This window comes from Prionailurus viverrinus, chromosome D3 (assembly GCF_022837055.1).
Source record: "Prionailurus viverrinus isolate Anna chromosome D3, UM_Priviv_1.0, whole genome shotgun sequence".
Lineage (NCBI taxonomy): Eukaryota > Metazoa > Chordata > Mammalia > Carnivora > Felidae > Prionailurus > Prionailurus viverrinus.
In genome coordinates this window covers 5,704,826-5,984,853 of record NC_062572.1, presented here as the reverse complement: position 1 = coordinate 5,984,853, position 280,028 = coordinate 5,704,826, and the positions used below count along the sequence as shown (strand labels likewise).

At 61.7% G+C, this 280,028-nt stretch overlaps 2 protein-coding genes across 26 annotated transcripts; one reads left to right on the top strand and one right to left on the bottom strand.

Annotated features, from left to right (window-relative positions):
- Window positions 1-38,432: 38,432 nt before the first annotated feature.
- Window positions 38,433-54,184, top strand: RFLNA (refilin A). The gene is made up of 3 exons (XM_047828890.1): window positions 38,433-38,731; window positions 50,785-50,894; window positions 52,561-54,184. The coding sequence occupies exons 1-3, from the start codon at window positions 38,525-38,527 to the stop codon at window positions 52,871-52,873; spliced, it is 630 nt and encodes a 209-aa protein (XP_047684846.1). The 5' UTR covers window positions 38,433-38,524; the 3' UTR covers window positions 52,874-54,184.
- Window positions 54,185-59,257: 5,073 nt separating this feature from the next.
- NCOR2 (nuclear receptor corepressor 2) lies at window positions 59,258-276,284 on the bottom strand. 25 transcript variants are annotated; one of them, XM_047827207.1, is made up of 51 exons: window positions 225,985-226,296; window positions 225,613-225,669; window positions 221,908-221,987; window positions 206,005-206,219; window positions 198,431-198,558; window positions 196,708-196,867; window positions 190,001-190,180; window positions 185,992-186,105; window positions 176,016-176,072; window positions 168,747-168,799; window positions 159,337-159,403; window positions 153,353-153,525; window positions 152,105-152,198; window positions 149,194-149,372; window positions 145,744-145,798; window positions 143,299-143,397; window positions 127,928-128,070; window positions 126,417-126,589; window positions 124,453-124,515; window positions 112,196-112,338; window positions 104,800-104,947; window positions 102,290-102,340; window positions 100,680-101,307; window positions 93,694-93,814; window positions 92,576-92,732; window positions 88,428-88,592; window positions 87,283-87,422; window positions 86,461-86,563; window positions 86,185-86,289; window positions 85,761-85,864; window positions 82,135-82,285; window positions 79,706-79,846; window positions 79,339-79,425; window positions 78,430-78,725; window positions 76,608-76,962; window positions 75,251-75,472; window positions 74,586-74,837; window positions 73,669-73,821; window positions 73,388-73,543; window positions 73,085-73,298; window positions 69,956-70,497; window positions 68,742-68,891; window positions 68,366-68,511; window positions 67,697-67,890; window positions 67,395-67,478; window positions 66,705-66,854; window positions 65,944-66,092; window positions 65,367-65,420; window positions 62,220-62,441; window positions 60,959-61,138; window positions 59,258-60,402 (listed from the first exon to the last, which is right to left on the bottom strand). In XM_047827207.1, the coding sequence occupies exons 4-51, from the start codon at window positions 206,107-206,109 to the stop codon at window positions 60,221-60,223; spliced, it is 7,788 nt and encodes a 2,595-aa protein (XP_047683163.1). In that variant the 5' UTR covers window positions 206,110-206,219; window positions 221,908-221,987; window positions 225,613-225,669; window positions 225,985-226,296; the 3' UTR covers window positions 59,258-60,220. The 25 variants fall into 25 exon arrangements, with proteins under 25 accessions (XP_047683163.1, XP_047683162.1, XP_047683161.1 ...); XM_047827206.1 differs by lacking the exons at window positions 221,908-221,987; window positions 225,613-225,669; window positions 225,985-226,296 and adding exons at window positions 241,185-241,231; window positions 275,295-276,284; XM_047827205.1 differs by lacking the exons at window positions 221,908-221,987; window positions 225,613-225,669; window positions 225,985-226,296 and adding exons at window positions 241,185-241,231; window positions 270,684-270,959.
- Window positions 276,285-280,028: the final 3,744 nt, after the last annotated feature.

The window sequence follows — 280,028 nt, the reverse complement described above, 5'->3', positions numbered from 1 at the left end:
GAGCCAAGCAAGTTGGTTTCTCGTAAATGTGGGGGAGGAGGAGGGATCCCGGCCCCTGCCCGCAAACCCCGGCCCTTCCAGCTGTGAGGGTCCCGGCCCCGCAAAGGGGAGGCGCTCACCGCCGGCTTTCTCCCCCGAGAGCCAGCTTTCAGGTTTGCGCTCAGAAGTAGAGGCGAGTGGACTCTCCTTTCGCTCCGGGGAAAGGGGGCCCTGGGCCTCCCGGAGCCTGCGATGGGGCTGGGGGCCCGGAACGTGGTGCTGGACCCGTCCGGTGGTCTGTGTGCCCTGTCGGCATCGCTGGCTCGTGTGTCCCCCGCTGGTACGGGGACGCGGCCGTTTCCCGCCTCGGCCTCTGTCACTCCATCCCCGGACAGGCCCTAGCAGCTCGTCTCCTCCTCCGATGACTTTCCTTTACTCCTCGCTACGCACGATGCTTGCTCGAAGCCTCTGTCCCCTCGGGGTTCTGGGATGGCAGCCCCCTTCTCTCCGCTCGCTCAGGCTTCTGTCTCCTCCAGACCCGGCCATAGTTTCCAAGGCCCGCGGGCCCCAGCACTCCCTCTGGGTGTCTTGACTTCTGTCCCCTCCTGCTGCACCAGCTGTCTCTCCATCCGCGGTCAGAAGTCCTGCGAATCTGAGCGCCAGGCGGGTTTCACAAATGCCCGTTTTACAGGCCGACACCCCTTCTTCGGGGGGCTTCTCAGACCTTCCCCCGGGCGGGAGCAGGGGGCGGGGGGGCCGGCCCGCGCTGCGGCCGCACAGACAGGTGCAATGTCTCTTCCCAGCGTATTCGTCCATCTGCTCCGTCAACACGTAAGCCCTTTCTCGAGCCGAGCCCTGGGCAGGGAGTGGGACGGGAGGGGCGCTAGGGGCGAGGGTGGGCGGGCAGGGAAGGCCAGCCAGGGCAGGGCGGAGTGTTGGGGGGCCAGGTCAGAGACGCGGGCCGGAACTGTCCCCCCGTGTCTTCCAGCGCCTGCCGGGGACGAATGCCTGCGGCGGGTCCCGGCCCTGCCCAGACCCGGAGCGCTGCTGGCCCACGCCCCGTCCGGCTCATCGCTGCAGCTCCGGGACCACATGCTGTTATTATTTCAGGGAAATGGGGCGTCCCGGCCACTCTGCTCCACCAGAGACACTCCTGGTTTTGACCCAGAGTCTGGCGTTTTGGGGGCGCCGTGAGCTGTGGCTGCCCGCACGAGGAGGGGGCCAAAATCTGCGTCTTTGCCCCAGACCCCACCCCCACCCACACACACCCCGTGCTCTTGTGTGAGGGACTTGGAGTGAACCCAAAAAGCGAGGCCCGGAGCCTCGGGGGCCGACCGGAGGGCCGGGGAGCTGGCTCGGCCCTGGGCTCTCTGAAATCTTCAGACTATTTTTCAAACACTGGGGGACTGGTTAAACTCCAAAGTCAGTTTTTCCGAGGTATGCTTTTCCCCCTCAATTTAACCCTGCTTGTAGCTGCTCCGTGGAAATTTAACCTTCATGTGTGTGCGTGGTGGGTGTGCACACACACGCCTATTACAGGGGAACCGGATGGATAATAGAAACTTGGGAACGGAGCCTGGAGAATTGCAACAAATTCATCTGTTTCCAGGCCCCACTACCTCCCCACCAGGATAAGCTGGAAACAATTTTACTTTTTAGAGAGAGAGAGAGAACCAGCAGGGGGGAGGACAGAGGGAGAGAGAGAATCTCAAGCAGGCTCCATGCGCAGCACAGAGCCCGACGCGGGGCTCGATCCCACGACCCCGAGATCATGACCTGAGCCAAAATCCAGAGTCTGATGATTAACCCACTGAGGCACCCGGGCGCCCCGGAGACGATTTTTAAAGTTGCCTCTGTGCCATTCTAGGCTAAAGAAGAGGTGTGTGGATTGAATTGTGTCTCCCACCCCCAGATTCGCAGGCTGGAGCTCTAGACCCAGAACTTCAGAACATGGCCTGATTCGGAAATAGGGCCTTTACAAATGTCATCAGTTAAGGTAAGGTGACTCCGGACTGGGATGGGCCTAATCTAATAGGACTGCTGTGCTTATAAAAGGGGGAATTTGGACACAGACACACACGGGGAGATTACCATGTGAAGACTGGATCTGTACCTCCAGGAGCCACGGAACTTCTAGAAGCTGGCAGTGAGGCCTAGGACAGCCTTCCCAGCACCTTCGGAGAGAGCACGGCCCTGCCAATACCTTGATCTTGGACGCCAGCCTCCAGAGCGATGAGACAAGACGTTTCTTTTTATTTCATTCTTTAGATGTTTGTTTATTTTTGAGAGACACAGAGAGAGCGCGAGCTGGGGAGGAGCAGCGAGAGAGGGAGACACAGAATCCGAAACAGGCTCCAGGCTCCGAGCTGTCAGCACAGAGCCCGACGCGGGGCCCGAACTCACGGACTTTGAGATCATGACCTGAGCCGAAGTCGGACGCTCAACCGACTGAGCCACCCAGGCGCCCCTCCTTTTTTTAATTAACTATTAGTTGGGCACAAGTAAGCTAATAAAAAATGAATCTGCATTTCTTCGCCACACGCTAGAACTGTATTGTTCCCTCCTTCTTTCGAGGAACGGAGGAACTTTCTATGCTCCTGTGTACTTAACGCGCATCGGCCCCATTGTTTCTTTCTTCCTCAGGTTAAAACAAAGTAACGCCTCCACCCGTGAAATGGGGAGCCATGTGCCTTGAAGGGCAGGAATGGGGTTCTGAGGACACACGGCTCCAATCTCTGTTCCACTGTTTCTTACCTTCAAGGCCTCACCTAGGTTACTGTACTTCCCAAGCCCTTAGTGTCCCCGGCTGTAAAATAGGAACCTCTTGGGGCGCCTGGGTGGCGCAGTCGGTTGAGCGTCCGACTTCAGCCAGGTCACGATCTCGCGTGATCTCGCGTGATCTCGCGTGATCTCGCGTGATCTCGCGTGATCTCGCGTGATCTCGCGTGATCTCGCGTGATCTCGCGTGATCTCGCGTGATCTCGCGTGATCTCGCGTGATCTCGCGTGATCTCGCGTGATCTCGCGTGATCTCGCGTGATCTCGCGTGAGTTCGAGCCCCGCGTCGGGCTCTGGGCTGATGGCTCGGAGCCTGGAGCCTGTTTCCGATTCTGTGTCTCCCTCTCTCTCTGCCCCTCCCCCGTTCATGCTCTGTCTCTCTCTGTCCCAAAAATTTAAAAAAAAAAAAAATAAAAAGTTGAAAAAAAATAAAAAATTAAAAAAAAAATAAAATGGGAACATTGACGTCTCATGAGACCCGAATAAGGTCATACACAAAATACGTGACCTGGGCAAATATTATCCCCAAGGGCTGGGTTTGCTCAGGTAGATTGAAGTTGTCCATTCACTTGGTAAACACGGCCAAGAGCTTTCTCCCTGTCATGGAACGTTCTAGGTGTTGGAACGCAAACTGAATTCGAATGCTCCCTGTCCATTTGGTGTGTCGGCACCATACGTAAACAGAATGTGATTACAGCTCTGGGAATGACGTATGATGGGATTTTTCAGCAGTGGGTTCCAGAAGCCCAACTCGAATCAGTGAAAACAGAAGCAGGAAATTTATTGGCTCACTTCCTGCAAAATCCGAAGTCAGATGGCCTCAGGCATAGAATCAACCCCTCTCTCCCCCTCGGCTGTCCTTTCCCCTGTGCTGTCATTCTTGGGTGACAAAGTGGCTGCCAAAAGCTGCCAGCTCACCCTGGGCCCCATCTAGGGACTCGGCAGTAAAACCCTTTGTCCCCAAATGCCAACCAAAATCCTCGGGGGCGTGCTCATTGGCCTGGTTTCGCTCACGTCCCTGTCTGGCGACCCCATTACATGGCTCTGTGCTGCAAATACACTGAATGGCCAGGGCTGGCTCAAGCCAGAGGATTAAATGGGAAAGAGAAGGCGTCTCTTCGCATTTTCCGAAGGAAAATCAGGACCAGGGCACGAACGCTAAGCACGCAGAACCCATAGAAGTCCGTTATAGAACGGAGGAGAGAGCAAGGGCTCTCCCTAAGAAGGAGAAAAGGTGCCAGAGGAAGCTTCACGAAAGAGGAGATGGTTTGTGCAAAACACGGAAGCGTGTTCGCCCCGACGAGAAGTCTTTCTGTACATTTGGGATGAAGTTAATCTAACAAGGACCCTGAGTTCCCTGCTCGCAGGTGAGAGAACAGACTGACCGCCGTGGTTCGCTTTCCTGGATTGTATATGTCAGTTCTAGAATTTCCATTTGGTTCTTTTTTCGAGTTTCTACTTCTCTGCTGAGATTTTCCATCTTTTTGTTCATTGTGAGTATATTTTCCTTTACACCATTGAACCCAGTAATAAGAGTCACTGTGAAACCCTCGCGTGATCATCCCCACATCTGGATCACCTCAAGGCGGTCTACCCAGACTGCCATTTCTCCTGAGAGGAGGAGAGTAGGAGAGCTTCTGGGTCTTCGTATATCAATATAATTTGGGGTTGCATCCTGGGCATTGATGGAAGTCACATTGTGAGGGCTTTGGACACTTACCTTTCTCCAGAGAGTCTTGTTGTTGGTGTTAAACAGGAAATTAAGTCGACTGGGCTAAACTTTCAAACTGTGCCTCTTGGTGTTTTTGGGTAGGTGGAGGTTATAGGGGCTGGTGGTGAAAGTCCTAATGCCATCATCCTCTTTCCCTGCATGCCCAGAAGAGGAACTTTCTCTCGGGATCCAGCCACACTTAGCCCCCGACAGGCTCTGATGTCAAGGAAGCACAGCCACAGAGATTGAGATTGATCTTTGGGTTTCCTGAAGCTGCCTACAATGCTGTGATTTCATTTCATTTTATTTTTTTAATTGATTTATTTTTGAGAGAGAGAGACAGAGAGAGCAGGGGAGGGGCAGAGAGAGAGGGACAGAGAGAGACCCCCCAAGCAAGGCTCCCCACTGTCAGTGCAGAGCCCGATGTGGGGCTTGAACCCACAAACCCTGAGGTCATGATCTGAGCCAAAGTCGAGAGTCAGATGTTTAACCAACTGAGCCACTCAGGCACCCGAAGACCAGTGCCCTTATAAAAGGGATCCCAGAGAATGGAAACTGGTGTAGTCACTATGGAAAACAATTAAGGGGGGGGGGGGGAAGCGTTCTTCAAAAGATGAAAAAGGGAGTTCCCATATGATCCAGCAATCCCACCTCTGGGGTTATTGAAAGGACACGGAATCGTCATCTTGTAGAGATACCTGAAATCTCATATCCGTTGCCGCATTATTCACAGCATGGCTATTATTCACCAAGATGCAGAAACAACCCAAGTGCCTACCACAAAAAATGTGGTTTGCCTACACAGAGTGAAATATTATTGAGCCACGAAAAAAGAAGGAATTAGCACTTTTTGTGACAACCTGTGTGGGTTGAGGGCTTTATGCTAGGTGAAATAAGACAGAAAAAGACGAATGCTGTCTGATCTCTCTTCTATGGGTAACCATCACTCTGTTCCCACAAAAACAGAGAGTACAGTGGTGGTGACCAGGGGCTGGGGGTGAGGGACCTGGGGAGGTGTTGGCTCAAGGGCACAAACTTCCAGTTGTAAGACGAACAAGTCCTGGGGATCTGATGTACAGCATCTCAACAACGTATCGTGTGCTTGAAGGTCGGTAAGAAAGTAAATCTCGAATGTTCTCACCCTCCGAAATGGTAATTAAGTGAGCGATGGGGGTGTTCACCATCCTTCGTGTGTTTCTTCAACGTTTATTTATTTTTGGGACAGAGAGAGACAGAGCATGAACGGGGGAGGGGCAGAGAGAGAGGGAGACACAGAATCGGAAACAGGCTCCAGGCTCTGAGCCGTCAGCCCAGAGCCCGACGCGGGGCTCGAACTCACGGACCGCGAGAGCGTGACCTGGCTGAAGTCGGACGCTTAACCGACTGCGCCACCCAGGCGCCCCTTCGTGTGTTTCTAATCCCTTCAAAATATAAATGTGTATCGAATCCTCACGTCAGACACCTTCAACTTACACAACGTTCTATGTTGATCATCTCTCGATAAAGCCGGGGGAAAAAGAGGCCGGCAAGGTCCCTCCGCCCTCCTGCCCCGTGAGCACACAGGGAGACGATGCTGCTTATGAACCGGGCAGCTGCCCTCCCCAGACCCCAAATCCGCTGGCCCCTTGATCTTGAACTTCCTGGCCTCCGGACCTGTGAGGAACAAATGCTTGTTGTCTCAGCCCCTGAGTCTATGGTATCTTGTCATAGAGACCGGCGTTTGCCAAACTTTTCAGACTATGACCCACAGGTAGGAACACTGCGCCTCAATCCAGACGGCACACAGCACCCCCACATACACCCTCACACTCATATACACACTCGTAGACACACACTTTCCGAGACGAAAGTTTCATGAGATAGTGCTTAGTCTCACCATTCGTGATGCCCTCTGATACCTTTTATTGTCTCGTTATTTAAATGCTGCTCATGGCTCCCTAAATGGCTTTCAATAGTCATTAGTGGGTACGAGCCTCATTTTGAAAAGTACTGGCCTGAAGACACAAGGAGACGCGGACAAGAGTGTTTGTCACGGCGTTGTTCACGGTAGGACGACAAATACAGCAAAACGGAACCGGGAAGCACACCACGTGCCCGCGAAGGAAGAGTGCGGGCCGGCAAACACGGTGGGTTCCTACCAGGGGCAGCTACACATAGTGGACAGGAGTGAACCAGCGGACTGTGTATCCATGTGGGTGAACTTACAGAATAATGCTGAGCCAGAGAAGCAAGTTGTAGAAAAGATACAGTTGTGTACATATGTGGAAAACAATACGGCGCTTACATATCTATAACGTAAAGTCGTTTAACGTAGGGGCGCTCGGGCAGCTCAGTCGGTTGAGCGTCTGACTTGATTTTGGCTCAGGTCGTGATCCCGGTGTCGCGAGATCAAGCCCCCCGTCAAGCTCCGTGCCGAACGTGGATCCTGCTTAAGATGCTCTCTCTCCCTCTGCCCCTCTCCCCGACTCGTGCGTGCTCTCTTTCTCAAAAAAAAAAAAATATGTATATATCTACATATTGTGTATGGAGATGTTTATGTATATGTAGACATGTTCACAGAAATGCACAGGAGTAACTAACATCGAATCCAGAATAACTGTTAATTCTGGTAGGACGTCAGGACTTCAGTGGTTTGTTTCACCCAGGGACGTTTACTTTCTTCGCCCGGCGGAGGGTGTGTGGCTTTTGTTCCGTGATCTTTTTTGATCACCTGTAGTCTCTGTTCCTTAAAAGCACCTAATGAAAGATAAGAGGCTATGGAACCTGGAGTCCACTGCTGCCGATGCGCCGTTTTGCCTGTGGCTTGAGTACTTCCCACTACGTGCCAGCCCTTATTAACTGAGAATTTGCTCGGACCCTTTATAAAAGTTTAAGTGATACGCTCTGTACAGAAGACCCAGAATGCACCTCAGGCACACGGTGTTCGCGGCAGGCGGCACATTATAATGCATTAATTTATAAGGGAAAATCTGTAGCCCGTTTCTTGGCCCTGGGCCCATAACTAAGAAAGATTGCTCAGAAACATGCACTCTTTGGTGCTTTTATATATTTAACGGCCTCAGGAATGAAGAAAGGTTGGCGGAGGTGGGGGGGGGGGTGGGAGCTCACTATTTACTATGGGGACTCTGCCCCCAGCCCTTTTCCCCACAACAAATTCTTTCCAGGTCTCTTTTAAAAGGTTTCATGGCGAACCAATGCATAAAGGCCCCATCGCAGGCTGGCCTTTATAAACAACAAAACTAGGCTACTGTGGAATAAATTATTGACTTAGCAGCTAAGGCACCTGAAGGAGGAAGAAAGGAGGAAAGTGTGTGGATATAATTGGGCCTCGTTGGAGAGCAAATTAAGGTAGTACGTGTCTCGTTTCTCAGTGGCCCAGCTTGGGAGGATTCTGGAGCGTTTCCAAGAACAGAAAATAAGGCCTGGGGCCCCTCTGGTGTGGAAAAGTACCGAGGGCAGGGTGGACTTAGGCGGGAACATCTCGCCTTTGAATGGCCCTGTCCTGGCCCCTGCCTCATGCTGTCACTTCTAGCTGGCTCTCCCGTGGGGGCACAGGTGGCCTGCAGGGATCCAACATTTTCCCTGTGAAATCACTTCCTCTCGTTAGGATGGGCCTCCGAGTGCTGGCCTTTGGATCCTGCCTTTATTCCCAAACTGGAGATAAGGCTGAGTAAGACCTCATCCTTCCAGAAAGCTGACTGTGATCCCGCCTTCCGGGCACATACCTTTAGAATCAACTCCCGAAGGCCTCGTCTTCAAAGGTCCAGACTTGGGACGCTGGGTCCCCCTCTTCCTGGTCTTCTTGGGTGACCGGGAGTGACAGGCAAACTATTGATTATGACAGAGCCGTCGTATCAGCTGAGGGACAAAAGGTTTCCTCCATCATGAGTTGAAACTGGGGCCATGAGCTCCATGGAGGAAAGGGGCAGCCAAGGTTGGGGGGCCCTGAGAGTGGGGAGGCGAGGCTGGAGAAGCAGAATATGAAAATAAGTAAGCAGGGGCGCCTGGGTGGCTCAGTCGGTTAAGCGTCTGACTTCGGCTCAGGTCATGATCCCACGGTTCATGAGTTCGAGCCCCATGTCGGGCTCTGTGCTGACAGTGTGGAGCCTGCTCGGGATTCTCTCTCTCTCTCTCTCTCTCTCTCTCTCCCTCTCTCTACCCTTCCTCCACTTGCACTCTGTATCTCAAAATAATTTTTAAAAAAATTTAAAAACATAATTAAGCAAGGAGATTCGAGACAGAATGCCTGGGTGCAAGGCAGTATGACCTTGGCCAGATACAGCCTTGGGCACTAAGTGCCCTCTGCGTCTCCAGATCCCTCACCTGCACTGTGGGAAAATAACAGTCCCTCCCTCCCCGGACCGGAACAGGGTGGTTGAGTCCTAGCGGAGCCCCGGGCTGTACTAAGTGCTCAGTCCTCACCAGCTTCCCTGTAGTTTCGAGAGAACAGAGCAGACCCCGTGGCTGAGCAGGGAACGTGAGCCTCGCCCCTCCCGCCTGCCAGCGCGTGGAGGGCACTGAGTGCCATTTGCGTCTGCGCCCACGTTCCCCTCGGTAGATCAGCACCTAACAAAGGTCTAATCCAGAGTTCACCTCCCGGAAGAACCGGGAGAATACTCCTCCCTGAACGGCAGCATAAACACGACTTCTGGGCCTTTCTTCCTGCACATCCTTCCTCCCTGGAGTCTACGTACTCACTTTCCTCTACCTAGCTATATGGTGCTTGGCAGACCGCATTTGGGTGGACGCGGGACCCCAAGGACCCAGGTCTCAAATTCCTGATGCGTGACCCGGGGGTGGGGAGCAGGAGGAAGAAGGTGGGAGGGAGCGAAAGTCAAAAAGGTACCGTTTCTTAGCCACTGGGGCGGCCGAAGTTAAAAGTCCGAGGATGAGAGCAACCAGACGGCTTCTTCCTTGCTGCTGGGGACGAAATCCCACCGCTAAGTATTCACCCACGAGAAACAGAAAGACATCCACACGAGGACTTACACCTTTTTACTCCGAATAGATCCACACCGGAAACAACCAAATGTCCGTCCGGAGGGACCAACTTAACGCTAGAAAGTTTGTGTCGTTAATCTGATAGTCACATTTCGCTGGGCGCCCCGTATCATCGGGAAACCCTGATTCCAAGGCCCCCGTGGGACCGTTGCCACCAGGTGGTGCTGGGGTGGGGGGGGGGACCCACAGCAACCCGTTACACACAAATGTATAATAGCGAACACAAAATGATAGACTCAGCTACCGTTTATCGAGCTCCCGCTGCGCGCGGTTTGTTCTCGCGGTCAAGAGCGGGGGCTGCTCCGTTTGGAATCTCACGCTGCGACTTGCGAGCTGTGCCAGCGTTTGGTGCCTCGGTCTCTCCATCTGTTAAATGGGTGTGGTGGCGGCCCCTCCTCACCGAGTTGTGAGAATTCCACGAGGTTATGTTTGGAAAGCAGCCAGCCACAACCTCGGATCGTGACCTCGTGCCGAGGAACGGGGGCTTGCAGATCGTTTTCGGCCCGGAGAGCCCGGGAAGCTGCCATCAGACCCCCTTTGCCTCCCAGGCGCTCAGGCTTGCTCATTTTCCCTCCCCAGCCTGAAAATGTGTGCAAGCCATTACAGGGGGGGCAGAGGAAGACGGTGCAGCCACCCAGACCGAGAAAGGGAGCTTGTTGGGGGGGGGGGGAGCCCGGGCCACATGGGAGAGACACGGAGGCTGGAGGCTGTCCTTCAAGGGAGCTGCCTGCAGGACTGCGCTCCCCGGGAACCCGGCCAACGATGGGCGGTCTGGCGGCGCCCGGGGAGGGGGCCGGCCTTGGCCCCTTGCACAGGGCTCCTCACCTGGGCTCCGAGAACCGGGTGGGGGAACATTCCTTCGTGTCTGTGTCGGCAGCCTCTGATGCATTTCTTTCCCTTCCGTTGTGATTCCCCCCTATTACGAACCACAATAATGAACAGGAACTGTGACTTTATTCCCCGTAAAGGGCAGACGTACCCTTTCTATGTAAGCCTATGTTTTCTGTGTTGTGCATTTAAAAACATTCTGAGGGAGCCCGGGTGGCCCATCGGTCAGGCGTCCCATTCCTGAGCTCAGCTCAGCTCTTGATCTCAGGGTCACAGAGCCTACTCGAAGAGACATTAGTCTGAGGAGGGGTCCAGCAGTGTCGAAGCGGTCAGGGTTGCCAAAAAGGACGGGCCGCCCCCCGTGGCCACCTTAAGCGTTGCGGGGTGAGCGGGGCATAGGGGAGGTGCCCGGACCCCACGAGCCAGCCTCTCTGGGTGTGCTCAGCCCGGGGGCACCCCTGCAGCCTCCTGCCCGGCCCGGTTCCCCTCACCTGCTTCCTCCCGGATCTGTTGTGTTGCTCTCCTGCTCAGTGATATTTCACCCCCCTCCCCATTCACGTCTTGAAGCCCACCCCCAAAGAGGTGGAGTCAGGAGATGGGGCCTGGGGGGTGACGAGAGATAGAGGAGGGCGTGAGGGTGGGCCCCCCCCCCAGATGGGGTCGGAGCTCCCCCCCTCCTCCATGCGAGGACATTCGGAGAAGACAGCCCTCAGCAAGCCAGGGGGGGTTCTGCCCCGATGTCCAATCTGCCGGCCCCTCGATCTTGGACTCCCGGCCTCCAGGACGGGCCGACGTAAGCGGTTTCGAGCCTCCCCTGCTGCGGCATTTCGTCTGAGCCGCCGAACTGACCCAAGCCAACGCCCTCGGCTGCAACGCGCTGTGAGTCTCAGTGACGGGACGTCCCGTCTTGTGACCGCATCACAACCCCGCCCGGGGAGCCGCGCTGCACCTGCCCCGCGGCTCTGCCTTCTCCCGGGAGCCGGGTCTGTCTCCACTCGCCGTTGTCAGGTCCCGGGGTGCCCTGGGGCTTCCCGAGTCAGCCCGCCCCAAAGGCACCCCAGGCAGGGCCTGCCACCACCGTGGACCTCGGGGCCGGACCAGAAAGTGGCAGAAAAGTCCGGAAAGTGGACCGGAAAGTCCGCGGCGAGTAGGTCAGCGGGTCTTGTTAAGAAGGTGGAGTCGACACCTTCCAAGCTTGTCCCTTCTTCCCTGTTCCCCCCGTCACCGCGGCGTCCAGGCCTGCATCGGTTCTCACCTGGGCTACCTTGGCAGTACCCTGTCTTCCTGGGCTCAGGTCTCGGGTTCCGATTCATCCCCTTACTGCAATTGTAAGAGTTCCAGACTCGGGCATAGCTCGTGTTTGGGTTTTGGGGACCACGAATGAGACACCGACTTTTACGAACGTCTTACTTTCCCAAATAAAAATGTAACAAAAAGAGAAGCTCACCGGTACCCGCTATCGCCACCGCTTAATAAAATGCAGAGGCGACAAGGGAATTGTTACAACGGTCCCGACGGAAGAAAACCAACCTGAGAAGAAAACTCCCGACTTTCTTGGTTGTCTCGTTTCATCCGAGACCAAAAAAAGGGTTTGTCCGGTCCTGGTGGCCGAGGAGCAGACGGGCGTTCGGAGCCACCGGCCCGTGGGATGAAACCCAAACTTGAGCGTGACTCGAAGTCCACCGTCTGTGCCACGAGGAACAGGACAAAGTAAGAAGGGACCTGGATGAAAGGAGGAGGAAACCGCGGGAGAAGAAAGACCGCGGGGGCTGCTTAAACAACAGTGTGTTGGAGAAACCAAGGGGGAGACGGCACAGAAGCTAGAGAACAAAGCAGGGGTTGGCCCAGTTCCGGGAAGGAAAAAATAAACAGATGAAAACAGATAAGAGGACATCGCGAGAAGCAAATGACGGTATCTTAGTAACTCGTGAAAGCATGGTGGCCAACAAACTCAGACACGTCAAAAGCTATTAGTGGAAGAAAACCTCATGATGTTTAAAAATAGAAGTCAAACTCCAGAATCGCAGTTTACATCCACACAAAAACTGGGAACGGGCAGCAGAAAGTGGAAAATTATTTAACACTGTTTGTCTCTTTTTACAGAAATACCACTCCGTTCCTGACCTCGAGCGTTACAGAGACTCGACTGTCCTTTATAGCAAGGCTGGCGTTCTTGGAACTAAAACCACTTTGCGTCTTTCACGTCACGAGGGAGGAAAGAGGGGAGGGGACAGTAGTGTCCGTCCGTAACGGGTACTGAACGATGCGAAGACAAGGCAACGACAGAAAGCACGGGCAAGAGAAAGCACGCGGAGCGTCTTGGCTGCGAGAATAAATCAGACGGCACAAAGCAGACCCTCACGCTGACTCAGAAAACCGAAGCCAGCTGCACGCTGCGTGCATGGGCACGCCTGAAGCAAAGGGACAGGGAGAGGCTGGAAATACAAAGGGGACCGATGCAGACGAGAGAGCCGGGCGTGAGACAAGAGGCGGGCAGAGCAGGCAGAGCGGGTCGGGCACCGACGTCACAGGATGGAGAGGCTAGAAATCACCACAAAGTTGGTGGCTTTGAACAACAGAAATGTAGTCTTTCCGGCCCCCGGGGCCCAGGGGTCCTTCCTGTCTCTGCCTGTCTCCACCGGACTGTCCCCTCGGCATCTCTTTTTTCTCCTTTTCTCCTTTCTCACCAGGATGCTCCTGCTGTTATCCAGGGTCCACCGGGAGAGTCCAGGGTTATCTCCTTGTCTCAAGAGCTTAATCACGTCTGCGTAGACCCTTTTGACGAATATGGTCGCATTCACGGGTTCCGGGGACTCGATGTGGGCATCTTTTGGGGTTCTGCCATCTGCTGAAGGAGCCCACAGTACGACACAGGTGTGCGGCCCCTGGATAAGGGGTATCTTTTTGGTGCCCGGACGTTGCACCTTCCTCCCTCTCCACCAGGGCCAGGCCAAGCATTCTAGAAACTTCTAACAGGGCCCTTCTGTGATTCCGGGGCCTCCCCCAATACATGTGGCCACCTCCCCACCCCCCGAAATCCCTGGGTGGGGGGGGGGGGCAGCAGTCTGACCGGAAGTGAGGGCATCACAGAGCCTGTCCTCTCTGGGCACACCTGCCTGTGGGCTCCATGCCTTCGCTCTGTGTTTTCTCGGGGGGTGGGGGTGCGTGTGTCATCAATGCAGATGGGGGGGCTCAGATTCCCAAAGCCACTGATCGGTGCTCCCGTGACTCTCCCCGGTCAAGAGTAGCCCTTGGCAGAAATCCTGACAGAGAGAGAAAGAGAGCAAGCCGGCCTGAGCAAGCCAGAGCCCTACGTGCTGGGGGGCTGCGTCCGGATCCCGCGGGGCCCTGTAACAACCCTGATGGGTGGTTCTGCTCCGACAAGAACGGGGGCGTCCACCAGGTCCGCTCCTGAGCACCGAGGACTCCCATAAGCTGAGGAATTCTGGGTGGTTCCAGTGACGTCCTGACAACGCTTCTCTGTTAGAAATCAGGAAAAATGGGAACGGTGTGTGGAATGTGCCAGAAGCCGTGCTGAGTCCCTTCCGGGCCGCCTGCAGGAGCGAAGGGAAGGGTTGTCCCAGTGACCCTCGGTCCCCCCCCCACCTACAGATGGGGTGTCGGCAGAGAGGCGGGGCCCCTCCTCAGAGCCCAGACGGCGGCCATGCTCGCCGGGCCCCAAAGGAGACCCTGCCCCTCCTGCCCCTGCAGGGCCGGCCCAGGCTGGAGGGGCTCCGTCCCCAGAGTTTGCTGGTGAGCCTAGAACGTGATCGACTGAGGGGCGGCCTCCTTCCACGGGGCCCTTGTGTTTGAAAGTCTGTGAGGAAACCGCACCCCCACCCCCACCCCAACCAGCTTCACCACCTTGCTGCTCCGTCTCCAGATTTCAGCCTCTTTCTCCACCAGAAACCGAGGTGTGGCCGAGCCACCCCACCCAACTTCAAGAGCCTTCTGGAACATTCTGAGGACATGTGAACTTCAGGCGGTGATGCTCGTTTCCAGAAGGGACACAAATGCCTTTGCTGGGGCTGCCGGCTCTTTGGAAAAGGCCATTGCCCCGGCCTGGGGACGGGGCGCCAGAGGCTGGGAAGGTCCGTGGCGGTGGACGGGCCCGCAGTTGTGACCGACAGCCACCTGCCTTCCCGCCTCCCTTCATCCTCTCTCCCTCGTCCCTCCCTCTTTCTGATGTCGCTTTTATCCCCAATATAAGCCTGATAAGGATTCAGTGGAGAACATGTAAAGACTGCAGAAACACGTGAAAGAAGACCGTTTGTCACACGAAGGTGACAAGGACATCGATGGTGACGCTCCATTGAGCCCCTGCTGAGCGCTTCCTGCCATCAACACGTTGGCTTACTCATTGATTTATTTATTTATCTCTGCCTAAAGCTATATCGCTTCCATTTGGCCCACGGTGTGGCGAGGGCCCCGGCTGGTGACACAGCTCCCTAGTGGCTGCAGGGAGACCCTGGGGCACGAGCTCCGGACAGCGGGGACGCCAGAGGGACCCCGCAAAGCCTGCCCATCTCCGGACGCTCCTCGTCCTGCTAGAGGGTGAGCCTCGCGAAGGAGACTTCCTCGTCCAGCCCAGCCTGGGGGCCAGGCTGCCGAGCGAGTCGGGGGTCACCGTCTTCCCGACGAGTGTCACCCGCCCACCCGGGAAGGGGGTCTCCGGGGGCACGGCCGGGACGTACAGACCCAGAGGGGCCGGTTCAGGTTCTTGCCCAGAACCAGGGCGCTGTCCGTGGCGCCCAGGGTTTGACCCCATGCGTCCCGCGTTGTTTTGCGCGTCCTGGAGGAGGCTGCTGCTGCCTCCGCTCGGGTGTTGCGCCTTCAGGGGACGCTCGGTGGCCTCGTGTTTCTACCCAGGCCGCTCGCGGAAGAAGTGGGCCGGCCCTGCAGAGCCGCGTCCTCCCGCTGGAAACTGAGGCCCGAGGTGGGGAGCAGGTGCACGTGGACTTGGCGGGCGGCGGCCTCCCCCTCGGGGGACTAATTCTGACCAGCCTGGGTGCTCACGGTTGATGGACGGTAAAGGGCTCGGCTCGGAATAGGGTGTGGTTGGTGTTAAAAGTCCCTTCATCCCCACAACGGCCCAGGGTCCCGGGTGGCCAAGAAGATGGCTCGGAAGGTTGGAGGGGGGTCGGAGGCTGCTGGGGGGCGGGGGGGTCCCTGGGTCTGTTCCGTCCAAACCCGGTTGAAGCAAGAGACAGACCCCAGAGACCGCCAGGGGCCCCGCCATCAACACGTTTAACTCCAGGCCACCCCAGCTGTCACCGTGCCCATTTTGTAGATGAGGAAACAGAGGCTCAGAGCCAGCCCTGAGGCATGGAGATGCTGGACTGTGACGCTGGCTCTCTGGCTGCCGTAGCCTGTCCTGGCCCCTGCCCCTCTCGGGTCCCTGAGTCAGTCTACACAGTGCCCCCGACCCTCGCGCCGCAAATCAGGAGCCGTGCTGTGCCCGGAGCACTCTTTCCACTTAGCATTGGCCCTGCGGCCCTGCGGTGGAAGGTTCTGGTCCTCCCCCCCTTCATTTCCTCCGGGGAATGTCTGCAGGCACTGAAGGGAAGCCGAACCCCTCCCTCCACCCCAACGGTAAACACTTCTGCGCCCGGCCGCCAAGGAGGGGAAAGAAAGAACCTCCACCTTGGATTTCGTTCTCCACCGCGGAAAGCCAGGCCGTGGAGAAGCAGCAAAGGGGCCTTTGTGCAGGGAGCCAGAGGGAGGGGGTGACGGGCGGTGCCAGGGCCAAGCCCCCAGCCCCACCTCATGCGGGCACAGGCGTGGGGTCAGGTGGGGCGGAAAGCGGAAGCGGGCCCGGGTGCGGCTCCGGCCTCCCAGAGGGTCTCTGGTCCACAGGCCGGGCCGGGGGCTCGCATTCTGCTCACAGGGGCTGAACTTGCTGAATCGGGGTGGCCCAGAGCAGCAAACCCCCTGCCCCGATTCTGCGGTGACAGCCCCCTTGTCCCAGCTTGCTTGAGAACAACATAGTTTTTATTTTAAGAAAGACGAGCCTGTGGAACTTCGGTGCAGGAGGCTGGGGGTGGGGGGAGCATTTCGTCTCGCCAGTGACCAGGGGCCTGTGCTTCCAAGGGGCCGGGGGTCTCGTTGATGGTTCTGACCCCCTGAGCACACGTTTCACGTGGTTTTCCAGCGGTATAGACGCAGAGAAGGGTGTGCTCTCATCCCTGTGTGATGGGCTGGGTTCCAGATCATTCTGTCGATGCTTCAGTCATGGCCCTGGAAATTCAACACCAGGTGCATAAGCTGTCCTCGTTATAAATGTCCCCTGAGGATTTGAATGATGTGGGGGGAGGGGTGCACAAGATACTCCCGAGTGACACTCAGCAACCAGGGGACGGAGAGAAGCAAGCATGTCTCGTACTGCGTGTCCCCAGAATGGCAGGCACCGTTATAGGGCCTGACACATATTAAAAGCCAATTAATCCCCACAATAGCCCAAGGAGGCAGGCCCTAGTAACGTCCGTTTTACGGGTGAGGAAACTGAGTCACAGAAAAGTTAACGTTCCCAAGAACACACAGACAGTAAGCCAGTGATACGGGGTTCAAAGCCAGGCCACTTTGCAAACACCGTGTTAGTCTGTGTGCCGAAAATCCGGGTCCTTTCAGACCGAAGAAGAAGACACAGGGAGCCCCACCCCCCCACACAGACGCACAAGCACACACACGAAGGGAACAGCCCTGCCGTGGACAGCCGCACGGCAGGAGCCCCGGGATTTTGTTGTCGCTGTTTGTTTTTGCATTTGAGTATAGGATTCTCTTTTATTTTTTGACGTTTACTTATTTATTTTAAGAGAGAGAGCGCGAGAGAGCGCACAAACGGGCTCTGTGCTGACAGCAAGATGAGGGGCTCGAACCCACAACCGCGAGACCGTGACCTGGGCCGACACCAAGAGTCGGACGCTTACCTGACTGAGCCACCCAGGCGCCCCAGGGGGCCCGGGGACTCGACCGTCAGGCGTGGAAGGAGAGGGGGTGCCGGGGGCCTGGGGCAGGATCTCGCGGTCCACGAGTTCAAGCCCCACGTCGGGCTCCGCGCTGACGGTGCGGAGCCTGCCTAGGATCCTCTCTCTCCCTCTCGCTCTCCGCCCCTCCCCCACTCACGCTGCCTCTATCTCTCTCAAAATAAATACATAAAACTTAAAAAGAAAAAGAAGCCACCTCACTTGCACTAACTGGTTACAGCAGTCCGAGGAAACTCACACGGCCGTCCTCTCGGGCTGATACACGGAGGCTCCAAGATGAGACGTGCCCGGCGTGGGCGTTCCTCTTGTGGCCTGGTGGGGACAAAGCCACGTGTCGGCCCTTTTAGCGGATCCGGGGGTGCAGGGACCTGCCCCTCGGGCCTGGCCCCAGGCCTCTTGGCTGCCTTCCCTCCCAGGGCCACCAGCTTCTCTCAAGCGCGGCCCCGTAGTGCATCCGGGTGACCGGCGGGGCTCTCGGGAGAGGTGGGGGGATTTGGGAATGTTGATGCAGGCGCTCGGCAAACTTTCTGGAGCGCCTGTTCTCAGCCTCCAGAAACGAGCCACCGTGTGGCTGCGCAGAACTTGTAGCCCTGTGGGGAAAACGGAGTCTCCAAGAGACAATTAGGCTAGTGCGTTCTAAGCCCCGCAAGCAAGGTCGGGGGGCAGGGTGGGTGGGAGGCCTCACCGAGGAGGTCGGGGAGGCAGGTGTAGGAACATCAGAGGTGACAGTGGGGGTGGGAGGCAATCTTTGGGCCGAGGCTTAAAGAACCAGCACTGATCGAGCAGGTGGGTGTTGGGGGAAGAGGTGAGGGAACAAGGCGTGGGGGAGGAGCTTTGGGGAAGTGTTTCAGGAAGAGAGAAGAGCGGTGCAAAGGCCCTGAGGCAGGAATGTTTTTGGTGTGTTGAGAATCACCCGGGTGGCTGGGGCAGCTTGGGCAAAGGGGGGGAGATATAGACTCCGTCAGAGCAGTGACGAGGGTGGGGTCAGATCTCGCAGGGGGGCCTTGTAACGACTTTGATGCCGACCTTGAGCAAGTCCGGGCCCCTAGCCACAGATAGATGTGTGAGCAAATAGGACAGTCACGAAATAAAAGCTTTCTTTCTCCTGGCCTTGCCTGATGCCCTGCATTCGCTTCCCAAGGCCAGCGTATCAAGCTACCCTAACAAGGTGGCTTAAAACAACAGAAAGGCTGAAGTCCAAAATCAAGGCGTCGGCAAGGCGCTAGGAAGAGACCGCCCCGGCTCGGTCTCCCAGCCGCTGGCGGTGGCCAGCCGTCCTTGGCTCGTGGACACATCTGTCCCGTCTCTGCCTGTGTCTTCACATGGCCTCCACCCCGTGTGTCTGCGTCTGGTAAGGACACCCACCATCAGGGTTAGGCCCACCCGACTCCAGCAGGACCCCATCTTAACCTGATCGAATCTGCGAAGACAGTTTCCAAGTAAGGTCACGTTCACAGGTCCCTGGGCTCAGGGGTTGCGCATATCGTTTGGGGGGACGGGGACACAACGCAACCCATCGCAGGGCCCTTGTCTGCCAATTATTTGCCCCGTGTGTGTGTGTGTGTGTGTGTGTGTGTGTGTGAATGTGAATTTGCACATGGCGTGAATGGGTTATTAACTCACGAAAGTTCATTTCAAAGGACTTCAGTGTTTAACTGGACTGCGTTCGCAGGATGCCCCAGCCGCAAAAGCTCACGGTCACGGGTACACCCCCGGTCAGAGTCTTTGCCATGGCCGAGGGCGAGTGGGGCCAGCCAGCCTGGATTCTCTGCATCTGAGAGCCACCTTTCCCAGAAGACACCAAGCCCACCCCCTGGGGGGTTCCTGTCCTCAGGCAGGGCTCAGAGAGTGTCTTTTCAGGGCTCCAAAGATCTCTCTTTTCCCACAAACGGGGGGTTCGAAGCTCTGGGGGTGGCCAGACGGGAGGCATGTGTGCTGGGGCTGTTGGCCGGGGGCAGAATGGTCCTCTTTTCTGGAAGCCCTGCAAGTTCACCTGGGCAGATGGAAAGAAGGCCCAGAGGAGCCGGAAGCTGGGATAGTGGTTCCCCAGGGCTTTGGGGACAAGGTCTTCTGTGGGGAGGACAGGGATCCAGCCCACACCGGGGCTCACCATAGAAGAGAGCGGACAGAGGTCCAGGACTCAAACTTCTGCCTTCCCAGCCCGGAATCCTCCCTGCACGGTCCTAGGCTGACAGGGGCGGGGGGGGGGGGGGGGGGGGGAGGGGGTGGCCCAGGAATGCCGCCGTGACTCCTAAGGACATTCACCTCCTCCCCTGGTGGCAATGAAACAGTTAACTCCCCCCTCAACTAAATAAATAACCTTTCGGATGGTTCTCGTGAAGGCCCCAGACATCCCTTTCCACCATGACTGCTATGGGCTGAATGCCTATGTCTCCCCAGAATTCACAGGCAGAAACCCCAGCCCCCAGTATGATGGCACCAGGAGGTGGGGCCCTTGGGAGGTGATTGGGTCACAAGGGTGGATCCCTTGTGTTGAGATTCATGCCCTTGTAAGAAGACACACGAGACAGACCCGACCCCACGGGCACCCCAGACCACCCTGACCTCAGGCATGCAGCCTCCGCACGGGGACAAGTAAGTGCTGGTCATCTGAGCCGCCCGAGGGACCGTATTCTGTTACAGCAGCCTGAGCCGCTGAGACGAGGACGGCTCGGAAACGAGCGAGCCCATCATCGAGTGCATCCGGAATGTGAGGGTCCAGATTCAGCTCCCAGAGGCTCCGGAGACCGAGCTGGGGGCAGTGTTTGGGGAAGACGGGTGGTATAGACACATGCCTCCAGAACAACTCCGTGTGCCTGCTGGCTCTGCCGTTTACTAACGGAAGGACCCTCGATGCGTTTAATTTCACACCCCCTCCCCCCACCGTGAGTGGGGAGCTACCAGCACCGACCCCACAGAGCCGCTTACGGCTGAAAATGGTGCCTGTCCCGCGGTGAGCGTGAGTGCACGAACGTTATGACTATAACGTTTCGGATCCTCCGAGATCTGGCTCAGAGGGGAGGCTGGATGGGGAGACGTGACGTCGTCTCCATGAGCCTGTCTCTTGTCAACCTTGCTTCCCCCTGCTAATGCCACGGAGGGCGCGGACAGTGGGAAGCGGGGGCTGTACCGGACCTCACGGCCGTGTGGGCTCATCCGCCGGCGGGTCCTCGGGGCTGGCAAGCCCCTGGCGCCTGCGGTCTCGCTCTGGGGACACCAGTGGTGGCCCCGCCGGGAGCGTTGAGTAAGCAGGAAGCTTGGCTCCGAAAATCGCAGCATGACTTGTGCTTCTGGGAACGCAACGGTGGTCTTCTGTTTACTTTGGCGGGCGGGGCGGACTGTTGACTGAAGATTTTTTGAGTCCGCACGATGGGCTTGGAGTAAGAGGAACACCAAAGTTGCGTCGGGGCGAACCATTTCAACGTTCGGAACATCTGCTCGTGAATTTCTTGGGCCAAGTCACGCTCCAAACTGACGTCAGGGGAGCCCCATCCTGGGTTCCCAACACCACTGCATCAGCTGTCCGTTGCCACAATAATGCCACGTAGCCACCAGCTACGACGCGTCTTTGAGGGGCTCAGCCGATCGTGGCTCAGCTTGCGTGTTTGTCTAGAGGACAGCTGGCCGTCGGCCGGTCTGGGCTGACCGCGGTGGGGGTGGCGGGGGCCAGCAGGGCATGTTTTCACGGTGATGGCAGGGACCCAGGCCAGCGGGCAGACGCCTGCAGGCCCCTTGAGGCCTAGCCCAGGCGTCCCCCTGAGCTGTCACACCGGCCGCCTTTCCACCGGCCAAAGCCAGGCATGTGGGCGACCCCAGGGCAGTCCAAAGCAGAGGCCTTGGATCTGGGGCCGGGGCAAAGAAACCGGGCCATCTGCACCATCAAACACGGCCACCGCCACCACCCTGCCCGCCCCCAGTCGCCGCTGAGCTCCCGATCTGCTCAGCACGTCGGCATTCAGTGAGTCCTACATTAGCCGAAGCAGGTGAGAACTTACAGTTCGCACCCCTGCCTCCCGGAATAAATTTATTTTTCTGTAGCTCAAGTTCGACAATCCAGCCCCGCCCCCATCTGCCTCTGGGCAGATGTCATCTCAGCCGATTTAGGGTCAATTTGTTCAGAACGGCACGTTCTTGGGCACTTGGTGGTTTCCCCTCCCGGTTCCGTAATTCGGTCAGGTTTGAGATCCAGGAAGCTCCTGGCGTATTGGGGGGGGGGGGGGGTGATTCCCGACTTCGGCCAAGATGTCCCAGCTCCCCATGTGGACTAGGTCATTTGTCCCCATGGTGTGGGGGACCCATGTCTCATCCTGACTCGGGACCACCCGGCCCTGCTGGGGGTGGGGGGTGAATGCAAGGGGCCGTCAGATGCTCTCACCAAACTCTGGGGGCCCTGGGGAACCCAGTGGGAAGGAATCAACAACTGACCCCCACTCTTCAGCTCTGCTGTCCCGATACTGCCTGGAGGAGCCAGTGGCCCATAAACGGCCGTCTTTGGCTCTTTTTGTGTGGCAGAGGGGTGAGGGAGCTATTCCACCATGCGGGGGGTCCCCCCTCGAGACCTGATCGCCTTCCGAAGGCCCCCACCTCCTCATACCATCATCACGTTAGGGGGTCGGATTTCAACCTATGAATTCTGAGGGGACACAAACATTCGGTCCCTGGCAAACGACGAGCAAATTCACAAATGATGGTTGACAATTCCTACGAGAGAATATTATTCTACGGGAAGCAGAAGGGACAAACCATGAATACCCCCAACAGTACGGGGAAATCTCAAGAATATTATTCTGAGAGAAAGAGGCTATTACAGGGGAGCCCAGGTGGCTCAGTCGGTTAAGCGTCCAACTTCGGCCCGGGTCACAATCTCACGGTCCGTGAGTTCGAGCCCCGTGTTGGGCTCTGTGCTGACAGCTGGGAGCCTGGAGCCTGCTTCCGATTCTGTGTCTCCCTTTCTCTCCGCCCCTCCCTCACTTGTGCTCTGTCTCTCTCTGTCTCTCAAAAATAAATAAACATTAAAAACATTTTTTTTAATAAGAGAAAGAAAAAAGCTAAAAAACCACATGTTCTCTAGGATGCCATTTACATTGTACTAAGTTGTTTTGTCTTTAGGCAAAAAAGATCCACCTTAATTTGTCTTTAGACAAAAGTCATCGGTGATGCTAAAAGCGCGGGTGGTCCTCTCTGGGTCCCTGACTGGCCCTCTGGGTGACGGACCTGCTGTGCATCCTGACTCTGGTCACACAGGCGTTTGCACGTGCAAAATGTGTCGGGCCGGACACATGAGATGGGAGGCACCACACGAGAGAGAATTGTTCCCCAGTACAAACGAAGAAGATAAGTAACGGTTTCTCCTCCGCTCAGAACCCACTAAAGAACGCACATGAATCAAGGTCTCAGTAAATGAAGGAACAAAAGTGTGCCCACTGCTTCCTGGGGTCGCCCCGGTGTGAGCGCCGGGACCTCTGAGTCTCCGGGCCTCCTTTCCAGCTCCCCTGAGTGGCGAGTGTCACCAACGTCCTCAGGTTTGTCCCGGCAGGAAACACACCCTGTGAGTCAGCGCTGTTGACTCGGGAAGGGCTCCCTGCGACTCGTCCCCCTCCCCCGCCGTCTTACCTTCCGTGACCCACGAGCCAGCCGGGTGAGGAAGGTGACCTCCCTTGGACTTAGCCCAACGGGGAGGCCACACCTTCCTGGGCTGGGGGTCCCTGTCTGGCCTCTCCTGCCCGTGTGAGCTCAGAACCCCCAAAGTGGGGTCGTGCCTGGGGCAGTCACCCAGCCAAGATAAGCCGCCCCCTGCCCAAGAGAGCGTCTGTCCGAGTGTCCCTGCCCACGGAGCTCCAGTGCACTGATGTCCCCCATCGAGCAGTCAGGGCTGCTGAGCGGAGTAATTTCCGCACGAGGCCCGTGCCACAGCAGGGCTTTGTAGGCCCTCCCCCCATGCCGAGCTCCCAGGGCAGGCGGGGTCACGTGTGGCCTGCCCTTGCCCACACGCTGGGGGCCACATGGGCTTTGCTCAAGTCCAAACGGGGACTGGGAGAGAATGGCCATGTGGGGATACTGCCCTGCACCCCCAAACTCCTGCTACACCTCCCTTTCACTGGTACTGGAGATCTCAGGGTCCACCCTGTCATGGGTTGAAAAGAACCTTCTAGAAGGCATGCTCAGCATCCCCTCACCACTCGACCCGGAGCCAGGCGTGAAGAATGGTGGTGGTCAGAATGGCAGCTGCTGTTGAGCCGACTTTGAACTTGAACAATTTCGAAATCCAGCTCCTAGGCCTGCAGCTCGGCATATGGGGGACACGCCTTCAGGTCTGGGTGTGGAGCTCGCAGCAGAGGCCTGGGGTCTCTGGCACAATGCGGCATTTACAGAACTGTGTCGTGAGTGTGTGTGTGTGTGTGTGTGTGTGCACACGTGTGTGTGTACCTGGGGACAGAGTGCTCTGGCTGGTGCTGACGGGAGGGCGCCGTGCATCTGGAAAGTGTCAGGTTTAATGCCCAAGCCACGGGCCCGGGTCAGCTAAAAGTACATGTTTGCTCCGGGCTGCCGCTGTGCAAACTCCCGCCACTCGGGCTCTGCCGGGCTCATGTCAAGTTCCCTCAAAGACAGTGGCCCCTTTGTCAGATTCCATTCCAATCCGTGTTTCAAAGTCTCTGGCCTGCCACGGGGCCCCCCGCCTCAAACAGCTGCGGGCAGCATCTGTCTGAGGCTGCATTCATTCTGCAGCGAGAAGGAAAATATCGTAATTTAGGGCGCACGTCTACGGCTCGTCCCCCAGACTTCAGCCCTCCTCCCCGGCTCCAGAAAACTCCATGTCCCAGCTGATTGCGCACCCATCACCTCAGATGTTGTTAGGGTCGCAAGCAGCCCATAGCACGTCCGACTCTGCCCCTGGGGGCCTGGTTCCGCTTCATTTGGGTCTTCGTGGCTGTCACGTGGGAAATCCTTTCCTTGTCGATGGGGTTTGGTTTGTGTCCGGGAGGACGGTGGGAACACAACAGTGTGTGTGTGTGTGTGTGCGCGCGCGCGCATTTGTGTGTAAGAGGCGGGGATAGACTGGGGATCATACTATCTCAGCCTGGGTTCAGCCCTAAAGCAGAGCTTGAGATCGAGTCTTGCGTGCAGGGAGTCTGGGAATGTGGTCTCGGAGACCAGGAGTGCGGGGGAGGGGGAGCGGAAGCAGAGACAAAGGGGCACCAGTGAGGGTCCTTACGAACTGACGGGCCATCCTACAGGTCCTTCTGACAAGTCATGAAATGCAACCTCAGAACGGTCCCCCAGGAACATGGGACGGGCAAGCATTTCCATCAACAGCTGACCCCACTGGTGGCCCCGTGATGCTAACTCACCCACAGTCCTGGGGTTCACATGCACGAGGGCCAGAAGGTTTCCTGCGTGGGTCCCCTGCACCCGCGTGCCGCTGGGTGAGGCCCCTGCAGAACCGGCGTGGGTCCCGAGCCCGAGCCTGCCTGCCCTGAGTCCTCCCGGGGTTCTGCCCTTTGGGAACGTCGCTGTCGGCTGGCCAAGAGCGTGTCCCTCTTCAGCCAAAGGGAATGGGGTGCTGGGGCTTCCCCAGTCTTCAGCCCAGGAGGACCGAACAAGTTCCCATCTCTTGGGGAAGAGAACCAGAGAGCAGGTCTTAGTGGTTCCCCAGCTCTGGGAGCCTGGGGGGGCTCAGTCGGTTGAGTGTCTGACTCTTGATTTGGGCTCAGGTCTTGATCCTCAGGTCATGGGATCGAGTTCTCTGCTGGGCATGGAGCCTGCTTCAGATTCTCTCTCTCCCCCTCTGTTCCTCTCCCCTGCTTGTGAGTGCTCTCTCTCAAATACAAATTAATTAATTTACTAATCAATTAAAGAGGAGAAGAGGAAAATTAAGGCTGTCCTTAAATTTCAAAAGATCCCTCAACCAGCTGGAGGAAGATGGGCTGGGGTCAGCAGGAGGGGAGACAAAGTCCATTAAGAAGTGATTTCATGAGTCCAGAGAAGGGGTGATTTGATTTTAAGCTCAGGCATTGCCACGGTGCTGGGGACAATGGGATAAAACTTTGAGATATTTCAGAGAAAGTCTACGGGATCTGGGGGGTCAGTTGAGGCAGGCAGCCAAGGGGGGAGTCTGAGGTCTCCGGTCTAGCCACTGGGTGGAAAAATGGAACACAATTCATCTGCCGTGAATGTCCCAGCAGGTCAGAGTCTCATATAAATATCCACATCATGCTGTGGGGTTCTCAGAATGTTGATGTATCACATGACTCAACTGTCGTGCGTTTGATAATTCCAGAAAGTAAAGTAGTGGGGAAACCCGATTTTCTACAGAGGCAGGAGGTGGATTCCGCTCTTGACAGAGTCACGGGTGGTATTATTGTTCGAGATAGCCCTGCCCATCCCTACGGCGCCTCACCCTATACCCCCTATGCCTTTGACCGCAGCTTGGCCATGTGACTTATTTCAGCCAATAGAGTATAAGCACAGGAAACAGAGTTTGCCCCTGGGTGAAAACCACTGCAAAGTCCTCCACTTTTCTTTCCTGTGCAGCACAAGCCTGGTTGCTCAGAATGAAGACTGCAGCCTCTAACGGACACGTAGTGTGAGCGATAAAGCTCGTTGTAAGCCACCGAAATCTGCAGGTAAGTGGTCCTGAAGCAGAGCTTAGCTTAAACTGACTGATACCGGAACTAACAGCACCATTTCTGAACTTATAAAATAAATGAGTGAGCTCTGGAAGCCAACATGGGTTCACTTACGACAAGTCCTATCTGACAAAGGTGTTTGAGTTATTTGCTAGGTTACTCTGGGTCGCTCGAGTGATTTCATTGAATTACTGATAGAAAAAAAGTATATGGATGTGTGTGTGTGTATACACACACACACATATATATATGAGTTTGATATATATATATATATATATATATATATATATATATATATAAAACCTTTTTTTGGGAAGAAATTCCCAGGAGGTAGGGTCCAATCCTTCTGGAATGCAACGTTTTCCATCATTTCTTTTTAAATATTTTTAAGTTAAGGATTCCATTTAATTCAACATTTACTGGGTACCTACTGTGTGCCCAACGCTCTTCCAGGTGCTGGGGATGGCTTGGTGATAAGGTAAGTCAAGTTCATTCCTCTGTGGCGTTGCCTGCTACTGTGGGAGACACATAAAAGCTGAACCCCAAATTGTAGGTGGCAGTACGTTCTGTGAAGCAGAGGCTGGGGAGGGAAGGATGGTCATCCTGAGGAGGTGACATCTGAGCAAAGCCCTAAACGGTGAGAAAAATCCAGCTGGTGGTTCCAAGTCAAACACTCCCTCACCCTCCACTTCCTCTTTGATTAGAAGCCAAGGCACCAAGAACGACAGCAGAAAATCCGCTTCCGGAGCCCAGGCAAGAGGAGAGATTCTAAGAAGCTTCCAGATGTCCAGCATTCTGACCAGCTGGCTTCTACTCAGTCTTCACCCGGCCCTCGTCACTGGCAGGTGCCAGGAGCCCCTACCGTGGGCAAACGCCAGCGAAGGGGGCAGAAAGTAAATCTGGAACCGGGGCATTTTCTTTAGCTTGGATTATTTTTGTAGCTATCAGGTTTCTTGCACATTAAGGAGCCCCAGGAAATTATTTGCTTAAAAGGCTTTTTTTATTTTTAACCTTCTTTCCCTTTGTTTTTCTTCTCTTTGTTTGGCTTTTGAGCAAAAACTTCCTACCCGCTGTGATATTTTCCCCCTGAAGAGCTAAGCAGGCTAGAAAAACAGTGGTAGGAAATACGGGTGCGTGGCCAGGAATCAGGGTAAACAGCAGCCTGGGAACCTCCCAGAAGAACCGGGGTCCGCTATACCAACCTCGGCTCGTGTCAGCAATTGCCTCCAAAGGCAGGGTGGCCACTTGGGCTCCACGGAAGGCCTCCCCCTCGCAAGGTGCCCCTTCTTCAAGTTGCTCTGGTGGGACGAGGCAGTTGCAGAGGGCTTGGTCGGTGTGCCCCAGAGGGAACAAAGAGATACATTTCCGAGCCCATCTGTTGTGTGAAGGTGGCGACATAGCATCTCGTCTCCGGCGGTCACTCAAGGGACCTTGGCTGGTTTCAACTTCAGCCAGCAACACTAAATCTAGCCTATAAGACAATGACTTGAATTTGAAAAGATTAAGAGAAGGGGCACCTGGGTGGCTCCGTCAGCTAAGCGTCCAACTTTGGCTCAGGTCACGATCTCGCGGTTCGTGAGTTCGAGCCCCGCGTCGGGCTCTGTGCTGACAGCTGGGAGCCTGGACCTGCTTCGGATTCTGTGTCTCCCTCTCTCTGCCCCTCCCCTGCTCGTTGCTGTCTCTCTCTGTCTCTCAAAAATAAAAATGTAAAATTGTTAAAAAAAAAAAAAAAGGATTAAGAGAAGCCCATGGAAAAGTGAGGAAGCCCTTGAACTTTTTACCAAAAAAAAAAAAAAAAAAAATCATCTCTGAATCACAGAACTGCAAACAAGTCAAATTGAAGGGAAGGCTGTCAATCATCCCCATAGAAAATTTAGTGGGGAGGGGCGCCTGGGTGGCGCAGTCGGTTAAGTCTCCGACTTCAGCCAGGTCACGATCTCGCGGTCCGTGAGTTCGAGCCCCGCGTCAGGCTCTGGGGTGATGGCTCAGAGCCTGGAGCCTGTTTCCGATTCTGTGTCTCCCTCTCTCTCTGCCCCTCCCCCGTTCATGCTCTGTCTCTCTCTGTCCCAAAAATAAATAAATGTTGAAAAAAAAAATTTAAAAAAAAAAAAAAAAAAGAAAATTTAGTGGGGAGAAAATATGGAAAGTAAAAGAAAAAACTCATTCCTTGTCATTTGTTCCAAGAGTTAAAGCGGATTTACCACACTTGGTGAAATTAAGAAGAAAGGAAGAAAGTAGCTTTTTAAAAAAAAATATATATATATATTTTACCACTTTATTTTTCAAGATGAAGTTTCAATCAAACCTCTCTCTCTCTCTCCTTTTTTTATCCTTTCATTTTTAAGATGTGGAGCGGGCGCCTGGGTGGCTCAGTTGGTTAAACGTCCAACTCTCAATTTCGACTCAGGTCATGATCTCACAGTTGGTGAGTTCGAGCCCCACGTCGGGCTCCGTGCTGACAGCTCAGAGCCTGCTTGGGATTCTCTCTCCCGCTCTCTCCGCCCCTTCCCTGCTCACATTTTTTCCTTCTCTCTCTCTCAAAATAAATAAGTAAACTTGTTAAAGATGTGGAATTTTGGGGGCGCCTGGGTGGCTCAGCTGGTTAAGCATCCGACTTTGGCTCAAATCACGATCTCGCCGTTCATGAGTTCGAGCCCCGCATCGGGCTCTCTGCTGTCAGCGCAGAGCCCTGTTTGGATCCTCTGCCTCCCTCTCTTTCTCTGCCCCTCCCCTGCTCACGCTCTCTCTCTCTCTCTCTCTCTCTCAAAAAATAAACATTAAAAAATAAACGAATAAATAAAATAAATTAAAAATGTGGCATTTTTAACCCCACATCAAGTGGCTTCACTCCGGGTGCCCTGGCTCTGGTCTCTCTCCCTCTTCTGCCCTTCCTTCCCCGTGTGTGTCCACCAGGCTGGGGTCACGTCCCTGTCCCGTGCCCCAGAAGTTGGTGCCTAGACTTCACGGGGTTGAGGCGTCCTTCTAGAATCTTCTGTATGAAAGAAGAGGCCTTACTTCCACCTGCCCCTTCTCTTCCGTATTGGGAGGGGTAGGGGGCTTGAGCGGCTGCCGCCAGGCAGCCCCCAATCTCAGTGGCTGGCGAGTCGTCCCCCAGCGGGTCCTTCTCCACCCTCCTTTACGTCTACGCAGTCCTCTCCCTTCAGCTGGGGATGCAGAAGGGATTCAGGAGAAGCTTCTGTGGGCCAGGCTTAGGAGGAGTGCACGCCCACTGCACCCGCCCGCCGGGGGTCAGGGCTCAATCACGCGGCCACACCTAAGTGCCCAGAAGCCTGGGAAGCAGCTCGGTCCCGCGGGGTCCCCTAGAAGACCCAGTGGGTGCTGCCTGGCTCGCCATACGTCCTACACTTTTCCCTCCTCTGTGTGATATCACCTCCCCGTCCCTGTTCACCTCTGGGTCCCTGTGTCTACCTGGGGCACCCGTGTGCCGCCCTACGGAGCAGACAAGCCTTGCCTCTTACCAAAGCTCCCAGAGGCAGTTTGCAAACCCGTTGCCCCTTGCTTTAGAAAAGCCCGGCTGTCAGGAACGTTTTCAAGTCAAGCGGGCGTGCACGCTCACTTCCGGGCCTCACGTGGCCAATGGCAGAGAGGCACGAGCCAGTCTGAGAATGTACCTCCCACCCATCCACTTGCCCGTCCGTCCGTCCCTTCGCTCAAGTGATGGTCAGTGAGCCCGCCGTGTTCAGAGCCCCGTGCAAACTGCCGTGCAGAACAAAGAAAGGGCGTAAGGCACGCGCTCTGCCCTTGAGAAGTTTATAATCCAGTCGGGGAAGGAAGAACTAAGCACACGCAGAGCGAGCAAAGACGCCAGGCCCAGGCACGTAGAGACGAGGAGGAAGCCCCCGGGAGCAAAGGCAACGGGGCCTGCTTTGCCGTCCTCCAGGTCCCTCCTCCCCCCGTGGGTGCACGGCCCGGCGGCCTCCCCGTCCTGTCCCTTCTCCAGCCCGGCACGAGCGGTGTCACCCAGTTTCCCTTCCGTGTCCCTGCTCATCCTCCTTGGTCTATTTCCCCCACTCTGTTGTCCATGCCTCTGTCTACATTCTCCCCCGTATAAAGCAGACCATGAGTCTGTGGCAGCCTCAGGGCCTTTGCACGTTCAGTGCCCTCTGCCAGGACCCTCAGGCTCTTCTCAGAGCTAGCCTCTTGCCACCACTCAAAAGCCAGCTGAGGGAGCTTCCTTGACTCTCCTCGCCCCGCAACCCCATCTAAAGCAGGCCTGATTATTCTCTATCCCGTCACCCCATTTTATTTGTATAGTGTAATAACTCTCTGAAATTCTCTTATTTAATTATTTTCTCCCCCCTCCCAGATTGGAAACTCCTTAAGAATGGGGCCTAGTTTGACTTCTCCGTGGCTGTATCCCCAACGCCAGGCATATAGTAGGTGTTCAATTAATAACTGTGGGTTGAAGGGATGACAGAGAGCCCTTCTCCCTCTCCCTTGGCATCTCAGCACTGCAGGGCCTCACCTCCCCCAAACCATGCGCCCTGCCGGAGTCTGGTGCCCAGTCTGTGCCCTTCCCGAAGCCCCCAGGGCATCACGCCAGGGGCTGGAGTCTTTCCTTCGCTCCCACTCGACACCCCTCGTCTTTACTTTCTGCTGAAAACCACACAGTCAGAATACCCGCCCAGACTCGTGTCCTCCTTGCGGGATGAACAGAAATGTATCTGTCTGTCCCACTCTCTGGTGCACTCACCCTGGGGCGCTTGTGAGGGCCCCGTGGGCCCCCGTTGCTGTGATCCCTCCCTCGCTCTGTCTGAGGCACCCAGAAAGAGCTCCCGCTTTGGCGGGGGCTGGGGAGGGGCCTGTTCACTCCCCTGCACGCCTCATGGTCACTCTGGTCTCTCCTTGGCTCTGACCAAGCTAGACTTGGTCTTAGGTTATTTTTACTGCGCACAGAGGCCCCGTCTGCCTCTTTATTCGGATGGAGCTCAAAATGACCGTTGAGTCACTGAGTGTAACTCGAAAAGTCACAGCGTTTTTGGAGGACGCCTTGCCTTTCACTGTAACAACTCTGTCACCCCCCGAGCCTCCTAAATCAAGAAGTGATACTTTGGTATTATGGATTCGGGTAGACTTACTCACCAATTTACACGGCATCACGGTTTCTAGCCAAAGAAAAGAATCCGGAATCAGTTTGGGTGGTGTCGCACATTCGGACGACCCCAGGTTTTATCTCGTGCAGATTTGCCGAGCAAGGGGCGTGAAGAAGGGTGGTGTCCACAGTTTTCAGTCTGTTGCATCAGGTCCTCAAGAGGCTTGCGCTGACGTGCAGCTTAAGAACAAGAGAACCCTGGGGCGCCTGGGTGGCGCAGTCGGTTGAGCGTCCGACTTCGGCCAGGTCACGATCTCGCGGTCCGGGAGTTCGAGCCCCGCGTCGGGCTCTGGGCTGATGGCTCGGAGCCTGGAGCCTGTTTCCGATTCTGTGTCTCCCTCTCTCTCTGCCCCGCCCCCGTTCATGCTCTGTCTCTCTCTGTCCCAAAAATAAACGTTGAAAAAAAAATTTTTTTTTAAAAATAAAAAATAAATTTAAAAAAAATTAAAAAAAAAAAAAAGAGCAAGAGATCCCTAAACCCCTGAAGGTTTGAAAAGTTGTAATGGAATCAGTATGGAGAGGTGAATGTGTCAAAGGGGGCTTACCGAGGGTGACTCATAGATTCACCTGCTGCCCCCATCACCCACCGCTCACCATCACAGGGCTCTGCAAACTCTTCCTGTAAAAGGCCAGCAGATGGAAAATAGTTCAGGCTGTGCAGGCCACGTAATCTCCATTGCAGGAGGAAAACGTCATCATCGTAGGATCCGGGGTTGTCGCCCAGCGCAACGCCCTTCGCAGGACGGATCAGCCGGGGTTCATGGAGGTGAACGCTCGTCAGAGAACAGGAGAGCCCTGTGGCCTCGAAAGATCTCCCCACAGATTCCTGATAAATTGCAAAGGGAAAGATAACTTCACAAGGAAGTAACGCGGCAGACAGCACCTCAATCAGGTGACGAGGTGTTAGCGGGCTCAGTCATGAGACAAGCGGACGTGACGTTCCCCCCGCTGTAGATGCCTCAACATCGACCCCGTAAAATTCTTGCCAAAACGTTTATCCTAAGTCTATCACGAGCAAGCAATCAGACAAGTGCGGATCGCGGGAGCTTGTACACAATTACTGGCCTGAATTCTTTAAAACTATCGCTGTCTGGAGAGACAGAGGAAAGCATGGGACTATGCAAGATAAAAGGAAGCATAAGAGAAATGATGATTTGAGGTGTGAGGTGACTCATGCCCTTGTCTGAAAATGACAATCAAAGATCGTAAAGAATCTGTGGTTTCACTTTCCAGCTAAGAAGTCAGCCTGCTGCAGGGGTGGCTGGGTGGCTCAGTGGCTGAAGCGTCCAACTTTGGCTCAGGTCATAATCGCACTGGGTTCGAGCCCAGTGTCAGGCTCTGTGCTGACAGTTCAGAGCCTGCTTCCGATTCTATGCATCCCTCTCTCTCTGCTCCTATCCCCCCACCAAAAAATAAACATTAAAAAAAAAAAAAGCCTGCTGCAGATGCCTGAATCTGGCAGGAGACACGGGACTCCTGGATCAGAGACTAAAAAGATGTTATTACTCACAGCCATCTTCTTGTGCCGTTTCTCAAGCCCCAGTTCTGACGGGGCCACTCAAAGAAGGCCGAGCGACACCTGCACACACAGTGCCTTGCATCACAGCAGAGGAAGCCTGACTTGAAGGAACCCAAATGTTTTATAACAGGCATAATACGCCTGCCTGATCTTTTCACCAGAGAGAGACACTTTTTTTCTTATGCTGGCCCGTGAGCAGCACCTACCCTTTGCTGTGGAGGGAGACACTGTCTCCACCTTCTGAGGCCGTTCTCTGTACAAACGTCCTCGAAATGACAGTCCAGACAGAGGGCAGACAGGGCTTCTCCTCAAAAGATGTGCAGAAACACAAGAGCCCCATGCGGAATTATCTCCCCATGGCCCTGGACTGACAAAGGAAGCAGCTTTCAGGGGCATTATTGAAATCATTTGGGGGATTTTGCTATAAAACAGAGGTCCTCTACGATCTTTGCACCAATGTTAGATTCCCTTGGTGGGGTCATACCACTGCGTTTATGTAAGCGATCATCTTTGCCCTCATAGATGCCGCTTATGGATCGGGGGATCAAGGGTCACAATGTCTGCCACTAACTTTTATTTTATTTACTTAAAAAAAATTTTTTTTAACGTTTATTTATTTTTGAGACAGAGAGAGACAGAGCATGAACAGGGGAGGGTCAGAGAGAGAGGGAGACACAGAATCGGAAACAGGCTCCAGGCTCTGAGCTGTCAGCACAGAGCCCGACGTGGGGCTTGAACTCACGGACCACGAGATCGTGACCTGAGCCGAAGTCAGACGCTTAAGCAACTGAGCCACCCAGGCGCCCCTGCCGCTAACTTTTAAATGGTTCAGAGAAACAGATGACAGCATAGGTATCTCGCACACACATGTGCACATACGAGAGAGAGAGAGGGAGACTGAATAAGGCGAGACGGAGGTGAGCAGGCTTTGGGTCGTCAGTATTTTATTCATTCAACTTTACAAAACCCAAAGTGGGGGACCTGGCTTCCCCAGGGACATGCAACTAGCCTGGGGCGGCCCTCTCCTGACTTTCGGGACTGTGTTTTCACTATACCCTGTCACCGATGTTATCCCTGCCCCGCCTTAATTAAGTGCTCTGAGGACATAAATAGGTCTCTTGTTTACTCAACTGAGGAGAAACTGGCAAGAATAGGCCTTTTCAGCTACAAGCTCCTGAAACCCCGAAGGTGTGAGCTGGCGAGTCAGCAGCCGCGGAAGCCTTTTCGGCCGTGGACTCCTCTGCACGCGGCTGTGAAGTGATGCCATCAACCCCCTTCTGGAACAAGAACGGGGAAGAGCCGCGGGAACCGCAAGCCGGGAAGTTGGCCGCAGACCCCGAAAGCAGAGTTTTCGCTCAAAGCCCGGGGAATCCCGAGTCTGGGTCCAGACACGCACCGTTAGATGTCGGCAGAAGAACACGATCCCGCCTCCAAAGGCACCTTGGATCCGTTCGGTCCCCACTTGCCTCCCTCCGGGGATGGGCAGGCCGTCAGGGCAGGCCTGGTCTTCGGACTGGACGCCGGGCTGTGGGCACAGGCCTGCGGGCGGCGAGGCCAGAAGCGGGCTCTGACCCCCAGACAGGCAGCTGCCCGGCAAAGACAGAGCCACGGGCTCAGAGAGGACCCATGCTAAAAATGAAGGCGTGAGTCATTATTGGAGCTGTGTCCCGGCAGGGACGTGTGTGGCTCCCGCAGGGCACCGGGCGAGGGTGCTGCGGAAAAAGTCCCCGGGGCGAGACTGGCCACGGGGGAATGTCTGACTCTCCGTTCGGGCCGGGTGGGGACGGGCACCCGCTGGCCGGGCCCCAGAGCCGGGCCCCCAGCCCGAGCCCAGCGTGTCCAGAAGCAGACTCCGGTTAGATTTAATCCCGGCATCTTCAATCCTAATTCAGCCCCTGTATTTGAACCCCGCTTTATAGATGCGGACACGTCGGCCCAGAGAGGGCCTTGCAAATTGTCCAAATCACACAGCTGCGAAGTGTTAAAGACCGGGCCCTGCTGTGTGAGTGTGAGTGAGACCGTCGCCCTCTCTGAGCCTCCCCACCTTCTCAGCTCTGGACGTGATGCAACTCCGTACTCTGCTGGTCTTTCCAGATGGCGGGAGCCACACGAGCCTGATGAGACTAACCAGCCACACCTCCCCACTGCTGTGCGGGGGGGTGAGGACCCTCCTGGGTGTGAGCGGGAAGAGCTCTCTGAACAATCGCTGTGTCCCACGAGTCAGATCTTTGTTTCCAACCCAACCTGAGCCTTTGGGGGTCTTTGGCACGATCCCCGAGATGGGCTTGTTTGCTTTGGAACCGTCTCTGCGGGTGACAGGCACGCCTCATCATCATTAGGACCTCTGTCCTCCTGCCTCACCTATTTCACGATGCGTCCGGACCCGCTGACAGCCTTCCCTGCCCCCCCACCCCCCACCCCACCCCCGCCGCCCATCCTAGCAGCCTCCGGTCTGGCTTTCTATTTAGTAGCTGTGTGACGTCTGACAGGTCACTTAACCTCTCTGAGCCTCTATGGCTTGATCTGCTTTATTTCAAAATAGAAGGAATCCACATCCCTCTTGGGGGGCAGGGTAGTTTGCGGGGTGTGAGGGCAAGACAGTACGTGCGTGGAGGCCTTTGTAAGCTGTCCGTGACCGCACGGCCCCGCTTTTACGAGTGTTCTCCAATGCCGCTTGAACAACTGACTAGCGGCGCTCAGTGAAAAAGCCTTTATTTCTCGTGCCCTCCCCTTCCTCCTCTGGCATTTCTCGGAGCATTGAGCTTGCCTCTCACAAAGCGGCCTGGGAAAGTCCCCCTGATGCTGGGGTGCCGGGCGAGCCCCCGGAGCTTGGGGTCACCCTACCATGCGCTGTTCCCAGCAGGTGACTTCGCGAGTCCCTGGATGAATGTGTCCCTTTCCAGAGGCGTGCAGTATTGGGGTCTGCCTTTTCTGTAGCCTGGGACAAACACTTCAGGACCCCTTGTAAGGTACCCCAATACGTCTTTTCTATGAACTAGGTACGTTTTTCTATTAAACATCCCATGGCTCTCTCCTCTCCTGTCTGTGATCTAACTTTGAAAGCAATTTGAATCAGATCATTCCTAAAACCTGCTTCAGGACCTCCTCGGATCCCCCATCTTCTGGCAGATGAGGTCCCAATCCCTTAGCACCACATCCGGGGCTCTGCAAACCTCGCCTCCCGCCCGCGCCTCTGCCCGCAGCCCCTGGCCCAGAGCAAGCACTTAGATCTCGAAAGACCGCCCCTTCTTGTTCTTCTGGCTTCACAAGCCCCCTCTCCTCTCGAGACCGGCCAAGAGAGCCACCCACCCTTGAGCCCTTGAGCCCTTGAGCCCTTGAGCCCTTGGCTCAAGCTAGCTTATGGAAATTTTGGCCTTTCCTCTCCTCTTTGACATTTGCAGACCATCTGGCACCGTGAGAAACAGCAGCTCTTACAGTACAGGCTTTCAGCCCATGGGCAGCCCCAGCCTGCAGCAGAGGATCCGATTAGGTCAGAGGTCAAGGTCACTGGGGTCACTTGTTTGGGCCACTAACTGGGCCTTTCACATTTGCAGTGTGGGCAAGTTTTTCCCGCCCCTGGATGTATACGCTTCTCCAACATGATTCCACACAGGGGAGTCCCTTCCAGGGGAAGTTGTGTGTGGGTGCAGGGAAACTTCCGGAACCTGGGTGGGCGTAGTCGTAAAGGTACTCCTGATAAGTGCGAATGGCGCAAAGGGGGCCAGGATCGGGGTGAGGTGAGCGAGGCCCTCGCTAAGGCCACAACATTTAAGGAAATGTCCCAAATGTGGAAATCAGGGCAAATACGATTTTACGTTTGAAGGTCAAAACTGACACAAAAAAATTCTGTGTCACGCCTCACCCTGATTCCCCACCAGGCTGCCTGAGTGTCACTATTCACTTCTCCGTAGTCAGAAGTCATCAGTTGTTCGTCAAAGACTTTTCTCTGGGGCAGCCAGGCCATGGCCGCAGGTGAAGCAAGCCCTCTCCTGTGGGCTTGAGTGGGTGGGCATCTGGGGACAAGGTGAATCTTCACCTGTGCATGTTCTGGAGAGCCCGGCCCCCCCCCCCGCCCCTCTTTTGCCCCCTGTGAGATGACATCCCCACACCTGGTCAAGTGGCCCAGGGAAGAAAGATCTGAAGCAGGTGGAGTCAGTTGTGTTTTTTTTCTCCAGAATGTTCCAGATGTCCAAACCTCTGGTTGATTCTGTTTGAGCAGCAGACATTCCCATGTGCTTCCTGGTTGATGTGAAAATGCATCGTAAATTCACCTGAACACAGGGCCCTCTGTGTCCCCAGCACTCTCAGGAAGCTACCCAGCCCTTCTGGAATGCACCTTACCCCAACGGCGGCACCAAGGCCCTTGCTGTCTCCAGCACCTGTAGGTAAATTCTGCCTCCAGCTCACTGCTTGGTGGTTGAGATCTCATCTTAAAATGTCACCTCAGAGGGGCGCCCGGGCGGCGTCTGACTCCGGCTCAGGTCGTGACCTCACTGTTTTGTGGGTTCGAGCCCCGCATCGGCCTCTCTGATGTCAGTGTGGAACCTGCTTCAAGATCCTCTGTCCTCCCCTCTCTCTGCCCCTCTCTCATGCTCTCTCTCTTTCTCTCAAAGATGAATAAATAAATAAACTTAAGAAAAAAAAGGCACCCCAGAGCCACCTTCCCTAACACCAGAGCCATAAACGGTCCCTCTGATTCGCCTTGTCTGCAGGGTCTCGTCGGTCTCCCCCATTAAACTCGCCCTTTCGCCTCCCGGTGTGCTCACCAACCCCTCCCCAAACAGGGTGCCCCACGGCCAGGCTGTCTTATCGAAGGCTGAGGGCACGGCGGGGGCCTTGATCAGTCTTGACCCGAGGAACGTGCTTTAAGGGTGGTGACGAGCAGACCCTGGCACCCGGAGCCGGAACATGGGTCCACACGTTCACACCTTCCCTCTCGCCTCTGCTCCCCTCCGCCTTCCCCCCTTCCCCACAGGCCTGCCCTTTGCAAAGCCACGTGTGGGCCCCTGGGCTCTCTGCTCTCAGCACAGAAGGCCGGGTCCCTGGGAGCGGTGTGGGGGTGTCTGTGTGAGTGTGAGTGTCTGGGAGCTGGGAGGAGCTGTTGAGGGTCCCCTGAAGACAAGGGAACCAGGCCCTTCTCCCTGGGGAGGAAGGGGGGGGGAAATGGGAGACCCCTGTCAGGGCGCCAGAATGTGCTTGGGCCCACTGTGGAAAGGGACAGATGCAAACGGGGTTCCAGGAAGGGTTTCTAGTCTCCCCCCGCCCCTGCCCCGTGTCCACCCAAGGCTTCCACCGCCAAAGGCCCAGGTGGCCTCGGGCAACCGGCTAACCCGATAACCACCACACGGGTCCCCAGGGGTAGACCACAAACGAAGGGTGGGCACTCCCTTTGGAAAAGGAGGCGCTGAAGAGCGGGTCTGGAAGGCTCGTCCGCCTGAGTTGTACCTTACAGACTTTCTCAAATCTAAAGGTTTTGTACTCTGACCTCGGCGACCCGGAGAAGGCCCCCAGGGGCCACATCAAACGTGACTACCGCCAGCCCTTGGGATGACTCGGGGGCCGCGCCCCGCCCCCCCCACCCCCCCCAGCCGCTGGGGTGTGCAGGGAGGGGGGCACACGGAAACCGTGCAGGTCCCGGCCCGGCGGCGGCGGTGGTGGCGGGCGGGGTGGGCCGGGGGAAGGGAAGGGAGGGGAGGGGAGGGGAGGGGAGGGGAGGAGGAGGCGCCTAGAAAAGGAGGCGCGGGCCGGGAAGGTGCGGAGCGGGCCGGCGGCGGAGCGCGGAGGCGAGGCCGGGCGGCGGGGGCGCAGGAGGCGGCGCGCACCGAGCGGCCGGGGCGCGGGGAGCCGGGCCTGACGCGCCGCCCGCGCGGCTCTGCCCGTAGGTTCCCGGGCGCGCGGCCCTCGGCCCGCCGCCCGGCCCGGGCCCCGGAGCGCGGTGGAGCGGCGCCCCGAGGAGCCGGGGGCCCGCGCCCCGCGCCCCCCAGACATGGTCGGCCACCTGCATCTGCAGGGCATGGAGGAGAGCCTCAAGGAGAAGAGCCGGGAGGGCTTGCTGGACAGCCCCGACTCCGGGCTGCCCCCCAGCCCCAGCCCCAGCCCGCCCTTCTATTCCCTGGCGCCCGGCGTCCCGGACGCCCGCGCGGGGGGCGCCGGCGCGCCCTCGGAGCCCCCGGGACCCGGCGAGGCCGGAGCGGTAAGCACGCGCCTTGGCGCCGAACCCGGAACCCGCGCAGGGGCCCCCGCCGCACCCCCGGCCCCGGGCCCAGAAGGGGGCCCGGGGTCGGCCGGTGCCGCGCCCCCGCCCCCCCCACCCCCCCCACCCCAACCCCGGCGGGACCGGGGCGCGAGGCGGAGGTGGTGCAGCCCGACGCCGGGGCCTGGAATTCTCTCCCGGGCGCTGGGCCCCCCCTCCGGAGTGGTTGGCCTTGCCGCCGGCGGAGGAAGGGCAGGGGAGGGACGAGCCCGAGCCCGGAGTCCCCAAAGAAGCTGGCTCCGGGCGGGGCGGGCTGGAGCCCCAGGCTGAAGCCTGTTGGAGACCTCCGTTCCCCGGGTCCCTTCTGCTCCTGACCCCGTCCCCTGCCGACTGTTCCAGCGCTGCGGGCCCGAGAGCTTTTTTCTTTTTCTTTTTTCTTTTTTTTTAAACCCACCCCAGACGGTAACCCTTCCTTCTCTGGATGTTGAGGGATGTTGACGTGGAGCTGAGGCGTGCCCCGGGGGGGAGAGGCCGGAACCCCAGGTCAGGAGACCCAAGAGTCTTAGTGGATCCTGGCGGCCGGACTGAGACGGGGTGGCCCGGGCGGCCCGGAGTAAAGGGGGTGGGATCCGGCACCTTCCGGGCCCGGAGGAGGGACAAGATGAAATTGGGAGGTCGCTAACAATGTCGGTGGCCCTTCCCCGTTCCCGCCCGCTCGCCGCGCGTCTTAAGGTCTTTTCTGCCAAGTGTGCATGCTGGCGTGGCTCCAGCCCCACTCCACTTTTCTGGGGCCCCCGCGATGCTCGCCTGGTGCAGGGCACGGATCGCCTCCCCCCCCCCCCCCCCCAGCCCCCAGCTGAAAATACTCCCAGCAGCAGAAAGGAATGTGCTCCTTGCCTCCAGCCTCATGACACGAATTTCGCTGGTGCCTCCCTGGCTCCTTAGTCCCGTGGGTCCCAAACTTGGCGGGGCGTGGGCCTCCCTCGGAGATCTTTAAACAATACCCGCGCCCACCTCCCGCCTCCCACCTCCAGGCGTTCTCGTGTGACTGGGGTAGGCTCTGACCTGAGCGTCAGGACTTTGAAAACTTCCCCGGATGATTCTGATGTGCTGCGGAGTTTGGGATCCGCCGCCCGAGACCAAAATCACACGGTGAATTTGAACTTTGGGCTGGGGCGGGAGGCGCGGGAGGGCCATGGAGGACTTCTGGGGGTTGACAGAGGTGACCGACCCTGGCTGTTTGCCGTAGAATGTATCCATCCCGCTGTCTGAAGGGGAAGCTTTCCTGCAAGAGGGTCTCCGACTTGGGACAGCTGGTTGGAGGCGTTGCACCCTGGGGAGTAAAATCCCTGCGGTGTCTTACATGACGGGGCTCGGAAGGGGACAGGGAACCAGTCTTCCCCTTTCTTCTTTGGACGACCTGGAATCCTCCTTAAAGAGGGCTTTCTGGAAGCCTTCTCTGCCAGCCAGGCCGGCCAGCATGCCTGGTTTACTTGTCTTGGCTCTTCTGGTTCATTTTATGTGTTTTCTCCCCCGCTTCCTTGCTAACCAGACACCAGGTATGGAACCGTGCTGTCCCTGATCTTTTAATTTGGCTCGAAGGCAAACCTGGGGCCATGTCCAGACAGGTAATGATTATCTGACGTTTAGGTAGCTCTTGCCACAGGCCAGAAACTCTCCTAACCCCTCGACTTCCTGTGGCTCACTTGCTTTCCACGATACTCCAGTGAACTGTGCACCCTTGTTAGCCCCATTTTCCAGAGGGACAAGCTGAAGCCACTTCCCCAAGGCCACCCAGTGGGTAAGTGGCCTTGCTGGGATGGAGCCCCAGGGAGTTTGGATGCGGAGGCTCTACACTCAAACCCTACATTATGCTGCTCTTCACTAGGTAGCTAATTAACTACCTGTGTGGGTGTGTTACCTTTATTATTTTCACTAAAAAACGTAATGCTTGAGGACCGATGGGGTTTGGAGGTGCTGCTTTTAATAAAACGAGAGCCCCGGGCAGCCTCTTGTCAGCCCCGGGGCCTGCAGCCGGGGCCCCGCCCACCTCACCCACAGGGCACCCCAGCTCCCGGTCAGGGTCAGCTCCCGCGAGCGTTGCTAATCTGGTGTTTAACAGCACCCTGCACGCTGATGAGGCACCGAGGACGCTTTCCAGGAGCGGACGTAGGCAGGATCTCGGCCGCCGATCTCTGGGGAGGGGGACAGAAGCCCGCCCTGCCTCTCGGAGCTGACGGTTTCAAATGCGCAAGCGGGGGCAGGCGGCCAGCAGGGCCCGGTTTCCTCTGGTGGCCCCTCAGTGTCATGTGCCAGGCCACGTGGGTCTGGGTTTCGGCCTCTTCTGCACAGGGTGATTCTGACCCCCAGTGCCCGGGGCTGCTTCCCCAACGCTGGTGGCCCGTGTCCCAGCGGGGGGTGGGGGAGGGGCGGGAGGTGCGTGCTGGCCCCAGTCCCCCCCCCCCCCGGTCCCTGAGGTCCTCAGCGCCTCATGGCCCCGCTTCTTCTGCGGGACTCACGCTTCATGTCATCGGGAGGCCCCGTTCCCCACCCTTCACTTTGTTTTAAGAGGCTGGACTCGCCGTCTGGACAACGGCCCATTCATGCTGGGTGTCCGCCTGGCTGGGAGACTGTCCTCACCCAAGACATCAGAGGCACTGGGGCCAGGCTGGGTAGGAACGCACCTCCCCACCCCTCCTTGACCTTGGGATTTTCCTGCTCCCTCTCTGGAGCAGATGGTAACGTTTCTGGTGATCGCCAAAGGAAACAAAGGTGTAGGAATCGGTCATTCACCAGCCCCCTCCCCCCCCCCCGGTACTTCCTGAGCGCCTACTGTATGTCGTGTGCCGTTCTGGAGACCTGGGCGACATAGCACCGAACAGGACGTTCAAGGCCCCTGCCCTCCTGGAACTGGCGTTCTCCTGGGCGAGACAGAGTCACCAACTTACATGTGGCTTGATACGTGTTGTTCGGGCAAAAGGCTGGGTAAGGGTGCAGTACCATAGACGGGGTGGTCAGGAAAGTGATGGTGAACAGAAACCAGAAAAAAAAATGAGGGCGTGGACTCTGTGGTCACGGGGCTGAAGTGTGTGCCAGTCCGGGAGGATGGCACGTGCAAAGGTCCTGAGGTGGGAACAAGATAGGTGCATTCAAGGAGCAGCGAGGAGGCTGGCGGAGGCCAGAGCAGGGACTTGGGAGCCAAGCTGCGGTCAGAAAGTTAACCTTCTGTCTGGTCTTTTAAAAACGTGCTTGTGATTTTTTATTTGTATCTTTCAAAAGGCATCCCGGGCCCCCACAAGCCCTCAAATGAGAAACCCAAATCAGACTTGACTGCCTAGATTCTATGCCCTGAGGAATAGGATCCGTGCGGGGCTTGCCCCCACGCGGGTGCCCTGCTCTCCTGCAGGACACAGGGACGGCCAGGGCTGCCTGTGGGCCGGAGGGCTCGCCCTTCAGCTGCTCTCATCCGGCAGATGATTGAGCCAGGCCAGGCGAGGGACCCCGCGTGAGCAAGACACAGGCCGTCCGTCCATGCTTCCCTCGAACTCCCGGCGCCTGGGCCTCCAGCCCGAGGTGGGGCAGACACCCCATGTCCTCTGTCCCTCCTCCCTGGCCTGCCCGGCTGAGCTGTGGGGATCGAGGGGCACTGGGGAGCGGGACGAGCTGTCTGTGGGGGTGAGGGGGGCTGTGCGTCAGACGCCGTCTCCCCCCATCCCGTGAACACAGGGGGGTTCAGGGAACCAGCCCTGAAAAGCCCATGCCCTCAGGGAGGCCACAGACAGCATCTGGGGTCTCGGGCCTTGCTCTGTGGGTGCACATTTGAGAGAACAGCCGCCACTGGGGTGAGTGAGATGTGGACAGGTCTCGAGTCTGTGGCGCATGAGGGGCCCGGCCCGCCGTGTAGTGGTGACAGGAGGCGACAGATCGGGGCTGTTTCCTACTCGGATAGGGTTCTCCTGCCCTGGGCTCCCTCACGCATGGCTCCTGGCGCCCCATCCCATCTGCCGACTCTGCTTCCACGTCGATTGCACTTCTGAGTGGCACACCTGAGGATTTCCCTGAGGATGAGGTTCTGGTTCCCTGGACCAGACTCTGAAGGGAGCCCTGGGGGCCAGATGTAGGCAGAACCAGAGGTTGGGAGCGAGGTTCTGCGCCCCACCCGGGAAGCTTCCTGGGACTGCCCAGCCCTTGGAGAACACCCATGGTCACAGCCGCCTCAGGATGGTGGCTGGCACCCCTCCCTCCGTGCCTCCAGGAGTCCTGGCTCTTCTCATTTCTGTTTCTGGACCATGATGGTGAGACCAAGGATAACGGAGGGAGGTAGGGATTTAGGGGGTTTGTGCCCGGGGCTGGGAAGGATGGAAGGGTGGAAAGACAGATGGACAGACGAATGAATGCTTGCACGGATGGCTGGCTGGCTGGATGGATGGATGGATAAGTGGATGGATGGATGGATGGATGGATGGATGGACGGATAAATGGATGGATGGATGGATGGATGGATGGATGGATGGATGGACGGATGGATGGTTGGGTGGATGGATGGACGGATGGATGGACAGATGGATGGATAAATGGATGGATGGATGGATGGATGGATGGATGGATGGATAAATAAATGGATGGATGGACGGATGGTTGGATGGATGGATGGATGGACAGATGGATGGATAAATGGATGGTTGGATGGATGGATGGACGGATGGACGGATAAAAGGATGGATGGCTGGATGGATGGACGGATGGATGGATGTATGGACGGATGGACAGATAAATGGATGGATGGATGGATGGTTGGATGGATGGATGGACAGATGGACGGATAAATGGGTGGATGGATGGTTGGATGGATGGATGGACAGATGGACAAATGGATGGATTAACAAGTCTACAGATGGATGGATGGATGGACAGGTGAACTGAGACAGAGGTCAGTCCCCGCGGCCCCCTTGCGGGCTCATGGGTGTGTCCCCGACTAGTGACGGTGTGAACAAACCCAGGTGGAAGAGAGCCAGGTGTGTGAGGCCAAGGTGGGAGGAGTCCATCTGCGGAAAGGGAGGTTGGGAGGAGGGAGGGGAGGAAGAGCCAGAAACACTGGGGCCTCTGTTCAGCCCCTGTCTGCTTAACCCGGGATGAATCGGCCTCTGGCAGGGTCCCCTCGCCTCAGCCTCAGCGGCAGGCCCACCTGTGTGAGAGGCTCTCTCTAGCTTTCATCTGAAAAGGAGACAAAGCAGCCCACACCCCCCCAGGCGCTCCGGAGGGGAAGGGGGCCAGCAGGGAGCACCTTCTGGGGACAAATGGCTTTCGCTGGCCGGCAGAACCTGCGGGTGCCTGTGCTGGCTTCCTGGGCCCGTGTGGCCAAGTCATAGCCCGGGGCTCAAAACGACAGCCGTTCGCTCTCGCAGTTCCGGAGCCAGAGGTCCGAAGGCAGGTGTCAGCCGGGCCACACTCCCTCCAAAGGCTCCGGGGGCGGGCCGCTCTCACGCGTCTGTCCTAGCTTTCGGCGGTGGCCGGCTTGTCTCCACGTGGCTGTCCGCCCTATGTGTGCGTCCCGTGGTTTTCCTCGTACGAGGACACCCGTCACTGGATTTGGGGCCCGGCCTTGTCCAGGAGGAGGAGCTCATCTTAACTGGATCGTATTTGCAAAGACCCTGTTTTCCAAATAGGTCACATACTTTGTGGGGGTCACAAGCCAACCTGCCACCCACCCTCCTGCTGGCTCGGGTCTGGCCGGCTGTCCCAGTGCAGGCTGGGCCTTGAGCCCTGCCTCCAGCCTGCTGTTTGTGTTTGCTTAGTGTTGCTGCTTTGGGTATCAGACCCCGGGCCTGTGGGGGTCTGCGCTGGGCCCATGACGCTTCCTGACTCTCCAGGGAGTGCTCTGCTCCGTTCGGGGTCTCCTGGGCTTCCCCAGCCAGGCCCGTCCAGCTCCTCTCTTGTGCCATGTGGCAGAAGGCCAGTGAGCCCAAGGAACCCCCTCCTCAACTGTCCTGGGGTTTGCCACGTTGCCCGAGGCCTTTCCTAAGGAGCGTGAGAGCCCCTGGATGTCTCCTCCTTGGATCACTGTCCTCATGGGTGAAGGTTCAAGGGCAGCAAATCCCAAATGCACACCGAAGACGATCAGGTTTATTTCGAATAGCAACGAAAGCCATCACAGGCCGTTGAGGTCAGTGACCCCGAGACCGGGCCGTTTTAGCTGTTGCAAATGTTCCATGTGGCTTTGGTGAGGACACGTCTCCCCCGTGTCACCGGCGGAGGAGGGGGGTATCCCTGGTGGTCCCTCTCTCTCCAGGAGCAGTGGGGGGGTGCGCCCTGGACCCCTCCTGCTGTCACACGTGCTCCACTGGTGGGGCTTGTAGCTCCCTGATGGAACCGAAAGCTCGTGGCCGCCGGGCGTCACCCGGGGCCGGGCACCAACACCGCTGAGCAGCTGCGTGTCCCTGGCAGCCGGGCCGGGACCCCTGGTCGGGCTGGGCTGTCGCCGCATGGCACCGAGCTCTCCCAACCCAGCAGTTATCTTTCTTGGCGGTGCCGTGGGCCGTGGCTATAGGGCAGCCAGGAGGGGCGTGCCCCAAAGCCCCCGGGTGCGTCCGTACCTGGGCCAGCGAGCGTTTGCCCTCGCCCCGGCCGCTCCCGGGGAGGGCGCGTGAGTCACAGGCTGAGGCAGGTGGGGCCTCCGGCTCCTGCTCCCTCTGAGGCCCGCCCTGGTCCCCCCACCCGCCACCTGCCCGGGAGACCAGAGGGCCAGCCTGCTCCCCAGGCTACAGCGGGGGCCTCCCAGCTGGGGGCTGGACCAGCTGTGCCCATCCATCCATCCACCGGGGTGCAGGGGGCAGCATCCAGGGGGTCTGGGCTGGTCCTGTCTCATCCGTGCACGGGACTCACTCGGTCCTCCCCTGCCTCCCAGAGCCGCAAAGGGACCTGAATCCCGCCAGGTCCCTGGCCAGCCCTGTGGTGTAGGCCTCACAAATGGCACAGCCTCATTTTATAGTTGGACAGACCGAGGCACAGACAGCAGCCGGCTGAGGGGCTCCCAGTGGGTTCTCTTTAGGGTGGAACAAGAATCCAGGCTTCCGGGGGGGGGGGGGGGGAAGATCTGGGGGGCGGGTGAGGGCGGTGGGCTGCCTGGGGGCTTCCTTTGCTCCAGGTAGGCCCGTGGCTGGTCGAGCAGGCGCAGCAGCCGCGGGCCCACCCCTCCCCCAGCCTCTCCCCGTCCCCCACTCCCAGTGACTCTCAGCAGAATGTGACCCGGTCTCTGAGGAGCCTTCTGGGGCCAGCGGCGTGCTTCCTTGGCCGTGAGACCCGCTCCAGGCTGGCCGGATTCCGTGGGGCTGGCTGGCATTGCCATTTTGTTGTTCACATAACCCTGCATCCAGAAGGACTCAGCTTTGAGCTTCCGGACAGGCCGGTGGCGGCCGGGGAGGCCAAGGGCTGTGGGCTGCCGCTGTCTTCCCTTTGTGTCTGTCCCTGGAGCCCTGGGGCCTCGGCGGTGACTTCTGGAGCCGTCTGGCCACCCAGGCCCGCTGGATGCCAGCCCGTGTCTGGGTTCTCGCTGGCTTCTCCGATCTCTTGTGCAGCACGTCCAGTTTGGGTCGGTTTTAGATGTTTTTCCACGGGGGCCCTTTGGAAAACCGTGCCCAGAGCGCCAGCCTCCCCGCCCAGCCTGTGAAGTGAGCCTTGTCTCCTCTCCTGGCAGCCAGTCGGGGAGCGAGATCCGGCCGGAATGGGGCTGCTCTCGTGGGGCGCTGGGGGGGGGGGGGGGGTTACCAGAAGGTCCGGCAGGTTTCTTTATCCTGGGTCGACCCCAGGGGGATCGAACTGGTCCGCTCCGAGAGCGCGTCGAAGGCCCCGCCTCGCCGAGCTATCTTCCCTGCTCCCCAGCTTGGGAGTGAGTCTTTCCCACTCCCACTCGTAGGGGAGGGGTGGGGAGAGCAGCGTGGGGTGATTAAAACCAGCCTCGGGCTTCCTCACTCTGTTTCCAGTCCTTCCACTGATCTGGACAGAAGAAACCCCTCCAGAAACCTTAGCGCCCGTGTTCCCATCCCCTCACACGCCTGCCTCATCTTCTGTTTTCTTCTGTGGCCGCGTGTCATCCGCTCTTGAACAAGAGGCGCCCTGAGAGGCGCTGTGCCGCATCCAACCCACACCGGGTCTGGTACCCGGTAGGCGTTCGGCCCACTGTAGGTGCTCAGCAAACAGCGGGTGCTCAGCAGACACACGTACACCTTTGCGAAAACGCCAGTCTGTAGATAATGCCTTTGGGGAGAGAGCATTCTTTTTAAAAGCATCAAGTCACGGAGTTTCAGAGCTGGGTCAGTTGGCTCAACCAGATGAGCCAGGGAGGATGCCAGAAGTGCCTCAAATCTTGTCACTGCCCCCCCCCCCCTTTAAATTCAGTCTGGAAGGTAGAAGCAACGTCGACTCAGAGCTGACAAGGGTGTGGCTTGTGCCTGTCTCCAGGGAGGACTCCCCAGCCCGAACCTTCATGTGAGGGAGGACTCCTGATACAGCCAGTTTTTAAACAGCCCTTACTCACGCTCTGTGCTTGGACTCAGGCCTCACTGCGACCTGTCACTCACTTCAAGCACCAGGAGGCCGCTGACCAGAGAGGGGGGCTGTCTGCCCCGAGTCACAAGGGGTATCGGCTTCCCATTGCTGCCGTGACAGACGGCCGCGTGGTGGCTTATAGCAACTGAAATGTATTCCTTCACGGTTCCAAAAAGTCAGACGTCTACAGCGGGTCTTACGGGCTAAAATCGAGGACTGGTTCCGCTCCTTTCTGGAAGGGCCCAGGGGAGAATTGCTTCTTGTCTTTTTCACCTTCCAGAGGCTGCCTGAATCCCTTGGCTGGCGGCCCCTTCCCCCCATCCTGAGGCAACAGTGCAGCATTTGCAACCTGACTCTGGCCCCCTGCCTCTCTTGGGTGAGGGCACCCCCCCTGCCATCACACCGGGCCACCAGGTAGCCCAGGGGCCCCTCCCCATCTCAGGCCCCCTGACCTTAGCGCATCACAGTTCTTGGGTACATTAGGGCATGCACATCTCTGGGGCGTTACTCCACCCGCCGTGCCCAGGAAGGGGCAGACGTTGGCCCTTTGTGGGCCACTCACTCTGTAAATGCCAGCGAGGCATGGGGCACTCTGGAACACTGTGACGGGCCGGGGAGGGGCTTCGAGTACCCTGTCCACAGGCGGATACCGCACAGGCTTGGACCTGGCCTTGGGGCTAACAAGTCAGCGGGGCTTCTTGGCATGTGTGAGTTCTCAATTCTCAACGGCACAGCCCTGGGTTAGACAGCCCCTCGGGTCCCGAACCTAGACACGCAAAGGGGTCACGGCAACGGAGGCAGCAGATGGGAGCCCCAGGGACCCCGGAGAGGGTGTGGGGAGGCAGGGAGGTGATGCCTGGGTTGAGCCGCACCGGACTAAGCGAGAAGGAACCAGAAAGACATTCCCAGCGCAGGAAGCAGCACGAACCGAGGCACAGAGGCAGCGGGAGCGTGGCCGAGGGATACGCGGGCGGAGGCCCGGGCAGGAAGTGCCCTGATCCTGTGTGCAAAGGGCAAAGCCTGCTCTGAGCGTCGTCACAGGGCAGGTCCTGGGGCCCCGGTGCCAGTCCCACGGGTGTGAGAGAGAGCCCGGGAGCAGGAGATCGTGGACCGTGGAGCCAGACCCCAGGGTTCGGACCCTCATTCTGCCTCTTCCTGGCTGTATGGCCTCGAGCAAGTTCGTCACTCTGGGCCTCTGTTTCAGCATCTATAAAACGGGGGTCCAACGTAGCTCTCCTGTGGATGGGCGAACGCACGGAGAGCGCCCAGAGCTCAGAAAGCATCGGCCGGCCGCTGTGACTTATCCTCATCCAGGCGAGGGCCGGGAGGACCTGGGGTGGGGGGGGACGGGAACAGGAAATCTCAAGCCGGTCCCGTCTTGTCCCCCGTAGGGGCGGGGGCTGGCCTGCGGGCTGAGCCCTCACTCCTGTGTACGAGGTCCCTCCAAACAGTAGGTAAACGAATACCCTTTAGAACGGTATGGTCCAAGAGAGCGTCCTGCCGTAGGGAGAATGTTCTAGATCTGCAACGGACCACGACCGCCTGTGCCTGTGCAGCCAGGGCGACCGAGGAACGGGATTTGTCATTTGCCGGTTTTTCATCAGGTTAAACCGCGGTCACCCCATGCAGCTAAGCGGCCACTGCCGCGGGCAGGGCAGCCCAAGAGCAGCGACCCCAGAGCGTGGGGGTTTTAGGAGGGGCACTGAAAAGCTCCCTCCGAGTGGGTCAGGTGTAGGCACGCGATTTACACGTGACCCCAGGCTTCGAGGACAGACCCGCCTCGGGCGGGGCTCCCGCAGGCGTTGGAGCGAAAAGGAAGGCGAGTCAGTTCTGAAGACTGAGCCCGTTCAGAGTGCAGGTGGAAAGGGGACACGGCAGGGGCCGGGGACTGGGCAGCGACGGACGGGCACCCGGGGGACTCGGCTCCCCCCGTCCCCCTCCCCGGTGGGTCCCAGCAGGCGGAGCCGGGCAGGAGGTGTGCTGGTGTCAGGTGCTGTGCGGGGCTGGGTCCCAGGACACGCGACCCGTGGGGCCAGGGTTCAACTCCGCTTCATCCTTGAGATCCCATGTCAGGGGGGTCACTTCTGCGGGGAAGCCCTTCTCGATCTCCCGATGGTCAACGCCCCCTCTTCCCGGGGCCCTCGGAGCCCCAGTGACTGCCGCCCTCACCACAGTTGGGATGTTAGCCTGCTTGGGGGACCATTTGCAGACTAGAGGAGGATCCAGGCGGCGAGCCCCATAGGAGCAAGGACACTGAATCCTCTGTTCACCGTGGCAGCACAGCGCGGACCCCAGGACAGCACATAGGCGCTCAGTACGTGAGCCGAAGGAAAGACCCACAGCTGTGTCCCCCGCCCGAGCTCACCGAGTGCTCGGCGTGGGCCCGTGGAGTTAGAGCAGACGTGGGCCGGGGGGTGGCCTGGCGTGGGGACGACGGCTACACGGCCTGGGCTACTTACACCGGGTAATGCTGTGTAACAAACATCCCCGAATGTGCAGTGGTACCCAGACGGCAGAGGTTTCCTTCTGGCCGTCCCTCCGTGTTCATCGCGGGCTGACCGTGATGTCGAGACCCCGGTGGTCTGCCTTTCAGAGGAACTGGGGGGGTCTCAGGCGACACGGCCTCCATCTCGAGCCTTCCGCCAGAAGGCAAGGTTGGCCGCAGAGGCCCTCACGCTGGCGTGACATCCCGGGCCCGGAGGTGACACGTGTCACAGGCACCTGTGTGCGCCCCTCCCCCACAGGGGGCTGGGAAGCGTGGCTGCCCGCACACAGGGGGACGGCTGAGGGCTGCAGCTCGCTCACGGCCGGGCTGGTGTTTGAGCCTCGCTGGCCACGCTGGGAAGTAAACGAGGGAGGAGAGAGGGCTGAGTGCTGGCGTGCGGACATGTGCAGACCCCGGCTCCAGGCCCCCCCCACAGCCGGGGTCCCAACGTCTCTGACCTAAGGAATGGGGTGAAGTATGGCTTGAGGTTGTGGCCGAGCCCCGGGGGGACCGGTGAGCTACCTTAGAAGGTCCTAGGGGGAGCGGCTCCTGGTCCTTTATGAGTCAGGTTTCAGCCACTTCCTGAGGATGTTCCCACCTGCGTGTCCCTCCCAGCAGATGTATCACAGCCCCGGGGAGCAGGGGGCGGGTGCTGCCCTCAGCCTCGGGCTGCGCTAGGCAGGGTCAGGAGCGAGGACCACCCGGTTTCAGCGTCTCACCAGCTCCCAGCTACGGCGTCACCAGAGGGCAGCCTGTGGGGCCCTGAGCTCAGACCCCTCCCGTGTGGTGTGAGCTGGGGGTTGCAGAAAGAGGCCCTTCCCACATCCCTACGTGTGGGTGTCTGGGAACCGGGGCAGGGTGGGGGGCAGGCTGGTGGGTGGGGAGCCGTGGGCCGTGCCAGGGACCCCACAGGGCAGGCTTCTGGATTGACCCAGGGCTGGGGCGGCCCCCTTGTGCCCAGTGGGGGGCTGAGGCCACAGTCCCAAAGGGCTGCGTAACCCCGTGCCCGTGGCTCTCCCCGCAGCCCCCGGCCCTGCCCCCGAGTTCCCCAGCACTCGAGATGAGGCCCCGGATGCTGCCCGTGTCCTTCGGGGAGAGCATTGAGGTGCACCCGGAGCCCACGCACGAGATCCGGTGAGTGGGGCTGCTGGGCAGGGTGGGGGCGTGGCAGGTGCCGTCTAGGGTGCGGGGACCAGCCTGCGGGCCCAGCAGGCTCCCCCCAACTCTGAGCGCTGCTCCCTGAGGAGGCAAAACCATGTACGTGGCCACAGATGAACTGATTCTAAGAGACTGTGACCCGAGGGTCCCTTCTCTGTCCCCTGTGCCCCAGGTCTGCATCCGGCCACATCCCCACCACCCTTCTCCCCAAGTCTGGCTGATTTTATTTTAATCCAACCTTCCAGAATGTTTGCACCGTGGCCAACACTCACACGCCCAACGTGCCTCCCTCCCTCCCTCCTCCCGTCCTGCCAGATTTTTCTGGTAACTGTGACTGAACCACGCAGGCAACGTGGGACCCCTTTTTCAGCGCAGGCTGCCCCAGGGCTCACGTGAACGCGGGCTTCCTCTGTGTTCCTGGGACCCAAGCTCTCCTTTGCCTACTCAGGAGTCCTTGCACTGCACGTGGCTTAGGGGTGTCCCACGTGCAGGACATCTGGGTTAGGTGACCCCTCCGGGAGCTTTCCTCCACGGATTTGCCCTCCTAAGAGGGCTTCTCAGCGTTCCAGAACCATGGGTCTCACCCGCATAGCCACAGGACTCTCAGACGGATTTGTCCACGTCACCCTGGGCCAGCCAGGGAGACCCTGCCTCCTGCCCCTCCAGCTCTGGATGTGGTCGCAGGAGACAGATGGCTCTACTCTACAGTTTGTTCTCCCCTCGTTATTTAAATGCCAACTGAGATTTTCAGCCGCCCCCTCGAGGGTGGATGAGGGCTGCCTTGTTCCCTTCTGGAACTGATCATCTGTGGGGGTGCGGTGGGGGACGGGGGGCTTATCATCTGTGGGGGTGTGGTGGGGGTGGGGGCTTATCTGTGGGGGTGCGGTGAGGATCGAGGAGAGCCGATCACCTGTAGGGGTGGGGTGGGGGACGAGGCTTAAAATCCCCACCCTTGGGCGACTTTTGCTTCCAGTTTGGTTCTGGGAATTCTGGAAGCAGGGGCTGTGGGCCACTGACAGGGGCTGCTGGTCACTCGTAGGGAGGGGGGTCGCTCATCTAGGGGGTGCTGAGGCTGCTTTGGGGGAAACTTATTTTGATGTCATTTCCAACTTTCAGAAAAGTTGCGGAGAGGGGACAAGGAGCCCCCGTGTGCTCTGTTAAACGGATTCACTGGTTTGCATTCGGGCCCGTTTGCCCGGACATCTGCAAACTCTCCCCGTGCCCTTCCTAAGAACAGGGACATCCTCTCACGTAGTGACAGAAGGCCGTCAAGCTCAGCACGGTCGAGGGCAGAACCCCACCGCCCTCCTCCTCCCTGCACAGTCCCGTTTCATCCATTGTCCCCAAATGTCCTCTTAGGGCATACTTTTAGCCCAACTCGGCATCCAATCGGGATCACCTGTTGCACTGAGCGGTCCCACCTCTTTCCAGCCCTTTCTGCAAGCTGGCAAGCCCCCTCTGCCCTTCTTTGGCCTGTGGCCTCGACATCTGGGAAGAGCCCGGTGGTGTTGGAGGGTCCGGTTCACGGAGCTCCCGGCCGTGGACCGCGCGGGGGGGGGGGGGGGGGGCCTGGGGAGGGGGGGCCCGGGGTGATGGGCCCGCCCCCGTCCCGGGCTCACCCTGCCTCTCCCGCCCGCCCCAGCTGCAACTCCGAGGTCAAGTACGCCTCCGAGAGGCACTTCCGGGACAATGTCTTCTACGCGCCCGTGCCCACGGTCACGGCCTACAGCGAGACCATCGTGGCGGCGCCCAACTGCACGTGGCGCAACTACCGCAGCCAGCTGACCCTGGAGCCGCGGCCCCGCGCCCTGCACTTCCGCAGCACCACCATCATCTTCCCCAAGCGCGCCAGGAACACTTTCCGGACCACCCTGCACTGCAGCCTGGGCCGGCCCAGCCGCCGGTTCACGTCCAGCGTGCAGCTCCAGCTCCTCCTGGGGCCCGCGGCGCTCTGACGGGGCGGGGCCGCCCACCCCCGACCCCGCAGCGACCTTGGGCTGGGGGGGCCCCAAGGACGGACCGCGTGGCTCAGCCTGGAGCCGGGCGCGAGGGAGGTGGGGTGGACTCGGTGAGCACATCTGTTCCGTGGGCACGACAGCGGGGGACGCGGCATGGGCGTGGCTCCCCGAAGCGCTCCGGGCCGGGGCGGGGGGAGGGGCTTGCGGTAGGTGGGGTGCCCCCCGCCCCGGGGGTCCCCGAGAGAAGAAGGCGTGCGACCGCGGCGGGCCCTTAGGGCGGAGACCAGCCTCGGCCGGAGGGACTGGCGCCGCCCCCCGAGACCCCGGCCACCCCGTCTGACCGGGGCTGGTGGCCTGGCTCCCAGGCCACGTGCCGTCCGGACACCCTGGCTTCCTGGGAAGAGGGGTCTCCAGAACGGGCCTTCCCTTGGGCGGGCTAGAGGCCCGGGCCGAGCGCCCTCTGGTGGCGGCCGAGCCAGGAGGGCGGGCAAAGGCCAGCCGTGAGGCCAGGGCCAGCGCTGGTAGAGACCTTGCCGGAGCTGTTGGCCGTGTGCCGGGGCAGAGGCTTTCGGGCACGGCCCGCCTGAATTGAGGCCTTGGCGCTCTGCGTCGGGAGCCTCGCCCCCAGGGCGTCCCTGCTAACCTCTGTCCGCGCAACCTCTCCAGGATCAGGACTCTCGCGCCAGAGCCTTCCCGCCAGGCGCCAAGGGGAGGCATCGAAGCTCTCGGAACCTCCGCCGTCACCTGCGTGGGGCTCCGGGCCCAGCTGCTTAAAGAGATGCCGGTGGCGGTGGCTGCCCTGGGTCAGGCCGCCCGGTTCCACACGCGGTGATTCCACACGCGCCGTCCCCAGTGCTGCTGGGCTCCCGTCGCACGTGCTGCCAGGGCAGGCGGGGAGCCAGGGGCCACGGTCTGGTGCTGCCCTGGACGGGTGCCCCAGAAACTCCCCAGTGTGGCCTCGGAGGGGCCCTCTGGCCTGAATGGACCCAGTGGGTAAGGGGACTCCCCTCCCACTCCCTTGTTCATCCCCCACGACGGGGGCAGAAAGGCTCTCCCACATGGTGGGGGTGGGGGTGAGAGAACAACCCGGAGCCTACGTCCAAGAGAGGCAAGTGCCTGATCTATTTTTGTATATCTACACCCGGTGCATGTTCTCTCCAGAGTCCGATTAACAAAAATAACTTAAGAACTTGATTGATTATCTTAATAAAATGTGCAGACCCGGAGAGGCTCCCTGTTCTGTGTTCCCGAGCCCCTCAGATCCCATGGGGTGGGGCAGGTTTTCACAGGCCCCTGTGCTCTGTGGCCGCCCCCCTTTTCCCACCCGGCCGTAGCTTCCCCTTGGCTTCTCCTCTGCTCACGGGGAGCAGGGCGGTATACTCAGAAGGCACAGACCCCTGTGCCCAGCGTGCACTGGCTTCCCCCAAGGGCCAGTGCCAGGCCCCACCCTGGGACTTGGGTCTGGGGGCGGTTCTGGGGTGGGAGGCCTTGGGACTCTGCATTTGTTGGTGCCCAAGTGCTTTGTGTTCTGCGTCCCAGCCCCCTGCGCTGATGCCCCCGGAGAAGGGCCCCAGCCACCTCTGCAAAGAAGCTGGTCCCAACCCACGTTAGCACTTGTTTCCGTCTTGTCCATACCTCTGGACGGGCCTCCGGGGCCCCGACTGTCCGTGCAGTTAGGGAGACACACGGCGGCCAAAGGACAGTGGCCTCTGGGAATCAGAACGTCAGACTGGAATGTGCCCCAGAGGGGCGCACAGCCTCAGAGAGCCCAGCCGGTTTCGGGTCGGGCTTCCGCGTGCACGCGCACGCTGGGGGCTGCTTTGTGCCTAACGAATTCAGATGTACAAGCTGGACTGCGATCCCAGCGCTGATCTGCCTCGCCACCTGAGGGGAAAATGGGGTGGGTTTCCTGACACGAGCAGCTGGGGAGGGGGCACGAATCCAGTGACCTTGGAGGTGCCCCTGGGGTGCCCTTCAAGATAGAACTTTCCACGCACGCGATTAGCTGATGGCCTCCGGCTGCAGCTTTCCAGCCGCGGGCAGGACCCTCTAGCAGGCGTCTTTGCCCTCGGGGGACTGAGACTGTCTCTCCCTTTCTCTTTCACGTTGTTGTCACCTGTCTCGGCGTGTCGCGGAAGACAGGTAAGACGCGCGCCTGGGAGACGAGAGCGAGCCCACACCTTGCACTCAAGTGTCTCCGAACGTCGTTTTGACCACGTGGATAGCTTTGCCTTTCCCTAATGACACTGGGAATCCCAGACTGCTCCTTCCTTGTATACAAGGGCTCAGTGAGGCCCAACCTGGGAGGAGGAGAAAGCGGGGAGCAAGACAGCTGCCCGTAAGGCCCCCCCGAGGGCTCCCCGGCTTTCCTGGGAACCCAGAGGACCTGGAGGTCAGGGGGAAAGTGTTACCAGTGTTGTCTAGATCCCTGGGATTTCCACCTCCAAAATAGAGACTGCAAAGGCCCTTCCACACACCCCCCCCCGCCCCCCCCCCACGTCTCAGAGAGGCAGGTGTCACTCACGAAGTCCCCTGGGGAGCAGGAGACGACACCGGGGACGGACCCAGTGGCTGGAAAAAGAACATGTCGCTTAATGTCTCTACCAAATGGGCACACGGTCTTACCTCCCAGGCTGTGGGAGATGAGAATTCGCGCTGGTCAGGCCTCTGCTGCAGCCGAACCAAGTTGGGACCCTTCTCGGGGGGGGGGGGGGGGGGGGGGGGGAGGGCAGGGCAGGGCGTCCACTGCTCATGCTGGGGCGGGAACACTTCAAATGTCTGAGGGCCAGCTCCGGCCCCAAACGCCCCTCCTGACCTCTGCTGGGGTCACTCTTGCTAGTTCACACTCACAAGCCTCAGATCAAACTCAGCAACCCCCTCCTCCAAACAGGCGTCCCCATCATCTGGATCGACGCCGTCCCGTCCCCTCCTCCCCAGAGTTAAGAGTGACAAGCACAGCAGCCCAGGCAGCCAGCAAAGCCCTCGGAGCTGAGCCGCGCACTCTGTCTGCGGGCAGTGGGCCTGCTGTCAGCGTTCTAGCACATTCCATCCTCGCGGTGACCCTGAGAGGCAGCTGGCGAGAAGTCCCAACGAGGAAGCGGGGCCCGGCCTGCCTGCCTCTGGAGGAGGTGAGAAGGAAGGACCGTCTGTCACAGGGCCGCCAAAGCCTCCCGGCCTCCTGGGGGATCCATCAGAACGGTGGCCGTCCTTAGCCTTCTCAAGGACAGAATGGCCAGGGAGCCCCCCGCCCGCTGCTGGCGATGCCCGTTTGCTCCTTTATCAGACCCATTTTGTCTGTTCCCTGCCGGGTCCCCTGGTCCGACACCCGCACCGGTGAGCGAGCAGTGTTCTCTACAAGAGAACGAAGATGGCACACTATCTCATTTTACAGAGGAGGAAACTGAGGCACAGCGGGTTCAAATGACCTGGAGTCACACAGCCATGGAGTGCCAGGGGGAGGACGGAACCGGGCCGCTGGGCTCGGGCGGCCTCCTCGTGTGCCCTGCCCGCTCCCGGGGCCGGGGGGCTCTGTCTTGCCCTTCTCTGCTGCGCTGCCCCCCGTCCTGGTCCCTCACGGGCCTGCCTCAGAGGCTTCTCCCTCTCAATCCACCCTTGCAAGCTCACTATCGCCCCAATTGCAGAAAACCAGCAAATTACCTTGCTGGGTCTCCTTCCTTCTCAGGAAACCCTGGGTCCCCACACTGACCTATGTGTGGCCGCCCTGGGCTCCCAGAGGTCCCCGGCCGGGTCTCGCCTCCCAGCTTTTGCCCACACACGTTCCCTCCGTTCAGCCCACCCTCCCCCCGAGAGCTACCGCCTCCAGGAAGCCACCGTGACTGCTCCAGTTATCACAGTGTCTGCGTCACCCAGCCCCGGGAGGGCTTGTCGTGAGCCAAGCCCCGTGCCCTGGGGACCAGTCTGTTCCTGTCCCCGCCGAGGGCGGCAGCTCTTTTGGCCGCGCGTCCTTCCATGGAGCTTCGTGTGCCCTGACTGGAGACTCCCTGGCCAAACAGAAGGTTCTAGGCACGGGTCAAGCTCCGGCCTCGGGCTCCCACTCCCGCGGGGGCTGCAGGCCACCCCATCAGAAACCCCTGTGCTGCTTGTTGAAAACACAGATTCTCGGGCCCCACCCCTGACCTACAGACTCATATTCATTTTCTCTAGCGGGGGCCCAGGAATCTGCATTCAACCGACTTCCCAATGTCCTAAAACACGCAGACGTTTGCCAACAACTCCCCTTCCCTTTACAAATCACACTGTGGCTTTCTAGGAGATCTGCTCCTCACAGAGTCCGTTCAGCTTAACACAGTCGCCAGGAGGGCTCGGTCAACAACTGGGCTGGAAAGGAAAAACATGAGCTCTGCCCTTGAGGGGTTCTGTCCAACTTGAGACGTGCATTGTGTTATCAGAGAGCCGGGGGGACAAGAAAATGGAGAGGGATAACGAGTTCTTAGAGGAGGCAATGTCCCAGCTGGGTTTTTACGTGTGTGTAGGAGTTTTCCGGGGGGGGGGGGGGGGGTGAGGGTCAGGGGAACACCATAGGCCGCTGCCTTAAAGACGGAACAGTGAGAAAACCAAACAAGATGGGGGTGGAATGAACGCCGGGGGTTGAGGACTGGCCGGTAGGCTGGAGGTCAGGGCGGGTCCCCTGCAGGCACCAGGAGGCCACGAGTTCTCTCTACACCCTGCAGACACCCCGTGTTGGGTCCGGGCCACCGGTGCTCAGAGAAGACAGACGGGTGCCAGACGGTGTCAACTCTGAGGCCACAGAGACAGGGGGCTGGCGGAGAGGACCATGTGGGCGGAGACTTGAGCCCTCACCCCCGTATCACTCTGCGCGGCTGAGGGAGGTGCCATGGGATCCTGGGTAGCACCGGCATGCGTGGCCAAGCCCTGGTGGCTGGTGTGGCCAACACAAGCTGGCCCATCCTGGATTCCAGATGGGGGCAGGTCTACACCCGGAGTGGGGGAGGCCTGTGGTCAGGACAGGGCCCTTTGCTGGCTCGACACTGCCACCTGTCTGCCAGCCTCAGTACTGCAGCCCAAGTACCGAGCTGAAGCCTGGAGGGGCAGCCATGAGGCCCGCTGCCGCTGCGGGGGGAGGGGGGCACGCAGAACGTTCCGGAGGCTACACAGACGGTCACAACCGCACACTCACATCTTGCCTCGGGGCGCAGGCTGGCAGGATAGACAGGGAGATGCACAGGGCCGCGGAGGCTCGTGGGCAGTGTCCCCTGCGCACTCTGACCCCTCCTCCACCCTTACCCACCACCCCTAAATCGTGGGACCTCCCAGGTACACACCCCGAGGAGGTGGGGTGCTGGCCACCAGGGAAACTGCGCACCACTCACGTGGAGGTTGGGCAGGGGACAGCACTTGCTGCGTCCAGCATACCCGTGTCCGGCCCAAGTCCTGTGGGGGCCCCTCCGATGTGCTGAACGGGGACATCTGGCGTGGGGCAGGACCACCCCCCCCGCCCCCCCCAACTGGGCCCGTGGCCATGCTTGCTGGCAAGGCCCCATCAGAGTCCTGGAAGCCGGTTCCAAACTGAATAAACACCATCCCCTTGGCCAGACACGGCGGCCTGTTCACAAGTCCGCTGGGCCAGGGTGGACCCTCTCTGGGTATTCGGGGGGTGTCCGTCCCTGGATGGGCCAAGGGGCCGGCAGCCCCGGGCCGGGAAGCTCAGGGACGGGGACAGGGTGGGTTCCAGGACCAGGACACCCAGGCTCGGCACGAGGGGCACCCGGGGGCCCACGTGACACACCCACACACGTGCCAGGCACACAGACAGGTCCGGTGGGCAGTGAGGACCCCCGAGTGCCCTTCCAGAGTCAGGCACCCGGCCTGACGGGGCAGACGAGGTGCTGCGGAGAGGGGTGGGGGAGGGGCCCCCGGGAGGCTGCCCCCAGCATCCGCCACGGCGACGGATCGCAGCCTTTCCAGAACTCGGGCAGCCGTTTCCGGACCCGAGAGGCCGAGGGCTGTCTCCCTTCTGCCTTGCAGCGAAGTCGGCGGTGATGGCAAAGGGTCCGTGTCCTCACGACACCGGCGGGAGTGACCGCAAGCGTATTTAGCAACGACAACCGACGACGGTCATCGTGGACGTGCCCTGTGACCCCTCCCCAGGCGTGCACGCTCCACACCGTCCCCCCACGAGTACGGACGCCGGATACTGTCCCCGTGGGCATGGCTACTTGACGCCCTCGCGGTGACATTCTCGCCACGGATGTAGCTATTCACCTGCCAAGGGGACGGGCCTGGTGACTTCAGGGGGGATGTGTCTTTGCCCCTCCGGGGTCACGCTCGCACTGTCCCCCAAGCCCCCGGTCGCCTGCCCCGTGGCCGTGCAGTCCGAGGCAGAGAAGAAGCCTTCGTCGCTCGAGTATAATTCGCTTTTTAATGAGAACAACGTGTGTAAATGACAGAATGCCACCGCCGTGCGCAGATGGCGGTCACAGAATACCCATCAAATTCCTTCTGCCCAAGGAAGGGCGGGGGGGAGGACGAAGGGGCGCCCGCGAGCCGGCAGCCCCCGGCTCCCTCGGGCCCGCGGACGATGGGGTCACCGATGGCGGCCTGCACACGCCTCCTGAACGGTAAGCAGAGATGCAAAAGCACAGCAGCAATAATACTGGGTCAAGTCCTTCCTCGCGTAAAACATCTGAACTAATTCATCAAAGGTATCAAAAATATACCCTGTAAACCAATACATCACGTACACCTGCCTTTCCTTCCCACCGCCGCGGCAACCATGTGTGAGAACAAACGGTCCGGTCCCTCCGAGCCTCCGCTCGCCCCAGACCCCACCTGGCCCTCTCGCCCGCCCATCTGGCCTCCCTGGGTCGGCGGCAGTCTCGCTGACCGGGGACGAGAGCGCCGGGGGCTGGACAGCGCCTGTGTCCGTCTGTCCAGAGCGATAAGCGGAATGGGGACGGAGGGAGGGTGCTGCTAGCTCAGTTTAGACTTTGGTTCCAAATGCGTTAAGGGGGGAGGCAGTGCATGGGAGGTGCGTGGTCATCCTGCTTTGGGTCCCTGGCCGCCCCGGCTGCGTGCGTGTGGCCGCCACACGCCGCCGCGCCCCCTCCCTGGCCCCTCCCCTCCCGAGCACCAGGTAAACATCCCCTGAGTAAGGTCACTGCACAGGGCCAGCCCGGGGCGGGAGTCGTAGTTAAGGCTTTAGACAGGCAAGGATGCCGGCTCTGGACGGACGGACGGACAGGCGCGCAGGCAGACTCAGGGGCTCCTTCCTCGGTGGGGGTGGGTCGGCAGCGGCCCCCTCCTTGCCCGGCTGCTCTGGCCGCTGGCTGGGCCCCGGCACCGCCCCCCAGCCCGTTCTGACGGTCACTCGCTGTCGGAGAGCGTCTCGTACTGTGAGCAGAGCAGCGGCTTGGGCTCCTCGTCCCAGGCGTGGTGGGGACCGGCAAGGGGCCCGCTGCCCGCGGGGAGGCCAGGCGGGGGTGGGGAGGCCATGACACCCGCCTGCAGCCGCATGATCAGGGGGTTGTAGGGAAACGGTGTGGAACCTGCCGGAAAGACCAGGAGAGACGACCGGGAGGCCCCCTGTGAGCCGGGCACTGCCCGTGGGCCCGCCCGCCGACCTGGCTGGGGACTGGGCCTCGGCCTCCCACGTCTGGCCACGGTCCCGGCGTGACTCCCGCGAGTGGCTCAAAGCTGCCCACCTCTCCCCACCGACACCACTTCCCCGCCACTGTGCCCGGGGCCAGCTGTCGCCGGGACGGGGAGGGGCCTCCTTGCTGTTCCCGCGCCCTCGCCCCTCGGGTCTGTTCTCTTGCAGGGCTTTCCACCTAGAACCTTCCAGGGGCTCCTTGTGCCCGTGAAGAAAACCCGGCTTCCCGCAACCTGCCGAGCCCATGGGATCGGCCTTCTCCATTCACTCCCCGAACCTTCCCTCCTCTCTGGTCAGGGCCGGAGGCCAGACCACGCACTCTGCACACAGTAGGTGCTCAGGCTGCTGGCCAGGCCCAGTGCAGATGCTCCCCCCCGACCCCACCCAGGTGACCTGCTCACTGTGCTGGGGACAGCGACAGGCCCGCCCAAGCACCGCGCCCTGCCGCCCACCTGCGGACGAGGGCCGGTCCTCCCACACGCGGTTGGTGAGTGGGGTCCGGCGGTTGCAGTCCCCCTCCGAGTGCACCGAGGAGACGGAGGGCGGCCGGTCCCCGGACGCCAGGCCCGGGGCCGGGGACTTGGCTTTGCGGCTGCTGGGTCTGCCAGAGACTTTGGCCTTCCCACCACCACCTGCAGGAGAACACACGGGAAGGGGCCACGTTGGACTGTGCAGATGGCACTCAGGGCGGGGAGCGGGGGGGGGGGGGGGGCTGGGGCGGGGGGGGGTGAGGCCCTGGACGCCTGCCTCCCAGGCCCCCACAGAGGAGAGAACAGCAGCTCAGCCCTGCTGAGAAGCCAAGGTCGACCAGATGGACAGACCCAGAACCGACTAGGAAAGTGAGCCGAACTACTTTCAAAGCCCCCTCGGGCTGCCCTGAGGCCCACCTACCCACCCAGGGGCCGATACCCCGAACACGAAGCCTCAGGCCTCTGACTTGCCCCTGACCGTTGCCCCAGGGCCGTACCAGGGCCAGGAAGGCTGTAGACCTTCCACAGAGAAGCCAGGACCCCTGAGGCCGGGCCTGGGCCCCCATTAAATCCAGAATCTTCCTGGGAGCAGACTGTCCAGGTCAGACAAACGGGCCTGAGGTCTCCTTGCACAGTCCTTGTTCAGATATGCAGAGTGTTGCTCAGGGACATGGGGCAGATGGGGAGCTGGCCCCTGTGCTCTCCCTGACTCATCTGAGTTTGGGGCTGGCACACAGACACTGGTCTCCTCCCCCTCAGGTCCCAGGCCAGCCAGGGACACACACGGTGGCCCCAGCAGATGTGGAGCCAATGGGCCTGGCTGCCAAGAGCCCAGGGGTCCCCTTGACCCACACAGAGGCGGGTCCTCGCTCTAGCCTGATCTCCCCAGGAGACACAAAGTGGGCCCGGACGGGGGCCTCCCGGGGACCCGTGTCCAGCAGGGGAACAAGGCAGGGCAGGGCTCGGACAGCAGGGAGTGTTTTTAGAAAAGCAGCAGCTCCTTCAGCCCCAGTGGGCGGGGGGTGGGGGGGGTGGGGGGGCTGGGGCTGTGCCCGCCCAGCCTGGGATTAGCCGACTCCAGAACCACGTCAAACACACACAAAAACACAGTCACAAGCTCCAAAGCTGGATGGGGTTGGTCAGAGGAACGCGGAGGCGCGAGATTAATGACACCGGGTGGGGGGGGGGGGGGGCGGACGGGGCGGGTGGGGCTGGAGGACCGAGGCGGGGGAGGCCTGCAGACCTGGCGAGGTGAGTGCGTGTTCGCTCCGTCCGTCAGCAGCGGTTATGGGCATAGCAGCGGGCAGGCTGGCACTGGCATTCAGAGGGTTAAAAGCGTTGGCGCTGAGCGGGGGCTCCTCCCACTGATCATATTTACCCATGAGCGCCTTTCTAATAATGGCCTCCAGCCCCATGTTGGTGCTGGCATGTTCCTGCACCGCCTGGCTTCTGCAGGTCATAAGGCCTGGGAGAGAGACACACACACACAGGGGCCAGGAGGGGCCAGGGGGACAACGGAGAGATGGGGAGAGAAGCGGAGAGAGGGAGAGAGGGAGGAGAAGAGAGAATACACAGTGAGCACATTTCGGCAAAGCAACACGTTTATCGCCCTATCCGCCCCCCCCCTATTTTCCTGCAGTGGTGATCGGGGGCGGGGGGCTCCCTCGGACTTGGGCCCCAGGGGGTTGGGAGGCGAGATGACCACCCCCCCCCAGTTTCTCCTACCCTGTCCTCTGGGAAATCGGAAGCCCTTCTGCCCCCCAAATCCCAGCTAGGCCTGCATCTTTTTAAAAATTCCAAGTGGCTTGGGAGTGTGTGTGTGTGTGTTGGCAGCAGAAATCGGAGGGATGCCCCATCTGGGGACACACAGCTGGGAAACCAGGGCAAGCCAGAGCCTGGTCCTGGGTGTGAGGGGTCTGCTCGGGGTGCCGGGGGCCGGCAGGGGCTGAGGAAGAGACTCTGGCAGGGAAGGTGACCCCCGCGAGGCCTGGGACCCCCAGCCCCCCACCGCCCGCCCTCCCCTCTCCCCACACTGGGCCTAGCTCTCCACGTGCCCCCCTCCACCCCTCCCCGCCTGGGAGCCACGAGGAGAGAGAGGTGCAGAGACGGACGGTGAGGTGGGGAGGTAGCCATGCAGTTATGTGCGTGCGGGGGACAGGGCAGAGCTGGAGACAAATGCACGACCGCCCCCAGCCCGGCCACCTGCTCACAAAGCGGTCGCATCGACAGACCGGTCCCAGACAGGCCCCTGCAGACGCCCACCGCTCGGCCACGTGAATTAAGTAAGCCTGTCTCCATCCACCAGGCATCCTGTCCCTTTCTCATCTTTCTAGTGAATCACTCCGGGGCCTTTCACAAGCCGGGGGCATGTGTCTCTTCCTCAGCATCTCTGTTAAGCCAGCAAAGCTCAAGCCCCCTCCACCTGCTGGCCTTGGGCACGGTCTGCACGGATTTCAAAACTTCCACTCTGGTGAACCGTGTGAATACCAAGTGGCCAGGGGACGAGTCTTTCCGACCCCCAGCTCATCAGCCAACTTCCCTGATGGCTTCTGTGAGGCTGGGAGGGACACAGAGGCTTTGAAAAATGTCTGAGGCGCCTGGGCGGCTCGGTCGGTTCAGCGTCCGACTCCGGCTCAGGTCATGATCTCGCGGTTCGTGGGTTCGAGCCCTGCGTCGGGCTCTGTGCGGACAGCTCAGAGCCTGGAGCCTGCTTCGGATTCTGCGTCTCTCTCTCTCTCTGTCCTTCCCTCACTTGTGTTCTTTCCTCTCTCTCTCAAAAGTAAATCAATAAACATTAACAATTGTTTTTAAATAAAAATCACAATTCTGCGTAGCAACTGTTTGCTCCCTACATTTTCTTTTTGTTTTCTTCCTTTCTGCTTCAAACTTGTTCACAGCCAGGGACACTCTCTCTACCTTTTTAGCTGCGTCTTGGCCACATTTTCCTCAGCACTTCAAAAAAAAAAAAAAAAAAAAAGAGGTGGAAAAAAAGCCACGTTCTCCAAGAAAGAGCAGGATTTCCAGCAGGGGTGCGCAATCACAGATGTTCCCGAGCCTTCCACCCAGGGCCACGGGTCCCCGATCTGACGGTGCCAGGCAGACAGGAAGCCTGACCGTCTCTGGCTACCAAGGCAAAGTCTGATGCAGGGGCTGAGCAGCAGAGACCGGGGTCTGGGGAAACTTTTGTGTGTGCACTAAACTGCTTAAAAAAAAAAGCCAAATTGAGTTTACGTAGAAGTCTTAGCTTCGCCGCACCGCTGCATGGGTTTCTGCATATACGTACACGCCTACGTACTACGCGTCTAGTGCCTGTGTCACGATTTGGAATGTTCCGGACACATTCATTTCTAACCATATCGTTGGTTCGACCGAACCGTCTCCTGCCTGTTGTCCGAGGCTCGGCGAAGCCCCCTGTGTCTAGTCTCTGGGTAGATGGGCGAGCCCCCCACTTGGAGGCCCTGATGACCTCCAGTGAGGATAAAATGCTGGTCTTTCGCTCACCACGTTCCCAGGGTTCAAGGCCCCCGATGGCCCCAGGGAAGGCCCCCCATCTCCCCTCTGCTCCTCTGGCCTCAGGCTCCCACAGAGCCCAGAGGCCACAGCCCTGCAAACACCCCCGGCACCTCCAACCCCCCTAGACAGGGTCCTGCCCGTGGAGGCGCCAGTCCCCAGTGGGCTCTGGGCTCAGTCTCCTCTCACCAGACTTTCGAAGCCGATTCCGCAAAGCCCCGCCACGAAGCAGTGGAAACACACACTGCGGCCCCATCAGGGGCTGGGGATCCGACCCCGGGGGCCCCCCGGCCGCAAACCATCAAAGCGGGCTGGGCTTTTAAACACGCGTGTGAGTTTTCACCCATCTCTGTCACCCGTCTTCGTTGTTCCCTCAGCTCCCCGGGGGGTTCGAATTTCTGAGTGAAGCCGATGCTCTCTCTCTGAGAACGCTCATGCGGACCCTGAGCGAGCCTGGGCACACTGAGCGCATGCCCACTCCCCGTCACACTCCAGTCTCCCCCCTGAGGCCCCGGCAGGGACTGGTGCTTCCACACGGCTGTGCGCCCCTAATCCTGAAATCAGCACACCGGGGGGCCTTGCGGTGTAACGCCAGTGTAGACTCCCTGCAAAGCCTCGCCTTCCGTGTGAGCCCGTATCCCCACCGCCGGTTTGCAGAGTCCAGAGGGGGGGGACACAGCTGAACTAAGAGAGGCCCTCTGTCACCGTGACTGTGGCTGGGGCGAGGGCCCCAGCGGCCTCCGAGGCTGCGCCCGCTCCCCGAGTCTCCTTCCAGGTCCCGCACGCCCAGCCTAACCTCCCCAGCACGCAGCCATGACGGGGGGTGGCGGAGAGAGCAGGGAGGGGGCCGGTGGCCGTGTAGCCCGGGCCGGACGCTTACCTGCTCCGGTGATGGCGGGCATGTTGAAGATCTCCGTCCCGGGCTGGCCGATATCTGGAGAGGCAGGCGACAAGAGGCAGGTAAGGCCTGCGGGCCCCCGGGTCCGAGGAACGCACCCGCCCCCGCACGGTCCCCTGTCTCGTGCAGGCAAGGCCCACTCTGTGGGGAGCTTGTTCAATGTACACAGAGTCAGCAGGTCTGGAGGCTGCAATTCTAACCAGCATTGTGCTAAGGGGCGGAGGCTAAGTTAGGATTTACTTCCGGTAACCGCATAAGTGGGGAGGAAAAAAATCACAAACACGATGAGTGCTGTGAACAGGGGACACACAGGGCCCTTGGGTGGGTAAGACCCCAATCCCTGGTTCCCAGTAGGGGCTCCGCACAGACCCGCCCATACCCAGGCACTGTTCTGTCCCGGCGGGCACCCGAGGCGGAGACGGAGACCGCCAGGCTCCCTGAATGCGCGGGGAAGGGCCGGTGGGGGAGCCGGGCAAGTACCCCGTGGGTTTCTAGCACCGTGCTGGCTCCCAGCCCCACGGGGGCCCCGGGTTCCCAGGGCAGTGGGCTCGCCGCTTACTGTATTCTGGCTCGTTCCGGTTGTGAGTGTTCAGCTTCTTGTTGATCTCCTGCTTCTTTGATTTGACCATGGCGGAGTTGCTCTCGGTCAGTTTGCTGAAGAAGGCCGGCGGCTGGCTGCTGTTGCCTGGAGATTTAGAGCCCATTCTGCTGCGAAGATCAGAGAACCTAGGTCAGTTTGTTCAGTGTGGAGCTTGCATAGCTTGGACGATGGGGTGCTTACTACCTGACCTGCCTTAGAAATTCAGAACCGAGCCTCTCCTACCCCGTACCTACATCTTTCATCTCTTAGGGACCACGGCTCCTGGAATCTTCTCTGAAGTTCACCTATTCCTGGGCTCAGGGTGTCTCTGGAGAGCCCCAGCTGCTCTGGTGGGCCATCCCTGTCTACCTGCAACAGCCCCTGAAAAAACTAGACATGTGCTCAGACCACATCCTTCCCAAGGCCCAGGGACCTGGCTTTCTTCTCTGTCTCCACCCCCCCCCCCCCCCCCCCCGATTGGTGCAGCACATTTAGCTCATGGTTTCTCAGGTCCGCCAGCAGCAGGGGCCTGGCCTGAACCAGGAGGTGCAGTCCACAGCACAGGAAGCTGCCGTGGACGCCCCTCCAGCCGTTAACCCCTGCTCTGCGGGTCTGAGATCTCTCAGCCGCACACAAGGCCCTGTGGAGCCCCAAGCGCACCGCGGTGGGCCAAGGCCACGAGTGGGCCGGAGGCTGAGTCATGAGCATCCCGGGGGCGGAGTGGGGTGCCACGGAGGTACCTGGGCTCTGCCTGGTCCCCGTCCCGGTACAGCAGCGGGTACATGGCGCTTCGGGGATGCCCGGGCTCTGCCATGCCCTCGGGTGGGGACACGGGCTCGATGGCATCCTCACTGCTGCCCAGGGCGGACGTCTTGCTGGGCTCTGGAGACCTGAGCAGAGAGAGGGTCTGTGGCCCGAGTTCGGCGCTCCCTCCCCCGCAATGACGTGGGGGACGTGTCCCTCTCCCGCCCCCTCCCAGCTCTGCCCTCCCCTGAATCTTCCTGCACAGGCCGGAGAGCCACTGTTTCGGGCGTTGCGGGCCACTTGTGGGCTCTGCTGGGTTTCTCCTTTTGCAACCTTTCAAAAACATAAAACGACCTATAGCTCACGGGTCATGGGCTGGATTTGGCCCACGGGCGGCAGTCAGTTGACCCCTGCTGCAGCGCATGCCCGGTGCCCCACTGTCCCCCAGAGATGTCCTTCCCGCCCTCGTGGCTCGCTCATGTGGTGCCCCCCTTCGAGTGGCTCCCTTCGTCCTAGAGCTGGGGGCCGCCCTCTCCTCTCCAAGCCCTAGTGCTCCCGGGGGAACCAGAAGCGAGCACGTGTGCCTGCAGGGAGGCTGTGCTCGCCACCCTCGGCTCTGGTTCAAATCCCGGCTCTGCCACTCACTGGCTGTGTCCCCGGAGATGAAGGAATTCGCTTCTCCGTACCTCAGTTCTTTCACCGGTGACATGGGGACAATACCGCCTACACTTCCTGGGGTTGTGGTGAGCATCCCGGTTAACACATGGCGCCTGGAGCCCACAGAGCGTGACGGACGCGTCAGCTATTATCTGTCAGCACCGTGGCCTTGAGCAAACCGCCCGCCGCCTCCCTGGGCCTCAGTTCCTCATCCGTGCAAGGACACCAGGCAGGCCTCGCACTTGGCCGAGCTCAGCCCTCCTACAGCAGGCACCTGACAAGAGGTGCCCCAGGAGCTAAACTGCAAGGGTCACCCGCCCCCGACGCTCACCTCTTGCCCCCTTCGCTGTGGGGCGAGCCGCGAGCCGGGGCGCCATGGTCCGGGGGCGGGAGGTAGAGGTCACTGGGGGGGCGGCGCAGGTCCAGGACCGGGCAGCTGGCTCCAGGGAAGGAGTAGACGGGGGCCGGGAGGGGTGCGTTGAGCTGCTGCGGGTGGTGCCGCGTGTAATCCTGCGTGATGACCTCCTGCGGGCCGAAGGTGGGGGGAGGGGTGCGGGGTCAGGCAGCAGCCATCCCTCCGGAACCTTCTGGGCGTGCAAAGGCTAGGCTGCGCTTTGGGGACAGAGCCCGGCTCAGTGCCCGGCTCCCTGGGTGTTTCGGGCCCGCCCACGGCAGCCTCAGCGTCCCCCTGTGCACGGGATGGGGGGCTCCGTGTCAAAGTGGTGGGCCCCACACGGGTCAGGTTCCAATGGCCAGCACGCGGGAGACGCGGATCACGGGCTCACGCACCAGAGGCTCCCCAGCTGGGTGAGGGGGCGGCTTCCGCATCTGAGTCTGAGAGTCTGGAATCCCTGACCAGCCTGCCCGTGCCAGCCCTACCTCCCTGGTCCGGTCCGCCAGGACTCGGTTTACCCACTGGACCGAGAGGCTGCGTGTGACCCTCCCCCTCCCCCGGGACCTCATCCCCGCCCAGGGCCGGAGGCAGAGAAGGGGTAGTTACGCTGATGTGCTGTGCCAGGGTGACCACCCTCTGGTGACCTTTGACCCCGGGGGTGGTCTGGAGCAGCGGGCTGGACGAGGGCTGGCTCTCGGGCAGCGGCCGCAGGTGTGGGAGGTGCGCGGCCTCACCGCTGAGCTTTCCGGGGCCTGTGGGCGGAGCAGAGCTGATCAGGCTGGGGGTCGGGGGCGGGGACCCGAGGCGTGAGCCTGGCTGGGGGCGCGGTCCCCGCATCCCGACTCTGCCCTCTGAGCGTGGGGCTGGGCCAATTCCTCGGCCGCAGGGGGCCTTGGTTTTCCCGCCTATGTGATGGGACAACGGCCGGCCCGGTCTCGCAGGGCTGTGGCGAGGGAGGTGCCGGGGTGAGGCGGGGCGCTACCTGGCTGCTTGTGCCGCAGGTCCCCCTCCAGGTGGCTCTTGTCGAGCTCCTCGAGGTGCTTGGGGAGCCCCTTGTCATGGGTCAGGCTGGGCGAGCTCACGGGGCTGACGGGCTCCACCCCGTCGGGGCTGTAGCTGCCGCCGTGGTAACCTGCAGTGGGCGAGGCCCCGGGTCATGTCTGCGCCAGGACCTGGGGCCAGGGCCACCCCACCCGGCCCGCCCTCCCCCGCTGGCTCGGGCCCCCAGATCAGACGGGCGCCGTGGGTGGATGGATAGAGGAAGGGAGCCAGACCGGGGCTGCCGGCTGGCCGGGGGGGGGGGGGGGGGGCGCATCGAGAAATGGGGGAGATGGGATGGTGGGGTGAGAGAGAGAGGCCGTTGGAGGAAGAACGCAGACGGACACACAGGGAGACAGGCCAAGAGACGGACAATGACCTAGGGACAGGGGGAAACACAGACCCGGATGGTGGGGGCTGTGGGGAGGACGAGTCTCCAGGGCAGGCAGTGCAGGAGTGAGATCAGCGGGGGGCGGGGGCCAGGGAGGGACACTAGGCTCCCAGGACCCGGTCTGGGCCACAGTCCCTGCAGCCCCCCGGGCCAGCAGAGAGGAGCCCTGAGAAGGGGCCAGAGGTGGGAGACGGGGCCCGGGACTATTCTTCTCCCAGGGGCTGCAGGGTGGAGGTCAGCAAGGACATGTGGGGCCGGGGCATCCCCGAGAGCCCCTCACAGCCCTGGCAGAGTGCAGGGGTCATTTCCTCCTGGAGAGCAGTGCGCTCCCCTGCCCTCCCAGACAGTCTGCCTCGCGGGCGTCCTCCAAAGCAGACTCACCCACGCGGCAGCCGGCGGCAGCCCGAGCCCCTCTGCAGCCCCACTCCCTCTGCTCCCCAAACACAGGCGCAAAGGTTGGGACATGGGAGGCGCAGTTGAAGTCAAAATCACAGATCCATTCATTAAAGGAAAAAAAGCGAAAATCCGAAACAAAAATATATATATATCATGATAAAACAATGTGAAATGATGAGGCGCCCCCAAATCAGAGGGGGTGGGCGGCAGCTTGAGGAATAGTCATCATAGCGTGCAATCGACGAGGACGCGTTTAAAAACAAAATACCAAAACCAACGGAAAATGGGGGGAGAAAAATAAAAAGCAGAGATCTGAAAATATCTTTAGGCCACAAGACGGGGTGGGCGGGCGGCGGGTCCGGAAGTCTTACCATCGCGAGGGGAGTCGTTGGCCAGCGAACCTCCTTCTCGCGGCCCTTTATCGTGAGCAATTTGACGCATGATTATCGCGTCTATGAAGGTGGCCGCTGTCAGGGTGGTCTTACCCAGAGAACGGAGCTCCAATTCCTGGATGGAAAAGGGTTTACTTTGAGTCTTTTCCCGGTGCGGGTCCGCGGCCGAGGCGGGCGGCGCAGGCTGGTCCGGGCTGGCGTGGTGGGGTGCGAGGCTCTTTGCTGGGGTGCGGGCGATGGCCGTGTGGCTGGAGCCGGGGGGCGCCAGGGGCCGCGGCTCGGAGCCTTTGCTGGGGGAGGAGGCGGGCTCCAGCCCAGAGCGGGCTGGGGGCTTGGCAAGGAAGGCGTGGCCGGCGTCCGCACGGGGCCGCTCGGGCCGGGCGACCCTTGGGGCCTCCTTGGGCAGCAAGACAGGCTCCATGAGGGTGGGGTAGACCCCGTCCAGGGTGCCACCCAGAGGACAGTGGGTGGTGGGTGGGAATGTGGCGGCCGGGCGGACAGGCGAGGAGGCAGAGGTGGACCTGGGGGAGGAGAGAAGGCGGTCAGGGGGCTGGAGCAGTGCCCCCACTAGGGGCCCAGGAGGCCGAGGCGGGGCCACTCCCTCACTCCAGCACCCTGATGAGTCCCCACTGCTCGCAGAATGAACCCGCCCTCCCGACATGGCCTTACCCACCCCACATGCCTTCACTCACTCGCTCACTCACGTATTCATTCATTCAGTCCGTCGTTCCAAGACTTCTTACTAAACACCTAGTACGTTGTCAGGCACTGTTCTAGACAGTGTTCTAGACCTTGAAGGATACGGCAGCGAATGAACCAGACAAAATCGCCTTACGTTCCGGTTGAGCAGACTATATACAAGTTAACAGAGAAGTTACCCACGCCCAGAGCCTGGGAACCGGTCAACGACAAGTCAGGGTGACGGAGAATGGGAGGAGACTCTCGAGCTGGCAGGTGGGCGAGGGTCTGCTGGGGGCGCTCGAGGAAATGCACGCACCACAGCTACGTGAGGAGTTGGAAAAACAGGGGCAAAGGCCCCGAGGGTAGGCGGCGTGGGCGGTTAGAGAACTGTGGGAGAACAGCAAGGCTCTCCGGAACTCCGCCCCGGCCTTCCTCCTCTTGAGGGTCACTTGCCTCTTCCTCCAAGAAGCCTTCCCCAACTGCTACGGTCTAGGCCGTAAGCCCCAGGGGGACCGGCTGGGGAGAAGGAATGCACAAATGTACACTCTGATCTTCACGGGGTAAATGTAATTATCCCCACTTTGCAGATCAGGACACTGAGGCTTGGATGTGAACTGGCCCGACTCCAGCCCTGTGGCCTCTCCGTCAAGCCCAGTGATGCCACGAGGCGGTGCCCTGCCCTTTGCTGACCCTCGCTCCAGCTGCCAGAGGGAAAGGCTCGATGCCCGCATGACAGTTTCTAACTGGCTTGTTGCCAGTGTGCACAAACCACTTTGTGCTGAGCCATGATCTTGCTCTAAGCAGCCAGGTGCTCCCGCTTCGTGTAGCTGCTGAGTAGTTGAGTCAGTGAGGACAAAGCCAGTGCTTCTGGGAAACGGGGTTGTCATTTTTCCCAACTGGAACTGTGGTTGGGGGGTGGGTATGACTTAGAACAGCCAAATGGCGGGGGCGGTACTCGTATGAATAGAAGCTTTACCTCGGAAGAAACGCCTGCCTCCAAACAGGACTCTGGGCAGGGAGGAGTACGGAGCCCCCACCCCCTCGCATCAGGCAGCTCTGCCCGCAGTCCTGGGGGTGGGTGTCATCAGAAGGGACCTGACCTGGGCCCCCTTATGAGAGTGACTTGACTCTGGGGGGGGCACACATGGCCTAAAGAGCCTCTCTCATCTTAACAGAACCCCTAGGTTTTGTCCAGGCAAGAGGGACACCTCTCCCAAGTCTGGGGAGGACCAGAAGAGTCTCTTCCCACAGCCCCCTCTTACGTGTCCGTCTCCTTTCCACAGACTATCCCTGAACCTGACAACCTACTCACCTACTCATCCACCTGCCCACCCAACCAGGCACCCACCCACCCAACTCACCATCTACCCATCCTTCCACCTACCTACTCATCCATCCATTCATCCAACTCACCATCCATCCATCCATCCATCCAGCCAGCCAGCCAGCCAGCCACTTACTCACCTACCCACCCACCCAACTCACCATCTACCCATCCTTCCACCTACCTACTCATCCATCTATTTGTCCAACTCACCATCTGCCCACTCACCCAACTCACCATCCATCCATCCATCCATCCATCCATCCATCCATCCATCTACTCATCCACCCACTCACCCAACTCACCATCTACCCGTGCTTCCACCTACCTACTCATCCATCCATTCATCCAACTCACCATCTACCCATCCATCCATCTACTTACTCATCCACCCACCCACCCAACTCACCATCTACCATCCATCCATCCACCTGTTCATCCACCCACTCACCCAACTCACCATCTACCCATTCGTCCACCTACCTACTCATCCATCCATTCATCCAACTCACCATCCACCCACTCACCCAACTCACCATCCATCCATCCATCCATCCATCCATCCATCCATCCATCCATCCACCTACTCATCCACCCACTCACCCAACTTACCCTCTACCCATGCTTCCACCTACCTACTCATCCATCCATCCATCCATCCACCTACTCACCTATCTCACTCAACCCACATCTATTCAGTTACCCATCCACCCATCTATTCATCCAGCTCCATCCGTCCATTCACTCACCTGTCTAACCCAACCACCCTTCCATCCACCCAACTACCCACTCATCTAGCCCAGTCACCATCCACACACCACCCACCCACCTATCCATTTCTGTCTCCACGTGCCCATCCCAACCCAATCACCTATCCATTTCCCTCCCAAATACTCACCCATCTGTCACCTTCACCTGCCCTTCCCTCCACCTACCCATGCATCATCCATTCACCCACCTGTCCATCTGCCGTCCTACCTCCTATTCATTTACCCACCACCCATCTCCCTACTCTCCCACCCATCATTCTCCTTCCCGTCTCTCTCCCACCAGTGCGCTTTTGCACCCACGGCCCGCCCGCCCGTCCCCTCCCTTGTGCCAACCTGGCCCACCTCAGGACCGTGGGCGTGCTGGGCTCCACGGAGGTGAGGATGCCCTTCATGCCCGTGTTGTGCAGCACGCTGGGTCTCTGCTGGACGGTGTCCTGGGCCCGGGGTGACATGGGCGAGTGCTGGTGGGAGTGGGGGGTGGGGCGGCCACTGCCGCTGCCGCCCCCACCCCCTCCGCCGCCGCTGCCGCCGCTGCTCTGCTCCGTACCTGGCAGGGACAGGCTGCGGGGTCAGGGGACAGGTCGCGTGGCCCATGAGGACCCCCAGAGGCCGGGACAGGGACTTCCGCCGCCCTACCAGGTCTCCAGATGGGCGCGTGCTCCACGGTGGTGGCGGACGTGAGGACCGGCTTCTCGCGCTCCCGGTCACGCTCCCGGTCGCGCTCCCGGTCGCGCTCCCGCTCCCTCTCGGACGACGAGGTGGTGGCGGGTTTCGTCAAGTGAGTGGGACCCCCTGGAGACCAGAAGTCCTGTGGTTCAGCCCAGCGCTCAGGGAGGGCCGGGGCCTGTCCTCTGGGGTGGATGGGACAGGGGAGGGGTGTTACCTGGGGGGTGGATGGGACGGGGCAGGGGTGTTACCTGGGGAGAGCGGGGAGCTGCTGAGCCGGCTGCTGAAGTGCTGGGGCGCTGTGGGGAGGTAGGCAAGGCGGTCCATGGCGGCGGCGGCCGGTGTGCCCGGGGTCGGGGGCACCAGCACGGGGAGGTGTGGCACTTGGGACAGGTCGATGATGCCTGCGGGAGGAGGTGGGGCCGGGGGGTTGTGGGCAAAGGGCCGGAGGGGCCGGGCGCCCCCTCCTGGTTCTGCACCGGTCCCCTCGGGCCCCTCTTCTGGATGCCAGGCTCTCCCAGTCCCACCTCCTTTGACCTCCAAACCCCAGAGGCGGGCGTGCCCTGTGGTGGGCATCCCCGCGCACTTGGCTGGCCCTTTCCGTTGTTCCAGCCTCCCACCCGCTCCGGTCAGCTCCCTGTATTCAGTCCCCACTGCCTGAAACACCTAGCGTGACTACTTTTTCCAAACGGACCCTAACTGGTACTTGGTTGTTGAAAAGAACCTTCCAGAAATGTTTCCAGAGGACGACTTGAACGCACTCACAAAGCAGCCACAGGCTGTTTGTGAGTCGAGGGAGCCAGAAATTCACAGCCTCGTATTTTGATCTCTTTTGGTCAGGCCGAGGACCCCCCTCTACAGAGAGTTCGCACAGGCACGCGCTCACCTCCTGCGTGTGCATCTGGAACACACACGCTATCAGACACACGCCCACCCCCACGCTGGCGGCCCACACAACTCTCAACCCCGCGCCAGGTCCGCGTGCGTTCTCAAGGCTGTTCCACCGCCCAGGCCTCTAAGGTGACCGCACCCCACGGCCTCAGCGAGAACACCCGCGTCCTTCGCACTCCCGAGGGGGCCGGGCGGACGAGGGACGGGGCCGGTTCCGGGGGCGCGGAATGGTGTCCACCCACCCACCCCCTTGCCTGGAAGTGCCCTCCCCACCCACCTCGAGGGCCAGCGGCATAGTTGAGTGCCAGAGAGGATTCGCGGGGCGAGAGGCCCCTCAGCATGTCGGCCCGCTGGGCCATGGCGGTCGCCGCGTTGTGGTGCATCTGCTGCGAGGTGATGTAGTCGTTGATGATTGTCTGGCGGTTCTCCAGCGCCGCCGTGTCGGGGTAGCCGCGGATGAGGTAAGGTGGGTACAGGTGCGGGTAGGTGGGGTTGGGGGCCAGGTGTCGGGGCAGGTAATAGGCCGCGGCTGTGGGGAGAAGGGGAGCGAGGTCAGGCTGGCTCACCCGCCCGTCGTTCCACCCCCGGCCCGCGCACCCGACGGCCTCCCCCAAACACCGGCCACAACCCAGAACTGAGGGGCTACGCGCAGAAAAACCTTGGCTCCCCAAGACGACGTGGGGTACTTTTTATCGATAACGTTCTTTGGATCGAAGTTCCCCTAAAGGGCATCCACAGCGTAGACCGCTAAGATCCCCGAGGGATGCATCCTTTTAAACAGATTTTCAGACCACGTCCGTTTGAGAAACACTCAGGCACTGCGGCCTCTTTTGATACGTTTGCAATTTTAAAGGCACTGATAAGTTCCACAGGAAACTGGGGCTGACACGGACGAGGTCCCCGGCCCCGTGCCGTGGGGGTCTATGGGTCCCAGACAATCACCTGCATCGAGAGGGATCCCGCGGGGTATGGAGGTGGGATCGAAGGCCAGGGGGATGTGGCCGCGGTACAGGTCCACACCGCTCACGCCCCGAAGCAGGTGTTCATAGGGCGAGATGGGGTGGGGGTGGTGCTCAGGCACGGCGCTGTGGGGGGACTTGGCGATCTCCCGGGGCGTGGACGTCAGCTTCCGGTCCTGGGATGCCTTGCTAGATGAGAGGCTGCCTGTGGGGACAGGCCAAGGGGTGGCGTTGGACCTCTGTGCCACCGCTGTCACAGCCCCCAACACGGGGGCCGCCGGGGCCAGCATTCAGGGGAGGCCACTTGAGGGGGGCGGCTCTCGGGGACGCAAGGACCAGACCTCCTCCTTCACCTGTCTCTTTGCCTCCGGTTCCTGTGTTGTTTCATTTACCCATTTGCTGCTGTGTTTGTGTTCTTTTTTAAAAAACTCGTTCATTCACGCTTTCATTTATTTGTTCTTTTGTTCATTTGTTCCTTCCTTCCTTTATTCAAGCAATCGAAAATATTTATGGAGCCTCTATTACAGGCCAAGCACTGTCGTAAGAAATGCAGCTGGCCCCGTCAACACAACAGGCAGGAAACCACACCGACGTGGCGCACTTAATGCTGGAGAGAAGCGACCCACTAGTCTTCAAGCGAAAATCTCCGCGAGATCAACGCTCCGGGGGACGTTCAAAATGTGACAGAATGTGACCAGAATAGTGGGGGAGGGTCATAAAAGCCTTCCCAAGAATGTGACATTTGAACAGAGACCCGAAGGACAAAAAGAAGCCACTTAGGTAACACTCTGCACGTGGGGGAGGCTTCAGGCAGCGGGGAGAGCAGGTGCAAAGGCCCCGCGCACACTCAGGAACAGAGGAGGAAACCCGCTGGCCCGGCCTGTGGTGGATAAAGGAATGTGGTGACCGTGACGTGCCGAGTGCACCGGGCCAGGTCCTACGGGCTGCTCACGGCCGTGGCTAAAAGGTGGATTTTTTTTTCTCCCCTAAATGCAGTGAGGAATCACTAGAAAGATTTAAGCGTTAGAGTGGCGTGACGGGATGTGAACGTTTCAAAGGACGGCTCTGGCTGCATCTGGGACGCAGGATACAGCAGGACAGGAGGGGAGTTGCGGTGGTCCCCCAGGTGGGGAATCACGGTGGTCTGGGGGTGGCAGGGAGACGAAGAGAAATCGAAGTGTACTTTGGGGGCAGAAGCCACAGGCCCGGCAGGTGGGAAGTACGCGCCGGCCCGAGGGTGCCCCTGGCTTCTAGCCTAAGCTGAGGGTGGGTGGGGAGGCAGTCCCCCGAGGCAGGAGCCCACCCGGTGCCCGCACCCCACCCCCCCACCCCCCACGTACCCTCCTGCAGGCGTGGGGTGGGCTCCCGCGTGGTCACCGGCGAGCCGCGTGGGAGGTGGCCGGCGAAGGGCGCCCCGTGCTCCTCGTAGGCCAGGGGGCTTTGGCGCGGCTTGCCCAGCTCAGGCACGATGACCGGGGCCCCCCGGGTGATGGAGCCCCCCGAGCTGCCGGCTGCCCCCGGCCGGCCCTTCAGGCTCTCCTCGTAGCAGGCGCGCTCCAGCGCCCGGGCGTCGGCCATCACGTCCAGCGGGTGCACGGGCGGGAACGTGCGGCCGGGGCTGCCGATGATGGAGCGCACGTCATGCTTTTTGGAGCCGGCGGAGGACGGGCCGGTGTCATACTTGAGCGGGGTGCCCTGGGGAGACAGGGGTGTGAGCACCGGCCGCAGGACGCCCCTGAGCCTCAGTTTCTCGGCCACGAAGCAGGAGCGACGGCTCACGCCTCCAGGGGCAGGGGGACGAAGGGCTTTGCTGAGCCTGAGATGAACGCACGGGTCACCGCCCTGTCCATCCCTGTCCTGGCCCCAGGGCCACCAAGCTCACAGGCCAGCCATGCCCGGAGCAAGCGGGGACCCTCCGTCGGCCCCTGGAGCCTCGACACCCCCACTCCTCCCACTGGTCTGGGACCCCCTCCCCCCGCCGGCCCACTCGAGGTCACTCCAGGAAATTCAGCAGCAAAACCCAGTCCCACCGCCTGGTGCCCAAGGCTCAGAGGTCAGGGCTGAGGTCTGTTTGCTCTCCGGCCAGAAGGGGCAGCTGAATAAACAGGGGGTCATGGACCACAGTGCAGGCTGGCCGCCCCGGAGAAGCCCCCCGCTCTGTTGACACAGCCTTGGGAACCCGGGGTACAGCGGGGGCCGGCGTCTGTAAGCAACAGAACCCTGGGTCTACTCACGAACGTTTTCGTCACTTCCGTAAGAAAGGGAAAGAGATACCCTGCTTCTAACGAGGATACTGTAGAGTCAGACTGGCCTTCCTCTGGGGTCCACGGGCAAGTCTCACCCAGGCCCCTGGCGGTGGCTACCGTCCCCACTGCTTCTCCGGGCATCGGGCACCTTCCCCCCAAGGGAAGCTGGGTCGCCCTCCCGGGATACCCTTCCCAGCCCCGTCTGCCTCATGGCCACGCAGGCCCCAGGGACGGTTCCCACCGTCCGTCCTCCTTCCGTCCGGCCACCTCTGACCACGGGAAGGGACGGTGGTTTCCACTACCGGCTCCTTGCACAACAGGAGCTGATCGTGCCCTACTGGGCTGGGGCCCCCTGGGCAGCCGGGGCCGCAGGGGTGCAGCAGGCTGGTGGGGGAAACGGGACGCCGAGAAGCAAAGACGTTGCAGTTTAGGAACATCTGGGTTTCACCAACTGCCACTGACTTGCTGTGTGACCCTGGGCAAGTCACTTCACGTCTCTGAGCCTCCATTTACGCACCGATAAAATGAGACCCTCAGAGCGTGGCTGCAGGGGCTAAACTGGGCACGACGCGAGGTGCTCAGGCGGCGGGCACCTGGCCTGTAACAAAAACCCAGACAGCAGCAGCCGTTCGTTTTCACGGTGAGCTCGGGGACCGTAGCGGGCTGCCTGGGCTCTCTGGGCCTCAGTCCTTCCAGCTGAAGAACGGGGATAATGGCTACAGACCCCACAGGGCGTAAATACAATTCAATGAGGTCACGGATATAAAGCCCTCAGCACAGAATGTGGAACGCACACGGCAAAGGGTCAGCGGTGAGCAGCTGTGTAATCTCGGGCAAGGTACCCACTGAGGCGAGCCTCGGTTTCCCCATTTGTAGAGGCCAGGGAAGTGGCTGTCCTGCCCAGCCGGCTCGTTACCTGCGTGATGGAGCCCTCCTTGAGCGGCCGCGGGGCCAGGGGCAGCTCGGGCGTGCGCCGCAACTCTTCCCGGGGAATCTCGTGGATGGAGCGGCCGGCCTCCTTCACCGTCGCCACCAGCCCCTCGTGGGCCGGCTTCAGCTTCAGGGGGCCCAGCGCCTCCAGGGGCCGGGCCTTGTAGGCCTCGGCCAGGTCCCGTGGGGGCGGGGGCGGTGGCGGCGTGCCCTCGCGTTTCAGGAGCTTGGCCTCCCGACGGAGGTAGTCTTCCTGGGCCTCCACGTAGGACCGCGGGATCCCTGCCGAGGAGGACAGGGCGCTGGCCCTCGGCTCTGCGCCCCACCATGCCCCGTCCTACCCTGGGGTCTCCGCCCTCCAGTGATTCTGGAGCCAGACGACCTGGCTTCTAATCCGCACTCGCCGTGTGGCCTTGAGCACACGAGCCTCCGAGCCTCAGTCTCTCCACATACAGAACAGGACTACTAATCGAAACCCCTCACCGAGTCACGCACGTTCAGTGAGATACCGCAGACGGAAAGCACGGGATGGGGCCCGTAGCAGGTGGCTGGCCACCGACCAGCCGAGACAACGTGGGCGACGTGAGAACGGAAGCTGCCGGTGAGTGCCAGTAAGCGGTAACGCCAGCCTCACACGACAGCACCGAAGCGGCACGTGGTGAGTACCGAGCACGAAACAGAGGCTCAGTAAACCTAGCGAGGGCAGGGCGGCGGCTGGTAATCTGCTTTCCCTCCACGTTTCTAAGGAGCAAGGGTCCCTGCTCTCCGTTTCAGCCCGTGCCCGTGCACGGCTCCCCGCCCCCGCCCGTCCGGAGGGAAACCTCTGAGCGCTCGTTAGAGCTGCCCTGAGGGCAGCGGGCGGCCGGACGCCGTGGGGGCGGTGGGCGGCTGGCACCTTGTGTGATGGAGCCTCGGATGTGGTGCTGCTCCTTGAGGTGGTGGGGGCTGTGTCGCTCCGGCGGGATGGCCCGGCCCATGAGACCTGGAGGGGGGCAACCGCATCAGGGTTACGTGGGTCCCGGGGCCACTTGAAAGCAGTCCCCAAGATGATGGCGGGGGCGCTGGCACCGGACCCTCTCGGGGGCGGGGGGGGGGGGGCCGTCACCGCCTCCAGACCGACCCTCAGCCAACCCCAGCCCCAGGTTTCCTCTCCGGAAAATCGGGCCAACCATCCCCACCCTCCCTCCAGGGGGCGCTCTAAGGCACCGAGTTGGGAAGCCCCCCCCCCCCCCCCCCCCCCAACCCCAGGTCCCGGTGCCCACCTTCGATGCCGGCAGAGGAGATGGCCCTGCTGACGCGGCCCTCCATCATGTCGTAGGTGCGCTTGGGGGCGGCCGTCTCGTGCGGGGGTCCGGAGCTGCTCCTGCCGTCCTCCTTGGAGCACTGGGACACAGATATGCCACCTGGAAAGCAGACCGCGCTCGTGGCGGGGGGGCTGGCGGCCCACAGGGCCCGGGGACAGGAGACGCGGCCCCGCCACAGGGCCCGGCTGAGCCTCGTGGGGAACCCCAGCGGGCAGTCCTGCCAGGGCCTGAGCCCCGACCCACCGTCACAGGGGCGTGCCTTCGGCCACACGTGGCCACGTGGCTGTGCACGCAAACACGTCCTCACACGGGTGCCGGCTTGGGACACGAACAGCAGCGCACACGCGTGTGTGAACAGAGATCCAGCAGCAGCGTGCAACCATTTGTGTGTGCACGTATGGGCGTGTGCACGTACACACGCACGCCAAGAATGAAGCGAGGCCGTGCGCGCAAATGTACCTGTCTGCCTGTGTCCTTGTGCACACGTGTGTACAAGCGTGGACGCGCCTTACGAGTCCACGTGGGGAGAGTGTACAATCTGGGAGGGCTGGCCGTGGCACATGTGGCCTTGCTAAGCCGGGAGAAGCCCAGAGGGGCCCCCCAGACAGGCCCGGGGTCTGAGAAGACAGAGGCCCGGCCTCGCCCGGCAGGCTGGAGCCCCGCCCACAGCCTCTCCCCCTCAGGGCGGCCGAGGCCGGGGTGTCGGAAGTAAGCTCCCCACGGCCCCAGGCCGCCCCCCTCCCCCCGAGAACAAGCTCTGCCCCCTGTTCCTACACGGAGTCCGCTCCAGAGGCTACAGGCCGGTGGCCTGCAGACATACTGGGCTGCTTTTCTTGAGAATTAATCGCTGATGTTTGAACACGGTGGTTTCAGACCAAAATGGGAAAAAAGTACGTGATATAAAAGGACAGATCAGCAGTGAGCTGGTGGCCTCCCATCCACACGGGGCGACGTCCACCACTGTCGCACCACAGTCGCCGTCCGGGCTGCCGGGGGGCCCGTCCCCGCCCCCTGCCACCCGGCCCGCCGCCCTCACTCGCCACGCAGCTCCAGGAAGCACGTCAGGGACTCGAAGGCCTCGTGTGCCCGCATTCTGCACATGACCACTCGAGAGCCACAGGGGCTCAAGAACCGGTCCCTCCTGGCCCACACACCTCGACCCCAGGCCCCCCTCAGCCCCTCCCCAGACCCTCAGCCACACGCTGACGCTGGCCCCAAATACGCAGCCGATGGCCCGTCCCGCGGCCACACGGCACCACCTCCACCCCTGGCCAGCACCGAGGGGGCGGGCGGGCACAGGCAGAAGCAGGCACAGAGGAACAGAGATGCCCGCTCGCCAGAGGAGAAATAATTTAGGGCCCTGCAGTGCCAGGGACTGAGCAGAGGTGAGTGCTCGGTGCTGACAGGGGCACCCGTCAGCTGCGCTCTGCTCCACCGCCCTGGGTGCCCGAGGCCGCCAGGAACCTCATATCCCGGCTCTGTACCCCCAAGTGCCCCCGTGCAGGCTGCCTTGGCTGTGGGCCCTGAACCCAGAAGGGGAGAGGGGGCGGAGGCAAGGGGAGGTGGAGGGTCACTCTGGCCATCACCTCCCGCTGGCCCCCCGTGTGCTGCCGATCAGAGCTCAGTGTTGGCCAGAACTGCCAGGCTTCCGCTCTCTGGCCTCAGTTTCCCCGCTCCGCTCTGGCAAGGCTGGCCACAGCCTTTAGTTTCCTAAACTGTAAAGAACTGAGCGGAGGTAAAAGGGAGACCAGCCCTCACCCGCTGCTGGCTTGCATCCTGCAGGGACAGGAGGGTCACCACCTCTCTGGTCACGCTTCATGCTGTCACCCAGGCCCGGCTCCCGGTGGAGCCACCTCAATGGGCCAAACACCCTGCTCCCCCGATCCCAAGCCTCCCGGTCTCTCGAGGGGCCAGAGGGTGGCCAGAGAGAAGGACCGCTGTGACTGTACATCCGGAAAATGGGGATGAAAGGTTTCTCCCTGGGTCTCGACCACTCAGGGAGGGCACCAACTCCCCAGATCTGTTTTCCGAAGGCATCTGGCTGCCTTTTTACCCCCACCACGTTTTTCTGGACCCTCCTCTCTTGAGCAGCTCTAGAAACACCACAGCCTGGGGTCTGGTGGGCAGGGCTGGAGGGGTAGGTTTCCGGCACTCACAATCTGCATCTCACGTGGTGTCCTGAGAGCTCTCTGAGCGGGGGGCTGCATCCGCGGGGCTCCCCAAAAATACCACGTGGCCCCACTTTCCTCCAGCGCCCCCCTCGGCCCTCCGTCTCAAGGTTCTTTCCCAGCACTGATAGACTCCCACGGACGGGAAGGAAGGCCGAGGGCCTGGCTGGCCCCAGGCCGCCCCGCCAGCTCCTCGGGGCTGTTAACAACAGGACTCACCCTCGTAGGACAGGACGTGGCCCTTCTTGCCCTCGTAGATGACGTGGCCCTTAGGCAGGCTGTCCTCCCGGCTGCGGTCCAGACGACTCGGGCTGTCCTCGCCGATGATCCTGGTGATGGTGCCTTTGTACAGGACGTCGGCCGGGGTGCCCTGCGGGCACGGAGCGGGTGAGCCCCCGGCAGGCTCCACACGGGGGTCCCTCGGGCTCGGCGGGCACGACGCGGGCGCGCCCAGCGTGCACACACGTGTGCCCTCCCAGCGCACACACAGGCGCATGCACACACGTGCTGGGTCCACCAGCGCACACGTGTGTGCATCCACGTGCTGCTCCCAAGGCGGAGACAAAGCCCGGCGGAACAGCACCACATCAGGAAGGTGAATCCTAAGTGTGCTTACTGAGCGCCCGCCGCGGAACGGAAACCATCCGGAGCCCCCTCTACCTACTAACTCGTTTAACCCTGGCAATAATCCTAAGGCAGGCACGGTCGTGATGCCTATTTCAGACGGGGAAACTGAGGCACTGAGCGGTTAGGTGACTTCACCCGGGGTCACCAGCTAAGGAGGGGCAGGGCTGGGATTGGAACCCAGGTCGTCCGGCCCTGGCGTCTGTGTTCCAACCTGAACTGTATGGGTTTTACTTTCTCAGAGCCCTGACGTGTTAAGCACCGACAGTAACTAATGGGGGTGCTGAGATCCTGCCCCTGTACTGTGCCTGTGACCGTGGGCCAGGCACCCCGGTTTCCCAAAGCAGGGTCTGTCAACCCCAGCACTATGACGCGTGGGGCCAGTGTCCTGGGTGTGTGAGATGCGTAGCAGGACCCTCAGTATCTATCCGCTAGATGCCAGAACAGCACCGAGCCTCCCCGATCTGCCCCTCTCCAAGGCGTAACAATCCGAGATGTCCCCAGACGTTGCCCAACGTCCCCTGGGAGGCAGAGCTGCCCACAAAGGAGAACCACGGCCGTAGAGTGAGCTCTCCACGAAGGGAGGTATCCAAGCAGAGAGAAGACAGCCACAGGGAGTGCCATCCTGCCCTGGGCAACCTCCAAGAACAGGAGCATGGGGATCAGGTACTGACCCCCAACCGGGTCAGACTGTTGGATGTCAAACAGCAGCTGTACAAACGAGTTGCCAGGTGGCCTGGGTCAAGTCACTTTGCCTCTCTGAACCTCAGTCTGTACGTCCACAAAACGGGAACAACCTCTGCATCTGTAATTCTCAAAGGCGCTTGACACAGACAAGCTCGCCCTAAATCGAGACGTCTCTTTCCTCCTTTTCCTAAGATTACTGGAGCCATTTCACAGGTGTGGGGGTCCTACTGAGTGCCAAGCCCCGGACCAACGAGCCCCGAGCGGCCCCAGAGAAACTCGTCTGCTGAGACACATCCCCCCCTGCGGGCTAAGGGCACGTGCTGGGCTTTTCCTGCAGGCCCTGCGTTGCGAGGAGGGGACAGGAGGACGCTCTCGATGCGGACGACCTCCCCAGGCTTCCCCCAGCAAAGGCTCTGGCCGGGGTCTCCCGGCCCCCGGGAAGCATCTGTGCGCAGCGTGGTAGAGCTGGGGGATAACTGGGCGTCCCACCCGGGGCGCCCAACAGGGCCAAGCTGTCAGGACAGGCTCCTCCAGAGGCGGCTGCTGCCAGCACAGCCCTTAGCCGGGTGGGGGCGGGCACCATCAGAACCGGGCCTGTGACCGGGCCCCTCTCGGGCAAAGCAGTGGCTGAGCAGACACCACAACAGATGGTGGGAAGGGGCTCTGCTGGAGGCACCGAAGGCGGTCCGGGCTTCAGCAGAGGACGGGACGCGAAGGGCTGCGGACGCCGCCCCTGGGGACGACACACGGGGCGAACCAGTGCGGGCGGGGAGACTGTTTGCCTACGGCCTGTTTCGGGGACGGGAGCCTGCAGCCTCCCGGAGCGGACCCCAGCGAACTTCGCTCCCGGGGGCGGGAGGAGCCCCAGGGAGGACAGCGCGCCGGGGCCTCCTCCAGCCTGCGAAGGGGCGTCACGCCCGCTGGGTTCACGGGCGCGGGCGCGTGCCTGTGGTCTGTGCCGGGTTTCCCCGCCGCCACCCGGAAGCGAGGCCGTGGGAGCGTCTGACTCCCACGAGTTCTGGCAGCTGTCACCCTCTGCGAAAAACAGCCGACGGGGTGTGAGTGACCGAGACGGCGTGGGTCACAGCTGCCGGGAAACCCGGGGCAGGTGGGCTCCGAGGGGACCCGGAATTCGACCTTTAATCACAACCGGCCCCTTGAGAAAGACTCCGGGAGGAGTGCTTTTCCCCAGGGGGGAAACCGAGTCAGGAGGGGCCGTCCCCTGCTCGAGTGAGTGGGTGGCAGAGCGGGGACCTGAACACCCCGGCCTGACTTTTGCCCCGGGTGCTCGTTCTTTGCACTCAGCGAGGCCGCCTCCCGAAGCCTGTTATTTCAAAACCTACAGCTTTCCTTCCCCTCTGTGGTCCGATCTGAGGCCACCGGGGTCGAAAACGCCTCACTGCCGCCCAGCCTATGGCGGGACGCGGCGCCTCTAACGTGCGTGTGGGTGGGGCGGGGGGTGTCGCGCGAGCCCGTCTGTGCGCCCGCCTGTCCCGCCGTGTGTGTCCGTGCCTGTGTCCTGGATGCGAGCGTGTCTGCGCGTGTACTTAGGGGAACGCCCACACGTGTGTTCTGGCTCCTCGTTCTCCGGCACCGTGTTCGAGGGCCGGACGCGGCTGGGCACGAAACCCCGGGTCCGCTGCTCACTAGCCATGTGACCTCAGCTTTAATCTCTGGGCTTCAGTCTTCTCATCTATAAAATGGGCTATCCTAGCATGGGCTCTGTGCCAGCATAAAGCATCTTGTCTGGACCTGGGCGGAAGGAAGGAAAATAAAGCCCGGGGAGCCTAGGACCCCGGGAGCCGGTGGTGCCACACTTCGTGCTCACTGGCCAGGGAGGAGAGGGTTCAATGTGTCCCGGATGCACAGGGAGCCCCCGGCCTTGGTCAGGTGGAGAACAGAGCCCCGCCCCCCCGCCCCCATCTGCATCACAGGAGGGCCTCGTGACCGACTCCCCCCAGGGGTGGGGGCCGGCTCGGCCACAGTGCAGAGCACCTGTCCACGAACAGCCTGAAGGTGGCCCCCCCTCCCTGCTCCAGGCACCGCGGCCCTCACTGGCCCTCGCCCGTGCGGAGACGCGCCCACTCGCTATTCCGAGACTCCTGCAGGAGGCTCACCCCCGAGAAGTCTCCCCGACTTGCCCGTCCGTGTGGCCTCAGCAGTCCCGGGCATTCTGAATCATGGTATGTCACTCAGTTTGGAGCACCGGGCACTCTGAAGTCACCCGCCCCGTTCTCACGGCATGTGAGCCCTGGCCTACGTCCTCCGGCTACCCAGTCGGCCCCCTGGGAGCAGCCACTTCTGCGTTTTGCTCAGCACCTGGGGTGCGTGGCTCCACACAGACAAGAGAAACGACCACGGAACGAGCTGCTGTGCCCAGGACATCATCACACCCACCGAGACAGGTGCCACGCGGTGGCACCAGGGGGAACAGAGGGGCCGGCCCACGGCTCTGCCTGCGGTCAGGGCCGCGTCTGGAGCCGCGGCCCGCGGGTCCTCCCCCCGCCCCTCGTGCGGTGCCCCGGGACACCTACGTGGGTGATGGAGCCACGGTACGTGATGGGGCTCTCAGAAGGCACCCGCGTGCCGGGGATGCCCTTGGTGATGCTTCCTCCCGGAACCGAGCCCAGAGACGTCCCTAAAAGACACGAGACACGGGGCATAAAGGGTGTCCACAACCCCTTCCCAGGTCCCGGCCCTAAAACCCACCCAGCTGGGCTCCTGGTGACTGGCAAGTCCCCCCTTGGGGTCTCCCCTGGGGCAGAAGGTCCCCCTGGCCCTAAATGGCAAGGTAAACAATCAGGAAGACAGGGTTCTGGACCCTGTGGGAGCTGATGATCCTCAGATTTGGGATCAAAGTACCCGTTCCTGCCTCGACCCTCCTCCAAAGAGCAGAGGGGCACCCGCTAGGGACGCAGGGCAGGATCCGGGCCTCACGCCCACCCCTCACGCCCTCACCTCTCAGCACAGATGTCTCCTGGGCTGTGGGCACCCCCAGGTTCTCTGGGGGCCCAGCCTGGCCCCGCGGGGACAGCTGCTCCTGCTTCACTCCGCTGAAGGGCGCTGGGGACGGGTGAGAGCGGTGAGCCACGCAGCACAGGTGCAGGGGCCTGGAGCGACGGCCCCCACCTAGCCCTACCCAGGGGCCGGGCTTCGGCACCCTCCCCTCAAGCCCCCAACGTGGACAGCTGGAGCCCCGCCCGGGCCATCGAGGTAGGGGGCCCAGATCCTTACCCAGCTTCTTGGGGTCCATGGCAAGGGGCAGCCCCATGGTGATGGGGCCCACAGGGGCCTTGGCGTGCTCTGAGTAAGGGACGTGGAGCTGCACCGACATTCCCTGTGGGGGGCAGAGGTCACGGGTTCACGGGCGCCCTCGCAGTCCCTCCACCACACGCCCAGCCAGAGCGTCCTGACGCCCCTTCTGCGAGAGCCCAAGGGGAGGGGCACGCCGGAATCCCACGCAGGCGGGGAGCCGGGGGCTCAAGTCCCAGGCCGCTGCTCAGCTGAGTCACCACGGACAAGTCCCCAGCTCTCCTGGGCCTCGATCCCCTCACCTGCGAAGCGGCCATCAGGAGCCGGTGGGGCGTAAAGGAAACGGTGCGCACGTGTGGTCCGGGGCAAAGCGGACACCTGGCCCCACCCCTCCCCGCACAGGCGGATACGTCAGGGAGGCGAAGGGGCAGGCAGCCACAGACGGCTCACCACGCGCTGTCGAGTGCATCCGACCTTCCGTTTCACAGAGGGGAAACCGAGGCACAGCAAGTTTAGGTAATTTGCCCAAGGCCACACAGTCTGGCTGCAGAGTCCGTGCTCTCGACTGCCCGAGTCCCCAGGTCCTGGGGCAAACTCCAGCCCGCTCGGACTCTAGCAGTGAAGGGCACAGAGACGACCCCGGCCCCTCGGGTGCCCAGCCCCCACCGAGGCACCGTTGTTTCCGATGCCCCGCTTTACAGACAGAAAGCCTGAACCCCAAAAGAGGAAGGGGCTGTTCTCTGGGCACCAGGCCACACAGATGCTCCGGGGGGGGGGGGAGGGGTGCTGACCCTCCCGCCTCACCTGGGAGATGGCGTTCATTTGCCTCTCGAGGACGCTGGGGTGCTTAGCGGAGGAGATGAGGGGCGGCGGGTTGGAGATGGTGGGTGGGCGAGGCAGGACGGGCCGGGCGCTGTCATGGAGGCCCAGGGGCAGTGGGTGACCTGTAGGGCACACGCCTGTCCGTCACGGGGCCCCTGCCAGACAGACCACCCCCCACAGGCGCCTGTCCACATGCGCCCTTCCCTCCCTAGGGAAGCCTCCCTCCACCCTGCCACAGCCCAGCCCCCGTGTAAGCCCCTCACCTCCAGCCCGGACCCCCTTTAACTGGTCTCCCCGTTCCCACTTTACCCCCTCCCCCGCCAACAGCAGCCCATTCCCCTCAAAGGAATTCTGAAAAGCCTACTGGTTCACATCCTCCCCTTGCTGTTTACCTTCCATGGCTCCCCACTGCCCCCCGGATGAACTCTTAAACTTTGACACGGCTTTCAGGTGCCCCCGACCTGGTGCCTGTGGTCTCCCCGGACCCACAGCTTGGGCACCAAGCTTCCACCAAGGCAGCCGGATTCTGTTTCTCAAGTTTCTCCCGCTCTTTCCTACCTCCGACCCTCTGCACGTGCAGTTCCTCTGCCTGGCCTGTCTCGCCCTGTTTTGCTCCTGGCTCATTTATCCCACTCATGCTTCGGGATCAGCTCTGCTTAGGACGGCCTTTGCTGACATCACAGCCCTTAGCAGTCCCCAGATGTGCTACTTCTGTTGCTGGCGGGGCCCGGCAGGACTGGAGGACCCAGAAAGAATCTCAACCCCGGGCTGACCGTATCTGTAAACCAAAGCAGGTCCCTCCCCTCCTCCCTTCCCCCCAGACTTTTCTTTCCACCTGCCCATACTCTAGCTCTAAGTCACTGGTGGAAGACAGAGCCCCACTCTAGGGCTGCCCCCTCACCAGCTCAAGTACCTCCTATGGCTCCCTACTGCCAGTGGCTTCGACTCTAATCCTGCACATTTCTCTAATCTCAAAAGACCCCCTTCTTTTCCTTCACCGACGAGACCATCCCTCTGGCTGGGCCCCATCAGATTCTAAGATCCCTCCGCATGCAGCTCCAAACCAGTGCCAAGAGTTGGCACCCAATGACCGCACTGGCCAACCGAGCTCGGGCCGAGCTACTCACCGGGCGGGGCGTAGGAGAAGGCCGAGGGGTCAGGGGCGTGCGGGGAGGCCTTGATCACCTCACGAGGGGGCACAGGGAAGGGCAGGCCCGACGTCCAGCACGGAGGCTCTGTGGGCAGCTTCTGGCCGTCAGCTGCAAAGGCCGAGAAGAACACAGGCTTCTCTGCTGAGGGGATGAGGCAGGGCCGTCAGCCGTACTTGGCCAGCCCCGCCCAAACAAGGCTCTCCTGCGCCCACGGGACTGGCCTTGGGCAAGGATGGGGTCCTGGCCAATGGTAAGGGGGACTATGCTGGGAGCCCACCAAGTCTGCAGGCCAGCCCCACCCTGAGCCCCTGAGATCCCAGGGGGCTTCTAAGCCGCAGCGTGCCAGGCAAGCGAGGGACCCTGGACCAACCTCCAAGGCAGGGGCTGGAGCTGGTGGCCTGGGCCCCGCCGCCTGATTTTGTATGGACACTCGCTCTGGAGCATGGCCGCGTCCGCCCGTTTATTTACTGTCTACGGCACAGCTGAGTAGCCGCAGCAGAGACCGTCTGGCCCGTAAAGTCTGAAATATTGACTCTCCGGCTCTTTCTAGAACAAGCTCGCTGGCCTCTGCACAGTGACGAAGGCTTGCTTCGATACGTATGCCCTGGCAGGAGGGCCGACTGGAGGTGCAGACCCTTGGGATAACAACGACCACCACGGCCGCCTGTTCGCTGAGCACGTACTGTGTGCCAGGCACTGTGCTAAGCTTCCCGCCAGCATGGATCCAAGGGGCAAGTTTGCGAGAAGGAGACCGTTATTAGATCTGTTGCGTGGAGGGGGAGACTGAGGTACAGACACATCAGTGGAGTTATCCAAGGCCACCATCAAATACGTGGCCAAGTCGGGATTTGAACCCTCAACCTCCTGGCCTCTGCAGCTACAGATAACAGAACAGGAGACGAAGGCCCTCCCACAGCCTCCCACGAGCCGGCACTCGAAGCCCTGTTTGTGTACCGACTCGTTTATCCTCAATGCACCCTAAACGGAACTATCACCGTCTCCATTTTACAGCTGGGAAAACTGAGGCCAGGAGAGGCAAAGTCATCAGGTCAAAGGCCCACCGCTGGGAGGGGAAGCAGCTTCGAGCCCGGGCAGTCAGGCTACAGACTGTGACCTTAACCGTCACTAGGCACTGTGCCCACAGGAAGATGAATGAAAGCTGGCCCCAGGTTCTCAGGCCTGGGGACACCCCGCAGCCATGGCCAGAGGCCAGGGGCCCAGGTCTGTGGTCACGGCATTCGCCCGCCCACCTCCTACTCTCCTGAAATCTGCCCCAAGCTCCAAACCTCTCCCTTGAGAACTGGCTCAGCGACTAGGGGAGGTGAGTGGCTGAGAAGCCAGGCAGGAGACACAACTGGGAAACCCCAAAACTCTCCACCCCTGGGGCAGGAACAGCGGGCAGGTGTCGTCTCTCGGGCCACCTCCGATGGCGCAGGGAGGTTCTGAAGGCCCACGGGAGCATTAGCACGGAGCAGTGAGGCCTGCCATGGGCACAGGTGGGCCCGCTCCGGATTCTCCACATCTCTCCCACGAGAGACCGAGCCCCCTGGACCCATGCCCTGGTGAGGCGGGCAGCCCACAGGAGGGGGTCGCAGATGTGGGGAACAACCCCGTGTAGGGATTCAACAGCCTCTGATGGAGGCGCCCCCACAGGGCCTGGCCTGAACACCCCCCCTGGGCCTTGCTCGTCCAGCTACCCCCCCTGCCTCCTGCAGCTCAGCCTGGGCTGTGGTGGGCAGGGGTGGGGGCTGGGGGGGGGCTCCTGGGGCCGGGCCAGCCTGGGCGGGAGGCCAGGGGCCTGGAGAGACAACCTGTTCCTCCAGCTGGCCCCGGGGGAGCCCACGCAGGAGCCAGGAAGCAGAGGAGCTCCCGAGAGACCAGAATGGTGCCTGAGGCCAGGGGCGCTGTCTGCCGCAGGGAGCCGTTCCAGGAAAACAGCGCCCCCCCCCCCCCCTCCGTCCCGCTGCAATCAGAAACCACCGGTGGTGGCACCCAGGACGCGCCCATGACCTGTCCCAGCAGGTCCTGGCTGGCCCCGGGTGATGCCCGGCCACCCGAGGGTGGCCTAGCCCTGCTCAGATCCGGCACGGGTCAGAGCTGCTTGGGGCCCTGGCCTTGCCACGCAGCAAACCCCTGGGCTGGTGCCCCGAGCCTGGAATGTTCTCCAGAGCCAGGCCCGGCTCCTCCCCGTAGTGAGGCGCCCTGGTCCCAGCGTGGGGGGCTGGCAGGGTCCCGGGAGAAGGCAGACACCCCGCGCCCTCATCCCCACTCGGGTCCCTCAGCAGGCCCGGCTGCCTTCTGCCTCTGAAACAAACTCCCCGCCTCCGCGGTCATCCCTGCAGTCCAGACTGCCACCACAGCTGGTCGGGAGCAGCACGGTGGCCTCCCCCATCTGCCCACAACTCCCTGTAGCCCTTCCTCCTCAACAATGGCCAGAGAGAGAGGGACATCTTACCAAAATATAAATCAGATTACTCCCCACAGCACAGACACATCAAAATGCCTCCCAAAGAGGCCTCTCTTACACCCGAGACAGAATCCCTGTGGCACCGTGGCCTACGAGGCCCTACATAATCCGGGCCCCAGTTTTCCTGCTCTGATCCTCTCTCCTACCCCCTCACCGCCCATATCCACCTTTTGGCAGCTCCCCAAACACACCAAGCTTGTCCCTACCCCAGGGCCTTTGCATGTGCTATTCCCTCTGCCTGGAATGAATGCCCTTTCCCCACATCTTCCCATGACCTCACCTCCACAGAGACCCCTCCTCTGAGCCTCCCCGACCCCGTTTCGTTCTTTAATTACGTGAATGACTCCTTCTTTCTGTGTGTGTCCTGGCTTAACGTCCTTCTCAACCACAAAAAGAGCCCTCAATCCCTTCACCTTGCTCACTGCCAACTCTCCGCCGCCTGGCACGGCACTCGGCCATCACAGGTGTTCAACAAGTGTCCCGACCCAGTGGCCAGCAGACAGCCTGCGTGCCGGCCAGGATGCACCCCCGCCCACCCGTGTGGGTGGCGTCTAAGACTTCGCGCAGCAGAGGAGAGCGGACGCGGGGAGGCGAGGGGGCAGGATGACTACACGGGGCATGTCTGGCAGGCCCGTGTCACTAGTGGGAAGCGTGGAGCGGCCCTCCCTCAGGGACGGCCCTGCTTTTTGTTCTCACACAGCCGCACAGCAGCACCCTCAAGGGGGCCCACGGCCAAGGGCCAATCCGGCTTCCTAGGGAAGGGCTCTGTACGTGAGAAGCGGGTGCAGGTGGCACCCGCCCTCCGACCCCTCGAGCGGCCAGCGGGACCCGAGGCTGGCCCGGCGCGGGGCGGGGGCCCCTGGAGGAACTGCGCCCAGCACCTCTGATGCGCACCGACCCACCGCGCGCCAGGCTGAACGGGGAAGGGCGCCCCTTCGGGGACACGGGCCTGGAACTTCCTGGGCCCGATGGGGAGTGTGAGGCGGAGAGGAACCGCAGAGCACAAGAAACCACGCCTGGCCCGTCTCCTGACCTTGAGCTTCCCGTGGCCACAACAAAGCGCGCCCCGGGCAGCTGCTGTAACACAGCTGCTCCGGGAATCACCCCACGGGCTCCCCGCTGGACCCGGCGACCTCGGCCTGGAGCAAGGTCAGGGTGAGCGCTGGAGTGGGGCAGCCCTTCCGGCCCGGGGCCCAGAGCCGCTGCCAGCTGGGCGCCGAGCCTCCTCTACGGCTCGAGAAGCTCACACGTGGGCGGAATCCCGTGGAATCAGAGGCTGCGCCACAGACGCGCTTACGTGCAGACACGGCGTCTTTGAACAACTTTTAACGTTGCCAGTGCCGAGAAACCAGATCTCACGTGAAAACACGGGTTCCTGGCTTCTCTGGAAGAACAACAGCAGGCCCGCACCGCCACGGGGGGACTCGGCAGAAGCCAGCAGGTGCCCGCCTCAGACCAGGAGCTCCCGGTTCGCCACCGTTCCCAGCATGCCCCACTGCCTCGCCTCCACCGCTTCCGCTCACCTACCCGGCTCGCCTGCCCCGACAGGCTCGGAGCCGCGACAGCCGGCCCACGCGCACGGACGGCCCTCATCCCCGTCCCCGTCGTGCCCCCCACGCCCCCCTACTCTCCACCACGGCCACGGGCACCCACTCACCCTCCTTCTCAGCAGGAGGCACGGGGCTCCTGCTTTTGCCTCGGGGGCTGTTGCCGGGCTGCTGGGGGGCGTCGTTCTCCGGCTGCAGGTGCTGTGGCGGAGGGGGGGCAGGGGGAGCCGCGTCCTCCCGGGGGGGCTCATGGACTTTGGTGACCTGCTGCGGGAAGCGAGGGGAAATGGGTATCTTGACAGCCCGTCCGTGGGCCGCAGAGATCGGGGAAAGCCTTCCAGGCCCCCCGCAGGTGACAAGCCCGAAGGCCAAGGCGGCGAGGTGTTCAAAGGCACGCAGCTCAGGGGGCGGGAGGGTAGGTCTTTGCAGAAAGGGCGCGGGGTGTGGCCGCCCGTGCCCCCTGCCCCGAGTCTCCGCGGGTCTGGGAGGTCGGGACGGACGAGCAGGACCGCGCCCGGCCCCGGCAGCTGGCCGTACAGCCTGGCCCGCCCCGTGCCCGTCACTCCGAAAGCCCCTCAGCCCGCAGCCCCCCAGCCGCACACAGGGAGCCCGGGCACACCTCCTCAGAGAGGAGCGGCCTTGGCAGAGGCCGGGCCGTTGTGACGAGGGGGCTCCTCCAAGGGGCTGCCTGCGCGGCCTCGAGCCTCCCCACAGCCTCTCCTGGGGAGCCTCCCACAGGGTCTCTTGTTTAGAACAGGGGAGGCCCCACCTTTCTGCCCACGGTGCTGAGACAGCCGGGGGATGTCCTGCCCTCCCTGGTCTGGGGGAGCTCTGGAGAAGCCTCGGGGGGCAGGGCGGAGGTGGGCACGGTGGGCGCGGCCCCTTGGGCCGCAAGGGCCCGCGCGGGCCCCGGGCCGGGAGGGCGGGAGGGAGACCCGCAGGCCGCAAGCTCCCTGGTTCCTCCAGAGCCCCACCCTGCACGCCCGCCAGAGCCCTGGAGCTGTTCCCGCCTCATCTCCATGGGGATTTCTCCAGGAAACAGGAGGCTGCCGGGAAGGGCCGAGAAGAGCGAGGCTGCAGGTGCTGCCCCCCCCCCCGGCCCCCCCGGAGTCGGGCACCCGCCCTCCTGCGCTGCCTCCCTGAACCGGGGCTGCAGGTGGGGGGCGCGGGGGGCTGCTGCCTTCCTCGCAGGAGTCCTGGGGTGCGGGAGGGACGCCCGGGCACTCACGATCGGGGGTATGGCGGCCGCCCGCTGCTTCAGCTGCTTCAGGTCCAGCGGCTTCTGGGGGGAGGCGCTGGCCCTGGTGTCACTGCTCGGGGTGAGGAGGCTGGGCCGTGGTGACAGCAGCCTGAGGGGGAGAGGAGCGTCAGCCCACAGGCTCACCGCTGGCCTCCCCGGGCTCCAGCCCTGCAGCACCCGGCCGGAGGGGGCCGCCAGAAGCGGGGCAAATGTCCAGGGTCACCTGGCCGAGGAGACCAACCAGGACTCGGGGGGGGTGGGGAACGGGGCCAGGCGACTCCTCCCTCCCTCCTCTGGTCCCGGCCGGGTCCGTGAGGAGCCAAGACCCGCTCCAAGCCCAGCCCAGAGGCCCAGGCCAGGATTCAATACCCCCCCTGAGACAGCCCCAGGCAAGCAAAGTCCCAGGGAAGCCGGGACTCAAGGCCCGCGCCGCGCAGGGCTCTTCCAGAGCTGCAGCAAAGCCGAAGACTCAACCAGATTAAGGCTCGGCGAGCTTAAGAGATTCAGGGAGATTACTCATCACCCAAATAGGGGAGGCTCAGGTGCCCGGCGTGGAGCTGAGTGGACCCCACGTACTGGAGGCAGGAGCCGGGGAAGCCACCCGCTGAACCAGAACTCGCACCTCACCGGCCCGCCGCTTTTGAGGCGCTGAAAGCAGGCAGGCTGCAAGCTTCATGTGGAGGGCCCGGTCAGCGTGCACCCGTCTGCCCATCAGCCACAAGCATGGCCGCGAGCCGAACCGGGCCCGTAAGTGCTTCATCCCGCAGAGCGCGGTCGCCTCGTCTGCTGCTGACGCACACGACCGGGAACCCGCACAGGGCACCTGGCAGGGCCCAAATGGACGCCAGGGACAGGGCCCTGCCCCTGCAGGGGCACCCAGACACAGCCTGCCCTCTTCATGGGTGTCACCTCCTTCAGGAAGTCCTCAGGGATTTCCAGGAAACCCCAGAGTACTGGGCACAGTAAGCTGCCACAACCCCTATCTGCCTCCCTCGTTGGCAAGGGGTCTCTGGGGTGGGATCTCAGTCTGCCCCAGCCTGACCCTCACCTACCCACCGGGGCTGCCAGGTTCCCGCCCAGCTCCTGAGTCCCTCCCAAGACCTGCACTTGCTGAGCACACAGCAGACCCAGCGCTGTGCCCGGGGAGCACCGAGAGACCCGGGATCCAATCTCTGCCTGCGGGACGCCACCGGTGACCCATCAGGGCGTGCGAGGGCACTGGCTCTGGCCGGGACTCATCCGGGGGCGGGGGGGTGGCAAAGCTGAGGCCGGGTCCCCACGGCCAGAGGGCCCTGTTGGCACAGCCCCTACTGTGTGCCGTGATGACCGGGTCAGGCGACTCCATGTGCAGACCGTAAGCCACAGCCGCTGCCTTCCAGGCAAGAGCCGTGACAACGAGGACGTGGCTCGCGGCTCTCTGCGCCCAGCAGCCGGAGCCAGACGCCCAGCCGTGAGGTAAACGTGCCTCCTTCCTGGGGACGGAACAGGGCGCACACCCGACTCGAGGCCTGGGTGCCTTCTGCTCTCCGTGGTGGCCGAGCCGCCGAGCCACGGCCATGACAGCCCGTCCTGCGGGTACCGCCTCCCGCCCGCGTCTGCCACACACTCGGCTGAGCAGAGACAGACGTGGTGACGCCCGCTGGGGCTGCCCCTGGTGCGCGGGGGAAGGTCGTCCTGACTTCTCCGTGCTCCACCAGCCTCCACGGTCCTCTCCGCCTGCTCCCCCTCCCGCCCGCCCTCACCTCTCTACCTGCCCTATGCTAGTGCCCCCCTTGGCTTCCCCATGCTATGCTCCGAGGGCTTCGGGCCTCCCTCCCCTGTGGCCACTGCCCCTCCCTGCCCCCCTGCACCAGGCACCCCGACGGGCGTGAGCACCCGCGCCATCAGCAGTCCTGATGTTCCCCACCTGCCTCAACTGCCCCCACACCCGGCCTCCCCTCCCCTCCGCCTGCCAGCATCCATCGAAACCAACGGGCCCTTGTTAACCTGAACTTAAGAGCGAACACGCTGCAGCCGCTGCGGAAGAAGCCTGGCAGTTACTGCAAAGGCAAGACGGTTACCATCTGACCTGGCGGTCCCACTCTGGGGGCGTCTGCCCAGGAGAACTGAGAACACGGGTCCACACACGCACGCACAAGGTCGGTTCGCTAAGGTCGCAGAGGCACTGTCGCCACAGCCAAAAGGCGAGAAACCACCCATGTGCCCAAAATCGGCTTCAAGGATACACAAAACGTGGTCCGTCCACACGGTGAAATAGGAATCAGCCGTAAGGAGGAGAAAGTACCGGGAGGATCTGGAAAACCACGTGCCAAGTGAAAGAAGCCAGACGCAAAAGGCCACACGCATGAATCCACCGGGATGAAATGCCCAGAGGAGGCAAATCCAGAGACAGAAGCCAGGGGAGTGGGGGGCCGGGGGCCGGGGGCGGCGCGGGGAGGGGGGCTGAGCACAGCGTTTCTCTGGGGTGGGGGTGGGGGGTGACGAAAACGTTCTGGGCTTCGACGGCCGTGATGGCCACACGTCTCTGTGAACAGACTAAAACCCGCTCCGCTCAGCTGTGCACGTTAACGGCTATGTAGTACGCTATGTGAATCATATCTCAATAAAGCTGTCACGAGAAAAAAGAAAAAAAAAGAACGTACTGTATGCCAGCCATAAAATCAAGAGTTTGATTAACCGTATTGCTTCCAGGGACAGTAAGATGTCGTATCTGATGCATAGACAAAAACACAGACGCAAGTACTAAAGTTGAGAAGTAACGTTTTGTGTCTGCGTAAGTGCTTTTAGAACACGCGTAAAGCAAAGTGTCTGGTCCCCGCCGACTGGGCCGTGAACCAGGGCCTTCCCCTGGAGCCCGTGCCTGCCTTGGTTTCCCCACCTCCTCACCCAGGGAGGGGCAAGCCAGACTGGAGGGCACAAGGGCAGGGGCTGCCCCTCTAAGGCTCTCCACAAGCAAGCGCTGGGGGCACGCACGGAGACCCGGACCCCTCTTGCCTGAGCACGCCCACAGAGGGAGGCAGGAGCTCAGTGGGGACTGGGGCCACGGGCGCCACACTCCGCAGCCAGCCCCACCCCTCGCTGTAAGAGGGTGGCATCCCAGAGCAAGGGTCTGGGTTCAAGTCCCTCACAGGCCTCAGGGTCTGGAACCCCCAAAGGCACGGGAAGACGGGCGCTCCCACCGCTCCCAACCTCCCGGCGTTCCAGCAGCCACAGCGGCTGAGCACCGCCTCCAGGAGCCTCCTCAGGGGCGGCTGGGCCTCTGTTCTCTTTCCTTTGTTTTCTTGGAAGACAGCAGCTTTTATTTTCCTCTCGGGAGGCCCGGGTGGGGCGGGGCTCTCGGAGCCTGGCACCAGCCATGTGACCCGGGAGAGGCAGGGGAAGGCGGCAGCACGGCCCGGAGCAGTTCAGGGCTCACGCTCCCCGTTCGAACCCCACTTTCAGCCGTATGACTGAACCACTGTGCCTCAGTTTCCTCATCTGTAAAATGGGCACGAGGACCGTCACCCCCTCCCCACCCCTGCCACCGGGAACTGTTCTCTGGGGGAACAAGGGAGCACACGCACAGAATACCGACAGCAGCACCCTGGGCTGAGCGGGACAGGGGATCTCCCAGTCACTGTGGGTTTCCTTCCCACGCTGGAGGGCCAGGGCTGGAGGGGGGGTGACCGATGAGCAACAGGGGGCTGGGGACGCTCTGGGTCTGCGACAGGGCGCCCCTCTTCACTAGTGCCCCCCTTGGCTTCCCCGTTATCACCAGGCTGAGATCATCCTCGCTGCCACGCTGGGGCTGGAGAGGGAGGGAACCTGTCACCTCCTCTGTCACCTTCTCCCCTGCCCATCTCCCTCGCTCCACCCCACCGCAGGCCTCTTTGGCCTCCACCGAGCAGAAGCTCATGCGGCCACAGGGCCTTTCCACTGCCTGTTCCTGCCCACACCTCCCACCACCGGCTCTGATCGCCCTCCCACGCCACCTCCTCAGAGGCCTCCCTGACTGCTCCCCACACCCCGATCTTCCCATCACCCACTCATCACAGGAACAGTTGTTCCGCCCCTTTAATGTTCCCGTGCCTTGCTGGCCGCTCCCACCAGAGCAGAAGCGCTCTGGAATCAGGGCTCACCCGTTCTGTTCCCAGCATCCCTCACACCTAGAAGGGCACCTGACGCGCACCGGTGCCCAGTGATTTACGGAATAAAGCAACGACAGGGAAACTGCTGGCAGGATTCTTGCAGAATTTCAGGGGCGCGGTGGAAGAACCCACACTCCAGCGGCTCTTGGAGGAAACCTGCAGCGTTCCCGCAGCGGACCCACAGGCGGCAAGCTGTTCGCCGAGCACCTAGCGTGTGTGAGCCTGGCACCAGGCCTGTCTGTGCCGCTCACGGTGAGCCCACAGCGGGGACACTGAGGCCCAGGGGAAGGGGCTCTCCGAGGTCTCCAGCCCACGAGAAAGTGCCAAGGCACCTTCTCTGGAAACTGGGACAGAGGAGGGCAGGCGAGCTCTAGGCTTTGCAATCGGGGCCACTATCTCTGGTCGGCAGCCAAGAAAACTCCCGGCCAAGCTGCCTGCAGAAGGTGACAGACAGCGAGAGCAGAATAGGATTCCTCCCTCCAAAGGTCGGCCGGCGGGGGCCAGAACCACACGCATCTTGGGCGCGTCCAGGGCCGCCCGGCTCACCACAGCAGGGCCGCCAGGCGGGAAGGAGGGCGGGGGGCAGGCGGCCAGGACCTGGGGTCGTGCGGGGGCCCACCCATCCCGCCAGCCCTTCCGGGAGGCCCTGGCTGCCAGGGCCTGCTCTGACGCATCTTGCCTGCGCGGCCGCGGCTGGGGGGGGGGGGGGGGGGGGGGGAGAGGGGAGGGAGGGGTGGCAGGCGGCCAGCCAGGAAGAGGTCAGCAAGCTGGCCTCAGTCCAGCCTGGCTCTGAGGGCGGGGGCCCAGCCTCGGTCACACAGGGCGTGACTAAACCAGGTGTCCTGACTCCCAGCCCGGGGCTGCTGCTCCCCGGGGATCGAATGCTGGACGTCCAGGCAGGAAGAGGGGACAGAGCCAGACCCAGCAGGACGGGGCAGGGGGAGGACACGTTCCCCAGGTTGGGGCTGTTCTGCTGGGGGTGCGGGGCCTCCAGGCCTGGCCAGAGGGATCCAGGGGGTGAGGGGGGCTGAGCCCAGGCTTCCCCGCTCCCCAGTCTGGGCAGGCCACGTGAGCCCAAACACACTCCGGGAGGCGGCTTATCAGCACGGCTGCCCCATGAGCTCAGCACTCTTCCCGCTAAGAGCAGAAACATATGTTTCCATGACTCCGTCCCCACGGCCAGCAGGAGCAGGGTGGGGAGCAGTCCGCCCTGACCCCATTACCCAGGCACAAAGAGCGAGCGGAGTGGCTGGACCCTGGCCGTGGGCCCAATCCTCCACTGAGGGCACTGTTTTCCAAGGGCAAGCTCAGGAGCTCTGAGCCCCCGGAAGCTGGCCCGGCCTCTGCCTGTCACAGGGCCACCCACCAGACTGTCCTCCTCCTGACACAGGTGGGGTGAGGCTGCCGGTGGTGGCCCCCAGGGACCCCTGGAGACGGAAACCTGGGGACAACATGGCTCACCTCCTTTTGTGGAACGTGTGAAGACCCAACGAGCTCTGGATGAATCTCATTTCCCCATGGAATGTTCTAGAACTTGCCATTCTAACGTGCCCCAAGGTGAATCACGGGGCAGAGGAAAGGCTCCGAGTGAACTCGGCGATTTGAAAGTCAGATTTTCCTCCCTCTCTCTCTGCCCAGAACTTTTCCGAGAGACGGGAGAGGAGAGACAACAGACCGCACTGTTTTTAGTCAAAATAAAAATGACCCGCCTGCCTCACTAGAAAACATTCCTCCAGGGTCCAGATGTGGGTGGGAGTGGGCCTCTGGACCTCTGCCCTCCGCTGCCCGCAACCGGCCCCGAATCCGGGGTATGAGCTTTGCTTCTGGCCGAGGGTCTCAGGGTCCCCAAGCACCTGTGCCGAAAGTGGCTAAAATCCAGAGCTCCAGGGCTTGGGGTGAGAACCATCCTGTGCCAGGGGCAGAGACAAAAGTGAGAAAGGGAGGAACGCGTCTCAGAACCAGTGGCGTCCAAACAGAAACGGCACGGGGTCCCTCCAGGCCACCCCAGCAGGAGAGCGGCCTCAACAGCTCGATCCGTTGGGAGCCAGGACACGGGCCCCAAGTTCCTGCACCCAGACCCTTGGCGGACGGGACAGGAGCCGCCAGTGTCCTCGGGATCCTGCGACCAGCAGCCTCAGGCAGACCCGCACCACTGTCCGCCGGGACGTGGCAGGCCTCTCTCACCCCCCCGCGCATCGCCCCGCGTTGGCAGCTGGCTGTTCTCAGAGCCTAAGTCACAGCCGGCTGAGCAGAGCACTCCCCTGAGAACGGGGCCAGGAGCTGGCACGGCCAGCTGACCCTCGCTGGGTCACTCCGGCACTCCGCCCGCAGCACACGGGCTCCTTCCCACCCCCGGGCCTTGGCACCGGCCCTGTTAAGGATGGAATTGTGACCCCCGCCCCCACCCCACCCCAAACACGTTCAAGTCCTAACAGCCAGGGACTTGTGAACGTGACCTAATTTGGAAAACAGGCTCTTTGCAGACGTGATCGAGTTCAGATGGGGTCATCCGGGTGGCCCCGAATCCCAGGACGGTGCCCTCGCAAGGAAAAGAAACGTGGGGAAAACGGCACACGGACACGGAGGCAGCGGTGGGGGTGCAGAGCACCGAGCACGGCCAGCCGCCGGCACAGTGGCAGGGCCCCGGCCGCACCGGCACACCTCCGGCCACCCGGGTCGCGGGGCTTCGTGCTGCAGCCCCGGAAGCCAGCCCCCCCCCCCCCGCCCCCGCCCGGCACGCTTCCCCTCGACCGCCCCCTCCTGCAGCCGGGCCGCCGCACTCCCCGAGGGCAGGCACAGAGGTTTTGCGGGGGACAGAAGCCGCCTCCCGGTGTGCCCACCGCTCACCTGTTCTTGTCGCCCCCCTCGGGCTCATCCACCTCGTCCGCACTGCAGGTGGCGCTGGAGTCGCTGTCCTGGGGGGCCCCTGCTCCCTTGGTCGTGGGTGCTTTGCCCCCAGGGCCGCCGCCCTCTTTCTTCTCCACCTTGAGGGCCCCCTCGGGGGCGGCCTCCACGCTGGCCTCAGGGCCTCCTTTGCCCTTGTGGGGCCCGTCCTCCGGGGCCTCCTCTTTGCATTCGCTCTTGATGGGCTCTGTGGGGGGCGCCTCGGCAGGCTCCTCTGGCTTGCCCACGTCCACGGACAGCTCCTGGGCCACGGGGGGCTTCTGCTCCTCCTCCTCTGCCACCAGGGGGGCCGTGGCAACCTCTTCTTCCTTCTCCTCCTTGGGGACCACAGGAGGGGGTGCGGTGGGCGATGGGGGTGCCGGTGGGGGCGTGGGCGGGCCGGCGGCTTCGGGGGCCGGGGCGGGCTCGGCGGGGGCCAGCGCATCCTCCGGCGGTGGTGTGGGCGGCTCAGGGGCTGGCACGTCGGCGCCTGGGGCAGGCGGGGGCTTGGGCCCGTTCTGCCCCGCGTCCTTGGCGGCCTCGGCGCGGGGGGAGGGGATGCTCTCGGTGTCAGAACTGTTGTTGACGGTGGCTGCGGGAGGCGTGGGGAGGAGGAAGGGTGAGTGGTGCTGGGGGCACAGGGGCAGAGGCAGGGGCGGCCTTCTTCGAGGCCAGACCTGCCCGTCCCGGCTCCAGAGCACAATCTCAGGATGCAGTTGCCCCATCAAGGCTCCTACACACCTGGGTACCCTGCCCTGCCCCCCTGCCGACCCCGGAGCCCGGGCCCTGGGGTCGCCGGCACCCCGGTGCGGCCAGGGCTGCGGCCTGAGCGCTCCTTCCCTGTCTGTGCGCACGCTGGAAGCCCGGCCACGGTAATGCGCGTTACCTCTGGGCCTCGCTTTCCCCATCTGTAGAGTGGGGAGAGCGAATCCCAGCTCACAGGGCAAGTGAGCCAGGAGGTGTGGCAGCACAGGGTGACGCTCGGTGACGATCTGCTATTACGTCACCACGACAACATAAAAGGGGCCCATGAACTCTGAGGAGCCTGAGGGGAAAGGGGGGAAAGCCTCAGCACCCCCATCCCCATCCCACAGGGCCTGGCACACAGCAGGTGCACAGCAACGTTCTTCGAGTGGCCGAATGTGGGTACAGACGAAAGGCGAGGACAGCTAGGTTCTGACTGGGCTCTTCAGCCTTAAAGAAACACACTCCTGCCACTTCTTTGGGTCTCGATTCCCCCCACTTTGTGTGAAACGGGGACATTTGAGAACCCCTGCACTTGCTGTTGGCGAATGAATCGACATAAAAGTCGCGAATGAAAGCACCGGTGAAAGCCAACAAGACGATGGAACCGAGCGTACAGATGTGCACGAGTGTGTCAGGGAACAGCACGGGGAACAGACACTGAGCCAGGGAGGGGCACAGAGGCAGCAACAGCACAAATGGTGGCACTCACAGAGGCATGCTCACAGAATTGGGGCCCCTCGCCTGAAGACGGGCGACCGCAGGATGCCCCGTGCCCCCAGGCAGCCCTAACCCTATCCCACCCCCAGGCCAGATGGCTCCATTCGTACCTGGGCCACTGCATTCCCCTCTGGGCACCTCGTTCCCAGAGGCGTGTAAGGCTGGAAGGAAGGGAGAGAAGGGTTAGAAGCAAGGCGGCAGGAGAAGCAGGCGGGAGAGAGGAGGCGGCCAGGGAGGCGGGCGGGCAGTGGGCCTGGGGCCCGGCAGGCGGCAGGGAGGAGCCATGGCAGCTCTCGGCTTGGAGCGACGCACCCTCTCCCTTCAGCCCCGACGGTCCGCAGCGGCCCTGGCCCATGACGGGGTCCCGCCAGTCCCACCCACTCCTGGGTGTCTCTGGACAAGTCACTGGCCTCGTCTGGCTCTGGGTTCCCAGGACCCCGGGGGTAGGGGCGCTGGCCTCAGAGGCGGCCAGGACCGCAGGACGGGCCCCCCACCCCAGCGCCCAGCCACAGAGCCGGGCCGGCCGGGGCTGCCGTGGCCCCGGACAGAGGCCTTCGGCCTTCACGACCCCCACTGCCCCCCAGCCTCTCCCACTTCTGACCTCCCTTCGAGGAGCTCCCTCCCTACCACTTCCAGAAATAATAACTGAAACAGCAACACAGGGCCTCTGTGGGTGCTGAGCTCTGCACAAAGCCCTTCACGCCCGGGACTCACGTCCTCAGCAGCCACCAATACCGGCACAAGCATCGTCCCCTTTGCAGATGAGGAAACTGAGGCACAGCGAGCCTGAGTCACGCGCCCCAGGCCACAGTGCAGGGGGGCAGGAGAGGGCTGACCCCGGTGTCCGTGTGCCCGCTCCTGCCTGCCGACTCCAGCAATGTCACTCCTGTGCTCTGAGATAACACACGTCGGGGCGTAGGGGGCTGGATCCCTGAATTCCCGGAGCATCAGTCTGCTCATCTACAAAATGGGCACTTACGGCCAGGCCCTCTGCCTCATCAAGAGGCTTCTGCCCATGAGGGGTCCTCAGGGGCGAGCGTGTGTGCAAAGCACGGGGGCCGTGAGGATTCGGATGGCGGGGCCCGCCCTCAAAGTGCTGCCTAGTCAGGAGGTCCGGAAAGGGCCCGGGGGTCCAGACGCCCGACCAGCCTGAGCCCTGGTCCGCAAGCAGGCCCTGGGTGACCGCTCTGTGGCTCAGTTTCCTCATCTGTAAACGGGGTGACCAGAGCACCCATCCCCCTGGGTCACTGTGACAGTTCAAGGGATTAACTCAAGGCTGCTACTCTGTTTACGACGGCGACACCATGATCGCTACAGAGACGCTGATCGGAGGCTGACTCCTCCCTCCCCAGGTGGTTCATCTCTGCCTGGACGCTGCCTGCCCCCTGGAGAGGTCTGGCATGCTGCTGGGGCCGGCTGGTCTTTCTAGAAGGTTCCATCGGGGCAACCTCGGGCCCTGACCCAGAACCTACCTGACCTCCCCCATCCTGGTCACAAGGGACAGGGTTACACAGCAGATGCTGGCTGGACTGGCCGACTCCAAGTCTCCCAGTTACGTGACACCCCGTGAGAGTGGTTCTCCTCTCTCTGGGCCTCGGTTTCTGAGCTCACGAGATGGGACGGTCACCCCGCATCTTTGCGCGGGGTTTTCTACCCTGCTGCACGTGATCTTCTCAGAGCCACCAGGTGGTCAGAAGCTCAGCTCCACCAGACCGGCCCTCCCCCCGCCCCCACCACCCTGATGGGGCAGGTAAGCCCTACAAGTGACGGGGAGTTCACTACCACACAGCTGTCTTAGTGGGCACCGTCTGTTCTGCTCTTAACGCCGAGCCGAAGTCTGGCTTCCTTTCACTTTCCCACCGAGGCTGCATCCTGTCCGCACAGACAGCTAGCTGGCAGGATATTTAAATAGGGGATTGGGTTTCTGCTTCCTTTTTTCTTTCTGGCTGTAAAGCCAGGACCCAGAACACAAGGACCAGAGGGGTCTGCAGCCCTCCACCGGCCACTGGCCAGGCCTCTCACCAACTTGGCCCAGAGAGGCCCAGAGCCACCAGCACGGGGGCCAGGCTCGGTCCGCAGACCCACGCCCAAGTGGAGACGACCACGGTCGTCTCCAGGAACCACCGAGCGCAATTCTCTGTTCTCAACCGGGAAGCAGGGTTCGGGCTGACGACTGCACTGTGGGCTGGGAGCGCCTGGATTGATCTGCGGGCCCGGCCTGAGGAGCCAAGAGGTGACTCACGCCTTCCCTCGCCATGTCGGCAGAAACCTGGGGGTCTGAATGCAGAGGCAGGCGGACAGGAGGGACAGGAAGGCATCCCGGGCGGGGGCAGGAGGACAAAAGGCTCCATTCGCCAGAAACGTGAGGGCCCGCAACCGGGTCGGCTCTGGGCAGGAAGGCGATGGGTGAGGCGGAGACGTCCAGCTAAGCAAGGGTCGGGGCCTTCAGGGGCGTCGTGCCAGGAGGGGGGGGCGGGAAGTTCATCTTACAAAGCGGGGCCCTTGGAAGCAACAGCATCCCACCATCCCCGCCATCCCCGCGCGTCCCCTCCAAGGCAGGCCAAGCCTCTTCTCAGAAGAACCCAGACAGTTGGAGGGCAGGTCAGTTTCTTCCCCTCACCTTCCGCCTCCTCTGCCACGTCCTCCTCGTTCCCGCTCCCTCCTGACACCTCCATCTCGTCGTCCTCCACCGCGGGCGGGAAGGCGGCCTCCTCACTGGCGGCAGCCGGGGCTTTCTTCTTCTTCCTCCGCGCATTCCTCTCCTTCTCCTGGGGCACAGGGACGGTGGCGGTGAGAGCCTGGCCCTCAGCTGTCAGCTCGGGGACTCCCTGTGCCTGAGGCCTTGCCACAGGTGCGACGGACAGCGATCCCGGCCACGTGGCCACCAGGCGACCCCTCCCCCCCCCCCCCCCCCCCCCCCGCCCCGGCCACATCTCACTGCGGCGGCCGAGCACGCCGGTGGTTATTTTTCCCGAGGGCTCTAACCTTCCGTCAAGTCCTAGATGCACGTACGCCCGCTGCCCTGACACCCTTCTAGAACAGGCGAGGAAGGACCGTCTGTGACTCTCCAGCCCTCTGGCTAGCCCAGCTAAGCGGTGACCGTGCAGGGCACCCCACAGGACACCTGCCAGGCACGGCCACTTCGTGTGGAGCGGAAGAACGAGGGAAACCTTTCCTCGCGTGTCGCGTCCGCCCCTCACCGAGCCCCGCTTGGGAAGCCCGCCATTTCACCCCACTGGCCTTTCCAGACACCCCTCCTGTGTGCCAGGCGCCGCGCGGAGGCTGAGGACCCACGGTGAGTGAGGCAGACCGGGACACCGCCCACCAAGACCTTCCGGTCAGGGACAGCGGCAAAGGGCCCATCCCTTCAGGAGAGACTCAGAGGTGGGGATACGGGGCGGATGGAATCAGACAGGGTGGGGGCCGCACGGAGGAGGGGCCACGCGAGCCGGGTCTGAGCACGCAGCGGGAGCTGGCCGGGCAAGGCCCCGGAGGATGGCGTTCCAGGTGCAGCCCCCGGAGGTGGGACCCAGCCGAGCGTTCGAGGAACAGAGAGGAGGCTCTCGCCGCGGCGCCCTTCACATCCCTCCACACGGCACCCCGGGCCCGGGAAGCCCGGCTCCTTTGCTCACGGAGCCAGATGGCCACCCCTCCACTCGGGCACCCACTCCTCACGCACTGCAGCCCGCGTCTGCACCTCGCTGGGCTGGGCGCCCCGGGGGGCCGTCTCTTCCTCCCACGCTGCGCCCCGCGGAGGCTCAGAGCACGTCCGCTGGCCGACTTCCTGAGTGACTGAATGGGCAGCGTCTGGGGCTTAAACACACGGCTGGCAGGACTGGGGCACGTGTGGTGGCAGCGTGTGCTGGGGTCTCGGGGTGACCAGGGACCCCCAGAGGGGGTGGACTGGCTCCTAAGAGGGGACGGCTGTCCCCATACGGCTGGTGTGACAGGAGGGGAGGGTCCCAGCCTGAGCCCTTTGGGGTCTCCAAGGAAGGAAGGAGAACCAACCTGCCGCTATCCCGGACATGCCCACGGCTCTCAGTGAAGCCCCCCAGGCCGGGCTGAACACCGTGCCCCAGAATTCACGTCCACCCGAACCTCTGAACGTGACCTTATTTGGAAAGAAGCTCTTTGCACATGTAATTAGCTAAGATGAGGTCACGCTAGATTAGGGTGGGCCCGGAGTCCAGTATGACTGGTGTCCGTACAAGGGGGGAATTTGGACCCGGCCGCACACCGGGGAGCCATGTGTCTACAAGCCAAAGGACGTCCCACACTGCCCCTCCCCACCCCCCGCCCCAGAGGCCGCAGGGGCAAGGCGGGCTTCTCCCTGGAGCCTTCGGAGGGAGCAGGGCCCTACGGACACCTCACTTTCGGACTTTTGCCTCCAGGATTGTGACAGAATAGATTTCTATTGTTTCAAGTCACCTAGTCTGCGCTGCTTTGTTACAGGAAACAGGAAACTCATGCAACTCCCCTCCGCCGATCCCCCGGCCCCCAGCAGAAAGCCGCTCGCCCCAAAATGTGAACAGGCAGCCCACCCTCGGGGCAAATGCCCCGCCACCTCCAGGCGCCAGCAGGGTCTGCCCGCCCCGGCCCCGCACCACGGCCCACGGCCCGGCTGGGAACGGGCCTCGGAGGGGTCCCCAGACCCCAGCCCCGGCCTGGGAGTGGGTTCGCTTCCTGTCCTGCCTTCTTCCTGAGCGAATTGGGGTCCTCTGAGCGTAGCCGCTCGGAACGCGGGGAGGAAAAGGAAAACGTCCGTTTGCCCGTTAGTCACGGTTTCCGTCACCAAGAGGCCAGGGCCGTGGCCCCACCCTGCCGAGCGTCCCCTGGCCATCGTGGGAACGCCCAGCTCCACCATCCACCCGCCTCCGGGGGCTGGCCCGGCCCGGCCCCAAACCCCGAGCTTCTCCCCGAGGCGCGGCTGGAGCCCACGGAGGCACGAGAAAGCTGTGTGGCATGTGGGTTCTGTGGGTGCGGCCGAGGGTTCCCCCTTCTTCCCCCATCTATTTTTAGCGGACAGGGACTCACTCATGAGCTCGGGCTGGGTGAGGCAGGCGACAGGCTGCCCGGGGGGAGGAAGGGTGGGGGGGAGGGGTGGGGTGGGGGGACTCTGCGACCCTGGAGCCTCGCAGGGAACAGGGGCTCCCGGGGGTCTGGCCAGGACGCACGTCCTCCTGGGGACCCGAGGCCTCTCCGGGAGGGTTCGCCGGGCCCGGCAGCCTGGGACGCATTGGGCCAAGCGGGATGCGCGTGACATCAACACTCAAACGCCAGCACGGGGTCTGAGAGACGGGGGCTCACGTAGCGTCTGGGGGATACACCAAACCCTTCCGCACGTGGCCTCGTGCCCCAGAGTCAGGAGGCGCGTGTGCCGGAGGAGATGCTGCATGGCGGAGCCGTATTAGCGAGTGCGGTCACTGTTCGTTAAGCACCTACTATGTGCCAAGCGTCTTCCACGCGTTGAGTCACGGGATGCGCACGGCTGCTGCTCCCTGCTTCAGACTCTCCAGGGGCTCCTGAAACCCCTGAGAGAAAACCCCAGGTCCTCCTCACTCCACACAGCCCTGCGTGGTCTAGATCCGGACCCCACCCACCTCTCCAACGTGCTCATCCACCCCTGCCCTCCTCGGTCACCCTGAAACAAACACACTAGCCTCCTTGTGCAAACATACGTAGAGGGCCCCGGCCACAGGACCTCTGCACTGGTCGTTCCTCGACCTGGACACCCTTCTCCTAGATAGTGGCATGACTCACTTTCTCACCTCAAATCACGGCTTCACTCAGACATCACCTCCTCCGAGAGGCCTCCCCTAGTACCCTGTCAAAATCAGCTAATCCTTGCCCCTCCGCCATCAGTCACTCTCTACTACGTCCGTCACCTTATCACCTTCAGACGGCAACCAGAAATCATTCGTGTATTCCTCTGTGTCGCAAACTAGAATGAGTTCCTTAAGAGCCAGCCTCTTTGTCCTCGGTCGCATCCGGGGCATACCTGGGACGGTGCCTAGCACCTACAGAACAGATGTTCTGGAACCGTTTCTTTAGATGAGCGAACCTGACAGACAAAGATACTGACTCAGAGCGGCAAAGACACTTTCCCAAGATCACACGGCTCATGAGTTGAGGGGCACAGATCGGAATGCGGGCCAGGTTGTAGCACTCGGTTGCCCGGGCCGTCTTCCTCCGCAGGCCTGTGCAGCCTCGGACAGAGCAGCCAACGGAGGAAAACAAGGCAAGGCGGGGCCTGGGCTGAGACGGCCAGCCAGCCAGAAACACAGAAGCTGAGCCCCGGGGCCTGGATTCACAGATGGGAGAAAAGGGTAACCTTCGGCCAGAAGGAGGGGAGGGAAAACCTCGGAGAAGTCCCCGATGCCAAATGTTACATAACTCCGGGACACGCTCTGCCCGCCCGCCCCATCTTGCTTCCTGCTGACGTCGCCCCGTGGCCGTGCTCGGGCCAGGCCTGGTGTAAAGCGGGAGGGGACACCCACTGACCCCCTGCTCCTTCCTGCACCGGCCAAGGGTGACATATCTTCCTGAGCTCCAGGCGGGGCCTGGCCGGTGGCCAGAGGCGGCTGCCGCTGCTTCGGGATCCAGGAGGCTGTATCTTCCTCCTGAGGCCCGGGGAGGGCCGGGGAGGGCGGGAGGCAGAGGCCGCGGAGGTCAGCAGCATCTTGTGAGGCCTGCCTGCATACCACAGTGACAGGGAACTCACCCCTGCACCACGGGTGGCCACCGGCAGGATGGCCGGACCCGGGCTGAGCCCCGCCTCCCGTGACGGGTCCCCGTATCTGCTCGCCTTGCTCCCTCCACTGCTCCCTCGAGGTCAGCTGGGAACCAGAGCCAGCCCCACATTCCCGAATCACCCTTCCTCACCAGTAAGTGGTCGGCAAGGCTCCCCATCGGCTGGCCTCAGCACACGGCCTGCTGACCCCCATCTACGGGTCCCACGCACTCGGTCCACTGCTCACCCAGCGCGACCGCCCTCGGCTGAGTCCCGCGTGAGCCACGTCTGGTGGAGGACAGGCCCACGAAGGGAAGCTGACCACCCCCCCCCCCCAGCCTGGCCTCCCGCCCCATCTCCCTGGTGAGACCCACCTGCCAGGGCGCGGGGTCGGGCGACAAGGCGGGCGGGCAGCCTCCTCGGTCAGCGGACCGCTGCAGCTACGCCTCACCCGCCTCGCGCCCAGGCCTGCCTCCCGCTGACCCCACGGAACTGTACAGTTCCTCCGCCCGGCAGGGGAAGCCCACGCACGGCCTGCCTGGCACGCAGTGGGCGCTCAAGAAAGGCCCACTGAGCGCACGGACACGGGATGCCCACGGCTCCCCGCGCCGACGGGGGGCGAGGCGCCGCCCTTGACCGAGAGCCCATCGCCCTAGGGTGGGGCCTAGTCTCCCCTCCGCTTTACGGAGGAGGAAACGGGGGCGCGAGTGCTGAGGCTGCCGCGGGGCTGCGGCGTGGGCCCTCCCGCCCGGAGCCCTGCGCCGCGCCGGGCCGCCAGCTGGCCTTGTCAGGTCGAGCGGCCAACCCGTCGGTCGGCCCGGGGCAGCCGCACCTCACATCCAGCTGACGCCCTGGGAGACACAAGAGCCCAGCCGCCGGGCACCCGGTGGCCACGAGGGCCACCCCGGCTGCAGCTCTCCCCTGCGGGGCGCCGGCCCCGTGCCAGGCCCCGTTCTGAGCCCTCGGGTCCGTTCACAGACGACTCTGCCACAACAGCCCTTCGGGGTGGGCGCGCGTATGGCGCCCATCGCAGAGCTGGGAAAACCGAGCGCCGAGAGGACAAGCCGCTCGCCCGAGGCCACACGGCTGCTAAGCGGCGGGATTGGATCAGAATGCAGCTCTCTGGGGCCAGAGCCCCTGCAATGGCTGTTCTGCACACACCATTTGAGAGAGAGCACCCCCAAGCGCCCCCGGGAAGGACAGAGGGTCGGCGACTTTAAAAGAAAAGGGGGTATTAATGCCACTAGCGGGAGACGGGGCGGTCACCCTCACAGAGCAGGCACCCAGTTCTGCACAGAAGGTCATCCAGTCAGTCTTCACCTGAGTTCTCTGGGTAACGGCCATTATGGCCCCACTTTACGGATGAGGAAACTGAGGTTCGGTGGGATGAGGCTGCCAGCTAAGGTCACACGGGTACCAAGTCGTCAAGTCGTCAAGCTGGGACTTGACCCTACACACCGCACCATCCACCTTGCTGGGGTCTCTGGTCCTCCAACCTATGCTCTCAAGTCCTGGGGTCCCCGCGGTGCGGGGCGACCGTGCCCCGAGGACCTCTGGGAAGGGGGAGGCCTGTGACCCGACAGCCTGAGCTGTGGCTGGTTCTGTGTCCGTGCTGCTGGGAGGAGCAGGGGCTGGCCGAGGGGGAGGGGAAGGGGGAGGGGGGAGGGGAGGGAGCAGAAAGACATCTCTCTGTGCTTGGGAGATGCTGGGAACCACCCTCCCCCCTCGCCCGTCCATCTCTAGCCGGTGGGCACAGAGGCTGCCCGCCAACCCCACCCCCGGCACGAGCCCCTCCAGGCTGTTCCGGCTCAGCCGCCCTCCGGGCCCTGAGGATTTCAGCAGGCGTCAGAGACAGGTGCTGTGTGGCCTCAACCCTCCCGGAGTCTCCCTCCCTGCGGACACCAGAGTCCTGGAAACTCCGGGAAAAGCAGAGCTGCTCCAGGACGAGGGCACTGCCAGTGGCTCAGGGAGCATCAGGGACCGTCTGAACAGGAGGTGGGGAAGGTGAGGGTGGCCTGGCCTCACCACAGGTGACCGGGAACGGGGGACGGACGAGAGCCCAACCGAAGACCGAGGGTCGGCCTCAGCCCTGCCCGCAGGGGCACGAACAGTCTCCTCTGCCTCCAACTGCCAGCAGCTGCTCACACACTCAGTGCAGTAAAATCCCGTTCGAGGGGCCGGTCGGGGGGGCGGGCCTTAAATTCCACACAGCGCTCACGCACGGCTCAAACGGGGTGATTCCGTCCCCGACCTGCCGGCCACGCTCTGCGGTCTCGGCAGTCGGTTCACCTTCTGAACCCCAGTGGGCTAGGCTGCCACACTTTATACCCAGCAAGAGGCACCTGCCCCGTGGGTGGGAGGGCCGGCGAGGGCTCCCTGGGGAGGACAGCTGCGTGCCCCCCTTCTTACACCTTCGTATCTACAAGGAAATACGCGGCCTGGTAATCACGAGCATGGGTCCCCAGATCATGCAGTTGTGGGTTCAAACCCCAAGTCGGCTGAGCCTCGGTTTCCCCAGATCGGAAATGGTGACGGTGTGTGGCATGTCAGGGAAAGAAAGGAAAAGAAGAAAAGACAGGACAGTTGGGAGAGAAGAAAGAAAGGAAGGAAGGAAGGAAGGAAGGAAGGAAGGAAGGAAGAAAAGAAAGAAAGAAAAAGAAAGAAAGAAAAAGAAAGAAAAGAGGGAGGGAAAGAAAGAGAGAGACAGAAGGAGGGAAGAGCCTGCCCCCACCTGGCCCTCAGTTCACAGTAACAGCTGTGGAGGAAGCAAGCCTCTCTGTAGAGACCACTTACGCACTCGGAGAGGTGAGCCCGCCCCTTCTGTGCTCCTGGCCTCCCCTCGAGGCCTGAGGGCAGCAGGACGCCTAGAGGAGGGCAGGGCTGGGCCTGCTGCCCCCCCCCCCCCCCACCTGTCCTTCCCTCCCCGGGGCAGCCTGAAGGCCGTGAGGTCAAACGGGGATGGGGGAGACGCTGGCTGGGGTCCTTCTGCCTCTGGGCCGCCATTCCAATGCACTGACAGTCGCAGTCCCTGGTGAGTCAGTGGCTGGACCCACACCCCCCAGCTGTCGGACCCGGGAGCGCAGGGCGGCGGAGGTGGGGCACCGCGAGGGCGCGCCGGGCACGTGGGGCCATCCCAGCGCCCAGACGGGGATTTATGGCACGGATCGTCCCTGCAGCCGTCCCACGGGTGCCACTAAGCGTGAGGCGCAGGGGCCGTGTCCTAGGCAAGGCGGCCCTGGAGGCGGGCAGCGGGGGACCGAGGGGGTGGGGGGGGGGGGGCGCTCACCATCTTCAGCTTGTGCTGCTGCAGGATCTCGTCCAGGTTCTGCCTCTTCTTGTAGTTGAAGTAGAAGTTCTTACACTGAGACACGGTCTTGGAGCCCACCATCCGTGCGATGGCCGACCAGTTCCGGCCGTGTTCCAGAAGACCTGTGTGGCGGAGGGCGGCAGGTGAGGGGGGCAGGGCGCCCGTGCCCACGGCCCGGAGCCCCAGGCAGAAAGTGCTCTGATTACCAGGCCTGAGGCTCCCTGCTTGGGTCTGAGACTCAGGCAGGGGACACGGTGGGGGCAGGGCGGGGGCACTCCAGAGAGGCGGGGGTGGGGGCCCGGCCCCGGGAGGTGCAGGTAGGTGCCCGCCCCGGGTGCACCCACGCCAAGGCCACCGTCAAGGGTCCTGGGGGCCGGGGCGCAGACCCCGCCCGGGCTCCCACCTCTCTCGCCTCCCCTGGCCGTTGTGACCCAGCGCTGACACTCCCTCACAGCTGCAGATGAGGCCTCAGGCCTCGGGAGACAGGGCTGTTTTCCGGCCGCACCGGGCCAGGGCCAGGGAAAAGGAAGGAACGTGTGAGCAGGGGAGGGAGGGTGCGGTCCGGGGGGGTGTGAGCTGGAGCCAGGAGCCTCTTGACCCGGGTTAACTGGGCACATCCGGGGCCCGGGGCCCAGCATGGACTTGGGGCCCGCAAGGCTGGTTCAGGGGCTAGGAGCAGACTTGCTCCCCAAACACGAGCCCCATCTCCGTGAGCTTCTCACAGCTGCACACACTCCTGATACGGGGAGAAGTCCCCAGGAGCTGGCAGACTCTGCCCCAGAGCCACCTGGGTCAAGAAAGTTCTCTCCAGTCGCACAAACCCAGGCCAGAGCTGTACCTGCCCCCCACCCCCACCACCAACCCCACACCCGCCTCCAGTTTCAAAGCCGTCAGTACCAGACTCGGCAAAAAACGCGGCCCCCTCCCTGCACGTGGGAGCCGCACCCGGGAAGCCTGGCCCCAGGTCTCAGTCCATCTGCCCACAGAGCTCCTGGCACACACGGGCACGCCCCGTGCGGCCAGGTCAGCCTGGGCAGGGAGGGCAGGAGGCAGGCTGCGGGGCAGGACTGGGCCCCCACAAGGGCAGCAGGCAAGAAGCCTGACTCACACTGCTGGGAGCACAGCAGCCTCTGAGCCCCGGAGCTAGGCTTTTAACGGCCAAAGAGCTCCCATAACGAAGTTTGAGGCCATTTTCCCTGAATCAAATCAAGCTGCAAGCAGGGAAGCGAAGATTGGAATTTTGCAGGGGTGCAGGAGCACGAGGAGCCAACAGGCTGTGTGCTGGCATTTTCCGTCATTCGTTCGTCCGTCTGTCCGTCCAGCCATCCATCCATCCACCCATCCATCCATCCACCCACCCCAACAGGTGCCGACTGCTTGCTACGTGCAAGGCTCTAACGAAAATAAAACTGCAACAAAAACAACATCAACAAACCACCACGTCACGTGGCCGAGTGACCCGGAGTTTGCAAAGCCCTTCAAAGACGCGGTTCCATGTCAGCCCCGCTGCCGAGGCCATGAGGCTCGAGGGGTCACGGCCACTCACGAGCTTCCGGGGACAGGCCAAGGGGCCGCGCGGGAGCGGGGACCCAGCAGGCTGGAGGTGGTGCCCGACCGACAGGCCACCTGCTTCGCCGCGGAGGCTATGGGCCACGTGGCCCCACGGCGGCTCCTCAGGGTTCCTCAAGGACAGGCGGGGGGAGGGGGGGGCTGGGGCATGGGATCAAGTGTAACCCAGCCCCCTGACCTTTCCCTCTGCCTGCGCCAGCAGCAGCTGCCACTTCCACAGAACCTGGCTGAGGACGACGGGACGCGAGTTTATTTATATTTCCCCAGCCGGGGCCAAGAGAGCCCAGGCAGACATGTCGGGCAGGAACCCCGGGCGGGAGAGGGCGGGTCTCCCATCTGGGACTGCTGGGGTGGGATGGGGCGGGGGGGGGGGGGTGGACAGCGAGGGCCCAGGGGGCAGCCGGACCCTAGCGAGGTGGACATTTCCAAACAGCACACAAGCAAAAAGGTGGCTTGGAGGCTGGCAGGGGTTCAGGGTCCTAATCAGGTCCACTTGTGGCAGCAGCAATAGGAGACGCTGACGAGGGTGGCGGGGTCACCCGGCCCTCCCCGAAGGCGGCGGTGGCTCACGAAGGAGCACCGGACCAGCTGTCCAGAAGCCCTGCCTCGAAAGTGCTGTGCGACATCAGCCACCCCCTCTGTTCTCCGGGCCTCGGTTTCCTGGCTGCTGTGTGAAAGGCTGGGGTGAGTGTCCTCACAGCGCTGGCCAGGGGGCCCCCTTCTGGTTCCTGTTCCCCAGGTTGAGGGTGCCGGGCACGGGGACAAGCACTTTAGACCTCACCGTGCCTTAGAGGCCACCGAAACCAGACCCAGCTGATAGCCCCCCACAACGCCCGTCCACCCAGAGACAGCGCCTCTGAGCATGTGCCAACCAAGACCCCCCCACCACCTCCCCGGGCCTGCCCCAAGCATTCCGGGGTCCTGCCCTCCCTCCCCGAGAGCCTCAGCCTGACAACCAGAAAGGCAGGGGGGAAGGGGCCCCAAGAGAAAGGGTGGGGACGGGGCCCCGCGGGTGCAAAACTCCCGAGTCCCCGGCCTGGTGGCCCCGGTCAAGTCCCTGCCACCAGCACCCAAAGCCGCCCCCGAGCCCCTCCTGGGGCCTCACTCACATCCTCTCATCTGCGTCTCCCCCTCGGCCAAGTTTTCCGGAAACATCCGGCTTGGAGGATGCTCCAGGGAGGAGCTGGGAGCAGCAGGCCGGGCCGGGAGGCGGGAGGCGGGAGGCGGGAGGCCGGGCGGCCGCAGTGCCGGCTCCGCGAGGCTTGTGGCTGGAGCAGGCTTGTGGCTGGCGTCTGCTCCGGCTCAGCTCTGCCTCACATCCTTCTGTCCAACGGCGGCGGCGGTGGCGGGCGGGGGAGGGAGGGCGGAGGCTGGGAGGAGGGCGGGGAGAGCTGCTCCACACCGCCCGCCCCTGGTGGCCCGGGGCTCCTACCGGCGGTCCTGACACCGCCTCCCCCCTCCCGGCGGGCGGCTGAGGGTGCGCGAGGCGCCCTTCCCCACGGGGGCGGGCGGTGGGAAGTGGTCAGTTGTGTGCTCGCGCCCCGTGCCAGGCGTCACCAGGGCGCACGGTGCCCGAGGCTCCTCCGGGCACAAGTGCGCCCCGGACGGACGCTCGGCGAGGGGTGCGGGCCAGGGAGCCCCCCGGTCCCCAGACGCCCCCGCTGGGCGGAATCCGAAGAGCCGGGCCTGACGGGGCAGCCTCACTGCGCGCCCGGGCGCGATCTTCCTGCTGCCTGACCCAGCGAGACGCGTCGTCAGGGCTGAATGTGACCTCCAGACGGAGGCTCGCGGGAGCGGGCGGGCGGGGGAGCGTGGCAGAAGCCCAGGTTCAGAAGGGGCGGGCCAACTTGGCACCCGCTTCCCCCCTCCCTCTCTCCCCATCCGTGGCGGTGGCGGCGTCAGCAGCGGTAAGAACAGATGAGGGTTCAGGAAAACAGAGCTTCTCCACCCCAGCAGACGGGGAGCAAACAGCCCCTTCCGCTGTCATCCCCCTGCGCCAGCGCCACCTGCGGTCTCTGTCCCCCCCCCCCCCCCCCCGCCCGGCCCGATGCTGCCACGGCGGCCGGCCGGCGGGCCCTCCGTGGGACCCCCTGGAGGCCCCAGGACCGCAGGAAGGGGGCCGCGCGCGCCTCCCAGCACCCGCCGGTCTGTGGGTGGGCGGGCCTGGCTCAGGACTCCCGGGAGGAAGCTCGGGATCGGAGGGGATGAGATGAGACCTCCGACCACTGAGGATCAGGGGAAGGGCCGGGGTCCCCGAACGGCGCTCGGCCGCCCTAGGGCCTCAGGACCACGGCTGCCTCTCCCTTCCCTCTCCCGGACGCCCCTGACACCCAGAGCAGTCCGCCCCCCTACCCCCCACCCCGTACAAACACCTGCTGGAGGTGTCGTGGCTGGAGGTGTCGTGGGCGGCTCCTGGGAGGTTGAAAGTTAACGGGGTTGAACTTTGGAGCCAGATCCAGGTCGTGACCGATTTCTCCAACTCGAGGGTCAATGACCTGCCTGTCCCTTCAGCCCTCAGCCTCTACGTCCTGCCCACGGAAACCCAAGGAACAACAGGCAGCCCTGAAGCCCGTGTGCGCCCAGCCCTCATGCTGGGATCTCAACCATGTCTGGGATCTAGGACGTTCTACCAAAGCCCCTCGCTCCACACCCTGCAGGGAGGTCCGAGTGAGCCTTTTAAGAATGCCAATCCAGTCGTGTCCCTCCTCTACTTAAAAGTCTCCTGATGGCGACCCAGGCCTCTCAGAATAAACCCCAAAGTCCTCGGTGTGGCGCAAGGCCCCGCAGAGCCAGCCTCGCCCACCGGCTGGCCCGATTCCTACCTGTCCCCTTACTCACTCCAGCCACCGGCACCTTTTATGCCCAGCCCTCGAGTGGGACCCAGGGCATTTGCACTAGCTATTTCCTCGACCTGCACGGCTTTTTCACAGCCCTGCCTCTGTCTTCCTCTGCTCCAATGATACCTCCTCAGAGAAGCCTTCCTTGACCGGTCCGTCTAAGCCACTGTCCTAGCCGCCCTGTCATCACGAGACTTTGTTCCCTCCGGGGCACCTCTCTCCCGAAATTAGCTGCTTGGCTCCACTGCTCACTGACCGTCCTGTCTCTGCACCTGCAACTGTCGGGCATGTGGGAGGCACTTGGCAAACGAACACAGCTCCAGATACCTGGAGTGTCTGGGTGTGGGGGCCCACCAGATGTCCCACACCACCTCGGCCACCTCTTGCGGGCTCCCAGGAAGGAGCTCCTGAGAGGAGGGGACCGAACGTTTATCCCAGCAGCGTGCCCTGGACCCTCGCTAGACGAGGCCCGAGGCAGTGCCCACCTCCTACGCCCAGGGCCGTGCCCACAGGCCTGCGCCCCAAGGCTACATAGTACCGATGTCCCCTGCGGTCTGGATTCCCCGACCCCACTTCTAATTTCTAAGGAAAGAGTTTCGTTCTGAAAAGTCAGGAGGCAGGAACTAGGAAGTGAAATTGACCAAGACAGGAAGTCAAGCCAGGAGGTTTGAGTCACACACTTGGAGCTCCGAAAGAGACGAAGAACAGTGGGTGGCCGCAGGGCTCACTGCAGGAGAGGCGGCTCAGCATCATGGCTGGGGGGGGTGGGGGTGGGGGGGGCTGGTGGGGGGGGGCTCGGCCGGGCCACTGTCTGCTCTTGGCCAGGCTCGGGGCGGGGGGGGGGGGGGGGGGAAGCTTCCCATGCACCTTGCAGGGGCCTGTGATGAACGGTTCTCACGGGAGCAGGGACTCAGCCCCCAGAGAGGCCCCTGTCCCTGTCATGTCCCTGCCCCGGCTCCCTCTGGAGGTCCCGGCCACAGGCAGCGCTCTCCCCTGAGGGTCTGTGAATCCCCAGCTCACCACCACCACCACCACCACCACCACCGGTGAGCTCCGATACCCAAGGCAGGGAGGGTTCTGGAAGTCCTCCTGGTCCCGGGGATGTCACAGCTGTTCCATCTGGAAGCTAGCCCCCCCTTCCAGAAAAGGCACAAGCTCCCCAACCCCAGCCAGCCCCTTCCTACCCTGAGGCTTTCTGTTCCCTCCATGGAGAGCACAGGGTGCCCGCAAGCGGGACACATCCACACCCCTCCTGCCAGCTGCCGTTTCCAAAAGAAACTCCGGTTCGTGAAACAAAATTTTCTGCCCAAAACACTGTCGAAGGAGAGGAAAAAACTCCCGGCAGGCTTCGTCCTGAGTCATAGCACCTCCTTCTTTCAGAAACCCCAAGCCCTGGGTGGGTTGGATGTGGACTCGGCCACTCAGCTGGCAACCCTGTCGGGCACCGACTGCATGTCAGAGCTTCCAGAACTCTGGCCAGCCCCGAAATCCCATGAGGAGCCTGGCTAGACAGCTCCATACCTGAACTTTGACTTACCTACCTTTCCCTTTCCGCCCATGCTTTTAAGAATAAGCCCTGATGCCTACGTTAGCCCGTTTCATCACATCCGCGAGAGCCATCGGCAGAATGTCAAGTAGCAACCTCTTCCCCTCACACACGATCAAACAGACACTTCGGATGAAAAGAAATCACCTGGGTGGGACCCCACGTCGCCTTGCCTGCCACTCTGGGAAAATGCCACCTTAGGCGCTCAGCGCCCAGTCTTCCCACAGAGCAGGGCGGAGAGCTCACCCCCGGGGCTCATCACTCAGCCCTCCGGACCTCAGTTTTCCCATGTGCAAAGCAGAAGTCGCGTCTGTGTGCCTGTGCGGGCGTGCACACGTGGACGTTCACACCCGTGCAGAACTCGCCCGGTGGAACAATTCACGCGCAAACAGGCCTCATCGCGACTGTGCCCGCTGCCACGCGTCTCTCTCCGCGAGGGGTCCCCGGCTTGGACGCGGCTGTGTGCCTCTCCCTCCCGGGGGTGAAGGTGGGCTGGCAGGGGCCTCACCGCGTCTTCAAGGGGGCCGACGAGGACCAACGGAGGCGTCCGGAGCCTCTGCCCCCTGAGCCCGCCCCGCACCACGAGGTCACGCAGAAACCGGCTTTCTCCTCCTTCCGAACCGCCACGCGCCAGAAGCCTCCGAGTCGGGACGCAACCGGCCCGAGACGCGGCACCTCCGCAGCGGCCCAAGGGCGTGCTGCTCGCCGGCGTGGGCCCTGGGGTGCCGCGCCGTCCGTCCCCTCCAACGGCCCTCGGCACCGCCACCCCTATGCGTCGACCCTCAGCAGGCACCCACTCGGAGGGGCGGCCCCGTCCCCGCAGGGCCCTCGCTCGCCCCGCCCCCAGAAGCGGCCCCTGTGCGCCAGCCGCCGCGCCACCCTGCGTGTCCCCCAGCTTGTCACGGGGCTCGCGGGCCACGCGCGCGGCGGTCCAGGCGGAGCACGCACGCCGCCCCTCATCCGTGCTCCCCGCCGCGGGGCGCTTCGGCGATGGACACGCGTGGGGGGGAGGGGGGGAGGAGGGCCTGCTTTCCCCCCCCCCCCGAGCTCCGCGGCGGGGGGGCTCACGCGTCCCCTCCCCGAACCTCAGACTCTTCATCCGTAAAAACTAATTAAACCAGCCAGTGTGCACAACAAGCACTTTGGAGGTGCAAAGCCATTAGCGGTTTCTCCTTCGCTCTCCGTGAAAGTGGGGGGCGGGGCAGGGATCCAGTCCTGCGGGCAGAGCGGCCCGGGAGTTTCCGAGAGAGTTCCGGGGCCCGCCTCAGCTCCATCCGGCCCGCGGGCCTCGCGCGGGACCCCAGAGCCCCCGGCCGCTCGCTCGCTCGCTCACCGGGCCTCTCTCCCGTGGCCAGGCGGGCCACTTGAGGCCAGGGAGGGGCTGGCAGCGGGGAGCCAGGCCAGCGCCCACTGCTGGTCTGGAAAGGCGTGACCAGGGGCTTCCCCGCCCCCTCCGCGGCCGGCGCCCCGCCCACCACCGAGGCGGCGAGGACGCCGGGGGCCGGCGTGTGCCACTGCCAGCAGAGCCCCGGGCCTCCCGCACAGCTGGGTCGAGACTCCGAGCCAGGCCAGGCTGACCTTTCCCAGGGGAGCTAGAGCCTCCCGGCCCGGCCCGGCCCAGCGCCTGGCCTGCCCCTCCTGCCCAGCATGGCGCTGAGCCTGGGGGCAGGCAGCCAGCTCCCCGGAGCCGCCCGATCCCGGGGAGGCCGCTTCCTCCACACGCTGGGTCCCTACTGGCTGTGAGCTCCGGGGCAGGCAGCCCCGACTGCACGCACACGAGAAGGGAAGGTGACCACCTGCCCGCCTAGACCCCTGCAGCTGCCGTGTCTGCTGTCCCACTCCCTCCCCACGCTCTTAGAAAAACGGCCAAACCCTCCTCCACGGCTGCTAAGGCCCAGATCTCAGTGGCCTCTCCACCTCTTCCCTCTCTCCCCGTCACTCTGCGTGTCAACATCTTACTCGACCACGCTGCCTCTGCCACAGGGCCTTTGCGCATGCTGTTCCTTCGGCTGGGATGCTTTCCCTCCCTCGCTATCTTATTAATAGCAGCCGAGCCCCACGGACGAACTCATTCACACCTCACACCAGCCCCGTTCCTACTCTGTTACTAGAGTATCTGGGTTCAACTTCCAGCTCCCCCAATTAATAGCTGTGTGGCCTTGGGCCGCTCACTGAACCTCTGTGAGCCTCAGTGTCCAAATCTGAATAAAAGAAGTGGTAACAGCACCTGCTTCATAAAACTGGTCGGGATGACCTGACTTTAATACACGTAAAGCCTTTAGCGGCTCTTTGCACCCAGGAATGCTGAGAAGTACTTAACGGTGCCGCTCAATCTTGTCGTGCTCTGGGTGCCAGCCCCAGGGCCCCTATTTCGGGGCACCCTCTCTGGCCCGGTGGAACCTCCTCCAAGCGCCATTCTGCACCTGCTTGGCAGGTCATTTGCCTCCAGCCCACTTCTGAGATGTGCACACAGGGAGCCAGGGCCCCAAGACGAGCGGGCGCTTGTTCAGGGCCACACCCCTAGGGGGCAGAGCCGGGACTTGAACTCGCAAGAAAGGCTCCGAAGTGTCTGCATCAGACTGCAGGCCTACCACCTCTGAGCGCCTGCTGTGCACTAAGACCCGCACATGTATGGTGTGATGCCCCTGGGGGATGGCGTCCTAGCCACGTGGCCACAGCACAAGAGAGACGAGGCCAAGACGGAGATGGGCCAGGCCGAGGGCGCACGGCTGAGGGGCCGGCTGACAGGGAACTCGGCCTGCCTACGACATCACCGCCCCAAGCTCTTCTGTTTTTTGTCTGCTTGTTTCTTGCCCCAGCAGAACCACACTGGGGGCTGCACTGGCCTGAACAGTGTTCCCTCCGAATTTCATATCCACCTGCTGCCTATAAAGGTGACCTTACTGGTAAAAGACTCTCTACAGATACGATCAAATTAAGATGAGGTCATCCTGGACTGGGGGGGGGGGGCGGTCCTTGTAAGAAGGAGGGAATGTGGACAAACACACAGGGAACACGGCCGCGTGAAGACAGAGGCAGAGCCGGAAGAGATGTGCTCACAAGCCAAGGAGCGCCAGGGATCAGGCGGCCCCTGGAGGCTGGAGCAGGCGAGGCACGACTCCTCCCTAGAGCCCTGAAAGGGAGCACGGCCCTCAACTTTGACCTCTGGCTTCCAGAGCTGCGAGAGGATGCACTTCTGTTGTGTTTAAGTCCCCACGTTTCTACGTTGTCATGGCAGAGCTCCAGGAAACTCACACAGTGGGCGACACTCGAGTTCCCACCGTACCGATGAAGGAGCTACAGCACAGAGAGGTCGATGGACTTGCCTAAGGTCACAGAGCCAGGAGGTCTGGTTTCTCTCTAGGCACGGGGGGCCCTCTGCAGCTCAAGCTTTCAGGCCAGGCCGCTGGCAGTCTTCAGGGATGCTCTGGGCAGGCTCGGTGCCCTCAAGGCCCCGGGGGCAGCTGGCTTCTTACTTCCCGGGGCTCCCAGGGGAGGGTCCGGGCTGGCTGATCTCCGGGTACCCCTGCCCTGCGCTGGGTGAGGCACAGGGTCGATGGAAAGGATGGGCAGGAGGATGAGCGTGTGCCATCTGCTTGGGGCAGCTGTTCCTTGGGTCCCTTCCTGGGTTTCTGAGGTCCGGACAGGGGCGGGGAGGGGGCTCCACAACGTTCCTAGCCTCCTGCCCCCCCCCCCGCGCCCCCACCCCTCTCGAAGAGCCGCTGGAGCTGCCGGCACCTGCCTCCCTACCCCGCCCCTTCCCACCGCCGCCGGGAACACACAGCCATTAGCAGCCACCCTGAGCAGTAATTGTCCAGATTGCGGTAATTCACGGCAGACGAGCACGCCGGCGCTCATCGCATTATTACAAATGTCACTGAGCAGGGCCTCGGCGTGCGCGGTCCCCGGGGGGTTCTCGCGCCGCCGTCTCCGTGGGCAGGACCCAGGATGAGCTCACTGCCGCCGTGAGGACCCAACCTTGAGACAGTGGGGCACACTCCCGTCTCGGCTGGTGAGTCATCCCCGCCGACCTCCCTGTCCCCAGATCTGCCCTTCCCAGAGGGAGAGAGGACAGCCGCCCACTTGGCCGACTCCGGTTCCCAGGCAACAGGGAGGGGGCCGGGGCCGGGGCTGCCGTGACAACAGAAGACGCTGCGGGGGGTGAGGGGCCGTGGGAGCACGGGCTGGCGGTCCAGGCGCGTGCACGTGGAGCCCCTCACTCCCGGCGGGGGCGGGGGGGGGGGAGCTGCCTGGGCACAGTCACTGCCAAAGGCAGAGACTCACGAACAATTGCAAACGTTCCCAGCAGCTCTGTTCACAGTAGCCAAAAGGTAGGAACAACCACGTGACCAGCGGCCGACGGATGAACGAACACATCAACAGGACGCGGTCCGTCCACACGGCGGGATAGAGCTCCGCCGTAAAAAGGAGCGAGGCCCCCACGCGACGGAGCGGACGGACCTCGGGAACACGACGCCGAGTGAGAGGAGCCAGACGCAGAAGCACGTCCTGTAGGACGCCCCTCGTGCGAGAGCCCAGACCAGGCAAACCCACAGCGACGGAAAGGTCGGCGGACGCCAGAGGCTACGTGTGACAAGCCGTGGGCACGGGGTTTCCGTCTGGGGTGATAAAACGCTCTGAACGAGACGGAGGGGACGGCTGCACAAGGCTGCGAATGTCCTTTGTGCCACTCAATCGCACGTTCTCGAACAGTCAAAACAGCGAATTTTACATTCTGCGTATTTTGCCAGAATTAAACGCGGAGGAGAAAAAAATAAATAAATCGCGCGGTCTCCGTGAAAGTGAAGCCTCTTGCGCTCAGTGGTGCCGTCCACACTGGGACCACAAAGCGCACAGAGGACAGATAAAAGCAACAGTGCGGCCCCCCGTGGGGCGAACGGCACCCCTGTGCCCTGAAGCCAGAGACGCCGCCCGGCCCCCGTGCGCCCTGCTCTGACCTGCTGAGAAGCTCTCACCTCCCGGGGCAGCGCCTCTCCCGAGTGCCGGGAGTCTGGAAGGTGGGGGGGCCCAGACAGGAGCCAGCGGGGAGGGGCCTGCTCCTGGTAGGATTCTGAAACTTCAGGGTGGCGCACTCAGGCCCCCTTCCCAGGGTGGGGGGTGGGGGGCAGGGCAGACAGCCCCGTCTCGGCCTCTGTCCCGGCTCCGCCTGGAGGCCACACCATCCTCAGACTCGCCTGCCCCTGTGTGCCCAGGGCCCTCGCTAGAAAGGCCATCCATCGCTCTGTGAGTCACGTCCTGGAGCTCTGGGCGCCAGAGGCTGCACGTCAGTGGCAAGGCCTTGGTAGGGCCAGGAGGATGAGGGCCAGAGGCCCGGGCCTGCTCCCAGCCCCTCCACACATCAGCTCCGAGACCCTGGCCACCCTGGCCTCGCTCCTTACTCCGTCCTCTGTGAATCGGGATGGACAGGGGAGCCACCCCTGATCTTGGGGCTGAGATCAAAGCAAGTGAGAACAGGCAGGCACATGGGGCTCACGCACCACCCGGCCTCAGCCTTCCTGTCGGCACTGGGCTCGGGCAGGGGAGGAGTGGGCCGGGGACAAGGGGGATCCACAGGATGCAGCCAGACAGTGCAGGGGCCACCCTCGGGACCCTCGATGCCTGCAATCTCTAGTCCCCCACGGTTAATCCGGAAGCCTCTCCTGTGTCACAGGTGGGGAAACTGAGGCACGGAGCTGGGTCACTGAGCCAGGAAGCGAAGGACCCGGCTATTCCGGCTCCACTGAACACACAGCTGGCTTCTAAGGCAGGACATAAGGTCAGCACCACAGCACATGGCCACTAGCCCCCTGTAGCCCCGCCTCCCGGGGGAGGACGCCACCAGTGGGGGGGTGGGGGGCTACAGCCTGACCCCGTGACCCCACCGTGGTGGCTGCTGGAAGCTCTGTGCCTCCCCTCCGCGAGGCCCACGTGTGCTGCCGCCACTCTGTCTACGGGGCCACAGTGCACTGAGCCCAGAGGCAACAGAAGCCGCCTGCTGACCTCATACACAGCATGAGCCGCACGGTTTCCGAACCATGCCTCGACACCGCCAAGGGACCCACCGCGGAGCCCGGCGACACAGCCACACGGACCCCTCCTCTAGAGGGCAAAACCGAGACTCCTGGGAAACGGCACGAGTCTGAGGACGCCCCAAAGCGGAGGCTGCCCCTCCGGATGGCACCAGAGGCCCCCGTTCAAGGCCCGGTGGGTCGCCCACTCCCCAGCATGTGAGCTTCAGGACCCGGATGCAAACCGAGAGTGGTCAGAGCCGCGGAGGCGCTCACCTTTCTTGGCGGTCTCCATCTCCTCCTCCGTCCAGCGAGAACTCTCGTTCATCTCCATCGAAGCTAGAAAGGAAGGCGGGGCGCGTTGGCAGAGGCCCAGGGGGCGATCCCGCTGGGGTTGGGGCGCCGTAAGGAGCCCGTTTTGCAGGCGGAACTCACACTGAGATGGCCCAGGGCCTCTACTGTGAAAGCTGCATCTGCACACACGAGGCCGGGGAGGGGGCGCCTCCCCCAAGAGCACGGCGACCGCACGAGGGGCACAGGGTCCAAGAACGCCAGCTTCGGGTGGGCAGGGACCTCCTCTGAGCTCGGACTCGTTGGGGGCCGGATGGGTCTTTGCCGTGACACCCCTGGTTGACACCCACCCGGTGTCCATAGTCCCCACTCCAACCGTGACAACCAAAGCTGGTTTTGGACACGGCCATTTGCCTCCTGGGGTTTAAAAGGCCCCTGGCCAAGCATGCTGCTCTGCGGGGTGAGTGACACGGTCCCCCCGGTTCCCCCCGTGCAAGGGTGAGGCTTTACAAGGGACTGCGACCCTGGACATCAGGCAGAGTCGGCCAGGCCTCTGCAGTGGCACTGTTTTCGGGTCTCTCCTCCAAGTTCCCCAAGACAGACGCCTGGGTCTTTCCCTGCAAATTGCTTAAGATCTCCTGAAGGGGGCAGACATGAGGGACCAGCGTCATGGACCCAGCGCCTGGAACAGCACCAGGCCAGCCTGGAACTACCAGGCTCGGTAGAGGCCAGCCGACCAGTGGAGGGGAGTTCCAGCAGGAGGGGAATGAGAAGGAACAGCTCAAGGCAGGAGAGGGGAGACAGCCCCCACCCCCCTCCCTGGGCGGCTTCCCCCCTCCCTGCTACAACAGCCTGCAATCCCTTCCTTCCCAAGGGACCCTCAGAGGGAGGCTGTGAAGTCTGAGCTCAAGGTGTAAGTGCCGCTGGAGGGCCCAGGGAGGTGTTTTCCACCCAGCAATCTAGCCCCACCCAGCATCGGCCGGGGGCCCAGAGGAGCTTCCCAGAAGTTAGGCCGCGGAACCTGCTGCCCCCAGCCTCCAGGCACCAAGGCATAGTCACAAAGGCCGGAGTGTGACAGGAGTCACGTGAAATTTGTGGCCAACGGGGCTGGTCTGAATTCCAGCTAACTCCATGAATATGGAGGTGACATCCTTTCTCTAAGCCTCACACAGCCCATCTATGAAATGGGTATGAATTACCTCCCACAGGAAGGAGGGACAGACCCTGGGTGTCGGGTAGGGGGCAACTGTGAGAAATGAAATGTCACCTCCATCAACTCAACTTCCACCCTAGGAAGGCACCCTGGTGCCTGGGGCCTGAACCTGAGCGCTCAGGGCCCAGGGTGGGGGCTCCCCCAGAGGCGGGAGGGGCGGGCCCCCCAACAGCCAAACACCACTGCGGACATAAAGGACACACGTTGGCTGCCCCCCTGTGGCTGAATGGGAGAACTGCTACTCAATTTGTCTCTCCCACCCCGAACCCCAACTTGGGATGGGAGGTGAGGCTCAGACCCGCTGAGCAGGAGAAACTGAGGCCCACGGGAGGGAAGTTGGAACCTGGGTGCCTACCAGGGCTGGGGTGGGGGGGGGACAGTCTACGCCCAGGCCCTTCTAAAAAGGGGTTGCAGCTACGCCAACTGCTCCCTGGCGCAAGTGGGGGCCAAGCGCGGCCAGATTTTCCAATTAGAAAACAGAACCTAAAGTGGCGATCTAGACTTCTACGTGAACCCTCCAGGCCCGGGGTCATCGGGGCTGATGGGCGCTGAGCCCTCCCCAGCCCCACCGGCCGTCGTAGGCTCTTCCCACACCCGGCCCCCACACGGCAAGCGCGTGTGCAGACGAGGGCCCTGGAGCACAGAGAGGGTCAGGAGCTGGCCCCGGGTCACACAGCGAGTTCGGAAGCCAAGGCCGGGCCTCGGAACCCACCGTCCTCCCTGGCCTGCAACTCACCCAGCTCGGCGCTCTGCTGTGGGGTGACGGCCTCCTCACTGTTGGCCTCGTTGGCCATGGAGCGGGTGATGCGGCCTTTGCGTCTCCCCTGGCTGTTGGCAGTTTTCCGGCCTTTAGAGGCCACTGCCTCCTTCTCATCGTTGTCCTCCCCAGAGGTGTCGTCCGTCTTCTCCCTGAAGACCAGAGAGGGAGACAGGGGTAGCCTCCCCTGAGCTGGGAAACCAGACGACGGCTGCAGGGGACCTGCTTCCGTCAGCTCGATGGGTGCGGGCCGCCAGGGACCTGTGCGGCTCAGATGCAGGAAAGCTCGGGCTGAGGGCCGGTGAGCAGCGGGCCGCAAGCCCTCCGCACTCGCCGGACGAGGGGCGTGGGCCGCCGGCTCCCTGCGGCGCCCCTGTATCCACGCGGGCGGAAGTGCGAGCTGGCGGCTGTCACGACCCGACTCCCCAGACGAGGGGCGTGGGCCAGCAAGTAACCGGGGGGCTCCGCGGGCACGCGCCGCTGTCCGCCTGCCAGACCAGCTCACGTGCCACACAGACGCGCTGCCGTCTGCCTGCAGGCCCGCTGGCTCAGCCGCGTGGGGGGCGGCCAGGTCCCACCCATGAGGCCGCTCGACACCCCCCGAAGCAGAGACGCCCTCGGCGGGGCTCGAGGCCCGCAGCAGCTCGGCTTGCTCGCGGTACCGGGGCGGGTCGCTGGGCCTCGCAGAATACCCAAGAGGGAAGGCTCCTGCCGGGCTTCTGCAGGCCGGGCCAGGCGCCAGGGCATGTGCGGGTGACCTCGGGACCCGGGGCCGGGGCTTTCTCCGAAGCCGCCGCGGGACGCTCAGATTTACACCCCACCTCCCATTCGTCTTCCTGAAGGCCCCCCCTGCACGTCTGGGACACAGAGGGTAACGAAGCCAGATGTTCCCCGAAGCCACATGCCTGAGCCCATGCCAGGTACCTGGCACAAAGCCGTGCCCGCCCCCCTTTCTGGAGCGAATCTCCGGCTGGCTGTGCTCGGCACCCGCCCCTGGCAGGCACGGGAGGCTGTGCCTTGATCTGCAAGAACTCACGCTGACGGCGATAATTCTAAAGGTGAGGGCAGGGCCCGCCTGCATACCTAGTCCTCCCGCCAGCTCCTCTGATCGTCCCCCTTCCCCCGCCTGGCGTCTCAGGAGACCCGGCGGAGGAGGGGGAGAAGATGAGGAGGCCAAGAGCTCCCAAGTCATTGCCTGGATTTATTAGCTCAGGAGTAGAGCTCAAATGAGCTATCAGTCTCAGAGGTCTCCAGAGGGTTGGAGGAGGCAAGGGCGGGCGGGGGGGGGGGGGGGGGGGGGGAAGAGCAGGCTTCCGGAAGGGGGGCTGTCAGGTTCAGACGGAGCGGAAGATGCCTCCCTTCCCGGCAGGCAATCCGCAGCTGCCGAATGGCTCGCCTCAGGTGCTTCTACAGAGAGGGGCCCCCCCCCACCCCCGTCTCGAGCTGAGTCCAGGCCACCTCCCCGCCCCCCGGGGGAGGGGGCGCCTTACTTGGTCAGCTCCTCCTTGTCGTTCTCCACGTCGGGCTTCTCCTCCTCCTTCTCGGCCTCCTTGTCCTTCTCCTTCTCATCCTTCTCCTCCTGGTTGCTCCGGGGCATTTGCTGCTGCTGCTGCTGCTGCTGCTGCTGCTGCTGCTGCGGGGGCCCCGGGGGAGGCCGGGGGAGGGAGGAAAACGGCGAGGCAGGTGAGCCTTTGCGCCTGGGCTGAGTGCGCCCGCAGAGCGGGAACGGGACGCAGTCAGCCGCAGACGCCACAGCCGGGGGCACCGCAGCCCACGGGGTCCAGGGAGGCAGGAGCCCCAGGGCCAGGCGTAGACATCGGAAGCCCGGACGCCTCCAGGACTCCTCCTGACTCCTCCACTCGCTGGCTGTGTGACCCTGGATGAGGACCTTAACCTCTCTGTGCTCTGACTCCTCCCTTGCAAAGCAGGGCTGTTCCGCAGGCCCACCCCGGCCGGGGGCCGGGAGGCCGGAACGAGAGATCCCCGACACGAGTGGGGTCCGGCACGGCTGTTCAAGGGGGGCCGAAGCCACCACCGGCACGGGGAGGGCTGCCGGTCAGGCTTATTAGGCCAGAGCGGGGCGAGCACCGGAGAACCTGGGGACGCATCCCTGACGAAGCTCGGGCCGCTTCGCAGCCCATCGCCACACCCGTAAAGTGGGCAGGCGGGGAGGGGAGCCCGGGGCCCGGCCCACGTGCAGGCGCGTGCTGCCGTGTCGAGGGTCCACTGCCTGCCGCAGGCTTGCTCTGCTCGCGTCCAGGGCGAGGCTCTTTCACCTCCTCCCAGGCCTGTTTCCTCTGCTGCCCCCTCGCACCGGGCCGCGGGGCCTGCCCTCAGCAGGACGGGGGAGGAAGTGAGGGCGGCCGGCTCCTTCCCGGGAGGCTGCCCGACTTCCTCCTGCCCTGCTGGGTTTCTTTCAAAGCACCCGCTGCTTCGGGGCGCCCGGGTGGCTCAGTCGGTTAAGCGTCCGACTTCGGCTCAGGTCGTGATCTCACAGTTTGTGGGTTCGAGCCCCACGTCAGGCTATGAGCGGCCGGCTCAGAGCCCGGAGGCTGCTTCGGATTCCGTGTCTCCCCTGCTCTCACTCGGTCTCTCTCTCCCTCTCTCTCCCTCTCTCTCGCTCTCTCTCTCTCTCTCAAAACTAAGTAAACATTACAAAAACTACTTAAAAATTAAAAAAAATAAATAAAGCACACGCTGAGGCCACCCCAAAGTTCTCCTGCGGGCAAGTGCCAGACCGGACCACCTTTCCATCCCAGTGAGCCAAGGGAGACGAAAACAAACCCGTCGAAAAGACTTTCGGTGTGGGGCAGGGGTACGGTCACCCAAGGAGAGAGAAACCCCAGCAGGTGGAGAAGGCGGGGGCAGGCGGGGTTTCCCTCCGTCCCTCCCTCCCTGCATCGTTCCTCCGTGTCAGGAACACACGGCCCTCCAACGCATGAGGCTGCCTCGGCCTGCGACCCCCTCCCCGGACGGACCCTCTTGCGCGGCTGTCGTTTACGAGGCGGCGGACCACAGCTGGGGGCGTTCTGTGCCACGGGGGCCCAGAGCGCGGAACCCCGGGCTCTCCAAAGCCATGCCAGGGGTCACCCCAGGAACAAGCTGCTCCAAGAACCCCCTCTGCTCTGCAAGAGGAGGCGAGGGGGGCTCAGAGCAGCCTCTCCGCCCCGACCGCATCGCTGCCAGTTCCCGGTGGCTGGCCTCGGTCCCTTCACCAGCCTGTCCCTCACCACCACCAAGACCCCTGAGACACCAAAGCACGCACTTACCACAGCCTGTGAGCCGTGGTCACCTCTCACACCCGAAAGGCAAAGCCTCCTTAGGAGCCGTCCCAGCAGGTGGCGGCAGGAACAGAGAGGTTTTCCGCTTTGTTCCGAGACGGGTGCCCTCTGTGCACTCGCCTGAGGAGGGCAGAGGGGGCGAGCGGGGACCAGGGAGCAGGCTCCGGGGCCAGAGATGGCGTGGCTGATTGGGGAGGGGTGTCCTGTCGGCTTGGCCGACTTCTGCACACCTGGGAACCCGATGCCGGGGGCTGGGCAGGACAGGGACTTTCCAACCGCAAGTAGCTTGGCATTCCCAACGCCGCCTTCAGCCGCTTCTCTATCCAGACTCCTGCCCGGAGAGCAGCCGCACCCCAAACCTTTTCTTCCGTCCCTCCCAGTGGCCACAAGGGCTCAACTCCGGGCCACCCACCAGGAAGCACCTGTCGTCATCCTCTGGGTCTGGGCTGGTGGGGCCTCAAAGCCCCGTGAGATCTCATCCCTGGGCCGCAAAGCAGGCCACCGTCCAGCCCAGCATGGCCAGGAGGTGCGGCTCCCCACCCATAGAGGCCCAGCCCTGCACCCGTGCGTCCTGACTAACAAGGGCTGAGGCCCGGTGGGGGGGCGGGGGGGGGGTTCTGCACCTGCTCCCGCACTGAGCTAAGTCCTTCCTGCCCGCACCCCACCCCCTGCCTCAGAGCCCTGGAGAAGCCCCACTGGGAAGATGCCAGCATTTCCCAAGGGCTTACTGCCCAACACAGAGCTGTGCACCCCCTACTCACCAGCTCCCGGCCCTCCCGAGTCCCGGTGGCGGCCAAGATGAACACAGACACGAGGGGTGACCCAGGGTTCTGTCCCTGGCCCCACACCAAGCACCTCGTAGGCACCAACCCGCCTGATGCCCTGAACCAACCTCCGACAGAAAGAGCGGCGACCACCATTCCCCTCCCGCACAGCAGGAAACTAGGTGCAGAGGCAAAGCCTCACGGGCTCCGAGGGAGGAAAGCGGATGGTCCAGGGGCAGCAGGCACAGTCCCGCCGTCCCCAAAGCCCTGCTCAGAGTCTCCCCCTACTCCACCCTCCGACCAGAATCGGGGGCCTCGGTTGGGGGTGGGGCGGTCTTTGGGCACCCCTGCCCCTTGCCGCCTCGCCCAGCCCGTCCCCCATCAAGACTCCTCGAGCCCCCACCTGAGCCTGGGCCGGCCCCAAACCGCCCCCACCCCTGAATGATCATCCGCATCGCAGCAGGAATCCCCAGAACGGCCCAAAGTGCCATGTGCCGGGCACTGCACCACGGACCTCGACCGTCTCCTTTACCAGCCCCTTGCCTCTCCCGCTTTACAGAAGAGGAAACTGAGGCACAGGGTGGCCGAGCGACAAACCCGGTCAACAGCAGTGCCAGGATTCCAACCGAGGCCCGACTTAACTCTGGCCGTGCCCAGCCCCCCTCCAGCCGCCCCCACCCCCCCTGGCGTGCCACCCACCCCTCTGCAGGCTCCCACGCCCGTGCCCCCTTGCAGGGAGGCTCGAAGTCCCAACAGACCCTGCAGCCCGGCCATTACTCCCACCACTTCCCACCTAGGTCTGCAGGTCTGCCAGCCACGCCCCGACGGTTTACCAAGCCCCGAGGACAGGGGTGAGGGACGAGGGGGCGTGTGGCTACACCCACTAGTTCAGCACCTTCGAGGCTGCTCTGGAGTTCACGGCATGCAGCCCTCCGTGGGCTCCCGGCGTCTCGTGACCCGACTGCCGTCTCCCTTGGGAGCGGAGCCCTGGTCCTGGCCTCAAACGTGTTTCCCAGTGGGAGAGACCCATCAGCACAATAACAACCATCTGCCTGACCTCCTGTTGCACCGAGGTCTACGCTGATTTAGGGGTGCTCCATTCACTCCAGGTCTATGTGGCAAGACGGGGACCCCAACTCACAGCACCGCCCCCCTCACCACAGCCAGGTCAGTCTCTCAAAACCCGGAAGCCTCTGACGGTCTAGGGCAGCAACCATGAGGACCGCTAACACAGTGAGGATTAACACCTTCCAGGGCCCTGCTTCCCAAGGATCTCACTGCCCGATGGCCGCACACACACGCCCCCTAGGGCGCTCTGGGGAGTCCCGAACCCCAAGACACGCCTGCACCAATGGTATCAGAATCTTGGGGTGAGACCCAGGCCTCGGCGTATTTAAATTCCCAGGTCATCCCAATGGGCATCCAGGCTTGAGAACTGGTGTTTTAGACAAGGAGGCAGCAAACTTTTTCCGTACAGACACAGGTCCACTGGCTTCTGTCACAACTGCTCATACCAACACGGTTTGGGACTTGAGAGCAGCCAAGATGTAGACAAGTGGGCACGGTTACGTGCCAGTAAAACTTTATTTACAAAATAGGCAGTGGGCCAGATCTGGCCTGAGGGGGCCATAATTTGCCCAGCCCTGCTCCCAGACCAGTGCTGCTCAATCTAGACCCGCACACGAATCAGCTGGGCGTGGTGAGAAAATGCAGATTCTGTGGGTCTGGGGTGGGCCTGGGCCTGTGCATCTTCCTGGGGAGGCTGACGCTGCTGGTTCCTGGGTCACGCCGAGGAGCAAGGCTTTCGAGGATCCTTGTTTCACAAAACGCACCCAGGACCTTTGCCTCTGGCAGCCGGTGACGCCTGTGGACCTGGAAGCCAGACTTCACCAACTCGAGCGACTCTGGAGCTCCTGACGAGGGCCTACCGTTGCGTCTGAGACGCGTCAGCGGTCAGGCTCACGACGGGCCTCGTGCCCAGCGCCGGGTCGGGAGCAACCCCCCCCTCCCCCCAAACCACAGCACAGCTTTGCGGAAACCCTGACCGGATCTACGGTTAGCCGGGGTCATCGGTTCAAGTGCCCGAGGGACCCCTGCTTCCGGAGGGCAGGACAGGCAAGCTGAGCCCGCGCTGTGCCAAGGCCCCAGGCCAGGGCCGCACGGAAAACGGCACGCAACACCGACAATTCCTGACCGCACACGGCAAATGTGGGACACCAAGCCTTCTTCTCCCAGTCTCGAACCTGGTATAGTTAACCGAATCCCCCCGGTGACGCTGCCAACACCTCTGTTTTAGAGATGAGAACACGCACGAGGACGCAGGAAGTCAAGGAGCTCGCCCAAGGTCACGCGGCATTTCCCAGCGGGATCCCAGGGGCGGGTGTGCTCAGGCTCCCCCCTTTCAAGCCAGACTGTGCCCCCACAGCCCACGCCCCACCAGGGGGACTCCACGCCACCAGAACCGCAGGCCCCAACCTTCCGGAGCTGGCGCCTCAGGTGACAGACAAGGAACGCCCGCCAGGGCAGCCGGCGGCTCAGTGCTGAGAAAACCTGAAAAGGCTCGGCAGGCCGCAGACGTGGTGGCAGTTCTTCCTGGTCCATGGGGACGAGGAAGGAGGCCTGTGAGCTGGGTCCCCGAAGGCTTTTGGTTGACAAGGACGAGAGGGGACACCGCAGGGAGGGGGCCTGCATGGGCAAAGGCACGGCGACGTGAAAACGCCCCCACCGTGCTCACCAAGTGACACACGGCGCCTGGCGGCAGGGCCCGGCCGGCTTCGACACCCACGCGCAGGCAGGCGGGTGGCGCCCTGGTGGCGGTGGGGAGGGGCGGGCAGGGAAGGCCGTGTTCCGCCTGGTGCTGGAGGGCAGCGCGGTGGCCGATCGAGGGAGGCGCGGCAGTCGGTTCCCGCCGATCCTGCCTAGCGGGAAGAAGTGCCGACAATCCAGGTAGGCGCGGACGCATTCGATCCTCGGAGGATAGGTCCCCCAAAATGTGCCGGGACAGCTTCCCGAGACCCCACACCCAGCGACACCAGAGGCAGCACGGTCTCATCCACTCATTCTATGGATGTGTCACCGGGCGCCTCCGGAGAGCGAACCCAGAGAGGGGCGCTGTCCTCGTGACACCTGCCACCTCTGGGCAGCAGGGAAGGGGGTCCCGGAGGCTGAGGCTGGGGGAGAACTGCGGTCGGGGTCAGGCGCCGGGAGGCAAGACACAACAGAGGTTTCTGGTCCCAGCAGCACACCCCCCCCCGCCTCCCCGCCGACACTCGGCCCCCTACCCTCCTCATCCAGCCCGTCCGTCTGTCCCTCCTGGGAAATGCAGGTGGGGTTAGTTTGTGCGGGGCGTCTCCACACGGACAGAGGCATGTGGGGGGAGCTGGCTCGGACCAGCCCGCGATAACAGACCTCAACTTGCAGGGTTTTTGCAGACGAGCTGCTATTAGACACAGCCGTTATTAAACACTGAAATACGTGACCTTACGGTTAAAGAAATCATAATAAAAACAAAGGTAACCAGTACTCCGAGTGCCTCGCTTCCCAACCGTTCAGCTACGTATGTCTGTCATCTGTGCTCTTGAGGACATTTCTGTCAACTGCACCCACACAGCGGAAGTGGAGCGGGATACGGCGCTGTGTGTGTCCCTCCCGCTCCCACCTCCCGTGACGTCACGCTGGTAGCTGAGATCGGGGCACGGCGGGAGGGTCTTAACCACAGCCACCGGCACGTGCTGCAGATCGGGGCCTCGCCCCCCCAGAAGGCGGGTTGCTAAACACACACCAGCATCCCCTGCAGACACACGTGCCAGCAAAGCCTGAGTTTCACACACGCACCCGTGACGTCTGTTCTTGTTCTGCCTGCAGGGGAGGCTTTGGCGGCCAAAGCTCCGCTTTAAGCCGTCGGTCAGAGCCTGTCCTGCCACCGGGAATAAAATCAGCGGTCTGACACAGCAGAAGGCCTCGTGATCTAGCCCCTGCCCACCCCTACCCGCCTCACCCACTTCCCCCACGGTTGCTCCCCCTTGCCTCCCGGAAGACGCCACATTTATTCCCACCTCGGGGCCTTTGCACGCGCTGTGCCTGCTGCCCGGGAGTCTCCCTCCAACTCTGCCTGGCCGGTTCCTTCTCATCACTCAGGTCTGAGCCCAAATGACACTTCTTCAGCCAGGCCCTCGAGGTCTGCTCCCTAAAAGCTGCCCTCCCCCGCGTCACTCGCCTCCTGACTCTGGCTCACGTCTTGCGGCCTTTCCCGCCACCTCACACGATCACGCTAATTCACTGTGCCCCATCCACCTCCCACATGGGCGTGTCAGCTCTGGGGACCTGGTCTGTCTTGTTCACTGTGGAATCAGCTAGAACGGTGACCGTGTGAAGACACGACGACAAGGTCTCCAACACGGCCACCATCCACCCAGGACGCTCCTCGAGCGGTCAGGCCCACCACGGCCCCGCTGCCGTGGCCCACGCAGGCACCGACCCGCACACATGCTGCTCTTCTGGTAACTATGTTCTGGCTCTTGGCAGCCCAGCTTGAGACGCCCGGATGTGGGGTGCGTCGGTCCCCAGCCTCTCACCCCCTGGAGTCCAAATGATCCGCGCTCACATCTTCTGGACGGGCTCCTGCCCTCCGTGTCCTTCTATGCCTTTGATGTGGTCTGCCTCGGACGGGGCTGGCGGGGAGCCAGGTCTCCTCTGCCACCACATCACGGCCCGTGAGAAGGCCATACCTGTGCTCTCCCGAAATGAGCCAGCTTGCTGGCTCCCTGGGGTACGGGCTCTCCTGAGAACGGCGGCTCCTGGAATGTGTCCGGGGACTGTGGGCCCGGAGGGGCCTCCCCAGTGGCCTCCCCCATCTCGGGCAGGAATCAGGGACATCTGCTCCCCGGAGCCCTAGATCCGGACACGGTCTGGCCCCCAGCAGGGCGGAAGCATACCTCCCGCGGGCCTGGGCCGTCCAGGAAAGCCAGACAGACCCCCGGGCCGGAGGCCCATCTGGGCTCCGGGCAGCAGTCTGGCACACTCACGCTTACCCCGTGGCCCGGGAGAAACGCGGCCCAACCTGGAGGCGATGTGGCCATATCTGGCCTGCCACATGTCCCTGCCAGACCTCACTGGAGCGGGGACGGCGGTCAACGATTTCATCAGCCCAAGGTGGGGGGGGGGGGGGGAGAGGGGAGACATAACCAGGCCCTGGGAACCAGCACGGGCTGCACAGCAGCTGTCCCTCCCCATGTGGACCACACTTGGCTGGGCCTGCCCGGGAACAGCCTTCCGGGTCACACTGTCCTCCGTGAGAGCTGCCCAGGCAAAGGAGCCTCAGGAGTGTCCCAGCAACCCGAACAAGGTCACATGCTCCCGGGCAAGGAGCTGGGAGAGGAGGCTCGGGGGGAGAAAAGACAGGGGAGGAAGGTGAGCGATGGGAGACAGAGGGGTATGGGTGTGGGGGCAGAGGGGGAGGGAGACAAACACAGAGACTCACACGTAGGGAGAAGAATCAGGGAAACAGAACACAGAGGCAGAAAAGGCGGTAAGAGACGGAGATCAACCCAGAAAACACAGGAGCAGGAGAGGAGGTGGGGCCGCCAGCACATCCCCCCTCAGACGCCCCGGGGACAGGCCGGGAGGCTGGGCCTCGGCGGCCCAGGGGAGCACTCACCCTCGGGGACACGCCCCTCCGTAGCACGGGCCCCCCCATCACCTGGAGGGCCACAGGGGCCCCGGGGTCAGGGCTGCGGCAGGCCGGGCCTCACACTCCCGGCTCCCCGACGCTGGGGCCGACTACTGACCACAGCATTCCTGGACTCTGGTTCTGCAATTAGCTGGCAGCATGTGGCCCCTCCGTCCATGAATCACGAACCATAAACCACCGCACCGTCACCCGCCTTGGCCGGTGACTCAGCTCGCAGAGAGGATGCTGTTTCTTCGGCCCAGCCTACAGCCCGCCCGCCACTCACGGCGAGGTCCCAGGGGCCTGGGGCCAGCACCCGGGGGCTCGGCTCTCACCTGCCAAAGCTCAGGCGCGAGGGGACCGGTGGGGGTGGGCGCGAGGGGCCGCTGGGCCCGCCTCTCCCTCTGTCAGAATATGGAGAAGCTTCTGGAAGGTGGATGGCACCCTCTGGTAAACGCAAACGTGATCCCGATATGCTCCACGTGGCCAGCACACATCCCCTGCCTCCAGGGCCGAGCACCGGGGCCCCCGTGCGCCTCGCCTCTCTCAGGATGACGCGCCGACGGGCGACGCTTTCCATCAAGGAGTTGTACGCTCCACTTTTGTAACCATCCAAGCTTTCAAAACGCAACCATCAAAACGATGAACAAACGGCTTGGCTCAGGGTGTGTGATGAGGGTGTGACAGGGCGGGGAGTCACCTGGGTGGATGCAGTGACATCTCGCTCTACGCGCTGCGGTTACGCATTCGAGAAGGTCACGGCCGCCGTGAGATGTCGTTTGCAAATAGGAAAAGACGCAGGATTGTCCGTCGCATGGACCGGCCAGGTCCCCTTCCCCGCTCAGCTGTCCATGGCCCGGGGACCAAGACCTGGCCCTGTCAGCCCACCTCAGGACACCCGGGAAAGGCCATTTCAGCTCAACTCACCCACGGCGTCATCCCATCGCCTCTCCCCCAGCCCCTCTCCTCGTGGTCAATCTACGCTGCTGGTGAGCCCGTGCCGCGCCTCAGTTTCCCCTTCTGCCACGCTGCTCCCTCCCCACCCCCTCCGGGGGGCCCTCCCCGGTCAACGTCCCCCCCACCCAGGCTGAAGCTCCGAGTGGCCCCAGACCGGCAGCCAGCGTTGCCGGGTCCGTGGCAGAGATGCAGGCTCCCCGGCCCCGCGGAGAAGACCCTCGGCTGGACGCCAGCTCCGTCTCGGGTTCGTGACTCAGCCCGGGACCCCCGCAGGGGCCCGCCGAGGGGACAGCCTGGCACGGAGCGAACGTGACTACTGCAGTCAGTCTGGAGCGGAGGGCGGTGTCCACTGCGTTCTGGGGAGCATAACTTCCTGCCGTCAGCGCCGCGGACTCGAGCTCTCGTCCCCAGACGCCGGGATTTGCGCCGGGAACCCATTTCAGTCCCACCGACGCAGGAACAGCGAGGAGGGGGGCTCCGGCAAAGACATCAGGGGCATCCCCCCGTCTCTGGGCCCGGGCTGTGCGCCAGCCAACTCGGGAAAGGCACCGGCCACCCGGCCTGGAGAAGCACCGCCTCGCGCCCACTTCACGGCCTTTCATCGGCACCGTCCGCGAGCTGTCAAGACAGCCGTGCCCGGCGGACGCCTTCCCAACAGCTTCCTGAAAGATCCTGAAAGTCTGCTATTGCTCCGAAAGCAAAGCTTTTAGCCCTGGCATGCAGTAGGCACTCAATAGATGCCCTTGGATGAACGTAATATTGTGCATCTGACACCGGGTGGGGAGGGCCCACCACGGGGCATCTGTTGGGCTGGAAAGCTGAGAGGCCCCTCGTGGCCATCCTTAGCCACCGCGTGGCCCCCAGCCATGGGAGCCACAGATAGGCGCCACGGCCTCTGCGGTCACTGGTCACCCAGAAGAGGGAGGGGACGCGCGGGGGGCTGGGGGTGCTAAGGCGGACTGCAAGAGGGTAAGAGAGGGAGAGACAGGCCAGGGAGAAAACAGCCCTCTAGGTCTCCCAGAGACACTCGCGGTCCAGGGAGCAGAGGAGAGTCGAGAGAGACGGGAAGAGCTTCCAGGAGCAGCTGCCCCACGAGTGGACAGGGAGACCCAGGCGGGCTCGGTGTGGGGGGGGAGAGGGGCGGTCCACCTGCTGCCCGGACCCAGCACAGCCTACACGCACAGCCCCCACGGGCGATGCGGTCGGTGAGGCGCGGCTTCCACGGACCCAGCCCCACGGCCACAACGTGGCAGATGGGACCCCTCGGGCTCCCGTGGCTGACGGTGCCAGGTCTGATCTCCTCACCTGTAAACCGGGGATCATCGAGTACCCCCCCTCCCCCTGTAAGTCCCGGAGTTAAAACGCGTCCCGCCCTCCGCACAGACCCCGGCCTCTCCGTCATCAGCCCCGTGCGGTCAGCCGCGGCGCTGGCCCATCATGCCACAAGGCCGGTCGGTGCCTGCGGATTCTGACAGGGCTCCCGTGTCTCGCCAACTCCCCCGGCCTCTCCCTGACAAGGCTGAGACCACCTAAGTCTCCGTCTGAAACTGAAGGGACCCGGCAAGGTGGGGCAGGCCTGACTCGCTCCCTTCAAGAAATAAGTACACCCCCGATGGCTCGGCCCCCATCCGCCTGAGGAAGAAGCCGGGACAGGGGAGGCACGACCTCCTGGCCGCCGTGGCCCCGTCCCAGAGGCGTCTACGTTTCATCTGCTGGAAGGACCTGATGTCTGTCCTCCTGTGGCTGCCCAGGGAGACGAGGGGGGCCGTCTCCGGGGCGGACAGGAGGGTTGGGAGACAGAAGTGTGGGCAAAGGGAAGGGGCTGCAGGGTGGGACCCGTGGCCCAGGGGCGGGCTGCATGCCGCTCAGACACAAGGATGGGGCGGCAGGGGGTCATCTGGGCGCCTTCTGCTCCCCAGCCCGCGGTTGGTCACCCTGCACGATCAGCCTCCGGCAGCCCCTCTTCCCTCCCGTCCGTTCCCTTCGTCCCACCATCAGCCCACGGGAGGCCACCGCCGCCTGCACCCGTCCCACGCGGATGTGCCCTCGCCTACTCCAGGCCGGGCTGCGGGGACCCCGCCTCCCCACTGGCAGATTTATCGGCAGGATCACGGGTCTTATAAAACCGAGGAGAAACAGGGGGGCCCGGGCCCCACCAGTAACTGCATCTCAGATTAACGAGAGGGGCCGAGGGAACCGCGTCTGCCGTTTATGTCACTGTCACGGGGCAAAGAAAAGACTTACGGCCCCAAAGCCAACGCTCGGGTTTGACCCATTTATTCCATATTTATGAACAGGGCCGGTGTGCCTGGCACAGAAGTCCTTCCAGGATCGGCATATAAATAAATCTCTGTCCCCGGGAGGGGCCCGGGCCACACTGGCACCCTAGCAGCCCCAGTGACCAGAGGGAGGGGAGAGCCACCAAGACGCGTCCCATCTCCCGGGAGACAGGGGCCTCCTGTCCTGCTTCCTTCCGCCCATTTGCAAGAGGCAGAGCACAGAGGCATCCTTCCTCCATCCTGGGAGCCCCAGCCCGAGGCATCAGCTTGAGCAGAAGCCAAACCTCAGCACAGAAGTGGCGCAGACGCTACGGCTGTTCCAAGACAACACAGACAAAAAGAGGAAACAGACGTTTCTCCTCTGCTGGAAAACACTCCCGGGCTCCCCAGGGCCCCGGGCTTGCCTGGTCTGGCCTGTCCCAAGTCACACAGTCCCTTACGACGCGGCCTGACCATTCTCGAATCCAGAGGTCTGACGCTCGAGGCTGAGGGCAGATTGAGAGCAAATACGATTAAGAGGGTGCCTATCGCGATGGGCACCGAGTGACGTATGAAAGAGCTGAATCGCTGCATCGCACACCTGAAACTAACCCAACTGCACGCTATCTATTCTGGCGCTACAATTAAAAACTTAATTTCAAAAAAAGAGCAAATGTGAGTTGCCTGGCCTACACAGCGTTTTGTTGCTGTTTTCCAGTTTACTTATTTGAGAGAGAGAACACGCACAGCATGAACAGGGAAGGGGCAGGGAGGGAGGGAGGGAGGGAGGGAGGGAGAGAGAGAGAGAGAGAGAATCCCAAGCAGGCCCCTCACTGTCAGCACAGAGCCCGACCTGAGGCTCAATCCCACGAACCCTGGGATCATGACCTGAGCCGAAATCAAGAGTCAGGCGCTCAACTGACTGAGCCACCCAGGCACCCCTTGGTGTTGTTTCTCATGCACCCTGAGATTTAAAAATCAGGCAATTTCACATAAATCCCGATTTTCAGCTTATCGTCAAAAATCGGCTCTTGGCAATACAAGGCCATCTGGCCAAAGGTCAGCTGGAACGGACACGCGTGAGCTCTGTAAGTCGGCCACGGGCCTCAGCACTCCCTGTGGCCTCTTACGGACGCTGAGGTCAGGTGTGAGCCACCATTCGCCATCACGTTTATGCTCCTGTTTTCCATAGAGAAGAGAAACGTCTCTACTCACTCAGCAAACATGAGGAGATACAGGGTCCCATGGCCTTTCCCCAATCCTTCATTCACTTAAGGCCCTGGAAGGTGCCGCTGGGGCGCCTGGGTGGCCCGGTCAGTTTAGCATCCAGCTTTGGCCCAGGTCACGATCTCACGGTTCGTGAGTTCGAGCCTCGCGTCAGGCTCCAAGCTGACAGTGCGGAACCTGCTTGGGCTTCTCTCTCTCTCTCTTCCTCTGCCCCTCCCCCACTCTCTCTCAAAATAAATAAACCGTAACATAAAATAAAATAGACCCGGGAAGGTGCTAAGACACCTGTTTCAAAGACTCTGAGGGCGCGGTGCTCACTCATAGCCCTGTGCCTTTCACCTGCTGCTCTCTCTGCCCAGGACACCCTCACCTCTGTCCCTGTTCAGCCGAGGGGCCGCTCCTTACCCTCACTTTCGAGGGCCTCTGCTGTATGGCACAGGGCCAGCACGTGGCATCAGAACCACATACGTGCGCTGGTCCCTGCAAAGGCAAGGAGGTCCCGGTGCCCAGCACGAACACCACAAAGTCAAAGGCGTGGCCGCCAGGACCAGAGATGCGGGACACGGGCACCCCCAGCCCTCTAGGGCTTGTCCGGGGATACCCCCTCCCTAAATAACCCTCCCTCGGAGTCAGAACCCTCTCTCCTCTAGGGCCCCCCGCCGCGCCACCAGGAAGGGTTTCATGAGCCCACCCACGGTGCCCCCACCGAGGCAGCGGCACGAGCGAGGGCACGTGCACCCGTATCAGGTGCTCAGCAAACACCCCAAAGCAGGACTTATTTGTTTTCATCTTTTTAATGTTTGTTTATGAGAACGAGAGAGAGAGAGAGAGAGAGAGAGACGGCATGAGTGGCTGAGGGGCGGGGAGAGAGGGAGACACAGAATCCGAAGCAGGCTCCAAGCTCCGAGCCATCAGCACAGAGCCTGACGCGGGCTCGAACCCACGAACCGTGAGATCATGACCTGAGCCGAAGTTGGACACTTAACCGCCTGAGCCGCCCAGGTGCCCCGAAGCAGGACTTACTTTTAAATACAAAAACCTTAATTAATTAATTTATTTTTACATAAACCTACAGGCCTCTATTTTGCCCCAGTCTTCACCGCTGTGCCCCTCCTGCCTCAGCACATTCGTGCCCCCTGCCTGGAGTTTATGTGAGTTTGAGCCCCTCGGTCTAGAAAATTCCCAACGGCACTTCAGTTTCTCTTTGCAGTGAAACGGCTCCAGGCCAGCAAGCCTTGGTTTTCCGCATCTGTTAGACGGGCAAGCCGGCCGGGCAGCCGTGGCCACACAACACTGAAGGCAAAGCCCGTCCGCGGACCAAACGTCGCCACCCTTCAACGACCCAGCCGGTGAGAACCAAAGCTCGGGCCCGAGTGTGGCGGGGGGAGGGGGGAGGGGGCACTTAGTCTAACAACAAACTCGCTCCCCGGATCCCGTGTGGCTTGGCCAACAGGAAAGTGGGTCCGTGCCGCCGAAGCATACTTCCCAGAAGGCAAGAGAGGAGGAAAGGGACGTGGGCTGGGAACCCGTCTGGGGGACCTGACCGCAAAGTGGGGGTGTCGCAGAGGGCACCAGGCCCCCACTGCCGATGGCTGAGCGCGATGACTCGGGACCCTGTCCTGGGCGGCCCGGGGAAGGGAAGACGCCGCGTCAGGGAGCACCCGCTGGAGAGAGAGCTTCCAGACCCTCTCGTCCCAGCCCCCACTACTCCTGGCCATCACTGGTCTCCCCCAGGCGCCCCAGGCCAGAGGCCCCAGGGAGGCGACGGCTCCGCCTGCTCCCGGCTGCACCCAACGGCCACACCCCCGAAGGCCTCCGCACGCCCGTCCGGCCTGGAGCCCTCCTAGGGCAGCGCCAGCCGACCTCCTCCCGGAGCCACGTGCTCCCAGCACCTGCCCTCGACCGACTGTCAACGGCCCAGCAGTGAAACAAATCCATGCCGTCCCTCCGTTTCCCACACCATCACCTAGGAGCCCCCTTTCTTACGTGTCCTACTGACCCCCACCGTCTTTACCGTTATTTGCTGAACACGCCTTCAAACCGACTCCTCGTCTCTCTAACTCGGAGGTATTTTCCGGACCGGACCGGGCGGTACGGATCGTAGGCCTTGCGGTTTCTGTCCTGACTGCTCCCCTCTGCAGCTGCTAACAGGCGAGCTGAGCTGCCACGGTAACAGGGAAAGGGGCGGACGTGGCTGTGTGTCGATAAAACTTTACTCGCAGAGAGAGGTGGTGGGCCGGACTTAGCCCGCAAGCCATAGCTTGCCGAACCGCGCTTTAAGGTAAGTGATCCTTCGGTCTCCTCCCGAGCAGTCACGTCTGACAGACTGGCTGCCTTTTGCTTTCAGATACGCAGAACGGTAAACACAAAAGAACTGTAATCGGTTTTTAAACGTGCTGTGTGTGAACCAGCCCGAGTCACCCGGACAACCCCGTCCTTGCTCTAGGGACGTGGCCCTTTTCACCACGGGGATCACGATTCACCAAACCAGGAGTTCTAGAATTTTCCAGGCTAAGAAAGGGAAGCGGTCTTTCTCCTGGCGCTCCTCTCTGCCGCTGGGGCGGGCCGAACACCCCCAGACAGGGTCTCCCAGCCGCCCCCGAGGGGGCCCGAGCCCGCCGCGCCGATGGTCACACGCCCCCCCTGCCAACGGCCGCAGGGCACGCCGGGAACCAGCCCCCAGAGCCAACCCCTCCCGCCTCTCACCTGGCTCTTGCCGCGGCGCCGGTAGCTCCTCCTCACCAGGCTCTTGTAGTTCTCGTTCTTCTTGGTCAAGTAGTAATAGAGGACACACTCGGCCACGGTCTGTGGGACACAGAGGGAACACCGCGTACAGCGCGGGCGGTCAGAGCAGGCGGCCAGGAGCCAGAGGCCTGGGTTCAAATCCTGCCTCTTCCGCATCCGGCCGCTCACCTCACCTTCTCGGCGGCGTGAAGGGGATGCTGAGCGCGTGTCTGAGAGCGGCCGCGAGGACAGAGCCCTCAGGACGGCGCCCGGCACACGGTACACACCGCGGGCGTGTTACCCGGCCTGCCGACAGCCGCCGTCGAGGACGGGGACAACAAGGGGTCGCCTGCCTCCCCAGGCCCTCCGACTCCCAGCTGCATAAACTCAAAGTGTGCCCGGGTCGGGCCTGGGTCTCCCGTCTCTCAGCCCAGCTCCTTCTTCCCCAACCCCCGGGGCCCCGAGTGCCCTGTGCTGAGCCTCATGACCCAGCCGGACTGTAACGTCCCCACGCGACCCTTCGCCTCTTGGGACGTTTACGAGTGTCTCTGCCTTGGTCTTTTCCACACCACTCTGGGTCTGAACCCTGGTGCCACCTGCTGATTAAGCGACTGGCCCGCCCCGAACTCCACCACCTCTTGCCCAAATGGGACCCGTAAGACGACATCCTCAGAGCAAACAGAATCAGCACGGCCGTGCCTGCCACCTGTGACCACAGGCCAGCTCCAGGTGACAGCTGGCTGACGCTGGCAGCCGTGACAGACAGGACGTCAGATGTCGCCGTGGTGCTCAGAGCGGGAGCCAAGACTGGGAGCCTCTGGAGGCCGTTCCGTGAGGTGAGGGCCGCTGGGTGCCGAGGCAGGCTGGGCCTCAAGCCCCGGGGCCTCTGCCCCCTCCCAGAATACACGTGGGCAGAGGCTACTGCCCTGGTAAGCCTGGCCCCCCAACGGGGGCCCGCGCGAGCGTGGAGAAAACCACTGAATCATCAGATGCCAGTATTTGCAAGTCGGGCGACGGGGGTGCCCGACGTGCCCTTGAACGGCTCAGGGGCGCGCCTTCCGCGCCGGACGACAGGGAGCCGGCCCTAAGCAGCAGCTGCCCCCGCAGACGGGCACAGGCCGGCCGGCCCACCGAGCCCCCGGCCGGCCATCGGCCTCGCTCAGAACACGCCTCTCCCCAAAGGCACGGAGCACAGTTGGCAATCCCTGCTTCAGACCCTTCTGGAAGCTCTACTGAAGTCCCGTCCTGAGCTGCCTCTCAGCCAAAATACACCCTAAGGTCTACTCTCCAGTGTAGAGACTCTGATTCCTCAGTTCCCAAGCAATTCTGTTCAGTGACCGGCTTCTGAAACCCTCACCTCCATCCCCGAGGAGCCCTGACCTAGAGCCCCCCGGACTGTCCACACCCCCAGCACGGAGCCGTCACGAACTCAGAGGAAGGCTGTTTACAGGGCTTGCTTCCCCGCGCGCGTTTTTTAGGCACAGAGAGATTTCATCTCCCCGCGTTGCCTCGTCTGCCTCCTCCTATGGCTATCAGCTCATTAAGGGCAGACACTGGGAACAACTGTTCAACTTTAAAATAGCTGCGTGGCTCCTGCCCAGACGGCCCTCCCTCGACTGAAAACCATGAGGCCTCCAGCAGCTGGGCATGTTGTAGGGCTGGGCGTGGGCAGGTGCCCCCGCCTCTGAAGAACCTGATTCAAGGGAGTGCAGCGTAAAACCCCCCGGGGACAGCAGCCCCAGAAGGTGAGCCTTGCTGGCCGCCCTTCCCGCTCCGCCCGACGGCACAGGGTCTCATCCAGACCCCGCCCAGCTTCTCCGGGCTCTGCCCAGCCCAGCGAAGGGTGCAGAGTGGCAGCCGGGAGTGAAAAGGGGCCCTGCCTTGGGCTGGCTTTGGGGGCGAGGTCGGGTTTGAGCAGCAGCTCTACGGAATGTTCGTCCCGGCGGGATGAGGACTTACTGGCCACACGCCTGGCTGGCATCCGGGGTGTCGGAAAGCACAGAGTGGCCCTCGGAGGGCCCAACCCCCTGGAAGAACGCCACCCTCGCCTATAAAGCCGTAACTGGGGCGCCAGGCACAGCATGGCTTCCAGAACCTGTGCCCAATCCGCAGGGACGCTCGCTGCCACGTCCGAGGCGCTGGCCGGGGAGGCCGGTGTGCACAGCTCTCCCGGGTTTCTGGGCCTGGTGCTCCGCCCCCTGGGCCAGCAGGGGCGGGGCCTGCGGCTGCTTCTCAGAGGAGGGAGCAGGAGGGGTGAGGGGGGAAGGAGGGGAGGAGGGACAGACAGAGCAAGGGGCAAGCTCTGCGGGCAGGGAGGGAGGGCCCTGGGCGCCAGGGCAAGGGGCCGCCCACCGGAGCGGACCCCGGAGAGGCGCGGAGCGGGCAGGGCGGCCGGGCCGGCGTCTGGGCGTGGGGGCAGCGACTCACCTTCCTCTCCAGGAACGATGCGATCAGGCCGAAGTTCTTGGGGTGCTGCATGAACCTGCGGAAGGAGAAGGGCGGGCGTGAGGCCCGGCCGCGGGGGGCTTCCCGGCTGGGCGGGCGCCGAGCACACGGGCGCCTGCCATCTCCGCGGGCCCGGCTGGGCGGGCGACGCCCCACTCGGAGCAATTAAGCCCAGGGGGGTGTGGGAAGGGCGGGCGGGCGAGGGTGAGAGAGGGCGTTCCTTGGAGTGAGTCACTGGTTTTAGCGCCTTTGAAAATATATTTGTTTGTCCTGCTGGAGGCGGCTTCCAGGAAAAATGAGGACACTGCACGCAGCTCTTTGGTGGGGTTCCCCCCCTTGTAAAAAATGCCTTTGTTTCTACCTCCGGCCGGGTCTGGGAAGCTGGGCCTCGCCCGGCCCACGCGGGCCCTCGCAGCCAGGCCACAGGTCAGGCCGAGAACCGCCAGCCTCCCCGGGAGAGCGGGGAGCTGGGGCTCTGCGTGCCCGCGGGAGGCGGCAAGAAAGGGCTCACGCCGGAGGGGGTGCGGGGTGCTGGCACCCCACCAACGGGCTTCCCGCGAAGCCGGCAGAACTACTGGGAAAGACGCGGCAAGGCTGAAATGTCAGGGCCACGGGAGCACGCGGGCAGCGGGGGCGGAGATGTGGGTCACGGCCGCGGGGGCCCCAGGGATGCTGGGTGGGGTCCCTGGCCCCGGCCCAGCCTCGGCCTGCCGGTCCCCACGATGCGCCACTAGCCGCACGGCCTCCTCCGGGGAGAGAAGGAGCCACTGGCGAGGCGGGGGCCCCGGGTCCCACGAGGGAGCCCGGGCCAGCGCCTGGTGCTCTCCCGCCCGGCCCTCCAGACGGCTGGGCGGGAGGCCAGCGGGCCCCTCCCCTGCTCCCCAACCAGACACCGGAGAATCCGGAACGGCCTCTTCTCTCTTCCAGGAGGAAGCCAAGAGTCAGAGTGGCAGGCTTCCCCGCCTGGGATCCTGCCTCAGGCAGCTCGCAAAGCTGGAGCCGGCCTAACGCCCTTCTTTTCCAGACAGAGTCCCCTTCCCCTCCCTCTCCCTGCCCCAGTGACATTTCCTTCCCACCTAGATCCCTTCCTCGGAGTTTCTCCTAGGAGAGACGGAGTCCCAGGAGATCAGGTGTCAATCCTGGGAACCCCCTAGCTCACCTCTCCCACCGCCCTCCAACCTGCACCTGTATCCGTATCTTCCGCCAACGATCACCGAGAACTTCCTGCACACTGGGCACCTCTCGGCAGCTAAACAAGGGAGGCGCCGTTGCTACACCCGCTTTGCAGATGTGGAAACTGAGGCTCAGAGAAGCGGCGCGGCTGCTGGGGGTGACAAAGCCTGTCAGCGGTGAGGCTCTAGGCCACTGCGCGTGACTTCCGGAGGCCCGAGAGCCATCAGTCCTGCACTGACAGCCTTGACCGCGACCACTCTCCTGGAAGGACACGTGGCACCAAGCTGAGGCTCAGCAGACAGCAGCCCAGCCCGGGTGCCCCCCTCTTCTGAATTAACAATGAAATCATTAGGTGAGACGAGCAAAAGTGAACTCTCCAAGAAGAATGAAACACAGAAAACAGCCCAGAAGCACCTCTCTTTTGCTTGTCTGTTCGTGTTAAAGAAAGCGTAAATAAATAAACACATCAAACGTGGCGGGGGAATTTAAACACCTAACGCGGCGTAGGTGCTAGCATCCGTGCCCGTGGTCCGTCACTGGTTTAAAATGAGACGACAGGGTACCCGCGGGACCTGACCGTGGCACAACCACATCTGTGGTTGCGAGGACTCAGAAACGAGCCACCGAGGCACGGGGTTTTCTGCCTCTGAGCGCTCCACCCCAAACGCCCCTGGGCCCTGCTCCCCGCGGTGCTGAGGCTGTGCTAGGAACTCGGGCCCTCCTTCAACCGTCCCTCTAGTTTACGGATGTTTTAGAATTTCCATCCTCAAAAGCTAGTCCAGAAAATACAGTCTCCCGCCACGACCTTCATCAGTCGCTCCTCCCGCACCTCCCCGTTCTGGTGCGGCCACATCACCCCTGCACTGCCCACCACCCAGAATCATCCCTGCCCAGGGCCCCCCCCCCCCCAGGCACTTTGGGCCACCTGACCCCGCAAAGGGCAGAGACAGTCCCAGGCCCCGGCCGGCCCCACGGCAGGTGGCTGCAGAACGTGGTCGCATCCCCTGGCCACGAGGCCTTCTCCGGAGGCAGAATCTGTTTTCGACACCCCCTTCTGGCCAAGCGTGGAGCCCTCCGCCCGTGCCTGAGTTTCCCGCCCGCCCAGCTCACGGGGGTCTCTGCCCGGCACGTGGGTCCATGGGATACAACTTCTGAGTTTAGTTGAGGGGACGAGGATTTTATCCACCTACCAGCTCCTCACCCGTCTCCCCCAAACACTCGGGTCGTTCTGTTCTTTTCGTTGTAGAAACCCCAGGCCTCATCTCTTGGCACTCAACTCCTGCCTCTGCTCTCCAAAGCTCTCCGGCTCCCTGGCCCCCTCCCGCTCCCCAACGAGCCTCTTCACTGCAGCTGAGCCCTTGCCCTGGAGCTGGGGGAGTCTGAGTCCCTCTGTCCACCTTCCGTCCTCCACCGTTTGTGAGCTGTGTGGCCCTCCTTAAGTGTCTTACCCTCTCTGGGCCTCTGTTTCCTAACCTGTGTAATGAGGACGGCCTGATGATGCTCTTATGAGGCCTAAGAGGGACAAACACACAAAACCCCTGAAAACACATCTGCACGGTGTCTGGGAAGGAACAGGCGCTCAACGAACAGCCGCTTTCAAAATGACACCAAAGGGCCATCGGCCAGCCACACACCCCTACCCTCCGGCCCAACCTCCGAGATCCTCTGGCCTCGTCCTCCCCACCCACAGAGCCCCGTTTCACATAAGGCTGCCCTGGACACTTTGTACCGGGCTGAACAGCGTCCCCCGAACTTCACGTCCACCCAGACCCTCCCAATGTGACCGGATTTGGAAAGGAGTTCTCTAAGGAAGCAACCAGTTCAGACGGGTCACACGGGAGCAGGGTGGGCCCTGTATCCGACACGGCTGGGGTCTTTACAGAAGAGGCAGACACGGACAGACACACGGGAAAGACCACGTGAAGACAGAGGCAGAGAGGGAGTGATGTGCGCACAAGCCACGGGAGGAGGAAGGTGGCCGGGAGCCCCCGAGGCCAGGGGAGGGGCAGGGGGCCCCCTCCCTCAGAGCCTCCGGGAGGAGCCAACCCTGATCAAGGACGCCTTGATCCTGGGCCTGTGGCCTCCGGCGCTGGAGTGGGGACAAACTTCCTGTTGCCGCCAGCTACCCAGGCCGTGGCCCGTGGTCCCTTGTCACGGCGGCCCCAGGGAGCTCATCCGCGCCTCACCGGGTAGCGCTTCCCGGGACGGGAGAGGGAGGAGGGGTCCGCGGAGGCCCACAGCCAGCCAGGGGCCACTCACTTCTCCCGGAAGGTCTCCTTCTCCTGCTCGCTCCACATGTTCATGACCTGGCGGTCCTTGTACACCTTCATGGGGTCGTCCATGAGCCCGTTCATGTTGATGAACTTGATGCGCTGCTGGTCCGCGTCGTAGAGCATCGGCGGGATCACGGCCAGCTGGCGCATCTGCTTCTCCAGGTTCTGGAGGGAGGACAGGGCAGGGGGGCCCGGCTCAGAGGGCTCCAGGGAGCGGGCCCGGGGACAGGGTGGGGGAGGGGCGGGTGGGGGAGGGGGGCCCAGGTGAAGGTGCCAGCGTCCCCGGCAAGAGCGGGGGGGAAGGCGGAGCCAGAGACAGAGGGAAGGATGAGTTAAAAATAATAACAGGCCATGCCGGCGGAGGGAGAATTTAAAGGCAGCCCCGGACAGGTTTATGGTGGACGGGGCTGTAAATTAAATGTGGAGCACAGCAGCCGCCTTATCTGCAGCGAGAGGGGGGCAATGAATCTCCTCTTTGGAAATGCAACTGCCGTAAAACACGACAGGAAAGATGTTCAGCCAGCTGGGCCAAACCAGCTCAGGAGACGGGCCTGGCCATCCAGGCTCCGAGGGCACACGGGACAGGGAGAGGGGCCGGGGGGGGGGGGGGGGGGGGGGCACGGACCCACCCCCTGCCCGCCACCCTCCCCAGCCCTGGCATCGGCTTGGGATCCAGCCCGCCAGCCCCGTGCGGACAGGAGTCGGGCGGGCTCCCTCATGATGCATCGGGAAGGCCGTGAAGAGGCTCCGAGCCACCACTCAGCTGGGCTCATTTCCCCAAATCTCTGCAGCCAGCCCATTACTGGCGATTGATTACCCATCTGAGGAGGCAGGCGAGGGCCCAGCACGGCCAAGGTCAGCGAGTTCAAAGGATCCGCTGCCCGGCATCCCACAGCCAACCTCTCCTTCAACATCTGGAATCCCAGCAGGGGCACACAGCCCTGCGCCCGGCCCAGGAGGACAGCCCCCCCCCCCCCCCCGGAGGCCTGAGGCTGCCAGCACTTGGCACAGCCCTCCAGAACTACCATCTCGCCCGTCGTCCTCCCAGAGGGGCACTGATGGCAGACCACGGCATGGTCACTGCACGCTGTGACTGTGGAAAGCTTCCCGAAGGATAGGGCGTCTCTCCTCCCACCCGGCCCCCTCCTTCCCGCCCTCCCAGGGAGTCTCTGCCCTGAATTCCCCCTCTGACCACCCACCCCAAAGGCCACCCCCTCAACAGCCTCAGGAGGCCGGGGGCCAGGACCTGGGGAAGCAGGCCTCTGGGCTGGGGGCTGGGGACAGGAACACTGCATCAAACTGCGATGCCCCTCGCCCTTGGCCTTCAGGCAGGAAACACTGGGGAGAGGGCCCCCCGCCCTCCTCTTGCTTCCGGGGCAAAGTGAACCCAGGTCCGCACCCCTGCGGGATGTGCACGTGGCCACAGATAGCATCCGTGGGACAAGAGCCACAGCAAACCCGCAGGCGTGACTGTGGACAAAGGCTCTCCGAGTTCTGCTTTCTGAGGACCGAATGGCGTCCGAAATAGGGACGTACCAAGTGAAGGTACTTTTGTCATTTTTTCTTTAAGTTTTATTTATTCACTTAGAGACACAAAGAAAGAGCAGGGGCAGGGGAGAGGCAGAGAGAGGGGGAGGGCAGCGCGGAGCCCGACGCAGGAGCTCAAACTCTCAAACCATGAGACCACGACCCGAGCCGAAGTTGGACGCTCCACCGAATGAGCCGCTCCGGAGCCCCGCCCCCGCCCACCACGTGAAGTTTTAAAAGGAAGGTCTCTCTTCGTGGCCAGACAGTCTGAATTACCCGCATCAGAATCATGTGGGTAACTTGGTAAAAGCTCAGAGTCCTAGGCTCCACCCCAGATCAGCTAAATCAGAGCCTCCAGGGGTAGGGCCTAGAAATCTCCAGTTTATACGGGGCGCCTGTCCCCCCAGGACTCCTAACTCTATGGCACAGGAGAATCGGCAGCCAGGGCAGAGCTGCCCAGAAGCCACCTGCCCCGTCCAGCGTGGGAGCTGGACCAGCCCCGAACGTGTGGCGCATGTGACCAAGGAACCGAACGTTCAGCTCTGTTTCCTTTTAGTTAACTTCGATGTAAACAGCCACGTGCCGCTGGTGGCTGCCACAATGAACCACAGCCACGCTACTGGATCCAAGTCCCCCAGGGAAGAGGAACGCACTTCCCTCCCTCCACGACACGCCCTCGTGTCCACCGTGTTGTCGGGAACAAGCAGGGTGGGGGCCTGGCACGTTACAAGCTTGGCCCCCAAGACCCGGAAGGGACCAGGTGGCTACCAACAACACTTCCCCAGGGCAAATGCCTCGTCTCCCTGCTTCCTGACCATCTCTGGGCCCCCAGACCACGGCCGGGGTCACTCAGGCTGAGTTCGGGTTGTCCAGCCCCCCCTTCCCCCCAGGGGATAAGGAGAGCACGCTCACGCTGGCAGGGCTGGGGTCCGGCCTAGTGGACGGTCAGCGTGCTGGGAACTGTCCACCCGCCCCCAGCCTGGGCACTGAGAGGCTGGCCTGGAAACCACAGTTTTCAGGTACCCCTGCCTCTGGCTTCCGGTTGGGCTCAGTCAGTGGGAGGCACCGGGAGGCGCGAGAGGCAGGGGTACTCGTCCCCCAGCCCCCCTCTGCTGTGGCCCTCCTGGCCACGTCCTGCCGGATGGCCACAGCCCAGCGACACGCCTTTCTCTGCTCGACCTTCAGGCGGGAGGCAGGCGATGGACGGCCACTCCCGCCGGGCCTCAATGCCCTGCACCGGTTCTGCCCACGCTTCAGGGACAAGCCCCTCGATTTCAGCCACTGGGTGAGCTCTGCCTCCCGCCAGGATGCTCCCACGCGTGGGGAGCAGGGGAGTGAAGCTGAGGCCAGGGGCACGGCCACACTCTTACCTCCTGCTCGGAGAGGCCATCGATGATCTCGGACACCTCGTGCTCGCTGCGGGCGGCCGACATGGAAAGCCCGCTGCCCCGCTGGCCCACCCTGCTGGAGACCAAAGGGACACCCTCAGGACCAGGCCGGCGGCAGCGGGGGCCCGGCTGGCACCACGGCGCGGACCGAGCCCACAACTTCCCCAGACGCAGGGCAGAGTGTAGGCGGCAGGGAGGGAGGCGGAAAGGGGCCAGGCCTCCCATGCCCACAGGGACCGCCCCAGGCTGGGGGCGTCCAGCAGCCCCAGCCCTGACCCAGGAATACCCGAGGCGCTCAGTCCCGCCCTCTCCTCAGATGCCCCCGAAGCCCAGCCCACAGACCCATGTGTGTGGACCTTTGCCTCAGTTCCCTCCCTTGTCACACCCGGCTCTCAGGCCTGGGGGGAGGCACCGGTGAGACGTGGACGCGAGCGTCCAGGAGGCCCGGAAGGGGCACTGTCACTGCCCGCTGCCCGTCACCTCTCTGCGTAACAGCAAAGCACAGCCACACGCCCCCAGGCAACCGACTGTGCGCCGGGCCCTCCCTGACACGCAGCCCTCCCGACCACCAGGGGAGACCGGCAAGCACCCTGATCTGGCCGCAAAGCCAGGCGGGCGGTCCCCTGGCCTTCGATCCACACCCAGCATCTCAGGCTCTGCTGCCCTCAGGGGCCACGCGGCCCACGTGAAGGAACACAGCTGGGTGGCACCAGCCCGTGGCACGCGGGAAGGACAGCTTGCTCCGCCAAAACGTGTCTCAGTTTCTAATCGGCACTAAGGCCAAGCAGGCTCCGAGCGACGCGTCCAGGGGCCCGATACGGCCCCTGCATCGCCGGTTTGAGCCCTTGCTGCGTTCGATGTTTCACACCAGCCCAGGCTCTCCCTGACCCAGGCCCCTGAGGTATCTTGAAGGAACAGAGGCGGTGGGTGGGGTGGGGGGAGGAGGGTCGGGCTCCGGCCCCCCTCACCTCTGCACGGAGGCGGTGGGCGGGGGTGGGGGGAGGAGGGTCGGGCTCCGGCCCCCCTCACCTCTGCACGGAGGCGGTGGGCGGTGGGCGGGGTGGGGGGGGAGGGTCGGGCTCCGGCCCCCCTCACCTCCGCACGGAGGCGGTGGGCGGTGGGCGGGGTGGGGGGGGGAGGGTCGGGCTCCGGCCCCCCTCACCTCTGCACGGAGGCGGTGGGCGGTGGGCGGGGTGGGGGGGGGAGGGTCGGGCTCCGGCCCCGGCTCACCTCTGCATGCGCTCCTGCAGCTCGCGCTGCTTGCGGATCTCGGGGAACTGCTTCTCGTAGTACTCGCGCACCTTGCTCTCCTTGGCCCGCCGCCGGGGGTTGCTCTCGATGCGCTCCACCTTCTTCTCCCAGGCCTCCATGAGCTGGTCATAGCGCTGGCAGAACTTCTGCTCCTGGGGGAGCACGGCGCGGGAGCACCGCTTAGCGGCCGGTCCTCCCCTAGGCGCCAGGCCCCGGCTCCCGGCTCCGTGCTCCCCGCCGGCGCTGCACGCGGGCACGCACGCTCACGCGGGCACACGGAGAGACGGGCTGAGATCCAGACACACACAGTCACGCGCAGGAGCACGCACGGCAGGAGCACGCGAAGACCCGGGCAGACCCGGGCCCCAAGAAAACGCACAGGCTTCCCTGAGCGCCTGGCTGCCTCTTTCCCTGGGGGATGGATGGGCCACCGGCCTGGCCTCCTCCTAGAAATGCCTCGTCCGATGCAAAAGCCACCAGCTACACGCGGCTAACTTCAAATCACATTACGTAGCACTTAAAATTCCGACCCCGGTTCCCCAGACACGTTCGTCATGTGGCAAAGGGCTACAGCACACGCAGGGACCACTCCCACCACGGAAGGAAGTTACGTGGGACCGTGAGGCTCTGGGGGTGTCTGTCAGGCTTGGGGCGGCCCCTAGAAAGCATCCCCTTTGTGGCAAGTTCCCCATTCCCTGGCCTCAAGCTCAGCCGTGGTCCCGGGTCCAGGGAGTCATCATGAAAGTCCCGAGCAGCATCCACGGAGGGGCCTCCGCCGTCTCTCCTAGACAAGGAAGTCCCTCTCTGCGTCTACCCACAGTGCCGCTCGCCGCGTGTCCTCAGAGAAAAGACCCCCGCCCAGGCAGGAGCATAGCTGCCCGGCTTCCACATCTCCAAGGTGACCTGGGTCTCGAGCAGGGGGGCAGCGATAAGCTGCCCGTAAGACCCCAACCTCCCGGTCTCTAACAGCTGTGCGGGACAGATGGCACCGTCCAGGAGTCTCGCCTGAACGCCCTCTCGATGCCTCCCTCGTCCTCGTGACCGGACACCTCGCCCCACCCCGTATTCCAGCCCGGCTCAGGCAACCCGCGACCTTGGTCTTTGGCAGACCCGGCAGCACGGGAGCCCCTGGGCGGTGGTCAGGCCGATTCGAGGGGGGAGAGCCTGCCCCCCCCCCCCGGGGCCCCACGACCCCGCTGGAGAGGAGGACGCGGTTCTGGCGACAGACGACGGCCACGCCGCTTGGGGGCGCTGTGGTGCAGACAGCCCCGCGGGGCATGGAGAGGCCCCCGCGGGGCACGGAGAGCCACGCCTCCTGCCGGAGAGCCTGTCCTCAGTCTGACGGAGCGGGGAGGAGGCGCAGCGGAGACCCAACCAGCAGAGGAAGACCACGCAGTTACCGGGAAAGACGGGCAGGGTCTGGGCCCGCTCACGGGGCGCCTCGGGACCGTGCCCCGTGTGGGAGACGGCAGCACCCCGGACCCCGGGGACGCGACCGCTGCGTGGGGCCCCCGTGGGGTGGACCCGCCGCCCAGAGCAGGAACAAACTCGCCCCACGCTCGGGCTCAGGCTCACGGCGGAGAGGCCGGGGCAGAGCCGGGCACAAGTCTCCGCGGAGGCCCGGGAGCAGGGCCGCCTGGGATCCCGGCAGGAGCAGCGGACGGTTACCCTGATGACGCCCGACGCCCCCGCCTTCCTCTTGCCGTGGGTGCGCTGGGTGTCGTGCCCAAGAACCCGCTGGCAAACCCGAGGTCACCGAGAGTCCCCGCCGTGTTTTTCCGGAGAAATCTTACAGTTTTGGCTCTTGCACCGGGGGCCTTCAACGGACTGCGAATTAGCCTTTTTCCGTCGGGGCTGGGAGTGGGGTCCAGCCCCACCGTGTGTGAAGAGCCCACCCCCTCCCGCTGACTGCATCTGGCCTCCCGTCAAAAACCACCTGCCCACGGCGTGAGGCCTTCTTCCCTCCTGCTCCACTGCTCTCCGGGTCTGTCCTTGGGCCACGACCACACTGCTCTGATTGCTGTAACTTTGTGATGCGTTTTGAAACCCGAGGTGACTCCCGCGGTTGTTCCCGGCCGCGCATTTTCAGGATCGTTTGGGCTCTTCAAGGCCCCGGCGGTCCCACGCGGGTCTCGTTCTGAGCGCCCACCGCCCGCCGTGCGCCACCCTGATGAGCACGCCGCGCGAAGCCTGTCGCTCAAGGGCCCGAGGAGGTGGGTGTTAATATCTTCACGAACGGAGGAGTAAACTGAGGCCAGGAGTGGGAGTGCTTCGCCCCAGATGATCAGCGGGGCCAAGTTTGAGACCCTCCTGCCCTGCCAGGTGGGGCTTGATGAGAAATGGAGTTCCCTGCCAACCGGGGAACCCAGGCTTCGGCCATGGGACAGGGAAAGGAGGGTGCCGTCGGAGAAGGGCAGCCGGAGCCCGCTGCCCAGGGCAGCCGTGTCCCTCCGACCTCAGGGAGGGCACATCCTCGCACAGGGACCCCGCGGGGCTCAGCGGGACAGGTCGCAGAACCTGTAGAATGCTCTCCACACTGGCTGTGCTGAGCGCCGGGGCTCCCGCCCTCCCCGCCTCGTGTTGGTGAGGGTCGAGGGTGACGACAGACAGCTGTCCCCCCACCCGACCCCGTCCCGCTCAGCCTCGGGCCGCGTAAGCAAGTCACGGATGTGGGGCGGCTCCAGGAAAAGCCCAGACTCAGAAAACGGGGAAGTCAGAGGTGCAGGGACGTGGGAGAGGTGAGCAAACCTTCAGCCACGTAAACGACAAGGAGAGTGGGGACAAGTCGGGGGAAAGCGGAAAGGCAGACTGTGCGGAAAACAGGCCGGTGCCCTCTGTTGGTGGCTGAATGGTGACCCTGAGAATCTACGCGTAACTTGACCTTATTAAAAAAGGAACCTGAGACGAGGTCATCCCAGGTTAGGGAGCGCTCTAAATCGCATGATCGGGTGTCCATGTGAGGGAAGGAAAGGAGACATGACCCTGTCAGAGGGGAAACAGAGGCAGAGACCACAGGGACCTGGGCCCCGAGGCTGCGAGAGGCAGCTGGGATCCACCCTAGAGCCCCCGGCCGGAACACGGTTCTGCCCACACCGTGACTTCGGACTCCTGGCCTCCGGAGCTGGGGGAGCACGCGGTTCCGTTGTCTTCGGCTGCCTATCTGTGGGAGTCTGTTACAGCACCCTGAGGACACAGGGGTCCTTCCACGCTGGGCCCGCCTCCTGCCTGACCCATCCCGCACGGCCACCACACTGTCACACGCGCCCCCTTTGCCAGGAGCCACAAGCACGCACCTCAGTCCTCCCTGCACCCCACCCCATTTCACAGAGCAGGAGGGGCAAGGCTCAGGGCGAGACCGCGCTCCCAGATACACGGCAGGCCCCGGTGGATGGGCTCGAACTCGGGGCCCTGTGCTGACAGCACAGCCTCACCGCCACCCCACCCACCGGTCGGGCCTCCCAGGGGGCCACACTCAGCTTCCCAGGGAAGGGCAGCGTGGGCAGCTGACTCGTGGTCCTTGGAACCTCTAAGGGGTGGGGGCTCCGTGATCTGAGGGGGGCCGGCTCACGGTGGGGGCGGGGCGTGCAGGTCAGAGGTCCGGTGGAGCCATCTGGACCAAACCCCTCCGCATCCCTGCTGAAAACAATGCATCAGGGGCTCTGGGCTCCTTACAGAAGAACAGGAACGGGGGCGGGGGGGGGGGGGGGGGGGAGGGGCAGGGGGCGCCCGGGCGACTCAGTCAGTTAAGTGTCCAACTCTTGATATCAGCTCAGGTCATGATCTCAGGGTTCGTGGGATCAAGCCCTGCGTCAGGCTCCTCTCTTGATAACATGGAGCCTGCCTGGAATTCTCTCCCCCACCTCTCTGCCCGTCCCCCCCCATTCTTGCTCTCAGAGTAAGTAAATAAATGTTACCCAAAAAAGAACAGGCTCATTCCAAACGCCCTCCCATTGAACACAGGGGCCTCTGGACATGGGCTCAGCCCGGCCTCAGAGCCACCCGAGTTTCTTACCAGTCTCCGGCTGCTCTATTTTTAAATAAGCACTCTCCCCACCCCACCCTCGAGGGGCCCCCAAGGGACCACAGCAAAAACTCTTCACCCCGTCCAAAACGAACCCCATCCCCAGACAGGGCGACTGGGGCTCTAAGTGTGGCCACGGCTGGAAGATCACAGGGAACCCTGTCCGTTCTTGGGGGTGGTGACGACAGAACTTCCTGTCCTTCAGGAGACAGATGTGGAGCTGCCCGGGAGAGGGGTCCGGGTGTCGGCACCTGCTTCCCACCCGTTCAACACAACTACGGTCAAGGTTCACGCTCATGCGAACACGCACGCAGCAAAGGAACTGTGATCGACTCTACGTGGTGTTCGTTTTATTTGTCAGATCTCCTATTCGAAAATTCTCAAAATAAAGACTTCATGTTGTTCACTGTGTACTTAGAAGAGTAAATTAAGGGTCCCATCGGGTTTAGAATAAAATCTGAATGTTCCATCCTGGTCGAAGGTGAGTGTTTCTAGGTGATCTGGCTCCCACAGATGTCCCATTTACATCAACCGCAGCGCCCAACTCACGAACTGCACTCCAGACTTACCCACTACATGCTGTCCCAGCCTACCCAAGCTGGTTCTGACCTCAGGGCCTTTGCACTTGCTGTGCCCTCTGCCTGACACTCCAGATTTCCACACAGCTGGTCCTTCCTAGTCATTCCCATTCAGTACTGAGGTCACCACCCAGGACATGCAGGCTATCCCCAACCCACCCCGTCCTTCCACGTGGCCCTTCGCTCTCCGTCTCCTCTGCCTACCCCTGTGCCGGGCTCTCAGCAGGTCCTCGCTGCACATTTAACTCAATGGATAAGATGGGACACCCGTTTTCAAGAATCCCACCCACCCCCCGTCTGGTCACCATCCAGATGATCTGGGGATCTGAGGAACATGAGAAAGGAGAGGCTGGGAAGTCTCACCCCATGGGCCCCTGGGGTCCAGAACGCAACCTGCCAGCTTCCCAGCCACCCAGCACCTGGGCCAGAAGGGTCTCCTCTCTTTGGGGACCTAACTGAGGTCTGGGGCCAGCACAGGGTGGGTTCAGAAACTGGTTCAGAGGGACCATGCCATCAAGTGGTCCAATCAGAGCCTTGGTGAGATGGTCTGAAACAGGACAGCTCTCTCTCTGGGCTTAGAAGACTCAGATCTGCTGTAGGCATTCAGGTCCCACAAAGAAACCCGTCTGTCGATGTACTAACATACAGAGTTGGGGGGAAAAACCACATAGAAGTGAAGGTGAAACTTGATCGACCCACTCCTGAACTCCACCCAAGGCCTTTCTCAGCTACAAATTTCTGTGCCGTTTAAGCCTATGTGAGCCAGCTCTTCCCACACGGCGGAGTGACTCCCCCTCCGTCACTGCCCTCCCCGCCCCCGCCGTGCATCAGTGATGTAAACAAGCACCCGAACCACAACAGCACGTGTCCTCACACACGCTCTCCCTGCCTTGGGCCTGCTTCCCAGAGGAGACGCCAGAGCGCGACGTGATGCAGGGGTGGCGCCCCCGTCTGCTCTGATGCAGCCGCTACCCGCCAGTACACAGCCCACCCCATCATCCCCTCCCCCCCCCTGCCTTCCAACAAGCCTCTCTCTTCCTGCCTGGAAAGGAGGGTCCTCTGACAAGGAACCGCTCTTCCGGGCCAACATGCTGCCTTCTCCCCTTCCAGGCTGGAAAAGGAGCAGCAGAATTCCCGGCCCCAGGCCTCCTTGGGCAGCTGAGCCCCGGGGCCCCAGCGTCACCAAAGCAGCTGCTCCCCTTTCCCGTGTCGCCGCTGTCCCTGGCCTCTGTCCACGGCCCGGACACGCAGCGATGAGACAGCTGCAGACCAGGAGGTCCCGGTGGGCATGGCCTGAAGTGGCCCAGACTCTCCAGGAAGCCTGGCCCAGGGGAGCGACCGGGGAGATTCCAGGGATGGCTTACCCATTGTTTCCGAGCGTGGTTCCTCCTCTTGAAGTACAAGATTAACTTTTTCCGCATCGCCTGGTTTCTAGGCAGGAGCAAAACAGCAATGGTCAGTAACGCAGGGTTTCCGATATTTCGTCCTTCGCTGAGCTGTTTCCTGAAAGCAAGCCCTGAGTGTGCCCTTTACTGGTCCTCGGGGGGCTAAGAGACACCTGCAGCCCCCCAGAGGGAGCCGCGCACTGCCAGAGTGCATCATCCCTCTCTCCCCGAGGTGCCCTCGTCCACCTTTAGGCTGAGCCCGGCGTGCAGAAGGGTCCCGAGGGCGGGCAGGGTGTCAGCGCTCCCCGCCCCCCGCCACACGCACCCAGGATCCCTCCTGGAAAACCGGCCACAGAGAAACATCCACGGGCTCAGACTGGGAACGCGGGCAGGAGAGACCAGGACCCCAAGACCTATGGCCACACGGAGACAGCCGTCCCCCGGGCTGGCTCCTGGGACAGTGGAGGTCACCCGAGCAGGGCGGCACAGGCTGGCGGCCACCGGAGAGGCAGGACCCCTCAGGAAGCCCCCTTCCTTCAGCCCCTCCCCGCGGCCCCCCTACACAAGCGAGTGCTGCCGCGGACGGCCGGTGGGCCTGGGGCTCAGGCGGGCCTGGGGGCGACCCTGGACGTGCTCACCCCGATCTGGGTGTGGCAGCGGCCTCCCCGGGGAGGGTTGCTCCTTCCTCCTCGTGTTCCCAGGAGCGACCCAACCCCACGCAAAGGTTGCAAACAGCGCCCCCGCCGGCCTCCGGGAGATTCCCGAGCCACCCAGCACCCCAACCTCAGGAGAAGGAGCGAGGTGGTGGGAGTCCCCAGGCCCTGACGGACGGGCACAGCTCCCCGAACACACACCTCACGGGGGCCGAAGGGCCCGGAACCAATCGGACACAGGGACCCCAGGGAGGGTCACTCTCTGCCTCCAGGCCCCCGCCGCCTCAGAGGCCCCACCGCCAGGCCCAGCTGTCCTCAGGGTCTGCCACCATGCCTCTGTCCCAGGCCGAACAACGTCCCCCGTCCCCACGGCTCGACGCGGATCTCCAGCAGGAAGTCGGCATCCTCACTACCGGGGCTCAAGTCCAGGGCCCCTAACGCGCCTGCACGTTCCCTCTTAACAAGGACAGGGAGGCCTCAGCGAGCATGTGGGCAGCACCCCCTGTCCGGAACCCCCACGGCCCCAGCAGTACTCAGAGCCCCCAGGGACCCTCGTGGAAGTGGCATGGATCCCTGGCTCCCAGGGTCACTCGCGCCTCGCATCAGCCGGGACCTCCCTGCCCTGAGGCCTCGCCGCTGACCTCAGCCTCCCCTGCCCTGTGCCCGTCAGAGTGGGCACTGGGGGGCCTCAGTCACACAGGCTGAGACCACAGCCCTTCGTTCCGTGACGAGGAACGTAAGTGATCTCAGCGTCAACTTCCTCATCTGAAAAAGGGGCACAGTAAGATCACGTTCTCATCTCCTCGGTCACTCAGCAAGTGTTTACTGAGCACCTACTGCATGTAGGTACTGTTCCGGGCACTGGGGACAAAGCCTTGAGCAAGGCAGAGTCCCCGGACATCACAGAGGGGACGCTGAGAGGCGTCTCACAGACAGTAAGCAAGATAATCCAGATAATCCTGATGCAGAAACCGAAACGGGGTGGGGGGTGGGGGGTAGTGACTGGGTGGCAGGGGAGGGGACAGCTGTTTCAGATTCAGTGGTGCAGAAAAGTCTCTCGGGTTCGGCCCAAGCCGAGATCTAGAGCAGCAGAAGGACCCTGCGGTGGAAAGAACCAGAGGGCAGGGCGCTCCAGGCAGAGGGCGCTGCAAAGGCCCTGAGGTGGAAACAAATTCAGGGAACTTGAAGAACAGACAGAAGAAAGCCCGCGTGGCTGGAGAGCCCCGGGGAGGGAGGGAGGGGAAGGGAGGAGAGGAGCGGAGCCGACAAGGCCGAGAAGCAGGGAGAGCCCAGAACAGTGAGCCGCGTTGCACGGAGGTCTCTGCTCCTAACACGATTCTCTAACAACAACAAAAAGGCCGTTTCTCTCTGGAGGGACGACGGATTCCAGTGCTGGCACGGGAATCCACAAGAGCCCAGAACACCCTGAAGCAAAGAAGTGCTAAAACGAAGAGGAAAAAATTAAAGTTAAAAGATCAGAAGGACCCAAGACTCCACCTGAGCTCCCGACCGCCGAAGCTGGGGGAACCTGAGCCGCCAGATAAACAATGCCGGTGCTAGATTATAACCCAAAGAGCAAAATAAATATCCGCGAGCCCGCGCTGATATAAATAAATGACTGAACAAATAAATAAGCGAGGAAGAAGGAGCAAGCGTTCCTTCACGGAATTCCAATTGATAACCGCAGAAAGAATGCGGGCAACGGGAGACCATCAGGAGAACGTCCCAGCCCCAACTGCCGCAGGCAAGGTCCACGCGTGAATGTCACGGTAACGGGCAAAACCTCCGTGCTTTGATATCCCCTGTGGGAGGTGAGCTCCCCTCCCCCTGACGGTAGCCTGGATCCAGGACGCGTCCTAAAGCGCCGAGCACAGGCGGACGAGGCAGCCGCACGTGGAGGTGCCCGCGCCCGTGACCTGCCGTGGCGGGAAGGGAGGCTGGTCACCTCCGTGGGACTCTTCCCCCAAATCCACGCCGGCCCCTCCGTGAGCAAACGCCAGGCAAACCCGACTCAAGGGACACTCGACAAAATCGCCGACCGCAACCCTTCAGAGGTGTCAGGGTCGGGAAAGCCAAGGGGAGACGGAGAAACCGTCACCTGGGGACCACGGAGACGCCAGGACAAGGCGCAGAAGGGGAACCACGATCAGATCCCGGGCCAGAAAACGGACATTGGTGGAAACGCTGGAAGAGACCAAGGAAAGCGGGTCGGTTCCGAGCACGGTCCCACCGTTACTTTCCGCATTTCGACAAATGCACCCTCGCTTCTGTAAGATTTCACACTAGGGGACGCTGGCCGGTGGGGATCCAGGAAGTTCTCTGTTCTGTCTCTGCCAGCGATTTTAGAGTAAATACGGAAAAAAACAAAACCGGGTCATCATCTGTGTTGAAATGCCATGGTGAGGCCAAACACAACCTAGAGCTTGCGGGAGGCTCGGTGCATGTCACAAACTGACTCGTGTCCCCACTCCCCAGCCAGTGATGCCGGGGTCCCAACCCCCCGCACCTCAGAATAGGACCCTATGTGGAAACCGGCTCCTCACAGGGGTCGTGAAGTTGGCGCGAGGCCATCAGGGTGGCCCTAATCCCACACGGCTGGCGTCCTTATAGAAAGGGGGCGTCCTTATAGAGGCAGGGTGACGGGTGACACGAGAGGACAGAGAGAGGAGACAGGGAAGGGGTCCACGAGGAAAGCACGTCCGGGAGGGCCGCCGACACCAGATGCCGGGAGAGGCACGGAGCGCTCCTCCCCCGAAGAGCTCGGGGCCCTGTCGCCCCTGGACGGCTGGCCCCCAGAACGGGGGGAGAAGCAGCCACCGCGGCCTCCAGCCGCCCAGCTGGGGGCAACCTGCAGCCAAGGCCAGTCTGTGAGCGGCGGGGCTGAGCCTGCACCGGACAGGACTCGGTGAGTAGAAGCCTCCGTGGGGGCAGAGGTGACGCGTGCAGCCGCCCCCGTTCACCGCGGCTAGCACAGGGCAGGCAGGGTTCTCCCGGCCGATCCGAGGTTCCTTCCAAAGCAAGCACCGTGCCTGGCGCCCGGAGGCACCCAGGGACTGCCAAAGAGGACAAATGTTGAGGCAGCAGGTTGCGAACGGGCACGGTCCACCAAGTGGAGCCAGCCCGGGGGAGCGCTGTGTTTGGACAGCAGGGCTTTCTAACACATCTGAGTTCGCTGCCAGTATTGAAAACCAGAAGCCGTTGCACAAAAAGCCGAACTTAAAGCTTCTCTTAAAAGATCAGGCGGTCTGGCACCCCCCCTTGTGGCTGCGGCCCGGGGACCGAGGCCTGACGGCCCCTTCGAAAGGGCGATGGGCTCTCCCATTTGCCAGCGCCCCCCCCCCCCCACTTCCTACTGCCTCCTGCCAGCCCCGTCTCCTCTACCTTTCCTTCCGGGCCCCCCCGGCACAGCTCTGGTCACAATCCCCCACCTGGCTGAGGGTGTCTGCTCGCTCCCCACCCTCCTGGCAAACGTGTCTGGAGTGTTTATTTTGTCCCAAGAAGTGTTTTGGTATCGGAGATGCAAATCGCTTACTGCAGACTGATCTTCACTGCTGGGAATGTTTTCCGGCAAAAAAAATAGGGAACACGACTGACGAGGAAGGCGGTGAGTTTGCTGGGGGGGGGGGGGGGAGTTTGCATTCATGGGGTGCAAAGGGTATCTATCATCTCCGGGGAAAGTCTGAGTTTATAAAAAGGCACAACCTGTAAGGAAACATCGGCCTCGTCGTCCGTCACTGCACCGGGCAGGAGAGACAAAAACTGGGAGGAAACGATAACAGTAGGGACACTCTGGAGGTTCAAGGAGCATCCGGCCAGGCCCTGGGTGGGACTGGCCCTGGGCCCACAGGATTCTAAGACAAGAAAGCGTGGGGCAATCAGGGGAGGCTTCCTGGAGGAGAGGTTCGAGCCGAGGCTTGGGAGAAGCAGAACACCAGGGGAGCAGAGGGAAATGAAAGCACTGAGTTCCAGGGGAACGAGGGTGATGGTGAATCGGGAGGGGATGAAGAGGGGCGTTCAGGCACAGCCAGACCCCCAACTGCAGGGGAAGAGTAAGAAGGAAAAAGTCTGCCTGAGCAGGGCCCTGAATGCCTCGAGAAGAGCCTGTCCAGTGGGGTGATGGAGGGTCTGAAACCTGCTTACCGACAAGCAAAGTGACGTGATGTGATGTGCTCAAGGTCACCAGGCTATCGAGGGGCAGAGCTCAGACTGCAGACCCAGGAGAGGTATCGGTGTGGGTGTGCACATCCGTTTGGCCTAGAAGTTTGGCTGTGTGACCCTGGCGAAGTTACTTAACCTCTCTGAACTTCCAGAGCAAGTCCACAAAAACCTGTAACAGTAACCTGCGTCCCGATGCCCTTTCCACCTGCACAGCCCCGGGGCTGACGGCTCCAATCAGCCAACCCTCAAGTGAGGCAGTAGGAGGGACGACATCGGACCTGAAGACAAGAAAAGGGGGGAAGGGAGAGAACACCAGGAACCGGCAGGCCTCCAGGCCCCGGGGAGAGACGAGGAACAAGGCCGCCGGTGCCCGGGTTCTGAGCCAGGCAAGGGCAGGGCCGGGAAAGGCACGGCCACGACACAACACACGAGAGCAGTGACCGTCCCCGGGCATCAGTGCCCGCCCGTTCAGAGAATCGCACTGGGGCTTCAGGAGGCCGGTGGGTTCCCCGGAGAGCCGTCCCGGCAGGTGCTGTGGAGGGGACACCGGCCCCTCCACGGAGTGCCCGTCAGGTCCGCTCTGGGGTCGCCCCGGCCCCTCCCCTGCTTCCCAGAGCCTGAGACCTGGGGCTGAGATCCCGCGGCGAGTGCCCCACGGAGCGTGGGCAGCCGCCCCCACACCGCCCGACGGTGCAGGTGGCGGAGGGAGGGCAGCGGAGGTGGGTGCAGGTGACTGGGACACGTCTGAGACTGCTGGTACAGCAGGAAGTCAAGCGTGAAATTAACTTTAACTGTGCAGCCCCGGCACGCAGGGAAATTAAAGTGACAGGGCAAGGTCCTTGGGGAGGGGCTGACCCCCCACCTGGCCCACTGACAGCAGCCGGAATGGGGGCGGGGGGGGGGGTGTCTCTGCTTGTCCTTATCAAGCTGTCACCAGATCGCAGAACGGCAGGCCCAGAACACAGCGAGCACTCAGAGTATCTGTTGGATGAACGGGCGACAGCAGCAGACGAATGAAGCAGGAAGAGAAACAAAGACCACAGAACCCTCCCCACGTGCCTGATGCTGAGCTCGGCACCTCCCGGGACAGCAACTCACCGGATCCTCGGCAACCCTCGCAGGTAGAAGCCACTCTCATCCCCACCTCGCAGATGGGGAAACTGAGGCACTGAGCGTCAGCGGCTGGCCACAAGGGCCAGATGCTCATCGGCCCCTCGCCACCGACCCCCATCTCAGGAAGCGGTTTCATGGTCCCCGCAGTGGCCCGGGCCCCCGATCTTTGCCGCCACGGGACCTCCCTTCCCCTGGCCCTCCACACGGCACCCCTGGCGGCCGCCGCAGCACCCAGACCCACCGCTGCCTGCCCGCGTGGCTACGGCCACCTCCACCAAGGTCCCCCCACCCCTGGTCCTTTCTCTCGGCAGCCACGAGAGTGAGCTTTGAAGGCAAAAACTCGGCACCTCACTTCCCAGCATAAACCTCATTGCTGGCCTCCCTTCACACACAAATAATACGACCCGAACTCATCAGCCCTGGGTGAGCTGGCTGGCACCTTCTCTCCTCACCCAGCCCTCGCAGCCATGCTGGCCTTCCCTGGGACCTCACCAGCTCAGTCCTGCCCCAGGGCCTTTGCACTACCTGTTTCACTTGCCAGGGAGGCCCACACGGCTCACTGCTGCTCAACCCCACAGTGTCCCCTCTGCTGTCAGGCCCGGATCCCCTGGCTAAAGCCACCCCTCCGTTTCTCTCCCGTCCCCTTTTCCATCTTCGTCGCATTCTTTAAAGTAAGTGACTGCACTAATTCACCGACGATCGTACTGAAATTAAAAATACAGCTCATTTTGATCTTCGTGGAAAACTAGGAACGACGTCAAAATTCCAAGGACGAATCGGTTCGAATAATTTGCTTACGGGTATGTTTTTCTAACACAAAATTCACCACTTACGTAAGAAATCTTAAATTTACTCATCTCTACGTTTTAAACTTAGATGTGTCCATCTGTGATTTGGATTTGGAACAAATCTGACTGGGCAGTCACCTACTTAGCTGGAATGTACCCCAACAGACCGGAGCCATTCTCTGATGAAGACGGGGAGGGGCCAGAAATAGTCCCTTTTTTTTTTTTTTGTTTCCGTAATCTATAGCTTTATCCTTAAACAGAGACATGGCGGCACCTTATCCGCTAATATTATTTGTACCTTTCTCCTTTCCTGTTTGGACTTTATGGTTATTTTCATAAATGGAAATCACATTCACCTTAAAACATTACTCATTTTTTGGGGGCGCCTGGGTGGCTCAGTCGGTTGAGCGTCCGACTTCGGCTCAGGTCACGATCTCGCGGTCCGTGGGTTCGAGCCCCGCGTCAGGCTCTGGGCTGACGGCTCAGAGCCTGGAGCCTGTTTCCGATTCTCTCTGCCCCTCCCCCACTCACGCTCCGTCTCTCCCTCTCTCTCTCTCTCTGTCTCAGAAATAAACATTAAAAAAAAATTACTCATTTTTAGTGAAGACCTTATGTAAGATTTCAGTACGATATTACTACAAAAATTGGTACGTCAAAAGGAAAAACACAGCTGTGTGAGCACAGTACTTTCTTTCTACAATTTTTTAAAGTATCTTTGAGAGGGCAAGCAGGGGAGAGGCAGAGGGACAGGGGGACAGGGGATCCGAAGCAGGCTCCAGGCTCCACGCCGACAGCAGAGAGCCCGATGCGGGCCGCGAACTCAAGAACCGTGAGATCACGACCTGAGCTCAAGCCGGATGCTCCGCCGACTGAGCCACCCAGGGGCCCCCCCACGGTACTTTTTACTAGCGGAATATTTTCGCGCTTATTTAACTCACTTTCTCACTACTAGACAAAGCCTGACGAAAAGCGTGGCTCTTTGTTCTTCGCTCGCAGCTGAAGCCCCAGGTCCTAGAAGAGGGCCTGGCACGTAGTAGGTGTTTGATAAATGCGTGCTGAGTGAATAAAGGAACAAATACTCCCAGCAGCCCTGCTCAGGAGGAAACACCCCACTGCCGCACCCTAAACCAGCAAGGACGGCCCTAGAGGCCCCCCGTGCCCTCACCCACCCTCCCTCTAGCAGTGGACCCAGGGAGAAGCAGGTCCCGGGAAGCACAGAAGGGACTGGGGTGGCCCGAGTGGAAAATCAATGGTGTTGTGTCAAGAGGCACACACCCACCAAGGCCACACGAAAGCACAGCCTCAGCAGACACGGCCCCGGCCAGCCCCAGGCTGAGAGGAACCCCCCGACAGCGCCGGTGAGGCCTCCTCGGCAGGTGCTCCTAAGCCCAAACGCGCCAAGGACCTCGCCGGCCACAAGAGATTTTCTAGGCTGCTCCGTCAGTTACCGGGAACTGTAAGGGGGTGGCCGTTTTAGTGACCAGAACTCGGACCAGTCACGCAAGTCCCGAAACTAAAAAGAAGGGACTCCCCTGTCAACTGGACCAACACCAGTGGATATTTAAAGACCACCGGGAGGTTTGCATGCCTCCAGGGACGGGAAGCTCACTACTGCCCCGTACACCCTGCGGTTCCACCCCAGGGGAGCTTGGGACAATCAGACCAGGCCGGCTTGCCCACTGGACAAGCTGAGTGCTGCCCTCGGAGGTCACGCAAAAACGTCTGCACCCTCTCACAATAAAGAACATCCAGAAGACAAGCCAAAGAGTCTGCGTCCAACCTAACATCACCGAGTGTTCACAGCCACGTGCTCTTCAAGGAGCCAGGTCTGCGGCCCCTTTCGCCTTTTGGGCTCCTGGATAACGGCATGAGGTGATATCCCCTCCTCTGACAAACGGACCATGTTCCCATTAATACATCCCCCCCAAAAGAAGCCAACCGTCTTCTGCCACCGTACTTCTGATGCTTCCCTCCCGGCTTGAAGACGGGAAGCCACCAGCCTCCAGCGTGGTCCCGTTGCCCCAGGATGCCAGGTCAGCCCCCACCCACGACAGGTGGCACTTAACCGGGATTTCCTCACCCCTAGCATCCATCTGGGAAAAGGCCCCATCACTGAGAGCTACCGTGTTGGCCAGCCCCTGAGCCTCCGGGTCTGGAGTAGCGCTCCCGGCTGCGGCACACCGGGCCGCGGCACCCGAGGGCCCCCGGAGCAGACCCCAGGACACTCCCAGACGTGCTTACGTCAGAGCCCAAACCACGGGCCCCGCTGGCCCAAGGCCACCTGCCATCATCTCCAGCTCTCTCTCCATTAGGAACAGCCCGTCCGCACGCATTGGGGCCCCCCAGCCCCCCGCCTCCGTCTCGCCAGGGCTGTGCCTGCAGGGTCCTGACCTGGCCTCCCCAGCTCAAGGTCTGTGTCCCTGCGCTTCGCGGGGCCACCCTGCCCCTCCTGCCCCGGGCCTGCCCCGACCCCGACCTCGGCCCTAACCTGGCCCCAAACCCTTGCCCAAACGGCCCTCCCCCGCGCCCTCCTCGAGCACCCGGCCCCGTGTGGGAGGGAGTCCTCCCGGGAACTGAGAGCCCACATCCCAGCCCGGAGCTCCGAGGCCAGACCTCCCGTCCCCCGTCCCCCCCCCCCAGCCACCGGGTGTCCACAAGGCTGCCCGCGAGTACTCACATTTTGATGTTCTCATGATACTGCCTGGTGTCGGACGGCTGGTTGTACAGGGGCTGCGGAGGGAGAGACAGGGAGAGGGAGACGCTTCAGAGCCGGGCCGGGCGCCGCGTTCCTCCACCACGGCGCCCGGGCCCCGGCTCCGGGATGGGCAGGCACGAACCAGAGCACGGGGAGACCCGGGCCGCGGCCCCAGCCGGGAGCGGCCTGTGACCCTCGGGGCACGGCCACCGTGGCTGCCCTGCAGGGGCATTGGGCCGCGCCGGCCTGAGCGTGTGCAGCACTGGGGGCCCCACGGGGCAGCTGCTCTTGTCCGGGGCCCCCAGACCGCCGCGAGGGACCGCCGCCCCCGCCGCCCGGCAGAGGACAAGGGCCCAACGCTGCCAGGAGCCTGGGAGGGCGAGGGGAGGACAGGCAGACGCGCGACCCCACATCCGCTGCACGCGCTCCAGAGGGCACCGGGACGATGCGTGTTGGGGAGCGAGACGTGTGCGCCCTCTGGCCCCTCCCCTCCTGCGGGTGCCCGGGGACGTGCGGCTCCGCGTTCCACGAGGAGACGACGCGGGAGCGTCTGTGCGGTAGCGGGGATACGTCGGAACCAGACCGAACGGGCCCCGCGGGAAAGCTGAAGGGGGAAGGAGGGCTCGTGAACGCAGGGACCTGCAGGGCGGAGAGGAGGGCCCCGGGCCCACACCCGGCAGCAAGTGCGTGCGGGGAGAGCCGCCGCGGAGCGTGCAGGGCCAGCTGCTGCGTGCCTCCCTCGCGGACGCCGGCGCCGTGCACGGGGGCCGGGGGGCACAGCCCGGGGACACAGCCTGGATTGCCGCTCGCCGGCCGCTCGTCTCTGGTGAGTTACATAGGCCACCTGTGCCCCGCAAGTTCAGCCGCAGATGGGGTTAAACTCATGGCCGTCGTGAAGGTCAAACGGGCCCATGCGTGCAGAGCTCTCGGCCCCGCGCCTGGCAGGCAGAAAGGCCCAAGAGGGAACCGTGTCACCGTCATCGCGTCAGGGCGCAACAACAGAGCGAGGGTGCCAGGGTTTCCTGCCTCCCGTATCCAGCCACACCCTTGCTCTGGCCAATGAAACGCTTGCAAACTTGATGAAAGCAGAGGCTGGAAAACGCACATCTGCGTTTCGCCTTGCCCTCCTGTTCGCCTGCCCCTGGTGAGAAACCACGCCTGGCCTGCTGGAGGCAGACAGACGACGGCCGCACCCTCCCGGCCGAGGCCCAGCTGGTCTCGGAGCAGCAGAAATGCTCAGCTGACTTCTGTGCTCACAGGAAACGGAAACGGTGGCTGTCTCAGGCCACTAAATCTGGAGTCGGTTTGTTACACGGCAGGAGCTAACGGATACAAGTATCATCCCCACTTTACGAGGAGAAAACCCAGTCCCTGCGAGGTCGAAATCTGTGCCCACAGCTGGTCAGAAGTGAGCTGCAACAAAAATCCGGTCTCAGCTCTGGCGCTGGAGGCAGGGCCCTGCTCTCCGCCTCTGCCTGCACCCTCTCTGGGGGTCTTCCCGTGTGTGTGCGTGTGTACGTCACCCTCTCCCTTGCCATCCACCCCCATGCGCAGCGGGAGCCTTCCAGGGCAGCCACGGGTGACTGCGGGGGAAGGAGCCCACAGCGTGAGGGCAGGCAGGCCAGCGGCAGCCCCAGGACACGGCCCCAGGGGAGGGAAGAGGGTCTCCGCCCTAGAACTTCTCCCTGGGGAGGCAGCTGGACATGCCTCCTGATTGGCCCAGCCCATGGGGACCAACCACAGGCAGCACAGCACGGCCACGGGGCACGACCTGCCCGTCCCCAGGAACAGGCCTCCTGACCTCCGTAGGCGGGGCCGGTCCTCCACGCTTCTGGACATCCCGGCCCTCGGACGGCACTGCAGGCAGCCGTGGCTGATGACAAGGTCACCTCCCCCCCTCCCCGTGTGCCTCGCATTCCCCCCGCGACAAGTCAGCACTGGGCTTGGCCAGTTCCAGGCTCCCAGCTCAGCTGCCCCACCCCCACCCCCGGCTGGTACAAGCCCTCTCTCCCCACCCCGGGTCAGGCTGCGCTAACAAGGCACTCAGCCGGAGAGGGGGGCTGCGAGCCCCACTCTGGGTTTGAACCGGAGGGCAACTGCAGAGCCCCCAGTGAGGCTCACCGCAGAGTCCCAGCTGAGCGGGGTGAGGCGTCACCGCGGGAGGCGGACGGCCCTCGCGACAGCAAGGGGCCCTGCGAGGACTCCTGCGCCACGTTTCAAAGCATCAGACGTGCACCTTTAGCCCCGGGTGACTCTGCACCGGTCCTTTATGTTTCCACGTGCCCATAAAACACAGGCCGGTAGGGGTGGGCGTGGCCACTTGTTCAGGTTCCAAACAGACGCCTCGATGCCTCGATGTACAAAGCGGCACCTCCTTTGCTAGCCGTGCGCCCTCGGGCACATGGGGTCAACACGTTGGGCCTCGGTTTTCTCATCTGGAAAGTGGGCACGGAGCAACAGCAACTACTTCACAGGGCTTTCGAGGAACCCAGGAAATGTCAGACTTGGTGACTGATCTGTTTTGTTTTGGCTTGAGGACGGCAAACAGCCACGTCTCCACAGCCTAAAGACACCAGGACGGGCTGAAGGACCACACACGGAGACCCCGGGAGCGAGCGACGGGCAGGGAGAGGGGGCTCTGCTTCTCCGTAACAAGATGGGCCGGAAGCGGGGAGATGGGCTTCGGAGAGGGCAGGAGGGGCACAGTCAGCCCGTGACCAGCCAAACCGCCTGCCAGGCAAGGACAGAGCAACCTGGCCCCAGAGGCGGCCCTCGGTAGCGGGTCTCCACGGAAGAGCTCGGAGAACACTGCGGGCTTGCTGCCTCCAGCCACGGGGGCTGTCCCCGAAGGAGTCACTCACTGAGCACTCTTCGAGGTAAACAGTCCTGGGAAGGAAGGGAAGTGTCTGGGCCAAGTCCTGGGAGGCTGTTCGTTGCCATGGTGACAGGCTCCCTGGGGCAGCCACTCTGGAAGGCCCGAGTGGGCCGGGGGGGATGGGGGTCGGACAGGCCATGGCCCCTCCACGGCAGGTGCATGGCTGGGGGGGAGGGCAGGGCCCAAGTTGGGGGGCCTCCTGGCCACCTGCAGAGGGGCCTGTGCAAGGCCAGGCAAAGCCTCCCTGTGTCCCAGGAGACAAGTTCCAATATGGCGGCTCCAACCGCCTGTCAAGGGGACACAGCACCTAAGAAGGAAGCCCCCTCCCCCCAGCAGAGCGCGACGGTACCACTGGGAAGGCCCACCCTCCTGGTTGGAGGCCCTGGGCCCGTCTCTCCCCCGCCCCGTCCCTCCATCCCCTCTAAAAGTGGGGGCGCCGCCCAAACAATCCAGAGGGCAGAAAGACAGCGCAAGGCAGGGGACGTGCAAGGCTGTAAAGCAGAAATGACAAGGACAGCAGAGCTGGTCTCTGGGAGAAGGAAGGGGGTCCCCCCTCGGGCCTGACTTCAGCCAGCTGGCAGGGTGGCCGAGAGCAGCCAGCAACCCCAGGTGGACTGAGCTGCTAAGAAACGAAGTGTCAGCCCTGGCCCTCAACCCTCTGGTGACACCACACTCTTAAAATAGCACCTCTGAACAGGAAGGAAACCAATGACTCAAAGCCGCGGGGAGAGGGGGCGGGGGCCACGGTGGCCCACACCCTCCCTCCAGCACCCCTCCGCCAGGCCGGGCCTGGACCCCCCAATCCCAGGGATGCCAAAGGGAGGGGGCGGTGCATCCTCAGCCCGGCCTACGAGATCTTCTTCCTTTCCAGAGCAAACTTCTCCTAGGCCCAGGCCTCCCCCCTCCCACCCCAGCGAGGTCGGACAGCACCATCCCGGTCCCTGAGGCCCGGCAGCCTCTCCCTGGGCTAGGGGCTCCCTGGCCACAGATGAGAGAGCCCCTCCCCCGCCCCCCGGAAATGGATCCCACAGTGGTACAGCCCAGTGACCGCAGGCCGAGGGTCCGCAGCATCGGACCCTCCAGGAAGGAGCCCGGGCACAGGGTACATACGCCTCTGAGCTGCCTCTCCTTGGAGCACACCTCCGGCCACTGGGGCCGTTTGGGGACCAGACAGAGCGCAGACCCGTGCAGATGCGGCTGGCCGCAGCCCCACAGGCTCAGCTCACCTCCCTGCCTCAACTCTTGCTGCATGGCCCTGAACAAGGCACTGGTCTGAGCCTCATCTAGAGAATGGACAGGCCTAACACCAGCAGGCCCCCTGTCTGTGGGAGTCTCCTCCTCGACCCCACCGAGCGCCACCGAGTCAAGAACCCACTGACTTCCAGAGGGCTCCAGGGACGACCACACGGCCCACCAGGCAGACAGTCCAGACCGCGGCCTCCTGTGCCTCTAGCCTTGAGGAAGTCTCCGCTCTGAGACCCCCAAGCAGAGGACAACCCCCTCACCCACGGAGACCCAAGAAAGAGTCACACGGACTGAGCCCAGCAGATGCCCTGCCCCACTCACAGGGAGACCGTCACGGGGAGACCGACCCTGCCTCCCTCACTGGCGCTCCTCGGGCATCTGGACACAGCGACCTTCATCTGCCCCCCCCCCCGCCCCCCCACAGGAGGCCCCTGGGACTAATCGGGTCAGGAAAGGGAAAGGGAGAGCCGCCAGGTCCGGAAACGTCTGGGCACCACCTCTGGTCCCTCCATCCTCATTGCCAAGAAGGGGAAACTGAGGCAAGAAGCAGCTTACCGGTGGGAACGGAAGACGGGGCACAATTCACAAAGCGGTCTCGCAATTCCTCAAGAGGCTAAACAGAACGAACATGGCCCACCAATTCCGGCCCCAGGTGTACATGAGAGGGCAAAGAAAACCTGTCCATACAAAAACTTGTGTCCTGGGGCGCCTGGGGGGCTCCGTCGGTTGAGCCTCCGACTTCGACTCAGGTCATGAGCTCGCGGTCCGTGGGTTCGAGCCCCGCGGGGGCTCTGTGCTGACGGCTCAGAGCCTGGAGCCCGCTTCGGATTCTGCGTCTCCCTCTCTCTCTCTGCCCCTCCCCTGCTCAGGCCCCGGCTCGCTCGCTCTCTCAAAATAAAAAATAAAAATAAAAATAAAAATGAAACTTGTGCATTAATGTTCGCAGCCCCTGTAATAGCCAAAAGCAAACACAGCGTAACGCCTGCCAGTGCATAAACGGCCCAACAGATGGGGTCTATCCGTACAATGGAATATCATTCAGCCGTCGACAGGAACGAGGCATAGACACCCCGCTACAACCCGGACCAACCTCGGGGGCGTGATGGGGAGTGAAAGAAGCCAGTCACAAGAGGCCACACAGTGTGTGAGTCCATTGATACGAGCTCTCCAGCAGGCAAGCCCGTAGGGACAGAAAGTAAGTTAGCGGTGGGAGGCGGGGACAGGAGAGGAACGGAAAGATAAGGAGGTGATAGCTAAGGACACGAAGTTCTTTCTCGGACGGTGAAACGTTCTGAAATGGATGGCAGAGATGTCACACACACCCACGAATATCCTAGAAAGTACTGAACTGCACACTTTTGAGAGAGAGAGAGAAAGAGGGAGAGAGAGGGAGAGAGGGAGAGAGGGAGAGAGGGAGAGAGGGAGACGGGGAATCTTAAGCAGTCTCCACGCTCAGGCCAGAGCCCAAAGCAGGGCTCCATCTGGAGACCCCGGGATCATGACCTGAGCTGAAATCAAGAGTTGGATGCATAACGACTGAGCTGCCCGGGCGCCCCTGGATACGTTAAACTGATGAATCGTATAGCACGTGAACATCTCAGGAAGGCGATTTTTTAAAAAACGAGGGTCTTGGGGCACCTGGATGGCTCAGTCGGTTGAGCGTCCGACTTCGGCTCAGGTCATGATTTCACAGTTTGTGGGTTCGAGCCCGGCATTGGGCTCTGTGCCGACAGCTCAAAGCCTGGAGCCTGCTTCTGATCCTGTGTCTCCCTCTCTCTCTGCCCCTCCCCTGCTCTCACATTGTCTCACTCTGTCTCTCAAAAATAAATAAATGTAAAAAACAAACAAACAAACAAAACGGGGGTCCTAGAGACACCCCAGAAATCACACCCAACAGGGAAAGCAAGCCCCCCGAATGGAAGGGGAGCCTGCCACCCATCCCAGAGGGGCCCTAGGCCCTGTCCCCCTCGCCTCGGGAGCACCCTACTGCCTGCCTGGCCCTGCCCTCCGGGAGGACCTGAGGACCTGGGGCCACTCCCCGTTTCGCAGTGGCCTGAGCGCAAGGACTCCAGGCCAGAGAGCAGCGGCCACCGAAGAAAAAACCCCAGGAGCAAAGAGTTCAACCCTCTACGTGTTCACGGCCGCCCAGTGCAGGGCAAGGGTGTGCTACGTGAGCCTCACGGGGCATCATTTCACTGAACCACCCCAAAGATCCTGGTGTTCCCCCCCCGCCCCCCCCACCCCAAAGATCCTGGTGTTCCCATTTCACAGAAAAGAAAACCGAGTCTTCTCCCCAAGGCCACTGAGCAAACACACGGTGGAGCTGAGTTTAAAATTAGGCTCCAAACGTGTAAGACCGTATCAGGCGTGAGCGTCCGCGTGCACGGGGACCCTCACGGCCATCTTGTGTGCGTGCGTGTGTCCCTACACGCTGCCCCAGTGGGGCGCTGACTGGGCCTGGGCAGCTGGGGCTCTGACCATTCCTCCTGGGCTGAGGTTTCCCACCAGCTGAGAGTGTCCACGTTCCCTCCATGTGTCTCTCTGGTGACACACGAAGGTGACAGAGGGCCTGAGAGAGGCGAGGCCTGGGGCCGGCTTCCCAGCCCTGCCACCCACATGGCATCTTCCCACCGGGCAAAGGCCACCGACACCCATCACACGGCTACGAATACCAGCGAATGCTCGGCACTCGCTGTCCACCAGGCACCCACGCTAAGCGCTTCGCGAAAGCTAATCCGGCCGATCTGCACTACAACCCCAGGGGACACAGGTTACTATTCCCATCTCACAGATGGGGAAACCAAGCTTGGGTCCACACAGCGATGAGCTGGCAGAGATCATCCGGCCCAGAGCAGGGCTTCCCACGCTGAGCTAGCCCGACTGGGTGGCGGGGGGGCTCCAGTGGGTCCTGGCTGCGGGACAGCCAGCTCCCCGCCTCCCCACCCCCCACCCGCCCCGCTATCGGCCAGTCCCCCTTAGAAGCGTCTATTTCCTGCCTCCCCAGAGGACCGGGCCGCCGTGGCAACAGCCGACTTCCTCCTTCCCCTCCACGCCCACCTGCCTCCCTGCCCACCTCTCCGGCCACCCCTGCCCAGAGCTGCCCCCCCCGCCCCCACCCCTCCCCAGCTCACCAGCTCCACCTGAGGCCCCAGGCCTTCCAGAATCCGATGGGCGGCTTCAGCCTTCTTCTGCAGGGTGACGGGGAGGAGGAGAAATTAAAAAAAAAAAAAAAACAAAAAAAAAAAAAAACAGAACAGATTATAAATAGAGGTCTCCGGAACAGCAGGCAGCTGCCCAGCCCAGCAGCCAATCCACGGCCCCGGGGTGGGGGGGTGGGGGGGGAGGGGGCACCAGGGTCCCCCCCGCAAGCCCTCCCCACGCTGGAGACAAACAGAGGGGCCTCAATACCCCTGCGGCGTCCCTGGCAAGCCGGCCAAGTTTCGATTCCAACAAACGCACGGTGTTCTCCGTTGCCTGGCCCCCCCAAACCCTCAGGCCCAACCCCCGCGCCCCCCCTCCCCCCCCGGCCGGGGCACAGCGCTGTGGGCACGGCTCCCCGCCAGCAGGCCACTCCGCCAGGCCCAAGATGCCTTCCTTCACTTGGAAGCTGGCTGGGTGTCTGCAATTACCTCAGAGCCAGTGCGCCAGCCAGGGAGTGGGGGGGCGGGGGGGACACAGAGGCTCTCAGAGATACCCTTTCTAGGATTCTTGTATTTCACAATCATGTGACTATTTCTGAGCTGCCCTGGGGCCTCCCCGCCTCCCTCCCCACTCACAACCCAGGACTTATTAGGAAAACAGGAACATGTGGCAGAAAGTGCTCAGTGGCTGTGAATGCAGCAGGCTCATGAAGGCGGACATTGTGCCTCCGCCAGGCCCCGCGGGCCCCCGGCCCGGGACCACCAGGGCCTGCTCTCGGGAGGCCCGGAGGATGGCCCGGGGCCAGCTGGGAGAAGGGGTGCGCAGAGAACGGCGGACGGCGGCTTCGGGGTTTTCGTCGGATCCGGGCCACTGCGTGCCACGCGAAGCGGGGTGCCCACAGCACGCACGTGGGAGGCCTACGTCCTCTCGCGGCCGGGAAAGGCCGGTGCTCCCGACTCAGCCAAACTCAGGGAGACCACCCGGTATCCGGAGGGAGCCGGGCGGCCGAGCAAGTTACCTCTGAGGATCCCCCAATCCAGACCCACTAAAAGAGGGTGACCCCGAGCCCTGGGGAACGTGGCTGACAACAGAATTCGAGGCGCAGGCTCCCGGTGTCGCGGCAGGGAGGAGGGGGGCCGGGAGCCAGCCGGCCGGCTCCCCCCTCCTGGCTCCCCGTGACAGACAGACAGTGGGTGTGTAGGTGGGCTCAAGCTGGCACCTAGAACGAGCTCCGCCTAGAGCCCTGGGCCCAGCCCACCCATGAACAAGCCATGCTCTCAGCCCCCTTTGTGCACAGCCAAAACCCCGAGACCAGCAGCCTCAGCGTGTGGCTGGGGGCCAAAATATCAGGGGGCGATCTATCACTGTAACGACAGCCACTTTATCAGGGACCTGCTATGAGCCAAGCATTGAGCACAAAGCAGGCGTTATCAATATTTAAGTCGCACCCAAACACAACGCGAGGCGCATAAATGGCACGTCCCGTTTAACATACTACGAAACTGAGGCACAGAAAGATCGTGTAAGGAAAAGGTCTTTCTCATCTCCGGACTCCGAGAGGAAAGAAAGACAAAGGCCAGGTCCTACACAGGGCCACCCCTAAGCTTGGGACCAGTATGTCTGATGCTGGAGGACAGGTGTCCCTGCCCTGGCCGTACCTCAGAGCAAGAGAAAGTGTCACCATGCGGCTGAAGACGGGAGAATTCCTGAAGCAGGTCAAGGGAAGAAATGGGCAGGGGGCGGGGGAGGGATACATCAGCCCCCCAAACGCTTCCTGAGGGCCCACTCTGTGTTAAGCACTGCGGCGGGGGCACCCGGGGGGCTCAGTCGGTTGAGCACCTGACTCCCGGCTTCAGCTCAGATCATGACCTCACATTTCGTGGGCTTGAGCCGCATATCGGTCGGGCTCCGCACGGGCAGTGCAGAGCCTGCTTGGGATTCTCTCTCTCCCTCTCTCTGCCCTTCCCTGCTCGCTTGCTCTCTCTCGAAATGAAGACATAAACTTGAAAAAACAAAATACAGAAAGAAAAATAAAGCACTGGGGCAAAACATGGAATGAATGAGACCCAGCCCCTGCCTGCGATAAACCGAAGTCTAACATTAGAGCAGCTGGTCAAGGACGGTGACGACAGGGCTAGTCTGCTCGGGCAGAGAGAGGTATGTATGGTGCACAGGCAAGGCACAGCTTCTCCAGAAAGGTAACAGGAGGGATACATGAGGTGGGTTTTGACGGATGAAGAGGAGTTTCTGTGCATTCCCGAGGTTCTGTGGGGATCAGCGACAACTTCTCATCTAGATAAAAAAAAGAAATGCCAAAAGCAGGAAGGCCACGGCTGGAGGGGCCAGGCCACTAGAAACTGCCACATCACACAGGTAAGCAGGGGTCTTGGATCTGGGCCCAGTGCCCACGGCGGGAGCTCCAGAAGCCTGCGTCCTATGAACCATAGCAGGTTCCGGCTTCGACCACATCCTCACTCTCAGGAACGCGGGCACCTAGAGAGGGGGGCTTCCGGCAGCCCCTGGAGAAGAGAGCAGGGAGGAGTCCCCTCCTAACCTGCCAAAGCCGCAGGGAACGCGGGCGAGCAGGCAGCGCGTGCCTGCCGTGAGAGTCCCCCTGCTCCCAACACTCCCCCGGGCCCCACTGCTCGGCCCTCGGCAACTCTGGGGCCCTTTAAGGCACGACTCGGTCTCCAGAGGAGGGCACACCCACAGCTTACCCGAAGAAACCCTCCGTGAAACCATCCCAGAGATGCCGTGCCACCGGAAAGGCTGGATAGCGCGGTGCCCCAGAGTAAGCACGTCACAGCCAGCCAGCCTGGGTTCAAGTCCGCTAACTGCGCGGCTTCGGGCGAGTCCCTCCACCTCCCTGAGCCTCAGCTTCCTCCTCTACAAGACGGGTCACAACGGCACCGCCTCAGGCAGCTGGACCGCTCCGACGCCAGGATCTGGCACACAGTAGGTGCCACATAAGGGCCGGCTACGGACAGGAAGCACAGGGCCTCGGCTCGCACCCGGTGGCCCCGACCCGCGCCAGGCAGAGGCTGCGACCCGGCAGGCCCTGAACCAGCACCCCCACCTCCTCGTGCCCCCTGCTCCTGCTCCTGCTCCGTTCGGCCCAACCGCATTTCTTGGCTCAGCCTGCAGGGGTGGAGTGGGAGGAATCGCTGGCAGGTTCACGGCAGGGGGGGGGGCGCCGGGGGGAGGTCCTGCCTCTTGGGCTCTCCCGCCGCAACCTGGCCACCGGTGGCAACGTCTAGGAGTCAGCTCTTCTCTACACTCGGCGAGCCGCTCCACTGACCTGGGCCTTAGTCTCCCCATCTGCAAAACGGCCACACTCACCCAAGGCACCAACCCCCAGGACTTTTACAAGGACGTCCTGCAAGGAACGAAGTCTCTCTTAATGGACCCCTTCAAATGGGCCTCCCCCCGCCCCCCCAGCAAGGAGCACGGTGGGGAGCACAGGTGCGGGCCGTGGATTCAGCACCGCGCCAGAAACTCCCTCCCGCCCCTTGGGCGGACAGCCTCTCCCCACCTTGACGACCGAAGCCAAACCCCTCAGAGGGTCCACGGGGCCCCCGCTGTGCCTGGCCTTTGGGAGGCCACTGCCGGCGGCCCCCGTGCAGAGGACAAACCCAGAAGCTCGGGCCAACAGGAAGGGAGGGGCAGGGGCTCTCACCAGATGTGGGGGCTCAGGTGACGGTCTCGCTCGAGACCCTGCACTCCTGCAGGGGGCCCCGGGGTCCACGTGGCCACAGAGCCTGGGGGCTGTGCCTGGGTCACCTGCACAGAGAGGTGCACGCGAGCCCCGCCCATGTGGCCAACACCGCGCCTCCGTCTACAAAGGCGCAGACGTGCGCACACGTGGGCGCCACACAAGCCGACTCACACCCACGCCCACGGCCACACGACCAACCACACACGCGCCCCAAGCACACCCACTTGCGCACATCTGCACAGGTCGCACAAGGGTGCCTGCGGACGCGCGGGTGTGGAAATGCACAAAAAACCGCGATAACGTCCCGTACGTGCACACGAGTCACAGCGACACACACACGCACACACCCCTCCTCTCGGGCAGGGGCTCGGAGCCTCACCCCACCACCCCCCTGCCACAGATCCCTGTTCTAGCTCCTCAGCTCCCAGTCGGGCCTGAGCTCCAGGCCCCAGCCCCTTCCTCCACAGAGGGGGCAGCGCCCACGCACCCACCGGCCCAGAAAGCCCGAGACCCCAGCGCCCCTCCCCCAGGCCCCGGCCACAGCACCCCTCCCCCCCCCCCCCCCCCGCCCACGGGCCCACATGCCAAGCACAGCAGCGTTTCAGACCAGCGCTTACCCCAGAAGTTGAGCACACACGTCTGTACGTGGGGCCTCGACACGCTGCCCAGAGCGTTCACGGGGCGTGATGGGGGAGACGTGGCAGGGAGGCAGAATCCGTCCTAACGTACTCGTTAGGCCGACATTCTCTACGTGCAGAAGAGGAAACCTGGAGGAACTCTGGACCCCGGGAGTGGCAGAGATGGCCCGTCACAGACACGGCTCACAGAGGCGGGAGCCCGGTGCAGGTGCCCGTGCTGGGGACTGGACCAGAGCCAGCGCTCTGAAAGCCCTGAATCCCAACGCAGGATGGGCTGGGGGAGTCTGAAGCTGGGCATCGGGGCGCCTGGACCCCCAAAATGCTCTACAAAATGCTTCCTGGTCTCAGCTACTGATACTCTCATCAGCATCACTACCGACGGCATTACCCGCTTCTGTCCTGCTCACCCCTAATCGTATTAGATGTTTATTTTCTTTATTTTCTTTATTTCTTTATTTTTAAAGTAGCCCAATGTGGGGCTTGAACTCACGACCCCGAGATCAAGAGTCACGTGCTCTGCCGACTAAGCCAGCAAGGCGCCCCTAATCACGTTATATAAAAACCTTACTAGTAAGATGCCGGAAACAGGAGACGCGAGATGTGGCTCTTACTCTCTGGCTTCCTCGTCGCCCAGCAATGCACAGATAACCTCAGGTGTGCCCCACGGGCACGGTCTCGCACACACTCACATTCACGCACGTGCACACAGTCACCCAGAGGGGTCCACCCAAACACGTGTGTGCACCTATGTGCGTGCATGTGCTCGGCCCCCGTAAGTTCAGCCTCCCCACCAAGTTCGGAACAGGTGGGGGTCGTCCGCCCTGGAAATATCCTTCCGGCTTGTGCCGATAGCGCCTGTTTCTGCACACCTAGTTCAAGTCCCGCTTCCGCCGGGAAGCCTGCCTCAATTGCCCAGGGCCCCAAGTTCCTCTAGAGTCAGCACCAGGCAAACTGGCGTTCATTTGTACACCTCATGTGTTTGCTTTACCAGAACCCTGAAGCGTGGACATGATCCTAGACCCGTAGGCCTTACCTCCCGCCCCTCACACACTCCCACTGAAGATCAAAGGAGACCCTGTCCCTTCGCTGAGTCTTGGCTTGTGCTGTGACCCACACACACCCGAACGCCCTCCTCCTCAGGGGTGAGGGCCCACCCACTGCTTCGAAGAAGCCTTTCCCAATCCTGGCCCACCACCCCCCCCCTCCCCGCCTAGTCCTGCCCCCAGGGGCCTGCAGAGACACTGCCTCCTGCTCGGCATCTGTGTGCACCTGCCCGGCCCCGCCCACACAGGCAGCTCCTGGGAGGCAGGAAAAGCCTTGCTCAGCTGGCTCCCGCTGTGCGTGCTGGGCGCCTCGTCCATGTGCCCCGAATGGATAATGAGCCAGAGTCCAAGACGCAGAAGAGCCAGGCAGGCCGTGCCCGGCAGGGAAGCTGCGTTTTCCAGCCGGCAAGGCATTTAGAGACAGACCCTTGTCATCCACCTCTCAGAGGAGCCAGCAGGAAAGGAAGGAGGATTAAAATTTAATCCTATTGATCCCCCAAGGGGCGGGAAGTTCTGGCTGCTCCTGCCAAAGGCAGCTGAGGGGCTTCCTGCCCACCCAGCCTCCAGGCCCTGAGGCTCAGCCCGCAGGGAGGGACCCCCCCCCCCACCTCCACGCTAGCCTCCACTGGGGCCAGGGACCAGCCTCGGCACCCCCAAAACCAGACGACCCTTCCAGGGGGAAGTGTCTCCCCTCCCCTCCCCTCTATCATCCTTCATTTATTCAAAAAACGTTTACTGAGTACCTACTATGTGCCAGGCACTGTTCCAGGTGCTGGGGAGACAAAGATCCCTGCCCTCACAGAACTTCTGCTTACGATAAACAAAATGAACAATGAAATATGAACCACGTCCAGCGGAGCGGGAGCAAGGGCAAAAGAGAAGATCAAAGCCAGGAAGAGGAGACCCGTCTCTTGAAGCTTTTCAGGATTAAACAGAGGGACAAAACGGGCCTTGCTGAAAAGGGGAGGTTTGAGCAAACTGCTGAAGGAGCAAGTGAGCCTAGTGGGGAAAAGGAGCTCCAGGCAGAGGGCACAGCCAGTGCAAAGGCCCTGAGGCAGGAAGAACAAAGGCAGGTGGGGCTGGGGCAGAGTGGGGGCATAAATGAAGGGAGAAAAAGGGGAATCAGGGACAACGAGGGGCAAAATTCTGGGATCCACGGTGTGATGTGTGGGTGTGATTCTGTCTCCCAGACCACAGAGTTAATGCCAGTGGGCCAAGGTCACCGCTGTGCATCGCTGCCTGGAACGGCGGTGGGCACAGAGCAAGTGTTCAATTACAGGGCTGCCGAATGGATGAATAACCGAACGAACGAGGAGAATGTGTCTAATGCCCCCAGGGAACCTGAACTTACCCGGCAGGGGCCTGCTCTCAGCCCCCCGGGAGCTGGGGAGCCAGGGTTCAAGTCCTAAGCGGCCGCTCACTAGCTACGAGGCCTCGGGGAAATCATGGAGCGTCATGTAACCTACCCCAGCCACTGCTACACCACGAGGACATCGGAATGAAATCGCGAATGTGGGCAGGAAGCCCCCAGCCTGGGGTGCGGGGCAATGCCAGCACCCTGGGGCCCCATCGTGGTAATCACCAGCCCGGGGTGGGGGGGCACAGGCTGCAAGTGCCTGCAAGTCCCAAGCTCTTCTTGGGAGAATCCCCCTCCCTGCATCTAGCCCTGGGGGTGGGGCAGCGGTCAGTCTCCAAGGGCAGGGCTGAGTCCCAGCCCTGACCACTGACCACTCAGTATAGTCGGGTATTGGCTGGGTATTGGCTGGGTATTGGCTGAGAAACGAGCATGTGACTCCAGCCAGCCAGTGAGCACCAGCCCTGGGACTGTTTCCTAAGTGCCCTGGGAGGTGGGGGCACCTAGAGCTGCAGCAGGCTTTCCGGCACGCGGGGAAAGCGGGGATGGGGACACAGAGCTCCCCGACATCTTATTTGAGGGCTGGATCCACCCATACCTGAAATAACAAATTTCATGGTAATTTCATTACAAGACTCAATAGACCCTGTCCAGCCTCAACCAATTTGAGCTGAGTTTTTGTCTCTCGTATCCAAGAGTCTTGACTCACCGGACCCTTCCTGGAACGGCACTTTACAGTTTACAAAGCCCCCCCCAGCCACGATGTCGGTCACATCCAACCCTGTGACTTCAAGAACGCGGCCGGGACCCAGAGCAGCCAAACACCCGAGACTAAAACAAATGGCCCAGCTCATCCGGGTGGCGGCCGGCCTGGGATCCAAGCCCCCCCTCCTCTCCCCCACCCCGGCCCCCCCCCCCCCGCCTGCCCACTCACACAGAAGCTGCAGAAAACCTGGACCCTGGACAGAAGGAGGCGGCAATTCTGGCAGGGAGACCATCCCGGCTAAGAACCGGGAGGGGGTGTGTGAACTGCTCCTGGGGGAGGGGAGTGCTGAGCCGAGGAGCCAAAGACCCATGGGATCTGCAGCCACAGCTCTTTGGGGAGAACCTGGTGCGACCCGAAGGACAAACCCCAGGGAAAGGCGGGCCAGGCTTCCCCCGGGGGCACCAAAGGCCTGTGCCTCTGCGTTCACCCAGTCGCGGAGGGCTCGGGGCTGCAGCCTGCTGGAGTGCCAGCCCCTGGCAAGGACCAAGGGCAGTGTGGTGACATCCTGAGCAGAGCCACCAACTTGCCTCCACAGATGCTGGAGAGAAGCACGCCTGCCCTGTCACCCGAGGACCGGAGGGCAGGGGGGGGCGGGGGGCGGCGGTAGGCAGGGGAGCCGCCTGGGGCGACACGCGGGAGCCCCGCCCCAGTGCCCTCCACCACAGGCTCCTGGAGTCGGCTCAATCCTGACTCCGATTCCCAGCCACAACGCTCACTTGCTGTGCGACCTCAAGCAGTTCACCTTCCCTCTCTGGGCCCCGATTTCTTAACGAGTAAAATGGAGAGAGTACCTGTCCGGTACAGATCTGGAGGGCATTAAGTGAAATCCTGCAAAACATAAACAATCACCAGAAAAGCAGCATGGCCACAACAAGCACCAAATAGCAGTTGCTCACCGCCAGGCGTTGCTCTAAGGGCGCTACATGAGGAGCTCATTGGATTCTCACGCCGCCGTGCAAGGAAGGTGCCGGAACCATCATCGCTTTGCAGTGAGCCACAGGGAGGTTTAAGTAACTTGCCCAAGGTCACCCGGCCAAGGCGTGATAAAGATGTGACGTGAACCCACGGGCACCCAGCTAAAGCATACGTGACCCCTCGGCGCCCCTATCGTCTTGTGACGGGGCCAGGGTACGGGAGGGCGACCGGCCCGGCAAGGCCCAGCACGCAGCTCTGGGCCCCCAGCAGGCTCAGTCTCGGCCCGTATCTGTTGCTGCCTCAACAGGCAGAAGCATAGCCAGTCCAACTGATCCAGGGGTTCCTGCCCTGGAGCCACGGCCACGGGCACCAAGCACAGGCTCCCAGGCTCCAGAGCAGCCCCCTGGCCCCAGTACCCTCCCGGCCCCCACCCGCGCTGTGAACACTGGCCCAGCGCCCGGGCAGAGCCTATCGCACAGACAGCTGGGAAAGATGGCCAGGACCCCTGGGCGGGAGTGGGGGCCCAGAGGAGACGAGGCAGGGAGACGAGGTACCCCATCTGTCACACTTCACTCTGTAACCTCAAGACAAGGAACGGGTCCCTCTCTGGGCCTCAGTTTCCTCATCTGCAAAATAAGGGAGGCAACTCACATCCACAGGCCCCGAGCACACGTGCAAAGAGTCGACTCTAAATCGTGGAAGCTGAGCTCTCGCTGGCTTGACTGGGATGACAATAAGCTCAGCACCTCACCAGACACCGGGCTCCACTTCAGGGCACCTCGGGCCCCGCAGACACTCTGCTCTGGTGCCCTAAGCCACTCCCCCAAGACTGGGCCCCCTCCCATCACCAGGCACCGGCCCTCCACATCCCCAGGAGCCCCCACAGCCTGCTACAGACCCTGTGTTCAACGATGCCAAAGGCGCCTTCCAGGCCTCAACGTCCGCAGAGGCCAGCGCTCACGATCTAGGACCTGATGGCCCCCAGGTTCAAGTCCCAGGTCCACCACTTTCCAGCTGTGTGGCTCTGGACAAGTCACCTAGTGTCTCTGGGCCTCAGTTTCTCCCTATGTTAAATGGAAACGGTCGCTGTACCCACCCTCCCAGGACTGCTACGTAAAGAACCTGGCCCACTGCACGTAAGGAGCCGTTCGCTTAACGTTTGCCGTTATTGTCCGTAACAATAACATCAGTATCGTCTTCCCCGCGACAGGAATTTCTCCGGCACGAATGCCAAGCCGCTTGCCCGATCCTTCCCACCTCAACCTTCCAATCAACTGGCCCGAGGCCCTCACCCAACCTGGCCACCGCATCCCACAGGCCAGCCGCGGTCCACGCCGGGCTGCCCCGTCCGCTCCCACTCGGGCCCGTGTGCGCGCGTGGGAGACGGCAGAGGTCCCCGTTTCTCAAACGGAAACGCTGAGGCCCGGGGAGAGAGCCAGGCCCCTCGCGGCGACACCCGCACCCCACCCGGAGGCCGGCCCAGGGCGGGCAGGAGAGCAGGGAGTCGGGGCGCCTCGGGCTGGGGCAGGGCGTACCCGGTTCTCGTCGTAGATGATCTGCACCAGGCTGCGATGCTTCGACTCGATGGGCGGCGGCGACACGGGCTTCTCGGGCTCCGGGGGCTTGGCGGCCTCCTCCTCCAGCTGTTGCTGTGGCAAAGGGGAGAGCGCAGCGGTGAGCGGCCTGGCAGGCGGAAGGCGCACTGCAGCACCCCCATGGCGGAGGGCGGCCCCGCGGCCCCGGCAGGCGGCGGGCCCCGCGGACTCGCACAGGAAGTCAGGCTGCTAACCACTTCCTCTGAGTCACCCACCAGGGGACTCCGGGCCCTGGAGAGGCCCCCAGCTCAGCAGGGAAGGGCCCACCCCAGGCTCTGGGCTGTGTGGCCGGCCTTCCTGCGTTCGAATCCCACTCTGTCGACTTACGAGCCAGGTGAGCGAAAGCGAGCAGCTCCTGGACCTTGATGCGCTGCAGTCTCCTTATCTGTAAAACGGGGCTCAGCGCCAGGCCTCCCGGACAAGTTACCGCATGGGCGAGCACGGATGGGGGGGCCACGAAAAGCCGGCGGCCACCCTCCATCATCCGCCCTACAAGTGCCATTGGCATCAGGAGAGGCCGTGCGGACTCCAGAGCCAAAGTGTGCAGCCTGGAGCCCTATTTCTACACTTGCTGAGTCGGTAACTGCTGAACTTCCCTGTTCAGCGGGGAAAATGAAACCTCCACCCTAGAGGGCTGGTACGAGGGTTCAACGCCCCCAGCAACGCCCCCAGCACCTAACAGGCAGCTTCTGACCCTCGTCTGCCTCGCGGCCTCTGTACTAGACCGTCCTCCTCCAAACGCCGTAAAGGGCGTCCCTCCGTGCCGCTGCCTGCTTTGTACCGAAAAGGAAAAGTAAAGACCAGAGAGCCTAAGACACCGGCCCAGGGTCACACAGAAGACCGATGCCCAGGTGTGTGCCATCTGAGAACATGCCGAGTGAGAACAGACACGCTCTCCGCTCATGACGCACGGCCTGCCCACGACCACGGAGCAAACCGCCGTGAAGTCAAAAAGGCAGCCAAGAGAAGAGCACGCGGAAAGAGCCGGAAAATCCAGTCCTGGCTTCTGCCGGCACCAAGGCCTGGCTGGTAGAGCCACGCTGCCTTAGCCCCACAGTGACCCCTGGCAGTAGCTTCCAGAAGGGCAGTCAGCAACTGACAGAACAGAGAAATCCCCCTGCAAAAAGTGCAACAAAACAAAACAAAACAAAAAACAACGAAGCAAAGAAATGGAAGAAGCACATAGCCAGAGAGGGCAGGCGGAAAGCAGACTGTCCCCCGTTCGCGAAGCTGGTCCTCCCTGAGGCACCGATGAGAAACACCGCCTGAGACGCACAGAGACCCTGGCGATGCAGAGCTCCACCGGGGCCGGGGTTCAAACCTCGCTCCAACACCAGCTCTGTGGCCTTGGGTAAGTCACCACACCTCTCTGACCCTCAGTGTCTTCCTCAGAGAGGGCGGGGGGAGCGGCGCCCACCCCGTAAGGCTCTGCTCGAGGATCAAAGAGGATGTGCATAAAGAGGGCTTTGTCTACACAGCCTGATAAACACCGGCTACCGAAGGCAGACCAAACCACAGCGAGAGACCCCTTCTGCCCATCGGGACGGCGTAAACGCCAACAGAAACGCGGAGAGAAACAAGCACTGGTGAGGACATAAGAGACGGGGACCTCCGTGCGCCGGGGGCCAGAAGGTAAAAGGGGGCAGATGCTCAAAATGTTACACGCGGGGCTACCAGGCGCCCCAGCAATTGCGCCCCTGCGCACAGAGCCGAGAGAACGGACAGAGCAGCTCACACAGAAACGTGAACACGAGCGGTCACGGCAGCTCTATTCGCAGCAGCCAAGAGGTACGAGCAGCCCCACGTCCATCAACACGTGACTGGATGCACAGAACGCGGTCCATCCACACAGTGGATGCGACTTAGCCTTGAAAAGGAACGAAAGGGCGCTGGGCTGGCTCGGTCGGTAGAGCACGTGACACCATCTCGGAGTCACGACTTCAAGCCGCGTGTTGGACTTGGAAATTACTTTAAAAAAAAAAAAAAGAGGAAGAAAGGAAGGCAGCGCAGACACCTGCTATGTGTTATAGGATTCCGCTAATACGAAATACCGAGAACGGGTAAACCCGTAAAGACAGAAACGCAGATCAGCGGCCGGTGGGAGAGGAGGGGACACGGAATGACAGCTAACGGGTACAGGGCCTCCTTGGGAGGAGATGGAAATGTCCCGAAACCAGACAGAAGGGTGGTGGCCCAACACCGTGGAGGTGCTAAATGACAGTGAACTGTTCACTTTAAAACGTTCTGTGGATTTCAGTTAAAAAAAAAAAAAAAAAAACCGTCAAGGGCTGCGCTGGGCTGCCTGGCTTCCAGCCACAGTCACAGACGCATGCACACGACCCGCAGCTATAGCCCCGTCCCAAAGCCAGGCCGGGAGGGACCAAAGGTGCCCGTACTCTCCCCCGGCCCGTGCAAATGCTGCCTGACCCCGACCAGGGCCCGACCCCCTCTCGGGACGCCTGAGCCACCATCTTGCAGACCCACGTACTGTCCCGCAGGTCAGGGACACCTTGCTCGACCTTAATGAGCAGCCCAGCCTCAGGACCGTCCCCCAGTCCCAGCTCTTCCGTGTAAGCACCAGTCCTGATGCCCTTGGGAATCCATCAGCAGCCCATACAGCCATCCAACCCTGCTTACGCGGTCCCGAACTGGCCTGACTCACGGCCCCTGGTGGCCAGGGCGGCCCTTGACCCTACCTGGAGCCCAGACTCCCTTACCTACAGGGCATGAAGTGTGACCCTGCTTCTCCCAGGAGAAACCCAGATGCTTCTCGGGGTCAAGCCGGTGTCACAGCGGCCCAATCAGCAGTTTCTAACGAGCATCTACGATGCACCAGCACTGCCAGGAGCACAGCAGGGAGCAGGGAGACAAGGACCCTGCTCACACCGCCGTGGCGGGGAGCCCACAGTGTAACAAAGCAGGAAAGGTCACCAAGAAGGGCGCCGGGGCACAACGGGGGTGGCAAACTTCTCCGGGGAAGGCCCCGGGAGTAGAGGCTTCATCCCCCGGCCACCCGGTGTCTGTCCTGACCACTCAGCTCTGACATCCTATCTCGAGAGCAGCCACTGACAACGTGTGACTTTGTGCCAGTAAAACTTTATTTACGAAAACAGGCATCAAGCCGGACTTTGGATTTGCTGGCCCCGGGAGAGAGGGTGGCTGGGGACGAGAGCTCCTACAAAGGCCTCCGCGGAGGGGACGTCTGAGCAGAGACCGGAAGATACCAAAGGGAAGCATGGGAGGAGCAGGGAAAAGGCGGATCGTCAACTAAGTGCATAGCGATTACTGTTAAAATTAAACTCTACAATTAACATCCCAGATCTCTGTGCTAACTTTTCTTTGGTCTCCAGAGTTCCCGCGAGGATCGGTTTTCACGGCACGAGCCCGTCCCCTCCTCACAACCCTGCCACGTGCCGGCACGTCTGGGCCCATTTCACAGACAGGAAACCGAGGCTGGGGGACGCGACTGCTCCGAGGCAGGGCTGGGAGGCCCCGCCCGTCCCGATTCCAGAGCCCCGGCGAGAGGCAGGTCGCGAATGAGGAAAGAGAAGCTCAGAGGGGTTAACTGCCCGCCCGGGCATCGAGCATCACTGGGAAGCGGCAGAAAGGAGATCAGGCCTCAGAGAGCCTGGCTGTGAATCCTGACCTCGCCCCCACCCCCGTGCTGGCCGGTACAAAGCCCGAGGCTTCTTTGCTTCAAAGTACACTAAGCTGAAAGTTCAGCTCCTTAACCGCACCAACACGCGTCACACGTGACCAGGGGCTACCTTTGCGGACGGGGCAGACCTAGAACATTTCCGCCGTGGACGGCAGCGCGCCCCTCAAAACGGCACTCTGGCCCGGGGAGCGTAAGGCCAAGGACACGAGCCGGCGGGTGGGCGGGCTCAGCACACGCTCCCACGCCTGTGCCCGGTGTTCCCGGGGGGCCAGCCTCCCCAAGCGCCCGCACCTGCTTCTTCTTCAGCTTGGAGATCTGCTGCTCCACCATGGTGATCTCGCGGTCCACCCGGTCCATGTTCTGGATCAGCTCCTCCTTGGAGAGCCGCGGAGGTACAAGCTCCAACTCAGGGTCGGCGTGCGGTGGGCTGGGGGGAGACACGGGCTCCAGCTTGCCCGCCAGGCTGCGGTCCTGCGGCAGAGAGCAGAGGAGCGCGGGGTCAGCACAAGGGGCACCCCGGCTGGCGCCCCCCGCCTCGCTCCCCAGGTTCCCAGCCACAGCGGACACCCGTCGCGACGGTCCCCACGTCCCAGACACAGGGTTGCTGACCACTCCCACCAGTGCACCCTGCCCAGCCCCCTGCCCGCTCCGCAAAGGTCAGATCCCTTGTCCTCCTGTAGGCCAGTTTTCACCACCCCCTCTTCCCATAAGACGCCCCCTCTCTTGCCCCACCTGCCTGCCGGTGTCCTCCCACCGAACCAGACTCCCCAAGGGTGAGCACCGGGACCCGCACGTTGAGACCCGCATGTCGGATCCCTGAAGGCGAGGCCTCGGCGGACCCTCCGTGGCCGGTTATTCACAATGCTCTGTCCGAACTGGCAACTTCACAGAAAGTTACATAGAGGGCAAGACTGGTTTTGTACCCCCTACCCACCACCGCCCCCACCTCCACGAAAACCACAGGACAAGAGGCAGAGAGATCAGAGTCGCTGTCCGCAGTGGGGGACACTGTCTTACTTTCACTGACTAGTATTTTCCTGTTTTTCCTTCTTTGAGAGTTACTCTTTGTGTACTAAAGCTGTTTTTAAAAAAAAATTTTTTTTAACGTTTATTTATTTCTGAGACAGAGAGAGACAGAGCATGAACAGGGGAGGGGCAGAGAGAGAGGGAGACACAGAATCGGAAACAGGCTCCAGGCTCTGAGCCGTCAGCCCAGAGCCCGACGTGGGGCTCGAACTCACGGACCGCGAAATCACGACCTCAGCCGAAGTCGGCCGCTTAACCAACTGAGCCACCCAGGCGCCCCTAAAGCTGTTTTTAAAACTGGGTTAAACAAACGAGGTGATCCTTCATTGGGCTATTTGTCTGACGCTTTGTTCCACCAGCTGAAGTTTATTGAGCACCCAGTGTGCTGGGAGCATATGGGGGCGCAGGGGGGAGGTTTAAAAAAAAACAAACAAAACAAAACGCAGTCCTGACTCGAGCACTCGCCTGCATGGCCCCAGGTTCAAATCCCAGCCCACTCGACCCCCTCCCAGCCTTGTGACCACAGGCAGATCAAGTCTGCTTCTAGCCTCTCTTTCCTCATCTGTACAATGGGACAATTTCCACCTCCCAGGCTGTTGTGAGACTGGGACCAGCGAAGAAGCACAAAGGGCTCAGCTTAGGCCCTGGCACACAAGTGCCTCCTGTGCAGTGGCTGAGACCGTCCTGCCCCACAACCTGGGCTCCGGGCCCGTCAGCACAGGCGGAACCCAGCCCGCGCCCGGAGCCAGCCGCAAGGCCAAGCCGGCAGCTGCTGGCAGAGGAGGCCCCGGGAGGAGCTCCAGGCGGCTGCCTCCCCGCCCCCAGGCAGCTGCACCGGAGGACAGAGGACACATTATTCCCCAGGACAACTGCAGCCCCAGGGACTGCCAAGTGCTCCCCATCTCGGGACTAGCAGAGGCCGCTCTCTCCTACATCCATGCCTCTCCCCCCTACAGACCCCCCTTGGGCAAGGTCCACGGCCCAAGGTTCTCAGGATGTCACTGGGTTTGCCTTCTGCCCCCGTTGTTCCCAACTGAGACATGGGGACAGCTGGCATCAGGACTCCCAGGCCTTCCACGCTCAGAACCTTCATGGGAAATGCAGAAAAGGCCCCAAGTCCCTCAACCACCTGGCCCCCACGCTGCTCAGGCCACCTCCACAGGGAAACCCCAGAAAGCAAACCAGGCACCGCTCCTGACTCGGCCCATCCCAGTTCTCAGCACAACTTACCCACCAGACTCCCACAGCAGCCCTCCAGGGACCTGCTACTTTGTCCCCATTGCACAGATGAGGAAACTGAGAACCTGAAGGCACCTGCCTGGTGCTGTTCTAAGCCAGTGGCCAGCACACTTTTCTGTAAAAGGCTAGGTAGAAAATATTTCAGGTTTGCATCTTGGACTCTGCCCAATTACTCACCCATCACTATATTGGGAAAGCAGCCACCGACAAGATACAAACAAATGAACATGGCTGTGTGCCAATAAAACTTTATTTACAAGAACGGGCTGAGCACTAAGTTTGAAACTTACTAAGTTTGCCAACCTCTGCTCTTCGCAATTCACAAGTCTTAACTCAGGTCGTTGTCGCAAATACCCTAAGAAGTAGGAATAAACAGCGTTTTCCCCATTTCCCAGATGAAGAAACTGAGACCCAGTAAAGTTCAGCGACATGCCTGAGGTCACCAGCCACAATGCAATGGAACCCTGGCTCAGAGGGCACCAGAGGCCGAGGTCGGGCTTCAGTCGTACCCTCTGGAGGTGGGCGGACCACGAGACCAGGCTGCAGGGTGTTCCACCACAGAAGCAGGGTCCAGAGCACGCCTTTATTTACCTCAAAGAACGGCATGGCTAGGCAAGCGCGAGCAAGATCTCTTCTAGAGTCCAGGACCCCTGAAATTTGTGGCAAACTGTGTGATGAAAAATTCCCTAGAAAGACACTCGCTGGGCTTGGGGACCTAACTCCTCCCCAACAGGAGGCCCACGCTGGTGGACACGAGTGCCACGGGCACCTGGCCCCACACATACCAAACCGGAATCAGCTCACGTCCCCTGGCACCCGAGGGCCTTTGCACAGGCCATCCTCTCTGCCCACAGGGCCCCACTCCACCTCCTGGGCCAGCTGAAATCCGCTTTGCCTTCTCACGCCACCTCCCCCAGCCCCTAACTGAGTTCCGCCCCTTCCTCTATGCGGCCAGGGCCAGGGCACTCGGCTGGTCTCTGCCCGCAGGCTCCGTCATTTCCCAGGGTTCTTGAGATACGAGGTGGCAGGGGAGGCGGTTCCCGGCACCGAGCAGCATTATCCGCTGTAAGAAACATTTCCCTCCCCTCCCCTCTCGGATCTTCCGCCAGGACCAAGAAAGGAAGATCGACAGAATCCCAGCCCAGGAATAGATCTCAAAAGCAACATTCGCAAAAAGAAGGCCTCCATCCCTAAAGCTGGCAAGGTCAGCGCAAGGGTCAGACGAAGCAAGTGGCAACGGCTGGGAACTGCTGACAAGGTTGCTGGAAAACTTCTCCTTAAATTCTCGACGAATAAAAGCGGGTCTTCTTCAATGGCTTCTTATCGCTCGAAGCTCAGGCTTAGCTTTTATGATCAGCAAAAATGCAGTAGGTCCATCAATGGCCGAACAGACAAACAAAACGCGGATCGTCATACAACGGAACGTGACTCAGCCAGAAAAAGGAACAAAGCCCTGGGCCGTGCCACAACGTGGCTGAACCTTGAGAACACGATGCTGAGTGAAAGACACCAGACAGCAAAGGCCACGGATTACATGACTCCACGTACAGGAAATGTCAACAGGCAAATCCAGAAAGAGCGCAGAGCGCAGACTGGTGGTCACCAGGCGCTGGGGAGGGAGGAATGGGGAGTGGCTGCTAATGGGTGTGGGATCTCCTTTCGGGGTGATGAGAATGTTCTGGGACTAGTGGAAGCGAGTGGTTGCCCAGCGTTGAGACTGCACTAAATGCCACTGAATTGTTCGCTTTATGTGGTTAATTGCAGGTTATGTAAATTTCACCTCGACTTAAAAAGAAAAGGCACACCCAGAGGGCAAAGGGCGCTTTCTCCAGGACCAGGTTTTCCAGGACTGGGACCCAGGGAGCCTGGCTAGTGGACCTCCAGATAGTTCTCCCGATGGCTGCTGGCCTGATTCACTTCAGCCCAAAGCCACAGGAGCAACACAACAAACCCACACCCCAGCCGGTCGCCAGGTAGGCGGCTGGCACCATTTTTCCCATCAGATGCCCCTGGTGTAAAATTCGGGCCAACACAGAAGAGAAAAACGCGTTATGCAAAATTAAAGACACGGGCAGCAAAAGACCTGTGGCTGGGGAGGCCCCCCTCGTCCCAACTTCAGGAAGGGGCAGGGCTGGCCTCCGACCCTCCGAGTCTACCCCCTTGTGGCAATCACAACAATGGGTTCCAAGACAGGCAGGGACCCCACACACAGGCAAGGAGGGAAACAGCTGTGGGCAGGAAATGTGGAGATGGGAGGGGAATCTCTCCCTTTTCGCTGGCCTTGAACATGGGAAGAGGAAGGCCCGGAGTCTCAAACTGCCTTCTTGTTAACACAAGACCACAGGAAAAATGGCAGACCAAGAGATGGGGACCTGGTGACATTCACGTCACCTGAATCAAGCTGTGCCTGAAGCCCACCAACCCTGGATTTCAGTCGTATGAGCCAAGACCCATGCTGAAGTGAGTCTGACGTGCGTTTTCTGTCCCTTTCAGCCAACAGAGCCCCACCACACAAAGGGACTTTCAGAAGTGGTTCTGTGCGTGATGGCTCTAAAGTCCCCTAAAGCAAAGTTTGGTGAATTCCAAAGGAAGCCCAATACCACAAAACTCCAGCGGCTCAAGGGCAGGGAAGCGTTAGAAAACAGAACATTTTTATATGAAAAAGGAACACAGCTGGCAGGGGGCGGGGCTGTAAAAAAAAAAAAAAAATTGCACTGAATTCCTGTCTCATGCGTCCGGCTAAATTCCACACGGCAGACGCAAAAAACATCTGAACACTTGCAGAGCTGTGTTCCCTCCTGGCTTCTTCTCTTGCCCAAATCTGCTCGAACTTTCCAAATGCTCTCAGCAGCCTGGGGCAAGAACAGGGTCCAGGTGGCCCCTGTGCTGGGCCCATCACTCCCCTGACCCCCAAGGTCCAGGAAGAGAAGACAGACACAGAGAAACGGAAACAGACACAAAGACTAAGGCTCACAGAGGGAGAGGGAGCCCACCAGGGAACTTCAAGAAGAGGGACGAGCAGGTGATCACAGCTACTGAGAGGCACGGAGACCATCAGGAGGTTCCAAGCCACCATTCCGGAGAGCCAGGCTGGGCGGGCAGCTGGCCAGAGACAACTGGCAGCCTGTTCTCTGGGCAGAACCGGACAGAAGCTCGGGCCACAGCCCACTGGGGGCCCCGGTCCCTAGGGAGGAAATCAGACCTCCCTGGAGTGGCCTTTGGCCAGGCCACTGACCTGGCCCTCTGCCCCTCCACACATACCCCTCTCCCCTAGCCGTCCAAGGCTCTCTTCGGGAAACAGCTTTTCTAATGGCAACATCCCTCCCCCAGCGGAGGAGACAGACTCAGGTGCCCACGGCGGGGGGCGTGGCGGGCACTGGGAGGAGGGAGGCCGATGGCCAGCTAGCGGGACCAGACGGGAAGCCTGAGGACCAGGGCAGCCTGGCGGGCAGGGATGGGCTGCAGACCCAGGCTGCCTGGCCTTCGGCGACGTGGGCGAGTGGCTCCCGCTCGCTCAGCCTGGGGCCCGGGGCTCCTTTCCAAAAGGAGATCGCAGATCACGGGAGTGGGGCCGAGATGACGCAACGGCACGACACTCGCTTGGCACAGGACCCGGTTCACCCGCTTAGCACCGTCTTGCCGTCGTCAGAGCCCCGAGAGCCCTCCTCTCCCGCCAGCCCCCCGGCGAAGGCCCTGCACCGGCCAGAAATCCCGCCGATCCGTCCTATCCGGCATCGGGCAGGGAAGAGGACCCACAGGCCCGAGTGGGCCACGTCCACCCCCTCGCCTGCTCCCAGCCCCACCAGGGCCGCAGTGAGAGGAGCACCGACCTCACCCACCAGGCGGGAGGCTGCTCACGAGCTAGCTGTGGAGAAACACTCAGCATGTGCAGGAGTGACGTCCATCCCTCAGCCGGCCAAGGACGGGCATGTCGCCTGGCCGCGGTCCCTGCCCATCCCAGGCAGTGACAGTAAACAACAGCTTCGGGGGCAGTTAGGTGACCCTAATGGACAGTCCGGGCCACTGGCTGGGATCCCTCCATCAGCACCTCTGTCAGCTTCCTCTGTGTGAAATGGAGACCAAAGAAGCTTCCAGCCTCCACTGTCCTGAGGCTTGCTGCAACAGCAGGGCCACCTCCCCAACCAGCACACCGTAGGCACTTAACCTGTGCACATTCGCCCCCACCAGCTCCGCTCGACTTTCCACTTACAATTTTTTTTTACATTTTCATTTTATTTTTGAGAGAGAGAGACAGAGAGCCAGCGGGGGAGGGGCAGAGAGAGAGAGAGAGAGAGAGGGAGACACAGAATCCGAAGCGGGCTCCACGCTCCGAGCCGTGAGCACAGAGCCCGACGCGGGGTTCGAACGCACAGACCACGAGATCAGGACCTGAGCCGAAGTCGGACACCCAGCCGACTGAGCCACCCAGGAGCCCCTCGACTTTCCGTTTTAAAGAGGAGTAAAGTGAAAGAGGTCTCCGGGGCACGGGGGGGCGGGGGGGGGGGGCATGGTGGCCCCGCAGGCCAGACGCGTTCAGGTAGGAGCAGGCCCCCGTCCGGCCAGGAAGCGGCCTGCGAGCCAACCTCGGTCCCGGCCCCTCCTCTCGCTGCGCACCCTCGGCCCGAGCTGTGCCCCACCTGGCACGCCCACCGCCCCCACCCCTTGCCTTGCAGCCTGTGCGGCCGCAGAAGCACCCGGGTCCTCAGGGGCTCCCGGCCGGGGCCGGGCCTTACCTTGGACGGGTCCTCCGAGCCCCCAGGCGGGCCCGCAGCCAGCAGGGGATCCGGCAGCAGCTCCAGGCGAGGGCGCTTGCTCTCGACGAACTCCATCTCTGACTTGCCCAGCTCGGGCAGGTAGGAGTGGGACTCGGGTCGCAGGTGGAGCTCCTGGGACCTGCGGGAGGCAAGGACGCAGGGCCTCGCAGCTGCCGCCCTCCCGCCCTCCGCGACCCTGAGGGAGAAGTGCCCATCTGGCCAAGGGCACACAGCGAGGCAAGCTTCGATCCCAGACTCGTCCTCCCACGAGTCAGCACTCGCTATGTTAATAGGAAGAGAACGTACTGGTGATTCCCCACCCCCGCGCTGCCGAGAGCGCGGCCCGCGGCCAGCAGCATCAGCCCCGCCTGGAGCCGGCTACAAACGCACAGCCTTGAGTCCCACCCCAGACCTACAGAGTCAGACCGTGCGTGTAAACAAGAACCCCGGGTGATTCATGGGCACGGTCGAATCCAAAAAGCCTTGTGGGTCCAACACAGGCAGTAACACACATGCTGTTATTTGCACATCCCCCACCCGGGGCAGACATCACTAGCCAACCACAGCGCTCTGGCTGCTAAAGCTGGCCTTGCGTCCTTCCCAGCTCAGCCAGCTGCCTGGGGCAGAGACGGGAGCTGTCCAGCCGAACACTCCCGACCGGCTCTCCTCAACCCTGCTCCCCAGTCTGCAGAGGTCAAAACTGGGCCAGAGAGGACATGGCCTTGCCTGAACACACACAGCATGGCCAGGACTCACAGACTCCGCCCCCGGCTACTGCTCCCGACCGGACAGCCTAAATACCCCTCTGCTAAAATGCGTTTCAAGTTGATGCCTGCCCGGAACACTCCAAGAACATGCTCACCTCCGGGACTCTGCACATGCTGCTCCCTCTGTCTGGAAGGCCTTTACCAGCTCTCTGAATGGTCGGCTACATATCGGACAAACGTCCCTCCCCTGAGAGGCCTTTCTGGCCACCCCAGCCAGAGAGCTAATACCTTGCTCACCCTGTAGCTAACAAATGGGTCACCTGCCTCATTCTGGAGTCATCTTGTGGGTGTCTGTGAGGCATCTGCCCTGGAGACAGGGCCGCCTACCGTCGTGCGCCCACAGCCTAGAATGGGCCAGCACGTGACATCTGAGCTTAGGACTCTTAGCGGTCAGTGCTGTTATGATCTCCGGCATCTTGGGGCCCTGCTCTGGCCTCGGCCCTCCCCTCACTGGGGTCCCCGTCCCGCTGCACGGGCTCATCCCCTTCCCCCCGGATTTAAGGACAGGCAGGCCCAGCCACAGACAGACACCAGAGGGCCTCGGCTGGTAGCTGAGGGACAGAGAGGGACTGGGAGAAAAGGGGAAGACAACAGGAGGGAGGAGGGGGCAGCCCGGGTGCACCCAGGCGGGACTTGTCCCTCTCACCGGCACCCCAGCCCCGCCCCTCCGCATCTTGGCGGTCGACCCCTCCTGCCTAGGACTACCCCCCCCCCAGAGACCACCGAAGGCCCACGCTGCGAAGTCGGAGGGCCACGTGGCCCTTCCCCGCTCCCCCGCAACCGCGCCCCAAGTCACAGCTGCACCAGGACGAGGGCAGGCACACAGCACGGCAGCCCCCCGACTTAACACCAGCCCTGCACGCTCCTGCCTCCTCCCCCGGCCTGAGGACCGACCCCGCGGCTCCCAGCTAGGCGGCGTGCAAGCCTCTCCTCACCTCTCGTTCCCAGGCTGAAATTCGGACAGCAGGGAGGGCCTCCTCCTCTGGGGCTGGAGGATGGAACCGGGCGACAGGTGCGAGGCGTAGTCACGGGGGTGGTGCTGGTACTCGAGCAGCCCGACGTCCTGCAGCGAGAGGCCGAGGAAGCGGGTGAGCCAAGACGCCCCGCTCCACGGTCACGGGCGCAGCCGGGCTCTCGCTCCTGCGCGGGGCCACGTCCGCGTCCACGCGTGGCTCCGGACGCCCGGGGTGGCCAGAGGGCGTGCCCGGGGCCAGTCGCCGGTAACATGCACCCTGTGCCGTGCCGCCGCGGTCCCTCACCCGGCCCCACACTGGCACCTGCAGCACGTGCGATTACGCCCTCCTCCCCGATGAGACCACCGAGCCCGCCTGGTAGCGGGCGGCTGGAAAGGGCACAGCCCGCGTGTCTAGCGGGGCACTGAGGGGATAGGGTGTGTGCATGAGACTGCAGGGCACAGGTCTGTGAGGCTCGAAGACCAGCTTCCAAAACAAGGGGCCACCTTGGGGTTCCCCTGTCTTGTCTGTGAAAAGAAAACCCACCCACGTGTGTCCGGCCAAAGTCAGAAGGGGAAACGAGCTTCAGACAAAACCCTCCTCCTTCAGTAACGTGCCATCCATCACCCCTTCTCATCTGGGGAAAAACCAAACGCTGACAAGTTACAAGTATCCTGATTATCAACTACACTCCGATTCGAGACGCGTTAAAAAGGGTTTTTAAAACAGCACAGGAACGAGCGTTTCGAAAGAGAAAACAGGGCCGGCTTCCCGCTGTACCAATCCAAATCGATTCGCTCTGCCTGCCTAGAACACTCAGTTACACTGTGTGCGGCAATCAATTAGCGATGTCTGGCACAGGTGAGGCTTAGGCAGAGGGGCACCGCGTGTGATTTATCTTCTTCTGGCCACCTCTCTTAATTCTCCCAAGTTTCCGTTAAAAAAGTCTAGTCGGTCTTCTCATGCTCCTGTTGTCCGGCTTTTTTTTTTTTTTTTTAAGCAGTTATTCCTGCAAAGACGATCAGATGCTATCAGGCAGGTGTGCTGGGAGTGTGTGCGTTTCAGACCCTCCAAAGCGAGCACGTAAGAGGCTGGGACGCCAAAGGCCGGAGAAGACGAGTAAATGGAATGAACGGGGACCCCAGCGACCTCGGAGGCTGGAAACGCTGAGGAGGCCCAATGTGGGGAAGAAAGGTTGCAGGGCCTCGGGCTGGGGGAACTGTCCGTCACTCCAACCCTCTGAGCCTCAGTTTCCTCATCTTTGAAACGGGTGCCTGACCGCACGGAAGGAGGTCCCTGTGCTTCCTACCACAAACCCTCCGTAACTCTCCAAAGACCTCCCTCAAGATGACAGGTGGCTTCCGGAAGGCAGAGAAGGGCTCAGCCCTCCCCCCCACTCTGTGATGTCTAGCACGAGGCCCCAGGTGCTCGCAAATGGAGGCGGGTGGGAAGGAGGAGGAAGGGGGAAGGCCCTGGGGGAGGGAGGGAGCGAGGCCTCTGGGATCACGCTGGCAAGGCTGCCAGGCCCAGATCACACGCACGTGCAGAGGTGTGAGAAGGAATCGGCAGCCTCTGCCGTCTGCCAGGGGGAAGGTTTTCCCCGCCCGGCTCTCTCGCGCAAAAGCAAAATGAACAAAGCGGCAAGAGAGAGACAGTCCGATCCCTCAGGAGACAGACAAGCCAACGCCTCGGCGAGACAGCACCTACGTCGGCCAACGGAGGTGGGAAGAGGCACGGGGCACACGGGGCCCCAGGCAGGGGCGGGGCGGGGGGGGGGGGTAAGGCCACTTCACGAACTTTCTGGCCTCAGTTTCCCAGTTTAGGAGCCAAGCGGGAGACGCTCGTCAGCCAAGCCCCTCCGAGGGGCATCTCGGGGGCCATTTCTGTGGTGTCCTCGCTAAACCCCACCCTAGGCCCCGAAGCTGGTCTCCAGGGCTGAGCCGGGGATCCCCCGCCCCCAGGGGGGTCTGGAAGCTCCACAGGAAGCCCAGAATCGGGGACGTCCCAAGAGAGAAGCTCACGAACTGCCCGTGTCTGCCCGCCGACAAAAGCTTTAAACGTGTTTTTCGTTTAATTCCCACGGTGACGCCATGAGGCGGGTCTCATGCACAGTCGCACACAAACATGAGACCTCGGGCACAGAGAAGGGAAGCGACTCGCCTAGGTGACTGACACAGCAAGGAGGAGAGGTTCTGAGATGCAGGACTGAGGCCAGGCTGGCTTCCTGCTGAGGGACGGGGAGGGGCAGACTGCAGGTTCTGAACGTACCCCCAAAAGGTGACAGCAACAAGCCAGACTTGGGGGGCAGGGGCCTGCCCTGCCCTTGCCACATGCTCGCAGAGCTGCTTGCTCAGAGAATTGGGGGGGTGGGGGTCTCAGGTGAGACCCCCACCCCCCCCACCTCTGCCAGCCTCTCCTCAGCCGTGGTGCCTCTGACACTAGAAATCGGGACTTGCCGATAAACTATGCCCCTCAAACTCCCCAGGAAGGGGACAGGCGCTGTGGAAAATCAACTTAACCAGGAGAGAACCCCATCTGGCACGTCCCTGGCTAGATCCTAAGGAGCCACAAGGACAAAGGGGCTGAGGCATCTGGGCCTCGGGTCAAATCCAAACCGGGTCTGGATTCTGGGAGATGTTGGAGGCAGGGGCCGGGAGAAAGGTTTTCTTTGCAGCTGTGCTACGAGACGCTGAGCTCCTCGCTGGCTCCTGGGATAGGGTTTCTCACCCAGGGGGTGCTGAGGAAACGTCTGGAGCCGCACCTGGCAGGCAAAGGACTCGTGGGCCCCTCCTGGAGAGGTGGGGCTCCCACCTCAGGGCCTTTGCACGTGCTGTTTCCTCTGCCTGGAACATTCCTTAACCACATTTCCCCGTGCCCGGCCCTCCAGTTCCTTTCAGGTTTTGATCCCAGTGTCAGCTTCCCAGTGAGGCCTCCCTCCCTGGCGCCTGACTTCAATTAGGAACCCCACAACCTCCGCCTTCCCTCGCCCCTCCTTCCCTGCTCATTGCTGCCCCATGAGAACACCAGCTGCCTGAGGCAGGGATGCTTCTGGTTTGCTCACAGCTCCGTTCCCAGGGCCTACAGAAGTACTGGCAGACGAGGCGCCTACTGAGTGCTAAATGAATGAACAAAGCTCCCAGCACGGGGGCTCCCGAGAGGCCTTTCTGGGGAGCCGTCCCCCAGCACCGAGAACTGGCGGGGGGGGGGGGGGGGGCAGGAAGGGCCACAAAGCTGAGGCGGAGAAACCCCGGGCAGCATTCAGGACACGAGCAACCCACCAGCGCGCCCACACGCGCCCGCGGCCCCCTCTGGCCCAGGCGGGCCCCCGGGTCCCTGACCTTTCACCCAAGGCGGCGCTGCTCCACATGGGGCCCAGCCCGTTGCCCGCGACGAGTGGGTACGGAAGACACGCGTCTTCGTGCGCCAGCCGGCCTGCGCACTGCCGGCCTCGCCACGGCCAGCGCCCGCACCGGACGGGCGGGGGTTCCGTGCAGTTTGGCTCTGGGGCAAAGTGCAGCTGAAACGGACCGGTCCTCCCCACAGAGCTTTCGGGAAGCACCGATCCGGGGCAGCAGTCCGAAACGGGGCCCCGGGCCCAAGGCGGGCTCGGCCCCCGGCCATTCCTCTGCCTCTCGGTTGCAGCTCCGGAGCTATGAGGGCAGCGGGGCTGAGCAGTCGTGACACAGGCCGCACGGCCCGAGAGGCCCGACACGTTTACGGAGGTTTGCCGAGGTGTCCCCTAGAGGAAAAGCCCACAGGCGACGTGGAAGAGGACGCTCACGCTACGCTGTCGTCACAAGAACGGCGTCACCGACGTCATCAGCGGCGTCCCGTGATATCCGTGGGAGCTGACGCTGCACAGGCATCACGCGAAGGCCTCTGCCCACGTCCACTAACCTGAGCCTCAGAACCCCGCAGTGACCGCCATCAAATGATGGGGAAACCGAGGCACAGGGCGGGAAGGCCCCTCGTCCAAAATTCCACAGCCAAGGTATCACTAAGGCAGCGCAGAAACGCAATCGGTCTGGCTCCAGAGGCTGTGCTCTTAGCTACCCCTCTACACGGAGGCACAGAGAGGTTGAGTAACTTGCCAGGGTCCACACAGCAGAAAGCGGCAGCGCCAGAAGTCAGACCTTGCACCTTTTGACTCGAATACATCCGTTCAGCACAAGAACTACAAGAGCTCAGGCAAGTCCAGAAGGCCCCGGGGGACTCGGAGAAGTCCCTAGGAAGCCTGACAAAAGGCGAGGCAGGGAAGGTACGTCGGGACCCCCGATCCCGGGAGACGCACGGGGAAAGATGTGGGGTCCCGAATCCGTGAGGGAGGGGAGCCAAGACCACAGAGGTGGAGAGGGCAGGGCACAGGGGGGTTCTGTGTCCGGAAAGGCCGAGAGGGTGTCAGAAGCCGGCAGGGGAACGGCCAGGCCTCTGCCCGAGAGCACACCTGGAATCACGCCTTCCGCCCGCACCGTGAACCTCACAGCAGGCAGCCTGGAGGTGGCGGGCCAGCAGACGGGACGGCTCCCACGGCCCCTGAGTCCAGGGTCCTGCCACCCCAAAGGACAGGGGCTCCCGTCGCCCCGCCAGGAGGAAAGACAGGACTACTGCAAACCCGCCCGGGCACCTTCCACGGAGGCTCAGACCCACAACTCCGTACTTCAGATAGGAAAACCGAGGCTGCCCCCCCCACAGGGCCAAGTGGGCAGCCCAGTGTCACTCAGCAGGTGGGAAGGAACGGAGATTCAAGGCCAGATGTGGAGGTTCTTCTGGGCTCCAGGGTGGACTCGCCATCCAAGCAGCCCTGGGCCCAGGGCACATGGAAAGAAGCCTCCGGAACCAAGAGGTGCTACTCCTGAAGATAAGCCTGTTTGTGTGTGTGTGTGTGTGCGTGTGTGTGTGTGTGTGTGTGTGTGTGTGAGAGAGAGAGAGAGAGAGAGAGAGAGAGAGAAAGAGAGAGACAGAGAGAGAGAGAGAGAAGACTGAGTCTCAGGAAGGTCACAGGTCACCGGGTCCAGGCCCCTCCCCTTCCTCCCAGCTTCTTGCCTTAGCTACTATGCAAGGAGCCAGGACCCTGGGCTCCCACCTGGCTCCTGGATGGGGCATTTTTCTCCCTGTGCCTCGATTTCCCCTTTCTTCCACCCTCTGTCTTCTAGACTCAGAAAAGGGGGGCACCTCACCCCACCTGTAAAATCGGCTAATGGAAACACGTTAGAGGGCACGGGCTGCAGTGGGGAGGGAGGGCCTCCAGACTACAGACCCAATGCTGAGCCCCCCACCAGCCAAGGGAAAGTGGCTCCAGCCAGGACACATGCCCAGGACAGCAAGACCCACCCCCAACCCGGGGTGCCCAGAATTCTTGCTCCTGCCTTTTAGGTGACAAGCAGGGTTGGGCCGCCCCACACAAAGCAGGGACCGGGGCCCCACTGCTGCCACCACACAGGAGAGGAATGCCCCACCCCACAGCTGCCCCAGGGCCCTGCTCACCCCTGGCCTCAGCCTCCTGCCTGGAGTGGGTGGTGACTGCTGGGGCCTGTCCAGCCACATCCTGCGTCACTGACAGCCCGGTGGGGGCAGAACCGGAGACATTATGGGTCAGCCAGTGACCCCAAATGACCAGGAGAGGGCCCAGCTGGGGCAAAGGGCAAGAAGGAAGGCGGGAGAGTGGGGCAGCGGGGGGTGGAGGGGGGAGGCTCTAGGGACAGGAGGACTTTCCAAAGCTGTGCCCACAGGGAAGGGGTGGGAGAGGGGTGGGAACCCAGCAGGAGGGGCCCAGCAACAAGAGAGAAGCCAGAGGCATCGGCCAGTGGCCCCCGGGAGAGGCAGCCCCTGCAGGCAGCTGCGGTAACAGTGAGGTAACAAGGAATAACGACAGCGAACGGACACGTCCGTCAGAGCGGGTGCCAGGCGCTGCCATAAGGATTTCATGCAGATCGTTATGCTTAATCCCCACGAGAACCCAGGAGACGGGTGCTGCCGTGACACCATTTTATAGATTAAAAACCCGAGGCTCAGAACGGTTAAGAACGTGGACCTTTCTCCTCGCCTACGAAACATTCCCGGTCCACAAACAGCGTTCGAGACCCTCTCCGGGGTGATTCAGAGCAGCGAGTGAACTGTCCGCGTAGAAGGTTCTAAACAGAACGTTTGCCCTGTGGCAAGTGCTCGGTCATCGAGGGTTTGCGGTCGCTGTTGCCGTTGCTGTGGGACCCCGATACAGAAGGTGACGCTACGTGACAACGTGTGCCCCCAGGAGCACACTCCCGTGGCCCTGGGCACACGGCAGGTGCCCAGCAGGCAGTGGCGTCTGGGACCGGGGCTCAGAACCCCGAGGCTGAAGCGGACTGCCTCCCAGCAGCGATCTCACCTGAGGCCTGCGGTTTGGTCTCCTGGCCTCAGTCCCCTCGAGTGCAAGGTGGGGCACCGACGCCAGACGCGCTTTCACTGGGCCGGACGGAGGATCTGAAGACCACCCACAGGCAAGCTCTCGTCACAGGGCTCGATATGTGCCCGTTCAGCCCGGCTGGCTCTGAAAAGCATCCTGGTGGCCAAAATCCTCCAGAGGCCGCCGCGTCTGGGACACCCTCCCCGCGGGGCCAGTGGGTTCACACGCTCACTGATGGAAATGCCCTCCCACACCACTTCCTTTCTTCTCACGAAGAGGAACCACGCCAAGCAGTCCACACGCATGCATGCACACACACACGCACACACACACACACACACACACGGGCCAGCAGAGCCAGCCTCTTGCCCAGCTACAACTGCAAGACCCCACACCCCCCCGCCAAGCAGCCAGTTGGTCAAACAGGGAGGCCCCAGACCCCGGGAGCCCTCCGGCAAGGCCCAAGGACACGGTACCCAGTAGGTGCCCAGAAAATGCCAGCAAAGGCCCATCCTCACGGCCACACCGCGCAGCGAGAGGCGCGGCAGGAAACGGGGTCACTGCGAGGAGAAACAAGGGTGCAGCTTAGGAGAGCCGGTCAAGGGCGCACGCGTGTGCGGGCCAGCACGTAGCCAGCACTCCTCTTCCCCTGCAGGCAGGTCGCCCCCGAGAGGCGGGGCGGCTCCTCGGTGAGAGGAACCGACACCCTGGATCCCCAAATCAGGGCTCCAGACACGCGTTCCGAGCGTCTTCATCTCAGAGCCTCCAGTGCACGAGCTCCGGGGCCACGGCTCAGGGAGGCAAGGGGCTGTCAGTCAGCACCCAGGAGACCCCAACAAAGCCAAAAGGAGTCCAGGGGAGGCTGGGCTGCCAGCAAAGCGTATACAGCAGGCGTCCCGTGTCCATACACAAATTCCACAGCTGACTCAGAGAGGCAGAGATCCCAGCTCAGCCTGGCCCCGGTCTCCATCACCCCCCCCCCTTTAGAGCAGGAGCTGAGAGATTTTACCAGAACGTCCAGAGGCCAGTGGTCCCTGCCGTGACACCCCAACTCCCCTCAGGGGACCCAGTGAGCCCTGGCTGGACCCCGTCAGAGCCACACCAGCCCTCACGGGGACTCGGGGAGAGAAGGCCCCAAAGGTGGGCCCGGGCATACACCCCGCCCCTTACTCACCGTGTGGGGCCGGGCGATCTGCACAGGGTAAGAAATGCCATGGGGCGGGTAGCGGGGCTCGGTGGCCCTCCACGTCTGCGCCACAGGCTGCGTGGACCCCGACATGGCGGCGAGCGTCTGGGGGCTCTTGGGCCCCAACAATCTCCCTCTCGATGGCCACCAAGGTTAAAAGCCAGTCCTCCTCATCTGCTCACGGGCCACCCTGTCACAGGAACCTGAGAAAAAAACAGAAAAGAAACAAGCTCAGCCACGGGACAGTGTCCCCTCCAAGGACCCTGGTGGGGCCCCCTAATAGTTCCTTTGGTCCCTGAGGAAAAGCAAGCACACAGGTCCTCCTGACCCTCCTCCTCCTCCAAGCCGCTGGGCGCTTCCTGCCCACCGACAGCAGAAGGTGGCAACACGGCTTCTGGGGGACCCCCGAGCCACGGACCAGGCCAGACACGCCCCCCACCCACGACCAAGGCCCTGGCTCGGCAGGCACGGGAACCCCAACCCTGTGAACACTGCCCCACCATTCCCCGAAGGGTCCCGAGCCCCCACGGCCCACCCGACCTCACCCCACGGCCCCCTGCAGATTTCCGAGTCACCAGGGCAAAGTTCTCGGCAAGCACCCAGTTCAGGCAGGCAGCTGGGGGCCTGTCCTGAGAGGCACCGCCAGGGTGAGGTTCAAGGTTGCGTCCCTGGCCACGGTGGGCAAGGTCAGCTCGGGCAGGACACGGGTCACAGCGTGACCCCGGGCAAGGCCGGGCCTGCCTGGGCCTCCGCATGACCCCATGCAGGAGCAGAGCTGGGAGTGGGGGGACTGGGCAGCCGGGGGCCGCGCTCGGGAAACAGCTAAGGGCCCGGACAAGAGCCGGGGCGGGGGGAACGGATAAACTGTACCTTCCATGGGACAGAAAACACCCATGTCCAGGCTGGAAAAAAATCTCAAGAAGCAGTCCCGTGCTTTTAGAGCCGGGGAAACTGAGTCTCGGGAGGAAGAAAGGACTCAAGGGCGCCAGGAGGCCCCTAGTCAGAAGCTGCCTTTGCCCAGAAATCTCTGGGGGGGGGCCTCCATCCCCCCACCCCTGGGCCGCCTGCCCACGCCCACGGTGAGAGCCGGGCACGGCCACGGCCACGGCCACGGCCACGGCCCCTCCCCCCTCCCCCGGCCGCGCACGTGCAGCCCCGCCCCCCGCTAGAAAAATCCAAGATGGCGCAGGGGCCTGGCACCTGGACGCCTCGGTGCGCCGGGCAAGGCTGGGGCTGCATCTCACGACGCCCCTCCTCGCCCTGCCCCGGGTTCACAACTGTCCTTCCCCACGGGAAGACGCCGGGCCCCTCCCCTGGCGATGGGCCCCGTGGCCGTCTCGAACTGGGACGGAGGGCTGAGGTCGCGGTGGTCAGAGGAGGCACGAGACCCCCATCTGAGGCTCTGGTGGCGTCCCCCTCCCCACCCCCATCTTTCCCGCCACTGTAGATGTGACCTTCCTTTCTGGAACCATCCTCCGGCCTCCCACCGGCGCTCGGGAAGTAGTCACGTGACCCGGGCCTGGCCAATGCAAGTCCTGCATCCCCGGGGCCAGGGATTGGTCGAGGGATGCGCCCGCGGCCCAAACTAGGCCAATGAGAGGCAGTCTTGAGACTCTGGCTGGAGGAACCAGCTTGGCCCGGAACCAGGAGCTCGAAAGCCTGCGGTTCCGGGGGCCACCTCACGGCAGATGCCCGCCGAGCAACGACGCCGGCCGGCAGGAAGCCAGAGCGGAAGGGCGGAGGGAGCGCGGCGGGGTCCCGATGACAGCCAGGCCTGAAGGCGAAGCCTGCTCGCTCGCTTAGGAGAGCGGAGACGGCCGCGTGCTTGGCCTTCGCCGGCCCAACCTGGGTTTCTGTCGCTTGCCACCAGAAGTCTGACTCAGCCAGGGAAGGAAGGAGTCACAGATCAATGCACCTACGGGCACCTCAGCAAGTTGCCCACGTGGGCTTTTCCCAGCCACCGAGACAGGATGTGCCCTGTAATTTTTATAAACGCGGGACCAAATCCTGCTCAGCTAACAGACGCTGTTAGTATCACTTCCCCTAGTACTGTCTGCAGTGGCTCCAGCCTAGTGACAGTGACGCTCTGATGGGGGGGGCGGGGGGGGCTGCCCTGCCAGTTCCCACCGAGGGCAACATGACATCTGTCCGATAGCCCAGAGACAAGAAACCGGCCTGGGGAGAGGGGCAGGTGTGGCCACTTCCGGACCCCGTTCCAGAATTCCCATTGCTCCCATCCATCTTGGAGCCCAGTGGATCCTGGTCACGCAAATTCCGTTCTGCTTTCTCTCTGGGCTCTCCGAGGAGCTGAGGCCAGCACCTCGGCAGGGAGAGGCTCCCACTGGTCGCCCCTCCTCCAAGCGCAGTGGGGGAGCTTCCAAATGGCTGTTTGATTTTGCATTGCATAAGGCGGCAAAGAAGTCGATTTACCCACAGCTTTCCTAACTTCCTTTGCCTAACAAGACGCCAACTGGAGATGGCAGGCCTCTGCCAGATGCTCACGCGCGCAGTGCACGTGGGCTCCAGAAGCCGGGGAGGTGACACCTTTCCAAACCAGCCCTGGAGAGCCCTCAGCGGCACCCCACCCTCCTCACACCAAGGCCAGGGTCTGGCCGGGTTCCCATTCCCTCAAGACTCACGGTGTGTCGGCTGCCAAGCTCAAGGGGCCTCAGCCATCAACAGGTCACCCTGGCACTCCCTGGCCCCGTGCCCTCACGTCTAGGTTGTCCCCAAAGCCAAGGGACTCTGGGTGCCCCCTTCCATTCACCACGAGCTTGTTTAATAAACCCAATTTCCACCCCTCCCAACCTCAGTCACATTTCTTGCCAGCTCAAAAAAAAAAAAAAAAAAAAAATTTTTTTTTTTTTTTTTAGGAAAACATTTTGGTGGTTCCTCCAAAAGTTAAACACAGAATTACCCAATGACCCAGCAATTCCAGTCCCGGGCACGTTCCCAAAACAACTGAAAACGGGGACTCGAACAAATACATGTATACGAACGTTCAGAGCTGCACTATTCACAACAGCCAAGGGGTGGACACTGCCCAAGAGTCCATCAACAGACGAACGGATAAACAAACTGTGGTCCATCCACACGGTGGAACGCGACTGAGTCACAAAAAGAAATGAACTACTGACACAGCCACACCGCGGGTGTGAAAACATCACGCCGCGTGAAAGGAGGCGGTCACAAAAGGCCGGCTGGTGTGGGAGTCCCCTTACAGGAAGTATCCGGAATAGGCAACCCCATAGAGACCCGAAAGGGACTGGTGGCCGCCAGGGCCGAGGGCGTGGGCAGTGACTGCTAACGGGCACCCGGGCTCTCCACGCGGGGATGGAAATGTGTTCAAATTCGACACAGGTAGTATTTGCATAACACTGTCAATGGAAAAACAAATGTCTTCCTCAAGGTTTGAATGTGAATGACAAGAAAAACTAGGAAGCACCTCCATCAAAGACGGGGGTAGGAGAGGGGTGAGGGAGACCCCTCCCCCCCGGGGACTCAGCAGGGTGCCCCGGATCAGGTCTGGGCTGGAAGGCCTTCTGAAGATCGATCGAGGCTGCAGCCAGTGTCGGCACAGCGGCCCCAATACCACCGCGGATCTGGTGGCTTCGGGGTCAAGAGAGGGTAGCACGCATCCATTTATGGACAGAAACTTCGGGGTCCCCGCTGCGCGCTGAGCCCCACATGAGTGAATGAGGCGGAGCCCAGCTGCCGAGGGTCTCGGTGCCCCGACCGGGTGGGAGTGGGGTGCAGCAGGGAGCAGAAAGCAAACAGTGACCTCGGAGATGGACGCTCAGGCTACTCCAGCCTCGGGGAGGGCGAGGGGGTCTCGGGGAGAAGGGGGAGAAGGGAGAAGTTCCCGGAGCGGAGCGGGCACAAGACAGCCGGGGGGGGGGGGGGGGGGGGGCGGGGGGGGAGTCAGGCGGTGGCGGCCACCTAAACAGGAGCCCAGAGGTGAGACCAGGCACCTCGTGCTTGAGTAACTGATTGAGTGAGCACGAGGCAGGTGGGGGGGACAGTCACTCAAGGCCCACGGGCCACGGCAAGGATGGGTTCTGTTCTAAGGGCTCTGAGGAGCCACAGACGGTGGTTGGGGAAATGAAGAGTCAGTGTGTTTTATTTTATTTTTTTTAATTTTTTATTTAACATTTATTTATTTTTGAGAGACAGAGAGAGGCAGAGCATGAGTGGGGGAGGGGCAGAGAGAGAGGGAGACACAGAATCGGAAGCAGGCTCCAGGCTCCGAGCTGTCCGCACAGAGCCCGACGCGGGGCTCGAACTCACGGACCGCGAGATCGTGACCTGGGCCGAAGTCAGTGTGTTTCATAAGCAGGCGCCACAGAGAGCCGGGAGACCTCGGGGCTCCTGCGGGCATCCAAGCAAGAGACGACGCTGGCCGGATCAGAGCGGCAGCACCAGAGAAGGAGAAGCAGGCACAGCCCAGGGAAGTCGGGAAGGAGCTCCACCCTGGGGTGGAAGAGGCCAAGTGGCCTCCCGGGGACGGGGACCCTCTGTCCCCTCGTCAGGCAGGAAGCCTCACACCTCTGAGCCTCAGTTTCCTCAGGTACACATCCAGAATTCCTGCTCCACCAGCCTGCCAGCAGGACGGCATGCTTGGGAAGCAATGCCATCACGCCTGGTAAACAGCAGGCGCTCAATGAGGCAAACTCAGCAAGGGCAGGGCTCGGAGGAGACGAGACGGCCCTCAAGCGGGGCTAAGAAATGGCTGAGCCAGGTAGCGTGAGATACTTCCGAGCCCCAAAGCCCCAGCCTGGGCCTCGCACGTCCAAGCCACAAACCAGGGCACTAGGGCTGCCGAGCCAGGCAGAGGAGGGCCAAGAACTCCAGTCCTGCACGGGGCCCGGCACGAATGGTCCACGGTGGGGACCACCCACAAACAGCACAGGGGCCCCAGGGTGGCCCTCTACTGCACCTGCCCCAGAGGCAGCACCCAGCAGGGGCCACTCAGTGGCCCACCAGAGAGCCCTGCGGGCCCCACGGGGCCGCTCCCCACAATCCTGACCTCACAGCCCGTGTTCCATCCACCGCGTGGCTTTCCGCCCAAATCTGCAGGAGGAAGCTCACCGCTGTGGGTTTTGTCTGCCTTGCCCCCGCTGCATCCCACGAGCCTACCGGTGCGCCTGGCACACAGCAGGTGCTCAACAAGGGAACCTGTCCAGGCAGGTGCCAGTAACGCCAGATGAGGCCAGAGCCCTCCTGCCCCCACATTCCTCTCCGGCCCCAGGCAGGACGCTGAGGCCCCACTGAGGCACATTCCATAGATTTTCCGTGCCGCGTGCGGCCCACTTCAGCTCCGGGGAGGGCGGATTACAGCAGGTCGGGGCCGGGACGGCTCCGAGAGCGGGCGGGGGACGGACGTGCAGGGTGCTCGTTAAGGTGCCTGGGAGCCTTCCGACCTGAGCCCAGGCTCTGGAGAAGACGAAAGGCCAGCTGTCTGCGCCACCCAATGCCTGAGACTTTCCCGCAACTAGTGGGCACCGACGTCAGAACCCGTGGCAGGTGGGGGAGCCTCAGAATGAAAACTCAGCTGTCAGCGGGAGAGAAGCCCCCAGCATGTGCACACACGCGCGCGCTCGCCAGAACCCTCCAGAACCCTCCAGGGTGCTCGGAGAAGCCACAGGCCCCACACAGGGGACCTGGTCTCTCGTACCCCCGCCCCTGCCGGCCTGTCCAGGCTGGAGAGACAGTGATGCACTGGGAACACCGTGGCCTTCCTCGCCACTGCTCTTCAGCCTCCAGAAGGGCGTGGGACCGCTCAGCAGCTACTGGACAAATGTTTGGCTCCACTGGCGATTCCCCTGCAAGGGCCTGGCACACAGAGGTGCGCTAGCTTCCCGGAACCTGGATGAACAATGCACCACAAACAGGATGGTGGAGGGGCGCCTGGGGGGGGGCCGGTCGGCTGAGCATCCGCCTTCGGCTCAGGTCATGATCTCGTGGTCTGTGGGTTCGAGCCCCGCGTCGGGCTCTGGGAGGACAGCTCAGAGCCTGGAGCCTGCTTCAGATTCTCGGTCTCCCTCTCTCTCTGCCCCTCCCCCGCTCACGCTCGGTCTCTCAAAAATAATTAAATGTTAAAAAAAAAAAAAAAGGAAGGGTTGAAAACAGAAATGCATTCTCTCACCGTTCTGGAAGCCGGAAGTCCCAAATCAAGGTGTGGGTCAGGGCCACGCTCCTCCCCCGAGGCTCCGGGTCAGGGTGGGGGGGGGGATCCTTCCGGACTCGTCCAGCAGCGAGTAGCCCCAGGCATCCCTTGGCTTGCGGCCACCTCTCTGCTGGTCCTCCCCCGAGAAGGACCCCAGTCATTGGATTCAGGGCCCACCCTCATCCAGTTGTGACTTCATCTTAACTAATCACATCTGCCAAGACCCGCTTTCCAAATAAGATCATGTTCCCAGCTTCCAGGTGGACATGAATTACGGGGGGAGACGCGCATTTAACCCGATACGGTAGGTGCTCGACGCATATTTGCTCGGCCCACTGCCATAATCCGGAGCCTGGCACACAGGAGGATCCAACAGATATGTACCGAGCAGAAACAGCCTGGCCCCGGGAGCACGGAGCCCCGGAAGCCAGCACGGGGGACGTGAGCACCGAGGCTGTTCTGGGATGTGACGTTAAGAGGTGGCAGAAACGCCAGCTAGAACGAAGCGGACTGTTTACGCCTTGAGTTTCTAGTTTCTGGCGTGCCGGGAAAATGGGGAGCCGGCCAAGTACCAGCTCCACCTTCCACAGGGCCTCCTTGCTCAGGGATCCGGCTCTCAGCTGAGCCCTGGGACACAGAGAGCCCCGTGGGAGGCGGCCCCGGTGAGCCCAGAGGAGCCTCCCCGGCCCACGAGGGCAGGGGGGTGAAGCCAGAGTCCCTGCAGCTCCCCGCCGTCAACCACGATTACAGGAACCTTTGTGGGCAGGTTCTGAGACGCGGCCGCGAGTAAAAGACCCCAGAGCCCTGCCTTCACAGAGCTGCCATTCTAGCAAGCCAGACCGGAGTAATTACAGGAATGTTGGGAGGTGTCTGCGGTGTGGGGAAAACAAGAAGCATGAGGAGGGTAGGCAGGGGATGGCTGGCGGCGGGGCGGGCACGGAGAAGGAGGGAGAGGGGAGAAAGGAAGCATGCGGATGTCTAGGGAAGCTGCTCCAGGCAGACGGAGCAGACAGTGCAAAGGCCCTGAGGTGGGGAGGGAATGGCCGGGGGGCCCGGATGGCAAGAGTGGAGTGAGCAAGGCCCCTGTGAGGTCACACAGGCTTTCACTCCGAACGAGAAAGGAAGACGCCACCCTCTGGGCAGGGGTGATGTTCGGGGTCTCCTGTACCAAGCCTGCTCCTCGTGCCCCTGTGTTAAAGGAAACTTCAGCTGTGCCCTCCGTCGGGGAGTAACCCACCTGGAATCCTAACGCGATTAAAGCCACCATTCAGGGTCCCCTAGAACACAGGTCCCTATCCAGCAGGAGTAAAACTGGCCCCCTTGCCCCTGACACGACCTCTCCGCCCCAAGGAGGAGCCAGGGACCCAACCACGGCCTGCTCATGGCTCTGCCCAAAGAGCAGCACCCCTGAGTGGCCCAAAGTCACGTACGGCTCAGCTCAGAGCACTGCCCTCAGAAATGCCACCCACCCACCCCTAAATGGAGACCAGCCAAGACAAGCCCATCCCAAAGGGTCTCTGCCTCATTCTGGCCAATGAGGCACTGGGGGCGGGGGGCAGTCACAGCAGTGGACCAGCTGGACAAAAACTCCTGCCAACCAGTGACAGGCTTGTCCCAACACAGAAAGCACCTCTTCACCCCAGGTACTCAACAGAAGACGGATGGAGGGGGAAGGAGGAGTGGGTGGGTGGGTAGAAGAAAGAGGGAGGGAGGAAGGGGAGAGCAAGGGGGGAGCATGGATGGAGGAATGACGGACGGACAGATGGACAGACAAGTCAACAGATGGACATCAATTTTATTTTCGTTAGTGTTTATTTTTGAGAGAGAGAGAGTGCGAGTGGGGGAGGGGCAGAGAGCAAGGGAGACACAGAACTCGAAGCAGGCTCCAGCCTCCGAGCTGCCAGCACAGAACCCGACGCGGGGCTCGAACTCACGGACCGTGAGATCATGACCTGAGCCGAAGTCGGACGCTTAACTGACGGGGCCACCCAGGCGCCCCAGATAGACATCAATTTAACTGTGCCACTGTCCACAGAGCCCAGCGTGCCTTTATTCCACAAATACGCCTACATCAGGCTCCCCGCCAGCCACTGTGGGAGACACACATGAGCACCACCCCCCCCAGAATCCCCAAGCCTGCACAACTGCCCCCCAAGTACCAGCCTGCTGGGCACAGAGGACCCTGGGGAAAACCGCCTCCAGTCTCCAACTCCAGAATCAGAACAGGGAGGGACAGGTGCAAAGATTCATCGAGAAGAGATCTCTCAACAGCTCAACACCCACAGAAGAGTCCCCAAAACGAGGGCTATGGCTCAAGTACTCTCGGCTACTAGAAACACGGGGTGGGGACGAGTTAGCCACAATGACGATGGCAACATTAGTCACCGGGCAGGTACTGTTACGATCCCCATGCTGCAGATGAGCAAATCGAGGCTGGGTGAAGTGAACTGACCAAATGGCAGAGCAAGGCCCTAGTTAGGAGGGTATGCAGGCCTGGGGGGACCCGCGCCCAAACACAGAGCAGACAGAGAGCTTCTCGAGGGGGGATGAGCATGGGGTCCAGGCATCCGGTGAGATGGGCAGTGGCCTGAGCTGAGCCCACTTCTGACGCTTCAGGGGAACAACAGCGAGGGTCGTGGGGACAAAAGCTGCCGCTGGTCCACACAGGGGACCAGGTCCAAGGACAGAGAGCCCTGGACTGGCCACAGCCCGCGCCAACCTTCCAGGGAAAACCAGAAGCCTGGTACCGAACACACCCCAGGCAACCTGCGCCAGCTCGCACCTCCCCTGAAAGGGATCCCCAGCCGCGGCTAGAATTTCCACCGCCCCCAGATGCTGCCTGGTGCCCTCCCGGGGTCCTCAGACCCACCTGAGAGTCTGTGGCATTCTTCGGGCACCCGCACAGAGGAAGGCTCCGATTTCCCTCACTGAACATGACTGCCCCATTCAACAGATCAGGAAACCGAGGCTCAGAGAGGTGAACTCACTCACCCAAGGTCATGCAGCCAGAAGGCACCCTGTCCAGCCCCACACACCCTCCGAAGTGAGCAGAAGAGTGCCACCGAGGAGGCCCGTTTCGGTCTCCGATTTAGTTGGTACATTCGCGTCCACTGGGCTGTGGCCAGCTCGGCCGCCCAGCCCTGCTCCCCCCCATAGCCAGATCTGCTCAAAATCGCTTCCTCCTGGACTCCCTTCCCCCTCCCCCTCTTAATTTTAAAAGGAAGAGAGAGAGAGAGAAGCCACAGTCATGACAAACCCTCCCGCACGCCAGGTCACAGGGTCCCCTACGAGAACCCTTGCCTGGAGACGCGCCCTCCCTCTTGGGTATTTCACAAACATTACGCTGGATTTTTCCTGGCTCTTCCTCATTAGGTTCTGAGCGCCCCGGGAGGGACGTGTTTTCCATCTGGCCTTCCAAACGGCAATTTTTTCTGCAGAGGGGGAAGAGGGGGAAACCAGAGAAGAAGCTGGTGTCTGGGCAGTGGGGGGGAGGGGGACGGGGGGGACGCTGGCACCAGCTGTGCGACTGGGCAAAGCGCTCGACCCTCTGCCCCGGGGGCTTGGAACAGAGCGGACTACAGAGTGGGAAGCAGGGACCTGACTCGGCGAGCCGTGTCGGGGCTCAGCGTGGTACCCGCTCGCAGTGAGCGCTCGTCCACACAGGGGGCGGGGCGACCACATACGGATCCAGGGCGCCGGGATCGCAAAGGCTGCGGGGCTCGGGGTCCCGGATCCGTCCACATCGCTGCCTGGACGGCGACGAACCAACAACCAAGGAGTCAATGGACCACAGATCACTGCTCTGGACATTCTGCTGAATGAAGTGAGCCAGACACACAAAAGGGCAAAAACGCTGTACGATTGCGCTTACAGGAGGCACCCGGCCTAGTCATCTCCTAGGGACAGAGAGAGAGTAGAGGCGTGATGGCTAGGGCCTGGAGGAAGGGGTATGGGGAGTAATGGCCCCTTTAAAAATGCCCGAGACCTGAACGTTTTTGTGATGTGTATTTTACCACAACTTAAAAATTAAGTAATAACAGAAACAAAACAGAAGCAAAGCGCACACCTCCTCCAGGGAGGCCTCCCTGGTTGCTAGCCAAGGCAACCAGCTGGGCTGGTATCCTCTGTGGTGGCTTCCGCTGCCCTGGGGGCCCCGTGGAAGAGCCGGTGCCGCCCAAGGCCCTGCCAGGGGTCCCGGCACAGGGCAGCAGCCCCTCGCGGCCAGGCACTGAGGGGGACCACAGTCAAGGCCTCGTTGTCTGTAGCCCACGTCGCCCCCAACCCAGGCAGCGTCAGGAGAGGGTTGAAAGGCCCCCGAAAGCCACGGGGGACACAGGGAGGGGCTGACCGTCTGCCGGCTCCGCCCATCACTCACCAGGACCCGGAGGAGGGTGGAGGGGGCCGCGGCGAGGGGGCGCGCGCGGCAGACTCCGGGTTCCCACAAACTTCCCTGCGCAACATCTGGCAAACGTGTCCGCAGCCGCGCAGCTGCCGGAAACGCCTCCTCCCGTCCCGCCTCCACGCACGCTGGGCCCCCCAGGACGGCTTTCTGAGGAATTTATGGGGTCGTCCTGAGTATTTCGGGGCAGATCTCTGGGGGACGTCCTCCACCACGTGTGAAGGAGGACAAATGTTCCCGCTGCTAAGAATAGCTTCGCCAGCAGCGGCGCCCGGGGCTGGGAGCCCACCCCGCCCCCCCCCCCCCACCCCGCCCCCCCCCCCCACCCGCAGCAGCTCCCCCCTCGCATCATCCCCCCTCCCCACCTTCCACCAATGCCACCCAGGTGCCAGGCCGCGGGGGAAGGGCCCATTTCGACCAGCTCCCTCCAAGGCTCAAATGTGGATCACAGCAGCCCCTGCGATTTCCCCGAGGGCTTTCGCTGATCAGTGAGTGTCAAGGATCAAGAACCCAAAAGGCCCTCCGGGCCCTGCAGCCAGGAGCCCGCAGACTAGCGAGCTCACAGGCCTCAGGGCCCGGAACGGGAGCACGCTTCTGGGATCCGATCACCAGTCCGCGGAGGGAGCAAGATTAAGCAGGCTCCGGTGGGGGGAGAGGTCCCAGGCCGGAAATAGGGAGGGGGAAACAGCGAGGAGGGCTGAGGATACCACGCCAGGCCGAAGTCTCACGGAGGAGAGGGGCAGGTGGGGGCTGCCTGTGTCAGGGGGTGGCCGCAGCTCAACCCCAGCCGGGCATCCTGGCCCCTGGAGAACGGGGCCCAGGGGATCACAGCGTCCAATTCTTTCGGGCAAAGAAAGTCTGACTTTGAGACATCCCTCAATTTACAGTTTTTATTTCAAAAACATGGACCATAAACCCAACCCAATAAATCAGTCTGACATCCACATACAGGCCGTGGGCTGCCAGGAAGTGACCTGTGGCTTCTGACATGCGGTCAGCTGGAAACCACAAGAGAGGGCCCAGCAAAGCCCAGGGGAGCTTGGGGAGCGGGGAGGCCGGTGACAGGCAGGAATGTCCTCCCACATGGCTTGGAGGGGGACCTGAGAGGCCCCTAATTAAAACAGGGAGTGGGAGGGGCTGGGCCCACTTACCCAGTGAGTCTTAAATAACATCCCCCCCTCCCCAAAGGACACACTGGCCGTGAAAGGGGGGCTGGGCAGGGACCCCGAGCTGGCTCATGTCCAACACATGGAGTGAGCCGGCCGTGGCCAGCAGGTGTTGTCTTCGCCCACCCAGCACCCGCTGCTTGCAAACTGTACCCTTATGTCCTTGGGGCTACGACCCCTCGATTCTGGGCTCTGAGGGAGGCTGACTCTGCCTCCCGGGTCTGGCCAATGAGCACAGTCTCAGGAGCACCACCAGGGCCACCACCAGAACCACAGCCGCCGTCACTGGTTTGGGGAAGGGCTTAACTCTCAAGCTGAGCCCGTAAAGTTCACTCCCACGATTTCTGTTGTAACAGTGGGGACAACAAGGCTTACCTTCCACTGGGCTAAATTGTGATCGTTAGTCTTAGGCTACCAGGGACTGGACACGGGGAGCCCCTTGTCACCTGAGCCCCTGGATCCAACCATGCCTGAAGCTCACCCTGATATCCTTTTGTGCTAAATGCAGGAGGAGCAGAGAGTCTGCCAATTGCAACCAACACACCTAAGACAGAGACCCCCTGAAAACCCCAGCTCGAAGCATGAATCTCCCTGGAATCAGATCTGCAGTCTCTGGTCCCCTCACCTGTACAGGTAGGGAGATCTTCCAAGCCAGCCAGAAGGAAGCAAGAGGAAAATAGATGGGATCCCCGGACAAATTCAGCCTAGGAGGAAGGGGCCGGACAGGAGCCTGGGATAGGCCTACGCGGTCTCTCACCCTGAAGAAACAGAGTCCCCTGGCCAGGCCTGAGCTATCAGTGGCCCTAACGGGGGAGCCGGCAGGCAGCCACTTTGCGGACAGAGGCTGCCCCTTCCTAGCTGACTCAGATCTGGGTCACTCCCCAGCAGCAGGCACGCCCCCACCCACAACGTCCTCTGGCCTCTGGCCTCGGCTTCTGGAGGAATATCCCGAGGTGGAGAGCTGCCGTGGCCCCTCTTTCAGACAGGGGCATTGTCCGAAGCCAGGAGGCCTTGCAGACTGCACCCACAGACACACCTTGGGCCCCATCCCTGCTGGAGCCTGTTTCCCGGCCTGGAGGGTGGCCAAGGCTCAAACCAGGAGCAGGTAGAGACCCTGACCCCTCAGCCCTGACCCCACGGGCACGGACTTCTCCCACCATCCTCTTTTCTCTCCGACCTCCATGTAGCCACAAGTTGGTTACAGCTCCCATTTCGCAGATGGGGAGACTGAGGCTCTGGGGGCAAAGAGGGCTCTTCGGTGTCCCACAGGCAGGAACAGGACCATGGAAAGATGAGCACCTCCACCTCCAGATCCCAGGTCCTGAGCAGTCATGATAACAGACCCAAGGTGAGCGCCGTGCACTCATCACCGTGGCTAACTGCTAACACGGTGCTCACTCTCATCAGTTTATTTCATCGTCGCCATATCCCTGGAAGCAAGACTGAGGCGCAGAGAGCTTAAGTCACTTGCTTGCCAGACTAGCCCTCTCCAGCACCCACCTCTTATCCATTACGTCCTGGGAATCCATTGCCAGTGTCCCCAGCCTCCCAGCTCAGGCTGGGGGACACCTCTGCCTCTCCCTGATCAGGCTGCGGTTGGGCCTCACAGGCCTTGTACCCAACATCACCGCTCACGGGTCCAGGCCAAGTCCTGCCAGCTGGAGGCAACCACAAGTCGCTACCCATGGGCCGTGGCCATCTCCAAGTGAACCGGGCCGGCCCCCCGGGCCAGCCGCAAAGCACCACCCCGGGGGTCCCGGAAGGAAAAGGGAGCAGCATCTTCAACCCCACCCCAGCCCCCTGGCTCTGCTACGTCCCTCATCGGGACCCGGAATCCTCATTCCCAGGGTCCCCGCTGCTTACTTCCCACCTCCCCACAACCCCAAAGGTAAGGCCCGTGAAGGCAGGATCCACACCTGCTGTGGCCGCAGGCCCTCCGTAAGTGCTTGCTGAATCCATGAGCCCTCTGACAGCATCCCTGCAGACTCTGAGCCGAAGCTCGGAGGCCACTTTGGAAATGGAGAAACTGAGGCCGAGGAGGGGTCGACTTACAGTCAGATCCTGGGGTGTCGCCTACAGCAGGCCAGCACGCCCCAAGAACTGATCCCTTCCTCCTGGAAGCCGCGATGCCGGCCCGTCCATCAGCCGTGGCTGGGGCTCCGGAGGCCGTCACCACCAAGGGGCCGCAGCGTGCCCGCTCTGGGCCTCGGGGTCTCCCCCCGTCAAGGGCACCCGGCAAATAAGGCAGCTTGCGGGGGAGGGGGATGACTGCGACCCAGGTGCTGGGTGAGTGGCAGGCATGTGGGCAGTGAGTGTTCGGGGCTTGGGGGGGGGGGGGGGGGGGAGGGCCCAGCACGGAATCCGGGGAGCCTCCGGCCTCCTGGGTCACGTCCTCCTTAGCAGGGACGCCTGAGCGGGAAGGATGGCTGGCAGCAGGCAACAGGCAAGTTCCGGGGTCTGTGATTTGGGTTCTGGGCGAGGGAGGCGGGTTCCGGACTCCTCCGACGGGGAGGAGACCTCACTAGGTCCTGGCCCCTCGGCCTGGGACGCGGAAGGGTGGGGGTCCCTGGCCCTATGAGCTTCTAGGGCTGCTGTAACAAATGACCACAATCCAGGTGGCTTACAACGGAAATTTATTCTCTCCCAGCTCCGGAGGCCCGGTGTCCAACATCAAGGCGTGGGCAGGCCATGCTCCCTCCGAAGGCGCCCGGGGAGGATCCCTCCGGCCTCCTCCAGCTTCTGGCCACATCACTGCGGTCTCTGCCTGTCTTCACACAGCCATCCTCTGTGCTCTCTCTTCCGTCCCTCACAAGGACACTGGTCGCTGACACAGGGCTCGCTCGGGGAATCCAAATGACCTCATCTCAAGACACGTCTGCAAAGACCCTTTTTCCGAAGCAGGTCCCATTTAGAGGAGACGGGCATGAACGCGTGCGAATCTCTTTTTTGGGGGGGGGGGGGGGGGCTGCCATTCAGCCCACTGCGCAGGCCCCGGCCTTTCCTGACGTTGCCCACCGATGGCGAGCTCGCTCCCTGCCGGGCCCCGGGCCCGGGGTTCGGGCCCACTTTCTCTGAGCAGTCCTGCCACGGGGCCGCTGGGCACAAGGGCCTCCCTCACGTTTACAGGAAGCGAGGGACTCTCACACCTACGCCTCCGAGAGAGGGCCAGCCACGGATGACTCACCCCCATTTCACAGGCCAAGACGAGGCGCACAGTGGTTCAGCCGGGGAGCTGAACAAACGCAATCTGTTTGCTTCTGTGTCAAATGGAAACAAATCTCACTCCCGAAGGATGTCACAAGGTCCTGCAAGGAGAGTGCGTCCGCCACCCCCCCCCATAATCACGACTCTATTTATTACCGGCGGGGCCCAGCCCACACAGCTGCCCACCCAGCCTCCAGCCCCAGCAGAAAGGGCCCATTATGACATCATAGGCCGAGAATTATGTTATTAGCCTGGGAAGGAGGCTGGACCCAGGGACAAAGGGCTCATTGTCATGCAAATACCCAACTAGGAGGAAGGGGGGTGGGGGGGCGGCTCCTCTAGTCTTCTAGCTTGTGAGCCACACTGAGAAACCAACGCCAGGCCTTCCAGAAGACTTTGGGCATCTCCGGGCCTCACATCTCGAAGAGGAGGGAGGGGGCCCCTTCCCACGGCTGCATACAAAATGCCATTTACCAGTTAATACTGTATGCCTGCAGCTGTGTGTCTTTGGGCAAGGTGCTTACCCTCTCTGTGCCTCAGAGGATCGTTGGAAGAACTCCACAAAGTGTGCTCAATGGTCACCCTGCCCCGTCAGCCGTCAGGACTTGAAACTGATGCCGTCAACACCCCTCCCCTGCACCCCAATGCCGTCAGGCCCCCCACTTTCCTGGCTCACGACCTCCACCTCTCTGACCTAGGAGGTCCAGACCTTCTGGAGGTGCCCGATGTGTTCCTGTGGAGCCCTCTTGAACACAAACACCAGAACTGCTTTTCAAAGGCCCCTAGTTTTCCACGAATCCCCAAAAGGCATTCTCAACCCCCAGATACAGAGATACAGAACTCCAGGGGCGAAGGGAGGTGAACTCAAGTGAATTCCAGCCCTGGGCCTGAGTCTCCCTAGCCAGATTCCTGGGGGGGGGGGGGGGGGGGGGGGGGGGAGGGGAGGGGTGACGTACCCGGAGACACAGTTGAAGCGTATCCATCCATCCCCAGAAAGGCCTCATTCACCGCCAGGGGACGGGCCCACATCCACAGCCTGTGGGGGACACTGAGTCAGGCACGAGTGTCTGCTGAGCACCTAAGATGTGTCCAGTGCTGGGGACACAGTAGTGACCAAGATGAACAGATCCTGGGTGAAGGGGTCGGTGGGGGGCGGGGGGGGGGGGGGGACACGGCGATGAATATACAACAAATCCCAAGTGATGATGGCACAAAGCGATGGCAGTGACTTTGGGGAGGTCGGGGCCCCACTCTGAAGGGTGAGGGTACAGGAAATACAAAGGTCCAGAGGCAGGAGCATGATTGGAGCTTCCAAGAAACAGCCAAGAGGCTCATGAGACCGTAAGGCCCCCTACTTAGCCCCCCTCCCTGGCCTCCAGGCTCTGCCCAGCAAAGCCCAGAAGCTGAGACCCTAAGAAGCCATGACTGGTGCCCCCGAGCCCCAGACACCCGCCTCCACCGCTTGACATGACCGTGGATGCCCCTCTCGGTTCAGGCCCTGCCGGTGCCCCCCTGGTCCCCAGCCCGGGATGGTCGGGACCCCTCCCAATCCTTAGGCAGAAGAGCAAGCCGTCCCTGGCACTCCCGGGGCGCCCGAAGGCCCGAGTCACCAGTCAGCTGTGAGGGAGACAAAAAACCTCCAAGCCCCCCCTCAGGCACCTCTGGAGACCCGTCTAGCCTTGGATTAGCTTTGGCTGAACAGCAACGCATTTCTCATGCTTAAGCACCAGCTGGGGGTAACCCCATCCCTCTAGGGTGGGCGGGCTACACCCCGAAGGCCCTCTCACCACTGCGGGAGGTGGGAAGGGGTCCAAGAGAAGCCAGCACCTACCACAGGGAACAGCAAGAAAGGAAACCATGCTGCCGGAGGACAGAGCCAGGAGGAGAGAGTTACTCAGAGAGGAAGTGAGTTTGGCTGTCACAGGAGTGACCCACAGGCCTCAGAGGTGGCTGAGAGGGGGCAGGCTCCGGGAGGGCCCAGGAAGCGAGAGAAGGACCCAGAGGTCAGGGCTCTCTGGCTTCCACGGTTCATGAGCCCAGCCACCATCCCCTATCCCAACCTCCAAGCCCAGCCTGCAGGGGAGGAGACAAGGAGGAGGGAATCAGGGCTCAGAGAGGGCAAGGAACATCCCTGGGGCCACTCAGCCGAAGAACCTCCACACCCGGTCTCTGGCCGGGGTGAGTCCCAGCTCCAGCCCTTACAAACTCTGTGCCCCTGGCTGGGTCCCCTGGCCTGAGCCTCAGTTTCCTCATCTGAGAAGTGGGGATCACACAGCGGCCTCCCATCCCACGGCTGATCCGGGCACGGAACAAGCTAGCACGGGGCGACCCCGTCAGGGATTTGAATCACATGGCGACAGCACGTGCTGCCGGCACCTTTCTAGGCACCCGGCGCGCATCACCTCACCTCACCGTCACTCAAGCCCTCCGAAGCACCAAACGCTACGAGGAAACTGAGGCCTGGAGGGGCTACGCCCCTTGCCCTAATTCACAGAGCTGCCGACAGGCAGGGCTGGATTCGAACCCAGGACGGCCTGGCCCCGGCCTACGCTGCTTATGTCTTTAGATCACTGTAGGTTCGTGCGCAGCCATAAGAGACGATGCAGCGCGACCCCGTGCTCCCTTCAGCCAGCCTCCCCCAGTGGTGTCGCCCCGACAGAACGGCCGTTCGAGACCAGCAGCATCACCAGGAAAGGGACTATTCAGACCTCACAGGTTCTACACACACTCATCCGGGTGCATGTGAGTGTGTGTTTAGCTCCATGCACCTGCACCTCAGGGCAAGTGCCTGAGACCCTCAGGGCAGGGCGGCTACAGCAGACCCAAGTAGGTGCAGAGGGCTTGGGGACAGCAAGGGGACACTGGTGGGTTCCCCTGCTACCGGGGCCTTGGCTGAGGTCCCCAGGAGAGGCCTGAGGACAACCGGACGGCGGGCAGCTGGCCTGGACACCCGGGGAACTCCCCGCCGGCTCCTGCTGGCCCGGGAGGAGAGGCCCCAAGCCAGCCACCGGCCCAGCATCCGGTGTCACTTACACACACAGGATGACTGCCACCCTCGGCGGGAGAGCCAGTCCTGCCCGCCCAACCCCCCAGGCCACACGGGGCAGTTGGGGTGCTCGGCCCACACTTGGGGCGGGACGGGGCGGAACGCGCTGGGACAGCCCCGGGGACCCAGCCCAGGCCCAAATGCAAGCAGAGCCTAGGGCTGAGGACCGTAGTTTCCAAGTCTACAAAACAGAAACGTTCTGGACAAGGAAGAAGAGAAAAATCAGTGGAGACCAAGGTGGAGCTAACTTAAATCCAAGTTTATGGTCTAGGCTAACGGAGCCCCCCCCTCCCCGACTCCAGCCCACAGGGGCCCTGCGCAGGCCGGTCCTGGCTTTTTCCCAGGCACCCCCCCCCCCCCCCCGCCCCGCAAGGCACTCACACCGTATGGACAAGACAATGGGGGTTCAACAACCTGCACACTGTCACAGCTTCCACGGGGGTGTGGCCCAGGGACCACTTATTAGCCCCCCCTCCGTAAGCCACACACGACCACCTCTGGGGTAGAGACAGACGCAGCGTCCATTTGCCATGAGAAAACCGAGCCTCACAGCCAGGAAGTGTTCAACAGGGACGTGAACCCTGGCGCCCCCCCCCCCCCGAAGAAACCAGGAGGCCACAGCTCTCCCTCAGCTCAGCCCAATGCCCGTCCGACCCCCTCGACGGCCGCATTTTACAGACAAGGAAACGGAGGCTCGCGCAGGTGAGGCAAGGCCACCCGGCGTTAAGAGAGGATAGAACCGGAGTCAACGTCGAGTCAGTGGCAAGACGAGCGATGCCGCCTGGGAAGCCAGCCCACCCCGGCCTCAGCTCCGGCCCCCGACGAGACGTGCCACTGCCTCCCGACAGCCCTGGCTCACCCAGACCTCAGGACAAATCGCTCCCTCATCCCCTGTGCCTGCAACTGAGGGCTCCTTGTGAGCTCAGGAAGCCCTTCCAACTTTCCAGTGTTTATGCCGGCTCCTCGCTGCCAGGTCCCTGGGCAAGCCTGGGCCGGTGGCGCTGATTTCAAACCAGACGTGGGCACCCGGCCAAGCGCCACCGCGGTGGGAGCTGGGCGCCGGGACAGCCGCAGCACTGCCTGCACCTGGCTCCCCTCCCCTGTCCCCTGCCCGCGGGGGAGCCCCCCCCAGATCCCGAGCGCCCCCCCCCACCAGCCCCAGCAGCCACAGCACCGGGAGCAACCGAGCCACAGGCTCTGCCGCTCTCCCCCAAGGACGCGTGCACCCCTGCTCCGCAAGAGCAGCCGGGGCCCCACCACACGCACACTCACACTCACACAAACACACACACACACACACACACACACACACACACACACGAGCGCGCGCGCGCGTCCACCCCCTCGGACACACAGCGGCCAGAAGCCCTTCCCGTCCCACCACCCGCCTCTCGGCCCAGAGCGACTCCCGACCACTGTGACCGCCGGCTCTTCGTCCTCCGGAGCGCCACCCCCGGGCCACCACGGCCGGGGCGCGACCGAGTTCCATCCGGCGAGCCCCGCGGCCCCCCAGACGACGGCTCCCGCTCTTCGCCCGCCCCCCCTTCCTCCGCCGTGACCCGGCCGCACCGCGTCTCCCTGCCCACCCACCACCAAGCCCAGAAACTTCTCTTACCCGAGCACATGACCAGCCTTTCACTCACGTCAGCTCCAAACACAACTTGAAGTAACTCTCCCACGGAAAAAAAAAAAAAAAAAAAAAAAAAAAGGAAAAGAAAAGAAAAAGGGAAAGAAAGAAGTAAAATGCGCCAGCAAGTGGGTCAGTGGAGTCCACACACACAGACTGTTCTGCTGGCTTCCAGAAGATACTCCGCGTCCAACATCAAAGCCATCCTGCCTCCAGGACTGACACGGGGAGCGGCCGCCCGCCTTCCCGCGAGACTACGGGCGCCCCCCCCTCCCCGGGGCTGGGGAGGCCCCAAGGCCAGGCCCGGCCCCCCACCCCGGCCCCCCCTGGCCCGCCGCCACCCCCCCCCCCCAGGCCCACCAGAGGCCCCACCGCCCGACCCCCGGGCCGGGGCCAAAACTCGGTGTCGGGGCCTCCGCCGTCCCTCCTCGCCTCCCGCCGCTCCGGGCCTATAAACACAGAGAATTACATAAGGTCCACTCCTCTTGTTTGCAAGCCAAAAGTACGAGTTTTTTCTCCCAGCCTTGGCAGTAAGTAATAATTCCTCATCGCCATGGTAACCCTGGCGGGCTTCCAGCCGACACTCAGGAGCTGAAACGCCAGGAGGCCTTTTTATAGCTCGGTAGAAAAACCTCTTCACTATTCCCTCCTCGGCGGCGAAAGCGAGCTCCAGGCCCGAATTCTCCTACTTTAACCCGCTTCCTCCCAGCCCGACCGGCCGCCGCCACCTCCTCCTCCTCCCCGGGCCCCCGGGGGTGACACGGTGGCCGCGGGGCAGGCTCTGCCCTGCGTGTAATCTCAGGAAAAGCAAACACGACCCCCTCGCGTTGGTATCCCCAACGAGGGGCATCTCGGTGACCACCCTGGAGGGTGAGAAAAGACAGCCAACCGCACGCACACGCAAGCACACGCACGCACACACACGCACACACACGCCAAAGTGGATGCTCTGGTGGTCAGCCAGGGCTCTGACCCTTGGCTGCAACCGGCTGCGTGAGTCAGAGACAAGTCTGAGCTCCTCTGGATGTCAACTTCCCATCTGCAGCAGGGGCAGGCTCAGCTCTGCTTCCCACAGGGCTCCGAGCCGCAGGATCCCCCCCCCACCCGCACCCCGGGGTCTCCAGATTCACGCCCCTGCCCCCAGCAACCAGGACTCCGGCATCCCGAGTGACGACAAGGGGTCCCCCGGGGATGCAGGGCAGGGGGCACGGACTGGAGGCCAGACCGCGTTCGATGCGTTGCAGAGGCAGAGAGAAGGCTTGTGTGGAGCGAGGCAGAGTCAGAAGATGAGGTCAGGGGGTAACAGGAGTGGAAGAGGAAGTGGGTCACAAAGACTCCGGGCAAGTCACTCCATTCCCAAGACTGGAAAGGCTCCCGAGAGTAATCACGGCAAGAAAATGCTAGCACTCATCGTGCTATACGCCCAGCGCCGTGAAAATGCGCTTCACCTGTGAACCCGTCTGTCCCCACAGGGGCACGAAAAAAGGCAGGTGTGCTTTTGAACCCCAAAATACAGAGGAGGAAAGGAGCCCAGAGAGGTTAAGCAGCTTGCCCCAGATCACACAGCTGGAACGTGGCCGAGCCCGGCCCACATTCACCCTGCCACGTAGTACAAGGAGCCAAAAGAGGGTCTGGGGCAGATCAGATTTGCAGGCGACGAAGGTCCGTGGCCACTGGACCAGGCTGGGGACCAGAGCGGCTGCCAGGAGACCAGGGAGGAGGCCCCACAGAGGCCATATGTTGTTGACTTTTGTCAACTCCCCCTCCAGCCTTTCCCAAGAAAACACCCCGAAGAGTATTTCCGAAGCTGCTGGGACCTGTCCTGAAAGCCCCGGTGGGGAGGCCTTACAGATGGGGAAACTGAGCCCCACAGAAAAGCTGGCGGCACCAAGCCGCACTTTTAGCCCCCAGATCCGGGTGCCGTCGCCTGCCTACTGGCTCTTCTCACTCCAACAGTCCGACCACAAGACTCAGGAACGGGAGAAACCAGCCCCAACAAAGCGGGGCCAGGAAGCAGAGTCTGAAGCGGCAAAGGCAGGACTCAGGGTGCCTTTTGTTCTTTTCTGTTTGTTTTGGACACAGACCTGCGTCCAGACCTTCGCAGAAGCTGGCCTGGAACCAGGAGGGACTTATCCACACCCCCACCAGAGCTATTCATGCTTGGGGCAGGTTCAACGCTGGGCTGTGTCATTCCACGGTCACTTCTTTTTTCTCTTTTTCTTTTTTTTTAAGGTTTATTTATTTTTGAGAGAGACAGAGAACGAGCAGGGGAGGAAGAGAGAGAGAGGGAGACACAGAATCCGAAACAGGCTCCAGGCTCCGAGCCATCCGCACAGAGCCCTAAGCGGGGCTTGAACCCGCGAACCGCGACCTCATGACCTGAGCCGAAGTCAGCTGCTTAACTGACTGAGCCACCCAGGCACCCCCCACGGTCACTTCTTGGATGTCCCCACTCCCCCACCCCCAAGAAGCTGGGCCGCACACGGCTTGTTGAGTGACTTCACGAACGCGGAAAATCATCAAAAACCAGCAAGGGGGATATGTGGCTCCTTCTAGGAGTTCAGAATAGGGCAGCATGAGGTCGACTACCCTGCAAAGGAACGCCTTGCCCTCCAAGCCTCCGGCCGAGACCATCTCCGGGAACCCGTCTGCCGGGCAAAGTCTGTACATCGGGAAAGATCAAGAAGGCTTTACGGGGTCACGCTTTGGTGGAGACCACGGAGGCATGGGTCGAGAGCCAGAGGGGTCCCCGAGTGCAGGCAGGAGGGGCCGTCAGCCTGAGGCAAGGCCCCTGCTTCTGCAGGCATCAGTGTGCTCAGCTGTGAAATGGGAGCACTCTGCCTGCTGCCTCTCTCAGGGTCAAGAGAAACCACACCCTTTGGGGGGCTCAGAGAACCACGGGGTCCAGCTCCAGTGAAAGGGACCCCCACCCCCTCCCTCCCCATTGGGGCAGGGTTGGGGAAAGAGAAAGAAAGAGCATAAGCTAGGAACGGGAGCCTGTTTCCACCTCCCTCTGCTATCCCACACCCCAGCACCCCAAGACCCAGGCGGTAAGTGACTACACCTCCCCGGGCGGCCTCGGTCCCTCATCTGAGCAGCCACTGCCAAGACGGGTTCGTCAACGATCATCCACACAGCGCGATACGATGCGGCCATAAAAAAGGAACGAGGCACCGACACCCTGCTCCGGCACCGAGGAGCCTCGAAAACATGACGCTGAGTGCGCGAAGCCAGGCACAAAAGGTCACACGTTGTGGGATTCCATTGATAGGAAATTTCCAGAACAGACAGATCCGCAGAGACGGAGAGCAGGTGGTCGCCAAGGGCTGCGGGGAGGGGACAGAGGGGGTGACTGCTAATGGGTTCTGGGTCTCCTTTGGGGAGATGAAAATATTTTAGAACTAGACGGAGGTGTGGGTTGTAAGGCACTGCTTGTGAATGAAAAACTAACGAACTGTGCACTTTAAAGCGGTTAATTTCACAGGATGTGCATGTTGCCTCGGTTCAAACTAAATCAAAAAAGATGGCTTGGTTGAACGACCGCCATTCCGGCCCAGTTTACTAACTTTGAGCGTCAAGAGTCCCTGACCCCAGGCCTGGGGCCGTCCCCCATCCAACAAACATTTATTAAGCCCCTACTGTCTGCAGTGGTCACTGGGGACACAGCAGGGTTGAAGACAAGGATCCCCGCCCTCGTGGGGCTGACGCGGGAAGAGGTCAGGAGTCAACGGCAGATAAAGACACGATGCGATTCAAGTTAACGGCAGCTGCCGTGGACGGGCTGGCGTCTGATGTGGTGGCACTTCGACAGTGGCCTGGCTGGAGAAGAAAGTCGGATGTGGAAGCGTCTCAGGAAACAGTGTGCCAGGCGGAGGAGACAGCCAGGGCAAAGGCCCTGGGGCCAGGAGGCCAGCGTGGCGGTGGCAGTCAGCTGTGTCAAAGGGGACAGACTGTGCAAGGCCTTGAAGGCCACAAACAGGTCTTTAAATGTTAGGAGGGATGAAAATAAAATTCGCAAAACCGCATCACTTTCCCAGGGCCGCCGAACCAAACTACTCCAAACCAGGGAGAGGACTCTCAAAGCAAAAGCAATTTCTTCTCTCTCGGCTCTGGAGCCTGGCAGCCAGAAATCAAGGTGTCAGCAGCGATTCGTCCCCGCTGAAGGCTCCAGGGAGGATGCTACCTTGCCTCGTCCGGCTTCCGGTGGCCCCAGGCGGTCCCCGGCCTGTGTTCTCTGCGCGTCTTAAACCCGGAACTCTGGTCATCATCCTAATCTAGGACGATCTCATCTACAGATGCTTGATTTTTCTTTTAATTTTTTTTACAATTTATTTACTTTGATGGGGGTGGGGGCGCACAGAGAGGGGGGGGAGCAAGAATCCCAAGCAGGCTCTGCCCCATCGGCACGGCTCAATCCCACAAACCATGAGCTCACGACCTGAGCCGATATCAAGAGTCGGATGCTTCACCAACCGAACCACCCAGGCGCCCCAAGATGCTTAACTCGATCGCATCTGCCAAGACCCTCCGGCCAAACGAGGTCACGGTCACGGGTTCCAGATGGACACAACTCAACCCCCTGCATCATCAAGACTCAATTCGGCCGCACCAAGTGCTTAGTGCCATGGGGACAGGCACGTGGGCATCTCGAGGAAACCGTCCCCACGGGGACCCCGCGGCCAGCCCTCTCCCGGCCTAAAAACAGACCGCGAGCAACCGTGACCCCCCTTCCCTGAGACAGGTACCTATCAGTCACTCACAGGAGGCTGGCAGGAAAGGGACCTCCTTGACGGGCCACAGCAGGCCCGGACCCTCCTTCGCCCATCCCTTCAGCCAAGTGCAGAAGCTACGTCGGCTACAAGCACCAAACTGTCCTCTACGGCTCTTCTCCCGATTGGATTGGATTTTCCTGTGTGCGGCCACCCCTCTACCCGCAGCGGCTGGGAGCTGGCGGTGGGCAGGGCTAAGGGCTCACTCAAGACTCACGTCCGAACGTGGTGCCATCCTGCAGCAGAGGGCACAGGGCAACTGGCAGGGACGGCTGGGGCAGGGGCAGGAGGCAGGAGGCAGATGGCCGCCTGCGCTGGGGCCCCGGGAGCCCACGCCCCGGGCGGCAGAGGAAGGAGGAGGTGTCCAGGAACGCTCCTGGCCACCGCCAGCTGGATCGCAGGACCCAAACTGGGAAGGACAGATAATACCAGCCCAGGAGGACACACGCTCCCGGCACGCCAGGCGTTGGGCGAACAGGCTTCAGGGTGCTCCTTTACGTCTCACAGCGATCCTAGGGCAAACCACTGACCCGTTACGGCCGGGGAAACCCAGGGACAGGGGGGAAGTGACCTGCCCCAGGGCGCGAAGCTACAAGCGGCAAAGCCTAAAACACGGGGAATGCCGTGCCCGAGTCTAGGTCACTAACCGCTAGGATTTCCGTCTCTCCGAACATGGCAACTCCACCGGAGGGCTCCAGGGGAGACTGCCGCGGCCTTGGGCCCCGACTGTTGGAAATGGGATCTCCAGAGGCGTTAAACGTGACTTCCCAAGCCTCCACGGGATATTCCGCCCAGATCACAGAGGGCAAAATACTTTGAGATAAAAGTCATCGCTGAGAACGGAGGCCACAAAATGACGACAGCCAGCTGTGGCCAACAGGGAAGCTCTTTCTGGCACACACGATGTTTTTTAAACAATTAGGGCACTGCTTATAAAATCCAGATTTCTAGCTTCTCTGAGGGGAGCAACCAGAATGTCCGCGGGCCCGTTAGCCACAATCCCCACCCCTCTCTGTTGCCTCTTGCCCTTCTTTGACCCTATCTGAGTTTGGGCGCCCCTCGCCCCCACCTCGACCACCTCCCCGATGCTGTTGAAAATAACTCAACGAGTGTCCAAGGTCTCACGTGGCAAGGATAATGAGCAAGAGAAAGGAGGGACGCTCCAGGGGCTCCGGGTGACTCCTTCCCCTTGGCTGGCTGTGCTGGTGGCATACACCTGCCTGTAAACAAGGCCCACGCAGAAGGAAGCAGAAACGGAGACAGAGTCCACTCCCCAAGCATGGTTTGAGGCGCTGGATCCAGCCATGCCTGAACTTGTCCTACACTGAGTACCCATCAACTCTCCCTGTGGCCCAAACCAGCCAGAGTGTGGCCCCACCACGACTCAGGAGCCCTAATGAATTACCTTCCGGTCTCCTCTCCATTGACCCTTGTCCAAGAAGGCCTGTCCTGATCACAGACACGTTCAGCCCTCCTTAAACCCCAGGGATAACCTTACTACCTCAGTGCCACCTTTTAACTGACACCCTCCCTCTGGACACTAAACTCCTCAAAGGCATGGACGATGCCTGACCTTCCCATCGTTTTGATCCCAGTGGCCTACAAACGTCCGGAACATTCCATGTGCCCAGTAAATATAAATTAATCGATGAGCAAAAGAACAAAAAGGGAGACACAAAAGCCATTAAACTTGATTTCTGCCTTCAACGTGAAAAGCACCCCACCCCCACGGTCTGTAGAACAGCCTCAGATCCAGAGAACTGTTCTGGTGCCCCTGGCTCTGTTCCAGCCGTGCAGGCCTCCTCAGCCTTCTTGAAACATCACGGCCTCAGGGCCTTTGCACAAGCCACCCAGACATTCCCAGCTACATTCCCCCTACCTAGAACACCCATCCCTCTTCTTTTCACACGTCTGGTTCCTTCTCGTTGTCTAGGTTTCAGCTCCAATGCCACCTCCTTAAAGACCACCCTTGATTCCTTTACCTAAAGTGAGCCCCCCCCACCAAAAACCAGAGCTGTCCCACCCTCCCCAACCCTGCATTATTCCACAGTCAGCATACCCCCGCCTTGCAACACCGTGTTTGCTTTGTGCGCCGCCCGTCTCCCCTCAGCCCACGGGATCCCACGAGGCAGGGGCCCGGCGTGACGTTTGCTGATACTATCTCCCCACCCTGCCCCAGGAGGCCGTGAGGACACCAGGCTGGCTGCAGGGAGGCATAAAGCAGACCCCTCGTGTCCCGACCAGTCCCGCCCGGCCCAGAGCAGCTGCCGCATGCCTGAGAGCCCTACGTGGCTGGTGGAGCCTGGCCCGCGGCCGGCCCAGCCTTGCCAAGAGGTCCAGCCCGACTGCGGGCTCAGGGGTGGCTGCAGGTGACGCCTGCACAAGCCCCACGTTGACAGCAGGTGCGTGGAGTTCTGCCCGGGTTCGAATCCCAGTTCTGCCAGCTGCCCGCCGCACGACCTTGGGCAGGTCACTTACCTTCTCCGTGCCCCACCCCCCCCACCCCCCACCTACAAACCAGAGCTGGTAACGACAGTCCTATCCCAGGGCCGCCACAGGAGTAGATGAGTCAGCGTATCCGGCACACTCAGATCACAGCCTGGCATGGGACACATGCTCAGGAATCGCTCGAAGTGAAGTCGGTGTCGGGGCGCCTGGGCGGCTCAGTCGGTTACGCGTCCGACTCCCGATTTCGGCTCAGGTCGCGATCGCGCAGTGGGGAGATCGAGCCCCGCGTTGGGCTCCACACTGAGCGCGGAGCCTGCTGGGGATCCTCTCTCTCCGTCTTTCTCTCTCTGCCCCACCCCCGCGCACACTCTCTCTGTCACTTAAAAAAGACAATTTTTTTTAAGGGAATCAATGTCAACGATGGTGATAACGGCAAACTCACTAAGGCAAAGCCAGTGGTCAGGAAATGTCAGCTTCGGTCCTAAATACGGTACCTGCTCTGTGCTAGGCCCTGTTTGGAATGCTTGACTCAGACTGATTCCTACGAGCTAAGTTTCGCATTGCTCCATGGGCTTGTTCCAGGTCTTCCAGGCAGCCCTCCCAGATTGCTCTAACACCCAGGAGCACCCTGAAGACGCGCAATGCCTCCCGCGAGTCTGTCCTCGATTCCTCTGCATCCCAGGCGGCGGCGAGGGGCAGGGAGAGCACCCAAACCCCACGACCTCGAAGTCAGCAGCGGGGAATGCGTGCCCCACGCCGGAGCCGCTGCCAGAAACCCAGGCCCTGTCTGGCTGCACGAGCCCACCCCCGGAAGTGAAGGGCGCTCCCGCCCTGCAGTCTGCGGGTCGATCCCTCCAGGGAGGCCGGGCATCTCAAGGGCACCGAAGGTCAGATGTCCCAAGACACAGGGCGCAGCGTGAAAAGGACAGGCGTCGACTGTGGCTGGGGGTCTCGGGCCCGCACGGACGGCACGTGAGAAGAGCACCGCTCCCCAGCCAGCCCCAGCCTCCCGGTCCCCAAAATGAGGTGGGCACAGCCGCTCTCCTCTTCCCACCAGACAGATGGCTGGCCGGGCTCGCCTGGGGCACGCACGGAGGACGGCAGCCCCACTCCGGTGGTCTCCGTCCCCCGAACCAGGCGGGAAAAGCAGGTTAGAACGTCCCCACCAGTGACCTCACTCGAGTCCGGCCACCCCCCCCCCCCCGGAACCTCGGTTTCCTCATCTGGAAAATGGGTCTCACGGTCATCAACACAGTCCCACAGGCAGGACGGGGAGCGCCCAGAGCGCCAGGACACCAAAGCCGCCAGAAGGGAAACAGAAGATCTAGAAAGAAGAAGCTATTCTAATTTCAGCAAGGGGCTTGCTTGGTCTCTAAGCGAAACACAATTTTATCGTATGGTTCAGAAAAATGGTTTCTGTTCGGATTTATAGCGATCGCGGAAGGCAGGCCATAATCTTTTCAGCATGCGAGCCTCTCGAGGTCTCGAGCCACCCTGAATTAGCATCTCCCTCGAAGGGACGTGCCGAGGAGACATCAGTAAACGCACAAAGCCTTAACACAGGGCTCAGCCCGGGACGGACTGGCCTAAGTCCCACGCAGGACGACCGGGAGGCTGAGGCAGGAGGACGGGAAGGATGTGGGCGCCGGGGCAGACAGCCTGGGTTCGAACCTCACTGGCTGTGTGACCTCAGGCAGGCCGCCTAACCTCTCTGTTCCTCAGTTTCCTCATCTGTAAAGTGGGGACAATAATAATCTCTGCTCTCCAGGGGATTTGGGAAGATGAAATTATGACCTATAAAGTACAACACAATTACGATTATAAACTCTGCTGTCATTACTGTCAGTTACAACAGCTTCCAAACCTGCATAGGTTATTAAGCCCGACTGCGGGACGCAGACGAGCCGGCCTGGATCCTGGGCGCCAGGGGGGCCCCATCACCAGGCTCAGTGGGAGCCCCTGCAAGGCATGAGCCTCCCCCCTGCCTCCAGCTGGGGCAGGGATTACCGTCAGATAGAAGGAGACGCACGTTGGAGCCAAAGATTAAAAACAAGTACAATTATCGGGCAGGCATCCATCCATAATTATAAATTTGATGTAATTAGGCACCCCACTAACTTCATTACTTATTTATTTACGGGATTGCTTATTTAATTTACGGGCCTCCTTCCCCGAAAAGTCATCTTGGCTAACACCCCTCAGGCGAGGGAGGAGGAGGAGAAGGCTCCCCTCTTTGTCCCCACCTCCATTCCTGGGCTTCCGTATGTCAGGCTCCTGCCTTGCCCCAAAAATAGCTCCCCAGAAGGCCTGCGTGACTTTGCCCAAGACGACGGGCTCGCGCCAGGCCTGACATTCGCTCAGCAGTGCCGACAGACAGAGCTTGACCCGGAAGGAGTGATAAGCTCACCAAGCCCCCCCTCTCCAGCAGAGGAAGCCCTGGGGGGCGGGGGGGGGGGGGGGCGGTGGTGGCCCTGCCCGGCCACCAATTCCTGGCACGACCCTCTGGACCAGCGAAGACCATCAGCTGGCACTTTCCAGCTTCAAGGAGGAGAAAGAGCACTCAGCCCTTGCAGAAGAACTTTAGATAAGTCACCTGACCTCTTCGAGCCTCCGCTTCCTCATCTGCAAAATGGGAGTGTTAAGAACAACACCCACAGCTAGCTAAGCCCCAAAGCCCAACTGCTGATGCCCAGCATACCCCTGGGTCTCAGCCACTGCAACGAGGCAAGAAAAAGCAGGAAGAGGCACAGACTTTCTAGCTTTGTATCTAAAAGCCCCAAACCGCCAACGACCTACATGCCCCAAACTCAAGGATGGATAAATGAACCGTGTGGCACATGCATACGTGGAATATTACTCGGCGATTAAAAAGGAGTTACTGATACATCCCAAGACGCGAACACCTGCCAAAAACATGCACAAAGAGGCCAAACACACAAAAACGCACTCTGCATAATTTTGTTACGAAAACCTAGAAGAGTCTAGAATTTCCGTGGTGGCAGATCAGTGGGTGCGTCCGGCGGGGGGGAGGGGGGTTCTTTCGGAGTAGATGGAGACACTCTGTATCTAGAGTGTTCTCGTCGTCACGTGAGTGGTTTCCATTGTCCACACCCGTGGAACGGAACTCTCAAAATGGGTAAGTCTTGCTACAGGTGAATCACATCTCAATAAGGCTGATTTTTGTTAACCGCCAAGGAAAACGCATACATACGTGTCAGCACCACTAACCCCACTCGGGTGCCCGGAGAATGCTTCCCCGCTTCTGGGTCAGGTCTGCCATTTCCTGCACTGTCCTCCCCAGTTCTCCCAAGCCCCTGATTTATGAGCCTTGGACAAGGAAGGTCAGGGTTGCATCCCAGATTTATCCCTTCCTTGCTGGGTCATTTAGGGCAAATCACTTTGCCTCTCTGCCTGTCAGGCTCCCCATCTACAAAAGCAGGGTTATAAATAGCACTCTCCTCGGAGAGTTATTGTAGAATAAAATGAACCGAGGTGAAAAGCACCAGCTGCGGGCCGTGGCATACAGCAGGGGCCTCATTATTGCTGCTGCAAGATGATGAGCGGGCAAGCACCATGCCCGGCGTGGCCAGGACTGGCCAGGATTCTGGTTCCCCCCCCACACCCAAGACACACGAGACCCCCCACCAGACAAGACTCCAGGCCCGGGCCGCGAGCCCCATCACTGACAGCTCCCGGCTGCCGGGGCTCCAGGCTGGTGTCCGGAACAGGACAAGGCTCCCTGACTCCACCCAGGAGGGCAGACACAAAAGGGGGGGGGCCCTGCGGGGAGGGGCTGGCCCTGAGGGCAGGACAGGACCCGGGAGGTCATTTGGGGACAGGAGGTGGCCAGGGGAGAGGGTATCCCGGTGGAGAAGGACACCTCGGTGGCCTGGCCATCACACGCACGCTAACTGAGGTAGGACAAGGGTCAGCCTGAGCCCCCCGCTTAGGAAAGAGAAAAGGGATGACAGGGACCAGGGGACAGCTTCTGCACCGGCTCACACGGGCCCGCCTGCCCAGGGCGGCTCCTGCTTCCCTGTGAGTGATGGAGCGGGCAGGCAGCACCTGGGAGCCATGGCAGGAAGGGGCGTCCCCCGGGCCCGATTAGAGGGCCAGCCGCAGGCAGACATGCTCAACTGTCAGCCCCGTCCTCCCAGCCTGCCATCAGAGGCCCCATTAATTGCTGTCATTTGAGGGTGGCCTGTGGGGAGAAGGAGGGGGGCTGCGGGAAGGGGGTTACAGGGAGGAGGGCAGGCAGTAAAGAGGGGAAGGAGACGGGGGGGGGGGGAGGGGGGCAGCGGGGTCAGGGGGAGGAGGGGGGAGGAAGGAAAGGACAGGGAGGGACAGCTCGCCCAGGGCTGGCGCTCACCTCCTCCGCCCCGCGGAGGGACCCGAGCGCCGCCCAAGCGGGGACAAAGCCAGCGGACCCCCTGCCCAGGTGGCGCAAATGGAGTGCAGAGGGGGGCGACTCTGCAGGGCCAAGGCCCACGAGGCTTCCCCCCTCCCCGCCCCCCCCCCGACATAGCCACCCGGGCACCTGTCTGCCTGCAGGTTGGCTGGTCCCCATCTGCTCTCCCCAGGGTAGCAGAAAGCCTGGCCGCCCCAGTCCCCGTCCGCTCGCAGCCTCCACCCTTCCCCGCCCCCTCACCCCGCACCTGTGCACCACACGGGAGAGGCCCGAGGCACAGGCAGAGCCCGCCTGCCCGCCTGCGATGCCAGGAGACCCCCCGCCCCCCGCCACACGGGTCGAAACCTCCGTCTGGCTCAGGGGCCCCCACGCCAAACACCATCTCCTCCGGCCCCAAGAGTCCAGGGCCGGGCGGCCTGAGCTCAAATCGGCCCCCTGCCACCTGCCCTCTTGGCGCCATCACGTCCCCTCCCTGTGCCTCGGTCTCCTCACCTACAGAACAGGGCGACATTAATGCCCATCTCGTGCGGTCGCTCCAAGGATTAAATGAGATAACTCCACGAGGCGCTGAGAAGGGGGCGTCGGGCAACGTGAGGGTCGCGAGCGTTTGCTGCTGCTGTTACATTATCGCCCCGGACGCCGGTCCCCCTTGGCCTTCACACGTCTCCCCTGCGACCTGTGCACCGTGGTTCTTTCTCAGAAACGCCTGCTCCCCCACGCCCGGCTCTGGCCCCCCCACACCCCCCCAGGTGAGGTCCCAGACAGGCCTTCAAGCTGCCATCCAGGAGCCCCTCCGTCTATACATCCGCCCTGCCCCCGTGCCCACCCCCGGTGACCCCCCTCCCAGCCGCCCCTGCCTGTCCCCAGACGGGCCTTGTCTCTGGGCTAAGGAGCCACTTGGGTCCCGCCAGGGGCTCCTGGGACCCCCTCTGCCCCCTCCCCCATCTGTCTGCCTCGCTCCTTCCTCAGACGTGATGGATCGCCCCAGAGGAGGAAGCTAAGTGCTTGCAGACAAAAAGCCCTTTTATCGTCCTCGGGTGGGCCACGGCATGACAAGCAGATAACTCAGCCATGGGAGGAAGGCTCCCCATTAGGCCAGGGAGGCAGATTGATGGAGGACCAAGGGGCAGAGGAGGAGGAGGAGGAGGAGGAGGAGGAGGAGGAGGAGGAAGAGAAACCACCCCCAGCCAGACTGCCTTCCTTCAACTTCAAAGACACCCAAACCTGGCGGGGCTCCTCACTTTGGGGGGACTGAGTGTGGCCCGTTCCTCCCCGCCTGCAAGAGGAGACCCGCTGCTGGGGGCCCAGGGCCCGGCCCAGGAAGCAGGCAACCCACCAGCCTGCTTAGCCCTCCTGCCTCCTGGGGGAGGGGGGCGGGGGGAGCGCAAAGGCTCAGGAACTAAGGAGAGAAGCCCACCCAGGTCTCACACGGCCTCCTGCAAACCCAGAGGCCCGTCCCACGCTGCCTCAGGGCCTTTGCACGAGCTGTTCCCTCTTCCTCCAGAGACCCACACGCTCCCTTCCTCCCCTCCAGCAGGTCTTGGCTCAAATGTCACCTTCTCCGGTGGGACCGTCCTGACCACCCCCATTTGAAGCAGCCCCCGGCCCGCCCACACACTTCCCCACCCCTTCTCTGCTGGCTCCTGGCACCAACGCCCCCCGCCACGGGACACCCTGGGTATGTGACTTGCTCGCTATCTGTCTCCACCCTACCCAGAGCTCCGTCTCTACCCTCTGGAACAGTGCCTGGCACACAGTAGGTGCTTCAGAAATAACGGTTCTGTCTTCCGAAGGGAATAACACACACCTCTTGGGAGCAGCCAGCTCTGCCTGCCGAGCCCAGCTGTGTACCCGGCAGTGCCTCAAAGGCTCCCGTAGGACACCCACTTGACAGACGAGGAAACCGAGGCACAGAAACAGAGGCGCACCCGGGTCTGCGGGAGGCCCACCCGCTGCGGAACCGCCCGCGGAACCGAGGACAGCAGCCTGGGGCCGGGTATCAGGGAAAAGGACCAAAGCTCCAGCGTTGCGGCCTCAGGGAGACCCTGTCCCACCTCTCAGCCTCGGTTTCCCCCTATGCAGAATGGAGCTGCACAGGGGACCCCAGCTGTCCCTCCTAGGTCCCCGCTCTGATGGGAGGCGCTTGGGAGCCCAGAGGAGCAGAAAGCACCAGATCGCAGCCCCGTCGGGTCAGCCTGGGGGCTCTGCCAGCTGCTCAGACGCCCTCAAACCCCCCCTGGGGGCCAGGCCCGGCCGGCACCCCCTGCCTGCCCCCAGAGGAGCAGCTCTGTCAGTAAGAGGGAAAGACGTGGGGCACAGTGAACAAGTACTAAGCCCCGCAGGCTCGCGAAAGCCCAGGAGCCCGGGCGGACGGGTGCTCAGTGTCACAGAGCCCCAGAGACGGGAAGGGACCCAGCTGCCACCTCCAGGAGGCCACACCCACTGACCGCCCCCTCCGCAGGGGCTCACCTCGAGACCCGGGAGCCCCCTCCCCACCCCCCCTCTGGGAGGCATGTCCCTCTACTCCCCCGGATCCCCCAAGTCTTGGGGACGGGGATGTCGTGTCCCTGCCACGCCCACCAGGGTCTCCTGGGATGTGGCCTGTCTCTGCCAGGCCTGGGTCAGCGGTCTGTCCTCCCCCAGCCAAGCCCCACGACCCCAGGGATGGGGACCGGGCACAGGGAGAGGGGGCCGTGGACTCCTCTCCCTCGGCTGCAAAGCCTCCCAGCTGCTTAAGAAAAACACAAAACCGCTGAAATCTTAGCAACAGCCCCCTCATCACCAATCCTGGGGGGGACTTGATTGATCGAAGCACAGGGCAGTGTTGCCCAGGGTCACGCAGATAATAAGTGGCTGAGGGAGATCTGCACTCAGGCAGCCAGACTGCAGAGTCCCCGCTCAGGAGCCCTGTGCCTCTCAGGTAAAACTCAGTAAACAGAGGGGCGCCTGGGGGGGCTGGGCTGGTTAAGCGTCCAACTCTTGATTTCAGCTCGGGTCATGATCTCACGGTCCAGGGGTGGGAGCCCCGCGTCGGGGGCTCTGTGATGACCGTGGGAAGCCCGCCTGGGATCCTCTCTCCCCCCCTCTCTCTCTGCCCTCCCCTGCTCATGCTCTGTCTCTCTCTCGAAACAAACTTAAAAACGTTCTTTTTTTTCTAATCCGCGAAATAGCAAAGACGCTGTGTGCCAGCCAGGCCCGTGTCCGAATTCCCAGCTCCACACACGACCCACTGCCGGACTGCCTCCCCACTCCCCTGACATCCCAAACCCTGCCCGCGCCCCGGTCCCCCCGGTGCGGGAGAGGCCCTGCCGTCCAAGGGACCAGGTGGAGGGGCGGGCAGTTTTCACAGACCTGCCGCATCCGGGCCCCAGTCTGCCTGCTGCCATATGAGCAGGTCGGGGCAGAACCCGCCAGGTTCCCTGGGAGGCTCAACAAAGGTTTGAGTCCCGGCTCTTAGCTCCCAGCCGCGATCTGGGACAGGCCACCTACCTGTGCCTCGGCTTCCCTGCTCATAAAACGAGGCCGAAGGTCCTTTCTGGCGCCTGTGCAGCCCTGTGCATCAGCTGCTGCCCCGACCCCTTCCACAGGCCCCACCCTCCCCAAGCCTGCAGCCACCTTCAGAGCACAGACGCGATGGGCCCTGAACCCCAAGACAGAGAAAGCCCACCACCCCACATCCACACTGCCAGGGACCGCCCCTTCTCTCGGCCGTCATGCGCCATCCCCAGGGGACCCCCCCAGCCCCCCTCAAGGTGTTCCCCACCCTGAGCAACCCTGGGGTGCCAGGTCCCACCCCGCAAGGCCACACCGAGCCCCCGACCCCATCCACCAGGAGGAGCCTGGCTTCCCCGGCGACTCCCGACCCCGCGCATGAGGAGGTCCCGGCGATGCGAATCTGCTAGAGACACAGTGAGAGGGGACAGACGTGAACCTACCAGAAACGGCCTCCGGTGACGCCGAGTCCTCAAAGAGCCCGGGAGACCTGCAGGAGAAAAGAGGAGCCTCGTTAGCGAAGAGTCAGCGGCCCCTACCACACGCGGGCCACAGATGGCACGGCCACGTCGGCGTGTGGGCAGGGGCGGCAAAGTCCGTGGTCCACGCCCGACGCCCTGCACGGTCGGGCCGAGCACTCCGCCACCAGCACCCCGTGGGCCGCGTGGCGGGCACGGCCACCCCACTTGACGGAGAGGGACACCGAGCCTCCGAGAATCAAAGTCTCATGCCCCCGGTCCCACCACTAGGAAGTCACCGAGCTGGGGTCCCAACCCGGGCCGTGTGGTTATAAGGCAGCCTCTACCCCGGCAGGGCCACCGAGGAGCTGCGGGCCCCGATCACGGTGAACCCCCCCTACCCGTCCCGAGTGTCCAGAATAGATAAAGGACACCCACGAAGAAACAAGAAAGAGACAGCGAACCCGAGACGCTTCACAAAAGTCGATACACAGACAGCCCAGAAGCTTATGAAAAGGTGCCCGATGTCACTGGTCGTTCGGGAAAGCGCAAGTTAAAACTGAGAGCCCACGACACGGCCACCTGGACGGCTGAGATCACAGACAGACAGGCACCAAGTGTCTCGCGACCACGGGACCCAGCAATCCCACCCCTGGGCCTTTACACGTGACCAACGAAACCACGGCTCCTCACAAAGACTCCAGGCCCGTGTCCGTAACAGCTTTATAATCACAAAAAAAACGGGGCGCCTGGGTGGCTCGGTCGGTTAAGCATCCTGACTCTTGGTTTCGGCTCAGGTCATGATCTCGGGGTTCATGGGATCGAGCCACTCGTCGGGCTCTGTGCTGATGGTGCGGGACCTGCCGGGGATTCTCTCTCTCTCTCTCTCTCTCTCTCTCTCTCTCTGCCCCTCCCCCACGCCCACACTTGCTCTGTCTCAAAAATAAATAAACATTAAAAAGAAAAAACTGACGACAACCCAGCTGCCCAGCAACAGGTGCACCCCGGAAGATCTCGTCCACAATACAACATGACAAGCTACGGGTGCACACAACCGGAAGGGGGAACCGCAGGCTAACGGGCTGAGCACAGCCAGGTTCAAAGGGCAGCACACGGTCCCCGCAGATGATTCCGAGAAAGGCCACGCTCGACTTGCGCAGGGAGAGAGAGGTCCACAGAGGTGGTCACACCAGCACGGAACGAAGGGGCCTCCCACAGAAGCTAGGACGCTGATCACCGCCGGGGAGAAGGCAGGTGGCCACGTGGTGTCCCCTTTATGATTATTCACTAATTTGCAGCCGTGTGTGTTTGCGTTCTTTACCGCGTTAGCTTCTGCACGGAGCAAAAAAAAAAAAAAATAGGCTAATGGGCAGAGCACTGGGGAGAGAGTCCAGAAACCTCGTTCTGTTCCCACTAACGGCTGTGACCTTGGGCAAAGCCCCGGCACTCTCTGAGCTCAGTCTTCCCATCCAGAAAGTGGGCCCTCTCCCCACGACGGCCCTCTGGCCCACTCATGCGCAAACATCTCGGTATCCAGGGGGCCATAAGGAGCCTCTTCTCCACCTGTGCTGCCCCCCAGGGATCAGAGGCAAGTGGCACCAGGGACGCCTGCTCTCACAATGCTGGGGACAGCTCCACGCAGTGCTCGGGCTCCGCAGCCAAGCTCCCCGCGTTCCAACCAGGGGCTCTGCCCCTTCTAGCTGGAGAGGAGTGGCTTCACCTCCCGTGCCTCAGTGTCCCCATCTCTAAAGTGGGAACGGTGGTAAGTTCACTGGCCTCAGAGTGGATCCCCGCAGGCGCTCAATTACCGCTGGGTGCTACCATTACCCACGGGCTGGTGGCGACGCCCCAAGAGCCTGTGTGCCCAGGCAGGCCCTTCAGATCCCAAAGACCCCTAAAAGGGGCAGCTGAAGGAGGCTCATGGGAGACAAACCCGCCCCTTCTCTCCATCGCCTTCTTTTTTTGTTAAGTTGTTTTGTTTTTTTACGATGCCCCAGGCTTGGCACTTGGCCCTGCCTCCTGCCGCCGCTCCAGAGACAGGCCTCAAAGGAAAGCTGGGAAGGGCGAGGGCCCAGGCACGTCCCCATGGCCATCCTGATCTGGGCTCCCAAGATCCCAAGATCTGGACTCCCAAGGGTCCCGTAAAGGGCTCAAGCAAGGTCAGGCCCAGCGGGCGCTCCCTGCAAGCAACAGCTGGGGGCCCTGACCCCCCTCCTTCCTACCTTCTGCCTTCTCCTCCCGTCTCCAGCCGGCTCCTTCTCCAACCCCCAGCCAGACACACAGCCCCGGGCAGCGTGGGGTCAAGACCAGCCCGGCCAGCCCCAGGGTCACACGGCCCCGGGGGCAGACACTGAGCATCATGACTGAGCAACGAGCCCCGAGAGTGGATCCCAACCTAGAGGATTCACCGGGGCTTCCCAGGAGAGGACGCAAGGTGCGGCGGGGGCGGCCGGGGGCAGAGAACGCGGGACAAGGCGCTGGGGTGGGAAGGACCCCGGAGCCGCGGCTGGAACAGACTGAACGCGCGGACGCAGGGAGACACGGCTGGTCGCAAAGAGCCCTGCAGACAGTGGCTTCAGCCCCAGGGCAGTGAGACCCCCTCGAGGCTTCTGCAAGCCGTGCAGTGGAGAGTGCGCGGGGGTGGAAGCGGGTGGCCCGGAGAGGCTCCTGGGCCCGTCTAGGCGGGCCACCCGCGGAGGCGGGAGAGGTGGACGGGGTGGAGAACAGAACGCACCAGGCGGGAATGGGGGGAGCCTGGCTTCCCACTTCGGATGGGGGAGCAGACGGGGAGCCCCGGTCAGCTCTGGGCAGGGGAGGGAAGAAGAGACACAGCCTGCCTCCTGCGCCCTGTCTGCGTTCCAACTGCTTCCCGAGCGGTGCCTCGTGTGATCCTCACGACCAGCCGGGGCCTCCGTTTTCCGGCCCGGGCAGCTGAGGCTCAGAGACTGGAGGTAACTGCCCCAAGGTCACACAGCCGCAAAGCGAACGGGCTGGGATTCGAAACCAGGCCCACGTTCCCTGGCTGGTGGGGGCCAGGGCGCGAGGCCGGGCACAGATGGCCGTGGGGCAGCTCCCACAGCAGGGACAGGGCTCGCACCTCCCCGGACAGAGCCGCACCCCAGGAACGCTCTCAGCCTGGGTCCTCTCCGGGAGGGGACGCCACGAAGCCCCATGCCCGACAGGCCAGGGAGCGGCCACCGGGGCCCGGCCGCACCCCACACCCCTCGCCCTCACCCACGCCGGTGCTCACACGCATGCACTTCCGCCCGTGCACACCCTCGGCCGCTCGCCCGCCGGCTCGGTGCCCTGTCCACTCACGTGTGCTCCCCCCGGCCCACGCTCACGGGCACCTCCCTCTCGCTCACACCACGCAGGCTTCACTCGCTGGGCAACGGGGGACCGGGCGCCCTTCCCCATCCACCCCCCACCCCCACCCCGGACAGTCCCGGCCCGGCCCAGGCCACACAGGCTGAACTCCAGCCCCTCCCTGTCCCCCTCCTCTCCCAGGGGCTGATCAGATTTGTCTCCCAGCAAAGCCGATCCAGGGAGGGCTCCCTCTCCCCAACCCACTGCAACCCTTGCTCACGTATCTCACCGGCCCCCAGGGCCCAGGGGCTGAGACCTGCCCCTCGACCCGCAGCCCCCAAAAAGCCCCCTCAGGCCTCTGCCAAATGCACCCTCGCCCTCCTTCTCTGCCCTCCCAGACCTAGCACAAACGCCGGCTCTTCCTCCTCCAGGAAGCCTGCCCAGATCACCCGAGCCACAGAGGCCACCCAGAAGTGTCCATCCGCTCTGCTCAGAGACAGGGAGCCACAAGGCCCGAGGCCACAGAGCTGGGAGAGGAGAGTAGCCAGGGCTCAAACCCCAAGGTGGATATTCTGCTTGGACCAGGACACCATCACCCTTCGGCTTGACAAAGCTCCTGCCCGGGGACGCAGCCATGAATACAAAAGATGACGGTTCTGGGTGGACACAGCCACAGGCACCCACACCCACACGTGACCAGGATGGCTCCGGAGGGCAGGGACGGACAGAAACCAGAGCGAACCTGTGATAATGACGGGGCGGGGGAGGGGGCAGGGAAGTTGGGGAAGGTCTCCCCAGGAGGGGCCACAGGAGACCAGGGCGGAAGGTCAGGGGGCAGCTGGGCCCGCAGAGACAAGCAGGAAGGGCACCCAGGAGGAAGGCACAGCACATGCAAAGGCCTAGAGGTGGGAACCAGCTAAGCTGGAAGCAGCCAGCAGGGCCGGAAGGTGGAGAAGAGAACCTGAGCTTTATCTCCAGGGCAAGGTCACGGGACTGGAGTGGCACACTCTGACCTAACCCAAAACTGGGTAGGAGCAGCGTGAGGCAGGGCCAGCGAGGACACCGCCAGGTCAATCCCTGAGGGCTTCCTGGAGGCAGGGGCCTCCTGCCCAGGCCCAGCCTGCTAGCCCCTCAAGGCCCTGGTGATGCCAGGCTTTTACCTCCACCTGCTCCAGGAGCAGGCTGCTAAAAGCAGCCCCCGGCCCCCACGAACGCACAGAAGAAATCCTTCCTCCCAGCCCAGCCCCCTCCCAGCCTCCAGCCACGGCGGGCAGCACCCTGGGCAGGGCCCCAGGAGACACGCTTCCTAGGTGTCCTATGAAGGACAGCAGGTGTCGATGGAGCACCCGCAGGGCCTGGGGCCGGGGGGGAGCCTGGGTTCTTTCCAGTCCCGGCTCAAGCCACTTCTGCACTGGGTACCCAAGTCACTTCATCTCCCTGCGCCTCGGACTCCCCGTCTGGATCCTGAGGGGTGGTGACAGCGCCCCCCACGCAGGGCGCGGTGCCCGCTGAATAAGCCAACGCAGGACAGCGCCCAGCATGGCGCAGGTGCCCAAGAAACTTACTGTCACGACAAACACTTTCAACTTGTCACCACGCGGGGCCCTCAGAGCAGTGCTCCTGAGAGAGGGGGAGAGATGAAGCACGGAACGGTCGCTCACCCGTCCCAAGGGTCTCAGCCGGAAGCAAGTCAAAAGCGAGAACCCTCTCTTGACTCTCCTAGGAGCCCTGCAAATTCCTCCCTGACCTGCTCGGTTCACAGTGAGGCAGACTGAGGCCCGAATCAGACAGGTCTGTGCCCACAGCTTGCCCGGGAACACCTGACAGCAAGTGGTCTCTCCAGAGAACTCCTATGTATGCCTCAAAGCCCAGCCCCATCATGCCCTCTCCCTTCCCCCACCCCCCCCCAACGAGTAAGCCTCTCCTGACAGTCCAGGCACGTTCGGGCCCTCCCAGCCACCCACTCTGCCCAAAGGCCCTGTCTGGCCACCCTTGTAACAGACCCTGGGGCCCCCGGGAAAGGACCAGCTCCGTCTGAGGCCGCAAGTCTTTACCCAAAGCCAGATGCGGAATGCAACCAGCAAGGCGAGGCTCAGAGCAGAAGAGGCTGGGTACAGAGGAGGGGCCGGTGCCAACAGTATGGTGTGCAGCTGAGAGACGGCCTGGCACCCAGGGGGCCCAACCAGCTCAAACAGACCTGGCACACAGCGGGGCCCTGGGCCTGCGCTGTCCTCCACCAACCCCCTCTCCCCACAGACAAGCACCCCCCATCCACCCCCCACACCCACCGGCGTCCCACCCTCGCGTACAAGCCCAGCGGCCCTCTTCCTCCAGGCAGCCCTCACTCCCTCACGCTCGGCAGCATCCAGCCTGGCAGCAGGTCACAAAACTGATCGTAAGCATGGTCGCAACTGACGTTTAGCTGCTCAGGGACAGCCCCGGGCTGAGCCTTTACTTCCTTAACTCCGACGACCCTTCAAACAGCTTCATTGTCCCCACTTTACAGAGGAGAAAACTGAGGCCCAAGGAGGTGGAGTCGGAGAGTGGAGAAGTCAGGACGGGAGCCCAAGCGGACTTCAGCCCTGCACGGGGCGGGGGAGGGCTGAGCGTGAGGGATGTCACCGTCAGGGCGCCCTCTCCCCGTGTTAGCTCAGACTCTGGGCCAGGCATTGGTGATCGATCCAATGTAACCCTTCCTGCGGCCTCTGCAGCCGCTCCCACCCTTCCCCCTGGTGGACAGACTGAGGTTCCAAGAGGGGACCGTATAGCCGGCTGCCACATACCTCAGGGGTCCCCCCCCCAGAGGGCAGGGTGCCCTCGATCCTCCCCACAGGCAGTGCAGAGGCACAGACCGGGGCCCTACAAGGAGCAGGTGCCACGACTCACCCGCGGCATCCCTGCTCCCCGGGATGACTCCCAGTCATCACCTCCTGCCCAGGGCCGCCCGCGGGCAGGGCTGGGACCAGGTCCCCCTGCCCAGCTCTGCTGATCCGGGGCAGGGCCCTCAGCCCCCAGCCCTCAGAGGGGGATGCTCCGGCTACAGCCTGTACCTGCCCACTTCAAACCCGCTCAGCAGGTCAAGTCCTACAAAACCGCCTGAAGCCCAGGGGCCACTGCAGTGCCCGCCCCTTTGAGAAAGGGAAAGAGACGGCCACGAGAGCCTCCTCATGGCCACAACAGCCAGCAGAGTCAGCCGCGCCAGAGAGCTCTACAGAGGCCCTGTGCTGGACCCCAGGGGCCCCCAGATCCGGGCACCGGCCCCCAAGGGACCCCAAGTGCGCCCTGCAGGTTGGATCTCGGGGATTTCAGGCACAATATGATCCAGGCTCCAGGCTGGAAGCAGGCCAGGGCCCCGAGGCGTCTGGGGGTGGGAGGAGGCCGAGGAGGACCGAGGGAGGGCCGCCTGGGCCACCAGGCACATCTTTTCACATCAGGTCAACAGGAGCCAGGGGTGGCCCATCCCCTTCACTGTGGTGGCCAGCAGCCCAGACAGCCGGGGCGGGAGGCAGGCTCCGCAGCCCTTCCATTTAGAAGCCACTGGGACATTTTATTTTCCTTCTCAAGTGACAGCTGAGGCGTGCCGGCCCGCGCCGGCTCTCCTAGAAGCTGCAGAGAGGCAATCACCGGGAGTTCACCGGGTCTCTGATTCCCCACCGGACTGCGGCAGCCAGCAGCTGCTGGGGGGGCCGGAGGCGGGGGCACGCGGGCCACACTGAGCTCTCTCCTCCCCATCCCTCCCCCACCTCCCAGGACAGGGGCAGCCACATCAAGGCCAGGGGGGCGGATGTAAGTGGACGGGGCCTTGGGTAGGACAAAGGAGGGAAGGGGCGGCAGGGAGGGGGCCATTAGTGGCTGCGGGGCGGGGCTGGGGGCTGCTCTGTCCAAAGGGGCATGTGGCTCAACCAAGGGGGGTGGAGGCCACTCAAGGGGACCCACGGTCCAGGCAAGGAGGGGACTCAAGGGGTCAGGGAGAGAAGGGAGGACACTGCCGGAGCACCGCCCCCCGCCCCCAAGTGCACACAACCACACCGGCCCGCCCACTGCCAGGCCCTGGGCCATCCCCACGGCCCAGCAAGGGGGACACTGTCCTGACCTCATTTCCAAGATGGGGAAACCGAGGCCCAGAGAGGTTCAGCAGCCCACGAGATGGCACAGCCCTCGAGGGGAGGGGAGACTGGAACCTGGACTGGAACCAGTCCTCCACCCTCCACACCCCCAACTGAGCCCCAGACATGCTTCTCCAAAGCCTCCTGCCCATCTCCTCGCCTGGGGCACGGGGCCATCTACGGAGACGGCAACCAACAGGAGAAATCAGACGCCAGGAAGGAGCCGGGGTATCGACTGTTTCTGGAGGGAAGGGGGGCGGCCGGGGGCCCAGGCGCAGAGCTCCGGCAGCCTGGCTTCCGGCCCAGCGCAGGCCAAGGCAGGGCAGGCCAGGCCAGGAGGGCCAGGGGCTTCCCTCCGGGCCCGCGGAGGCGGCAGCACGGAGAAGCCATCTGTCCGTCCATCTGTCTGTCCTCCACCAGCACCGACGGCCCACGGGGACCAGGAGCTGCCCCCCCACCGCCCACCCGAGGGTTACACTGTGCCAGGCTCCCCACAGCTGCGCCCAGGCATCCCTGTAACCACACAACTTCGCCTGGGCAGGAGCCCCCTGTGGGGCGGGAGCCAAGAGAGCAGGCTCTCGGGGCGTGGTGCCCCGGGACTGCCTGGGTTGGAAACTTCCAGAAGCCTCTGGATGCCCGTCAGCGGCCCCCCCCTCAGAGGCTCTCTGTAGAGATAATTCAGTCTCTGCACCCTCGGGAGGCACAAAGCAAGCGTCCCAAGAGGTTAGCAGCTCAGTTTCCCACAAAGAGGTGGTTTCGGGCACTGGATCCTGCTGGTCGGCTGGGAGGCAGACCACGGCCGAGCCTTCTCGGTCTCCGCCCCGCCCCCCCCCCCCCCCCAGCAGGGTCTGGGCCATTAGTGGCTGCAGGGCGGGGGCTGGGGGCTGCCTGGGAGAGCAGGGGGGCCATCGATCGCCAGAAGCAATTAATTGTCCAGGTCAAGAGACGGTGAAAGAGATTTGTCACCCGAGGCCCAGGGGATATTCCAGGGACTCCAGCAGCCCAGGGCAGACAGGATGCTTCCCACTGACCTGGTCCGGAGAGGGATCAGGTCCTTGCACACTTGCTCCGTCGTCCTTTCCTCCCCCTCCCCCTCCTGGCCTCACGCTCCCCCACTGGCTGGGCTCAACCCTCCACCGACGCCTTCCCCACCCTCAACACCAGCCCCGGCCCCGGCCCCCGCCCCGGCTCCTGCCTGCGTGACCTGTGCGTGGGGAGGGGCCACACAGTCCTTCGGTCGGTGCTCACTGCACAGCCGGGGACAGTAAGGCCCAGTAAGGGAGCCCAACACAGAGTCCCCGAAGCCCAGGACCCGGCCTGAGCCCCGGATTCAATCCAAGTGCCCCATGCTCTAGCCGGGCGACCACCCCACACCTGTTGCCGGACTTCGCGGAGGCTGTTGCTTCTGCCGTAAAAGGGTAATGACCAGACTGGCTACAATCAGGCCGGCTGGGGCTCAAACTTCAGCTCTGCCGTTCTGAAAAGCCTGGGGGGTCACCTCGCTTCTCTGGACCTCAGTTTCCCCATCTATAAAACGGGGACGATGTCGCGGGCTATTTGGTAGGCCGGCACGCACGGCACCATTCAAGCTCAGTTCGGGGGTTCAGCTCAAACTTGCCACTGGGGTTGGTCAGGCCAGCTCCCCAGGAGCCAGAGCTCCGCCCCCAATCCCATTCAGACGTCTGTCAACTCTCCTAGCACCTCGGACGCCCACACTCAGCCCCTGGGCCAGGCTGTGATGAGAAGACACAGGCTCCCGTCCCAGCCTCCACAGCAGGACCCGGTGGGAGAATAAGGCTTCAGTGGCCACCATTCATTCACCCACTGGGCTTGGCAGCCGGTCGTCCTGGAGAATAGAAGGGCCCTGACCTACACGCACTCCATCCGGGATCTGGGAGGAGGGAGGGGTTGGTGCAGGGCATGGGCCTCCCCCATCAGCCTCCACTGGCTTTTAGCCCCTTGTTTCTGCACCAGATCCCTCCACGCACACCCAGACACGTGCGGCCGCCCCCTCACATCCACTGATCCATGTGCAAAACATCAATAAACACGTCCTCCGGTGCCCCCGGTCCACAGATGGGAAAACTGAGGCCCAAGGAAACCAGCAAGGGGGCAGCCTCAAACCTGGTTCTTTCCGATGGCTCATAGGAGCATGAACTCGGCTCAGCAGGTGTTCAGAAGCCAGGTCACTGGGGCCAGAGGCAGCACTGAGTCAGAGCGAGAAACTCAGCGGAAACTGAAAACAGCCCAGGGCCCCCCTCCCCCGTCCCCCGCCCCTTCCCCCACCCCGTGCTCCCCAGAGTGAGCCTCGCTGAATCACAGCACCATGCCCTGTGTTGGAAAGTTCCTGCTACTGTAGACAGGTGGGGGTGGGGGACAAGGGGCGACGAAAAGCTCACCGTGCCCGGGGCCCTCTCGGGGCGCAAGAAAGCGAGCAGCGCTCCATGCACCCTGCACGTGAACTGGCCCCAGAGCTGCCGGATCCCACCCACGCTCACCCCCAACACAGTGCCCGCCCCCCCCCACCCCGCCCCGGGGCCCATCAGCCCCAGAGGAGCGCTGCCCCTCAGGGGTGTCCACGGCTGGAGGGCAAGCTGGCAGGAGAGCGACAGCAGGCACAGACTGCCACCAGATCTCTGGCTGGGCTTAGCCCACGGGGGAGGCCACAGGCCACACACGTGGGGGGCCTCAGGGTCCAGCCCCACGCCCTGCTTCAAGTCCTGGTTCCGCCGCTTCCTAGCTGTGTGGCACTGGGCATTTGCTTAACATCTCTGAGCCGGCCCCTTGCCTGTGAAATGGAAACTCTCGCCTCCTGGGGACTGACGAACAGACTCGGTGAGCAAAAGCATAGGGCGCCTGGCAGACGGGAGGAGCTCAGCAAGCACCTATCTTTTTCAGTTCCCGAATTGTGTGTGTTTCTCTCTTGAGGTGACATGCACGGAACGTCAAAGTGAACAATTCAGTGCCACCGATGACATTCACGATGTGGCGCAACCACAAGCCCCATCTAGTTCCAAAACACTTCCCGGACCTGAAAGGAAAGGAAAGCCCCGACCCGTGAGCCGTCACGCGTTCCCCAGCCCCCCACAACCACTCCTCGGCCCCTCTCTCTACGAGTCTGCTCGTTCTGGACATTTCCTATCAACGAAATCACACACTACGTGGCCTTTTGTGTCCGGCTTCTCTCGTGTAGACGTTTTCAAGATTCGTCCGCGTTAGACACGCATCTGCACTCCATCCCCCGTGATGACTGAATAGTATTCATCGTATGGATAGACCGAGAATGTACTTCTTTAAGTTTATTTATCTTGGAGGGAGAGAGAGAGAGTGAGAGCAGGGGAGGGGCAGAGAGAGAGAAGGAGAGAGGGAGATAGAATCCCAAGCAGGCTCTGCACTGCCCGCGTGGAGCCCGACCCCGGGCTTGAACTCCCGAACTGTGAGATCATGACCTGGGCCAAAATCAAGAGTCGGATGCTTCACCAACTGAGCTACCCAGGCGCCCCAATAATGTAGTTTTAAAACAAGAAAAATAAACGCTATAATACAGAAATGCAACATAAGGTACGTAAACACACACACACACACACACACACACACACACACGTAGACATGAAATATTTAAAACTTTGTAAAATTATAAAATAAAGAACCATAATGACTGTGGTGATGTAGAATCTGGTCAGTGGGAGGAGCCAGCTGGCAGGAGGGGAAGGGACCTCGGGGCCCCAGAGCTGACGTCCCCTCCCTTTGGGGCCTTCCCTGCCCAAACTTCAGGCCTTCCTGGCCCAGGCCCGACGGTATTGTGCAACCATGAGCCAACTCCTCACCTGCTCTGGGCCTCGGCCTTCCCATCTGTAAACAGGGGCCACTGGACAGGATGCTCTCAGCCCCGGGGAGAGAAGAGGCTACAGGAGCCAGACTACGGGCACCCTACAGGTGTGGGACATGTCACCCAGGAAGGCAGACGGCCACCCTGTGCTGGTGACACAAACGACAAGCGGCTCTGGGATGCCTAGGCACCCTGCCCAGGGACACACTCTGGGCCACAGAGACGTGGGCACAGCATGAAAAGGGGACCTCGGTTGGCCCCGCCCCCCCTGCCCAGAGCACAACCCGATGCCAGGTTCTCGCACTTGGACGCTCGGGCCGGATGGTTCTTCCCCGTGGGGGCTGCTCTGTGTGCAGCATCTCCAGCCCCTGCCCACGATGCCTGCGGCACTCCCGCAGCCACTGCCCCGCTGGGTTAACAACCGGAAGTACCTTCAGACATTGCCAAACGAACCCTGGAGCCAACATCACCCCGCTGACCCCCATCCGCACCCTGACTCCTTACGAGCCTCCCTCCCTGGGCAGGAAGCAGCAGGCACTGGTCTGGCCGGTTCCAGACACAGCGGAAGGCGCTGAGGGACAACGGCCCTGTGTCCGGCCCCCACCCTCCCCCTTCCCCCAGGCCAGGCCCATGGAGACCTGGCCCAGCCAGGCCCCATCTCGCTGCCAAGGGACCCATCCGGCCACCCACACAAACTGGCCGAGCCCCTACAATGGGCGCCCAGCAGCGGACAAGACAGACGCAGCTCCTGCTGCCTGCAAAGTGACCTTTGGTGTGGGAAGGCCACCAAAACACAGGGGAATCAATCCACTGGGGGCCTTCACACAGCAAGTGGGGTGTGAGCAAGGAGGGAGCATGCCAGGGGGGCGAGAAGGGCGGTGAAGGCAGCAGGACCCACGCAGGCCTTGGGGCCCCTGGGTTTATTCTCCAAGGAGGAGGCAGGGCCCGGACCGCCGGGCACCGAAGAGTGTCCTCCTTCAGACAGGGTCCCTCTGGCTGCAGTATGGGGGACAGACCTCAGGGACAAGAATGGATTCAGAGCCCAGGAAGAGGCTAGAGCACACATCTAAGCCAGATGGCGGCAGAGCGGGGCGGATCACAGTGCCCCGTCTGGCGTCACCGTCTTTCGTTTGTTTGTTTGTTTTAAGTTCATTTCTTTATTTTGAGAGAGAGGAAAAAAAAAAAAAAAAAAGAGTGAGCTTGTGTGAGCAGGGGAGGGGCGCAGAGAGAAGGAGAGAGAGAGAGAATCCCAAGCAGGCTTCATGCCGTCAGTCACAGAGCCCGACGTGGGGCTCGATCCCACGCACTGTGGGACCATGACCTGAGCTGAAATCAAGAGTCGGACGCTTAACCGGCTGAGCCACCCGGGCGCCCCTGTTTTTGTCGTCACTGACACGAAAGCAGAGAGGGTCTCCAGGGCAATTAGCATCGTTACCATGATTGCAGGAAGAGCTCAGAACCGAGTGGCCCAGCCAACAACAGCACAGGACTGCTCTGACTGTCACCGTCTTCGTGCTGTTAGGGCCGAGGGGGTCTCGGAGGCACCGTCCCCACCGGGAATGTCTCAGAAACGTACAGGGAGGATGCTGGCTGTCCTTGGTCGGGCCCTCGGCCAGCGAAACGGGCCCACGCCATGAAAGTCACCCTCCCCACTCAATTTTCAAATGACCTGGCCATTTAAAAAACCTACCAGAACCAATCCAAATACTAGCTGTTTAAAAAAAAAAAAAAAAAAAAGTCACTTTCATGTGTTTCCAGTACTGAAACCCTTCTGATCTCACTTCTCTCGAATCTGCACTTACTCATTCTGAGAGGGACCCAGCAGTTCCTTACTTTCATTTCCCTTTATACTACAATTGGGGCATCAGACCGATTTTTCGTGGTGTTGTCGTTAAACTCTGTGTAAAGTCAAGGCTGTACGAAGGAGGCATTTATTTCAGTGCCTAAGAGCAAAAGGGAATTTTTCCGTGGACATGCTGTAAATATTGTTGTGGGGGTGAGGGGGGGAAGCGGGGAGGCGGGGTGCTGTGTGGCCCTGGGAAAGTTAACTGACCTCTCTGAGCTGTAGCTGCTTGCCTATAACTGGGGGAAAGTGATCATCACCGCTAGCTCATGAGATTGAAAGGGTCAAATGAAAGGCCGTGGCGTGTGCTTTGCCACTATTAGCCCAGCATCGAAAGCACACGGTCCTAACCCGCAACTGAAGGGGGCTGAAGGCAGGTGAGGGCAAAAGCCCCCAGCGCAGGCCCCAGCTGGGCAGAGAGTGGCGGATAAAATCCTGAACTCCCTGCCTGGGCCAGGTGGCTCCTCGCCTGGCTTTCATGTCTAGGAGATAAGCTGCCTGCTCAAGTTCACGTTCGGATCAAATGAACCCACTTAATCGCCTTAGGGATCTCCACTGAGCCGGCTCCTTATAGGCCTGGGGGGGGAGGGCGGCCGAGCTCCCTTCCACCGAAACCCCCACCCACGTGGCCGGGCACAGAGGGGACGCCGTGGACGCTCCACCCGCACACCCCACTCCTGCCCAGCTGGCTGCGAGGACCCAAGGGCAGATGCCTGCACACTGGCCTGCAGCTTCTGTGCTCCCCGTCACAAAGCACACGCTGTGTGCGTGTGCCTGAGCAAAGAACTCGCTAATCCCCATGGCAACCCACGAGGTTAAGTGCTACCACAAACACCACTCTCCAGATGGGGAAACTGAGAGCTAGAAAGGAAACAGCCAGCCCGAGGTAACGGGGCTCCTCAGAGGGTCACCTGCAACCCTCAGGACAACCTTGGCCCCATTTCACAGAGGGGGAGACCAAGGGAGGAACGGGCCTTGAGTCACCACCATGTCCCAATGCCAAGCAGGGGCGAGAAGGGGGCCACATGCCCGCCTTGTTCCCGGACGAGTCCCAGCACCTAGGACAGCTCCCAGCGCACAGTAGGTATTTCACCAAAGCATCCGAATGAGGAAAAACTACACGTTGGACACAGACGCCCAGGAAAACTCTCCTGGGGCCTCTGTGCCTTCCAGACAGTCCTCTCTGAGGCCCTGTCATGTGCCACAGGGGTCCTGGGGGGAGGGGGTGACTGCGCCCCCCAGAAGTCATTTCCGGCTGCCCCAATGGGTGGGGAGTATCACCGACTGCCTGGGTAGAGACCAAGGATGCTGTTAGACACCTTCTGATGAACAGGACAGCCCCTGTAGGTCAGAACCCCACCGTACCGCATGCCTTCAAGCACCAATTGAGCACCTGCTGTGTACCGGGCTGCACAAAAACCCTGCAAAGAGGCAAGGCCACAGGGCTCTGAGGGGAGAGGTTCCACGGGCCGTGTCACACGGCTACGGCAGGGCAGCGGCGGGACCCAGATCCGGCTGATGTAAAGCCCCACCCTGAGCCGCCAAATCCCTGCCCGACCCATGAGGATTCTGGCCTCTGAGAGTAGGGGCCGCAGAACCCAAATATTTCACCGCTCTCGCGCCCCACGGTCGCCTCAGGGCAGCAGAGATCAGAGCTGGCCCTTTTCATCAAAACCCACATGCACCAAAATGCCGACGCTCTCTCTCCGGGGTGGTGGCAATGCAGTCAGGTTTTCTTGTGTGCAGGCTTTTTGTGTTTTTAATTCTCCGACTCAGAGAGGACACATTTGTTCTGCTTCTAAAAATCAAAAGTCTTTTTTGCAAGGCAGCTATTAAACCACATGCCCCAACCCAAGGGCTCGGCCGTAGGGGGGTGCCCACACCCCAAAGCAGAGAGGGTCGGCCGGTGCAGCCCCCGGGGCAGAGCCTGCTGGCAACGTCGGGAGGAGCCACCGGCCAGTGATTTCCCTCCCGGGAATACACAGAGGAGACAAGACGCACGTAAGCACCCAGAGGCCCTCGGAGAAGGTTCAAACTCTGCAATCACCCCCCGCAGCATCTCCGGAGAATACACACCAGTCGTACAGCAAGTATCCCCAAGACAAAATACTACCCGTACGGAAGTGAAAATCCATCCCCTAGCTCAAACTGCAGTAACACAGTACAAAATCATAATTTTAAAAAATTATAGTAAGAGGCACCTGGGTGTCTCAGTCAGGTGAGCGTCCGACTCTTGATTTCAGCTCAGGTCATGATCTCACAGCTTGTGAGCTCAAGGCCCGCATCAGGCTCTGCGTGGACAGCATGGAACCTGCTTGGGATTCTTTCTGCCCCTCCTCTGCTCGTGCTCTCTCTCTCTCTCTCTAAAAATAAATAAACATCAGGGCCCCTGGGTGGCTCAGCTGGTTAAGCATCCAACTTCAACTCAGGTCATGATCTCGCAGTTTGTGGGTTCGAGCCCCGCGTCGGGCTCTGTGCTGACAGCTCAGAGCCTGGAGCCTGCTTCGGATTCTGTGTCTGTCTGTCTCTCTCTCGCTCTGCCCCTCCCCCGCTCACACTCTGTCTCTCTACCTCCCTCTCTTCCCTCTCTCAAAAAATAAACATTAGGGGCACCCGGGTGACTCAGTCGGTTAAGCGGCCGACTTCGGCTCAGGTCACGATCTCACGGTCCATGGGTTTGAGGCCCGCGTCGGGCTCTGTGCTGACAGCTCAGAGCCTGGAGCCTGTTTCAGATTCTGTGTCTCCCTCTCTCTGACCCTTCCCCGTTCATGCTCTGTCTCTCTCTGTCTCAAAAATAAATAAACGTTAAAAAAAAATTTTTTTAATAAAAATAAATAAATAAAAATAAACATTAAACATAAATAAGAAAAAACATTTAAAAACATAAACACAATAAACATCAAAAAATTAATCATAATAATAGTAACAATAATTACGGCTATACGGCTTTCAATGCCTTGTATGTTACACTTCTGAGCCTCAAAACACTTGTAGAATGCAGGTCGTGTTTTGAGCCCCGTTCTACATATAGGGAAACTGAGGCACAGAGGGCTGCAAGACGATGCCCGAAGCCTCACAGCGGGTAACAGGTCACGGGGGGATGGGAACCCACACCATCAAAATCCCTGCTTGCAGCCACATGCTCTGCCGCCTGTCTAAGCAAGGACAGGAAATTACTAGGTGCAATTCTATAAAAACTGTCGATATTCGACCGCTTTTGACCTACAAAACTGGCAGAGTCCACACCTTAATAGCAAACTGCAGACACAGCGCGCACACAGAGAGACACATCCGCGTGCATTTTTCCAGCCCAGAGACGAGCTAGGGCCCCAGGCCGTGCAGGGATCCACACAGAGGCCAGTAGAAGCATGTCTAGCCGAGAAGTGGTGGCCTCCAGGGAGAGGACTCGGGTGACCAGAAAGTCACCTGCAATTTTTTTTTTCTTTTAATAAAAGGCAGCCAGCCACCTTAGCCAGCAGCCCTGAGCCCGGCCTCTTCAACCCAGGCTGGCTGGCACATTCCCACCCTCTCCCCTTTCCCTGACAGCTTCTCTGCCCCCTCGACCCCCACACAGCCCATCCGCGAGCAGCAGGTCCCCAGGGCCTGCTCTCTGGAGCCACTGCGGGCAGGAGAGGCTCTCCCCACCTAAGGATCTAGTTTCATTTAATTGCAGGCTTCAGGTTTCTGGACGCAGGCCCAGAGGCCTTCAGGGCCAGAGGTGTGGGCCATTTTCTTCCTCTTTTCAATAAAGCCGGGAAGGAAGCAGCGTGTGGTGTCACTTGTCTGCTCCGAGAATCTGAAACACCTGTCCCTTGGGAGACCCCACCCAGAAGGATCGTCCACGGCTCGTCACGGGTTGGCAGACAGGCTGGGGACCTATTTTTTTTCTGGCCATCCCTGGGGCCAAATACCCTCACTGGATTTGAAGGAATTAAGAAACACACACACACACACACACACACACACACACACACACACAGACAAGCCAGCAAACCTGGCCTCCCCCGCCCCAAAGCTTCCGAAGGGCCATGTCTCTGCCTCCAGTCCTTGTTTGCATTCCATTTTTTCCCTAGCATGGCGCTTGGCAGTTTACAGTCCCCTCTCCTGGTGCCAAGCCCCTCACCCATGGCCCCGGGTCAAGGCCCAGACCCTGAGCAGTCACCCGACTCCCAAGGTCACTGGCTGCAGCAGCGGGGACACAGCAGCATCGAAACGAGCACGATGCTCCCGGCTGCCGGTCCTCAGGGAAGATGCAAGGCTATGTATGAGTTTCCTCCTGCTGCTGTAGTCGATGGCCACGGACGTGGCCGGCTCCAGACAGCATGCAATTTATTATCACAGTTCTGGAGGTCAGCAGTCCGACCCGGATCTGACAGGAGCTAAAAGCCAAGGTGTGGGCAGGGCTGTGCTCCTCCTGGAGGCTCCGCGGGAGAGTTCGTTCCCGCATTCCTTGGCTCCGTGCCCCCTCCTTCGACCTCAAAGCCAGCAGGATGGCGTCTGCAAATCTCTGTGACTCTGACCTCCTGCTTCCTCCACATAAGGACCCTTGCGATTAGTTAGAGCCCACCAGGATTATCGGGGATAACGTCCCATCCCAAGGTCAGCTGCTTACTAGCCTTAATCTCAGCCACATCCTTAATTCCCCTTCGCGGGGTGACGAGTCGCCGATCCTAGGACACGGGCAACTTCGGGAGAGGCCCTCATTCTCCTTACCACAGGCCCCAAATACCTCTGAGCCTCGAGGAGACTGCTCCTGCAGCCCACCCCCACAAACCCTGAACTCCAAAAGGCAACTGCCGGGGCCTCGTGACTCCGTCTCTCCGCTCCCACAGCATGAGCAGGCGTATGCCCAGCTCCGGTCACCGGCACGGTGAGCACACACAGGGTGTGGAGTCCAGCCTCTGATGAAAATGTGAACCAGGCAGAGTCCTGTGGCTTATCAGCAGACACTTCCCTGTCTGAGATGACAGCAAATAATGCAAATAATTTGGCAATCGATATGCCTAGGCAAGGTTTATTTCTCTTTTTTTGGACCGGTCACCAGTGGCCCCATTGCACATCCCACAATCCAGCAAGATCGCTCGCAGGGAAGCTTCCCTGCGGAAACCTATACTTAGCCACGTTCAGGCTCTCTAGGCCAAGAACGGTGCGGGCACCAACAAGGCACATGACCTCCGTGGAAGGGGAAGGCTTCTCAAGGTCCAGCTGACCCGCAGCAGGGCACTTGTGCTCGGAAAAACGTCCAGGGGATCCAGCCATCTTGGCCTTCACCACGCAGCTGGCGTCGGCCAGAACCCGGGGTAGGGTGGTCAGCGGGGGCTGTGTCCAGCAGCAAAGCCACTCGGGACATCCCCGGTGCGGGTCAGCACCCTCCCCCGACAGCTGCCACCCCCTGTCCAGCAGCCAGGGCCCCCGGGGACCTGACGGTCCAGAGAAGCACCAGATGAGCCCCACCCCCTAACAACATTAACAATATTAACCGTGAAAACACAAAAGGTGAAAGAGGGCAGGATGAAACGGCTCTTTCTTGCTTGAAAGCCTTGCGCGTCTCTCTCCTGCCAGGAAATCCGAGGAGTTATACAGAGGCCCAGAGAGGCGGTGCAAAACCCACACGGGAACCCAGCAGCCGAGATGGGTCTCAAATGCCCAGTGCCCACCCCACGGCCCGTGTCCCAGTTCAGGATCCTCGGGGCAGCCCCGTCTCCTCACGTCCCCCCACACCCAGCTACACAGGTCCCGCGTCCCCTCCCCAGACTCCCCGGATATCCCCCCCCCCACTAGCCTCCCCCACCTCCAAGGCAAAACCCATCCGCAGCCCCCTTCAATGTCAAAGCACCCACCCTGCCCTCCGCCCCTCCCCGGCCGCCACGCTGACACCCTGCAGACACTCTTTACGGCACAAGAAGCACAGAGGCGTCCTGAACACACGGCCAGGGGGCTCAGGGGCACAGAGAGGGCAACGAGGGCCCAAAGGTCACACAGCAGACCTGCAGCACAAGGCTTGGGGTGCACACACACCTCCGCCCTGGCGTGCCCAACGGGAGAGGGGTGGTTCTGTGGCAAGGGGGCAGCGGCTGGGCCCAGGTGCCACGGGACTGACGTGCTGCGGCTGCCATTTATACTCCACACGGCGGGCTCAGCTTCCTGCACGGCAGAGCCGGCCACGGCCCGGGAGCCTGCAAGGGTGACCCCGAGGGGGACAGGGCGGGTGGGGGCGGAGAGCGGAGCAGAGACGCCCAGGGCTCCGTGCACGGTGGCCCCAGGCCACCCCCCACAGACCCACAGTCCAAGGGAAAGGGAGGCCCAGGGCGAGGCCGGCCCCCCGCCTGTGACGACCGCCCACCGAGGAAGGCACTTACGAGCTGTGTGCCCTGAACCAAAGACACGACCACCCTGTGCCTCAGTTTCCCCATCATGAAACGGGGGAAGAACGGTTCTGGCCACGTGGAGTCAGTATGGGGTTTAAATGATCTACCATAACATGGGCGCTCGGTGAGCACGCCCGTCTCGCCAGCCAGCTCAGGGCCTTTTCCTGAGCACCCTGGCCCGGCCCAGCCCTGCCATGAATCTCCCAGCCCATAATCCTCAGCCCTCTGGGCTCAGAGACCCATCACTCCAATCTCTGCCCCGTCTTCATGAGGCCTGCTCCTCTCTCCCATCAGGGCTCCTGGGCGGCTCAGTCGGTTAAGCATCCGACTCTTGATCTCGGCTCAGGTCGTGATCTCACAGTTCGTGGGTTCAAGCCCTACGTCAGGCTCTGAGCCGACAGTGTGGAGCCTGCTTGGGATCTTCTCTCTCCCTCTCTCTCTGCCCCGCCCCCATGCGCTCCCGTATGTGTGTGTGTGTGTGTGTGTGTGTGTGTGTGTGTGTGTGTCTCCCTAAAAAAATGACACCCATCAGGTTAGATTTGGGGCCCACCCGTCTCCAGCATGGCCTCATCCTACGTTATTACACCTGCAACAACCCTCTTTCCACACGAGGCCCCATCCTGAAGTTCTGGCGGAACATGACTTTGGGGGACACCATTTGACCCAGTACGATGGCCTCGAGGGGTGCAGGGAGCAGAGACGGGTAAAGTGAAAATACCTAAACTGTTCCGTACGAGAGAGGGAGGGCCGGGGGGCGGGTGAAAGTGGGCAGCTGCCCGCCCCCTGCTTACACGCCCCCCGACACCGGGTCACAGGAACCACCCACGAGCCACCCGCACAGCCACTGCCCGCCAGAACCCCAGCAGGTGAGCCTGGCCCCAGGCCTCGGGACCCTGAAGGGGGCCCCTGATTCCTGCCGGGCCGCTGGCCTGGGGGACAAGCCACGTGGAGCCCTGGTGTAGTGCGTCCCCGGCTCCCCACCTCGGCCGGCAGGCTTGCCTCCTCGTTAGCCTAACGAGCAGGGCCCGTGCCAGGCGGTTGCCATGGCCACCGAGACACCACCGCGGCACCGGGCGATGCTCCCAGAGGGTCCGCGGCGGGCACAGGGGTTCAGCGTGAGGACAAGCAGGGGCCTCCGGGGCAAACCCTCTCCGTGGGGCCCGCTGCGCCCCCTCCGGGCCTGGCCTCCAGGCCTTCTGAATGCCAGTGTCTCCCAGAGAGGCCCCCGGGGCCACAAAGAAAAATCCACACCACCACCCCCCCCCCTCAAATCCACACCCCTCCCCCGCAAGCCCTCCAGCCCTGCCTGGCCAGAGCGCCCCCCCCACCACCACCACCACCATGCAGCCCACAGCGATGCTGGAGGCCCGCCCAGGGGAGGTCGGAGGTCCGCAGGCGCCTGGGCAGACAGGCCTCCAAGGCAGTGAAACGTGCTGGGAAGTCCTTCTGGGCTCTGAGTAAGGTCAGGGCACAGTACCGCTGGGGCCCCCCTGCAGCTGCGTGCGGAGCGGGGGGCAGGACGGCCGCCGGGGGACCAGGGAGGAAGCTGCTGCCAACGTGACAGGTGGGCCGCCAAACGAGAGGGCAGCCTGGGAGACCCCGGGGTCTCTGGCCCATGCCCCACACCCCAGGAGGAGGGTCTGAGTGAGGAAGGACCTGGGCCCAGTTTGGGACACCTTGGGTCTGAGGCCCCTTAGGGACATCTATGAGCCACTGGCAGGAAGCCGCTGGATCCCTGGGTGCACGAGCCGTGGACGGGAGGGAGAGGGCAGGCCTCGGCTCAGATGGCCCCTCAGCCCCACTCTGCTTTACCACCTTCTGCGATGATGTGCGTCATTCGTCACCCCATTTCGCTGGTGGGTAAACTGAGGAGCTGTGCGCAGAGGCTCCGTTTCTCGTCCAAGTCACATCACATAGCCAGCAAGAGGCACACGGGGGACTCAGAGCCGTGGGCCAGTCCCGGGAGATGGGAGGCAGAGAGGCTCGGCCACTGGACCCACAGGAGGGACTGAGCCCCCGGGAGCCTCCGACCCTCCCGGTCCCGCCCCGCACACGCACACACACACACGCAGGGTCAGCAGGAGAAAGCAGGGGCGTCCGAAAGGCTCAGCAGGGCCAGGAGGCTGGAACCGATGCCCTAGGGGACGGGACGGCCACACCAACGTTCTGAGACCCCTGGGCCCCTGGGCGCCAGATGCAGAAGAGACAGAAGTGACACTCGACCCGGGGGGTTGTGAGCAGGATACCTGCTCCGCTCCGGGGCCTTCCCTGGGGCCTCCAGCGAGGACCCCTACCATCCCCTTCCCAAATCCAACCCAACAGGCACATCCAAAGATCCTGGTTATCGCCCAGGGTCTGATCTTAGTTAAGACACTCCACAGGGCCAGGCCTTGGTCTCCTCTTGGGACCGTGAGTCAGGAGGCTGCAGAGTGTAATCTCCCCGGGTGGGGGACCCAGCACCCCCCAGACACACACGGGGGCCCAGGCATGAAAGTATCTCGTGGAGAGTTTTCCTTCTCTTCACGCCCCCTGCCTGCCCCAGCGCGGCCCTCAAGAGCTGAGACAACTTTCAGGAATGCGTATGGTTAGGGTGATATCACAGAGCAAGGTCAGGGCGGAGAGCAAAAGCAGGGAGAAACTACTAAAATCAGGATGAGGTGGGTGAAACAAAAATACAGACCAGACCAGACTGCTGAACGCAGGCTGCAAATCTGGCTCTGAGTTTCCTGACGGCCAAAGCAAAGAGGGAAACAAGATGGGGCGTAAGTGGCTTTCCCAAAATTGTGAAAACGATACGGCACCATACAAAAGGAGCTCCAGCAACCAGCCAGCACTGCCACGGCCACGATTACGGTCTCAGGCATCACCTACATCAGTCCAGGCTGCCCGCTGCCTTAACGGCCCCTCTTCCCTGCCGAGTCCTACAACCGCAAATTATGACCATGAGTATCAGCATCACCTGGCCGGTGACCCGGGCCAACAGGAGGGGTTTTAGGGCCTGCATGGTATGACTCTTAAACTCCTCTCTGGGCCCCAGTTTCAAAACCAGTCAAAACCCCAGAAGGTCAAGGCTGACGTTAAAAAGAACAAAGTAGCTCTCTACCAGGGGTGAGGCCTTGCACGCCTTCAGGCCTCTGTCACGAAGCCTGGACTTTTCCTTTGCAGCCTGAAAACAGCCTCAGACAACACATTAATGAACGGGCATGGCGGGTTCCAATAAAACTTTATTATGGACACGGAAATTCGGATTTCACACAATTCTACAGGTCACAAAATATTATCCTCTTTTTATTTTTTTTTTCAGCCATTAAAAAACGCGAACACCCTTCTTAGCTTGCACACCATATAAAGACAGGAGGCGGGCTCGCCTTGGCCTGCAGGCCTCCGGAACAAGCTCCAAGGTATGTTATAATTTAGGGGAAGAAAGCAAAATGCGAATAAGGTTCATTTAAGGCAGGCAGAGGGCCAGACTCTCTGAGGGGAAACTTTACCTGTCTGCCTGCCTCAGGGGACAGAAGCTGTGAACTGTTTTAACTGTTTCTCTTAATGAAATTACTTTCTTTTCTTTTAAAGATTTTATTGTTAAAAGTAACCTCTACAGGGGCGCCTGGGTGGCTCAGTCGGTTAAGCGTCCGACTTCGGCTCAGGTCACGATCTCGCGGTCCGTGAGTTCAAGCCCCGCATCGGGCTCTGGGCTGACGGCTCAGAGCCTGGAGCCTGTTTCGGATTCTGTGTCTCCCTCTCTCTGACTCTCCCCCGTTCATGCTCTGTCTCTCTCTGTCTCAAAAATAAATAAAAGTTAAAAAAATAAAAAATAAAAATTAAAAAAAAAAAAAAAAGTAACCTCTACAGCCAAAGTGGGGCTCGAACTCACAACCATGAGACCAAGAGTCCTATGCTCCCCGGACTGAGCCAGCCAGGTGCCCCAAAATTACTTGTTTTTTTTTAATGTTTGTTTGTTTGTTTGTTTGGAGAGAGAGCACGCAGGGGAGGGGGGGAAAGAGAGAGAGAGAGAGAGAGAGAGAGAGAGAGAGAGAGAGAGAATCCCAAGCAGGCTCTGAGCTGCGGAGCCCAAACTCTCAAACCGTGAGATCAGGACCTGGGCCAAGGTGAACGGTCAGAAGTTCAGCGGACTGAGCCACCCAGGCGCTCCCCCAAAATTACCTTTTATAAAGAGCAAAGTGGGTGGCAAAGAGTCTTGAGTGCCTCACTTTTTAGTTGCCCATATTTTTCAACTGACAACAGAAAGCAACATCATGCGCCCCAAAAGCTCTTCTAGTTGTTACAGAATGCGTTAATTCTTCGGAAAAAATACGGACCGGGAACGCTTATGGACAGCAGGCCTCTGTGTCTCTGCACCGGTGAAAACAAAGGGGGCCGGACCATCCCGTCCGCGAGCCCAGCCAGGTCTGAGGCCCAAGCCGCCCCGCTCAGCACCCAGGAGGGAGGACTGCACCCTGATCTGCACAGACCTGCAGCTGGCTCGTGGGCTCGAGAAGGGGCAGCCAGGGAAGGAAGTGGGGCAGGGGCACCAGGCTCACTGCCTGTCGGCCCAGAAGAAGAGGTCTGAAAACTGGCGTTGGGCCCGGAGTCCACAGAGAAGGCAAGACACCGAAACCACGCAGCCCAGAGGGCCCAGCGGCGACGGGCCACACGAGGCTGTTTGAATTTATTAAAATTAGGTAAAAAGTGGAATATCCCATTCCTCGCGTACAGTCACTTCGAGGGCTCGGTGCCGCGTGCGGCTACAGCTATGGTGTCGGGACAGGACAGATCTAGAACGAGCCCCCCATTTCAGAAAGGCTGACTGGCCGGAGCCGCCCCCCAGGCCGGTGGGGACAGGAAGGGGACGGCGAGATCAGGAGCACGGGCGGGAGGAGGAGGACGGAGGTGGAGGCGCTGGGGTCGGCACTAGGGTCAGCCCCGGGCTGTCCGGGAAACAGGGCCGAAGAAGGGGGGCTGGGTGCCCCAAGATCTGACAGTGCCACGCTGGCACCAGCCAGAGAGACAAGATACGCGGACAAGGGAAAACTCGGATGCCAAGACCCAAGCCCTGCTCCCAGGCGCGGACTCTGACTCGATCATCCAGCCCCGAGCCGTCCGATTAATTAAAATGAAATAAAATTACCCGTTCGGTCGAGCGCTCGCCACATTTCAGGAGCTCAAGGGCCACGTGTGCCCACTGGCTACAGGCCGTGCGGGCCTAGAACACTCTCCTCCATGGCAGGAAGTTGGCTGGACAGTGCGGTTCCACACGATCCTCAGCCGTGGGCGTTATTGCCTACCCACACTGCCCTTCGGGATAAGGAAACTGAGGCCAGAAGGCCAGAGACGTCACTCAAGTTATTAGGTGACGGAAGCAGGATTCGAACCCACGTCTGGCTTCAAAGGAGCCCTTTCTGGAACTTGCCCCCCCACCCCGTGAAGAGGAAGCCCAGCCCTCCCCCAGGGGACCCCCCCCCCGCCCCGATCCCCTGTGCCAGCCCTCCCCACCCCCCAACTCTCCAGGCTGCCCACCCTGGCACTGGGTGATCACAGGCAGAATGGAAAACCTCAACCTTCGGGGGCAGAGCACATCTGTCAATCACATCAACCGGTCAACCCCAGTCTCTGGAAAGCCAGGCTCAGGGCTCTACAGGGAAGCATTCACACTCCAGCAGGGTGAGCCAACATAGCAATAGGTCTTGTGACACCATCGGGTCCTCGTAGCACTAAAGTCAGAAGTATCACCACCACCACCACCACCACCATCGTCATCATGCCCATCTTACAGATGAGCAAACTGAGGCCCAGGGAAGTTAAGCGACTTGCCCAGAGTCAGGCGGCTGAAAAGCCACAGAGCCGAACATCAAACCCAATGCTCACGCTTCCTGCCCCTCAGTCCTCTCCACTCCCCCAACCGGCAGTGAGCGATGTGCCCATTTTATAGACCAGAGCACCCAAACTCTGGGAGCCAGGACCAGCCCCTGGGCACACGGCTTGCACACGGCTGAGTCGGGATTTGAACTCACCCGAACCTGCAGTGCTGAACCGGCTGCCGCAGTGAGGCATGGAGGACCAAACGCGGCGGTCTGTCCTCTACTGTTCGCTTAAGGGGATTCTTTACGGATCTATGAACCCAAAGAGCCTTCCTCCCAGGGCTTCTGCCTGAGCCCAAACGGGTGGATGACGGTTTTGGTCACTGTAAGCAAAAGTCACGCACCAGTGTGACCTTGAGCTGGCCTGGCCCCTCTGGCCTGTGCCTTCGTCCGCAGCAAGGGGGAAAGTTGCCTTCCACACCCAGACCTCTCCAAGCCTCCTGCCACAAAAAGACCCCAGCCACCAGCCGGCGTGCACCAGCCTGCGGAAACTCCAGGCCACCGCCCTCCTCGGCTGCCACTTTCTGAAGCCCCGTTATCCGCCCTGCTAAATAATTCAAAGCCATGTTTTCGTTTCGAAATAAACACAGCCGCCAAAGCGAATGCCAAATTTGCATGAATGTTTAAGTTAAAATGAGACTTCAAAGAAATGCCAGGCCTGCCCCAGGCACTCCCCCCCTCCCCAAATCTTGGGGAGAACAAGTTACTCAAGTCTCCGGCCCCCCGGGGGCAAAGATCTATAGGTGCCGCTCCAATAAGTAACAGAATTTCTTTCTTGCTAACGTGGGCGCCAGCTCCACACCTCGGGTCTGCAGCCCTTGCCCGATGGTGAGTAATCAATCCCGGGTCTTAATCCTCGGTTCCACATCCAAAAGCGTGTGACCTTGAGCAAGTCACCAAACCTCTCTGTGCCTCAATTTCACCACCTATAAAATGGGATAATAACAGCACTGACCTCACCGGGGGGGTCACCCAGAGGGAATGAGCGGCTTCCTGTCGAGCAGAGCCTGGCCCGCTGCGCTGGCTGCTTTGTTACTGCGTTAAAATCCAGCTTCTCCAAGAGCAGGAGCCCACTTGACGGGATAAAATCCCTTCCGGGCCCCCAAGGATCCTCAAAGGATGCCAGCTGACCTTTCCTAAGCACCTCGTGGGTCCCTGGGGACCACACACACACACACACACACACACACACACACACACACACACCCTTGGGTCAAGGCCTTCTAAGATGACAGCCCTCCCCAGCTCCCCTCCTGGCACCTTCCCCTGGGCGCCTGGGGCAGGAATTAGCAGCTCCAGCAAGCTGTTCCCTTCAGAGGTGTCACCTGGGGAGGCTGCTGTTGGCGTCTGAGACATGAAAAGGAAACAGAGGAGGAGGGAAAAACAGACACACAAATAAAAGCTCTCAACCCTCTCTTGTTCAGAGGCGGTGAGGGCCATGGGGTGGGGGGGTTCATTCAGAGGGCTGAAGAAGGAGAGACCCCAGCTCTCCTGCCTGGAGCGTTTCTGCTTCTCAGAGACAGGAGCCCCTGAGGCTGGGTCATGTGTAGGTGGGATCTTCCCCCCCCCAAATCTCAAAGTGAACCACCAAGCTCACCCACGGGCCTCAGGTGGGGGGTGGGAACGCAGAACACAGAACATGTGCCTGAATGGCAAGGCACTGGGGGGTGGGGGGTGGGCAGGACTCCTGGGGTGGCTTTCCAGCGTGCCAGCAGGTCGTACCAGCCTGGCCAACCCCCCACCCCCACGCCTGGAGAACAATCACGCCCTCCCGGCTCAGGGCTTTCATGCAGCTAAATGCGTGTTTGCAGAGCTCTCAAAAATCTTTAGGACGTGGTACAAGCGTTATTAATTGGGGGAAAAGAACGGATTATGCCAAATAAATCCTTCCCACGTGGCCGAACCCTGGCCGGGGGAGGGAGGGGGCGCGCGCAGCCCCACGAGGGGTCTCCATCCCTCACGGGGACCTGCCAGCCACATTACCATTTACATGGATTTATCAATAGTATCGATCCCAGAGCAAGCATAAATAGCTCTGTGGGAAGAGGCCAGGGCTGGGGCCCCGCTGGGCTCCCGCCCCCACGTCTGGGCACCGCAGACTCCCCGGGCACCCGGCGGCAGCGGCGGTAAATTTCCAAGCAGGGACCAGGCGGGCGGGGAAGCCAGACAGCGCCGGGGACGCCCTCGCGGCGGCGCGCCTGCTCCGGGACCTGCGCGCGCCCCACCGCCGGCTGGGTCTGCGCATCCGCTCAATGGGTTGAAGGCACCACCTGGCTTTCCCCATCCGCACCGGGCGAAACACGGAGGCAGGGGGTGGGAAGAAGGCGCCCTCCCTCCACCAGATCCCCCCTTCCCCAGCAAAAGGCAAGTCGACCGGTCTCTCAAAATTTCCAGACCGTCGGATTAAAGGCCAAGTTTCAGAACCTGGTAATAACAACAACAACAATAACAACAAAACAGTGGTCACAGTAACAGACACACAAATACCTTCTTTGTATTACCTCTCTCAGTCCTCACAACCACCCCGGGAGCTTGGGACTATTACTACCCCACTTTGCGGATGAGAAGCCTGAGGCACAGAGAGGTCAAGTAATTTGTCGCCGGTCATGCTGCCAGTAAACTGACAAAAGAAAGATTCGAACCCAAGGAGTTGAGTTGCAGAGTCGGCAACGAAAGGCTCGGCTGGCTATCCCAGCTCACTTCTCTTCCTTTCTGGTTGCTTCCCCCAACCCAGCAAAAAAAAAAAAAAAAAACAGACCACCCACGACGAGACACACAACAATGCCCTGGGACGCCCTCCCAGCTCACGCCTGGCCCTGAGAGCCCCTTATATCAAAGCAGCCGCGAGGACCCAGAGCTGGTTTAAAAAGGGCAAAGTCAAGGCCACCGATAACACATCCCAACGTGCCCAGAACTCCCCCATCCAGCCCACAGGGATCCTCTCCCCCTCCCCCTCCCTCCCTCACACATCCTTCCTCCAAATCTGCAAAAGGGAAAAAAAATAATCATAATAAAACCAGTTCTCACCAACGGGGAGGGGGGGGGGAGGGGGGGCGGGGAGGAAGGGAGGAGGCTGAGCCGACAGAACAGATCCGCCTCCGCTGCCTGCACCAGACCCTTGGAGAGCCGGAGCGCGCGACAGGCGGCGGGAGGACACTAGCTTCCAAAAAAATAAAGCTACAATGTAAAAATAACGCCGGGCGCCCCACGCTAATTGGGCCCGGGCGACGGCAGCTCACAGGTACAGCCTGTCTCTCCCTCCCTCCCTCCCGCCTTGCCCTCTCTCTCCCTCCCTCGGGCTTTTTCCTGCAAGCGCCCGGGGTGAGGTAGGCGCGCCCCACGAGTACCCCCCCCTCTCCTCCCCCGCTCCGCAGGTCTCTGGGGATGCACCCCCAGCACTAGGGCCTGGGGCCTCCGGGTCCAGCCCAAGTGGGATCAGCTCTGAATTCCAACTTCCCAAACTAGTGGCATCCCAAGTATCCGCACAGCCCGGGGGAGGGACCAGGAGGCGGCCCAATGAGGCGTCACCAGCCGCGGGAGGCAGGCCCAGACAGCAGGAACACCGGCCCGCGGGGGAGGGGGGACCAAGGGGCGCCTCTCCCGGGGGGACCCCCCCACCCGGTGCCCTCCGCTCCCTCGCTCAGGAGCGACCCCCGCCGGCCCCCGCCCCCAGCTGGCGGGAACCCGCCACGCGCCCTTCCACGGCAACCAGGCCGGGGAGCACCGGGTGCCATCTCCAGGGGCTCCCCAAACCCGCGCTGCCTGCTGGAAAATAAGACGCAGTGTCACCCCCCCCCCCCAGCCTGGGGCTACTTGGGCAGGAGGCAGGCGCATGGCGGCCATGCCCACAGGTCTGGGGCGCACCGTGGGGGGCTACCCTGCGCATTTGCAGGGCGTCCCCCCGCCCGTCCACCCCCACGCCACTTCCCTCCTTCCCGCCCCCTCGCAGGGTAGCTGGAGTTCCCCTAAGTTCCCCAGCGCCCCCACGCACGCGGGCCGCAGTGTCTATGGGGCGCCTCTCTCGCCAGCAGGCCACCCCCCGAGAGCGCCAACTCAGGAGTGCAGGGGCCCCGCCAACTCCGCCGCGTGCGCCGCCCGATCTTCCCCTGATCCCCCGGAAGCGCGACCCGCGCCTCCCCCCGGCCCTCCGCGGGGACCCCCGGCCCCAACTCACCTCGCTGAGGCGGCGGCGGCGGCGCCCGGGCTCGGGGCGCGCTCGGGCCGCCCGGGCGCTCAGGCAAGTGGCGGTGCCGAACGGGCTGGGGGCGCGCAGCAGGCCCGGCCTCCAGCCGGGGCGCGATCCTCCCGCCGCCGCCTCCTAGGGCGCCTGCCCAGGGTCCCCGGCCCGCAACTTGGAGCGCATCTCGGGGCGCACGGCGCGGGCGCACGGCTCGGGCGGGGCGCGGGCGGACGCGGGGCTCCGGTGCGGCCCGGCCTGCCCGCGGCTCCGCTCCCCGGCGGCGGCGGCGGCGGCGGCGGCGGCGGCGGTAGCGGCGGTGGCGGCGGCGGCGGCGGCGGCGGGAGGGGGAGGAGGGGGCGGGGCGGGAGCCCGGGAGGCGGTGGCTCGGCCTCCCCGCTCCCGGCTCCCCGCCCGCACCGACGCGCCCCGGCCCGGCCCCCTCGGGCTCCTTAAAGGGCCCGCGTCGCCTCCCCTGGCCCTGAGCGCACCCACTCGCGCGCGCACTCGTTGCCACACTTACGCGCGCGCGCGCGCACACACACACACCCTTACACTTGGGCGCGACGCCGTTTCTTTTTAGCAGCATCCCGGAGGAGGAAGGGGTGGGGGAAGCGCCTCCCCATCCCGCCCCCTCCTCCTCCTCCGGTGGGGCTTCGCGCCATCCCTCTCCACCCTAGCCCCAGATACTTAACTGGAATCGCGTTTCAGCTATTAAATTATAACTCAAGAGTGGCGGGTGGGTAGGGAGGGGGCGTGCGGGGAGGGCCACACACAGATGCGCAAGGACCCGCGTGGTGGAGCTCACTCTGGGGCTGCAGCACACAGTAGGGAGCTTAACCCTCACCAGCAGACCGCGGGGCAGCAGATGTGGCCCAGGCGAACTCAGCGCACCGCACCGCACCGCACACGTGTGCGTAGCCCGGCCATAGGCTCAAATGTAAGATCACCCGCAGATAAACACGGGACACACACACACACAAGTTCCGTAGACGGGCAGGCACGCACACTAGCACGTCCAGTTCATGAGGTCGGGATTTCTGGCTGCCTACACACACAGTAGGGACTCAGTAACTGTTGCTGAGTGAACGCCCATTTGGGGACATCCGAGGACACAAATGCACAGACTAGATGCTGCAAGCCTGTGGTCGGATACACACATACCCAGGAGCACACCCTCCTCACAAGCCCAGACCGCACAAGCGTGCAGGGTCACAGACAAGCACACACGTGGAAGCTCGGAGACAGGCACAGCTCCAACAAGAACCCCCCCCCCCTCCGTCCTGACGATTGTGCGCCCCGGTTTACCCCCTCCCAGGGGGCCCTCCCAAGCTAGGGGAGATCTTTTCAAACAGCAGAGGGCAGTGGGAGCCCCAGGCCTGGAGCCTCCCTCCTCCTCTCCTTTCCCCTAAGATGCTGGAGAGTTTGAATTTTTGTTTTCAGTTCAGCTTTCCTTTTTTGGAGCGACGTCTCAGCAGATTCAGTTCTGCCATCTGCCAACATCTGAGAACCCCCCGGGGGGAGTGGGGGATGGCTGCGGTGGGGAGGCGGCCGCGGGCGGTTTCCAGGGGCCCGGGCGTGTCTCCTGCCAGCAGGCAAGGGTTGCCTGACTCCCTGGTAGCAGTTTGTCCTTCTCTGCCCCCTCTGGCTGCTAGTTTTCCTTTTATAGGGGGCGGGGGGGGGGGGGGGGGGGGAAGGGGGGGCGGAGCACCTGGGGCTGACAAAATCTGGGGAAAAGGGAAGTGCATACAGAGGAACAGTTCAGAGTTTGGAACCAGAGGGGGCATGGGTCACCGGCCCCCGCCCTCCCCGTCCTGGCCCCACCGGCTCCCACTGCTGCCAGCCAGACCGTGGGAATCCACAGGCAAAAAGCCAGACCTGCAGAGGAAAGGCCTAGCCCTCCCGAGGGGCCTGGGGAAGGGAGGGCTGGGAGGGCACCGAGGCAACTGGGAAGCCCTCCTCAGCCGCCCTCCCTGCCCCCCAGTGTCACCTGGGAACGCTCCCGAGATTTGCATCTCAATGAGATCTGCTCCGGGATTTGGCAAGGGAGGCGAGGGTTTGGGGTATCTTTGGGGGTTCCTCCTCCCAGCTTCTGCCTCCCGACGGTTGCCCCCCGGGGGTGGGGGGGGGCTTGGGCCGAGGCTGTGGGCATAGGAGGGAGTCAGGCAGGTAGGGGGACTGTCAGCCTTGTAACGTCCCAGGGATCACTTGGAAACCCCTCAAAGGGAGCCTATAGTGGAGACCCAAAGGTCAGTGTCCTGGGACCAACCGTATTACAGATGGAAAAACTGAGGCCAGGAGAAGGGAGATGTTTTTCTGAAAGGGGTTTGTTCTCTTTCTTGCCCTCTCCGGTCGCTCTGTTATTCCCATCCTCATGGGCTACAGGGAATAATGTTCGTACATGTCCGCAAGATCTCACAATTTCCTCCCCTCCCTTCAGATGGAGGGCTCCTAGGATTGACCCCACGGATGGGGAAACTGAGACCCAGAGAGATTAAGAACCTAGCTGCCGGACTCACTCAGCTAGTGGTTCCAGATGGGTGTTCCAGGCCCTGGCTCTGAAGAGATGCACTAGAAGGGGTCTCAGCTGCGCCCCTGCCCACCCAGAGTCCCCCACAGATCAGCACCCAGCACCCTAGGTGGCTATTCTGCAGCGACTGGGCTCTGAGAGCAGCCCCAGGGATCCTCGTGTAACTCATGGGAGCAGCAGCTTTGAAAAATTGCCGGAGAAAATTCCTACCCTGGCCCCCAAACAGCCTCCCAGGAGGGCCCTTAGACGCCGGAGGACATTGGGCCTGAAGGGGAGTTAATAATGATGTTAGCTAAGAACTTGCCAGACATCTCATTGTCGTGAAGGAAAGACTCTCAATATACCCATTTTATAGGTGAGGAGACTAAGATCAAGGGAAGTCGCTCAAGGACATTGGGCAGCACTCAGTACATGAGTCCTGACCAGATGGGAACAGGGTGAGATGTCCCACACATCCGGGGGGCTTTGTCATCCAAGGGCCAAATTCTGCCTCTAGGCTCGGTTCCCCCTCTCCTTCCAATCCTTCAACCCGTCCCTCCTAAATAATTAGCAAACTGGTCAGACTCACTCCTGCCTCAGGACCTTTGCATGTGCTGTTCCTCTGCCTGCGGTAGCCATCTTCTATCTTCTCGTCCCAGCTCAAGGTCACCTCCTTAGAGAGGTTCTCCATGATCCTCTGTGAAAACCGCCAAGGCACTAGCCCTCACCCTCTACATTTTCTTCACCATTTATCACCACCTAAAATTATTCTGGGCATTTGTCACTTATATATTGTCTTTTGTCACCAGAACGTCAGCTCCATGAGAGCAGAGACCTCATCTGTCTAGCCCACTGCTCTATCACCAGCACACGATAGACAGCAGTTAAAAAGTGGTGACAGTGAGGCCAGCAAGTGAATAATGAATGCATGCAACCTGGAGGGTGCTGGCTGGGGATCGGGCTTGGCCTTGCAGGATCTGGACCCAAGCGGGAACGGCCGGCCCCTGCATCCCTATTTTCTGGCACTTGTCCCTCTGGCATATTTCAGAGCCGAGCCTTCACCTCTCTCCATCATCTCAACCTCTAGGCAAGTGGGGGGATGTGCCAACACCACGCCAGGAGATGCCCATTCAGGCTAACATTCCCTATGGGCCACTGTGATGTCGGGTCAAGCTTCCCGACCCCCCAAAAATGCCAGCCTGGAGAAGAACCCAGGCTGGGGGCATGAGGATCTGAGCCCCATTGACCCCAGTCACCCCCGAAACCCTGGCCATCAGAGCACTTGCAGAGGAATGCCCTCGCTCTCTGGGCCTCTTATCGGTGACAACCCAAAAGACGCCCCGACGAACATCCCCGGGGCAAGCCTTGCACACAGCACAACCATGGGCGCGTGGGAAATCTCACGTGGAGTTTTCAGACTTTGGACATGCTCTCACCCAGGGGTTGCAGGGGTGCCTGGGTGGCTCTGTCAGTTAAGCATCCGACTTCGGTTCAGGTCATGCTCTCACGGTTCGTGAGTTCGAGCCTCGCGTCGGGCTCTGGGCTGACGGCTCGGAGCCTGGAGCCCGCTTCGGATTCTGTGTCTCCTTCTCTCTCCGCCCCTCCCCAACTTGTGCTCTGTCTCTCTATGTCTCTCAAAAAATAAATAAATGTAAAAAAAAATTTTTTTTTTTTAATTTTTCAGCATAGGCAGGAGGAGGGAGCCTGCTTTCAATAAACGCATCCTAGCTCTGTTCACTTAATACATAGTTAGTGAGTGCCTACTGAGCACAGACAAGGAGATCAAGCCCACCCCTCAGGACCGGGCATCGAGTGAGGGAGTTAACATTCCAAGTATGAAATGGCATCACGCCTGTGTGCTAAAATCCCTTTAAAGGGTAAGAAAAACACCCTGGTGTTCAAAGAACAGTTGCATTTCAGAACACAGAGGATTTTGAAGGGTCAGGAACTCCCCAGATGCCCATCTTTCCAGAATAAAGGAGTCTGGAGGTGCCTTCCAATCTCACAGTCCCGCAAAAGCATCCCTGAGGACGCCACTCAGAGCAAACCCCCCCACCCCCACCACCCCAGCCCTTTGCTGCCAGAAACTGCCATCTCACCCAGCTTCCTCTGATGTCTGCACCTTTATTTACGACGCCGCGTGCATTTCAGAGAGAAGGAAGCAGAGGACGAGATCAAGCCCCTGTCTGATAGGCCTGATCGTCTCTGAAGATAAACATCTCCCAGGGCTGCATTTCTCTGGCGTGTGCCTCTGCCCCTGGGCATGTGAGTCTGCTCTCAGGCGCCAGCCGGATGGGACCAGAGAAGTACAGCATCAAAGGGAAACATCCAGCGAGGATCACGGTCCCTGCAGCCAGAGGCTGGGGTCGCCTGAGCGGACGTCAGTGGGGCTGGCTGCGTGCTCCTGGGCATCTGTCCAATGCAGCAGTCAGGCAGCTGTGGACAAGCATGAGAACAGACTGTTCGTTCTGATGGGGGAGGAGCTCCAAGATACATTGTTTAGCACAGAAGCGGGTGCAGAGGGGGGTTTGCAGCCTAGTACCTTCGGTGCAAAAAAAAAAAAGGAGGCGAGTAAATGTGCATATATGTGCTTGTCCGGGAGGCAAGGCAAATGTTGGAAAGGAAGACTGTGCACAGGGTAGGGAGGTCAGGGCTGTCCTCGTGCTGGCATGTGACCCATGAGGGAGGGAACCACGCAGTATCTGGGGCGGAGGGCACGGCCCGTGCAAAGGCCCTGCCGTGGGAACGCTCTTGGCCTACTCGAGGAACAAGGAGGAGGCCAGTCTGAGGAGGACGGACGCAGTGGGAGGTGAGGAGGGCGGGGTGCCCTTGGAGCTTGAAGGAGGGACAGGACGCTTGAGAGATGCTACCAGGGGGTGCCTCTGGGCGGAGGGGGTGCCTGGGAGCTGAGGTTGAGGTTGGGGGTGGGCGACTTGCTTTGACCATGTCCCATGGGGACGGTTTAAAGTTGCAAATGAAAGTGTTCTCTTTCTTTCTTTCTCTTTCTTTCCTTCCTTCCTTTCTCTTTTTATTTCTCTTTTTCTTCCTTCCTTCCTTCCTTCTGTTCATTCTTTATTTCTTTCCTTCCTTCCTTTCTCTCTTTCTTTCTTTCTTTCTTTCTCTCTCTCTTTTTCTTTCTTTCAAGCGTGGACATCTGGTTTTGGACATCCCTGTGAGTGCTTCTGGGTTTTTTTCTCGAGATTCAAGGAGGTCTCCTTTCCAGCATCTTTGCACCATATTTGCTATGTCTCAGCCTCCTGGAGAATGTCAGGAATTAGCCCCTGGGTGGCCTGACCTCCCAGTACGGCCTGGGAAGCCGACAAAGGCCCCAGGAAGTACGAGTGGCTAGGGGGAATCTGGCCACTCCACCTGCTTCTGAAAGCAGGCCTGGCCTGACCCGTCCTGCCGATGGACCCGAAGCTCGGCGCCCCTGATCGAGGCGAGATCAGAGCCCAGAGGCCTGTGCGCGGTCTTGCAGCTGAGCACGTGCGTCCCTCCTGGGTCCCTGCTGCCTTCTGCCCAACAGAGTCGATCGGAATTCTCATTTAAAAAATCTCAGCCTTGGGGCGCCTGGGTGGCTCAGTCGGTTAGGCGGCCGGCTTCGGCTCAGGTCATGATCTCGCGGTCCGGGAGTTCGAGCCCCGCGTCGGGCTCTGTGCTGACAGCTCAGAGCCTGGAGCCTGTTTCGGATTCTGTGTCTCCCTCTCTCTGACCCTCCCCCGTTCATGCTTTGTCTCTCTCTGTTTCAAAAATAAATAAACGTTAAAAAAATAAAAAATCTCAGCCTTTCTGGGGTGCCGGGCTGGCTCTGTCCATAGAGCCTGTGACCCTTGATCTCCGGGCGGTGAGTTCGAGCCCCATGTTGGGTGTGGAGCCTGCTTAAAAAAATAACATCACCGTGGCGCGTTCACCTGACTGGGGAGACCCCTCCAGACCTCTCAGCCCCCTCGGGAGTTATTGAAAGTCCAGCACTGCATGTACCAAGTGTCCGGGGCTCTCAAACCCCAAGGGACGGCCCCACTAGCAAGAGAGAGCAAGTTAAAAATGGAAAAGATGCGGAGTTTTGAATCAGATAGATCCGGGTCCGGCCCCCCCAACTCTGACACCTCATTCAGTCCCTCAAGGGCATCAGGCTGGCCCCGGACCCGGCAGTGAACAGGGCTCATGCGTGGAGCCAGCTCTCCGGCCGTGCCGTGCAGGGCCGCCGTGGCCGGGCGGGTTCACCCCCCGTGCCTCCCTCTTGCTGGCTTGCCTTCCCGATGGCAGCAGACCACGAGCGCGTTTTCCAGGCTTCCTCGGCAGGGAAGGAAAGGTTCTGTGTGGATTCCGGTTCCGGGAACCCGTGCGCAATAACAGAACTCGGAGGCTTCCCGCACCGGGATAGGGCGGCAACTTTCCGGCCGCCCCGTTCGGCGGTGTGCCAAGCCTGGAAGGGCTGTCTCAAGGGCATCGGCCACTTAATCCCTCCACCCACACAGAGCCCACCCACTCTCTTCCGTGAGGGACTTAGGGAGTCGGAAAGGAAAGAAAGTATGATTAACATGGGTGGCGATTGCCACAAAGCAAACAATGGGAGGACCGAGAGAGCTGGCTGGAGGCAAGAGGGAGAACAGGTTTGAGATTCGGTGATTAGGGACGGAAGGTCTCCTTAAGGAGGTGACGTTTAAGATGGCATCCAAAGGTTGGGAAGGAGGCAGCCAGAAGGTGAGGGAATTGCATTCCAGGCGGAAGGAACAGCGGATGCAAAGACCATCCCATGGAAAGTGGACTCGGTGTCTTCAAAGAGAGAACGGACAGAAGACCCGTGTGGCTGGTACAAGGGGAAGCTCCTTTTCCCTCCCTGAGCCTCAGTGTTCCCATCTGTAAAATGGGCTGGACCGCCTGCCTGGCCAACTTTACTGGTTTCAGGAATTCAGTCCCTGAATTAGCTAATACAACTGATTATCCTTTGAAACCCCAAAGAGCTGGCACACTTCAAAATCTAAAGAGCTCTTTCCTTTCTTTCTTTAAATTTTTAAAACATTTTTAATGTTTATTTATTTTTGAGAGAGAGAGAGAGCACGAGCAGGGGAAGGGCAGGGAGAGAGGGAGACACAGAGTCCAAAGCAGGCTCCAGGCTCTGAGCTGTCAGCACGGAGCCCGACGCGGGACTCGAACTCGTGAACCGCGAGATCGCGACCTGAGCCGAAGTCGGACGCCTCACCGACGGAGCCACCCAGGCGCCTCTAAAGAGCTCTTTCTATAATGGGCCCTGGGCTAGCTGAGCACTTCCAGGGATTATTGGTCTGGATGGGCCGTGTGGGCTCGGAGCCAGGCACAGATATCCTGGAACCACACTGCCTGGTTGGGTGACTTTGGGTAAGTTACTCAATCTTTCTGAGTTTATTTCCTAATCTGTAACATGGGGAGCAGCCACAGCTTGCTGCGTAGGGTTACAGTGTCGATGAAGCGAATTAATGGGAGTCGAGCAGGCCGTGCCTGGCACATAAAAGCGCTTTATAAGCATAAACAATTTCTTGTACCTCCCGGAACCTCAAGCCAGCCCGAACGAGTACTGTCCCCACTGTACAGGTGAAGAAACGAAGCCTCGGAGAGGTTAATCGTCAGCCCAAGGCCACCACTGGGAAGCAATTCGCATTGAAGCCCGGCTCCGTCTGGCTGTCTAGTCTTCCCTGCACTACCCCACGAGATCCAGCTGGGTCGTTGTTTTGTCTATAATTTCCACTGCTCGGAGGCTACAGAGGGTGCAGGGTTGACGTCCCCCTGCCCAAACATATGGCCCACAGGCCCCGCCATGGCCGGTGCGCTGGAACAGAACTCAGAATCTGGCTGGTGTCAATCACCCCTGTCACAGCACCTGGCAGCCCGAGACGGTCAGTTTTGCTGGACTGTGTGTGTTGTGATTTCAGCTAGTGTCGGAGGAAGAAGAATAAAGCAGAGGGTGGCTGGGGAAACCCTCTTTGGGGAGGTGACAGTGGGGCACAGATGTGACTGAAGAGGGAGAGCCAGCTGCACGGATATCCGTGGCGATGGCATTTCAGACAGGGGGGAGCAAGTGCAAAGGTCCTGAGGCAGGTTGGGTGAGCCCAGCAAACGTGAATGCCTTCACATGCCGCAACAAGGAGTCCGGACTTCGCCTGCAAGTGCTGGAGACACCCCGAGGGTGTTTTCCGCAGGACCCCGCTCCGGCCTGAGTCATGTTTCAGAACATGAAACACGTTGTCAAAGGTTACATCCCTCTGAGCCACACGGAGTAGGAAAGAACCGCTGTGTCAGGACAGGGACGGGGCAGCGGGGAGGAGGGGGACGGGTCCTGGAGAGGCTCAGAAGGCAGCGGGTAGGGGACCCAACCCCCAGCGTCCCAGCACAGAGGAGACACCCGCAGGGCTGGGTGTGGAGACAAGTCTGGGCCAGGCGAAGGGAGTGGAGCCCGTCTGTACCCGCAAGATAGCTCGCTTTGGCAGGGGCGTGCAGGGACATTTTCGGTTCACGCTCCCGGTCATTCCTTTGAAGCTATTTACGGAAAGGCACCCACCGGGGCTGCAAGGCCCGCGCGTCCACCGGAGGCCAAGCCACGCCCCTGAAAGCCGTGTGGCGCAGGTGGACCGGGCCTCCTTTTTCGTAACCTCTCCGGGCCTCTGCTTCTCCTCGGTGACGTGACACCAGCATAAAGCCTCCAGCAGGGTGTTGGGGCCGCACAAATGTCCGCTGTCCTCCTTCCACTCACGGTAACCAGGAAGGGGCGGTGGGCGTGAGCTGGAGGAATCAGGGGCGACTTCCTGGCGGAGGCGTGGCTGGAGCTGGAACTGGCAGGTCACAGCTCCGGCTCGCGG

Coding starts and splice junctions, on each gene's coding strand:
- RFLNA (XM_047828890.1), top strand. CDS start 38,525: ATGGTCGGCCACCTGCATCTGCAGGGCATGGAGGAGAGCCTCAAGGAG. Junction 38,732..50,784: donor GACCCGGCGAGGCCGGAGCG/GTAAGCACGCGC, acceptor CTCTCCCCGCAG/CCCCCGGCCCTGCCCCCGAG. Junction 50,895..52,560: donor GAGCCCACGCACGAGATCCG/GTGAGTGGGGCT, acceptor CGCCCGCCCCAG/CTGCAACTCCGAGGTCAAGT.
- NCOR2 (XM_047827206.1), bottom strand. CDS start 206,109: ATGTCGGGGTCCACGCAGCCTGTGGCGCAGACGTGGAGGGCCACCGAG. Junction 112,339..124,452: donor GATGGAGACCGCCAAGAAAG/GTGAGCGCCTCC, acceptor TCCGCCACACAG/GTCTTCTGGAACACGGCCGG. Junction 78,726..79,338: donor CCGAGGCTCCATCACACAAG/GTGCCAGCCGCC, acceptor CCTCCTCGGCAG/GGATCCCGCGGTCCTACGTG.